This window comes from Staurois parvus, unplaced genomic scaffold (assembly GCF_062004578.1).
Source record: "Staurois parvus isolate SC_StPar_1 unplaced genomic scaffold, SC_StPar_1.0 ptg001037l, whole genome shotgun sequence".
NCBI classification, from domain to species: Eukaryota; Metazoa; Chordata; class Amphibia; order Anura; family Ranidae; genus Staurois; species Staurois parvus.
Genome location: NW_028318833.1, coordinates 281,626 through 569,983, shown reverse-complemented (window position 1 = coordinate 569,983; position 288,358 = coordinate 281,626). Strand labels below are relative to the sequence as shown.

General features: G+C 44.6%; 5 protein-coding genes across 8 annotated transcripts; 4 read left to right on the top strand and 1 right to left on the bottom strand.

The window, feature by feature from the left end:
• Positions 1-27,864: 27,864 nt before the first annotated feature.
• LOC149441003 (guanylate-binding protein 3-like) lies at positions 27,865-71,557 on the top strand. The gene is made up of 11 exons (XM_089657871.1): positions 27,865-27,947; positions 38,008-38,220; positions 38,297-38,424; positions 40,836-40,945; positions 42,081-42,268; positions 46,676-46,924; positions 56,507-56,784; positions 60,088-60,300; positions 63,131-63,233; positions 64,377-64,570; positions 68,548-71,557. The coding sequence occupies exons 2-11, from the start codon at positions 38,046-38,048 to the stop codon at positions 68,812-68,814; spliced, it is 1,905 nt and encodes a 634-aa protein (XP_089513997.1). The 5' UTR covers positions 27,865-27,947; positions 38,008-38,045; the 3' UTR covers positions 68,815-71,557.
• Positions 71,558-78,921: 7,364 nt separating this feature from the next.
• LOC149441002 (uncharacterized) lies at positions 78,922-128,380 on the top strand. Of its 3 annotated transcripts, XR_016307455.1 has the most exons (12): positions 78,922-79,262; positions 85,093-85,362; positions 89,963-90,207; positions 91,984-92,090; positions 93,930-93,990; positions 98,477-98,571; positions 99,988-100,048; positions 106,508-106,603; positions 110,774-110,799; positions 116,806-117,058; positions 124,838-124,951; positions 128,041-128,177. XR_016307455.1 is itself a non-coding variant. In XM_089657875.1 (11 exons), the coding sequence occupies exons 1-11, from the start codon at positions 79,021-79,023 to the stop codon at positions 124,849-124,851; spliced, it is 1,470 nt and encodes a 489-aa protein (XP_089514001.1). In that variant the 5' UTR covers positions 78,922-79,020; the 3' UTR covers positions 124,852-125,083. The 3 variants fall into 3 exon arrangements, 2 of the variants coding, with proteins under 2 accessions (XP_089514001.1, XP_089514000.1); XM_089657875.1 differs by lacking the exon at positions 128,041-128,177 and having other exon boundaries at positions 124,838-125,083; XM_089657874.1 differs by lacking the exon at positions 124,838-124,951 and having other exon boundaries at positions 78,923-79,262; positions 128,041-128,380.
• Positions 128,381-140,684: 12,304 nt separating this feature from the next.
• LOC149441001 (uncharacterized) lies at positions 140,685-161,463 on the top strand. 2 transcript variants are annotated; one of them, XM_089657882.1, is made up of 4 exons: positions 140,685-141,095; positions 153,579-153,705; positions 156,325-156,398; positions 160,976-161,463. In XM_089657882.1, exons 1-4 carry the CDS (start codon positions 140,765-140,767, stop codon positions 161,278-161,280), a joined length of 837 nt encoding a protein of 278 aa, XP_089514008.1. In that variant the 5' UTR covers positions 140,685-140,764; the 3' UTR covers positions 161,281-161,463. The 2 variants fall into 2 exon arrangements, with proteins under 2 accessions (XP_089514008.1, XP_089514007.1); XM_089657881.1 differs by lacking the exon at positions 140,685-141,095 and adding an exon at positions 144,892-145,302.
• Positions 161,464-169,510: 8,047 nt separating this feature from the next.
• On the top strand, positions 169,511-225,865 carry LOC149441000 (uncharacterized). The gene is made up of 13 exons (XM_089657873.1): positions 169,511-169,683; positions 179,419-179,696; positions 184,132-184,356; positions 184,704-184,729; positions 189,472-189,495; positions 194,819-195,065; positions 197,453-197,653; positions 200,910-200,950; positions 201,807-201,948; positions 206,990-207,118; positions 215,227-215,402; positions 218,788-218,926; positions 222,515-225,865. The coding sequence occupies exons 1-13, from the start codon at positions 169,673-169,675 to the stop codon at positions 222,718-222,720; spliced, it is 1,845 nt and encodes a 614-aa protein (XP_089513999.1). The 5' UTR covers positions 169,511-169,672; the 3' UTR covers positions 222,721-225,865.
• A 25,777-nt stretch (positions 225,866-251,642) lies between these two features.
• LOC149440999 (uncharacterized) lies at positions 251,643-261,251 on the bottom strand. Its single transcript, XM_089657890.1, has 3 exons — positions 261,147-261,251; positions 254,909-255,188; positions 251,643-252,269 (listed from the first exon to the last, which is right to left on the bottom strand). Exons 1-3 carry the CDS (start codon positions 261,249-261,251, stop codon positions 252,106-252,108), a joined length of 549 nt encoding a protein of 182 aa, XP_089514016.1. The 3' UTR covers positions 251,643-252,105.
• Positions 261,252-288,358: the final 27,107 nt, after the last annotated feature.

The window sequence follows — 288,358 nt, the reverse complement described above, 5'->3', positions numbered from 1 at the left end:
ACATGTAGAAGACATGGTGGGCCAGTCTTTGAGCATGTCGGTCTCTGCCAAAGTGCACGGCAGCGCCGACGTGTGGAGCTGTAACTACGGTCAGGGACAGTACATGTCATTTACGGCCCACTGGGTGAACGTGGTGCCGTCACAGCCGCACCAGCAACTTGGACAGGTCACGCCGCTTTTGCCTCCACGTTTGCACGTCCTTGGTCCGGCAAAGATGTCCGCCTCTACCACCTCTTCTTCCGCCGTGTCCTCAGCCGCCACCCCCGTGCCAAGTCCCATTACCCGACCGGCATATCACATGTGCAGGGCGCAACGGTGTCACGCTGTTCTGCACCTGGTATGCCTTGGCGAACGTAGTCACACAGGGGAGGAACTTCTGAGTGTAATGAACAGAGAAATCGACAGATGGCTGTCTCCGCGCAAACTGAAAATCGGAACCATGTTGACCGACAACGGAAAGAACATGGTGTCTGCTCTGCGTCAAGGAAGGTTGTGCCATGCGCCATGCATGGCTCACGTGTTCAATCTGGTTGTCAAGCGGTTCTTAAAATCCACCATCCCACTGCAAGACATCCTTAAAATGTCACGTAAACTTTGCATGCATTTCAGCCATTCCTACACCGCAAAGCACACCCTCCTTGAGCTGCAGCGGCAGAACGGAATTCCACAGCATCGCCTGATCTGCGACGTTGCAACAAGGTGGAATTCAACCCTACACATGTTAGACCGCCTTTACGAACAGCGAAAGGCCATCACCGATTTCCTGATGTTACAAGCGGATAAAGGTACTCCCTGTGTAACTTCGATGTCAGCCATTGGCAGCTCATGCGTGACACCTGCCGCTTGCTCAGGCCCTTTGAGGAGGCCACGCTATTCGTGAGTCGGCAGGACTATGGGATGAACGACGTCATTCCTCTGTTGCACGTCCTTGAACAAATGCTGTTAACAATGGCTGGTCAGGGTGCGGTAGACGTGGCGCACAGATCTCAACGCCACATGACCCCTGTGGGGGCAGGACAGGAAGAAGAGGAGGAGGTAGAGGAGGACATTTGTGCTCAGGAATTATTGAGTGAAATGGGTGGTTTTTCCACTCAGCGGACAGGAGTGGAGGAGCAGGAGCATCTGGTAGAGGAGGAGGAGGAGGAGACAGAGGACCCAGACGCACCGTGGCAGTATGCTGTGGAGATGGAGGCAGGGAGTCCCTCGCATTCCTTGGCACAAATGGCCCATAGCATGCTCGGTTGCTTGCGTAGCGACAGCCGAATAATAACCATCAGACAGAGGGATGACTTTTGGCTGTCCACCTTGTTGGACCCTCGCTACCGTTCCAAAATGGTGGCCTTTTTCACACCTGCTGAGAGGGAGGCCAAAATAACGTACTATAAAAACCACCTATGTAGTCAGTTGGTCTCTGCCTTTGTGCGCCAACGTCCATCCTCAGACACTGTGGGCCCTGTGCGCTCGCGTTCCGCTGCCATGGCAGCAGGGGAGGGGTGGGGTGGTAGGAGCAGTGGCAGCTCCACCAGCAGCAGCTGCCTCAGTCTGCAGTCGATGATGAGTAGCTTTCTTCACCAGCGCAGTGAGGAAACTACTAACCAGCCGCAGCAGCAGCAGCAGCATCAGGTGGACCTGGAGCAGGACCTCAAACAACAGGCTTGGGCCTACTTGGACAGCACCCTGCCAACCGAGGTAGACAATCCCCTTGACTACTGGGCAACGAAACTTGACCTTTGGCCCCAACTAGCTGAATTTGCCCTTGAAAGGCTGTCATGCCCAGCCAGTAGCGTGGCATCGGAGCGCGTGTTTAGTGCGGCAGGAGGTATTGTAACTCCGCGGAGGACACGACTGTCCACCCAAAGTGTGGAGAGACTCACGTTTGTGAAAATGAATCAGGCGTGGATTAGTCTGGATTTCAAACCACCAGTTCCTGACACAACTGACTAAATCCGCCATGAATCATGCCCCAAACATGTGCCACTTTGAGGTCTCCTCACACACTGCTGGTGTGTAGAATTTTTTGACATAGGGTGCTGGCAGATTATGGGCCTCCTATAGCTGCTGCCAGGCCCCTAATCTGCCATAGGCCCCTATATACCGCTTCCTCATGCTGCTGCCAGGTCCAGAGTCTCTCATGCCATGTGCCACTTTCAGGTCTCCTCACACTGCTGGTGTGTTGAATTTTTTGACATAGGGTGCTGGCAGATTATGGGCCTCCCATAGCTGCTGCCAGGCCCCTAATCTGCCATGGGCCCCTATATACCGCCTCCTCATGCTGCTGCCAGGTCCACAGTGTCTCATGCCATGTGCCACTTTCAGGTCTCCTCACACTGCTGGTGTGTTGAATTTTTTTACATAGGGTGCTGGCAGATTATGGGCCTCCTATAGCTGCTGCCAGGCCCCTAATCTGCCATAGGCCCCTATATACCACTTCCTCATGCTGCTGCCAGGTCCAGAGTCTGTCATGGGTCCCTGTACGGCCTCCCATTGCTGCTGTCTCCATCGCCACACTCTGCCATGTGCCACTTTCAGGTCTCCTCACACTGCTGGTGTGTTGAATTTTTTGACATAGTGTGCTGGCAGATTATGGGCCTCCTATAGCTGCTGCCAGGCCCCTAATCTGCCATAGGCCCCTATATACCGCTTCCTCATGCTGCTGCCAGGTCCAGAGTCTCTCATGCCATGTGCCACTTTCAGGTCTCCTCACACTGCTGGTGTGTAGAATTTTTTTGACATAGGGTGCTGGCAGATTAAGGGCCTCCCATAGCTGCTGCCAGGCCCCTAATCTGCCATGGGCCCCTATATACCGCCTCCTCATGCTGCTGCCAGGTCCAGAGTCTGTCATGGGTCCCTGTACGGCCTCCCATTGCTGCTGTCTCCATCGCCACACTCTGCCATGTGCCACTTTCAGGTCTCCTCACACACTGCTGGTGTGTAGAATTTTTTGACATAGGGTGCTGGCAGATTAAGGGCCTCCCATAGCTGCTGCCAGGCCCCTAATCTGCCATGGGCCCCTATATACCGCCTCCTCATGCTGCTGCCAGGTCCAGAGTCTGTCATGGGTCCCTGTACGGCCTCCCATTGCTGCTGTCTCCATCGCCACACTCTGCCATGTGCCACTTTCAGGTCTCCTCACACACTGCTGGTGTGTAGAATTTTTTGACATAGGGTGCTGGCAGATTATGGGCCTCCCATTGCTGCTGCCAGGCCCCTAATCTGCCATAGGCCCCTATATACCGCTTCCTCATGCTGCTGCCAGGTCCAGAGTCTCTCATGCCATGTGCCACTTTCAGGTCTCCTCACACTGCTGGTGTGTAGAATTTTTTGACATAGGGTGCTGGCAGATTAAGGGCCTCCCATAGCTGCTGCCAGGCCCCTAATCTGCCATAGGCCCCTATATACCGCCTCCTCATGCTGCTGCCAGGTCCAGAGTCTGTCATGGGTCCCTGTACGGCCTCCCATTGCTGCTGTCTCCATCGCCACACTCTGCCATGTGCCACTTTCAGGTCTCCTCACACACTGCTGGTGTGTTGAATTTTTTGACATAGGGTGCTGGCAGATTATGGGCCTCCTATAGCTGCTGCCAGGCCCCTAATCTGCCATAGGCCCCTATATACCGCTTCCTCATGCTGCTGCCAGGTCCAGAGTCTCTCATGCCATGTGCCACTTTCAGGTCTCCTCACACTGCTGGTGTGTAGAATTTTTTTGACATAGGGTGCTGGCAGATTAAGGGCCTCCCATAGCTGCTGCCAGGCCCCTAATCTGCCATGGGCCCCTATATACCGCCTCCTCATGCTGCTGCCAGGTCCAGAGTCTGTCATGGGTCCCTGTACGGCCTCCCATTGCTGCTGTCTCCATCGCCACACTCTGCCATGTGCCACTTTCAGGTCTCCTCACACACTGCTGGTGTGTAGAATTTTTTGACATAGGGTGCTGGCAGATTACGGGCCTCCCATAGCTGCTGCCAGGCCCCTAATCTGCCATAGGCCCCTATATACCGCCTCCTCATGCTGCTGCCAGGTCCAGAGTCTGTCATGGGTCCCTGTACGGCCTCCCATTGCTGCTGTCTCCATCGCCACACTCTGCCATGTGCCACTTTCAGGTCTCCTCACACTGCTGGTGTGTTGAATTTTTTGACATAGGGTGCTGGCAGATTATGGGCCTCCTATAGCTGCTGCCAGGCCCCTAATCTGCCATAGGCCCCTATATACCGCTTCCTCATGCTGCTGCCAGGTCCAGAGTCTCTCATGCCATGTGCCACTTTCAGGTCTCCTCACACTGCTGGTGTGTAGAATTTTTTGACATAGGGTGCTGGCAGATTAAGGGCCTCCCATAGCTGCTGCCAGGCCCCTAATCTGCCATAGGCCCCTATATACCGCCTCCTCATGCTGCTGCCAGGTCCAGAGTCTGTCATGGGTCCCTGTACGGCCTCCCATTGCTGCTGTCTCCATCGCCACACTCTGCCATGTGCCACTTTCAGGTCTCCTCACACACTGCTGGTGTGTAGAATTTTTTGACATAGGGTGCTGGCAGATTACGGGCCTCCCATAGCTGCTGCCAGGCCCCTAATCTGCCATAGGCCCCTATATACCGCCTCCTCATGCTGCTGCCAGGTCCAGAGTCTGTCATGGGTCCCTGTACGGCCTCCCATTGCTGCTGTCTCCATCGCCACACTCTGCCATGTGCCACTTTCAGGTCTCCTCACACACTGCTGGTGTGTAGAATTTTTTGACATAGGGTGCTGGCAGATTATGGGCCTCCCATTGCTGCTGCCAGGCCCCTAATCTGCCATAGGCCCCTATATACCGCTTCCTCATGCTGCTGCCAGGTCCAGAGTCTCTCATGCCATGTGCCACTTTCAGGTCTCCTCACACTGCTGGTGTGTAGAATTTTTTGACATAGGGTGCTGGCAGATTAAGGGCCTCCCATAGCTGCTGCCAGGCCCCTAATCTGCCATAGGCCCCTATATACCGCCTCCTCATGCTGCTGCCAGGTCCAGAGTCTGTCATGGGTCCCTGTACGGCCTCCCATTGCTGCTGTCTCCATCGCCACACTCTGCCATGTGCCACTTTCAGGTCTCCTCACACTGCTGGTGTGTTGAATTTTTTGACATAGGGTGCTGGCAGATTATGGGCCTCCTATAGCTGCTGCCAGGCCCCTAATCTGCCATAGGCCCCTATATACCGCTTCCTCATGCTGCTGCCAGGTCCAGAGTCTCTCATGCCATGTGCCACTTTCAGGTCTCCTCACACTGCTGGTGTGTTGAATTTTTTGACATAGGGTGCTGGCAGATTATGGGCCTCCCATAGCTGCTGCCAGGCCCCTAATCTGCCATAGGCCCCTATATACCGCCTCCTCATGCTGCTGCCAGGTCCAGAGTCTGTCATGGGTCCCTGTACGGCCTCCCATTGCTGCTGTCTCCATCGCCACACTCTGCCATGTGCCACTTTCAGGTCTCCTCACACACTGCTGGTGTGTAGAATTTTTTGACATAGGGTGCTGGCAGATTAAGGGCCTCCCATAGCTGCTGCCAGGCCCCTAATCTGCCATAGGCCCCTATATACCGCCTCCTCATGCTGCTGCCAGGTCCAGAGTCTGTCATGGGTCCCTGTACGGCCTCCCATTGCTGCTGTCTCCATCGCCACACTCTGCCATGTGCCACTTTCAGGTCTCCTCACACACTGCTGGTGTGTAGAATTTTTTGACATAGGGTGCTGGCAGATTACGGGCCTCCCATAGCTGCTGCCAGGCCCCTAATCTGCCATAGGCCCCTATATACCGCCTCCTCATGCTGCTGCCAGGTCCAGAGTCTGTCATGGGTCCCTGTACGGCCTCCCATTGCTGCTGTCTCCATCACCACACTCTGCCATGTGCCACTTTCAGGTCTCCTCACACACTGCTGGTGTGTAGAATTTTTTGACATAGGGTGCTGGCAGATTACGGGCCTCCCATAGCTGCTGCCAGGCCCCTAATCTGCCATAGGCCCCTATATACCGCCTCCTCATGCTGCTGCCAGGTCCAGAGTCTGTCATGGGTCCCTGTACGGCCTCCCATTGCTGCTGTCTCCATCACCACACTCTGCCATGTGCCACTTTCAGGTCTCCTCACACACTGCTGGTGTGTAGAATTTTTTGACATAGGGTGCTGGCAGATTACGGGCCTCCCATAGCTGCTGCCAGGCCCCTAATCTGCCATGGGCCCCTATACCGACTCCTCATGCTGTGACGTTGCAACAAGGTGGAATTCAACCCTACATATGTTAGACCGCCTTTACGAACAGCAAAAGGCCATCACAGATTTCCTGATGTTAAAAGCGGATAAAGGTATTCCCTGTGTAACTTAGATGTCAGCCATTGGCAGCTCATGCGTGACACCTGCGCTTGCTCAGGCCCTTTGAGGAGGCCACGCTATTCGTGAGTCGGCAGGACTATGGGATGAACGACGTCATTCCTCTGTTGCACGTCCTGGAACAAATGCTGTTAACAATGGCTGGTCAGGGTGCGGTAGACGTGGCGCACAGATCTCAACGCCACATGACCCCTGTGGGGGCAGGACAGGAAGAAGAGGAGGAGGTAGAGGAGGACATTGGTGCTCAGGAATTATTGAGTGAAATGGGTGGTTTTTCCACTCAGCGGACAGGAGTGGAGGAGCAGGAGCATCTGGTAGAGGAGGAGGAGGAGGAGGAGACAGAGGACCCAGACGCACCGTGGCAGTATGCTGTGGAGATGGAGGCAGGGAGTCCCTCGCATTCCTTGGCACAAATGGCCCATAGCATGCTCGGTTGCTTGCGTAGCGACAGCCGAATAATAACCATCAGACAGAGGGATGACTTTTGGCTGTCCACCTTGTTGGACCCTCGCTACCGTTCCAAAATGGTGGCCTTTTTCACACCTGCTGAGAGGGAGGCCAAAATTACGTACTATAAAAACCACCTATGTAGTCAGTTGGTCTCTGCCTTTGTGCGCCAACGTCCATCCTCAGACACTGTGGGCCCTGTGCGCTCGCGTTCCGCTGCCATGGCAGCAGGGGAGGGGTGGGGTGGTAGGAGCAGTGGCAGCTCCACCAGCAGCGGCTGCCTCAGTCTGCAGTCGATGATGAGTAGCTTTCTTCACCAGCGCAGTGAGGAAACTACTAACCAGCCGCAGCAGCAGCAGCAGCAGCAGCATCAGGTGGACCTGGAGCAGGACCTCAAACAACAGGCTTAGGCCTACTTGGACAGCACCCTGCCAACCGAGGTAGACAATCCCCTTGACTACTGGGCAACGAAACTTGACCTTTGGCCCCAACTAGCTGAATTTGCCCTTGAAAGGCTGTCATGCCCGGCCAGTAGCGTGGCATCGGAGCGCGTGTTTAGTGCGGCAGGAGGTATTGCAACTCCGCGGAGGACACGACTGTCCACCCAAAGTGTGGAGAGACTGACGTTTGTGAAAATGAATCAGGCGTGGATTAGTCTGGATTTCAAACCACCAGTTCCTGACACAACTGACTAAATCCGCCATGAATCATGCCCCAAACATGTGCCACTTTCAGGTCTCCTCACACTGCTGGTGTGTTCCATTTTTTGTCATAGGGTGCTGGCAGATTACGGGCCTCCCATAGCTGCTGCCAGGCCCCTAATCTGCCATGGGCCCCTATACCGCCTCCTCATGCTGCTGCCAAGTCCAGAGTCTCTCATGGGTCCCTGTACGGCCTCCCATTGCTGCTGTCTCCATCGCCACACTCTGCCATGTGCCACTTTCAGGTCTCACACACTGCTGGTGTGTAGAATTTTTTGACATAGGGTGCTGGCAGATTACGGGCCTCCCATAGCTGCTGCCAGGCCCCTAATCTGCCATAGGCCCCTATATACCACCTCCTCATGCTGCTGCCAGGTCCAGAGTGTGTCATGGGTCCCTGTACGGCCTCCCATTGCTGCTGTCTCCATCGCCACACTCTGCCATGTGCCACTTTCAGGTCTCCTCACACTGCTGGTGGGTTCCATTTTTTGTCATAGGGTGCTGGCAGATTACGGGCCTCCCATAGCTGCTGCCAGGCCCCTAATCTGCCATGGGCCCCTGTTGTCGCTTGTTGGCATATTCCGCTCGTTCAGATGCTCCTTCTCCTGCTACTCCTCTTCACGGATTCCGTCAGCAGTCTTTCTTGGAATCCGTTTCCAAGAGACAACAGTTTGCGAGCACGCACCAGACGGTGCAGAAACTGAACGTCCTCCTGTCCAAGTTGCTGCTGCCAGCTCGTAATCTGTCATGCGCCCCTGTACCGCCTCCTCATGCTGCTGCCAGGTCCAGAGTGTGTCATGGGCCCCCGTACCGACTCCAAATGCTGCTGCCAGGCCCGTAATCTGTCATGGGCCCCTGTACCGCCTCCCCATGCTGCTGCCACGTCCAGATTGTGTCATGGGTCCCTGTACGGCCTCCCATTGCTGCTGCCAGGCCTGTAATCTGCCATGGGCCCCCGTACCGACTCCTCATGCTGCTGCCAGGCCCGTAATCTGCCATGGGCCCCTGTACCGCCTCCTCATGCTGCTGCCAGGTCCAGAGTGTGTCATGGGTCCCTGTACGGCCTCCCATTGCTGCTGTCTCTATCGCCACACTCTGCCATGTGCCACTTTCAGGTCTCCTCACACTGCTGGTGGTTTCCATTTTTGTCATAGGGTGCTGTATGGCCTCCCATTGCTGCTGCCTCCACCGCCACACTGTGGCTCCACACTCTGGTTTTGGCCCCGTGACTGCCCAAATGAGTGAAGTGTGCGGTGATTCTAAGATCGACGGCACTCATCTGCATGTCATACTGACTGACAGTATTATTTCTCTTCCCCAGCAGACTCCAAGGGCATTTAAATTAAAGGTACAGTGTTCTGCACTAATATTAAGTCTCTCTGAAGCCTAGAAACACCCTTTTTTAAGTTAAATTCACAGCGAATATATTCGACTCGAATCGAAATTTTTCTACGAATTCGCCGAATCAGTCGAATCGAATTTTTGAATACTTCGCTCATCTCTACTGGGTATCCCCAGGTTCACACCTAAGCATTTTCCGTAGCATTTTGCAGAAACACAGTACAGTCCATTTGACATGATTTCCTATGGGACATGATGTGCGTTTTCACCTGATGCATTTTTTTAGAAAGGGTCGGGAACTTTTTTGAAAGCAAAAAGTTGCATTTTTTGGTTCTATATACTTCTATGGAAACGCTGCAGAAAAGCATGTATTGAGTTTTTGCCGCGTTTGTGCTGCGTTTTGCATTTTAAATCTTCCTAGCAACAAGAACAATTTTAAAAAATGAAACAAAAAACCACAAGTGCAACAACGCAATTAGCAACGCAAAACGCAATGCAGAAACGGCTCGAACGCAACCTGCATAGGTGTGAACCTAGCCTTGGCTTTAAAAGGTCTCATGTATGCTGAAGCAAAACTATTTTTTTTTCATATATTGTAGACTAAAAATTTTATCAAGGGAGTAATAAGTGTGGAAAATTTCTGTAAGAAAAAGACAATTTTGAGCTATTATACCTAAAGTTAAACATTTTGTGGTAATTTTCATGGAATTTGTTAATTCTAACAAGCAAGGCAGTTAAATAGATCCCTTTAAGCCAACAACCCCCCCCCCCCCACAGGGAACTAACCCCCAACAACAATAGATTCTCCCGATCAACAATAGACCCCTCCAGGAACAATAGACCTACAACAGCAATAGATTCCCCCAACAACAATTGATTTTCCCCAGCAACAATAGACTCCTCAGCAACAATAGACCCTCAGCAGCAGCAATAGATCACCTCCAAAAACAACTGATCTTCTCAGCAACAATATTTCCCCCTAAAAAAATAGACCCCCAAGCATCAAAGATCCTTGAACAATAGATCATCTCCAGCAACAAAAGACCCCCCTCTAACAGTAGACCACCCCAGCCAGAAAAAAATAGATCCTCCCCAGCAACAATATGTCAAAGTATATATTCCCAGTACACCATACTGTCCGTCAAAGGGGTCCTGCATGTTCCTAAGACATTGCACTTTACCATTGTGATGTGATCACCTGCATAATCATTCAGGCAGTATTTTAAAGATCCATGGTGTGTAGGCAATATATACTTTGACATATGCAGGCCATAGACGGGTCCAACATCGGGCGATTTTTCGGAAAAAAAAACAAAAACGAAAAATCGGTAGTTCGATCAGCCAACGTTATCACCAACGTTAAAAAAAATCGGGCGATTTTCGACCTGTCTATGACCGGCATTAACCCCATAACTTCAGTCCCTTGCAGGTCATGGCTCATGTGTGGGTTTTTTATCGGTAAAACGATCAGCCGATTTGCCCATCATTGCTGGGAAAATCTGCCGATCGTCCAAATCGGCCGCAAATTTTCCAACATGACCGATAAAAAAACTGTGCAAAGAACACGAAAAATGGCCGACCAATTAACCCACTAATGGTGCAAAATGGGCAGATTTTCGACCCATCTATGACCGGCATTATTATACCAATTTGCAGCTGGCCATTCTTACAGCATCTGTTTACATCTTACCATTTCCAGGTGTTTAATTAAGATATCGCACATGTCCCAGCATCTACAGACCCCACCAAGACAATAGATTGACCCCAGGAACAATAGACCTCTGCAGCAATAGATTCCCCAGTAGCCAGCATCAACATTCACTCCTGCAACTAACAATAAATTACCCCAAGCAACATAAGACCCCCCTTCCCCAGTAACCAGGGGTGGACTGACAACTCATGGGGCCCCCGGGCAATAGGGGATCATGGGGCCCCCGTGTCCTTGCCCAAACTCACAAAAGCCTATGAAAAAGGTACCAGGGGCATCTCATGGGGCCCCCTACTGACCCTGGGCCCTCGAGCAGTGCCCGAGTTTCCAAATGGTCAGTCCGCCCCTGCCAGTAACACTAGATCACTCACTAGCAACAATGGACATCCCCAACAGAATATACTCCTCCTGCAACATTACATAACTCCAACAACAATAGACCCCCCCCCCCAGCGATAACAGACTCCCCAGTTGCCAGCATCAATAGACCCTCCAAGCACATCCCAGCCCCCCTTTCCAGCATATACATTCATTGCTGGAGGTGCCGGAACTGTGCACAACTGTGTTCCTGCTATGGGGTTGATTTACTAAAGGAAAATTACCTGTTCACTTTGCATGTGAAGCAGGGGTGGATTGACAACTCATGGGGCCCCCGGACAATAGGGGATCATGGGGCCCCTGTGTCCTTGTCCATACTCAAAGCACACCCAAAAAGCCTATAAAAAGGTACCAGGGGCATTTCATGGGGCCCCCTACTGACCCCGGGCCCTCGGGCAGTGCCCGAGTGCTTGAATGGTCAGTCCGCCCCTGATGTGAAGTTGAACTTTTCATGGGAATTTTCTCTAATGTGGTGAAATTCCACTTAGCAAAGACCTCACAAACATGTGCAAGAAAAAAAAACAAAACCTTTTTGCTTGCACATGATTGGATGATGTAAGTCTTCAGAGCTTTACCTTCTGTGCTAAGTTCTGGGGAACATTCCGTGGCAAAGCACAACTTCCCTTGCAAGTGAACTGTCTGTTTGCCGGTAGTAAACCAACCCCTATATCTCTCCATCCTTTCTGCCTACTTATTTTATTACTATCTCTTTTGTTCGCCTGTTTATTAAATGTATTCTATAAGTGCATGTTGTAACTATGCACAGTGGCTAAGTGGTTAGCAGTTCCGCCTGGCATCTCTAAGGGCGTTGGTTTGAATCCCAACCATGGTACTGCCTGGAGTTTGCATGTTGTGCCTGTGTGGGTTTCCTCCCACGCTCCACAGACATGCTGGTAGGTTCACTGGCTCCTGTCTGAGTTGTCCCTAGTATGTGAGTTAGGGACCTTAGAATGTACGCTCCTTGAGGGCAGGGACTGATGTGAATGTGCAATATATATGTCAAGTATTGCATAAACTGACTGCACCATGGGCGGACTGACAACTCATGGGGCCCCCGGGAAATAAGGGATCAAGGGGCCCCTGTGTCCTTGCCCAAACTCAAAAAAGCCTATGAAAAAGGTACCAGGAGCATCTCATGGGGCCCCCTACTGACCCCAGGCCCTTGGCAGTGCCTGAGTTTTCAAATGGTCAGTCTGCCCCTGGACTGCACTATATAAGTATCTATAGTATGTATAGCAGAACAGAGGTTAAATGGTTAGCACTTCCGCCTGGCAGTACTGGGGTCGTTGGTTTCAATCCCAACCACAGCACCGCATGCCTGGAGTTTGCATGTTCTCCCTGTGCCTGTGTGGGTTTCCTCCGAGTACTCCAGAGACATGCTGGTAGGTGAATTGTATCCTGTCTATATTGTCCCTAGTATGTGTATGTATGAATGTGAGTTAGGGACCTTAGACTGTACACCCCTTGAGGGTTAGGGACTGATGTGAATGTACAATATATATGTAAAGTGCTGCGTAAGCTGCCAGCACTATATAAGTATCTATAGTAAATAATATGCAATAAGGAGAGTTTTCTTGTTCTATTAATTGCAATATCTCTTTATCAGGATTCTTTACAAAACAGAACCCAAAAAAGTTCAATTTATACAAATATTGTATAAGCTAAATTTCCATGATAAGCTCAATAGCAGCAAGGAGTTGTTATAACTTTAAAGGAAGCAGAAAGGTTGCATTTGAACTGAGAATCATTTACTGAAAAACTCAAATGACTGTCAATGCAATCACACTTACACACTCACTCACTATATATATATATATATATATATATATATATATAAAATAAACAAACGAAGCCAGCACTCAAATCTTCATGCAGACTAGAAGGAATTCAGAATGCCAAATGGAGAGGTGCTGCCTTCATAGATTGGGAAAGATTGGGCGCACTCTCATCGTTCATTACCATGGTACACCACGTATTTACTGAGAACACAAATAGATATATACTCACAAACTGATTGGCCAATCAGTGATCACATGCGGAGTAGTAAGCAAGATTTCACTTCTGATATCATTGCTTACTATGTGTGAAATCTGTGAATGATCACAGATGTCACATGGTACAAGGCTATTCACAACAGCCTTGTACCATGTGATAAGCTGTGACCAATCACAGCTCACTCAGTAGTTCTCAATGGCTGCAAGAATGCAGCCAGAGAGAAGGAGAAATGATTGCTTTTACATCCTTGTGATTTCCTCATACAACACCCCAGTAAATCCAGTGAAGAAAGCTGATAGTACTTTCCGCCTAGTGCAAGATCTGAGGGCCATAAACAGCCTCATTATTCCGGTAGCACCCATTGTGTCAGATGTACCCTCACTAATTACCTACATTTCAGACGATACACAATATTATACTGTGATTGATTTAAACAATGCATTGGCTGACCAGGTGGCCAAACAAGCCAACACACAGCTCTTGCCCTCACCTGTGGCATTCCAGATGACACATTTAGAGCCCCCCATGTTACCAGAGCAGTCCCTGCTCCTTGAACTACAGTATATTGCCACAGAGGAGGATGTGAACTACTGAAAAAGGAAAGGATTGACATTGGATATAAATGGTCTAATGTCAAAGGGAAGGACAATCATAGGTATCCCTCCGCATAGCGCTCCCCTCATCATTGCACAGTTTCATGGTATAGGGCATAGAGGGTGGCAGGTGGTGAAAGGAGAAATAAAGAAACGTTTCTGTATACAAAATCTTTCTAAATGCACACAGGGGCAAATAGGACGCTGCATCATATGTCTCTGGAACAACCCTGTGGGAAAATATGAGCTAGGGCTATTGATTCAGGTATACCATTTTGTATTAATTGTGATAAGAGTTAGAGTGATGTTTTAAGTAGATGAAATAATGATGTCTTAAGTAAATGATATAAGAAATGTCAGCATTATTTTCAAGCTTATATGGAAAATTTTAATATGTGTATGTAACAGGTACAACCGCAATTGTAACAGGAAGAAAGCTAGACTGCAGATATCTACAAAATATCGTAGAAAACATAGATTGATATTCAGATAAGAGATCTGGGGACACAGCCAAAAAAGGCAGAATGTACAGACTGAGGTTTAACAGTTTAGTGAAAGGTGAACCTTGTCTACTATCTGGCTAAAAGTGAAAGGTACGCTTTGCTATTGGATAAGTTAGGTTTACTTTACTATTGGATAATTTGGGTTTGTCTTACTATTGGATAATTTGGGTTTGTCTTACTATTGGATAATTTGGGTTTGTGGTTTTTATCTTTATAAGCTGTAATGTATGTAATAAACTTTGCAATCTTCCTGTATCCTACTTGAGTGTTGGTTACTTTGATTGCCCAATCGCGATCGAGCCCGTGCCACACCCAGATGCTGCGCAGCACAAAGAAAATATAAGAAATAAGAATATAAGGATTCCAGGAAAGGGGGAATACCTTACAAACCCAAACAATCTAGGTCAGGCAAAACATGACCAGTGGCCCTTTTCAAGAATTACAAATTGATTTCACACATATGCCCAACCATACGAGAGGTAAGTATCTCCTGGTAGTAGTGGATAGGTTTAGCCGATGGCTGGAAGCTTTTGTGACCAATAAAGAGGATGCGAACATGGTGGCCAAAATCCTCTGTAAGGAGATAGTTCTGCGGTGGGGATGCCCAGTAAGTATTGACGCAGACAAGGGACCAGCCTTTGTATCCAAGGTGACTCAACAGGTGGCAAAATAAATGGCTGTTAAATGGAAATTTTATATACCTTACATCCACAAAGCTCTGCCCAGGTTGAAAGAATGAATAAGACTTTAAAGGACAAGCTGAGAAAAGTGACTGGTGGGAAATTTAAGAATTGGGAAACTTATTTACCTGCAGTATTAGCAGAGATTAGAATGACACCGAACAAGACCCCCAAGTTATCACCCTTTGAAATATTAATGGGTAGGCCATTCCCTACCCCGTGGACTAGGGGACCATTGGTAGTTATGCCAAGGGATTTGGAACTTATCCAGGAAATATATGTGCAAGAATTGATTAGGGTGTTGAATAGCTGTTGAATGCTTGTCCTACCATGCCTAGTAGTCATTTTAATGGTGTACATCGTCATAAATCTATGCATGTGTTTTTTCAGCCAGGATTTGGCAGACTCTCATTCATATTGGAGACAAAAACTATAATCAATGAATATGTTGTCACTTTGTGACAAAAGGGAGGGATTGAATGAAAAATGTACATACACTGCATCCATTTTGTTATGCTGTCTCCATTTCATGTGTAAATTTACTAGTTAAGTTTCTTTAGTTTTGGATTTCTTATCTCCTGTGTAAGTTGTAGCAGCCAGTTTTCTTTTCTTAGAAATAACCTCTCATTTCTGGTAAATGGAAATGCTGCTTCTAACGTAATATTCCCTCAATTACTTATCAGTATTTTGTCTTGTGGTAGTTTGATGATCCACCCATTTCCATGTTTTTGTATTAAAGAGCAAACGCCCCATAGTAAAGGCTGAATAATTGCTTGAACAATACATGTGTGTCAGTGAAAGGAGGACACGACGTGCTACCAATGAACCTCTCAACATTCAGTGTCCAAACAAAGCAAAAGTCTCTCCCAGCATCCGTACAGTGAAATATCCCTACTATCATGTGAAAATTTCTCCTTCTTATTCAGTGTTCAACCATGTGCGATTCTTATTCCATTTTATACTTGATACCCTCAAAAACAAATGACAGAAAACACACATAGTGCATTATCCTCAGTATGAACACAGCTACAGTGGGGATCGAAAGTTTGGGCACCCCAGCTAAAAATTTGTATTAATGTGCATAAAGAAGCCAAGGAAAGATGGAAAAATCTCCAAAAGGCATCAAATTACAGATTAGACATTCTTATAATATGTCAACAAAAGTTATATTTTATTTCCATCATTTACACTTTCAAAATAACAGAAAACAAAAAAATGGCGTCTGCAAAAGTTTGGGCACCCTGCAGAATTTATAGCATGCACTGCCCCCTTTGCAAAGCTGAGACATGCCAGTGTCATGGATTGTTCTCAATCATCGTCTGGGCAGACCAGGTGATGTCAATCCCAAAGGTTTTAAATGCCCAGACTCATCTGACCTTGCCCCAACAATCAGCACCATGGGTTCTTCTAAGCAGTTGTCTAGAAAACTGAAACTGAAAATAGTTGACGCTCACAAAGCTGGAGAAGGCTATAAGAAGATAGCAAAGCGTTTTCAGATGTCAATATCCTCTATTCGGAATGTAATTAAGAAATGGCAGTCATCAGGAACAGTGGAAGTTAAAGCAAGATCTGGAAGACCAAGAAAAATATCAGAAAGAACAGCTCGCAGGATTGTGAGAAAAACTATTCAAACCCACGTTTGAATGCACGATCCCTCCAGAAAGATCTGGCAGACACTGGAGTTGTGGTACACTATTCCACTATAAAGAGATACTTGTACAAATATGGTCTTCATGGAAGAGTCATCAGAAGAAAACCTCTTCTACGTCCTCACCACAAAAAACATCGTTTGCACTTTGCAAATGAACATATAGACAAGCCTGATGCATTTTGGAAACAAGTTCTGTGGACCGATGAGGTTAAAATTGAACTTTTTGGCCGGAATGAGCAAAGGTACATTTGGAGAAGAAGGGGCACAGAATTTAATGAAAAGAACCTCTGTCCAACTGTTAAGCATGGGGTTGGATCAATCATGCTTTGGGGTTGTGTTGCAGCCAGTGGCACAGGGAACATCTCACGAGTAGAAGGAAAAATGGATTCAATAAAATTTCAGCAAATTTTGGATGGTAACTTGATGCCATCTGTGAAAAAGCTGAAGCTAAAGAGAGGATGACTTCTACAAATGGATAATGATCCTAAACACACCTCGAAATCCACGGGGGATTACATCAAGAGGCGTAAACTGAAGGTTTTGCCATGGCCTTCACAATCTCCTGACCTCAACATCATTGAAAATCTATGGATAGACCTTAAAAGAGCAGTGCGTGACAGACAGCCCAGAAATCTCAAAGAACTGGAAGACTTTTGTAAGGAAGAATGGGCAAAGATACCTCAAACAAGAATTGAAAGACTCTTGGCTGGCTACAAAAAGCGTTTACAAGCTGTGATACTTGCCAAAGGGGGCAGTACAAGATATTAACTCTGCAGGGGGCCCAAACTTTTGCAGACGCCATTTTTTTGTTTTCTGTTATTTTGAAAGTGTAAATGATGGAAATAAAATCTAACTTTTGTTGACATATTATAAGAATGTCTAATCTGTAATTTGATGCCTTTTGGAGATTTTTCCATCTTTCCTTGGCTTCTTTATGCACATTAATACAAATTTTTAGCTGGGGTGCCCAAACTTTCGATCCCCACTGTATGTTGAAAGAAACACACTCACAAAATGTGTAGCAAATCCGTGCTCAATCACTCTACCATGTGTTCACTTCTATACGCCTGGTATTCTTACCCTTACCCTCTATTTATTTAAAGATGCCTTATAGCAGGTTCCACCAATAGAACTCTTTCAATTCACAACTTCTTCTTTTCCGTCCTCCCCTTCCATAGGAGATATACCCTCCGGAAAAAATTAAATATAGTGTAATGCCATCAATAACTCAAAAAGTGTCCTCTCGTGCTCCACTCTTAAATCAATGGTGACCACCAGTGACAAGTGATATACCATTCCACACCTCCCAGACCATGCAGCTTACCGGGCTACGTCAGCCAAAAAGCCTAAAGTAGAAACCTCACATCCCGATCCACAGTATCCCCAGTCTTCCAATAATATATAGATCAAAATGGATAGGCATACATAGTGTATTGCTTTTTTAAAAAACAGCAATTTATTCCAATAAAAGAGCTTACAAACAATGCAGAGTACATCAGCATGTATTCATCATCAATGCAGAGCATTCGTTGGCTCAAAGCCTTATCCAAGATGGCCGCTACGCAACTTCCGGTGTACTTCTGATGTCACTTACTGACAAGGGCAAGAGCTGTGTGTCGTTTCGTCATTTCCAACTTTGTCAAAAAACATCTCGCTCAACTCTAGCCAAAAATTGTTTCTTCTCCCACTACTATATTGTATATGACAGCTTCCAACTTCCACTGTCAAGGATTTTTAATGAAGTGGCAAGTGCCTGAATCCAGCACGTCCCGCATCATCTGAGTATACAGAAATAATTTTGGGGGTGAGCCGTTTATGTATAAGGATGAGCACTCCTGCTTTATTTTTGAGTGGGGGGGAGCCTATGACTTGTCCCACCCATAGTTTTTTCATACGGTTGAAGTCAGATTGAGTCAGGTGGGTTTCTTGAAGTAGCGCTACGTCTGCATTCAGCCACCGAAGACGGCGTAGTATAGCCATGCGTTTGTGACGTGATCTTAGGCCCTTAACATTTCATGAGACAATACGTGTCATTGTTTCAGAAGTGTTGCGGTGTGTAAAAAGGTGAAAGACTTACAGTTTTGTGAGGTGGAACTGTCTAACTTCACGCTACCATCCAATCTCATGTGTAGTGATCCTGGCATCAGGGGAAGAAGTCTAAGGAGAGGGCAGAGAGAAAGAATAGAGACGAGAAGAGTGCAGAGGCCCAACAGGGGCCTGTCAGATGACCAAAATAAACAGTAAACCGTGTCAATACACTGGACTTCACATTAATCCAAATGCTGCTCCTATACTACGACCAGCGTGTCCGGGAATGACAGGAAATGGACCTGCTACAAGGGACATGTTAGAATTGTTGAGAAGGAATCCCCCTGACAGCAAAAGAGGCCAAGCGGGAAGGAACTCGGCAATCCCAACAACCACAGCGGCGCCATGGTCGGAGCAAGGCACGTATATCAACAACTGAAACAATTGTATAAAGATTCTAACAGGCGGAGCTAACTGGTGTAACAGATAACAGCGATTACTAAAGCATAGGAAAAAAAAAAGTGTTGCGTCAATAACATCTCACACAACTGACATTAGAGAGACCTTGAGGAAGAGGCTTGTGGCTTGAAGGTCTGATAAAATGGCAGTCAGCGCAGGTGAGTGAAGCAGTGGATTCGATTAGGTATTAGGCGTAGGCCGTGTTAGGGCGGTCGTGTTTTGGAGGAAGAGAAGTTGATGCGTTGCCACTTAGGAGGATCTTTGTGGAGGCTTTGTTGATCTCTGGGGCCGAATGCTCGGATAGGATGATGTGGAGATGGTATACCATAAGTGTCAGACAGGGTATCCTGTAAGTATTGAAGGGCTTCCTCTGGGTGGACAAATGATTTTGTGTCACCTGAGGGTGTGGTGAATCCTAGTGTAGTCGGGTACGCCAGGGTAAATTGAATCCCTTTTTGGTAAAGAGTGGCACATATTTGCTGGAATGCTTTTCACTTACGTGAAACTTCCTGCGAGTAATCGGCAAATAAGAGCAGTTTATGGCCCTCTATCTGCAGGGAGCGGGAATTGTGAAAAGAGTTGAGGATGGCCTCTCGGTCAGCATAGTTGAGGTATTTGACAATTACTGAACACGGCGTGCGTAATTCGTTAGAAGGTGCCCTAGGCGGTGAGCTCTCCACCTGGCATGGAGTGGTTAGGCCTAGAGCTGTGGGAATACGCACTGAACAGAGTTCCAGAAGGGCCCCTGAGTTATAGGATTCTGGGAGGCCTACGATGTGTAAATTATTTCTGCGTGCATGGTTTTCCAAGTTGTTGAGTTTGTCTAGAATGCTCTGATGCATACGCTTGGATTGGAGTGCACCCGCTGGGATCGATTGGACTTCATCTTCTAAATCTGAAAGGCGTTGTTCCGCCTCAGATAACCGTTTAGCCTGGTCGCCCAGATCTTTTCTAAGCTGTTCAATTCCCATAGAAACTGCTCTGTCCACAGCTTGTGTAATAGTAGGGAATAGTATGGAAGCGAATGCCTGTGCTATTTTCTCATAGTGCTCTGTGGGACTACAGGTGCCAAAAGAGAGTGTTACAGCGGTTAGCGGTGGTGATGAAAGCTCTGCCATACCTGGTCCAGCGCTCATCTCTGTGTCTGTGCCTTTGTCCATGCTGCTGCTGCTTCTGGTGTCGGCCATATTGGCTGCATGAGGGGGAGAGCCGCATCCCTCCGTCCACTATGGCGGTACCTGAGCCAGGTGGCGTCGGCAGAAGAAAGTGCTCCATGCCAGAGGAGCAGTGCAGGGGTCAGGGGGGACTCCTGAGCTGGTTTGCAGGAGTCCCTGAAGTAGGATGCCGAATTTGTATGTAGACATCCCGGGAGCCGCAGGTCCCACAACTACAGCATCCGGCGCCGAAACCGGAAGTCCCGCACATGAATTTTAATGGCATCCCAGTCTTATTCTGTAAGGTTCAATATTGAGTTGGCCCCGCCCTTTGCACCTATAACAGCTTCAACTCTTCTGGGAAGGCCGTCCACAAGGTTTAGGAGGGTGTCTATGGGAAGGTTGGACCATTCTTCCAGAAGCACATTTGTCAGGTCAGGCACTGATGTTGGGGGAGGAGGCCTGGCTCGCAGTCTCCGCTCTAATTCATCCCAAAGGTGTTCTATGGGGTTGAGGTCAGGACTCTGTGCAGGACAGTCAAGTTCCTCCACCCCAAACTGGCTCCTCCATGTCTTTATGGACCTTGCTTTGTCCACTGGTGCGCAGTCATGTTGGAACAGGAAGGGGCCATCCCCAAACTCCTCCCACAAAGTTGGACGAATTAAATTATCCAAAATGTCTTGGTATGCTGACGCCTTAAGAGTTCCCTTCACTGGAACTAAGGGGCCAAGCCCAGCCCACGATTGCCTCTCGGGGGATCAGGAATTATTTTTTTCCCCTGTAGGAGCAGGGTTTTTGCATTCCTCTGGATCAACTTGGGTGTAGGATTATAATTTTTTTTCAATTTTTTAATTGTTGAACTGGATGTGCTTTTTCTTTTTCAGCCAAACCAACTATGTAACTATGTAACCCCTGAAAAACAATACCACAACATAACTCCCCTCCTCCAAACTTCACACTGGGCACAATGCAGTCAGGCAAGTACCATTCTCCTGGCAACCTCCAAACCCAGACACGTCCATTGGATTGCCAGACAGAGAAACATGATTGGTCACTCCAGAGAACACATCTCCACGTCTCTAGAGTCCAGTGGTGGCGTGCTTTACACCACGGCATCCAAAGCTTTGCATTGCAATTGGTGATGTAAGGCTTAGATGAAGCTGCTCGGCTATGGAATTCCATTCATTGAAGCTCTCTACGCACTGTTGTTGTGATAATCTGAAGGCCACACCAAGTTTGGAGATCTTTTAGCTATTGACTCTGCAGACAGTTGGCGACTTCTGTGCACTGTGCGCTTCAGCATGCGCTGACCCCGCTCTGTCATGTGACGTGGCCTACCACTTGGTGGCTGAGTTGCTGTTCCCAGTTGCTTCCACTTTGTTATAATCCCACTAACAGTTGAGCGTGGAATATTTAGTAGCCAGGAAATGTCACGGATGGACTTATTGTCAGGTGGCCACCTATCACGGGACCACGCTTGGAGTCACTGAGCTCCTGAGAGCGACCCATTCTTTCACCAATGTTTGTAGAAGCAGTCTGCATGCCTAGGGGCTTGATTGTATACACCTGTGTCCATGGAGGGGATTGGAACACCTGAAACCAATGATCTGGAGGGCGGGGTCAATACTTTTGGCAACATAGTGTATGTTTAAGTAGTATAGGAAATGCAAATTTGGCCATTTTCCTCTCTATAAGAATCTCCTGAACATTTTTTTCAAGCGTAAAGAAAAAGGCTTCTGGTAAACATATAGGAATAGTACGAAGGAAGTAGATAGATAATTGTAGCTAAGAGCATAATTTTTAAAGTAGCTACCTCCCCCACCAAGACAGTTCATGAGAGGAAATATGATTTAAATCTGTTTTTATAGTAGACATCAGAGTTTGGGTAATTACTATCGTGTGTAGAGGAAGTAGGGTAAGATAATGTAATACCAGATGGTTAAGTTTTTTTGTGACCCATTGGAAAGGATATTGTTGTTTTAACACCTTCAAATCTGTAGAGGAAATAAACATAGGTAGAATAGAAGATTTAGAAATACTGGATTTATAATAGGAAATTTGGCCAAATGTGTTTACCGTAGGAAGCCGGATTCGTCAGAGTAAGTACCAAGTCATTGGCGAAAAGGTAACCTCAGGCTGCTCTGGAAAAAGACGTGTGGTTGTTTCATGGAGCACAATACAACTATACTTGAACAAAAATGAGCTGCATGGTCCAGTTGCCAGAAAGAAGCCTTTACTGCGCCAATACCACAAAAATGCCATCATGTCTACATGCCTAAATGCATTGAGTTGCTGCCATGTGATTGGATGATTAGCAATTTGTGTTACCAAGCAACTGAAAAGATGGACCTAATAAAGTGACTGGTGAGTGTTTATATATATATATATATATATATATATATATATATATATATATATATATCACCTTCCCTGGGGAAAAAAGCCAGTCCAAATGTCAGATCTTTTCTTAAAAGTCTGACTTGTAGCCAGTTTTATTTAAAAGGCTGCAGAGAAAACAAAGAAAACAGAAAACAAGTCCTTGCCATCCAGGCACTAACTAAACATTACAGGTTCCTACCTCACAGGTGAAGGGCTTCTCCCAGACACCAACAAAAAATCGATGTTATACAAAACTTTTTCCTTTCTCTTACAAAGCAAACTTTCACGTCCATAGCTCACTCAGGGTTTAGCTTCCTGAGTCTCAGGTTAGAGCAACCTCTTGCTCCAGTCCTGCTTTATTTAGGTCACCTGCTGGTAGTCACCAGTGAAACTCAAATACTGATTCGGAACCAACACTGCCAAGGTGGACCGGATTTATTTATTTATTTCAGGTACTTATATAGCGCCATCAATTTACGCAGCGCTTTACATATATATTGTACATTCACATCAGTCCCTAACCCTCAAGCGGTGTACAATCTAAGGTCCCTAACTCACATTCATACATACTAGGGACAATTTATACAGGAGCCAATACACCTCCCAGCATGCCTTTAGGGGGTGGGAGGAAACTGGAGGAAACCCACACAGGCACAGGGAGAATATGCAAACTCCAGGCAGGTGGTGCCGTGGTTGGGATTTGAATCAACAACGCTAGTATTGCCAGGTGGAAGTGCTAACTATATAGCCACTGTGCTTCCACCTTACACATGAACGCATGAGAGGTGACACATTGGGGTTGATTTACTAAAGGCAAATAGTCTGTTTACTTTGCAAAGTACAGCTGCTCCAGAGCTTAGCAAATGAGGTAGAGCTTCACTTTGCAAAGAATGTCCAATTACATGCAAGGAAAATAGAAAAAAAAAGAATGATGGACATGATTGGATGATGGAAGTCAGCAGAGCATGTTCTTATTTACTAAGCTCTGGAGCAACTGCTCTTGCAGAGTGCACAGTCTATTTGCCTTTAGTAAATCCACCCCTATGTGTCCATCACTCACCTTGCCTTTCCCATTGTCACTACATACAGTATAACTCTCTCTCTCTCTCTTTCTCTCTCGTACATTCTGTACTCTCTTCAGGGCACAGCCACCCTTTTGTATTCATTATCTAGTGAACTACAACTCAGGACCCCATTGCAAAGGCAAAGCCTGAGTCAGCAAACTGGAGTGAGCTCTCCCAAAAGGTGACAAGGATAATCTCTGGCATCTTTTAGGCTTCTACTCACTGTACCCTGTGTACTTGAATGCTTTACCACTAAGTCTCCGTATTGGATGCCTCCACGTCAGATCCTCTGTGGACTTCTCTCACTACTCTTCAGTAACTCAGGACGTGGGTCCTATAGCTCTAGCTGGAGCTGGGACCCAAATGAACCTCTAAGCTTCAGCTATTAGCACAGATGGCCTCAGCCCTTAGGAAGGGTCTTCTCCCATAGGAACAAGGACCCTGCTGCTCCAGGCCCCCATCATTTTATGCCCACCTCAGCCCCTTACTGGCCATTCTTCCTGCTAGGGATTGGCTGAGGCTGCATGAATATGCAAATGAGGATCTACCTCCTCCACCCACTAAATTCTCGAACCTACCAGAATTCATGGGAAAGCTGCAGAGCCTGCAACCAGCAGAACCCAGGACGGCCAAAATAAATTGAACACTGCTCCTCTTCTACAGGGGAGCCAAAATTAAATTTGACTCAACTGTTAGCAACCTAGCTAGGAGGGTGGTGCTATATTTATTTGTTTCAGGTACTTATATAGCGCCGTCAATTTACGCAGCGCTTTACATATATATATTGTACATTCACATCAGTCCCTAACCCTCAAGGGGTGTATCTAAGGTCCCTAACTCACATTCATACATACACATATTAGGGCCAATTTATACAGGAGCAAATTCACCTACCAGCAAGTATTTTGGAGTGTGGGAGGAAACCGGAGTACCTGGAGGAAACCTACGCAGGCACAGGGAGAACATGCAAACTCCAGGCAGGTGGTGCCGTGGCTGGGATTCAAACCAATGACCCGAGTGCTGCCAGGCGGAAGTGCTAACCATTTAGCCACTGTGCTGCCCATATAACTTTTTTCTTTCTTTTTTTTTTCAATTTTCTTGATTTTTCTTTTTTTTTTCCTAATGGGGTATCTGGATCTGGATCTGGTTAATGGTTCTAGATCCAGACCACCCTACCCCCCTTCCCTCATGCAGCTGTGCAGTGGATCACTTCTAATAGTGACTTATTGCAGGATGCAATCCGCCTGCAGTAGATCCCAATAGCAATTATCTATTGCTGTTTGGACCAGAGGGACAGGACTGTAACATATCTGCCCGATTCCCCATACTGACAGAAAGCGCCGTGATGTCACATCCCTTCCTATGGAAACTCCACCTGGCAGTGTTTAATTTACTTTTACTTTTAGAACAGTGTATGATGTTCCAAGTTTGGAGCTGGACCCCAGCTGTCCCGAAGTGAGTCCACAGAAGCCACTGACACCAGCATCTGTTTATAAATAAGGGGTAGACAAGCCGTGCCCAATATTCAACATCATTTAGCTACAGAATGCCTAATTGTGGTGCATGCCTTCTCCATCCCAAAGTAGTCCTCATTTTCAAGTTCCAAGTGGAGGTATGAGATATAAACAAAAGTAAAAAAATAAGATTATATTATTATAATTATATTTATGACGGGATCAACGGGAAGTGGGAATGTGCATGGGATGTCTGCTAACTATCACTGTGAGCTGCACTGCAGGACCTGAGGGACCTGCGGGACTTGAGGAAACGTTCAAAACATGCCCGTAGTCAAAGGAAAGGAAAAGAAAATAGCGCAGGGCAGACATGACGAGGCCAAGAGTGGTTAAAGAAAGACAGGAAAGGGTAAAAGAAAGTATGAGGTGGGTTTTAAGTGTAAGGGATATTACCTGATTGATAGCTTTGTGTGTGGAGGGTCATCAAGCAGTGTGGTTGGAGACAGGGGGGGACACTAGGTGGGGAGGTCCCGTGTTTTTCCTTGGGCTGGGTTGGAGTTTTGTCTGTCGCTCTGGTGTGTTGTTCTGGTTGTATTAATTGTCCTTTTTCTTCTCAGGTGGTGCGGTGTGCCTGATGTGGATCCTTGGTCACAAATATGTGTTTTGGGGGGACAGGCAGGCTGTCGAGAGGCCTAATGGCAGGCAGCTGGGGTAGTCTCGGCAGTCGGCCTGCGTTCGCTGGATTGGAGTGTGATTGGAGTGTGTTGTGGGGTCGTGTGCTCCCTGAGATGCAGCATTTTGATCGTCTGGACAGGCCGCCGGATGTGCTTTTGCGCCATGTGGGCAGCAGCGATTGGGGGTTAGGTCCATGCGGGAGCTGGTGCGGGATGTCAAGTTGGACTTGCTTAGGGAATTTCCGGATATGGTGGTTGTGTGGTCTGACATGGTCGCCCGCACCTCTTGGCATTTAGCTAGATCGGTGGAGCGGCTTAAAAAGGACCGTATAAAAGTCAATAAGGAGGTGGGGCGGTTCTTTATCCGTAAAGGGTGGCTGGTTGTCTGGCATTTGGAGCTGGAGGTGGACACTTGGTGGTACCTTTGTAGCGATGGGGTACACCTGAACGCAGGGTCTACAGGATGGGTGTGGCGGGGCACGCATGGGTAAGGGCTTACCCAGTGTGCTGTGGCAGTTGTTGGTCTTTGGAGGCGGTACTTATTTTGAAGTTAAAAATAATGGTTCTGGACCCATCGGTAGTATGGTGTGCCTGGGGGCATTCCAGTTAACCAAGGTTTAACTGGGAGGTGGTGGTTCTGCACTGCGGATGGTATGGTTGTCTCCGAGCCGGTGCGTTGCGGCTGGAGGCCTAGTGTAATATTGGTTCCGCAGGTGGATATCGGTTCTGGTTTGGTGCCTTCGAAGACCAACAACTCTGACTAGGTGTTTCTGTTTTAAGGAATGTTTTGTGTATTGAAGTTGAAGTGTTAATAAAAGGCCATGTTGGCCATTTTACTCCAATTGGTGTTATGTTTTCTTTAGCCCCCCTGGAGGTATTCCCGAGTGTAGCTCGGGGTAAAGTTTCAGTACCACAAGCGGTAACCCCCCCGAGCTACACTGGGGAATACACTGCAGCGCTGCTCCGGGATCCCTCGATCACTTACCTTGTCCTGCGCTCCCGCAATGTCCCCCCTGCAGTGTCCCCGGCAATGTCCTCCGGCGGATGCCGGGATCTGTCATCTGGGTTCCGTCCCCTGCGACGTCGGGACGTACGGGGGACAGAACTGGTGGGAAATTTGAAAATGTAAAAAGTGACATTCACTAAAATCACTAAAATCACATAGTATAACATTCCTGTATCAAACCATTTCACATACATTTTGTCCCGAGTGCTTTGTCCGGCGCCCTGCCTGCATTTTTACTGTTGTTTCTGCCTGGAAACTGAGGAACGTCCATGGCGTCCAAAAAGCGTCCCTTTAGGTCAGACGCGGTTTTAGAGCGGCTAGAGAACAGCGATAGTAAATCAGAAGCACTTGCAGAATTGAGTGATAATGATTCGTGGGGGAAATTCCTCATCAGACACTGAAAACGATTCTGCGACTGAGCTCAGCGATGTGCGAACTTGGCGCTATATTTCACATTTCAGTGTTTTTGGTTTGATTATATTATTGAATTAAATTTATTATTATTATATTATTATTTTTTATGATTATTTATTAAATTATAATTTATGATTTTGTGTTTCAAATTTTATCATACCCGGAATGTTTACTAGACTCTTGTTCAGACAGATTTCAGTGAGTTATTCCTAAGAATTACAGCCTACAATAAAAAAACTACATATTTCCATGCAAAATAAAGTACCGCTTTCAGCACAGAAATAAGGACATAATCAGACTGCTAGGGAGGTTAATGACAGTTTATGGGGGGGGGGGGGTATGTGAAGAGTGAGGTGGTGGTGAAGGGGCCTCGATTAGCCGATCTCTTGTGGTCATGGTTCATGTTCTGTTATAGGGGGGGGGGGGGTATGTGAAGAGTGAGGTGGGGGTGAAGAGGTCTCGATTAGCCGATCTCTTGTGCACTAGTCATGGTTCATGTTCTGTTATAGGGGGGGGGGGTATGTGAAGAGTGAGGTGGGGGTGAAGGGGTCTCGATTAGCCAATCTCTTGTTCACTAGTCATGGTTCATGTTCTGTTATGGGGGGGGGGGATGTGAAGAGTGAGGCGGTGGTGAAGGGGTCTCGATTAGCCGATCTCTTGTGGTCATGGTTCATGTTCTGTTATAGGGGGGGGTATGTGAAGAGCGAGGTGGGGGTGAAGGGGTCTCGATTAGCCGATCTCTTGTGCACTAGTCATGGTTCATGTTCTGTTATGGGGAGGGGATGTGAAGAGTGAGGTGGGGGTGAAGGGGTCTCGATTAGCCGATCTCTTGTGGTCATGGTTCATGTTCTGTTTATCACTTTTCATTTTCACTTTCACTTAGAATATCATATAATGTGAAGCTCTACAGACTTTGTATCAGAACTCCTCCAGCTGCATCTCAGGGAAGACACAGCAAGGAAGATACAATACTGTGAGTAACATTGTATATCATACTGTATGTGTTCCATTGTGTGTTATTGGCAGAAGCCTTACATCCAACATACCTCTTTCTGCAGCACATCGCACCCAGCACAACTCATGCTGCAGCATTACACACCCAACACACCACAGGATAGTAAACCCAATCGGGGCGGACTGACCATTTGGAAACTCGAGCACTGCCCGAGGGCCCGGGGTCAGTGGGGGACCTCATGAGATGCCCCTGGTACCTTTGTCATAGGCTTTTGTGAGTTTGGGTAAGGACACAGGGGCCCCATGATCCCCTATTGCCCGGGGGCCCCATGAGTTGTCAGTCCACCCCTGTACCTAATGCGCCATAAAATGGTACACCCAACAATTCTTCACATCCTAGTATATTCCATGCAACACAACTGACACTGCAGAATGTTATACCCTTGCATGCTTCACAATGCAGAACGTTACGCCCAACCATGCTTCATACTGCAGAACATTACGCCCAACCATGCTTCATACTGCAGAACATTACGCCCAACCATGCTTCATACTGCAGAACATTACGCCCAACCATGCTTCATGCTGCAGAACATTGCGCCCAACCACACTTCACACTGCAGAACATTACGCCCAACTATGCTTCATACTCCAGAATGTTACGCCCAACTATAGGTCAGTGTCTTTGTTTTAAATGTAATTACCAGTATTTTTTTTTTCTTCACTATAGCTCAGAGACTCAGCTGGTACTTCCCCCCCCCCCCCCCCCAGCTAAAAGAAAGAAAGATTCCTTTTAGTTTATTTCCCAGAGTTAAAAGAAACAATGTTTCTCTTTAGTTTGTTTCCCGAGATAAAATAAACTAAATATCCTTTAGCTCCGGGGAAAGTGACAGCTAATTCTGTGAACTATCGTGAAGAAAAAAAAAGTCTGGTAATTTCATTTAAAAAACGGCACCGACATACACTTCGTATTTCGAAAAAAATTTGTAAAAAAAAGAGGCATTATTTTCAATGGGTTTTCATTTGTAAACTGAAAATTATGTTAACCAAGGCAATTGTAGACTGAGCAATGCCTGTATAGAATTACATGTCAAACACCAGCTCTAGTTTAGTTAATGAAGTTCTGTTGTGGTTGCTTTTAAGTGGTCAAAACAAAACGTCAGTTCTTTGAGCTTATTGGGGATCATATCTTTCTCATTAAAAATCGCAAAATGGAGACCCCCATTAGCAGACACGTGGGTCTGTATCACAACTTTGATCTGGGAGTGATTAGGTTCATGGCTTTGGAATATATCCCATCACATGTGCGAGGAGGTAACATGGACCAAAAACTTTTACAACTTGGGACACGATGGATATATAAACTCAGTGCTACCCACTACCCAGGCTTGAATGAGTCTTTCAGTTTTAAACCATTTTTATAATCCACGATTCTGCCCCATAGCATTCCCTTATGTCTTTGCAGCCATACAATAGGATATTCATTTTTGTTTTTCAACTATATAATGTTTATGTGGATATGGATACATTATTTCATGATTGAGCTGTAATTCTGATCTTGAGATATTTGTAATAATTTTTCAGAATGATGGTTCCCCCAGTTTGTACGTCAGTTTACATATGCAAAGTTTTTAGATCAAAAATTGTTTTTGGGCCCTGAGTAGGTGTTACCAGGTATTTGTGCATTGGATTGGCCTTTTTGATCATTGGTGGCGCTGTTTTGGATTTTATTGTTGCTTCCTGTGAGGCTGCGCAGTGGCTTGGGGTGGCTTGGGTTCACACATGCATGTTGATGACTTCCACAGTCATATACCGGACGTTCGCACCCAACCAATGACCTCATAAGTTGGCCGGGTGGAGGGTATAAAACAGGAGATTCGTGAGGACATGGCCTTTTGGCTGCAGAGGTGGTGCTGGAACATTGGGCTGGGATTAGGATCCTACATCTGGTGAGGCATTTGAGTATATGACCAGTATATAGCCACTTAGGTGGCCTTTAAGATTTGTTTTCTGAACATTTTTCCGGCCTTCACTTTTTTTAGCATGGGTCTGTGAGGAGTGAAGGCTATTGCTGACATCTAGTGGCAAGGTTTTGATATTGATCATCTTTCCTACCCTCGCTATTGTAAGTAATCTGGATAACAATTAGATGGTGACTTTTTTTTTTTTCGTTGTTGTTGATGGATATAGATTTATATTTAGGTGGATATATGCTAATGTAGATGCAGAAACAACACCTCCTGCGCTCAGGGACCCAGATCAAGGATGGATGGGTGGAAAGACCACTTGTGGAAGTTTGTCCACCGATGGATCAAAGGTTGTGCAGCTCTTAAAAAGGCTGGGGAGCCCAACCAGTACTGCAAAGTAAAGCAAATAGAGAGCGCACCAACCTTGCACATTACCTCAATAAACTGATTTTTTTTAAATGAGATGTATAGAGCTCTGAGGAAGAAGGGACCCCCTTCGAAACACGTCAGTGGAACTTTGAGAGTCTCCCCTCTTGATGTGACTCGCACTGGTTTTTTACTTCATTGTTCCTTTGAGGATCTTATACGCTTGTTTTACTTCTTTGTTTGTGAGTATATATCTCGTTTTAATAAAATCACAGTTTATTGAGGTAATGCGCAAGGTTGGTGTGTTCTCTTTTTGTTTTACTTTACGTTGATTTAGTTGAGGACTGAATCGTCCAGTGCTTATCTGTTCCTGTCCTAATTTATGATGCTGGCCAGCTTCTGGAATGTGCGCACATAAAGAAACTCACACTGACACGTTTGGTCTGTGAAAACTTCTCTCTAATTTATTGAAATGAAACCGTGAGTTTATATATGAAAAATGATGCGAACATCACGTGATAACAACATAAGCATTATATTAGTCTTTGATTGGTCACTTTACACGAAAACAATCTCCGTCATGGTATAGGTGTGATCTTCTTCCGTCTTATCTTAAAGAGAGAAAAACATTCTTTTGTCTTCCAAATCACTCGGTGGGAGGGGGTCTGTGTGTGTGAGCAAACATTTCTTAAAGTACCACAAAGCCCAGCAGGCAGAAAATATTCACACAACATATATATCATGCTAAACATTTATAAATATGTGGAAAGAAATAGTATTAAAGTATAAAAGTAAATATGTAAAAAGATGTGTATAAAAAAGTGTATATATATATATATATTTAATATGAAATGAAATAGACATTTTACCAAATCCATCACAACGTTAATGTAGATGCACCAGTGTATTTTTGAATGGCTTCGGCAGCATGATTTTGATAGTAAGCTGGGGGTTCATACATATTCTTCTGGACAGTTAAAAAAGTCTTATATATAACAATGATTGATATTTGTTATAACTGTGCCTACAGTAATTCTATATTTTTGTTTTTCAATGTTTTTATTAATTTATAAACAATTTAAGACAGGAGCAACAAAACACGCCCACGCAGGGGCTATCAATTGCACATAATTTTTTTTTTAAAAAAACAGTGCTGTAACGGACCTGGACCCTGACTGCACTTGGGTATTTCCGTTAGACTCCCTTTCCGAACACAGATCCACGGACACCACCGGTGACCATATGAGACTAGACGAGACCAGTCTTGAAATAAATCGGGAAATAGACTACTTTATTTTAACACAGATACAAGATATATACACAGGGTGGGGCAATACACACCCAGTAACAAGAAACACACCAGCAGGCAGTCCCATGGGGGGAAAGCGCTGCCAGAAACACCCCCCCCACCAAGCCAATACACAAACATCCCATAATAGTTTGCTCCCAAGCAAGACACACAATAGAACAATGGGATACAACCACATGGAATTAAACAGTGAACAACCCCCACCTATACATGTCTACACACTATCAGGACATTTCACCCTGCACCCCTAACGGGCACAGGGTGACTTACACATAAGAGGGATATGGGGAGCTGAGACAGGGGTCTCCCCACCTCTGAAAAGTGAGCTGTGTTCCATGGGCCCCCCACCCAAAGTGACTCCCGTCACAAATGCTCTAACACCAACAGAGCAAAAGGTGCGCCTATGCAGGGGCTATTAAGGGCACATAAATGACAAAAACAGTAGTATAACACCAACAGTAACTCAAACTAAAGGCAGTTATCTATAAGATAACAAGACCAAGAGCAGGGGTCCGAGAACGCCAATACCGAGCAACATCACAACCCCAGACTAGCCGGGGGGAGCATGAGAAAAAACATATTGCAACCACAGCTCTCATATTTTCAAGAATTTCCGTTGGGAGTCGTTACAGATACTCGGGATCTGTTCATTGAGCATCATAGTAGTCATACGGTCCTGAACCCCCTAAAGAGGGACAAATGGGCTCTTCCAGGTCTGAGCAATTGTTCTAGTGCCAATAGGAAGCCAACTTCTGCCGATGAGCCAAGAGGCCCGGTATGGGACAATAAAGTAAGCATACCGAGCATCCCGGCGTATGGAGAGATGAAACAAAGTAAAGAGGAGGCCAAATACACGAGACCAAAATTGAAACAGTCTCAGGCATGACCACCAGATATGCAATACATCACAATGATGGCCACAACCCTGAAAACATCGATCACTGCAGGTAGGGTTCGCCTGGGCCAAATGAGCCGGAACCCAATACCAACGAAACAGTACTTTGTATGCCGCCTCCAGCGTGGTCGTATTAAATGAACATTTAGTTATAAGCGACCAGACCCTATTACAGTCCTCCAGATCCATGATTGCCCCCAGGTGGGGGTCCGCTCCCACTGAGTGACATATGAGAGAGAAGCATACGTCGAGCGTCTGTTCAAAGCTGCATAAAGAAGGGAATTCTAAATTTTTGCTATAATTGTAGACTGTATTGCAGATAAGTCATACCTTCCCCTGAGGAAGCCCAGATTGGGGGACATATTTCTTTTTTTTAACCTAAAAAGCTGCAGAAAACAGCCATGTTTGTCATGATTGTCAAGAACCACTGTACTTATATGTAATTTTAAATTTGGTTTGTAATAAAATGGAGAAAAATATCTTTTAATGACAATATTATTTGTTTATTCTTTTTGCACCTTTAAAATCCCAGAACTCCATATTTCCAGATTTTATCTCCGCAGGGATGTGGTGCATTGTGTTTGTTAGTCATTCACTCGTCATTTTTTCACATTAACATAAGAGTACCATTCACTGGAAGCACATGAACTCCAACATTTGGAGGGATGCCTACATACATTTGGCCATAGAAGAAGGTGTGATGGCCAGGTGTCCACAAACTTTTGGATACATAGTGTATTTCAAGACATTTGTGAATACTTTCAGTGGCAGTTCTCCATGGCATTTTGTATTGGCTGAAAATTGACATGAGTCATAGGTGCCATCAGGATGTACACAAAGCTTTCCTTTGTTTGACTTATTTTCCTGGTGGTGTAGTGATTTGGGATAGTTGTTTTATAAAAAATTAAAAAGAACAAATTATAGAGTTCTATATGCTGCAAATCTGCATAGTTTGCTTAACCACTTTCTCTTCAGAGGATTCCCCCCCCCCTTCCTGACCAGGCCATGTTTTGCAATATGGTGCTGTATTACTTTGATTGACAATTGCGCGGTCATGCCAATCAAATTTATGTAATTTTTTCCCACAAATAGAGCTTTCTTTCGGTGGTATTTGATCACCTCTGCATTTTTTATTTTTTGACTTATAAACAAAAAAAGAACACAATATTTTTGACTTTTTGCTGTAAAACATATCCGATAAAAATTTTTAAAAATCTAATTTCTTTTCTAAATTTAGGCCAAAATGTATTCTGCTCTGTGTCTTTGCTAAAAAAAAATCCCAATATGTGTAAATAAATTGGTTTATGTGAAAGTTATAGCGTTTACAAATGGCGGTATATATGCTGGAATTTGTATTTTTTTTACAAATTCTGGGGGGCCGTGACCAGGTTCTGTAGCTTACACATGTATTTGCAACTTTGTGCTAACTAAACCCCTGTTTTTAATGCATACTGTTAGACAGGTTAATTCAGTTTGTGTGCAAGTTGGCTGGCAAGTTGAGCTGCAAATTTTTCTGTTTTGTTGTTTGACATGCGTCACCCTTTCATGTGCTCCTTGCTGTGAAGGCCAGTTATAGACTGGGGAAGTGGCCATTTTGTGTATTGTTGAGGTCTGTGCTTCCCTCCATGGATATCCCTCCCCAGACCATCACTGACCCACCACCAAAACGGTCATGTTGAACCATGTTACAGGCAGCAGAACGTTCTCCACGGCTTCTCCAGACCCTTTCACGTCTGTCACATGTGCTCAGGGTGAACCTGCTCTCATCTGTGAAAAGCACAGGGTGCCAGTGGTGGACCTGCCAATTCTGGTGTTCAATGGCCAATGCCAATCCAGCTCTATGGTGCCGGGCAGTGAGCACAGGGCCCACTAGAGGACCTCGGGCCCTCAGGCCACACTCATGAAGTCTGTTTCTGATTGTTTTGTCAGAGATACTCACACCAGTGGCCTGCTGGAGGTCATTTTGTAGGGATCTGGCAGGGCTCGTCCTGTTCCTCCTTGCACAAAGGAGCAGATACTGGTCCTGCTGATGGGTTAAGGACCTTCTACGGTCCTGTCCAGCTCTCCTAGAGCAACTGCCTGTCTCCTGGAATCTCCTCCATGCTCTTGAGACTGTGCTGGGAGACACAGCAAACCTTCTGGCAATGACACGTATTGAAGGGCCATCCTGGAGGAGTTGGCCTGCTTATGCAAACTCTGTAGGGCCCAGGTATCTCCTCATGCTACCAATAGTGACACTGACCCTAGCCAGATGCAAAACTAGTGAAAAACAGTCAGAAAAGATGAGTAAGGGAAAAATGTCAGTGGCCTCCACCTGTAAAACCATTTTTGTTTTGGGGGTTGTCATTGTTGCCCATCTCATGCACCTGTTGTTATTTCATTAACACCAAAGCAATTGAAACTGATTAACAACCCCCTCTGCTACTTACCTGACCAGATCCATATCCCAGGAGTTATACTCTGATTAAAAAGCCTTCCTTTAATTTTTTGACCCATATATATATATATATATATTAAACGCCTGGCATCAATTGCTTAATCAAATAACTACTAATGGAACATTTTTCTTAAACAACAAAACATAGAATACAGCATATCAAAATCAGGAGAAAAATCAACCAGGAGCAATCATTTCCCTATATCAATTGAATGGAGTCACGATATGGCACCTATTATCAAAAAATATAAATAATCAATTAGAAATATTAAAATAGCTGGAATAATAAACACTTTCAAAGATATTATAAATATATTACAAAATTTACCCTAATCAAAGAAATAAATACAAACCAAAGTCAGATTTTAACCCCTCAGGATAAAATATATCCAGACAATGGACCCATTGGACAGGCAGTTTTTAAGCTGAAACATATGGTGGTGAAAGGGGTTGTTCATAACAGATTTATTTATTTCAGGTACTTATATAGAGCCATCAATTTATGCAGTGCTTTACATATATATTGTACATTCACATCAGTCCCTAACCCTCAAGGAGCGTACAATCTAAGGTCCCTAACTCACATTCATACATACACATACTAGGGGCAATTTAGACAGGAGCCAATTCACCTACCAGCATGTCTGTGGAGTGTGGGAGAAATCCCACACAGGAACATGGAGAACATGCAGGTGCTGTGGCTGGAATTTGAACCAACGACCTTAGCACTGCCAGGTGAAAGTACTAACCATTTAACCACTGTGCTGCCCAGATGTGGTGGTGGCAGGGAATTGACCCTGAGAAAAAAAAGAAGTCCAATGGATCCATACTCTGGATACTTTGTATTCTAATATATATATATATATATATATATACACACACACAGTATATATATATATATATATATATATATATATATAAATATATATATATATTGTTTTTTTTATTTAGGAAAAAAATCTTTTTACTCGAACACAACATCAATATATATATATATACTGTATATATATATATATATATATATACAGTTGTGTTCAAAATAATAGCCGTGTGTTGAAAAAAGTGAATAAAGCTGAAAATCCTTCTAATAGCTTTTATTTCCATCCACACAAATGCATTGGGAACACGACACATTCTATTCCAAATCACAACATGAAGAAAAATACATCAAATTTGTGTTGTTCCTCTAAAAAAAATGGAAGAAAAGTGAATATTAGACACTTCAAAAAAATCGCAGTGTTTGTATTCTTCTTTACAAACTCAAACATTCACTATATAAACTGAGAAATGTTTGAAGATTTTGCTTTCCTTTGAATGACTTCATGAATATTTGGTTGTAGTCGCACTGTTTCTGAGAACTGCTGTACATCTGTGTTGCATGGAGTCACCCAACTTCTGGCCCCTGTGATCAGGTATTCCAGCCCAGGATGATTGGACCACATTCCATAGTTCTTCTCTATTTCTTGGTTTGCCTCAGAAACGGCATTTTTGATGTCACCCCACAAGTTTTCTATTGGATGAAGATCCGGGGATTGGGCTGGCCACTCCATAACGTCCATCTTGTTGGTCTGGAACCAAGATGTTGCACGTTTACTGGTGTGTTTGGGGTTGTTGTCTTGTTGGAACACCCATTTCAAGGGCATTTCCTCTTCAGCATAAGGCAGCATGACCTCTTCAAGTATTCTGATGTATTCAAACTGATCCATGATCCCTGGTATGCGATAAATAGGCCCAACACCGTAGTATGAGAAACATCCCCATATCATGATGCTTGCACCACCATGCTTCACGGTCTTCACAGTGTACTGTGGCTTGAATTCAGTGTTTGGGGGTCGTCTGACAAACTGTGTCCGCCCACTAGACCCAAAAAGAACAATCTTACTTCCATCAGTCCACAAAATGTTGCGCCATTTCTCTTTAGGCCAGTCAATGTGCTCTTTGGCAGATTGTAACCTCTTCAGCACATGTCTTTTTTCCAACAGTGGGACTTTGCGGGGACTTCTTGCAGATAGCTTGGCTTCACATAGGCGTCTTCTAATTGTAACAGTCCTCACAGGGAACGTCACACCTTCTTTCATCTTCCTGGAGCTGATTGTTGGCTGAGTCCGCCCCATTTTGGCTATTCTTCTATCCATTCCAATGGTAGTTTTTCGCTTTCTTCCACGTCTTTCAGGTTTTGGTTGCCATTTTAAAGCATTTGCGATCATTTTATCTGAGCAGCCGATCATTTTCTGCACTTCTTTATATGTTTTCCCCTCTCCAATCAACTTTTTAATCACGGTACGCTGTTCTTCTGAACAATGTCTGGAACGACCCATTTTCCTCAGAATTTCAGAGAGAAATGCACTGTAACCAGCATGTCCAACATTTGCTGCCTTCCTTCCTTAAATAAGGGCAATAATTGCCACCTGTTTTTCAAAGAATGAATGACCTCACTAATAGAACTCCACACTGCTATTATATTGAACACGCCCCTTTCAATGAGTGATTCAATGAACAGAATCAGCAGCATGCATGTCATGACTGTTGGGTCTGTTGGATTTCTATTACTCTACTACACCTGCTAGGAAATTATTTGCCATGTAGAAATATAATTTCTACCAAAAACAGAGACTGTGTATATATATATAAAACTATATTTTACCAGAAAAAGATTACTGTATTGTGTATGTGTGCACTAAAATTCATTTAGGTGTATTTTTTCCTAAAATGTGTGTTTGATAAATGGCTGTGCAAATATCATGCAACATAAAAAAATTGCAACAGCCACCATTTTATTCTTCATGACCTCTGCATTCAGAAAGTATATAATGTTTGGGGGTTCTAAGTAATTTTCTAGCAAAAAAACATATGCTACATGTGAAAATAGACTTTATTATCTATTATCATGTGAAGTACCCATAATAATAGTGCTTTCTTACTTGAGGCATCTTGGGTTTTAGGCCACTTGAGCCAAAGTTTGGAAGCAGCAGAATTAGTATTGATGGGAAGTACAATGTATTTTTCTTTACACAAAATAATAATGGGATTGGCTGTTGCTCACACGTAGCCTATTGATTTGCATTAATTATGTTGGGATGGCCACTTTATTTTTCCTCCATTCAGACCTGACTATATCGTCCACTGTGAAGCCAGTGATCAGAATGGAAGGCCCCATCTGCCTAATTGAAAACAAAGAGAATGGAGATCTTGTGGTGAAGCCCGAGGCCATCAATATTTTGTCTGGGATCAGTCAGCCAGTGGTGGTGGTATCCATTGTAGGCATGTATCGGACAGGGAAATCCTACTTGATGAACAAGCTGGCCAGAGCTCAGAGAGGTGATATATCAATTAGTAGGAAGTTTTGTTACATGCTATTGATGTTACTGAGAGTTTCTCTTTTTAATTTCCATAGGCTTTAACTTAGGTGCCACCATTCAAGCTGAAACCAAAGGAATCTGGATGTGGTGTGTTCCTCACCCCTTAAAAAAGGATCGCACTCTAGTTCTCCTGGACACTGAAGGTCTGGGGGATGTAAAGAAGGTGGGAATATAAGACTAGAAATTATTTAATATGATTACCATAATTTACTGTTATCGTAGGTTCTGTATTTTGTTCATGGATGTTATGACCGGCTCAGTTTTGAAGGTATTGTTAGCAGATCAAGTGAATTATTTAAACGTCTATAGTTTAACATATTTGTTCTTTTTTGTGTTACTGTTCCACACACACCTATTATCTCTTACTACGAGGGGCGAGTCAAACTGGGACTTTTGAGTTGATGTAATAAAAGAATAAATTTCAAGGAGTGTAAACTGCATTTATTTTGTGGCATACTCCCCTGCTACATGTATACACTTATCCCAGCGTTTAGCTAATGCCTGGAAAGCGTCAGCATAGAAAGATTTGTCAGAACGCCTGAACCATCCTAGGACTGCCGGCTTCACAGAAAGATTCATCTCTTGTGCAATTTCAGGACAGGTTATTATCCAGGATCAGGTGTTCCAATGCTGACTGTTCACAGGAATGACTGCTGTGGGCTGGGAACCACCACAGCCAGGATCATCACTGATGGACGTTTGGCCATCTTTGAAACGTTTACATCATTCAAATGTCTTACTGCGGCTGAGCGTCTCATCACCGTACTGTGCTTGAAGTCTTCTGCAGATATTCACACACGCTGTTCCATGCAGGCACCAATACTGTTGTCTGCCATCTTGATTAACGGCCTTTGGACTGGCCCACAACATGTACACCATCTATCAGTAATAGGACACACTTGCAACTTACTACTGCGTGTAGTACCGCCATGCTAGCACCCCTATTTATACCTGGAAAAAAAAGTCCCGATTTGACTTGAATGCCCCTCGTATTTCTGTTCTTCCCTTTTCATTTTCCTTGCTGGTCTATTTTTCTAGGTCATAGTCCAAACACCTCCAGCCCACATTAAGAGAGCATTTCAAGAGCCCTGGAATCCTTTGAACGCACCAGTTTCTGCACCGAGAATGGTGACCAGAGCATGATAGACCCATGCAGACCGCCTCATCCCTTGCTATGTGTCTCATTATTGGCCATCAAATGTTATCCATAGTCTAACTAGCTAACAGGGTCAGAGTGCTGTTTTTCCATCTCTGTTTGCTATTAGCACAATAGAGAACCAGAATTCTAGAAGAATCAGGAAATAATCTTAGAATGAATGCAGACAACTGAAAGTGCCTACAGTAAGGTAAGCAGACCATAAAGGTGAGATCAAAGGACAGTGATGAAGTGGTGAAGTGGAGTAAACCTTTTCAAGAAATTTCCCCATATTTATTTGGGCAGAGAGACTTCCATCTGAGTCTGAAGATTAAAGGTGTCAGTTGACTACCTGGAGAACACTTTAAAGCTTAACCTCCCTGGCGGTATTCCCGAGTGTACTTCGGGGTAACGTTTCAGTACCACAAGCGGTAACCCTGAGCTACACTCGGGCTTACCATGCGGCGCTGCTCCGCGATCCCTCGATCACTTACCTTGTCCTGCGCTCCTGCGATGTCCCTCCTGCAGTGTCCCCGGCAATGTCCTCCAGCCGATGCCGGCATCTGTCTTCTGGGTTCCGTCCCCTGCGAGCGTCGTGACGTACGGGGGACGGAACTGGCAGGAAATTTGAAAATGAAAAAAAGTGACATTCACTAAAATCACTAAAATCACATAGTATAACATTCCTGTATCAAACCATTTCACATACATTGTGTCCCGAGTGCTTTGTCCAGCGCCCTGCCTACATTTTTACTGTTCTTTCTGCCTGGAAACTGAGAAACGTCCATGGCGTCCAAAAAGCGGCCCTTTAGGTCAAAAGTGGTTTTAGACCGGCTAGAGAACAGCGATAGTAAATCAGAACCACTTGCAGAATTGAGTGATAATGATTTGTGGGGGAAATTCCTCATCAGACACTGAAAACGATTCTGCGACTTTCCTCAGCGATGTGCAAACTTGGCGCTATATTTCACATTTCAGTGTTTTTGGTTTGATTATATTATTGAATTAAATTTATTATTATTATATTATTTTTTATGATTATTTATTAAATTATAATTTATGATTTCGTGTTTCAAGTTTTATCATCCCCGGGATGTTTACTAGACTCTTGTCCGGACAGATTTCAGTGAGTTATTCCTAAAAATTACAGGCCTACAATATAAAACGCCAAATTTCCATGCAAAAAAATGGTACCGCTTTCAGCACCAAAAATCTGAAATAATCATACCGTGATGTTTATTTTTTACAGGATTGGCAGCTTTGACTTCTTACCTCCACCGTGCCTTCGCTCTATCATTCTGAGCAAAAAAGAATGCCAGAAACTGTAATGCTGCATGGAGTGATCCAGTGCTGGTACTGATTACCAGGAAAGTTCAGGAAGCTTCCATTCCAGTAATCCTATCTTACCTTTCTTTGCATTTGTTTCTGGTCCTTTTTAGGGGGATAGCAAAAATGATACCTGGATTTTTACCCTCGCTCTCCTGCTAAGCAGTGCCATGGTGTATAACAGCAAAGGAACCATCGACCAGGATGCCCTAGATAAATTAGAGTATCCTTTTTCATTCTAGGGTCTTGGTGATTTCATGTATTTATGTTCTAACAGGCTGCTTGTAGATCTTAGAACAAATTAGAGGGAAAGGACAGAAAAATGGATAAAAAAAAATGCTTTTTCTACTTTCAACATATTGTAAACAGCCCCCCTGTACACAGAAATTGATGAATTAAAGAAGAACTACCTTTTTTTTTTCATTTTAAAAAGAGTATGAAGAGTAAGGGAACTTTACAACCTCTCATTTTTTTGTCATCTGTGCCTTAATGGGGAGATTTCCTTTCTCTCCCTGCCCCAACAAATTAAGTGAATTCCCATAAATGGAATCCATTGGAGCCCCCCCCCCCCCCCAGGTCACCAGAATTAGTGTCACCATTACTTTGCTAGGGACAACTCAAAATGTGGGATTTTCTTTCACGTTTGGTAAAAACAGAAATAGGTAGAGGGAATCTCCCTCATGGGGAGAGCACAGGCAGTCATAAAAAACTTGCAGGGGTCCTAGTCCTGCTCCACTTTCTCCAAAACTAAAATAAATGTTTGCCTTTAGTTATACTTTAACTGCCTACATTTTGACCAATTATTATTCTAAATGTCCCTCCATGAAAAAGTATTTTTGTATTCCCCTAATAATGTAAGAAGACACAAGGAAGGGTCTCTTTGTCTCTTTACATGGTTAACAGCAGGAATTAGGCCAGCCATAGACGGAGCAAATTTTTTTTGCTTCGCTTGATTCCCCCATCAACATAGTCAGTGTTAACAGGGGAATCCCTCCTGCCAAGACAGTGATTAGTTCTAGCGGCTATACCAGCAGCTTGCAATAATTGCATATAAAATCCGGCAGGCTGGTTGTGCCCAAGTTGAACGATCGATTAAATTGGGTAGATTCAGCCTACCCATACACAGTTAGAATTTAGGTCAGTTCAAACCATCTATGGCTGGCTTTATCCTGGACCCTGCCTCTAAAGAGGGACTGCAGAAGCCTTCAGTGTATTTGGGCCCATCCATTCCTATTGCTTCATGGACTTCCTATGCATTTTTTTATAGACTCAATATATTTCTACTAGGCTTCTTGGCACTGTTATTTTTGCACTCTTTGGTGCTTTTGTATTTTTTAGATCTCCTTAACCCTTGATAGATTTGTAGGGGAACTCTCCGAGATGATAAAGGTGAAATCAAAGGACAATGATGACGAGGAGCAGATCTTTTCAAGACATTTCCCCATTTTTATTTGGGCAGTGAGAGACTTCAATCTGAGTCTGGAGATCGAAGGGGGACAGGTTTCAGCAGACGGCTACCTGGAGAACGCTTTAAAGCTTAAATTGCGTATGCATTCCATATATTTCATGTGCTAAAGCAGCCCTGTTACCTTGGTGACAACATAGACCATGGACAGGCTGTAAAAGAAGATCAGGAAGTATCTGTCTGGTGGGCAGGTCAAATGTCAGCGACATCTAAAACCCTTTAAGAAACAGAAAATTTGACTCACCGGTATTAGTAGAAAGTATTGATCCTACAGCCTGCCCTTCAAATATTGTTTTCACCAAGGTAAGAGGGCCGCTTTCAAATATTTATACAAATTGCATTACTGAAGTTGTGGCTGAAATTTCTTGTTGAGGTATTCAGGCCCTGAAATGCTTACACAGTACGCATATTGTTATCCAAATGTTACAATGAAGTTTTGGTTGGGCTCAGCCAAACTAAAGCTGAATTCCACTTAAAGCTTTTTTGCATGGTTACATTTGCTCAGCTTGGACCAATGCAAGTATGTATGTGCCATACCTGTGGGGTCCCTGTAGAAGCTGGAAATCACTGTAGTAGACACCACTACTACACCACTACTACACCACTACTAGTGATCTCCACTAGCTTCCAGATATCATGCTGAGCGACTGCCCTGTTGCATTGTTAATACAAGGATTCAGTCACTGGGCACGGACGCCGTTCAGCGTACATATATTTATATTTACTCCATGAATATAATGCATTCTCTGATTGGACGAAGTGGAGATCATGATGTCACCACCCGTCTCCCTGCCTCATCCAATCAGAGAATGCTTTGCACCCATTGAGAAAAAATGTGAAGTGCTGATTAAATGGCATCTGTGCCACGTGAGTGGCCTCAGCTTCCATGGAGATACATTGGGACCAAGCTGGATCGATGTAACTATGCAAAAATAGCCATACCTAAACGTCAGCTAACCCCTTGCACTCCAGAAGATTCCCCCTCCCCCCCTTTCTGACCAGGCCATTTTTTGCATTGCGGCGCTGCATTACTTTAACTGACAATTGCGCAGTCATGAAACATTGTACCCAAATGAAATTTACGTCCCTTTTTTTGCACTATAAAAAAAAGACCGTCAATTTTGAAAAAAAAAACAATATTTTTGACATTTTGCTATTAAACATATCCAGTAAAAAAATTTAAAAAATCAAATTTTGCCATACATTTGGCCAAAATATATTCTGCTGCATGTTTTTGCTAAAAAAAATCCCAATGTGTGTAAATTAATTGGTTTACATGAAAGATATAGCATTTACAAATGGCGGTATATATGCTGGGAATTTTTTTTTTTAATTTTTACTAGTAATGGTGGCAATTAGCGACTCTAGCGGGACTGCGGAACTGTGGCAGCCATTCTGACACCGGGGGGGAACTGGAGTGGTGTCACTGATATCCCCAGTGACACCAATACAGTGATCAGTACTAAAAAAAAGTACTGACACTGTACTAATGGCACTGGGCAGGAAGGGGTTAACATGAGGGGCGATCAAAGGGTTAACTGTGTGCCGTTTTACTAAGTGTGCTGTGTTAGTGCTTCACTGCAAGTACACTGCTTTGTATGGCTCTGCTATGTACAGCCTTGCCAAGAAGTGTCCAGGAGCTCACAGAGAGGAGAACTGTTTTGTTTACAAACATTCCCCCCCCCCCGTCGGAGATGATCGGCAGTCACCGGACATTGGCGAACAATCACAACCGGGACCCGGTGATTGACAGCCAAGGCCGCAAATGGTGGCAGAATGCAAACCTACCTGGAAATGCAAAATCACATGTATACATGTGATTTTGCGCACAGCTACTGTCCTGTAGCAATATTTCTTTTCTGCTATAGGACGGTGGTAAAGAGGTTAAACAATCTGCACAAATAAAGGAAAAAGACTCAAGTGGGTTATTTACTAAAATCTGGTGCAGCTGTGCACAGAAACCAATCAGCTTCCAGGTTTGTTTGTCAAAGCGTAAAGTGGTTGTAACAGCTCAAGTTTTTTTACCTTCATGCATTCTGACTGGCACTGATAGGTGGCACTGATTGGCAGCACTGATAGGTGGCACTGAAAGGCATTTATAGTTGGCACTGAAAGGAAGCTCAGATGTGCACTGATATGTAGCATTGATGTACACTGGTAGGCACTTATATGTGGCATTGATGTACACTGGTAGGTACTGATATGTGGCATTGATGTACACTGGTAGGCACTGATATGTGGCATTGATGTGCACTGGTAGGCACTGATATGTGGCATTGATGTGCACTGGTAGGTACTGATATGTGGCATTGATGTACACTGGTAGGCACTGATATGTGGCACTGATGGGCACTGGTAGGCACTGATATGTGGCACTGATATGCACTGGTAGGCACTGATATGTGGCATTGATGTACACTGGTAGGTACTGATATGTGGCATTGATGTACACTGGTAGGCACTGATATGTGGCATTGATGTGCACTGGTAGGCACTGATATGTGGCATTGATGTGCACTGGTAGGCACTGATATGTGGCATTGATGTGCACTGGTAGGCACTGATATGTGGCATTGATGTGCACTGGTAGGCACTGATATGTGGCACTGATGTGCACTGGTAGGTATTGATATGTGGCTTTGATGTGCACTGGTAGGTACTGATATGTGGCATTGATGTACACTGGTAGGCACTGATATGTGGCATTGATGTACACTGGTAGGCACTGATATGTGTGTAACGGAACCGGAACCCAGACCGCACTGAGTTTTTCCGTTATAGCACAACTTCCCCTGTCCGAACACCATCCACGGACCACACCCTTGGAATCCCTCAGGAAAATAGACAGCACCCAGCTCTTACTAAAACAGGAAGCCAACAACTCTTTATTTTTCACAAACAACATGTTTTATACAGAGGGCGGGGAAACACAACCAGGAACAGGAAATACATCATCAGCTCACCCTCTCAGTGGGAAGGGCTACAGTATAGGCAGGAAACACCTCATCACCCCTCCCCATCCAACCAGACACAGAACAATGGGATGCAACCATGTGGCAAAGGACATTGACCAACCCCCACACCAATACACAAACAGTACATCCCATAATAGTTCGCTGGACAGGAAGACACAGCACCATGGGGGGGGAGCACATGGTAAACAGACAATGGACAGCCATGTGGCCTAGACAAAGGACAACACACTATACACAGGACTCAGACATTCACATACACACCCTGTACCCCTTAACAGGCACAGGGTGGGTTAAACATAATGATTTGGGGAGATGATACAGAGGTCCCCCGACACCCAAAAGTCGCTCCCGTCACAATGCGGCATTGATGTACACTGGTAGCTACTTATATGTGGCATTGATGTACACTGGTAGCTACTTATATGTGGCATTGATGTACACTGGTAGGCACTGATATGTGGCATTGATGTACACTGGTAGGCACTGATATGTGGCATTGATGTACACTGGTAGGCACTGATATGTGGCATTGATGGGCACTGGCAGGTGGCACTGATGGGGCTACACTGATGATCAGTGTACATGTCCCCTCTAAAGAATGCCAATTACCGTCTCTCCTCTGCTCCCGGAGCTGTCTGTGTGAGGAGAAGACTGCCGGTAATCAGCATTTCCCTATTTACATGCGATCAGCTGTTATTGGACACAGCTGATCACATGACAGAGCTGACATCATCGGCTCTTTCCACTGATCGGCGATCTGCTGTGTTCCCGGGACACAGCGCACCATCGATCACTGCGCCGCGCGCCCCCAGGGGTGTCGTATGATGTCCTATCAGAAGAGAACCACCGCCTTCCCGTCATTCCCTCATATGGCGGGTGGGAGGCGGTTAATCAAAATAAAGTTAGAAGCTGATTGGTTATCATCCACAGCTGACCAGATTTTGCACGCTCCAGTTTTAGTAAATCAACCCCAATGTGTCCTCTGCAGCGGCCGGAGACCACAGAATATAAAATTGATAGGTTGATTTAAAAATGCTGACAAGCCTTTGATCTACTGTACATAAAAGCAACAGAACAGAATACATTGTTCCAATATTGTTACCGTGTGCTTAGAATTAAAGCCCATAGCTGTTATTTGCAGTGTTCTTTATACACAAATTAGGATACAGATGGATAAAGATGATTACAGCAACAGATAAGGTGTGGAAGGGTAAACCAGAGCATACAAGGCATGCCCAAGTTCTATGGATTAGGCTTTTGTAGGGTGTACCTTGTATCCCCAGGGCTTGCCAACCCCAACACACCTGCCTCCTCCACTGACGGGCCAAGAGATTGAAAAAAACAGCATGCACGGCCCTTCAAAAATTGGAAAGGTGGCAAACCTTTGGTGGTGGTGGTGGTGGTGGTGGTGGGGGGGCGGCAGGAAAGGACAATGTCAGCAGATGTCAACATTTAACTGTCAATCAACTAACACCTAAACAGCTCTCTTTCATTTCTTATTCCATGTCCACAGCTGAAATGTCACCGAAGAATATGACATATAATAGTACGAGAATTTGTCTCCAAATGTATTTTGGAAACCGGAAATGCTTCGTGTTTGATTTCCCCACCACCAATAAAGATTTTCTTCAGAGACTGGAGGAAGTCCCAGACAGTGAACTCAACAGAAACTTTGTGGATCAGTGCGTGGAATTCTGTGATTACATCTGGAACAAGGCCGATACAAAGAGAGTGAATGAGACAGTCATGGTGACCGGACACAGTGAGTTCATCCAATGTCTCTTCCTAAACCATTGGACATAAAGGGGTAGAAGGCTAAAATCATTTACATCAGTCTTTGCACCAGAGGGGCTTACACTCTAATGCCCCCCCCCCCCCAGTCAATCACGATTATTATTTACATTGTTTTCATACTTTTTTATAGCTCTGACATATAGCACAGCGCTGTATAGAGAACACTGAGCCAGTCACATTAATATCTGTACTAGAGGAGCTTACACTCTAATGTCCCCTCCCCCACAGTCACACACTATTATAATTATACATTTATATAGCTCTGACATATACCGCAGCGCTGTACAGAGAACACAGAGCCATTCACATCAGTCTCTGTACCAGAGGAGCTTACACTCTAATGTCCCCTCCCCCGCAGTCACATCAGTCTCTGTACCAGAGGAGCTTACACTCTAATGTCCCCTCCCCCACAGTCACATCAGTCTCTGTACCAGAGGAGCTTACACTCTAATGTCCCCTCCCCCACAGTCACATCAGTCTCAGTACCAGAGGAGCTTACACTCTAATGTCCCCTCCCCCACAGTCACATCAGTCTCAGTACCAGAGGAGCTTACACTCTAATGTCCCCTCCCCCACAGACACATCAGTCTCTGTACCAGAGGAGCTTACACTCTAATGTCCCCTCCCCCACAGTCACACATTATACATTTATATAGCTCTGACATATACCGCAGCGCTGTACAGAGATCACTGAGCCAGTCACTTCAGTCTCTGTACCAGAGGAGCTTACACTCTGCACCAGAGAGGTTGTGCTGCAGGTGCTCTCCCTCTCCAGACACTAGGGGGCCAGGCCTGCTCGCCTGGCCCCAGAAACATGGCCTCTTCTGGGCTAGGCTCAGACCATGCTCCCCCTGAGGGACCCAGCTTGCCTTCCCATACTTTACCAGCACCTGAAGACCTTGGCTGTGGCCCTAAAAGTGGGGAATCCCTCCCTGTCTTTAGAGAGCGGGTTGCTGATTATCTGGTGAGAATCGCAAAGGAGGAGGAAAAGTTGGTGAGTCTGAAAACTGACTACAAGATGAAGGGTTTGGAGGTCGCCATTAAGAAGCAGCAGAATCTGCTAAAGACGCTGAAGGAGAAGAGCGGAGCTTTCAGAGAAAAGTTCCGTAATGAGGAAAGGTTCCGGAAGATGAAGGGAGACTCCGGTAAGGATCCAGCATCGGCGGTGGCAGTACGGGTGGAGAGTGAGGAGGGGGTCCTCGATGCTGCCCCTGCTATCCCATCCACCTCAGGATCTGCTTCCCTGGAGGAAATGTCAGCCTCTGCTTCCCTCCCTCCACAGCAAGCTGGAGGATCAGCACAGGAGGTAGAGGAGCATGGCGGAGGGCTGTTAAAGTACATTGAGGAATTGGAGTCTTCCCTAATTGGAAGAACTTTCCGCTTTTCTGAGGACTCTGAGGATGAAGATGACGGTGAGGACTCTGTACCTGGTCCTATAAAGGAGAAAAAAAACAGAAAAGCCGCGCTTTATTAAAAGTGACAGTTTGGACTTCAGTGTGGACAGCCATGTGCACTGCAGTGTTTTGGAGGGAAATCCTCCTGTGTGTGCACAGAGCTCTGCAGGGAAGATGGCTGCTGTGCCTGCAGGACTGCACTCTGCTGGGACTGAGGACTCTGATACCAGGAACCCTGTGACTGTGGACTCTGCTGGGGGGAAGGTAAAGGGGGGATCTGACACACTTGCTGGACAATCCCTGCTGATGGCTGCAAATGCAGCAGAAAATGGTGGGAGGGAAATTGTCAGCAGCACTCTGAAAGGGGTTGCTGAAACCCAGGGGAGAGTGACCAGGAGTGGAAGGCTTTTGCCTAAGAGGAGTATGTTGGGGGAGGGGGAGACAGGAGCATCTGGTGTGAGTGAGTCTGCTGGGAGCAGTAGTGCCACGAGTGAAAGGAAACATATGGATGATAAGAATGCTGGAAAGGGGAATGCCTGTGTGTTGGTGGATGGAGTGACTGCTGCTGCCTCTGATGGTGGTCTGCAGAGCGGGGGCTCTGAGGTTCCTGCAACCAATGGGCGGGGTGCAGCTTTAAGGTCCACTACATCTAATGCTGCAAATAAGACCTATGCTGGGGCTCTGGCTGGGAGGAGGGGGTCACATCATGTTGTCAGCTCTGGGGGGAGGTCTGCTGCAGGTCTGCCATCTGCACCCCTGTCCTTCAGGAGGAGGAATTTGGTGCAGCTCAGATGGGAGGGTGGGGGTGCTCCCCCGGTCAGGATGTCGGTGGTGGACAGGATTTTGGAGATGGGGTTTAGGGCGGATGACATCTTCGCCTTGATCAGCCCTGTAGGATCCTATGAATATGACTTGTCCTTTGTGCGCCCCGAGTCTCTGGATATATTCTGGGAGAAGTATGAACACATGTATAAGGGTCTGCCGGAGTGGAGGGGACTCGTCCCAAAGGTTGTCTCACGCCAACCTCTAGTGAAGACGGTCACCATTCTAGTACGGAATGAGTCCATTCCTTCGGCTGACTTGGCTGTCTGGCTGAGGAGATTTGGGGAGCTACTTGCACCCCTGAAGAAGATTGTGGATGAGAGAGGGATATGGACTGGTGGGTGGTCGGTGCAGATGAGGTTGTATGTGTGTGGGAATGTGGTCCAGCATCTGCCCTCCTCAGCCTTCATTGGGAAGGACAGGATTGTGGTGTTCTACCCTGGACAGCCCAAGCTCTGTAATAAGTGCGGTTCTCGGGGTCACTTCGCCTCCTCATGTCCAGAGATGAAGTGCTCCCTATGTCAGGATCTGGGGCACCTGGCTAAGGATTGTAATATCATAAGGTGCAATCTGTGTGATAAGGTTGGCCATTCGTACAATCGGTGCCCTGAGGCCATGCACAACCAGTCAGCTTTGGTGGAAGAGTTTTTTCGTCTGGACATGGAGGAGGCAGAGGAGAGGGAGGCTGTGCCAGGGGTCCCCAATGTCTCTGTCCCTGTGGTCCCAGTGTCTGATGGTCCCTCTAATGTGTCATCTCCTTGTGTTGTGCCCCCTGAGTCAGTGTCCGTGGATGTTGTGTCTGATCCTCCTGTGTCAGTTTCCCCAGAGGTAGTGGGGGCTGTGGAGGGAACTGGACCAATGTGTATGGTTGCACCGACCCCCCCTCCCCGGCGTCGGAGGGTCAGAGCGCGTGAGGCGCTGGGGGGTGGAGTGAATGATGGTGGGGGTATTGGGGTGAAGGTTGGGGGGACTGCTGTGGTGAGTGGAGAGAGTGGGGTGGATGATGTTGGTGATGGTGGAAGGGAAGGGGAGGGGGCTTTGCGGTCCGGTTTATCAAATGATGATATGGAGTGGTTGGAGGCAAAAAGGAAGTCTGGGAAGAAGAAGTGGAAGAAGGATGTGCCTGTACCTGACCCTGGGAGGGTGGAGGTGTCAAATACATTTGAAGTGTTATCTGAGGTGGAGGATGAGGGTTCTTCAGGGGATGAGTCTCTGGTTTCCATGGAGGAGGAATCACAGAGGACTATGAAGCGTGTAGGGTCTCCAAGTAGGGAGGGGGGTAAGCAGGCTAAGAAACGGGTACCTCGATCATCCTGATGGCGGTTCCCACTCCTTTGAAGGTGGCGACCATTAATGTCGCCAGCATAAAATCAGTAAGCGCTCGTAACATGGCCTTATTTTTGCTCAGCAGGTTTAATGCTGACATTTTCTTTTTGCAGGAGACCAGGTTGTCCAGTTTGGGGGATGTTCATATGGCGAAGAAGGAGTGGAGGCGCGGCCCCTCCTTCTGGTCTCTTGCAGCCGAGCCTTACACTGGAGTTGCGGTACTTTTTTCCGGCATGGTAACCTGTCGGCGGATTATTGAGGTAGAAATGGGGAGATGCATGGTCTTAGACGTCTCCATGGGGGGGCAGGACCTGCGCCTGATTAACATCTATGGGCCCCAGACAAAATGGGACAGGAAATGCCTCTTCATGAAGATCAAGCCTTTCCTTTTTACAGCCCAGCAAGTTGTCTTCGGTGGTGACTTTAACACCGTCACTAGGACTAAGGACAGGAGAGGGACCGGAGTCAGGCTGGACTGTGACGGGTTTTTTTTAAACAAAATAGCTAGAGAGGCAGGTCTGGTTGATGTGCACATTCATTGCTGCCCAGACAACACGGGATTCACTTTTCAGAGAGGTTCTAGTCAGAGTAGAATAGATAGGTTTTTTTTAAAGGGGAACTCCGCCTTCTCGGCACCAGTGTGTCAGGCGGTGGAGTTTTCCGATCACTGTATTCTGTCTGTGACTCTGAGTGGCCCCGATACACCACCTAAGGGGAGGGGTACCTGGAAGCTGAATTCGGCACTCCTGGACGATGAGAAGGTGAGTCAATCCTTTGAGGATTTTTTTCAGGCACAGGTATCAATCATGGACTTTTGCAGCAGTAAGTCCGAGTGGTGGGAGCTTACAAAACGAAGGATCGTTGGGTTTTTCAAGGCCATAGGAAGGAATAAACAGCTTGATAAGTATGTCACCTACCAGCGTCTGCGGAGGAAGCTCGATCGGCTTGTCTCGAATAATGGAGATCCAGAAGCGATCTCTGAGGTTAAACTCTTGCTCAGGCAGTGTCAATATGACAGGCATGCCTCTTTGGTTCTGGAAAGGGATTATGGGAAATATCACTCGCCCGACCCTTACCAGAACTGCAAACAAGGTAGAGCAGTTAAGTCAGTTGTAGGCCTGGTTGACAGTACGGGTTCCCTGACAAAGTCCAAGTCAGGGATCCTGGAAACCTCCAGGTCATATTATGCTGACCTCCTGGGTAGGAGGGACCTCGATCGGGCGAGCATGTTGGGTTTTATGGACTCTACTCCAGGACTGGGAAATGGCAGTTCTCTTGTGAGTTTGACAGAGGACATCACGGCAGATGAGGTGGTGAAAGCTATTGATCAGCTTGCCATGAAGAAGTCACCTGGGCCAGACGGATTGACAGCCGAGTTTTATAAGCACTTTAAGGTGACTCTGGCCCCATATTTGGTGGAGGTGTTTAATGGCTGTCTGAGAGAGGGTTCGCTCTCTCCCTCCATGCGACAATCTGCAGTGATTCTTCTGTCAAAGGGTAAGGATTCCTCGAGAATTGAGAATTGGCGGCCCATTAGCCTTCTCAATGTTGATAGGAAGATATTGGCAAAAATTATTTTCTGGCGTTTATCGTCTGTTGCGGGCAATTTACTTTCTCGCCATCAGCACTGTTCGGTTCAGGGAAGAAGCACTTTTTCAGCGGTGTTAGCTGTCCGGGAGGCCCTGGAGCGGTGCAGGGCTGCAGGCTGGGGGAAGTTCCTGCTGGCATTGGATCAGGCCAAAGCTTTTGATCGAGTCAATCATGAGTACCTATGGCTGCTTCTTGGCAAGTATGGCCTGGAGGGGGGCTTCATCGATTGGCTAAAGACCTTATACAGAGGGGCTGAAAGCTTCATGCTTGTGAATGGTTGGATTGGACGACCCTTTGAGGTTGGCTCAGGTGTGCGTCAGGGGTGTCCTTTGAGTCCTCTGCTATATGCGTTTGTAATCGATCCCTTCATTCGGAGGTTAGAGAGCGGACCGTTGTGTGGAGTTCCTTTGGGCATTCCTGGGGAGCCCCCTCTGAGGGTCGTGGCCTATGCTGATGACGTGTCTGTTTTCATCTCTGGGACGCAGGAGGCGGAGGAGGTGGTCTCGGTGATGGAACAGTATGCTGAGGCATCTGGCTCAAAGATCAATCAGGATAAGAGTGAGGTTTTCTGGATGGGAGAGGAAGGCGAAGGCTTTACCCTTCCGGACGCCTTCCCAGAGCCCCAGCAGGAAATTAAAATTTTAGGCATCAGATTTGGTCCCGGTGATTACGGCCTTGCAAATTGGGTAAGCAGGCTACAAGATGCCGATGCCAAGGTGGCCAGCTGGAAGGATTGGAAACTCTCTTACAGGGAAAGGATTGACCTGATTAAAACTTACCTGATCCCGGTATTTCTGTACGTCAGCTTTGTCTGTGTTTTGCCAGTGTCTCTCTATGCGAGGATCTACAGTTGTTTCTTCCAGCTGTTATGGGGGCACAAACTGAACCTCATTAAGAGGTCTGTAACCTACCTTCCCAGGCGGATGGGTGGCCTAGGTATGGTCAACCCGGTGGTTTTCTTTTCTCTGATGTTTTTGAAACATAATTTTGGTAGCATGCTGGCAGAGGAACCGCCTGGGTGGGTTGGTATTTTTCAGTCCTGGTTTAGGCCTTTTCTACGGAGCTGGGAGAATGGTGGGCCAGTGAAAAGCCTGAGGGTCCAACATGGTAAGCTCCCGGCTTATGTTGCCCCGTGTCTGAAAATGCTTCGGCAATGGCGAGTGACGGCGGAGGAAATTAAATCTCTTCCTAGGAAGGCCCTGGAGAGGAGGGTTGTTGAATCTGCCTTTAGCGAGCCATTGGCCTTGAGGGATTGCCCAGGCCCGGTTATGAGGGAGGGTCTGCGTTTGATGAATCTGGAGAGAATCCCTTTAAAGTTTCGGGATTTGGCCTGGCTCTCGTTCCATGGCAGACTCTATGTGAAGGGCAACCTGAAGCATCGCTCTGCGGAGAACCGTGGTTGTCCAAGAGTGGAGTGCGGCGGAGTGGAGGAGACGATGGAACATTTCTTGCTTCAGTGCCCCTTCAATATAGAAGTCTACAAGCGGGTGGGTGGGGCTCTGGGGATCCCTTTCCTTTCCCGCTTGAGTTACGCGGAGTGGTCTTACGGAGCCTTTCAGACTCACCGGGATTTTGATTTTGAGACACTTTTTCTAGTTAGCTTAGTAGTCCGTTACCACACGTGGAATGCACGGTGTCAGGTTTCCATTCGCAAAAAAATCCTTCCTGTCGAGGTGGTGGTGAACAACATTCTGGGTGAGGTTGGGAAGATTCGGGGTCTTGAGAAGGACAGGTGGCGGCCGGGAGCCTGGACAAAGGCGTGGAGGAATGTCAGGTCCCCGTAGCTGCTGTCTGTCAGTCTCTGGGGGCGTGGCTTCTCTTTCTGTCCTTTCACGTCCCCTAGATTTTGTAACATCAGATTTTTGAAGAAAGGCTGCATGCATGGGATCGATGTATGGGGTGAATGTATGGGATCAATGTGTGGGATCAATGTATGGGATCAATGTGTGGGATCGATGTATGGGATCAATGTGTGGGATCAATGTGTGGGGTGAATGTTTAATCGTTTCTTAGCCTGAGGGGGTGTTTAGGTGACGGTCAGGATTTGTTATTTTGCTGAAGTAAGCTGGTTTTGTTTAGTTATACATATTTTATTCTGTATATATGTAAATATGATTTTTATGATGTTTTTTGTTTGCAAGATTTTAATAAACAAAAAATTTACACTCTAATGTCCCCTCCCCCACAGTCACATGATTCTCTGTACCAGAGGAGCTTACACTCTAATGTCCCCTCCCCCACAGTCACATCATTCTCTGTACCAGAGGAGCTTACACTCTTATGTCCCCTCCCCCACAGTCACATCATTCTCTGTACCAGAGGAGCTTACACTCTAATGTCCCCTCCCCCACAGTCACACACTATTATTATTATACATTTATATATGACATACAGTCAGGTCCATAAATATTGGGACATCAACACAATTCTAAAATTTTTGGCTCTATACACCACCAGAATGGATTTAAAATGAAACGAAAAAGATGTGCTTTAACTGCAGACTGTCAGCTTTAATTTGAGGGTATTTACATCCAAATCAGGTGAACGGTGTAGGAATTACAACAGTTTGCATATGTGCCTCCCACTTGTTAGGGGACCAAATGTAATGGGACAGAATAATAATTATAAATCAAACTTTCACTTTTTAATACTTGGTTGCAAATCCTTTGCAGTCAATGACAGCCTGAAGTGTGGAACGTATAGACATCACCAGACGCTGTGTTTCATCCCTGGTGATGCTCTGCCAGGCCTCTACTGCAACTGTCTTCAGTTCCTGCTTGTTCTTGGGGCATTTTCCCTTCAGTTTTGTCTTCAGCAAGTGAAATGCTCAATCGGATTCAGGTCAGGTGATGGACTTGGCCATTGCAGAACATTCCACTTCTTTCCCTTAAAAAACTCTTTGGTGGCTTTTGCAGTCTGCTTTGGGTCATTGTCCATCTGCACTGTGAAGCGTCCAATGAGTTCTGAAGCATTTGGCTGAATATGAGCAGATAATATTCCCGAAACACTTCACAATTCATCCGGCTGCTTCTGTCAGCAGTCACATCATCAATAAATACAAGAGAAGCAGTTCCATTGGTAGCCATACATGCCCACGCCATGACACTACCACCACCATGCTTCACAGATGAGGTGGTATGCTTAGGATCATGAGCAGTTCCTTTCCTTCTCCATACTCTTCTCTTCCCATCACTCTGGTACAAGTTGATCTTGGTCTCATCTGTCCATAGGATGTTGTTCCAGAACTGTGAAGGCTTTTTTACATGTCATTTGGCAAACTCTAATCTGGCCTTCCTGTTTTTGAGGCTCACCAATGGTTTCCATCTTGTGGTGAACCCTCTGTATTCACTCTGGTGAAGTCTTCTCTTGATTGGTGACTTTGACACACATACACCTACCTCCTGGAGAGTGTTCTTGATCTGGCCAACTGTTGTGAAGGGTGTTTTCTTCACCAGGGAAAGAATTCTTCGCTCATCCACCACAGTTGTTTTCCGTGGTCTTCTGGGTCTTTTGGTGTTGCTGAGCTCACCGGTGCGTTCCTTCTTTTTAAGAATGTTCCTAACAGTTGTTTTGGCCACGCCTAATGTTTTTGCTATCTCTCTGATGGGTTTGTTTTGTTTTTTCAGCCTAATGATGGCTTCACTGATAGTGACAGCTCTTTGGATCTCATCTTGAGAGTTGACAGCAACAGATTCCAAATGCAAATAGCACACTTGAAATTAACTCTGGACCTTTTATCTGCTCATTGTAATTGGGATAATGAGGGAAGAACACACCCCTGGCCATGGAACAGCTGAGAAGCCAATTGTCCCATTACTTTTGGTCCCTTAACAAGTGGGAGGCACATATGCAAACTGCTGTAATTCCTACACCATTCACCTGATTTGGATGTAAATACCCTCAAATTAAAGCTGACAGTCTGCAGTTAAAGCACATCTTGTTTGTGTCATTTCAAATCCACTGTGGTGGTGTATAGAGCCAAAAATGTTAGAATTGTGTCGATGTCCCAATATTTATGGACCTGACTGTATACCGCTGACAAACTGTAAACTCTGCAAGTGAACAGAGGTCTTGGTGTTAATAAAACATTTCATACAATTATTTTTAATCATGTAAATAATTTTTATTAGAGATTGTCTAAAAATATGACAAGATTATCCTAGCTCTGCAGAATATGCTGATCCTTCTCCACTCAACAGGAAACAAACATTCAGTCATCCTATTGCAAGTGGGATCCCCGGTACACTATAAAAATGATGTCACGCCTTGGTCTGCTTTAACCACCTAAAGGTCATCCCAACATTACAGTATCCATGGTTATTTCTTGTTATTTCAATCAGTTTAGCTGAGTTATAAGAAATTTAGCAAACATAACATTTGGATTAAAAAAAAGTCATCCATTTGTCTCCTCATCTCAGGGTTGGGTGAGCTGGCTAAATTTTACACTGAAGCTGTAAGCTCCTCTAAGTTTGCCTGCATGGAGGACGCCATGGTTTCTCTGGCTGAGAAGGAGAACAAAGCGGCTGCCAAGGAAGCGACACGGCACTATGAGGACAAGATGAAGGAAGTTGGGTTGCCCACAGAAACTCTTGATGACTTCATGACTCTGAGCAGTCAGTATGAGGACGAAGCTCGGAAGACATTCCTGAAGAAGTCCTTCAATGACAAAGATCAGCAGTTTCTTGGGGAATTTATGGTGAGTTTTTTTGTATTGGGTATAAAAAATAATAGCTGTAATGTTTAGTCAACCAATTAGTTCATATAACCAACTGCTACGTTGATCGCACAAGGGAAAATAACTTAGAGAATGCCAGGACTCAAACCAATAGCATTTTGACTGCAAGAGCTATTTTAAATTTTTTTGCACACAAAAAAAATCAATGTAGGCTGAAGATTCGTTTAACTCCAAAATCACAAAAGATTTTATGAAAGCAAAGACTCTGGAGAATATAATAGTGGCAGTTCCATTTTTTTATTTCACATGATATTAGTGTAGCAGTTTATCAAGTGCAACATTTCAGTAAAAGTACACCAAAGATAATTTTAGGGCACACAAATGCAAAGAATTACACATTTTTTTCCATAAAATACTAAAGATAAGGTTGTGCCAAATAAATAGATGCCAAACGTATCAGGCCTGCAAACGTTGGTACCCTACATTTTCCATAGGTGACACTTTAAAAGCCCCCACAGATCAGCAGGTTAGAGTTAACCGTGAAAAATGGGCTTAGAATTATTGTTCCCACTCTGATGTGCGCTGAGATATGTGGTGCACCCAATGCATGTGTTTTGCATGCTTTTGTATGCGTGCTTATGTGGGGGTGAGGGCTACAACGTTTTTTGGAAGGAGTTTAAGTGCTTGGGTGTAATTGTATTTTTTTTCCTTTTTTTTAAACTAAACTTTGTTGCCTTCTGCAAGATGAATGTAACATTCCATATAATTTAATCCTAAGAGAAAATAGCCTTAAGAACGTTCAACCTGAAGAGTTGAAGAACATTTGACCAATAGAGTAAATATCCTAATATTACAAGCTTAAAAAATAACCAGTAGAGTAAATAATATAAGGGGGACCTCTGCACTGTACACCATGGGTCTCCAAACTTTCTAAACAAAGGGCTGGTTTCCTGTCCTTCAGACTTTAGGAGGGCCGGAGTGGCAAGTGTGAGTAGAAAATGTCCCAGCGTCAGTTAAAAAAATTACATAGTGCTTGTAGCCAGTGGAAGGAGAAATAGTGTCCAGTTATTGGTATTAGTTGGAGGAACAGTGCACCATCATTGGTGTCAGAGGGAGGAATAGTGCCCCATCATTGGTGTCAGAGGGAGGAATAGTGCCCCATCATTGGTGTCAGAGGGAGGAATAGTGCCCCATCATTGGTGTCAGTGGGAGGAATAGTGCCCCATCATTGGTGTCAGTGGGAGGAATAGTGCCCCATCATTGGTATCAGTGGGGGGAATAGTGCCCCATCATTGGTATCAGTGGGAGGAATAGTGCCCCATCATTGGTGTCAGAGGGAGGAATAGTGCCCCATCATTGGTATCAGTGGGAGGAATAGTGCCCCATCATTGGTGTCAGTGGGAGGAATAGTACCCCATCATTGGTGTCAGTGGGAGGAATAGTGCCCCATCATTGGTGTCAGTGGGAGGAATAGTGCCCCATCATTGGTGTCAGTGGGAGGAATAGTGCCCCATCATTGGTGTCAGTGGGAGGAATAGTGCCCCATCATTGGTATCAGTGGGGGGAATAGTGCCCCATCATTGGTATCAGTGGGGGGAATAGTGCCCCATCATTGGTGTCAGGGGGAGGAATAGTGCCCCATCACTGGAGTCAGGGGGAGGAATAGTGCCCCATCATTTGTGTCAGTGGGATGAATAGTGCCCCATCATTGGTGTCAAGGGGAGGAATCGTGCCCCATCATTGGTATCAGGGGGAGGAATAGTGCCCCATCACTGGTGTCAGTGGGAGGAATAGTGCCCTATCATTGGTGACAGTGAGAGGAATAGTGCCCCATCATTGGTGTCAGTGGAATGAATACTGCCCTATCATTGGTGACAGTGAGAGGAATAGTGCCCCATCACTGGTGTCAGTGGGAGGAATAGTGCCCCATCATTGGTGTCAGTGGGAGGAATAGTGCCCCATCATTGGTGTCGGGGAGGAAAAGTGCCCCATCATTGGTGTCAGTGGGAGGAATAGTGCCCCATCATTTGTGTCAGTGGGAGGAATAGCGCCCCATCATTGGTGTCGGGGAGGAATAGTGCCCCATCATTGGTGTCAGTGGGATGAAGAGTACCCCATCACTGGTATCAGAGGAAGGACTCGTGCCTCATCATTGGTATTAGTGGGAGGAATAGTGCTCCATCATTGATGTCAGTGGAAGTAAAAATGCCCCATAGTTGGTGCCAGTGAAAGAAATGGTGCCTCCTTGTTGGTATCAGTGGGAGGAATAGTACCCCAAGGGCCAGATAGAGACAAGCAAAGGGCTGTATTTGGCCCATGGGCCGTAGTTTGGAGACCACTGCTGTAAACTAAGGACTGTATTTATAAAAAATGGCAGATATTCATCCTGTGAAGCTGCATGTACATTCATTTTGTGCAAATGGGGGCAAAAATGAATGTTATTATGATATTTTTTTCTCCAGTTTTCCAGTCTGACCTTGACTGGGCAAGTAACTAAATTAGCCTTTTTTGTTTTTATGTAAAGTCTGACTTGTGATATACTATTTTCATCAGATAGACAATGGAGGGCAGGTAAGATATTTGATTTATTCATTTAGTCAGCCTTTAAAATGTATATCCAGACAAAACTTTTTTCTTAATTTTGGATAGAGAGGGAAATATTGGAACATCTGACAGCTTTGTTCTGCTATCCAGGGCCCCGTTGGGGAGATTTACCCTCACTTCCTGTATCACTGATACTTTTAAACTCTGCAATAGCAACAGCAAAATCAATATTTGAGAGGTAATTTTTAGCCCAAAAGGTTTCTAAAGTCCAAAGGCTTTTATTGCCTTATATAGGCTTCTGCTGTTGCCTGAGCACCTTAGTTTGACTAGCACTGCCACCAGGTCCCAGCCTTCTATCTTCATATCCCTGGTAGAATGTTTTTTTTTAAGTGGCTTAAGCTGTTTTCCTGGCCCTATCATTTCATCAGGCAGGGCCACAAGGAGCTTCCCAAATCTATTTATACAATTTTACATCATTTGCTGTTTTGTTCTTCAATTTTAATTAGCATTTGGTTTGGATTCCTTTTGATTCAATGAAGCTTCCAGTTCAAACTTCTGAGATTTGCAAACTTTTTAAAAGTTTGACTGAACTGACTGAACTGAACTGAAAATATTTTGTGTAGATGCTTCTAGAAAGCAGATATTACTTTAAGGAGCAAAGTTTGCATGCCTAAAAGTTCCACTGACTAAATCCCACCGTCGTTACCAAAAATAATGGTTAGGAAGAACTAAGTGAAAACCTATAATATGACCGATGTCTGTATATCTCCCCACCATCAGAAAAACATAAAAAGAAAGAAAGATGAATTCATTGCCATGAATGAGACAAAATCTCGGGAGGTGTGTCAGGCTCTCATTAAGAAGCATTCAGCAGACTTTGAGAAATCAATGAAGGAGGGAGTGTACCACATCCAGGGAGGACTCGCAAAGTTCAAGGAAGACTTGAAAGCCATAGAAAAAAAGTACAATATGGAAAGTGGAAAAGGTGTAAAGGTGGGTGGACTTCATTTAAAATTTGTTTAAATGCACTATAAAATTACAAACTTCAATTCTTGATTGTATTATGCCCCTTGGTCCCACCATCATTACCACATACATGTCATTAATATTGTAACCCAAAACATTCAGCCAGTCACATCAGACAAATATTCAGCTGAGGGGGGGGTGGAGCCTGAATATGGCGGCACGGGAGAGTGTGCAGTAAGCACTCTCCGTTAGCCTCCCCTCGTCTATCCTCCCCATGAGTCCCCGGTAGAGAGACCAGCTGCACCGAGGGTGTGCGGAGACTCACCCAGCTGGAGAGGGTTAGCAGAGTCCCGGAGACGGTCGGACTGCCTGGACCCAGGAGAGAACTAGGAGAGAGCCGGGAGAAGGACGCCTCGGGGTTTCCTCTGACGTCCTGCGGCGGCTTCGGAGGAGGAGTGGAGTTGCCAGGGAGACGGTCGGACTGCCGGTCAGACTGCCTGGAGCCAGGAAAGAGCCAGGAGAGAGCCGGCTTCGGAGGAGGAGTGGGGTTGCCAGGGAGACGCCAGTGAGACAGACGAGGCAGTGGAGAGGTGCCGACACGTGGGCAGCCGTGGAGGAGCTCTGGGAGATCCGGATGTGGGAGAGATTGTTTGGTGTCCAAGCAAGTAGGAGAAGTGGGGGAGGTGAACCAGCATACTGCCTCCACATCACACCATATCCATACCATCTTCCTAAACCCTCTAATCTCCCTACCTCCATACCATCCCTACACCATACCATCCCTACAGCCTTACACCACTGCTACAATGCGATTAACCCTCCAACCTCTATACCTCTCCCAATCTCTATTCTAACATTTACCAGCATACCACCTCCAATCTAAGGAGGTATCTGATGGGAAGACAAGTGATTTGAGTTATATGAGACCCACAGGAATCCCCTTAAGAGGATACAATGACAAAAGAGGACTGCTTCTGGAGTGATATTCCAACGTGAAGGGTGAGTGATGACCGTGGGTTTTCCTGCAGGTCTTCTTCTACACTCTTTATATATTGGACCTGTATATTGAAGCTTTATATACATTGATTCCTCGTATTAGACCTTCAGATGCCTGTAGTAAGACATTGTATTAAATATACAATCTGAAAATAAAACAAATAGGGGATTCCTAGGGCGGGTCGGAAGACCGAGAAGAGTAAGAGTCCAGGAAATCTGGAAATAAGAGTAAAAGGTTCAAAAACAACATGAAAGGTAAAAATACCAAAGGGAGTGGACCTAAGAACTCCCAAACTGGTACGATTAAGAAGTATGTGTCACAAGGAAATGTTACCCCAGAAAGAACTCAGGGAATAAGTGAAAAAAGTGAATTGGAAATAAGTTTGGATAATAGCCCGAGACTCTCCCTGGGCCCGGTATATAATAGTCAACAATTAATGGAAGGCACTGACCCGAGAGATCTTGAAAGAGATATGCAAATACCTAATAAAAAAGAAATGGCAGAGATGTTTAAAGGCCTGGAAAAATCAATGAAGCATGAGACGTGGATGATTCAGGAAAAACTGGGACAATTGTTAACTAGGGTGGAGGAAATGGAGGAAAAAGTTCAAACTTATACCCAAACCATCCCAAAATTAGAAAAATGGATACTAGAAGATAGAAAAGAACAAAAGAGATTGCTTTATATGATGGAAGAACAAGAAAATAGAGAAAGGAGAAATAATCTTAGAGTAAGAGGAGTCCCGGAACTGTTACAGGGGGCAGATTTAAAAGACTTAAAAGAGCTAACTGGCAAAATTTTGAACTCCATAGTGGATAATTCGGATGAGGAGATGCTTAAATTGGACGGAGTGTACAGGATTGGGAAGTATCAACAAGAAAAAGGGATAGAAAAACCAAGAGATATAATTGTTAAATTCCATAACTACGGAGATAGAGAAGAGATATGGAAAAAGATTAAAGGAAAAACAAATATTACATATGGAGGGAAAAATATTCAAATTTTTGCAGATTTAACAACAGAGACTCTGAGAAGGAAGAGATCACTGAAACCCCTACTAGAAGTGATGAAAAAACATAATGTGAAATACAGATGGGGCCGTGACACAAGCTTAATCGGGTGGAGGGATGGAATTACAGCTATCTTAAGATTTCTGGAAGATATGGAAGATTTCTGTGATAAACTTGGACTGCAGAGATAAGTGATACCGGGTTGGGAAGTGGAGGAGGGAGAGCTGGACACTTGTAGGTCAGGAAAATGGCAGCTGGTTAAAAGAGGAAATAGAGAGTCAATAGATAAGGGGACACCGAGGAGGAGGGGGGGAAGGTGAGCGGTCATAGGCGGAGTCAAACCCCTATAGAGGGATCAAAGGTGGAACATGATCCAAAGGCATAGGTGACCCATTTGGCTTGGTTCTGGGTTCTCCTGATTATTCATGAGGTACCCACATATTGAGGGTGACATTGCTAAGATATTGTGTCTCAGAATCACATGGTAAATACCACAAGGATATGTTTTGTTTGTCTAGGATCATATATGCATAAATTATTAATTATGTCAGGCCCATTAGATTACTTTTGCAGTTTTCTTTGGCGCACTGTTTAGCTATTTATTTTTTTTTTGGGTGGGGGGGGGGTCTTAAGTTGATTCTTAACATCAACTTAAGTTGATTGTAAGCCAATACTTTTTTTTTCTTTTCTTTGGATGGAGTGGTGAGGGGGTTAGAGCCTCTGTCATGTTTTTGTCAGGTTTTTATTGCTGTCTGTGTCCTTGCTGGAGAGATTCGCCATGCTTGTTGGTACTAGAGGGTGGTATATGCTCCAAACCAAATACTTTTCAACCAATGTTCCTCTTCTGTAGGCGGAAGAGGTGCTACAGGGATTCATAAAGTCCCAACAAAGCTCTGAAATTATAATTATACAGGAGGACAATGCTCTAAACCAGAAACAGAAGGAAGAGGAAGGTCAGTGGCTTATTTAATCTCATGTACTTATTTCCTTGAAAAATGTAAACAGTTCATATATATGTTAAATCACTGTAATTGATATCTGAAAGTGATCCGCCTGGAAAAAAGTATTTTTTTTTTCGAACCGAGCCAAACCACAGACTACTGGATATATAATAGCTGCCTAAAAGTACAGTTGTTTTTTTTTCTTTTTATGGTGTCCAACGTACCTTCTTGATATGGATGAGCATATGAACGCTCTCATTTCACAGTGCTCAGACCTGAGCAGCCAATTACCAGACAGGAAGAGAGGGGGGGCAATGGCATTATCCACCCTATAGGTTCTGGCACCCTCTGACACCCCGCTCAGGGTGGACTTCTGCAGTGAGGAGGCAATGTGCGTGGTGATGACTGGAGGTATTGTCACTCTGCCATGAATGGCTGGTGAGGATAGCCATTACACTCTTTAGCCAGGGGGGAAGACATGGGGGGGTTACATCTCCTCCATGAGAGATTTGGTTACTTTTTTCATTTTAGACAACACCTGGCTTTTACTTATGGACTTTAAATATTATTAAATTGGACTCGCAGATTAGGGCCATTTAGCCTTCACAGACAATGGGAAGAAAATAGAGGTTACGTGAGGAAAAACTACACTGGGGGTTCCAGAGATGTCAGCAGCTGAAGATATATGAAGATCACACTTTTTTTTTTTTTCAGTAAAAGTTAAGCTTGCCCCCGCCCCTCTTGTCTCCCCAGCTATACTATTGATTATTAAAGCCACCCACAGCATTAAAGTACCAATAATGTCTGTAATCTGCCTTCTACCTGCTAATTATGTTGACATGAGCTTTTCAGGTAATGATTATGCATTTTTTTCATATGACAGGTTCACTTTAATGGATTCTTTGGTACTTTTTCCTCCCGGTGCACGGCTGATTGCTGTTGTTCACTTTATTCATTACTCCACCAAACTCAGTTTAGTAGCTGTCAGGGTTTCCGCTACCATTATTGTTTTACAATGAGCCCCTGTCAGTCTGAGCATTTAGTCATTTCCTATTGCCGGGCCAAAGAGGAACACACCTTATTTTTTTCCCCTCTATAGTGAACCCTATAAAACATGTTATTTTTCAATGTATTTCTTGTTGGCATCTTTGTCAGCGGAGAATGCAAGAAAAAAAATTGTGGCAATGGAAGAAGAGTTGCAAAAGTTGCAGAAGACTCAGAAAGAGCAGAAGATGGAAGATGAGCTGGGCAATATGAAGAAGAATTTTGAACAGTTCATTGGAAAGATGAATGAAGAACAAAATCTATTGAATGAGAAACTGGAGCAAGTCATACGACAGAAGGAGAGGGTAATGCAAATCCACATTGTGCAATTGTCTCACTTAAAGTGATTGTAATCCCTCACTTTGTTAAACAGCCCATTAGGTTTAAAATAGAAATGAAAGGCAAAACATTTCTGTATAGATATAAAAAAAACATTAAAAAAGTTTCCCTTTTTTATAAGGGATCACATACCCTCTGTTCTCAGCTGCATAAGGTGCTCAGAGAGCTGGGGGGAGGAGAAACAGCAACACACTGGTCTTCCCAGTGAAAGGCTGTGCAGGTGGACAGGGGAAGGAGGGGAGAGAGGTTGTATCAGGACAAGACTGATCATTGGAGGAGCTCAGGCTGAGTTAGGCTAAGTTCACACTAGCTTTGTCAGAAGGCGTTAGACAGGTGTTTGTGAATTGTTTTTAACGCTCCTCAAATGCCTATGAAAGTTCTAAACATGGCAGCACACAGTGCTGTTCACACTGAATCGTTAGGGTCGCATTGCATCACAATTGACGCCTCATGTTGAGTCAGGAGGAGTTGAAGCTATTCAAGCCTATGGTGACGCTCCTCAAACTCCTGGCAGGTGTTTGCGGCACATTTGTGAGGAATTTGCAGAGCGTTAGAACTGCTTCCACTTTGTTACAATCCCACTAACAGTTGAGCGTGGAATATTTAGTAGCCAGAAAATGTCACAGATGGACTTATTGCACAGGTGGCCACCTATCACGGGACCACGCTTGGAGTCACTGAGCTCCTGAGAGCGACCCATTCTTTCACCAATGTTTGTAGAAGCAGTCTGCATGCCTAGGGGCTTGATTTTATACACCTGTGTCCATGGAGGGGATTGGAGCACCTGAATCACATGATTTGGAGATCTGGCTCAATACTTTTGGCAATATAGTGTATGTGACCACAACAAGTATATCTAGCCTGGTCAACATATGAATTTACAATGGAGCCACAATTGCTTTAAATCCAAACACAAGGAACATTGGAGCTAATCTGGCATATTTTCTACCCACAGTGTATCATCAGATCCTCATTATCAAAAACAAAAAAGAATGTATTCAATTTATATCTCCTGCCAATTGTTTAGAGGATGGATCTTGACAATCCAGCATGCTATTAGTTTATTTTGTGGCCACCTTATCTATATCCTTTATTATCTTTTATAGCTGTCCCTGTAGTCTTGAGAATCCTTTGAAAGCTCTCAATGTGTAATCTGCAATTAAATATTTTTAATTAAGCACATGAATGTATATATATGGATACAGATTAGAGATACTCCATTAGTCCTCAAACATGACTCTTGGTTTTTAATGGATATATTTATGTCTCTTGTGTGTTTATGGTTTTTAATCACTAAAAGAGATTTGTAATGTTAAGGATATCTCTCATGGTTTTTTCTGGACAAATAGTTTATTTATTGTTGTTTGGTATAAAATACACTTTGAACTGGGCTGAGGCATTGAGCTGAATCAAATTTTTTATACAAGTATTTTTATTCTATAGAAAGCATAACTGTGTCACCCAATGGACATCAAGAAAATGATTTTAATGAGTGAGTGAATTAGTGAGTACACAAATTCTATCTTATTTCTTGTCTGTTGAAGGACACTGGAAGTCACATAGGGGGTTGATTTACTAACGGCAAATAGACTGTGCACTTTAGAAAGTGCAGTTGCACTCAGCAAGGGCAGTTGCTCCAGAGCTTAGTAAATGAGGTATAGCTTCACTTTGCAAAGAATACCCAATCACCTGCAAGGAAAAAAAAAACATCTTGCTTGCACATGATTGGATGATGGATGTTAGCAGAGCTCATTTACTAAGCTCTGGAGCAACAGTTCTTGGAGAGTACAACTGCACTTTGCAAAGTGCACAGTCTATTTTCTGTTAGTAAATCAACCCCACACTGTCAGATCGTGCAAAAGCAGCCCAGCTAAGGGAGGAGCAATAGCAAAAAATGCTAACAAACCCAACAAAACAGATCTGGGGACTGCCTACAGTCATAGGAAGTCATGGGGACTGCCTACAGTCATGTGGAAGTGTGCTCAGAGTCACTGTGATCAACAACTACAAGGGATTGGGTGAAATTGGCCACAAAGTTTTGTGTGACTGCAGTAGAGGATCTTGATGGTTGCTTTCAGGCCTTATTCTGGGCTGGCTCCCTCCAGGCTGACAGGTTGTCTTCCCTAGGAGACTTGTGGCACAGTGGAGTTCCATCTGTCCAGCTACCAACCTGTAAGTAGGCTCCCCTCCCTGGTGCCCCCTTCCAGGTTCCCCACATCAGCACCTTCCTTCAGTGCATCTTCCACCCAACTCCCCTGCTTCCCAGGCTCTTCCACATTTAAGGGTTGCCCTTGGCTACCATGCCCAGCCTCCTGCCTGGGGTTTGGACAAGTTCCCTTGGCCAAGTCCTGACCTGTAGAACCTCCCAGCCTGTTCTGAGGCAACTCCCAGGCTGACACATCCGGGGCTTCTACCAAGCCTCTGACTCAAAAAAAACAAACAACATCTCCTATCTACCTAAACCTAGAAGGTGCTAAACAAGATTGGGACTTCAATAACAGAAATGCAGACACATTTGCTATAGCAGTGGTACCTTCCACTGTTGGGTCTCAACCACTTCCTTGCACATCCAAGTAATAGAGGGAATCTGTGACCTTCAAAACATTCTTGCCTAATAAAATGTTTATTATTTCCACCTATCCAACTCACAGATTCTTACCTTTAATGTTGCTCTTTTTCACCTTGCATTTTTACCTAAAATCTATTGGTGAGTAGAGAAGATCTTTGGTTTGGGAACAGTCTAATTACTATATCAATCTAACTAAACCTGCTGTTTAAAGTGGAACTACATCTGAGCACCACAAACCAAAAATGCAATTTAATTCATTTTTAATATTCAAAGCAATCTCCCCCATCCATCCATGTTTCCATGCTTAATTTTTTTAAAGAAATCACCTCCCCTAGCTTTTCTGGCCCTGGCCATCTTGAGTAAAGGCAGATGATTCATGTAGCATTTACTTCCTGGAATCCAACTGCCCTTAGCTATGGTATGCAAGCAGGAGAGCATGTGCTTAGCTGAGAAAGCCCCTCCTCCCCTTCTCCCTTACTGAAGATGGGATGTATGATATAATTTTCCTAGGCATGGAAACTAAGAAGTAACTGAAGAAATGTGAAAAAAAAGGTTAAAACAAGTAAATATGATATACTTTCTTATGTATTTAATACTGCTAGCAGCATAAGGATTACATATAGTCAATGTTGATTGACCCTCGGTTCACACCTATGCGGCTGTGCGGGCCACGTTTTGCTCGGGCACGAGAGCCCATCCATTTGAATGGACTCCCGTGCCCGTGACATGCAGGGAAAGAAGTCCCTGCACTACTTTGGAAAACACAGCCCACACGGGAACCTTGGTTCCCAGTACGGTTGCGTTTCCCAGTGCGGGTGGCATGCCATTATAACTAATGGCACCCGCCTGCGGGTCCTCAATTCTCTGTACGGGTGGTACAGCTGCATGGATTCTCGTGCAGATCCGCAGCGTCACCACCCGCATAGATGAGAACCGGGGGTGAGAGAGTGACGTTCCAATTTAACACAACACTAGGACCTACAGTAAAAGGTTCCCCAGATCAAGCATCACTCCTAATATTACCAGTTATCTTCTGGCCCGTGATATGAAACCCTGGGGAAGGAACCAGAGACCACAAATTCACAGTTACCAAATTATTGAAACTTAGCACCAAGAAAGGTACTCATCATGCACAAAACAGACAATTCTGCTTATTAAATGGGGTATCCACACAATTGTAAAAATATGGGGCCACATTCAGTGACAAGGCTTGAGTTTGTTCCTGTTTTTAAAGAAAATCTATTATTGTATTCACCTTACTAATTAGAAAATCCCAATGTTTGCTCCAAAGAATATCAAGACTGCTTATCAGAGAATAACTATGTTGTTATACCTCTACATACATACTATGTATAACTCTCATTGTGTTCTCAGGATCAGCAGATTTACATGGACCAGGGACTTCCAAGATATGCCAACATGTACCAGGAGCAGATCAAAGACATACAGCAAGAGAATAAAAACCAGAATGACCCAGCCTGGTATACACCCATCATGGACACTTTCAAACGGGTTGCTGTTGCTGTAATTCCAGTATTTCTGGAACAGGGAGGAGCACTACTCCAAGCTGTAATAAACAATTATTTTAATCCTAAAGGTAAGACACGTAACAAATCTGCCCCAAAACAGTCCAATGCCTAACAGGAGCAGACATACAGATTATGAGAGTTATGATAAGCTTCATTCATAACCCCCCCCCCAGCTGCTCTGTCTGTGGCTGAATAAAACCTGCCCCAACCACTTCTTAAACTGTGCAAAATCTTAAGAAGAATGGAAAATAAACTCAAAACATAAACACAAAACTGTTCTTTGGACTGTTTTCTCCATATAATCCAAAGACTTTCTCACCAATGCTTGGTTTATTCTCCTAAGTATATACTCTCAATCTCTCTCTAAATATATATATGTACACAGTAAGTATAGAAAAGAATCACCCCCTTTAAACGAATCACATATTGTTCCTGTGTAGCCTGAAATGAAGACAGACACAGTATTTGTTGTATCCATCTGTATCTGCTGTAGTGCAACTTCAAACATCCAAACATCCATACAACACCAACATGTCAGCAATTCAAAAACAGAATCACCGAGCTGGAAAAAGGATCACCCCTTTGTGTCACTATTTTGTTGAACCCCCTTTGCTGTAATTCCAGTCTGTTGGGATTTGTCTCTACTAACTTTGCACATCTAGACTTTGCAATATTTGCCCGCTCTTCTTTGCAGAACTGCTTACGTTCAGTTACATTTACCTGTTTGAGGACTGCAGTCTTCAAGTCATTCCACAGATTTTCAATGGGATAGAAGTCTGGGCTCTGACTTTACCAGGCAAGGACATTCCCCTTTTTCTCCTCCAACTACTGTGGACTAATTTTTGCTGTGTGCTTTGGGTCATTGTCATGTTGGAAGGTAAATCTTCTTCCCATTGACAACTTTCTGGCAGAGGCAGCAGATGTTCCTCTAGAATGTGATGGGATTTTGCCCCATCTTTTTGTCCTTCTACCCTGACAAGTGCTCCAGTCCCTGCTATAGATAACCCCCTATAACAGGATATACCTCCCCTCCATGCTGTACTGTAGGAATGGTGGGATTTGGATGGGGAGCTGGATTGGCTTTCTGCCAAACATATTGTTTAGTATTGAGGCGAAATCATTCCATTTTAGTCTCATCTAACCAGAACACATTTTTTCATGTGGCCTCAGAATCTTCAAGGTGCGTTTTCATAAAACTCAGTGGTGACTGCATGTAGTCTGTCTTGAGGAATGACTTTTTTCTTGCAACCCTCCCATACAAGCCACATTTGTGGAGGATTTGTGATATTGTTGTCACATGCACACCATGACCACTTTTTGTAATCAATTGCTGACACAGCTTGAGAGTTTCTGTAGGCCTCTTGGAAGCCTGTCTGACCAGTTTCCTCCTGGCTCTTTCATCCAGTTTAGAGTAACGTCCTGATCCAGTGTTGTACCAAATACCTTCCACTTCTTAATAATAGACTTCACTCTGCTTCTAGGCATTGGTAAAACCTTTGACATTTTTTGGTATCCATCCCCTGACTTGTGCCTGTCCACAGCTTTATCCTGGAGATCTTTTGGCAGTGCCTTGCCACCCACAGATGACTGTTTCCTTCAGTTGCACTTCCAGGGACTGAAATGCTCCAGGAAAACTCTTTTCATGCTAAGTTAATCAAAATGACCCCAGATGATCACAGTTGAAAGTCAAATGGCCTTGTGTACCATTGAGAAGGTGATGAGCTACACCTGGTTGATTTTACAAGTCATTTTTAGGGGGGGGGCTGATCTTTTTTTTTTAAGGGACTGTGTACATGATTAGATGAAATGTGTTATTTATAGATATGTATATGTTATTATTATTAATATTAGCCCCTTATTATTATTATTACCCCTCACCCCCTCACTCTCTGCCCACCTCCTAAACAACATATCAGACTGGATGTCACTCCATTTCCTCAAACTTAACCTATCCAAAACCGAGCTCCTGGTCTTCCCCCCACCCTGCGCCCCCCCACCCCATCCTCTCCATCACTACTAACAACGCCACCATCTTTCCCACCCCACATGCCAAAGTCCTGGGTGTCACCCTGGACTCCCACCTCTCCTTCCTACCCCACATCCAACTGCTATCTAGATCTTGCAGGCTCCACCTCCGCAACATCTCCAAGATACGCACATTCCTCACCCCAGACACCACCAAACAACTCATACACTCCCTCATCATCTCACGCCTGGACTATTGCAACTCCCTCCTCACTGGCCTACCCAAATGAACGCTATCGCCACTCCAGTCTATCCTGAACTCAGCGGCGAGACTCATCCACCTCACCAACCGCTCCACATCCGCCTCCCCCCTCTGCCAATCCCTTTATTGGCTCCCGATTGCCCAACGCATCAAATTCAAACTACTAACTCTGACCTACAAAGCCATTCATAATGCTGCCCCAAACTACATAACTGACCTGATACCCAAATACTACCCTACCCGTGCCCTCCGCTCCTCACAGGACCTCCTACTCTCTAGCTCCCTGGTCTCCTCCTCCCACGCCCGATTGCAGGACTTCTCCAGGACTTCCCCCATCCTCTGGAACTCCCTACCCCAATCCATCAGACTGTCACCTACCCTCCTCACCTTCAGGCGCACCCTGAAAACCCTCCTCTTCAGGGAAGCCTACCCCACCCTCACCTAACACCTGACCTTACCTAACAACTAACCTCCTCCACTCCTCCTACCACTCCATCCCCCACAGCCATCTCCTCCTGTGCCACCTTCCCCTCCCTCCTAGATTGTAAGCTCGAAAGAGCAGGGCCCTTGAACCCCTCGTGTATTGTATTGTTACTGTCTTGTCTCATGTTCTGTCCCCCTTGCTACTGTACAGCGCTGAGAATACCCTTTGGCGCTATATAAATACTGTATAATAATAATAATAATATTATTATTATTATACAGGATTTATACAGTGCCAACAGTTTGCTCAGCGCTTTACAATATAATGGGAGACAATACAGCAACAATACAGTTCAATACAAGAGGGATAGGAGGGTCCTGATCCTGGGAGCTTACAATCTAGGCGTTATTCAGTCGAAATGATACTATATTGTAAAGGATGACTAAAGGGTGACACCTAATGGTGGGTAAAAAAAGGTGGAAGTTATGTACCATTCATAAAATAGTACTAACATATAATTCTTCATTACGTCCCCCTGAGGAAAGGGTATCAAGAATGAAGGTCCAATATATTTCCCTTTCACAAAGCTTTTGGAAACGTTCTGCCTCAGGGAGAATTTTAATATGGCCTCAGCTAGCCATACCCGTAGGCCTGTAGTGGATATATTATGAAACTCAGAGAAATAGCGGAGTATACTGTGTTTATCTTTGCCCTCCTCTATTAAATGGTGATGTTCACCAAATCCGGTACATAAAGGTCTAATAGTGTGGTCAATATAGAGACAAGAAAATTGTCCAAAGTGTGTTTTGCCTTTAGCCATAAACTCTTTTTGCCCGTGTTGCACAAAACTACAAGTTTTTCATAATGATTTTCGGCATTGATACATGCCTATATTTGGTATAAAACAGCCAGCATTACTAACAGATGGAATGGGTTTTAATTTGCTTGGTGCTATCCTGTTTTTTAAGTTAGGGGCTCTCCTATATGTGATTTTAGGTTTTTTATGAACGATATCTTGTAATAGGGGTCTTGAAGAAGGATGGCCCTATCCTCATTAAAGATTTGTTCTATCCTGCGATGTTGATGGTTAATAACCCAACCTGGGTTGTGTATCTTCTTTTGTATTGGATTTTGCCGGATTACCTTTGAGATAGGTGGAGTAAGCAGCATTTATTAAATCCTCTGGATACCCTTTGTCAGATAATTTTTGTTTGAGATGGTTACTTTGGGTCACATAATCTATATCCCTGGTACAATTCCATCTTAAGCAACAGAACTGCCCTTTGGGGATAATATTTCTACACCTGGGACGGTGGCAACTGTTGTAATGTAAGAAGGAGTTCCCTGCAGTTGGCTTAGTAATATTTTTGGCTTGGATGCTATTACCGGTATGATATAATTCTACATCTAAGAATGCCAAGGACTCTTTGGCATGAACCGAAGTGAAAGACAGGTCATAATTTTTATTATTGTAGTGAGTGACAAATTCTTCTACCAGAGCTGATCTGCCTTCCCAAATGATTAAAATATCATCGATATGCCGGTCATAACCTATCATATTGGCCACAAAGGGATTGTTACGCCATATATACTGGTCTTCCCAGAAACTCATGGTAAGATTGGCATTTGAGGGTGCGGAATTCATACCCATTGCTGTGCCTTGAATTTGAAGATAATATTCATCATCAAAGGTAAAATAATTATGTTTAAGACAGAAGGCAGTAGCTCCTACAATGAAGGTGGCTTGTTTTGGATGAAGTGTGTTGTCCTGGGATAATAAATGCTGTGAGGAATCGATGTATAAAGGGAATTTACGTCTAATGAAATCCAAAGATAATTGGGTTCCCACATACATGGTATCAAAAGATCCAAATGATGGGTGCCATCTCAGATGTAAGTTTGTTGACTATGGGCTAAAGGCTGCAAGAAAATATGCATTGCCAAAAGCCGCAGGTGATGCTTTCCATGGCAGCTACTATTGGTCTACCTGGAAGATTAAACTGATTTTTAAATACTTTTGGCAAATATGCTGAGTGAATAAAGCTAATTCTGGATCATCAAAACCTGACAAAGTAGAATCATTAAAATTGCAATAGAGTTGTTCTAACATCTCTAAACCTAGATCTGTAAGAGATGCGGTGTGATAAGGTAAATTTGTATGGAGAGGATCAGTGTTGGTGACTAAATTATTATTTTTCTTAGATTGAATATCAAAATCTTTTAAGAGTATGATTTCTGACAAATTTGTTGAGATCTTTGAAAAGTAGAAATAAATTGGGTGAAGATGTTGGAACAAAATGTAGGCCTCGGCTTAACAGAGAACTTTCTGTGTCGGAAAGGGTGTGAGAGAATAGGTTGAAAATTCTCACAATCTGCGCTGTTTGTTCTTGAATTCTATTTTTTTATCTATTTTGTCCCCACTTACACCCTCATTGGTGTGTTTTTCTTTTTTGGGGGTTGTGCGGGAGAGGAGTTCTAAAATAGGCAAAAGGCTATTAGGTGTGATTAAAACATTGGGAAATGAGCTATGAGAAGAGTTAGAGAGGATATAAACCAAGATGGCGGAACAGCCTCAGGGCATGTCAAAGGAGTGAGGTCAGCTGCTCCAATAGTGAATAATAGAGCAGCATCCAGAGGTATGGTAGTCATGGTGTTGGTTGGTTTATCAAGGATGTTTTAGGGGATATCTCAGACCTCCCAGCTTTCTGAGATGGGAATGAGGGACACCTATTGGTGAAAGTATGTAGGCAAAGGACACACCCCCTGCCATACCCCTCTTAAAGGAGAATTGTACCTAAAAAATATTGGTTAAACTCACAAGTGTTTTTTTACCATTACTATTCCATTATATATTGGCTTTGGGAATTTACAAATGCAGCAATTTAAAAATTGGATGAAAGGTTTAGCGCTGTAAAACACATTTTGATAGATAAATAGTGCATTTTATATAAAACTATATAGATCAGACCAAAATGAGGGAAGAATGAGGAGGAAAGAGGGACTTTGTTCCGAATGAGGGAAATCCCTCAAAATCAGGGACATTTGGGAGCTATGGACATCTTAGTCAAGACAGGGGTAATATTTTTGTTATTGTTTTTATTTGGCTCATTATTTCTATGGGGGGTGGGGGTGATGCCTTGGTTTGCTGTTAGTGTGATGAGAGGTATGTTGATGTTTATTATTAGCAGCAGCAGGGCCGTCCCTCCATTGTTTCCCATGGGTATTGATGGATGGAAATCTCCAATGAGTTGGGGGCAATAAGGGGGTGGATGCATCATGAGCGGTGTAGGCTGTGAGCCCGTGTAGAAGAAATGAGGAATCAGAAGGTACATAAACAAGAATGGTATATAACTTCCACATGTTTTCACCCACCATTAGGTGACACCCTTTAGTCATTCTTTACCATACGGTATGATTTTGATTGAATAACATATACATGTCTATAAATAACACATTTCATCCAATCACGTATCCATAATCATTTACAGGCACACAGTCCTATTTCTCTTTGTTCTGTTTGACCATTGGGGTGATTTTACATTACCAATTGTCATGGGGGTGGTTTCCTTTGTATACTCACATATATACTTGTCTTCTGCATTCACATCATAAATGTTTTTATAAATGTTGGTCTTAAGGACTCCGGAGATATAATAAAAACAGCTACAGTGTATCAATTGCTCGACTCATCTATTTGTTTTATTTACCTGTAATCTGGATGCCAAATATTGTTCTTTATTGTTTTTTTTTTTAAATAATAAGGTCATATGGTTATATTCTAATTCATTTCACTATATAAGTACCTGTAATGAATAAATAAATACATAAAATTTACATCGTATTCTTATGTTTTATACGTTTTTATAAGAATCTATACATTTTAATTCTTCTGCTGGATCTAGTAGCCCTCCAATCTGGTGGTACCTCCCCCTCCATTCACTGTGTGGATATATTAGGATGGCTCCCATGTACCCTTTATGTTTGAGAATGGAGCGCACATTCCTGTGTGTAGCATCGCTCATGCTCTGAATTGCGTCACAGTGCATTGTAGATCTGAGTGACGTCATCACGCCTACGCCGCACTCTCTCTTCCTATTCAGAGGCACAATCAAGTTTTCTCCACATACAGATGAGACTGTTTTATTTCTTTAAAATGTGAGAGGCCCGGATTTGGGTTGTAATAAATTTATTTTGGATACTGCACTTAGAGGAGCTTTTTTCTTTTTTATTGCATTTAAACAGACCATCAAGGTAAGAGGAGCACTTACACAGACCACCAGCGATATGGGGCATTTACACAGACCAGCAATGTAACAGGGGCATTGACACAGGCCACCAATCTAGCAAGTGCATTTACATAGACCAACAATGTAACGGGCATTTACACAGACCATCAAGGTAAGAGGGGCACTTACACAGACCACCAGTGATATGGGGCATTTACACAGACCAACAATATAGCAGGTGCATTTACACAGACCAACAATGTAACAGGGGCATTGACACAGACCAACAATGTAACAGGGGCATTGACACAGACCGCCAATGTAACAGGGGCATTGACACAGACCGCCAATGTAACAGGGGCATTGACACAGACCGCCAATGTAACAGGGGCATTGACACAGACCATCAATGTAACAGGGGCATTGACACAGACCATCAAGGTAACAGGGGCATTGACACAGACCATCAAGGTAACAGGGGCATTGACACAGACCATCAAGGTAACAGGGGCATTGACACAGACCATCAAGGTAACAGGGGCATTGACACAGACCATCAAGGTAACAGGGGCATTGACACAGACCATCAAGGTAACAGGGGCATTGACACAGACCATCAAGGTAACAGGGGCATTGACACAGACCATCAAGGTAACAGGGGCATTGACACAGACCATCAAGGTAACAGGGGCATTGACACAGACCATCAAGGTAACAGGGGCATTGACACAGACCATCAAGGTAACAGGGGCATTGACACAGACCATCAAGGTAACAGGGGCATTGACAAAGACCATTAAGGTAACAGGGGCATTGACACAGACCACCAATGTAACAGGGGCATTGACACAGAACAACAATGTAACAGGGGCATTGACACAGACCAACAATGTAATGAGGCATTTACACTGACAATCAATCTATCAGGGGCATTTACACTAACCACCAATGTAACAGGGGCATTTGCACTGGCTACAAAATAATGGGGTGTTGACATTGACCCCCGCTGAACATTTCTGTTGATAAATAGTACATTTATTATGTGCTTCAGTCCATGTATCAATGGATACACATACTGTGCAGTATAAAGCAGGGGTGCTCCATCTTATGAAGAGCGAGGGCCACTTATGTGATCTGGTAACCAATTGCGAGCCACAATGAAATGGTTAAGAATTTTAAATGCTTTTATTCTGAATAGCGTAATCAAAATTTTTTTTCAAGTAGCCGCTACATGCCCATGACAGAGGAAGAGAAGCAAGATTTCAGCGGTTGCAGGAGAAAAATGGAGAGGATCAGCTCCTGTATATGTAGCCCCTCCTGTCCATCTATAACACAGAATGTGACAGGGAGTCCACACGGGTTGCCTGGAGCATGACGGGGGTCACCATCATGACCTTTAACGCTACACCAGTGGTTGGGGGCTTCTGGTAAAAAAACATCTCAACTATGGAGTTTTACCATTCCTCAAATCACATATGTAAATAAGGCCTTACCGTCCTGAGCCCCCCAATAGGGCTGATTCCACACTGATGCACTGAGGTTTACCCAAACCGTGAGTGCAGAGCAGTGCACCTGCGGGTTAGCTGTGCTTTGCCATAGATTTCTATTATATCCTGCAGATGTGGTGCACTTTATGAAACTCCTGCATTCAGTTTGAGGTGGAGGGCCACGCCAGAGGGTTCAGAGGGCCACACATGGCCACAAGTTGGGCACTCCTGGTACAAAGAGTCTCTTGTAGAGGAGACATATTTTTCCTTTAGAGAGCAGCCTTAATAACGTTGCCTGTGTTTTCTAGTTATACTCCTGGTATAGGGGGCAGTTATACCCGTTATTAAGGACAATTGATGGTCTAAGCAGAACCCAACACTTGGCCCTTCCAATGCCTAATAGATTTGAATGTAGCAGTGAAAAGGTTAAAGAATAGGTGTACTTGCCGGCAAAGTGCACTTATTCTTTTGGTCCGCAGCTAACCAACCCTTCCATAGACGTCTGTTGGGCTGTAATTCACCTACTTGGCCAGGAGAGAGAAGACTTGCATTGCAGTATATACAGTAAACAAGCAATGGGGGACGCAGACGTTGGATATCAGAAAGTATATATCAAGAGAAAATTGGGATACAATCGTTCAGGACAAAGAGGGAAAAAGGATCCGTGCACTTTGTTATAAATGTTATAAATGCCTTGCGGACCTGTGACGTACCTGGCACGTTGCTGGACTTTCGGTGGTTATACCGGAGTGATGTTGGCTCTAGTTTTTAGAGTCCCCCCACGCCGCCTTCATGTCCCACCGGGAGATCTGAGTGACCTGCTGACACGTCCACTGTTGGCCGAACAAAGCTGGAATCGGCTTTTTTGATCGGCTCTCCCTTATAGTAAACTGGAAGCGATGACCTGACATCCGGAACTTATGGGACCATTTTTAAAAAACTGAAAGCATTCAAAAACACTGATCTTGGTTTTGAATGCTTTCCAAGGCAGAGGAGGAATCTGGGGTCTTATAGACCCCAGATCCCTCCACAAAGCACCAATCTGGGCGTTTTGAATGCTTTCAAGGGCAGAGGAGAGATGTGGTATCTTATAGACCCCAGATCCCTCCACAAAGCACCAATCTTGGTGTTTTGAATGCATTCAAGAGCAGAGGAGGGATTTGGGGTCTCTTAGACCCCAGATCCCTCCACAAAACACCAATATTGGTGGTATGAATGCTTTCAAGGGCAGAGGAGGAATCTGGGTCTCTTAGACCCCAGATCTCTCCACAAAGCACTGATCTTGGTGTTTTGAATGCTTGGAAGAGCAGAGGAGGGAGTTGGGGTCTCTTAGACCCCAGATATCTCCACAAAGTACCAATCTTGTTGTTTTGAATGCGTTTAAGAGCAGAGGAGGGAGTTGGGGTCTCTTAGACCCCAGATACCTCCACAAAGTACCAATCTTGTTGTTTTGAATGCGTTTAAGAGCAGAGGAGGGATTTGGGGTCTTAGACCCCAGATTTCTCCATAAAGAGTACCTGTTACGTGTCTATTGCTGTCACAGGGGATATTTAAATTTTTTTGACGGCAATAAAAAGAAAAAAAATTAAAGCAACTGTGTATAAAGTATTTAAAAAAAAATGAATAATAAAAAAAAACAGAACATGAGACAATACAGCAACAAAACACGAGGGAGTCAAGGGCCCTGCTCTTTCCAGCTTACAATCTAGGAGGAGGAGGAGAAATGATTCCTTTACAGAATGCAGTCAGTTGAGTCACAGCTTCACTTCTGTAAAGTTTAACTATCGTGGAATGTGAATGGGACTGTAAAGGTTGAAAACGTAGATACAGAGTTTGCAAGGAAGTAAAGGAAACAAATATCAGGAACAATAACACAAGGAAGGAGATCCACCAACGGGATCACCTATTATTTCATTTCAGAAGAGCTGACTTGAAACTGAAGACTCTTCAAAGAATGGATTATATATATCGAAGTAAGAAGAATGCACAAGAGGCAAAAGCCAAACCCAAACCCAGATGTAATGAACCAAAGAATGCTGTTCAATCTGAACAAACAGCAACTGAAAAAGACAAACCAAGCAACGTGAGTAACGAGCGCAACAAAACAGACACCACTGACACAGCTCTTGTACCATCAACTAGAGATCTAACCCCAAAGACCAACAAGGAGAAGAAAAGCCCTACTTCAGATGACAGGTGAGACCCAAGCCTGACCGAAAAAAGTCCCAAATTGTGAATATCCACCTCTGGAAAAATATTGTTCCTTGAAGGTTTATGTCCCTAGAAAGGTCTTTGATTTTCAGCATGAACCAGCTGCGCAACAGAATCTCAATTTGGATCCATTTTGCATAGGTTCCAACTGTACCTGATTTTGAGAGATTGTCCCTGATTTTGAGGGAGTGTCCCTGCTTTCGAGGGACTGTCCCTGCTTTCGAGGGACTGTCCCTGATTTGGAACAAAGTCCCTCTGTCCCTCTTTACTCCTCATCTGTCCCTCATTTTGGTCTGATCTATATTGTTGAATACAAAATGCACTATTTATCTTTCAAAAAGAGTTTAAACCTCGCTAAACCTTTCATCCAGTTTCTAATTTGTTGCATTTGTAAACTTTAAAAGCCAATATAAAGGAAAAGTAGTGGGTTCAACTAATCTTTTTTTTGTATAATTCTCCTTTAAGGGGGTGTGTCTTATGCCTGCATACTTTTGCTAATAGGTGTCCCTCATTTCCATCTCAAAAAGTTGGGAGGTGTGCATTTTGCATTTATTTCTGATACTATGTATTTTCTTTTAGTCATTTAACCCTTTTGCTGCTAGAGCCATTTTTGCATTTTTTTTATTACTTTGCATACATGTTTAATTTGTGCCAGACCATTTCTTGCACTTGTTTGTTTACATTTTAAAATTTCCTTAAACTTTGGCAGTAAAACCTGGAAGCTGATTGGTTTCTATGCAGAGCTGCACCGGATTTTGCACTCTCCAGTTTTAGTAAATTACCCCCAGGGAATGTAAACATTAGAGAAGTGACAGGTACTCTTTATGGAGGGATCTGAGATCTATAAGACCCCAAATCCCTCCTCTGCACTTGAAAGCATTCAAAACATCAAGATCTGTGTTTTTGAATGCTTTCGGATTTTTAAAAATGGGGCTGATAGTTTCTGAGTTAACTGAAGTGGTGTCAGGTCATCACTCCCGGTTTACTATAAGGGGGAGCCAATCAAAGCCAATTCCTTCTGCCATCTGGTTGCTTGGGGCTCTCGGTAGGACTGGAGATCCCAAGAGAGCCGTGGAAGGTGGGGGGTTGTCCATAGACCCCAAATAATAATTTCTGAGTTAACTGAGTGGTGTCAGGTCATCACTCCCGGTTTACTATAAGGGGGAGCCAATCAAAGCCAATTCCGTCTGCCATCTGGTTGCTCCAGGCTCTCGGTAGTACTGGAGATCCCAAGAGAGCCATGGAAGGTGGGGGGTTGTCCATAGACCCCAAATAATAATTTCTGAGTTAACTGAAGTGGTGTCAGGTCATCACTCCCGGTTTACTATAAGGGAAAGCCGATCAAAGCCAGTTCCGTCTGCCATCTGGTTGCTCCAGGCTCTCGGTGAGACTAGAGATCCTGAGAGAGCCGCGGAAGGTATGGGGGAGTCCCCTCCCGTGGCTTGTACAAGCAATCAAGCCGCTAGTTAGCCACTCAGATTGCTTGAGGAAGAGAGCCAACCGCCAGCTCTAAAAAACGGTATCGGAGTGATGCCTGCAGCTGCATCGCAAGTCCAGTGACCTACCCGGAAGTGATTAAGGCTTGAAGATTTCATAGAATAAATAGAATAAAATATAGAATGGCATAAAATGTTCGTATCTACAAATATATGTTGCGCTCCTAAATACTTCTCAATAAATAATAATTAAATTATTACCATTAAATTAATTCAAATGTTGATACAAATAACTAATAAAAGTGTATACATACCAAAGAAAATAGATAATTGCAACTAATCAATCTCCTCCAAAAAAATATCAAAATAATTCCACATGAAATACTCCTCTAAAAAAAAAATTATTTTGCCAAGTGCTCATAAATCATCTATTAGTGACATGATGTGCTTACTAATACCCTCAATTTCATTTATATTCAGAATACCCTCATTTAATATAATAAAGATAATATAAACCAACTAATAACCCTCAACTAAAACGCATTTAAATGATCCCCCATGAATAAAAATAACCAAATGCTCATAAATAATTAATAGTGATTAGTATGAATCCAAATATCACCAAAATAATAGTCCCATTGAATAAACAATTGTTTATATATAGTGACTTGGTGCTTGTTGTTCTTCAATTTGTGACACAAGCACCAAGTCACTATTTATAAACAATTGTTTATTCAATGGGACTATTATTTTGATGATATTTGGATTCATACTAATCACTATTAATTATTTATGAGCATTTGGTTATTTTTATTCATGGGGGATCATTTAAATGCGTTTTAGTTGAGGGTTATTAGTTGGTTTATATTATCTTTATTATATTAAATGAGGGTATTCTGAATATAAATGAAATTGAGGGTATTAGTAAGCACATCATGTCACTAATAGATGATTTATGAGCACTTGGCAAAATAATTTTTTTTTTAGAGGAGTATTTCATGTGGAATTATTTTGATATTTTTTTGGAGGAGATTGATTAGTTGCAATTATCTATTTTCTTTGGTATGTATACACTTTTATTAGTTATTTGTATCAACATTTGAATTAATTTAATGGTAATAATTTAATTATTATTTATTGAGAAGTATTTAGGAGCGCAACATATATTTGTAGATATTTCCAACACAGTTGTAGTTATGTGTTTCATGTTTGCGATCCTCTAGTAATTATCACACCTGTGGCTCGCAAGTCACTCTGATTCACTTATACCTGTATAAAATGTTCGTAGCTCCAGTTGCTTTATGTCCCATGATATTACCACAAAGGTCTAGGAAATGCTAAATTTCAGCAAAAAATACACTAAAATGAATTTTAGGGCACGCAAACGCAATAAATTACCCATTGCAAACCAAAAATATAAAAGACGAGGTTGGAGCAAGTAAGTAGATACCCAACAGGTCAAACCTTACATTTTGTTTTATTTACAAACAGTTCTACCCCCCCCCCCCCATCAGAGATCCTCGGCAGTCACTGGGTGCCAGCGAGTGATCACAGGCCGGGACCCGGTGATTGACAGCCACGGCCGTGGGTAGGGCGGGCGTGCCCCCTACCCAGAAATGCAAAATCACGTATACTGTATATACGTGATTTTCATGCTGCCTTGTAGCAGTATTTCAGCTATAGGGCGGTCATGAAGCGGCTAAAACTCCTGGTGGAGAAAACAGCGATAAACATGAAATATGCTGCAAACATAACTGGCAGAAAATATTTAGAAAGTGTGATTTGACATTTCTCTTGAGTTCTGTCACAACTGTTGTGGCTGCTGTTGGGTTGAAGGTTTTTGTGGATGGCAAAACTTCTGCATGGTAAAGCTAGTGAGGACTCTGTCACCCAGCTTAATATAATTTACAACATGAACTATACAGTGCAGGGGTCAGGAGTAAAATGTAGAGTATACTGTAGATTCAGTGGTCATCAGTATAATGTACAATACAGTATACACAGTGCAGGGGTCAGGAGTACAATGTAGAGTATACTGTAGATTCAGTGGTCAGCAGTATAATGTACAATACAGTATACACAGTGCAGGGGTCAGAAGTACAATGTAGAGTATACTGTAGATTCAGTGGTCATCAGTATAATGTACAACACAGTATACACAGCGCAGGGGTCAGGAGTACAATGTAGAGTATACTGTAGATTCAGTGGTCAGCAGTATAATGTACAACACAGTGTACACAGTGCAGGGGTCAGGAGTACAATGTAGAGTATACTGTAGATTCAGTGGTCAGCAGTATAATGTACAACACAGTGTACACAGTGCAGGGGTCAGGAGTACAATGTAGAGTATACTGTAGATTCAGTGGTCAGCAGTATAATGTACAACACGGTGTACACGGTGCAGGGGTCAGGAGTAGTAGTATTAATATTATTATACAGGATTTATATAGCACCAACAGTTTGCGCAGAGCTTTACAATATAAAGGGAGATGGTACAATCACAATACAATTCAATACAGAAGGAATAGGATGGCCCTGCTCATGGAGCTTACAATCTAAAGGGAGGGGGAGATGGCACAAAGGGTAATAGCTGCAGGGGATGATCTGATGAAGGTGACTTAAGTACGGCTTTTTAAGTGGAGGTGATGTAGGATTCCCTGTATAAATTAGTTTTCAAAGATTGCCTAAAAACAGACAGGGTAGGAGCTGACCAGTCATACTGGGGTAGGGAGTTCTAGAGGATGGGAGAAACTCTGGAAAAGTGCTGGAGGAGAGTATGGGAGGAGGTAACAAGGGAGATAGAGAGAAAGATGTTCTGGGAGGAGCGAAGAGGATGATTTGGGTGATATCTGCGGATGAGGATGGTGATGTAGCTAGGGGCAGTGTTGTGGATGGCTTTGTAACATTTGGTTAGTATTTTAAATTTTATACGTTGGGTTAGTGGAACCCAGTGAAAGGATTGGCAGAGAAGGGCAGCAGTCATGGTCTGCTTAGCAAGGTGTATAGGTCTGGCAGCAGCATTCATATTAGGCTGAAGGGGGATAGCCTGTGTAAAGGTAGGCCAGTGAGGAGGGAGATGCAGTAGTCAAGGTGTGGATGAGTTGTTTTGTGGTGTCGTTAGTCAGGAAGCAGCAAAGTCTGGAAATGTGGTGGAAGCAGAAAGATTTGGCCAATGATTGGATGTGGGGGCTGAAGGAGGGGTCAGAGTCTAGTATTATGCCTAGCACCCTGGCATATGCAGAGGGACCAATGGTTGTGCCGTTAATTTCAAAGGCAAAGTCATGGGGAGGGGATCGGGGAAATATTATAATCTCGGTTCTGGGTAGATTCAATTGGAGAAAGTGTTGTGGCATCCATACTGATATGTCACTCAGTAAATTTGTGATGTGTGAGGAGATCGAGGGGGTGAGTTGCTGTTCGATGCTGTTTGTTCACTAATGTTCTCTAACAAACCTCTGAGGGCTTCACAGAACAGCTGGATTTATACTGAGATCACATGACACAGGGGGACTCTATTCACTGATTAGGTGACTTCTGAAAGCAATTGGTTCCACTAGATTTTAGTTAGGGGTATCAGAGTAAAGGGGGCTGAATACAAATGCCGCCACACTTTTCACAGATTTATTTGTAAAGCATTTTGAAAACCATTTGTCATTTTCCTTCCACTTCACAATTATGTGTCACATTTACGTTTTTGGTTGTAACATGACAAAATGTGGAACATTTCAAGGGGTATAGCAAATAGAAAGAAGTGAGCGCCAAGGACAACTAGCAGCTGATACACCAAACCATAAAATACCTCATAAAATACAATTCAACATAGGGGTGCAGCGCTATATAAATACGATAAAAAACTGAAAATATAGTGCCCACATAAAGTGACAAGAATGCAATACACATATATATGTGATAAGGTGCCGTGTATGTGATAATGAGGAAATATATCACGAACAGGCACATTCTGGAAGGTTCTATGGTCCTCCAGAGTCAGGAGGAGGCGATAGAGCCACAACCTGTTGAGTCGTCCAGCTGGCCTGCAATAACCCGACTTCAATGTCAGACTCACACAATTACCATGAGTCATACACAATGATTTTACCTACAGAAAACTACACTATTCTAGTAGCACACTAGAGGGAGCTACACATAAAATGTCATTTAACTAGAGAGGAAATGGGGACACCTGTGCTGGTAATTTTGTCACACGGTATATTCATCTCTACTTTAGGAAGAGTTCCTCTCACTTCCTGTTGAATCTCTGAGATAGGAAGTGAGGAACGTAGATACAGAGTTTGCAAGGAAGTAAAGGAATCAAATATCAGGAACAAGAACACAAGGAAGGTAATCCACCGACGGGATCACCTGTTATTTCATTTCAGAAGGACTGACTTGACACTGAAGACTCTTCAAAAAATGGAGTGTAAAAATCAAGGAGAGAATAATGCAGAAGAGGCAGAAGCCAAACCTGGATGTAATGATCCAGAGAATGCTGATCGATCTGAACAAACAGCAACTGAAAAAGAGAAGCCAAGCAACGTGAGTAACGAGAGCAACAAAACAGACACCACTGACACAGCTCTTGTACCATCAACTAGAGATATAACCCCAAAGACCAACGAGGAGAAGAAAAGCCCTACTTCAGATGACAGGTGAGACCCAAGCCTGACCGAAAAAAGTCCCAAATTGTGAATATCCACCTCTGGAAAAATATTGTTCTTTGAAGGTTTATGTCCCTAGAAATGTCTTTGATTTTCAGCATGAACAAGCTGCGCAACAGAATCTCAATTTGGCTCCATTTTTTATAGGTCCCAACTGTCCCTGATTTCGAGAGACTGTCCCTGCTTTCAAGGGACTGTCTCTGATTTGGAACAAAGTCTCTTTGTCCCTCTTTACTCCTCATTTGTCCATCATTTTGGTCTGATCTATATAGTTGAATACAAAATGCACTATTGAGCTTTCAAAAAGAGTTTAAACCTCGCTAAAAGTAGTGGGTTCAACTAATCCTTTTTTTGTATAATTCTCCTTTAAGGGGGTGTGTCTTATGCCTGCATACTTTTGCTAATAGGTGTCCCTTGTTTTCATCTCAAAAAGTTGGGAGGTATGACTTTTGCATTTATTTCTGATACTATGTATTTTCTTTTAGTCATTTAACCCTTTTGCTGCTAGAGCCATTTTTGCATTTTTTTTATTACTTTGCATACATGTTTAATTTGGTGCCAGGCCATTTCTTGCACTTTTTTGTTTACATTTTAAAATTTCCTTAAACTTTGGCAGTAAAACCTGGAAGCTGATTGGTTTCTATGCAGAGCTGCACCGGATTTTGCACTCTCCAGTTTTAGTAAATTACCCCCAGGGAATGTAAACATTAGAGAAGTGACAGGTACTCTTTATGGAGGGATATGAGATCTATAAGACCCCAAATTCCTCCTCTGCACTTGAAAGCATTCAAAACATCAAGATCTGTGTTTTTAAATGCCTTCAGATTTTTAAAAATGGGGCTGATAGTTTCTGAGTTAACTGAAGTGGTGTCAGGTCATCACTCCCGGTTTACTATAAGGGGGAGCCAATCAAAGCCAATTCCTTCTGCCATCTGGTTGCTTGGGGCTCTCGGTAGGACTGGAGATCCCAAGAGAGCCGTGGAAGGTGGGGGGTTGTCCATAGACCCCAAATAATAATTTCTGAGTTAACTGAGTGGTGTCAGGTCATCACTCCCGGTTTACTATAAGGGGGAGCTGATCAAAGCCAATTCCGTCTGCCATCTGGTTGCTCCAGGCTCTCGGTGAGACTAGAGATCCCGAGAGAGCCGCGGAAGGTGTGCGGGCGTCCCCTCCCGTGGCTTGTACAAGCAATCAAGCCGCTAGTTAGCCACTCAGATTGCTTGTGGAAGAGAGTCAACACCCGACTCTAAAAACGGTACCAGAGTGATGCCTGCAGCTGCATCGCAAGTCCAGTGACCTACCCGGAAGTGATTAAGGCTTGAAGATTGCATAAGAATGTGAGAATAGAATAAAATATAGAATAGAATGGCATAAAATGTTCGTAGCTCCAGTTGCTTTATGTCACATGATATTACCACAAAGGTCTAGGAAATGCTAAATTTCAGCAAAAAATACACTAAAATTAATTTTAGGGCACGCAAACGCAATAAATTACCCATTGCAAACCAAAAATATAAAAGACGAGGTTGGAGCAAGTAAATAGATACCCAACAGGTCAAACCCTACATTTTGTTTTATTTACAAACAGTTCTACCCCCCCCCCATCAGAGATCCTCGGCAGTCACTGGGTGCCAGCGAGTGATCACAGGCCGGGACCCGGGGATTGACAGCCACGGCCGTGGGTAAGGCGGGCGTGCCCCCTACCCAGAAGTGTACACAGTGCAGGGGTCAGGATTACAATGTAGAGTATACTGTAGATTCAGTGGTCATCAGTATAATGTACAACACAGTGTACACAGTGTAGGGGTCAGGAGTACAACGTAGAGTATACTGTAGATTCAGTGGTCATCAGTATAATGTACAACACAGTGTACACAGTGTAGGGGTCAGGAGTACAACGTAGAGTATACTGTAGATTCAGTGGTCATCAGTATAATGTACAACACAGTGTACACAGTGTAGGGGTCAGGAGTACAATGTAGAGTATACTGTAGATTTAGTGGTCAGCAGTATAATGTACAATACAGTGCACACAGTGCAGGGATCAGGAGTACAATGTAGAGTATACTGTAGATTCAGTGGTCGTCAGTATAATGTACAACACAGTGTACACAGTGCAGGGGTCAGAAGTACAATGTAGAGTATACTGTAGACTCCGTGGTCGTCAGTATAATGTACAACACAGTGTACACAGTGCAGGGGTCAGAAGCACAATGTAGAGTATACTGTAGATTCAGTGGTCATCAGTATAATGTACAACACAGTGTACTCAGTGCAGGGGTCAGAAGTACAATGTAGAGTATACTGTAGATTCAGTGGTCAGCAGTATAATGTACAATACAGTGTACACAGTGCAGGGGTCAGGAGTAGTAGTATTAATATTATTATACAGGATTTATATAGCACCAACAGTTTGCGCAGAGCTTTACAATATAAAGGGAGATGGTACAATCACAATACAATTCAATACAGAAGGAATAGGATGGCCCTGCTCATGGAGCTTACAATCTAAAGGGAGGGGGAGATGGCACAAAGGGTAATAGCTGCAGGGGATGATCTGATGGAGGTGACTTAAGTACGGCTTTTTAAGTGGAGGTGATGTAGGATTCCCTGTATAAATTAGTTTTCAAAGATTGCCTAAAAACAGACAGGGTAGGAGCTGACCAGTCATACTGGGGTAGGGAGTTCCAGAGGATGGGAGAAACTCTGGAAAAGTGCTGGAGGCGAGTATGGGAGGAGGTAACAAGGGAGATAGAGAGAAAGATGTTCTGGGAGGAGCGAAGAGGATGATATCTGCGGATGAGGATGGTGATGTAGCTAGGGGCAGTGTTGTGGATGGCTTTGTAACATTTGGTTAGTATTTTAAATTTTATACGTTGGGCTAGTGGAAGCCAATGAAGGGATTGGCAGAGGGGGGCAGCAGTCATGGTCTGCTTAGCAAGGTGTATAGGTCTGGCAGCAGCATTCATATTAGGCTGAAGGGGGATAGCCTGTGTAAAGGTAGGCCAGTGAGGAGGGAGTTGCAGTAGTCAAGGTGTGGATGAGTTGTTTTGTGGTGTCGTTAGTCAGGAAGCAGCAAAGTCTGGAAATGTGGTGGAAGCGGCAAGATTTGCCAGTGATTGGATGTGGGGCTGAAGGAGAGGTCAGAGTCTAGGATTATGCCTAGCACCCTCCCATGTGCAGAGGGACCAATGGTTGTGCCGTTAAATTCAAAGGCAAAGTCATGGGGAGGGGATCGGGGAAATATTATAATCTCGGTTCTGGGTAGATTCAATTGGAAAAAGTGTTGTGGCATCCATACTGATATGTCACTCAGTAAATTTGTGATGTGTGAGGAGATCGAGGGGGTGAGTTGCTGTTCGATGCTGTTTGTTCACTAATGTTCTCTAACAAACCTCTGAGGGCTTCACAGAACAGCTGGATTTATACTGAGATCACATGACACACAGGGGGACTCTATTCACTGATTAGGTGACTTCTGAAGGCAATCGGTTCCACTAGATTTTAATTAGGGGTATCAGAGTAAAAGAGGCTGAATACAAATGCCGCCACACTTTTCACATATTTATTTGTAAAGCATTTTGAAAACCATTTGTCATTTTCCTTCCACTTCACAATTATGTGCCACATTTACGTTTTTGGTTGTAACATGACAAAATGTGGAAATGTGGAGGCTGGCCTTCCCTAGACCTATGAGACCCCTCCCAGGCACATACAGTCTCCTCAGCACTCCATCTTCTACCTAACTCCTCTGTCAGCCTGACTCTCCCATATTTATGGTCCAGTCCACCACTCTACCAGGGCCTCCAAACCTGGGATTGGCCGGTCTCCCATGAACATGCACATTAGGTCTCCACCCCGTCCTGCTTACCGACTTCTGGAAGGTTCTATGGTCCTCCAGAGTCAGGAGGAGGTGATAAGAGCCACAACCTGTTGAGTCATCCAGCTGGCCTGCAAAAACCCGACTTCAATATCAGACTCACACACCTGCAATAACCCGACTTCGATGTCAGACTCATACACCCGCAATAACCCGACTTCAATGTCAGACTCACACACCTGCAATAACCCGACTTCAATGTCAGACTCATACACCTGCAATAACCCGACTTCAATGTCAGACTCACACACCCTCAATAACCCGACTTCAATATCAGACTCACACACCTGCAATAACCCGACTGCAATGTCAGACTCATACAATTACTGAGTCATACACAATGATTTTAACTACAGAAAACTACACTATTCTAGTAGCACACTAGAGGGAGCTACACATAAAATGTCATTTAACTAGAGAGGAAATGGGGACACCTGTGCCGGTGATTTTGTCACACAGTATATTCATCTCTACTTTAGGAAGAGTTCCTCTCACTTCCAGTAAATCTTTGAGGGGAATATTTTTCCAATGGGAACACAATATTGGAATTCTGACTGAGGGTCTGGCCCTTCCCCACTCAGTTCAATGCTAAAAAAAAAACAGTTCAGCCCGGAGTTCCAGAGTTCCAGAGCTCATGTTCATAGACCTGTTATCAAATTGGCCTGATTGCTCATTGCCTCTCACATAATTCCAATTTGTCTGATTTTCTAGAGATGAGGGTTCAGAAAAGTCCATGAAAATCCTTTGTTGGGATGATGTGCAGAGAGGAAATATTCCAAACGGGATAAAAGAAGTGTGTTCGGTTGAACTCCTTGACTACTTATCATTGTATTCAGGGAATGAAATTTGGGAGAAATTTGCAACGGAGACTTCATCTCCCATTTTATTATACCTTCCAACTGATATAATACCGGACCTAATGAGATTCTACATGGATCTGCACTCCACGAAACACGGTAGGAAAAACACGTGTGAATATTTTGTTTTCTACAGGATGTCAGGAAGATTAAGACTACTCCAAATCCGGTGTATTTAACCTGTAAAAGAATGCAAATACAGCGGCGCGAAAAGCCGCCATTACTAGTAGAAGAAAAAAAAGACAAAACGTGATTTTCAAATTTGTTTTTACTGGATATGTTTAATAGAAAAGAGTCAAAAATATAGTTTTTTTCTCAAAATTGTCTGTATTTTTTTTTTATAGAGCAAAAAATAAAAAACGCAGAGGTGATCATATACCACCAAAAGTAAGCTCTATTTGTGGGAAAAGAAGGACGTACATTTAATTTTGGGTGCAGCGTTGCATGACCGCGCAATTGTCAGTTAAAGTAATGCAACGCCTTATCGCAAAAAAAAATGGCCTGGTCAGGGAGGGAGGGGTAAATCTTCAGGAGGGCAAGGGGTTAAATATATTTTTCATTAGTTTACATCCCTTTTTCATTCATTTACATCCATTTTTTATCAGTTTACATACATTTTTTTTACATCTATTACCAATGCAAAAACGGACTGTATGTCCATTTACATCCATTTTCATCCGTTTTTCGTCGTTTACGGGTTTTTTTACGGAAAGATAGGGTTTTCTTCCATTCAAAAAACTGGATGTTAATGGATGCGGACATTTACGGATGTAAACTGATGAAAAAACGATGTAAACTGTTGTAAGCTGATGAAAACCTGATGTGAACTGATCCATTTTGTCTCGGAAAAAATGTGACTGAACTGATGATAAAAAGGAACGCCCGTGTGAAAGGGGCCATAGGGTTTTCTTCCAATCAAAAACACAGATGTTAACGGATGCAGGAGCACTGCCAATGGGGGTGGTTGTTTCTAAAGGTCCCCCCGCATCCATTGCCTGTGTGTGCTCCCTGCTGTCCGGAGAACACAGTGGAACACTGATCGTTGTATGGGACCTCTGTGCGAGGTCCCGGTCATGTGATCACTGATTGGCCAATCAGTGATCACATGAATAGTAGTAAGCAAGATGTCATGTCCTGACATCATTGCTTACTACTTGTGAAATCTGTGAATGATCACAGAGATCACATGGTACAGGGCTATTCACAACAGCCTTGTACCATGTGACAAGGTGTGACCAATCACAGCTCACACAGTATTTCTCAATGGCTGCAGGAATGCAGCCAGAGAGACGGAGAAATGATTGATTTTACAGCCTTTATGGGTGTAAAAGCAATCAGTGTAAAAAAAGAAAAAAAATCTTCAGCACCCCCCACAAATAGTACAGTGTCACTATGGTGACACTGTACCGCTAGGGTGACAGTATGTAAAAAAAAACATAAATAATAATATAAAAAAAAATAATAATGTAAAAAATTTTTTAGAAAAATTATAATTTTTGGTTATAAACTAATTTGGGTTATTTTTTTTTCTACTAAAAAGATAGATCAATACATTTTGGCCAAGATTTATGAAGAAAGATTATTTACTTGCAAAATTTTATAAAAAAATATACTTTTGTAAAGAAATTTTTGGACTTTTATATTTTTATAGCAAAAAAAAAAAAATCCCAGTGGTGAATAAATATCATCAAAATAAAGTTTTATCTGTCTCAAAAAAATGCTAAAAAATTCATATGGGTACAGTGTTGCATGACCGCGCAATTGTCATTCAAGGTGTGAAAGCTGAACATTGGCCTGGACTTGAAGGGGGTGAAAGTGTCCGGACCGGAAGTGGTTAATGGAACAGTTTTTTGTATTTTAATTTTAAATTATTAGGAATGAGGAAGGAACCCGCAGGAGGCTCACGTTGTGACTTCAGTAAGCCCTATGAAAGAACAGAAGATTCATCATCCCACACTCAACCAATCCCAATGGATTACACGGTACATAACAAGCAGAATCCTTGTAGATCTATGGTAATCTGCATGCTGTGTTTGCTGTGGGGGGGGGGGGGGAATTGCAGTTTAATCATTTTAGTATTTTAGAGACATGAATTACATAAACTGAAAAGAACAAAAACCTCAGGAGGTCAGAGCTGCTGTGTGAGAACAAAAGTAACCACAAATTAGATGAGACACATGCAGGGGCGGACTGACCATTTGGAAACTTGGGCACTGCCCGAGGGCCCGGGGTCAGTAGGGGGCCCCATGAGACCTTTTTCATACGCTTTTTTGAGTTTGGGCAAGGACACAGGGGACCCATGATCCCCTATTACCTGGGGGCCCCATGAGTTGTCAGTCTGCCCCTGGTCACCTGGCATTTATTACACAGGAATATCCAAACTTTTCTGCATGATTTATTTATTTCAGGTACTTATATAGCGCCATCAATTTATGCAGCACTTTACATATATATTGTACATTCACATCAGTCCCCGCCCCCGAGGAGTGTACAATCTAAGGTCCCTAACTCACATTCATACATACACATACTAGGGACAATTTAGACAGGAGCCAATTAAAGTGGAGTTCCACCCAAAAGGGTAAGTTCCGCTTTAAGGACTGCTTCCCCGCTCCTCATTAAGGATTGGCACCTTTGGAGGTCGGGGGGGGGGGGAGAGGGTAACCGAATTTGACAGGTACCCGCTCCCACTTCCAGTCAGATTGACTAGGCGATCGGAAGTGGAAGGTGTCCCCCTCCCTGTAGTCTTTTGGGACATGTGACAGGTCCCAGAAGACTACAGGACCATACATGAAGCGCAGCGCTACTCGCACATGCTCAGTGGGTACCCGGCTGTGAACAAAATTATAACAAAAAAGGTGCTGCACTCCCACACTTATAGACTTAAATAAATAATGATCCCATTCTATCCAGGTGTATAGCCGGGTGTCAGTGGCAACCCATTCCTAGAATAATAGTTTATTCCGGGTAGCGCAGGTGGTCCTCCATTGTTTTTTACCCGGATGTGAAGCCGCAAGCTGTCCTAGCCGGTTGCCCACACTGAAGGTGCCAGTGCCTGGAACACAGGACGGCCAGTGAAACAGGCTGCGGGGGACACACTGTGGGACCGCGGGACAGGTAAGTGTTTTCTGAAAGTCAGCAGCTACATTTTTTGTAGCTGCTGACTTTTATTTTTTGATAGGTTGAGTGGAACTCCGCTTTAAATGTACTGTACTGCATTTTTAATTTTTTGATAGCATGAGTGGAATTCCGCTTTAACCTCTTGGTGCTGGCGCCTTCCGGCCCTTTTTAGAGTTTCAGAAGCCGGGAGGCGGGGCGAGGTTTCAGGGTCATGTCACCGCCGTGATTCGCCATCACAGCGTTCACATGATCGGGAAAGGTCACGATCGGAAGGGGACATCGGGACCTTTCCGGGAGTCGCGGACATATGTGCTGGGAGTGCGCAGGGCGCACGCTCTTAGCACATATGTATTTTCTAATTGCACGCAAATATGCAGCCGCTCGGCATCAAGGCCCAGACACTGAGAGGCCACATATTTGCGTGAGATTGGCGTCAAGGGGTTAACCTACCAGCATGTCTTTGGAGTGTGGGAGGAAACCGGAGTACCCGGAGGAAACCCCCACTGGCAACATGCAAACTCCAATAAATAAATATTACAGATTGTAATTACAAAGTCTTAGTAAATTGCGCGTCTACAAAACAATGATGTGTTGCAGTATAAAGAAATCCACCCGTACTATGATAGAGATTTGAGTTCATGTTTTCATATCTCATACATTTCATTGATAACGTCGTGTTTCATTTAATAATACATTTTCAGACGACCTATAATGAGACCTATTCCGGGTTCCAGTCATCCAAAGGAACAAGTGATCCTACTGGTAAGAGACAATGAAGAATGTTCTGACAATTTCAGATTGCAGATTCTACCTTGTTTCCTTCTACCATCAGGTGTGCTTTATTATCCAACATTAATCAGTACAAGGAGAGAACTCATTTCACCACCCAAATGTTTCTGCCTGAGTTACATACACATATGACCAAAAGCTTGTGGATACCTGATAACCTCACATACTACAGTATATGGCAAAAATAACGTGACACCCCCTCCTAATTACTGAGTCTAGGTGGTTCCAATGGAGGCTCTTGTTAATAATACAGCATACAAAAGAAATGTATTTATTTATTTCAGGTACTTATATAGCTCTGTCAATATACGCAGCACTTTACATATATATTGTACATTCACATCAGTCCCTAACCCTCAAGGGGCGTACAATCTAAGGTCCCTAACTCACATTCATACATACACATACTAGGGACAATTTAGACAGGAGCCAATTCACCTACCAGCATGTTTTTGGGAGGAAACCTGATCACCCAGAGGAAACCCACACAGGCACAAGGAGAACATGCAAACTCCAGGCAGGTGGTGCCATGTTTGGGATTTGAACCAGCAACCGTAGTACTGCCAGGTGGAAGTGCTCACCTTTTAGCCACTGTGCTGCCCCAATATTAACCCCTTCACACCTAAGGGTAAAAGGGTTGACCTGTGTTAGTAAAACCGTACATATCATCACAACTACTTTGTGTATCCAGGTGAATTACCGGTATACTTTGTTTTATTCAGGACAAATTGGGTGTTCATTTGGTGGTAAATAGTAATGGATATCTCCTGATTTTTTAATTATCAAAGGAAAACTGGCCCAAAATAGTAATTTTTTTTTTAAATGTAGCTGTGTGTTTCTTGTTACTTCCATAACCTACCACCAAAGAACAACCCAAAATAAATTTTACAGCTCTTGACAATTGCAGTGATGCCATATATGTGTATGCCATTTGTTGTTTGAACCCGAAGTACAGCCCAGAAACAATAGTGCGCATTTTGTTTTTTGCTTTTTTTTTACCTAAAACACACTGACATTAACACTAACACCGATACCAATTAAAAAAAAAATCCTGATCTTTTGACCTTTGACCCTGACCTTGACCCACTTACCCTGGCACGGAACTAGATCAAACCTTGATCTAGGTATTTTTTATTTTTTTAATATTTATTTATTTATTGATTTATCTTTTTTTTTTTTTAACACACCTTTTTTTCCCCTCTATGCCAGGAGTTAGAGAGATACAATGTATCTCTCTCCTCCATTCATAGAGAGAAAAAAAAACAAGGGGGGCGGGCTATACATTGACTAATCACTGTGATAGCCAATCAGAGGCTATCACAGCGATCATGTGACCCGGAATTGGGAGTCCCGGGTCCCGATCGTTAGAACGAAACCCGGTCTTTCAGTGACACTCCGGTCTTTGTGCTGGGAGTGCGCTGTGTGGAGCGCTCCCAACAGAAAGATAGGTACGCAAATATGCAGCCCCACGGAAAAAAGCCCCATTCCGTGAGGCCGCATATTTGTGTGACGTTGGCATAAAGGGGTTAAACAACTGTGTGCTTCCAACCTTGTGTTAGGACGCGATAGGTCCAAATAATATGGTTTGATGAGCTTGATGTGGAGAAACCTGAGTTGCCTTCACAGAGCCGTGACCTCAACCCTATTGAAAATCTTTGGGATACACACAAATGCCTATTGAGTGCCAGACTTTCCCGTTCAATATCAGTACTAGACCCCGCAAATGCTCTTTTTGGTAAATGGGCAAAATTCACAAAGACACACTTTCCAGTGGAACCTGTTATAGCCCTAAAGTGTTGTTCAGCTGTGTATCAATGCTCATGGTTTTGGAATGACACATAGGTGTGATGGTCAAATGTCCACAAACTTTTGGTCATATAGTGTACTTCCAAATCTGTAATGGCCATTATCCAGGTTTAATAGGAAAGACTAATTTGCAAATAACTGTAAAAATAAGGACATACAGGGCTGAGGCAAGGGGTGGGCAGGAGGGGCGGCTGCCCCTGACGCAGCAATCTCACGTGAGGGAAAATGGCGCCACATGGTGAATTCCCACCCTGGTAACATTTTAGGTTGTACATTTCAGGGAGGGATGGGGGGGGGGGTTGTACTGGGCACACATTATGTGTAGGGCAAATGGATTTGTGGTAGGAGGGGAGATTTGCCAGAGATGTTTGGCAGTTGATGACAAGGCAATTTGGCAGGTGATAGAATTTGTGCTAGGAGGGGGATGTGTGCTTGAAGGGGAAATTTGGAGGGTAAGATTAGTGCTAGGAAAAGTTTTTTTGGGGGGAGAGGGGCTAAGGATTTGTGCTAGGGGGGAGGAATTTGAGTTGGGAGGAGGGGTAATCTTTGGAATTTTATTTGGGGAAAATATAAGAGGGAATTTATGCTTGGTGGTGGTGGTGGGGGCGTGCAGAGGGGTGGGGAGGATTTTTGCATAGACATAATGCATGCTTTGTCATCTATGCCCTGAGCACTAGATGACCTTGTCCCAGCCCTGAGGACATATGGAGCTGGGCAGTGCCTTTGGGAAAATGTACTAAAGTAAAACAAAAATTAAAAAAAACTGTTTTGCTGAGAGTAGCCCTTTTATTTGTGCTTAATGAACAACTGCAAACTGCACAATTTTTTTAAAAAAACTTAAGAAGATGCCCTGAACCTGTTTGTGAAGTGGTGTACAATGTATACAGGGTATTTAGGGCGAGAATCCATTAGGGTTTCCACCTGATCCCTTTAAAACCAAACAAATAATAATTACACAGGTTATGGTGCTAATATAATATAGTTAAGGCCCTAAGTGAGTTTAATTACCAACACAATCAGTCACAGAACCTGTGTCATTAATATGGGTTCAGTAGAGTCCATGCTGGCAAAGTTCATGCAGGCAGAGTCCATTCCTGGCAATACTGAAAATTGATTTCCCCAGGAATAGACTTCTAGGGGGTTCGTACTAAAGCTGGCAGTTCCCAGAATTTACAGTCAGGCTCAGGATAATTTGCTCAGCTGTACTTCCTTTACAAAGATCAACATTTCTTGGAAAATTGAGAAAACACATACAGATAGGGTGCATAAAAGGTCCCACTAAAGACAACAGTTGGGGGAAGTAAGAGACAGTGATGTGTTTGCAGATACTCTGGTGTGAGACCACAAAGGATGGTCCACAGGAGAAGACCCTTCATCTGCATTATGCCATATTCATCATAGAACAAGATAAAGAACACTGAAAACTACAGAGAGGGCAAAAAGAGGTATCACCTACGGCAGACAATTTTCAAGACATGTAAAGCTACATTTGCAGTGACACTATATTGAAAGAGAAATATTTATACACCAAATAAGGATGTCTTAAAAAATGTGTGAGCCTTAATTGGGCCTGGAACACCAGTCACTAGTATTGGACCGATAGTTTAGATCAGTGGTCTCCAAACTGCAGCCCAGGGGCCAGATACATCCCTTTGCTTGCTTTTACCCGGCCCGTGGGGCACTATTCCCCCCATCAGCAACAATGGGGCATAGTTCCCGCCACTGACACCAATAATGGGGTACTATTCCTTCCACTAACCCCAATAATGGGGCATCATTCCTCCTAGTGACACCAATGATAGGGCACTATTCCTCCTACGGATTCTAATGATAGAGCACTATTCCTCCCACTGACACCAATGATGGGACACTATTCCTCCCACTGACACCAATGATGGGGCACTATTCCTCCCACTGACACCAATGAAGGGGCACTATTCCTCCCACTGACACCACTGACTCCCACTGATGCAAAGACATTTCTTCTCCCACTGGCCACAGTTCACCCCCTGTAAAGTCTGAAGGACAGTAAACTGGCCCTTTGTTTATAAAGTTTGGAGACCCCTGGTTTAGATGATTCCTATGTGGTTCTATTGCTGTATTAGCCACTGGTGATTGTGGTCATTCAATTTCATTTCTGCCCATGTTACCCATAGAACGATGTTTCTTGCTTTGTCCAAATCTATATAGTGGGAGGTACAGTGTTATCTGCACAAATGTGTTGAGTTCTACCTGATTGAATGATCCGACTTCAGCCAAGAGGGTTGTATGCAAGTATCCATACGTTCTGTAACATGTTCTATGTGACCGGCTATTACATTGTCTTGCCATGCATACACTGGTATTGTTCTCTGAGAGGAGCTCACAGGGCACACCAATTGTCTAGCTGTGTTAATGTTATTGACAGTTTGTTGGGTTGGGGGTCTCTTTTGTTTAGAGGCCATGGGGCTGGGTGGAGGCTGGATGGGTGGTTTGGAGACAGTTTTGCTACTTGCATGTAGCAGTATTGTTTGTCTGCTTTCTTTTTCTTTTGTAATAGTAATGCAAATGTTTTGCAACTTTTTTCTCAATAAAAATTATTTGATTTAAGAAAAGATGGATTTTTTGAAAAAATAAAATAAAAAATAATTTTATTTTAATTTTAATGTTTTAGGAGTGGACAAGAAACATGCAGGAGGTTCAAATTTGGGTTCCAGTGAGTCCTATGTAAGATTAGAAAAGCCATCACTCCACTCAACTGATCACACGGTAAATAAAAAGTGTAAACCTTGTATATCTGCTGCCTGTGATTGTGGTGGGGAGGGATTGGAGATTAAACATTTTAGTATTTTAGAGACATGAAACGCATAAACCAAAATCATCAAAGATCTCAGAGGTCAGCACTGCTGTGTGCAAACAAACGTTACATGAACCATGTGACGGGGGTTACAGTTTAAGTGGACCTTCTTGGTTTAATACCCGTAGTTTTTGGAATTTCCTTCTTTCTTTTCCCGTTTTCTTCCTTATACGGTGGTGGCCAGTAAAAATTCTTCCTTCATTCCTTCCTGCTGTCCACCTTTCTCCTTACATCACAAGGTTCTTGAGTTCCACTAGGGATGAGCTCCCAGTCTGGTATGACCACAACCTCAGAGCAAACTTTGCTTGTTCAGGCATTTGTCCGAACTCCAGACTTTCTGCCAAGTCGGCAGGAGACAACATCATATAAAAATATGGGTTTTTCTCTGCAGCAAGGTTGTTATGAAAGTGGCGGGTGCCTCTAGTGACATCACCAAGTCCCATTCATTTACTGGCTGGAAATCCTCAGCCATGCAAACAAAGGAGTTGGGGATACTTTAAAAAAAAAATGAGCATGCCCCTCAAATTTGGTACAATTTTAGGCCCCATACATAAAATAAACATATGGTCCTTTCCAAAATTCCAAGCATAGAGTTTGAGTAGAAACTCCATCCAAAGCCAGGAAAGGGAAGAAGAACATATGCCCCCCTCCTGAACCATACCAGACTCTATGCCTTCAACATGGGGGTACCTTGCCAGGAGGGAATCCCAGATATAGTGAATGCAGGGTCCGGGGAGAGCAGATATAGTGAATGCGAGGTCCGGGGAGAGCGGATATTGTGAATGCGGGGTCCAGGGAGAGCGGATATAGTGAATGCGTGGTCCAGGGAGAGCGGATATAGTGAATGCAGGGTCCGGGGAGAGCGGATATAGTGAATGCAGGGTCTGTAGAGAGCAGATATAGTGAATGCGGGGTCCGGGGAGAGCGGATATAGTGAATGCGGGGTCCGGGGAGAGCGGATATAGTGAATGCAGGGTCCAGGGAGAGCGGATATAGTGAATGCGGGGTCCGGGGAGAGCAGATATAGTGAATGCGGGGTCCGGGGAGACCGGATATAGTGAATGCGTGGTCCAGGGAGAGCGGATATAGTGAATGCGGGGTCCGGGGAGAGCGAATATAGTGAATGCAGGGTCCGGGGAGAGCGGATATAGTGAATGCAGGGTCTGGAGAGAGCAGATATAGTGAATGCGGGGTCCGGGGAGAGCGGATATAGTGAATGCGGGGTCCGGGGAGAGCGGATATAGTGAATGCAGGGTCCGGGGAGAGCGGATATAGTGAATGCAGAGTCTTGGGTTTAGTAACACTTTTAATTTTACTTTTTCAAATAGGCCGCCTATAGAGAGACTGACTACCGGCGCCAACCACTTAAAGGAAGGGGTGAACCTGCTGGTGAGAGACAATGAAAAATGTTATGACAATTTCAAATTGCAAATTCTGTTGTTGTTTCCTTATATATAACAGGTCTGTTTTATTGTCCTCCATTCCCTTTAGAATCTATGCTGTGCAAGGGGGGTCCCTACTGGCCTGGCAGCCCCCATGTTGAGGCATGTGGTCTGGTATGGACATACCTATGTATCCAATCACTCTGTATCCAGTCAGGCAGGCCCTTGCACTACATAGTTGATGGTAGATCAGAAAGAGATTGTACAATCAGATTGTGCTGTATGGTGTATTGTGAGCTTTAAAGACTTCCAGGAACACACTTCTCCTGTTTTCAACACTAGAGCTCTGCTTCACGTAGGCTGTCATGTGGTCACTCATCTCCTGCACACTCCAAATGAACAATCTATGTAAGAAGAAGGTACAGAACAATCGGTGGCTGTGTATTCAGGGAGAACAGTGCTCACTGATAATATTGCATTGGAGAGGCATAAAACTGCAAAGGTGGGTGGGAGCAATCTCCTGGAGGGGGAGGGCAGGAGCAGGGGGTGTGTTAATGAGGTCAGCTGGTAAGCTACTTCCTTTAAACAATGTTTCCATCCCAAAAACGAAATACCAGGATGGGTAATGGAGGAGTTTTCTCTTCAGGAGGCTGCGTCCTAGAAGACAAAGAAAGCTGTTTTTGTGCATTAATGGTATATTGGTACATATGGAAGCTGGAATTTATAAAACTTTGCCTTTAAATAGAACAGGACTTAGTACAGAGCCTTGTGGTACACCACTAATGGTTGGTCTCTGTTCCGAATGGACCCCATTAGTGGTATAGTCAAAAAGTGAAATCAAATTAGTTTGACATGATCGTCCCTCAGTAAAGCCATGCTGCTTTGAGTCCAGCAGATTATGTGTGAGCAGGGGCAGACTGACCATTCGAGCACTTGGGCACTGCCCGAGGGCCCGGGGTCAGTAGGGGGCCCCATGAAATGCCCCTGGTACCTTTTTTATAGGCTCTTTTTGAGTGTGGGCAAGGACACAGGGGCCCCATGATCCCCTATTGCCCGGGGGCCCCATGAGTTGTCAGTCCGCCCCTGTGTGTGAGTGTGTTTTTTGTTTTTAATAATATAAATATCGCATGAAGAGACAAATTACATCTGGACGCTGGAGTTAGATGCCTGATGCAACATTACATCAAGAGCATGTGTGGAATATAGAAGGCTATCAATCAGTACTCCAGTAGGTACACAACAAAGTTTATAATGAGGCACAAATCTAAATGGTAAATAATGGTAGCTAATACCAGTAACCTTCCTGAGAGACCAATTTAGATTGGTATTTACCACCTGAAAGGCCATTGTGCATACCACCCAAAAAGTCATTGTGCAGTGGAGGTCACCTAGGTAGATAAAGGAAATTTAGATATGTAGAAAGGGGCTTTGTTGGTTAATCCATATGTCCCATGTAGCATGGAAATGACTAAGTGAACCCAATTGTAGGGCCAGATATTTTTCATAGCTCACAGTTAGATTAATTTGCAGGTTTACATATATTTGGGGCTAGATTGCATCTCCACTTACATCCTACCGTCTGGCAGCAAATAGTACATCCATAACCAGTAGCTTAAGATAATGGGGGTGGGGAGGGGGGTGTCTATGCCTATGCTGAGGACAGCTAAAGCGGGAGTAGGAATTGCTAGGCAACCTGTGATGTTAGAAATAAGAGTAAAGATTTTGTTCCTGAAGCTTTTTATATGTAGACTGTCCCATAAAATATGTGATATGGTACCTGTCTGGGAGCATCCTCACCAATAGGGGTTGTCATCTAAGGTGGTGAATTTAGCCAATTGGATAGGGGTGAGATATCATGTGGGATAGCATTTTTGGGAAAGTTCCCAGTAAGTTATACATTTAGTAAGGTTATAATTGTGACGTATAGCATGAAGCCATTGTGTGTCCGAGAAGGACATGCCCCGGTCATGTTCCCATTTCTATGAAGAGGAGCCATTCACAAATATGTATTTAGACTGTAAGAGATTATAAGGGAGTGCAATACCTCTCACTTTCAGTGAGTTGGAGGCCCAGAAAGACCATGCATTCTTTGGTATATTTAAAACTGGGGTAGGATTATGCAGTAGATAGCATCTAATCTGCATGTGGGCAAATAATCCCTGAGGGGGAATATTGTAGGCCCTTTGAAGGATGTGAAATGGAGGAAGCTTGCTGTTTGATGCCAACGCAGAGAGGCAGGCAGTTCTAACTAAATTCCAGTGCTTAAGGGATACGTTACGTATTAGGGAATTAAAAACCTCCAAAAGGATTGGAGCAAGTGCATCAGGTGAGGTGTCCTAAATAGAGCCTAACAAGCATTGCCATATTGATAGGGCCACTAAGATGGTAGGGTGTGTTTGAGTGGTATTGTGTTCTAGGAAAGGCTAGGGAAAAGAGAAGAGTACTCAGGTCCTCTTGAGGGATGAAGTTTTGTTTTATATCTCTCCATTGTTTAGCAAATGAGGAGGTGAACCAGTGTCTGTGCTGGTCCAATATTACTGTATAACAGTAATTTTTGATATCAGGGAAACCCATGCCATGATGTATGAGAGTGGCATAGGGGCAACGTGGTTTCTTGCCCAGCCAAACATAAGTGCCTAATGGAAGTGAAAAAGGAGGGTGGAACCTGAATTAGTAGAGCTCTAAAGATGTATAGGAGTTTGGGTAGAACCAACATTTTAAAGGCAGCAAATCTGCCTGACCAAGAAAGAAAATGGTTGCCAAGTCTATTTAGTTTCTGGGAAAGGAACACAAATAAGAGATAATAGGTTTGTTGTAGAAGAAGTCAAAGTGATTCCAAGGTATGGCATAGATGAGGAAACCTGGTGAATCTACACTATCTTGCCAAATGTATTGGGACACCAGCCTTTACACGCATATGAACTTTAATGGCCTCCCAGTCTTAGTCCGTAGTCAATATTGTGTTGGCCCCGCCCTTTTCAGCTATAACAGCGTCAACTCTTCTGAGAAGGCTTGATTTTATACATATGTGGCTTTAGAGGTGATTGGAACACCTGAATCCAATGATTTGGTGGGGTGTCCCAGTACTTTTGGCAATATAGTGTATATTGTAGGCAGACCTTAGTGACTGTATCTAGAATCATACTCAAAATATGACGTATTTGTTGACTTTGTAATATAAAATAGTAATGAAATGTGTCAACACATCATAAACCTCAGACAGGGAGGAAGCTGGATGCGTTAAAGTAAGAAAAATGTTGTCTGCAAATAAGATTATTTTATGTTCTTTATCTAGTACCTTTATCCCAGAAATGGAGCTGTGACTACACATTTACCGGGCTAGGGGCTCCATCAGGAGGGTAATTAACGAGGACAGTGGACATCATTGCCTTTTGCCATTTGTGATACAACATTTGTTGGACAACATACCATCTGCAGAAACCAGGCGTGATGGGGTTGTATAAAGACACATTATAGATGAGAGAATATTTCCACTAAAGCCAAACTTTGATAGTGTAACCCCAATCGATCTTATCAAAGGCTTTTTTGGTGTCGAGTTCTAGAAAGAGAACAAGGGTTTTTGTGGATTGTGTATAATACATTAGATTTACAATCTTAAGTTTAGCATCAGGTACCTGTGCTTCAGGTACTTATGATACAGACTTGGTCTGTGTTAATCAATTGATGGGATGAGGGGAGCCAATCTCTGCACTAAAATCTTTGAGTATAATTTTAGATCATTATTCAGTAATTAAATTGGACAGAAGTTTTGGGCAGATACCGGCTTCTTTGCTGGTTTTGAAGCAATAATTATGTAAGCTGATAACATTTCATTTGGACACTGCAGCATTGTAGGTCTTTCGTAGGTGTGGTTTTAGAATTGGGGAAAACAATTTATAGTATTCAGCTGAAAAGCCATCAGGGCCAGGTGCTTTATTGTTCGGGAGGGAGAAAACTGAATGCTATTTGTCTTTGTCAGTTATAGGGGCATTAAGATCTCCTAGTTGGAGAGTTGATAGCTTAGGTAAATTTAAGGATTGCAAAACCTTGGATATTAGGATCTTTGAAGGTTGTGGTGTGAAAGGGTCTTCTTCAGATTGTACAGAGAGCTATAGTATGTACTGAAAGCATTTGCTATGTCTTGGGGATTATGTAATTTCCCTCCATGCCAGGGATGTAGGAGGTAAGGTATTTTTTCTTTAACCATACATTGTCTAACTTGTTTCCCTGCTTTGTTGCCGGTGGCATAAAAATTAGAGTGTAGCTTACATAAAGATTTGTCATGTTGTGCAGAGAAAACAATACGTAGGTCATTTCAGGATTGCAACAGTTGATTGCCGATATTAAGTGTTGGGTTTCATTTTTTTTCTGTTTCATGTTGAGTTATGGTAGCTAATAATTTGTCTAGGTGCTGTGATCTCTGGTGTTCAGCCTGCACACTTAGTTTTAGTAAAATGTCACAGGTGAAAGCTTTACGCGAGGTCAATATGAGGAAGGGTCGGTGACGGAGAGAGCACTGACATAAAAAAAATGTCGCTTAAGTGGTCTTAGATGAGTTTGGTGTCCAAGGGTGTGGCCATCAGGAGAGGGTCATTGCACCACATATTTATGCGCGATTGGTCACCTCTCCCACCACATGAACCAAAATAGGTGGTGGACTGATCATGTAATGGTATGGATCTCGGATGCAGTAATATCTTGAAGACGTTGTTTGTCTGTTACAAATAAACATGTTAACACCTCCAGACATTGTAAAGGGCAAGAGATTTAAGGAAGTTGGACAAAGTGGATGTGCGTGCCCTTATTGGTGTGGGACCCTTAACATCCATAGAAACTGTATTAAAGTCACAGCAGATTAGGATGTTTCTTTTTCTCCAATTTTTTCCATATTTCTTGGATAAAGGAAAGTTGGCTTGTATTAGGAGCATAGATACTGGCAATCATGTGAACAGTATTGTTGATTTTACAAACTAGAATGATATACCGTCCTTGGTCAGGAAAGCCCCTATATAGAGTCCAGGAGTGGGCCTATGCAATGGGGTGCTGCAATAAAGGCTAAGTGAACCTGAAGCGAGCGAAGAGAGCTGGGGAGCTGGATGGAGAGCCAGTGGTCTTGGAGACCAGAGACAATAGCAGCAGTGCAGATGAAGTGTAACCAGATGGCTTGGCATATTCAAATTTCTGTTTTGCTTTGTGTAGCTGAAACCCATGGATAAGCAACTGTTTTTTGTTAACTTTTCCAATCCTCCCAATAAAAGTGTGTTGCCATGCCCTAAATACAGTTTGGACTGACATGGCTTGCAAAAAAATTAATCTACCACGTAATGAACCCATATCGCAATAGGTACAATACTAGCTGTCCACCAATCATGGGATACTTCTCCTGTTAGAAGAGATTGATTAAAAAGATCAGTTAATGCTCCAACTATACCTCAAACCCTGTGCCTGGGAAGAAAAGGAGGATGATGAAAGTTTGGTTAACTGCTGTATAGCATGCCCGCTGCCATAAATGCAGAAGGTGCTTGCATACCACCCCTTTGGCCTGTGGACATAGGACCTGGTTGCCCTTGAATATATATGCCCTAATATTACCTCTCCTTTAGGCCTCCCAGACATGATGCTAATGGGTGATTCCCTAGTTTTACACACCGCTATGGCAAGAGCTGAATGAATGATATGGTGCTGTGATACAACTGCCACTGTGGTGCTTTTGTGGACTAAAATGGACTACAATAGTATACAGTGCTGTGCTGCTAACAAAGGGAGGCTTTTGCTTTGTCAACCACAAGTTGCCATGGGCAGGGAATCCAGTTCCCGCCACTGCAATGTGAATAGTCCCGGGTAAAAAGCTAATCCAGTTTCCCACTAGAGTACCTTTTTCCCCTTTCTGGCTCAGGGGGTGCAGGTCTACTCACTCAGTCCCTTCTCCTATGCTGCTGGTGGGTTGGTGGCTGCTACCAGGCCTTCTAGCTGGGATGTTCCTTCCCTACTGCACAGGTGATCCTCGCTTTTGGGGGTTTTGGGAAGTCCTGAGCTTTCCTCCTTCCAAGGTCCTCTGCCTGTAGCTGAGCCCCTCTCCCATCTGGGTCCCCTTCCAGGTTCCTGCTCTCCAGCTTCACTTCCTCATCTTCCACTCAAACTCTCCTGTGGCTGAGCAGCATCTGCCACTTTTAAGGGCTGTCCTGGCCTATTGTCAAGCCATCTGTTGGGGATTGACCAGGATCCCTAAAAAGTGTAGATCAGCCACTCCTCAACTCCACCCACTGCTTCTAGAACTTTCTCCAAAGTCAAAGTGCAGGAGGAAGTCTCAGAGAGCTGATCTGCAGAGCCTCTCAGCTCTGATCTGAATTTAACCCTCTCACTATTACATAGTCTCTGACTGACAATTAGTACTTTAGCTCACCCTAGCTGCCTAGGAGGGTGCTACATTTTATTCAACATTTATGTCCAACTTTACCTTCTTCAGAGAAATTCACCAGGACACTTCTCAGCTCCAGTCAAGCCCCAGTGCCACCATTGGAACAAAGAGAAAAGCACAGAGGACAAGTACGAGGAAACAAAGGTACAAAGGAACAGACCTAACTAAGGAAACTTAATCATGCCACTGAATACTGTTTACAGTGTCATTGTTAGTTCACTGGCTACATACTAGCATTTAATGTAGAACTTTCCAGGAAGAGAAACCCAACTCCAGTCTACTTTTAGTTTTAGCTTGGGCTCCAACCTGCACTCCTCCAAAACACCCAGGAGAAACACCATGAACAAGGTGGTCACATTTTACATGCCATCAATAACTTATCTGAAATAATTTTCTTGTGAAACTTCTGTTTAAAGAACACTTTTTCCTGAGAAAGATACAGAATTTGAAATTCATCGTATCATTTTGAAAATATTAGTTGTTGTCAAATGTGTCTCTAACATGGTACACATATGCAGATTTGAAACGTCTGCAACATACTATTGTAGTGCTACCTCCAAAGGAGATACTGAGTAGTTTGTTTTTTTCTGTTTTTTGCCTCGACTCTGTAGACAAGCTTGGGTCCTTTGACACACCAAGTTAGGCAAAGAGAGACTGCTTTGCTGCTGAGAGCACGAAAATAAATACTCTAGATACACTATAATTCAGTATCAGGAAATGGACACCAGGCAATGTGTTCATCTAGAAACAAGTAGAACATATACAGTACCTAACATAATTTTCTAGATCGGGGCCAGACACAACCCTTTGTTTGCTGTTATCTGGCCCTTTGGGCATTATTACACCCACTGTCAGTAACAGCAATGCTTGGTTTTTGACGTTGACAATGGAGCACTATTCCTCCCACTGACACCAATGATGTGGCACTATTCTTCCCACTAACATCAAAGATGGGGCACTATTCCTCCCACTGATACCAATGATGGGGCACTATTCCCCCACTGATACCAATGATGGAGCACGTTACAACCAAAAACGTCAATGTATTTTATTGGGATTGGATGTGATAGACCAACACAAAGTGGTACATAATTGTGAAGTGGAAGGAAAATGAGAAATGGTTTTCACATTGTTTTACAAATAAATCTGTGAAACGTGTGGCGTGCATTTGTATTAACCCCCCAGGGTCAATACTTTGTAGGACCCCCTTTTGTTGCAAATCCAGCTGCAAGTCTTTTTGGGGATGTCTCTCCCAGCTTTGCACATCTAGAGAGGAACATTTCTACCCATTCTTCTTTGCAGAATCTCTCAAGCTCTGTCTGATTGGATGGAGAGCGTCTTGGAACAGCAATTTTCAAGTCTTACCATTGGATTTAGGTCGGGACTGTGACTGGGCCATTCTAACTCATAAATATGCTCTGATCTAAACCATTCCATTGCAGCTCTGGCTGCATAGTTCGGGTCGTTGTTCTACTGGAAGGTGAACCTCCGCCCCAGTCTTTTGCAGACTCTAACAGGTTTTCTTCCAAGATTGCCCTGTATTTGGCTCCATCCATCTTCTCATCAACTCTGACCAGCTTTCCTGTCTCTGCTGAAGAAAAGCATCCCCACAACATGATGCTGCTACCACCATGTTTCACGGTGGGGATGGTGTGTTCAGGGTGATGTGCAGTGTTAGTTTTCCCCCACACATAGAGTTTTGCTTTTAGAACAAAAAGTCCGACTTTGGTCTCATCTGACCAGAGCTCCTTCTTCCACATGTTTGCTGTGTCCCCCACATGGCTTCTTGCAAACGGAACTTCTTATGGCTTTCTTCTTGCCACTCTTTCATAAAGGTCAGATTTGTGGAGTGCATGACTAATATTTTCCCACCTGAGCTGTGGATCTCTGCAGCTCCTCCAGAGTTATCATGGGCCCTTTTGGCTGCCTCTTGGCAGCTTCTCTGATGAATGCTCTCCTTGCCCGGCTTGTCAGTTTAGATGGACGGCCATGTCTTGGTAGGTTTGCAGTTGTGCCATACTCTTTCCATTTTCAGATGATGGATTGAACAGTGCTCCTTGAGATGTTCAAAGCCAAAGATATTTTTTTATAACCTAATCCTGTTTTAAACTTCTCCACAAATTTATCCATGACCTGTCTGGTATGTTCCTTGGCCTTCATGATGTTGTTTTTTCCCTAACGTTCTCTAACAAACCTCTAAGGGCTTCACAGAACAGCTGGATTTATACTGAGAATATATTACACACAGGTGGACTCTGTTTACTAATTAAGGGACTTCTAAAGGCAATTGGTTCCATTAGATTTTAGTTAGGGGTATCAGAGTAATGGGGGCTAAATACAAATGTACGCCACAATTTTTAGGTATTTATTTGTAAAAATTTTGAAAACCATTTTCCTTCCACTTCACAATTATGTACCACTTTGTGTTGGTCTATCACATAAAATCCTAATAAACTACATTTACCCAATAAACTACATTTATGTTTTTGGTTATAAAGTGACAAAATGTGGAAAATTTCAAGGAGTATGAATACCTTTTACAAAGGCACCGTAGGTGGTAGTAATAATCTGAATAATGATGTATATTATTAGATTATTATTATTATTAGATTATTCTATACCTAACAATCAGCATTAATCAATAGCATGAGCAACATTAAAGCTAATGGTAAACAGTGTTGTGACAGCTTTCCTGCAACAATTTTACTAGAGTACAGGTTAGGGATTTCTATGCTAGGCCAAAAAAAAAAACAGTGCAGAAAGAGCATACCCAGGAAGCTGAAGGTCCTAATATAAATAATAAACACAGTAATAATAGTGTCCACAGTAAGTAACTAAATTGTTAACTCACTGTAGACACTACTATTAATGACTTTATTATTTTTATTAGGACTTTGATGGGCTTCTGGGGTATGTTCTTTCTGCACTGTTTTTTTTTTATAATTGCTTGCCAGTCTCATTAGATAGTTTCTGATGTAGACAACACTGTTTTGAGCCCATAGCTGGTTGGGCCTGGTTTAGTGGTGCTGATTGCCTCTTTTCTTTTGTGTATGCTAAGGCCCAGATCTATAGCAGTGCTGCCTCCTTACCATGGGTAGTAAATGGATTTCTTACAGGGAATCTTATTTAAAGAGACAGCCCTATGCCCTGGATCTTCAGCCAGCTAACATTGGGGCCCAGTCTTTATGGTGGAGCACATAAATACAGTCCTGGTAAAGTCTGTATGCAGTGATATGGGTTGCCAATCAAGTATCAAATTCCTAAATGCTCAGTCTCTGATAGCAGCAAAACAGGTTATGGCTGCAAGGCCCTCTCATCAACCCAGTGATACAACTGCAAAGGTTCCACTGTTTAGGCTCCCTCTGGATTGACCTAGCATGTCTCCAGACCTCAGTCCAGCAGTCTATAACACTTCCAGTATCTGTGCAGCAAGAGACTGCATCCTGCAAGTGACTCAGTCCTTAAAGCGGAGTTCCACCCAAAAAGGGAAGATCTGCTTTAAGAACTGCTCCGCCACTCCCCATTAAGGATTGGCACCTTTGGGGAGTGGGGGGGGGGAGCGGGCACCCGAATTTGACAGGTACCCGCTCCTACTTCTGGTCCGATTGCCTAGGTGATCGGAAACGGAAAGTGTACTCCCTTCCTCCCTCTCTGTAGTCTTTTGGGACACGTGACAGGTCCCAGAAGACTACAGGACCATTCACGAAGCACAGCGCTACTCGCACATGCGCAGTGGGTACCCAGCTGTGTGCCCAAACTGAAGATGCCGGCCTCCTGGATTACAGGATGGCCTATGAAACAAGCTGCCGGGGACACACCACTGGACCGAGGGACAGGTAAGGGGCTATTTTTTTAAAAGCCAGCAGCTACCGTTTTTGTAGCTGCTGACTTTTATTTTTTGATAGGTCGAGTGGAACTCCACTTTAACCCTTTTGTGCACTCCGATCCTTTTTCTCCAGCCCCCAGTATATAGGGCCCCGCTGCTCCTGCACCTCCAGACCGGGAGAAGTGCTCTCTCTCCCTCATAGCAAAGAGACACCTAGATCCTCTGCAGCACAGGAAAACATTGCTGTCCTCCTCTGTGAGTTGCAGCCTAGTGGTCCATAGAAATCCACAACATGGCTTCTTTCCCAAACTTCAATTCCCACATTCCAATGTAGCTAGCATAGAAGTCTATGGAGCTCCTTTGGACTGTCAAAACCGCACTGCACAGGAATGCTGTGAACCAGCCCTTAGTCACTCTGTTGTCATTTGATATGACATGGCCATAAGTGTAACTTGTTCTAACCGTTTTCTTTTTATTTCATTTCACAGGAACATTTGATGTTTCGTTGTCACAAGTAAGAATGTTTTCTAAGATCTAATGTATGTCTGTCATTCACATTCGTGTGCAGGCGCAGTCACTTACTACCTCTGGCTGAACGTGTTCAGCACACTCCAGGAAGTTATAAACCTCCTCTGGGAATGTCAGGGAAATTCTGGGGAATTAAAGAGGCCATTATAAGGCCAAAATACTGTACATGTGTAACAGATCAAATGAGTGCCAAATAAAAAAATCCTTAGAAGTCCAAAGTCCTTAACGTTCAACAGATTGTAAGCTCTAACAAGTCTGGCCCTCTGTGTCCTCTTGTACCAAATTGTATTGTAATTGTAATGTCCGCCTTCATTTTGTAAAGTGCTGTGCAAACTGTTGGTGCCATATAAATCCTGTATAATAATAATAATAATAACTGGTTACAACAAGCAGGGCAAAAGACAGCCCCAAAAATGATCACCCCCTCACTAAAATGACTTTTAAACTCAATCAGGTGTAGCTAATCACCTTCTCAATGTCACACAAAGCCATTTGACTTTCAACTGTGACCGGCTGGGGTCATTTTGATTGGCTCATTATGAAAAGAGCTTTTCTGGAACATTTCAGTCCTTGTTAGTGCAACTGAAGCAAACAATCAATGGGTGGCAAGGCACTGTCAGAAGATCTCCGGGACAGACACAAGTCAGGAGATGGATACAAAAAAAAATATCAAAGGCTTCATCAATGTCTAGAAGCAGAATGAAGTTGTCACAGCTGCCCCCCCTCAGCACCTTGCTCTGTCCCTGCTCCCTCTGCTATCTCTCATCCATGCTTCTCCCCCCTTCTGCTGAGATGAAAGGCATTCATAAGGCAAGCTAGAGCCAAGCTACCTCCAGCCCCCCCCCCCCCGGGTTGCCTAGGTGACTAGGGGGGTCCGACCAGTTTTAAGAAGCTGATGCCAGGCTCCCGAGGTATTCACCGCTGTGTAGCTGACGGAAGGAGCCTGAGCTGCGGCCAGGACCTTTTCCGTGGCCAGGCTCGGCAGAGACCCAAGGCTGCCTAGGACCCCCCTTCTCCCAGAGCTGGGGAAGACTGTCTGCTCGACTCCAGGGATCCGTGAGTACATGTTGTCTGCTTGCTTCACTTGAACTGTTCTTGTGCTGACCTCACACCAACCCCCTGTTGGATTACTTGCTACAGAGACTCTCCCTTGGCTCTCAGTGTTGGACTTTAAGTGTGTTGGTCCTTCCTTGTCACTCTGGACTGGCGTATTCACCCTCCCTGCAAACTCCCCTATTCAGTGACTGTCATCTGTTTGCCTCAATAAAGCTTTGTGCGTTTGCCATCTACTCTGTGTGTTCTGTCCTGCCTATGCTCTGTCACACTGGTTGGCAGCAGTGGGATCAGGACACTGAGGAGATGGCAGACAGCGAAAGCCAGCAGATGCAGGAACAGGCCCCGCCCAGCGAATACAAGAAGTGGACTGTGGCATATCTGCCAAAACGGGCCCCCCACCTACCACTGCCAACTCTGCAGGACCGCCACCCAGAGCCCGGTTTTAGGGATACGGGGCCTTCCTGACCATCACCGACCCCCGAGTGATCCAACCAGAAGCCATCCAACCCGGCCCTGGATTCGCCATCGAGCTGATGGGAGGAGCCAGACATCATATCCCCAGAACATCCGTACACCTCGACTATGGGTTCGGGGAGCAACAGTGCACAGACTAAGCCACCACGGGACCTTTCCCCAGCATGGACTCGGTGAGTGAACCCCCACCTGACCCCGACCTTCCCCTGACCTGGAGACCTTCAAGCGGGAGGTAGCCACAGACCCAGGCCGCCGCAGGGCGGCAGGAGGGGGTTGGAGACCAGCTTTGGTGAAAGCAGGGGCTGTTGTACCACGAGGCATGACCAAGCCGCCCGGGTCAACCCTCTGCTAGCTCCAAACAACTGATAGTGCCTAGACGGTTCAGGTTTCCTTCTACTCAGATAGCCCATGACATTCCAGTAGCCGGCCACCTGGGTAAGAGGAGAACGGGGCTGCGCCTGACCTAAGCCTTCTACTGGCCGGGTATCACCCAGGACGTAGCCCACTTCTGTTAGACCTGTGACATCTGTCAGAGGAAGGGACGCCCAGGGGTTCATCCCAAGGCCCCGCTCCGCCCCTTATCCCTACGTTCTCTAGCTGCAGGAGAGGCTGATCCGCCAGGCCACCATGGCCCACGACCACCTCCGGGCAGCCCAGACACGCCAGAAGGTATGGTACGACCGCAAGACACGTGGTCGCGAGTTCTCTGAAGGGCAGCAGGTGCTCAAGATCGTCCCCAACCCCCAGAACAAGCTCCAGCATACCTGGGAAGGGCCCTACAAGGTCCTTCGCAAGTTAGACGAGACTAGCTATGTCATTAGCCTCGACGCCTGTCACCGCAAGCAGCGCACAGTCCAAATCAACATGTTGAAAGAGTACCATGACCGGACTCTACCCATGCTAGCTGTCTGCCCCGCCTCCACAGGCGGAGAAGATGAGGGAGCCCTGCCCGATCTCCTGCAAACCACCAAGGTCACCACTCCCCTAGATCAGATTCCCACGGGGGCTCAGCTGAACCCCAGCCAGACGGCCCAGATGAGGACCGTGCTAGTGGACCGCGCCTTCACCTTCTTGGCCAACCAGGGCCACACAGGGTTAGCCCTCCACCATGTGGAGACCCACAGTCAGGAACCCATCCAGCATGCCCCATACCGGGTCCCCGAATCCGTGAAGTCGGCCATCCGGGCCGAACTCTCTGAGATGCTCCAGCTGGGTATCATCCAACTCTCCCGCAGTCCTTGGGCCTCCCCGGTGGTGCTGGTTCCAAAGAAGGATGGGGCCACCCGCTTTTGCGTGGACTACCGGAGGTTGAATGACTACACTGTCAGTGACGCCTAACCCATGCCCCGCATAGACGACCTGCTGGACAGTCTAGCCGGGGCCGCTACGTTACCACCCTAGACCTCAGCAAGGGTTACTGGCAAATCGCCCTCACAAAAGAGGGCGTTGAGCGCTCCGCCTTTATTACCCCGTTCGGCCTGTATGAATTCCTCGTCATGCCCTTCGGCATGAAAAACGCCCCCGCCACATTTCAACGGGTCATGGACCAGCTACTAGAGGGATGTCAAGAGTTCACATGCGCCTACCTAGATGACATAGCCATCTTTAGCGACACGTGGGAGGAGCACCTGGCCCACGTGGGGGCCATCCTAGACCGCATCTGCAGGGCAGGGCTGACAGTGAGACCAGAAATATGCCAGTTGGGAATGGCTGAGGTACAGTACCTTGGGCACAGAGTAGGGGGGGGACACTGAAACCTGAACCAGCCGAGGTTCAGGCCATTTATGACTGGCTCACCCCCCAGACCAAGAAGCAAGTGATGGCCTTCCTCGGCACTGCCGGTTTTTACCGTAAATTTGTGCCTAACTTCAGCTCTACGGCCCAGCCCCTGTCCGACCTGACCCTAAAGAACAGTCCCCGGATGGTGACCTGGACCTCGGCCTGTGAATCCGCCTTCCAGGACCTCAAAGCTGCCCTGGCGAGCAACCCCATCCTGGCTGCCCCTGAGCACAACAGATGCTTCCTTGTGCAGACAGACGCCTCCACCTATGGCCTAGGGGCTGTCCTCAGCCAAGTCAATGAGGCTGGGGAGGAACATCCCGTCACTTTCCTCAGCCGCAAACTACTGGACCAGGAAGTGGAGAAGGAATGTCTGGGCCATAGTCTGGGCCCTAAAGAAACTACAGCCCTACCTGTACGGCCGGGAGTTTACCATCGTCACCGATCACAACCTTCTCACATGGCTGAAACGGGTGTCCGCGGACAACAGGCGCCTCCTTAGGTGGAGCCTCGCCCTCCAGCCCTACAATTTCACCATTCGATATAGACGGGGAAGCCAACACCAAAATGCAGACAGCCTTTCCCGCCAACAAGATCCACAGTAGCTAAGTCAGGGCCCACAAGTACCTTCATGGGAACCCGGTTGGGTCCCCCTTGCCGGCACTTGTGAAATGGAAGGGGGAGGAGTGTCACAGCTGCCCTCCCTCTCAGCCCCTTGCTCTGTCCCTGCTCCCTCTGCTGTCTCTCATCCGTGCCCCTCCCCCTTCTGCTGAGATGAAAGGCATTCCTAAGGCAAGCTAGAGCCAAGCTACCTCCGGGCCCCCCCCCGGTTGCCTAGGTGACTAGGGGGGTCCGACCAGTTTTAAGAAGCTGATGCCAGGCTCCCGAGGTATTCACTGCTGTGTAGCTGCTGGAAGGAGCCTGAGCTACGGCCAGGACCTTTTCCGTGGCCAGGCTCAGCAGAGACCCAAGGCTGCCTAGGAACCCCCTTCTCCCAGAGCTGGGGAAGACTGTCTGCTAGACTCCAGGGATCCGTGAGTACATGCTGTCTGCCTGCTTCACTTGAACTGTTCTTGTGCTGACCTCACACCAACCCCCTGTTGGATTACTTGCTACAGAGACTCACACCAAACTCCCTGTTGGATTACCTGCTACAGAGACTCTCCCTTGGCTCTTGGTGTTGGACTTTAAGTGTGTTGGTCCTTCCGTGTCGCCCTGGACTGGCGTTTTCACCCTCCCTGCAAACTCCCCTATTCAGTGACTGTCATCTGTTTGCCTCAATAAAGCTTTGTGCGCTTGCCTTCTACTCTGTGTGTTCTGTCCTGCCTACGCTCCGTCACAGAAGTCTATTATTAAGAAGTTGAAGGTATTTGGTGCAGCACAGACCCTCCCTGAATCAGGACGTCACTTCAAACTGGATGAAAGAGAAAGGTGTAAACTGGTCAGAGAGGCTACCAAGAGGCCTACAGCAACTCTGAAGCAGTGGCAGGAATTGATGACAAAGAGTGGTCATTGTGTACATGTGACAATAATATCACAAATGCTCCACAAATGGGGCTTGTATGGGAGGGCTGCAAGAAAAAAGCTGCTCCTCAAGAAAGGCCACATGCAGTCACCACTGAGCTTTGCCAAAACACACCTTGAAAATTCTGAGGCCACATGGAACAAGGTGTTCTGGTCAGATGAGACTAAAATGGAATAAGTTGGCGTCAACACTAAACAATATGACTGGCGGAAATCTAATCCAGATCACCATCCAAATCCCACCATTCCTACAGTAAAGCATGGAGGAGGAATATCCTGGTATAGGGAGTTTCTCTGCAGCAGGGTCTGGAACACTTGTCAGGAAAGATGGAAAAATGAATGGGGTAAAATCCCTCATCCTCTGCCAGAAAGTTGTCAATGGGAAGACCAAGATTACAATGAGTCAAAGCACACAGCAAAAATGAGCACACAGTGGTTGGAGGAGAGAAAGAGGAATGTCTTTGCATGGCCTAGTCAAAGCTCAGACTTTAACCCCATTGAAAATGTATGGAATGACTTGAAGACTACAATCCAAATACAGTCACTGTCAAATGTAACTGGACATGAGCAGTTCTGCAAAGATAAGTGGGCAAATATTGCGAAGTCTAGATGTGCAAATTTAGCAGAGACATCCCAAAAGACTAAAGGCTGGAATTAAAGCAAAAGGGGGTTCAACAAAATACTGACACAATGGGGGGTGATCATTTTCCCAACTTGCTGATTCTGTTTTTTGAATTTTGAATTTTTTTCTGCTATGTTGGACAAGAAGTGAGGGAAGATCTTTCTAACCGACCCCCCCGGATAGCAGTTCTAGTCTTTACCCACTATAACCAAATTACAAAAAATGTTTTTGGCTTGACATACACTCACAGTTGCCTGAAAAATATAATAACTTGGAATTTAGAAATAAAAAAAACTCTTTCCTAAATGGAGAATATTAAGACTTTTACCTGATTGGTCTCTTTATGATTGGACCTACAATCATAACTGTCAGGAAGGAAAGTTTTCTTGTTTTGTATTGGCGCCATCTTACATACTTTTCCCAAAAGACTTAATGAGTAGCCAGAAGCCCCTTTAAGCACGTTGAAAAAGAGAAAATAAATATTTCATCTTTCATTGATGTTTAAAAATATTTTAACACTATCATCATTATCCTTAGACAAAGAAAAGACATGCGGTTGGGATCTTCTCCAGAGCAGCAGAGAAAGATTACTCCTGGCTGAAAGCCCTTGTGAAGGAAAGCATCTCGAAAGTGGAATCGTATTATATCGCCATCAATACACTGGAGAGGTTTAGAGAGGACATCAAGAAATGTGATTTTGGGATTTTGTATCACAGTGGTAACAGCGGAAGGTTGAATGTCACTGACTCGATGTACGACATGCATCTGAAATATATGTCAGATCATCTAGGTAGGTACATTCTCTGGGATTTCTCAGTATCATTCTGTTCTGTTGTTACTGAGTCTGCTGTATTTTGCTGTAGATTTGGGACCCCCTATACTGTCCAAGATATGCATTTTCACAACCTCACTCTCACGCCATACCATAGAAGCCATTGACAATAATCCCACCTGCCCTGCCACCTGTCCATACCTGATCATTGTCTTTTCAAACTGAAACTTTAGTGCTTTTGGTCAATGTTATTTTATACCGAATTTTCCAAACATACACTTTTTACATTTTTTATTTGCATAAAATGTTTATGTAGTGCTCCCAAAGGAGCCCCTAGATGTAGTGGGTCCCTGCTGTCCTGCATCATTGACACTCCCCCCCCTACCCCGGAACAAGAGAACACTGACACACCTAAAGCCCCAAGATCATCTAGCACCCAAGCCGAAGATGCCAGATGGCAAACACCCCCCCCCCCCAATATATAAGAATTGTGTGTCAGCAAAAATTCCCTACCAACCCCCCCCCCCAAAAAAAAATAATCAAGCACTAATCTTCACACTTACCCTCTAACCTAAAATTCCCCATGCAAGCCAAATTTCTCCCCAAACAAAAATTCCCGCTCTTCCAGTACAAATTCCCCCTCCCAGCTCAATTCCTCTCCTAATCCCCCCTCCTAGCACAAATCCTCTACCAGTCAACTTTTCCCTCTGATCATAAATCCTCTCCCCCCTTCCAAAACTCCATCATCTAGCACAGTTATCCCTAAATGACCTCTCCTAGTACTTATCCTCCTGCCAATTCCCCTCCTAGCACAAATCCCCCAATCATCCATACTAGTGTAGCCCTGTTTTGGGGGGGTTATGTGAAATGGCCCACAACAAACAAGCTATGGCGCTAACCTGTATATGAGTAGGCAATCCTGAGCCTTCGCTATATGGAAGAGGGGGTTGTGATAATACAAATGGCAGTGCCTCCCCCTAGAATAGGGATCCTGCAATTGAGGAGACTCACCCCTTTCTAGGAATGTAACAGGTAGACAACTTAAAGTAACTATACATAGCAGTATTAATGCACCCAGCTTATATTTCTAACATGAAAACATGTCACCACACCTGTATGAGATTAATGCAAAGTTTATATAAAGCAGCCACATAAAACAGGATACATAAGAATAACATTCAGGAATAACAATTTAGCATAAATTGGGAGGTTGCAATTATACCCGGGTATATGTGCATGTAGTATACAGAATACCTCCTTCTAGGAGTTATAGCGCAGTCCGGTTGCAGGGGCCCCTGGAGAGGTGAGAGTCAATAAGATGCACGCTTCCACTTCAGATGCTGCGATGGCGTCCAAGTAACACATTCTATGCGGATGATTGCACTGCTTGTCTGAAGATCAGCGATGCATCACCTAAAAGGATATCTATCCTTACTCTTAGTCCCTATCCCTAAACTGGGCTGTCACTGCAACCGGGCCTCTATCTGTCTAAGTGGCCATCGGAAGCCTAACCTACCTCTAGCCTAATCTATCCAACGCTCCCTATGCTAATCCTAGCTAAAGGGAGATCCAGACCAATAAGGCTCTTTAAGCAAAGAGGCTGCAAAGATACACTGCAATTAACAGAAAGTTCACCTGACAGTCTTATGCAGATGAAAACACGGATCTATATATATATATATATAGACAACTATAAGGATTCTGCAGTGTAAATAGAATAATGATAATGAACCACAAATCTCTCTCTTACAGAGATATTAGGGTTCCAATACAGAAGTTGAAATATAACAGAGGCAGACCTAATCTGCTTCAGTAACAACTGGATAGATAGCAGCCTTGTTAATCTGGATCAGTACTCACAGAATCCCCATACAGTTCTCCCCAGATACACAGCACATGGCAAGCTGTCACCCTCTGCCTCATACTTCCTGGAAAACAAAATATATAACATCCTGGGGTTTCTTGACCTCCTTGTAGGGGCAGGAAGCACACCTAGGGACTTGTCTGTAATGGGACCTCTATGGTTGTGGCTGGATATAGATGTAAACAAACCACAATTAGTGTATAAAATAACAGTTCCCTACACTCTCCCCCTGGTGAAACCTTTACGTCCCGTCAAAGGAAGCTCAAATTATATACAATAATGAAATTCAATTTCAAATACACAACGTTGTCCTCTCTCCATTACAATGGTTTGCTAAAGAAAACAACAGATTAGTATAAATACAAGCCAGGTGATGCAAATACAGGTAGCATATTGACCAGATTAGATACTGCCCCTACCCAGGCATGGTATAGATGGGGCTGAGGAATGATGCTGGGATCCCCCAAAGTATTATAAGTCAAAACAGGTGGTGGATGTCTAACCCTTTCTCCTCTACGCACTTCCCTATGAGGTAATCCCTGATTTTCAGGTACTGAATGAGGGCTTTGTGTCATGGGAAGAGATGGCACTGATTGTGGAGTAGAACTAGATCCTTGGTTAGGCGTACTCGCTGACTCAGGCACAAACTCTGGAGATCTAGGGTTCAGTGACTCTCTTGGAAGAGGAGAAGCTGTTGGGCTCTGAATCTCAGGAACTACAGTCCAGTCACTCTCATTAGAGTCAGGAGGGTCAGTTGTAAGGTTAGCCTGAGGTTGTGGGGAGTCCCTTCCCACAGTATCTTCTGAGTCATCATCATCAGTGACTTGAGGAATAGGGAGCAAATGGTTTCGATGCCAAGCTTTTACTCTACCTTCTGGTCCCTTTATTTTGTACACAGGAATTCCAGGTAATTTGCTCACCACTGTAAAAATCTCATTCCTCCATCGGTCAGCTAATTTATGCTTCCCAGAAGGGCCCAAGTTTCTAAGCAGTACCTGGTCACCAGGTTTCAATTCTCTGTATCTCACACGACGATCAAACCTCCTTTTGTTCCCTTCATTTATCTTGGCAGCATTTTCTTCAGCCAAACGATAAGCTGACTTAAGGGTATCTTTCAGACGAGCTACATACTGATAGTGACTTTCATGATCGACACCATCAGTGGAGACCCCTAGCAAGAGGTCTATTGGCAGTCTAGGCTCCCTTCCAAACATTAAGAAATAAGGGGAGAATCCCGTAGTCTCATGTCTTGTGCTATTGTAAGCATGAACCATGGCTTCAACTTTACGACTCCAAGTGCGTTTATCATCAACCTGTTGAGTACCTAACATATCAAGCAAAGTTCTGTTAAATCTCTCAGGGAGAGCATCACCTTCAGGGTGATAAGGGGTAGTCCGGATTTTATGGATGTTGAGTAGTTGAAGTAATTCCTTAACTAGTCTGTTCTCAAAGTCTCTTCCCTGATCCGAATGCAATCTGTGGGGTAAGCCATAGTGGATGAAATACTTCTCCCAAAGCACTCTGGCGACTGTCACTGCCTTTTGATCCTTGGTAGGAAAAGCTTGTGCATACCGGGTGTAGTGATCAGTCACTACCAACACGTTCCCAATTCCTCTTGAATCATTGTCAATGCATAGAAAATCGATACAGACCAAATCCATGGGGCCTGAACTCTGTAAATGTCCCATTGGGGCAGCTCGAACTGGGAGGGTTTTTCGTCTCAGACAACGGAGGCACCTTCTACAAAGGCTAGTCACAGTTTCTCTCATTCTGAGCCAATAAAAGCGGTCCTGAATCAAGCCATAGGTCTTCTCAGGCCCCAAATGACCATGATGATCATGTAGACTTCTGAAAACCATCTTTCGAAAACAATAAGGGAGAACCAGTTGACGTCTCCCTGGGTGGTCATGATACAGAGTCACACGGTAGAGTAGGCCCTTTTCAATCCTGAATTTATCCCAGTCTCTAAGAAATGAGCTACATTCAGCAGGCAAGGTTTTCTTCAATATCTCTGGATCATTAACACTAACTGCTCTATATAAAGGTCCAATCAAAGGGTCAGCCTTTTGACTCTTAATCATCTGCTGAGGAGATATAGAACAGTTCTCAAATGAGCCTAGGGCTGCTGGGTAGGCAAACATGTCTGGTACAGCATCAGGTCCACTTCCTATGGAGTCTATGAGCCGCATCTCTGAGAAAGCCACGTTATCGTCCACTACTGCAGCCATAAAACATAATGCTCCAACACCAGGACCAGGGACTTCCTCCCATTCATTGTCTTCAGAGACAGGCGTTAACCCAGGGCGTCTGGATAACGCATCTGCACCAATGTTCTTTGGACCAGGTTTGTATTTCAAGGTGAATTGATAATTTGATAGAGCAGCCAACCAGCGATGTCCAGTGGCATCTAGTTTTGCTGTGGTTAAGACATATGTCAAAGGATTGTTATCCGTTCTTACTTCGAAAGCTGCTCCATAAAGATAATCATGTAACTTATCGACAATAGCCCATTTGAGAGCTAAGAATTCCAACTTGTGAACTGGGTAATTGCGCTCGCTAACTGTGAGGCTTCGCCTGATGAAGGCGACGGGTCGCAACCCAGCTGGATACTCCTGGTGCAACACTCCACCCAGTCCTTCAAAGCTAGCATCTACATGGAGAACATACGGCTTTCGAGCATTAGCATAGGCCAGAACGGGTGCCTCTGTTAACTTCTTCTTTAACTGAATGAAGGCATCCTCACAGGCTGAAGTCCACTTATCGCCAAAAGGATTTTTGGTGGATTTCTTCTGTTTTTCTTGACCGCTCGAATCAGTCTTCAACAAGTCATGTAGGGACTTGGCCACTTTGGAATATCCTTCTACAAATCTGCGGTAATAACCACAGAATCCAAGGAATGAACGCAACTCTGTGATATTCTGAGGTTGTGGCCAATTCACAACTGCTTCAACTTTGGCAGGATCTGTGGCCACTCCTTCAGCAGAAACAATGTGGCCTACATAGGTAACATATGAACGGCAGAACTTACACTTGTCTGCAGACAACTTCAGCCCTTCCTCCTTTAGACGATGCAACACTCGCATGAGACGTTCTTCATGTTCCTCCAATGAAGCTCCAAATACAATAATGTCATCGAGGTACACGAGACACTCTCGTGGCACTAAATCACCCAAAACGCATTCCATTAATCTTTGAAATGTTGCTCGTGCACCCCTTATGCCTTGTGGCATGCGGGTAAACTGATAGAAGCCCAAAGGACATATGAAGGCTGTTTTCTCTTGGTCTTCAGGAGCCATTGGAACCTGATAGTACCCTGACCGCAAATCAAGAACTGTGAACCACTGATTTCCATTCAGAGCTTCAAAAGCCTCTTCTATCCTGGGTAGTGTATACTGATCAGGTATTGTCCTTCGATTCAGGGTTCGATAGTCCACACATAGGCGAATAGATCCACACTTCTTTCTTACCACAACAATAGGTGAAGCATAGGGACTTTTACTATCCGCAATGATCCCCTGATCTTTCATCTGATATAAGGTCTGTCTGAGCTCATCAACATCCTTTGGAGCTATCCTTCTGGGCCTTTCCCGGAAGGGAGTGGCATCTGTTAGCCTGAAAGTGTGTTGAGCACTTTTGGCACAGCCTACATCCATTTCATCCATAGAAAATACTTCTGGTAATTCTGATAACTGCTGTGTCAATCTGTGAACCCAAAGCTCTGATAAGTTTGGGTCAGTCAGATCAAATTCAACAGTAGGAGCGGTACCTTCAACTTGCACTTTGCACACTTCAGCATAGGGGTTAACACCAAACACAGGATAGCAATGGGCTACCTTTTGGTAAGGATCAATTACAACGGGGTAAGGTGAACAGTTTCTCACAGTCACAACTGTAGATAGGTCCACTCTGGCTCTCCAGTCTTTCCTTTCAGGAATCACCTTCCACCCCTCTTTTTTGATCATCTCTTCAGGTGTTTCCATAAGGACATAACTGCCATCTCCAAGTAGCTCAGGAGCAATGCTGGAAGCAACCCTTAGTATTCTCTCTCCCCCTGGAGGAATTTCCACTGCATGCCTACCGATGTGATACACCACTCCGTGTTGATAGCCAACAGAGAGGACATTACAAAGCTCTTTAAGATCAGAAGACAGTTCAATTTGATCAAAAAGAAGCAGTGCGACCTCCTTCAAGAAACTTCTGAAAAGCACACTGTACTGCTTTACAATTAGTACCTAATATCACAGGAGCGGCATTGGAGTCCCCAGTGTCGGGACACACAAGTGCAGTGATCTCCATGGGAGGAACACCTTTGTCCTCTAAACCAGGTACAGTAACAATTATGCGCAGGCTTCCATCAACAGGGTATGACTTCGAGTTCAACCCCCACAACTTCATCTGTCCAGTAGATTGAAGTGGTGTGTTGCTCAAATGCTTCTGATAGAAGGAACGATAGATAAGGGTAACTTGAGACCCAGTGTCAAACAAAGCTGAAGTTTTAAGTCCGTTGACAGTAACGTTAACAATGGACTTGGAGCCTATGATAGGCTGTTTTGATCCTGACTTTGAATATTTCAGTCGTCCTTTGTGCTTTTGTACAGGGAATGACACACTTTGCACCATTCCCTCATAATCGTCATTACATTGTCTAGCTGAATGGCCCGTCTGACCACACCTGAAGCACTTTCTAGAGTCTCTCCCTCTGTGTAATGCAACGGGCTTGTTAATGGAAGACTTGGACCAAGTGAATTCAGGTTGATCATTTTGAACAGGACGAGAAGGGAGGTCCTCTTTAAAAGGTTAACTTTAAATACCAATATTGTACCGCGCTCCAATATATTCAACCTTATGTGATATTATAAATTACTAAGTGTACCACCAATAATCTAATAATTATATAAATCAATTATACTTAAATATATAATTAATGTAAATATATAAATTAATTATTTAATAGATGTGAAAGAATGAATTAATTTTATAAAGTATATAGGTGAAAAATATATATGAGAAAAAAAATATATATGAGAAAAAAAATTTATATGAGAAAAAAATTGAATTGAATTGGGAATAACAGTTCAGTTCTTTGGGAATAAGATGGTGTTGTAGTTCAATCTAATCTGTGTGATGAGTCTGTGTTCACAGCGTGCACCTCTCTCTCCTTTCTCCTCTCCTCTCTCCTCAGCACAGCCTTCTCAATAAGACTTTCTCCGCTGGCTGCTTGACTTATTCCTCCATATACGGAACATACAGAGAAGGGAAACAAACCATAGTGCCTTATCCGGGATAACGATTATTTATTAAGCTTTGATCTCCCACTCACATGGTGTGAATATAAGTAGCGCTTTGTATAAAATGTATCCAGATCGTACTACAAACAGCCTTGCAGGTGTGTTTGCCTTCAATGAATATGCTCGCCGTTCCTCTGTGGATGCGTGATGACGTCACCGCCCCTCCCCTACGCGTTACGCTACAGGGACTCGTAGCTTCCTCTGGGGGATGTAGTTTTGCATGTCATCATGCACAGAGACTATTTATATCCTACCGGCGCCATTTTTGCTATGATATATTAGTTCTTCGTTTCTCCTCCATAATTTTGGAGTTCAGACTGTGTCTCAATGTCATCCATTATGTATATACAAAGTGCGCCTCAGCATCCTACGGCTGTATACTCAATGCTTTCATACACACCCTTCACAATTTGGATTGCAATCTTATACTTTTTCATCACCATTAAGATTATCATGTTATAATCAACATATCTATATTATCCACAATTTTCATACTTTATCTCTATGTTGAACATTTTAATTCATTTTTAAAAAAAAACCAAAATCTTATTTTATTAATTTACATACATTATTTAATAAAACGTTCTTCTTAATAATATCTATATACATATTTAAACCTCTTAAAAGGTTGTTTCACTTTCTTAGGGGTGCTAAACTGAATGTCAGCTTCCAATTTCTTCACTAACTTCATTAGTCCATGAAGAGGAAGATCATCATCAGATAACTTCACTTTGAGGAGCTGTGCGAGAGGATGATGAGGTAACAACCCCCGTACTAATTGACTAGTTCTCATTGAATTCACTGCATCAGGATGTATAGCAGTGTGATACACCAGACGTGACAACAGTAACTGCAATCGATTAATAAAAGTGGAAACACTCTCTCCTTCTTTCTGACAGGTCATACGATAGTCAGCAACCATCTGTTCAAGGTCATAGTATGGTTCAAAATGGTCAGACAGTACTTGTATATAGTCTGTTGCACTTACCCCCTCATGGGTATCTCGATACAAGCGGATTAGTTCTGCTGCTGGAGATCGCAGACTTTCCATAACACGCTGACGCTTGCCTTCCTCTGAGCAGGACCATTCTTTCAAGCATTGAAGGGTGTGCTCTTTCCAAACTTCGAAAGCTTCTTCTCCTTGTGGTACAGGAACATTACCAGAGAACACTTTTAGCTTTCTATAATGTGCCGCCTGTAACCCTTGTGCTAGCATCTCAGTCAGTTGATTTAAAGTGCCAACAGCATTCTCACTAGATTGTGAAATATTGACATCTTCCTGATAAGAATAGTTAACTGGCATTTGTTCTTCTTTTACACTGACGTTTTGTGGGACAGAGGGAAGGTACCTCCTTCTATGAGTAGGTTGAGGGCGCCACTTTTCTTTGTGTTGCTCCTCCATGACTGACTATTAAACCCACTTCGATCTCAGCAGTGCCTCCAAATGTAGCCCTGTTTTGGGGGGGGTTATGTGAAATGGCCCACACCAAACAAGCTATGGCGCTAACCTGTATATGAGTAGGCAATCCTGAGCCTTCGCTATATGGAAGAGGGGGTTGTGACAATACAAATGGCAGTGCCTCCACCTAGAATAGGGTTCCTGCAATTGAGGAGACTCACCCCTTTCTAGGAATGTAACAGGTAGACAACTTAAAGTAACTATACATAGCAGTATTAATGCACCCAGCTTATATTTCTAACATGAAAACATGTCACCCACCTGTATGAGATTAATGCAAAGTTTATATAAAGCAGCCACATAAAACAGGATGCATAAGAATAACATTCAGGAATTACAATTTACCATAAATTGGGAGGTTGCAATTATACCCGGGTATATGTGCATGTAGTATACAGAATACCTCCAACCATGGGTTATAGCGCAGTCCGGCTGCAGGGGCCCCTGGAGAGGTGAGAGTCAATAAGATGCACGCTTCCACTTTAGATGCTGTGATGGCGTCCAAGTAACACGTTCTATGCGGATGATTGCACGGCTTGTCTGAAGATCAGCGATGCATCACCTAAAAGGATAAAATGTCCTATCTCTCCTTACTCTTAGTCCCTATCCCTAAACTGGGCTGTCACTGCAACCGGGCCTCTATCTGTCTAAGTGGCCGTCGGATGCCTAACCTACCTCTAGCCTAATCTATCCAACGCTCCCTATGCTAATCCCAGCTAAAGGGAGATCCAGACCAATAAGGGTGCTATGGCTTTAAGCAAAGAGGCTGCAAAGATACACTGCAATTAACAGAAAGTTCACCTGACAGTCTTATGCAGGTGAAAACACAGATCTATATATATATATATATATAAGGATTCTGCAGTGTAAATAGAATAATGATAATGAACCACAAATCCCTCTCTTACAGAGATATTAGGGTTCCAATAAAGAAGTTTAAATATAACAGAGGCAGACCTAATCTGCTTCAGTAACAACTAGATAGATAGCAGCCTTGTTAATCTGGATCATTACTCACAGAATCCCCATACAGTTCTCCCCAGATACACAGCACATGGCAGGCTGGCACCCTCTGCCTGATACTTCCTGGAAAAACAAACTATATAACATCCTGGGGTTTCTTGACCTCCTTGTAGGGGCAGGAAGCACACCTAGGGACTTGTCTGTAATGGGACCTCTATGGTAGTGGCTGTATATGAATATAAACAAACTACAACTAGTGTATAAAATAACAGTTCCCTACACTAGCATAAATTCCCCCCCCCCCCAAAAAAAAAAAAAAGTTTTCCTAACACAAATCCACCCTCTTAGTACAAATCCCCCTCCAAAACCCTTCTGGCACAACCCTCAAATCCCCAACCGCACCCAGGGCAGCCAACCCTTCTGCCCACCCCTTGTCCCAGCCCTGCCTAGGAGTTAGATAACAGTTTAAAATATTACTGCAATGTAAGTAACTTGCTATACACAGTACAGGGTGGCACAGAACATACTTCATGATCTCCTCCCCCTCTGCGAGATGACCAGTGAACAAACAAGCACTAGGCAAGCACGAAAGAGCAGGCATGTGCAATTTTAAAGCGTGACCTGTTTGGTATCTATTTACTCACCATAACATCATCTTTTAAATTTTACAAAACAATTGGGTATTGTAGTGTGATTTTGTGCATTACAATTACAAAAAGTGTATTTTACCCCCAAAAATTGAAAAACCGCCGTGCAAATACCATGTGACATAAAACATTGCAACACCCACCATTTTATTCTCTATAACACAGGTGTCAAACACAAGGCCCGTGGTCCAAATCCGGTCCTCCAGGGCATTTCATGTGGACCTTGCACCTCTCCTGCAGGCTTGTCTCTGACCCCACCTTGTCTCAGTAGTCAGCAGCAGAGAGGAGAATGGAACTCCTGCCAAATCCTGCACTTCTCAGTGCAGCTGCAGCACCCCCTCATCTCTAGTCTCAGCATTCAGCAGACTCTGGTAACTGATTCCACTCCTCCTCTGGTCCTCCTCCAAACCCTGCACTTTCTGCTTTCTAGCTCTGCCCCCACGGGGTGTTAGGAAGGGTGTGGGATTCTTGACATCTGATGTAATGGGGGGGAGACGGGACGTCTAGTCTTACAGATAAAACCGGCCCTTTGAGGGCAACCATAATGCTGATACGGCCCACCATGAAATGGAGTTTGACACCCCTGCTCTAGAGCCTATGCTTAAAAAAAAAAAAAAAAATATATATATATACATACTGTGTGTGTGATATATATATGTATATATATATATATAAGTGTCAGAAAAGGCCCGCTCTTAAAAGTGGTCACAATATGCAGTATAGTGCTGTTTTGTACAATGGTTTCAAGGTTAGATTGAGTTTTGATGTTTATTTCACAGGAAAGGAAAGTGTCATGGTGGTACTCGACGATCTGGAGGACAGCACCGACATGGTAAAAAGAAGGATCTTAAGATATCAGCCAACTATTGAAGAATGTGCCGGTCACCTGATCCTCGTCAACTTAAAAGAAAAAGATACAAGTCTTCCCTCGTATCACAGTGCAAAGGCAAAGGAAATTCTGGATTGTTTTTTAGTAAAAAATAGTAAAAGTAGATGTGCCCCATGGTGATAATAATTGTTTTTGGATATTTCTATTTGAATAGGTGATACGTATATGTTAAAGAAATCATTTATATCTGTTTTATCTAACATTAAAGAAGGACACGTCTAATGTGCTTACTCTTTGTTTGACAAAGTGTCCTCCTCCTCCCAGGTATACCTGGCAAGTCAAATACAAACCTGTCCCCGTTCCATCAAGATCCTTGCTGTTGGGTGCCCCACAGCCTCTTCTTAAAAATCCTGATCACCTTCTAATCAACCCCCAACTGTGATTGGGCAGAAAGGGGGCAGCAACCACTCACCCCTCTGTCTGCTCTCACAGCTTCTCCTCAGTCGGGACATCTGATTAGTTCCCAGTCCTTCTCCATATTCCCCCTTCCAGAGTGATGCTGTTATGCAGAGATTACAAGAGGCGTATACAGGCCATAAACAGGTCAAATTCTGAAATAATGTTTTTCAAAAAACTGAAACCATTGAGTACTGTCCGTGATACTTTTTTTATTTTGCTCTAACATACAATTTTGAGGACAACTTTTGGGGAATGTCCCCTTCTTCAAGGACCAAGCAGTACCAATCACAAAGTTTTAGCAGAATGTTAGAAGAGATGTGGGGGATGAAGAAAAAAAAAAGAGACCAGAGATAAGACACAGCAAAAGCAAAGACTGGGGGGGGGGGAGACAACACTCACAGAGGCAGTGATGCTTGAGGCAGGGGCGGACTGACAGCTCATGGGGCAATAGTGGATCATGGGGCCCCTGTGTCCTTGCCCAAACTCAAAAAAGCCTAAGAAAAAAAGGTACCAGGGGCATCTCAGGGGACCCACTACTGACCCCGGGGCCCTCGGGCAGTGCCCAGGTTTCCAAATAGTCAGTCCGCCCCTGGCTTGAGGTGACAGTCATAAAACTGTTGGATAATGATTGAGGAATCCCAGGTCCAAATTCAGGCCGTTATCTCTTGTGTCAGATAGAATTATCATTCTTAGTTCAAAAGTTTTTGAAAAGTTTTTGAAAAGATTGCGAGTTACATCCCTGATATCCACCCAGCAAAAGAAAATTCTATACAATCCACAATTCTTTTCTTTCCAGGTCACAGCTCACGCTCATTTCTTTTTCAATTACATTTCTCGTAGGATTCTCCCATCGTTGATCAGAAATTTGTTAGTTTTTACAAAAATTTCCAACATGCCCAATCACTCAAATTCGATAGTTGCTGGAAAATTGACTGTTGCTGTGGCCCACTAATGATGCAAAATTCTTAGAAAAGAATTCACCCCGTGTATGGCCGGCTCTTGTCCTCACGGGACGTTTTTACAGCGGCTGTTTCTGGTTTTCGGCATTCTTTCTACAGCCAGTAAACTCCCCAGCATGTTATCCTTTGTGTCCATTCACACATACAGTGGGCTTTAATCAGTGTTTTTTTTTGGCAGAGGCATTTTTTTGCTGGAAAAAAACTCCTAGAACTAGTGGGTTTCTAGAGGAGATTTTTAGCTGAAAAACGCGGCAAACTGGTGTTTTTGGACTTTTTATTAGACAAAAAATGTTTTTGTACATGTCTAAAAAAACTACAAATCGCTAGCGCTGCCAGCCTTATACAAAAGTCGGATTCAGGTGTTATACTTACGCTATTCTTATATATTTAATTTTATTAGTTTAGTTATTATAGTGCTAAAGATAAAATGATGAAATATCACCAAAAGAAAGTGCTATTTGTGTGGGGAAAAATTACGTAAATTTCTTGAGTACAGTGTTGCATGACAGGGCAATTGTCAGTTAAAGTAGCTCAGTGCCGTATAGCAAACAATGGCCTGGTCATGAAGGGGGGTAAAAACTTCCGGAGGGCAAGTAGTTAAAGTGTTCCTAAACCCACAACAGTACAATCAGTCTGTAGATGCAGTAAAGCATGCTTGTTATATAATCACTGTGGAACCTAAGGGGTTAATCCTCTGCATTGTGTAAAAAGGCTATTTGATCCTGTCTTCTCTGATCCTCCCCTTCTTCCAGTGTCCACCTCTTATCTCCTGGTAAGATATATTGTGTGGAGACACTCTGCACATGCTCAGTTTGGTGTGGATTGCTAGAGAGGTTTTTTTTTTCGAGAGAGAGTGCATGTGATCAGCACAGGACCAATCAGCACTATTCAGACAGGAGGTCAGAGCAAAATGAAAACTCCTCCTACAAACTTTAACCAGTGCTCTGCTGGACACAGATAGAAGTCACAAGACTGCTATATACTGCTGATAAGAAAAGGTATTTAGCTGTTTTATATTTACTAAAATAATTTCATTTCCATGTTCTGTACTGTGGGAGAGCACATCTAGTGAATGCGGGGTCCGGGGAGACCAGATATAGTGAATGCGGGCTCCGGGGAGAGCAGATATAGTGAATGCAAGGTCCGGGGAGAGCGGATATAGTGAATGCAGGGTCCGGGGAGAGCGGATATAGTGAATGCAGGGTCCGGGGAGAGCGGATATAGTGAATGCAGGGTCCGGGGAGACCGGATATAGTGAATGCAGGGTACGGGGAGAGCGGATATAGTGAATGCAGGGTCTGGGGAGAGCGGATACAGTGAATGCGGGGTCCGGGGAGAGCGGATATAGTGAATGCGGGGTCCGGGGAGAGTGGATATAGTGAATGCAGGGTACGGGGAGAGCGGATATAGTGAATGCAGGGTCCAGGGAGAGCGGATATAGTGAATGCGGGGTCCGGGGAGAGCGGATATAGTGAATGCGGGGTCTGGGGAGAGCAGATCTAGTGAATGCGGGGTCCGAGGAGAGCGGATATAGTGAATGCAGGGTCCGGGGAGACCAGATATAGTGAATGTAGAATCCGGGGAGACCAGATATAGTGAATGCTGGGTATGGGGAGATCAGATATAGTGAATGCAGGGTCTGGGGAGAACGGATATAGTGAATGCAGGGTCCGGGGAGAGCGGATATAGTGAATGCAGGGTCTGGGGAGAGCAGATCTAGTGAATGCGGGGTCCGGGGAGAGCGGATATAGTGAATGCAGGGTTCAGGGAGAGCGGATATAGTGAATGCAGGGTCCAGGGAGAGCGGAAATAGTGAATGCAGAATCCGGGGAGAGCGGATATAGTGAATGCAGGGTCCGGGGAGAGCGGATGAAGTGAATGTGGGGTCCGGGGAGAGTGGATATAGTGAATGCAGGGTCCGGGGAGAGCGGATATAGTGAATGCGGGGTCCGGGGAGAGCGGATGAAGTGAATGTGGGGTCCGGGGAGACCAGATATAGTGAATGCAGGGTCCAGGGAGAGCGGATAGTGAATGCATATTCGGGGAGAGCGGATATAGTGAATGCAGGGTCCAGGGAGAGCGGATATAGTGAATGCGGGGTCCGGGGAGAGCAGATATAGTGAATGCGGGGTCCGGGGAGAGCGGATATAGTGAATGCAGGGTCCAGGGAGACCAGATATAGTGAATGCGGGGTCCGGGCAGAGCGGATATAGTGAATGCGGGGTCCGGGGAGAGCGGATATAGTGAATGCGGGGTCCAGGGAGAGCGGATATAGTGAATGCAGGGTCCGGGGAGAGCGGATATAGTGAATGCGGGGTCCGGGGAGAGTGGATGAAGTGAATGTGGGGTCCAGGGAGACCACATATAGTGAATGCAGGGTCCGGGGAGAGTGGATATAGTGAATGTGGGGTCCGGGGAGAACGGATATAGTGAATGCAGGGTCCCGGGAGAGCGGATAGTGAATGCATATTCGGGGAGAGCGGATATAGTGAATGCGGGGTCCATGGAGAGCGGATATAGTGAATGCAGGGTCCGGGGGGAGCGGATATAGTGAATGCAGGGTCCAGGGAGAGCGGATATAGTGAATGCAGGGTCTGGGGAGATCAAATATAGTGAATGCAGGGTCCAGGGAGAGCGGATATAGTGAATGCAGGGTCCAGGGAGAGCGGATATAGTGAATGTAGGGTCCGGGGAGAGCGGATATAGTGAATGTAGGGTCCATGGAGAGCAAATATAGTGAATGGGGGGTCCAGGGAGAGCGGATATAGTGAATGCAGGGTTTGGGGAGACCAGATATAGTGAATGCGGGGTCCGGGGAGAGCGGATATAGTGAATGCAGGGTTCGGGGAGACCAGATATAGTGAATGCAGGGTCCAGGGAGAGCGGATATAGTGAATGCGGGGTCCGGGGAGAGAGGATATAGTGAATGCGGGGTCCGGGGAGAGCGGATATAGTGAATGCGGGGTCTGGGGAGAACAGATATAGTGAATGCAGGGTCCGGGGAGAGCAGATATAGTGAATGCGGGGTCCGGGGAGAGCGGATATAGTGAATGCAGGGTCTGGGGAGAACAGATATAGTGAATGCAGGGTCCGGGGAGAGCAGATATAGTGAATGCGGGGTCCGGGGAGAGTGGATATAGTGAATGCGGGGTCCGGGGAGAACGGATATAGTGAATGCGAGGTCCGAGGAGAGCGGATATAGTGAATGCAGGGTCTTGGGAGACAAGATATAGTGAATGAGGGGTCCGGGGAGAGCGGATATAGAGTAATGCCCGTAGCGAAAAAAGGAAAGGAAAATTAGCGCAGGGCAGGCATGACTAGGCCTAGAGTGGGAAGGAGAGTAAGAAAGGGTTAATGATGTGCCAGGGGGGTGTGGAAAAGGATAGATGGGTGTGCTGGTTGGTGGAGAGAGAGCGTGGGTGGGCTCTGCCGCACCTTAGGGTGGGGTGTCCCAGGGGGGGGAGGCATCATTTCGGACCTGGACGTTGGTGAGTGAGATTCCCTCCCGCCCTCCCCTGTTATAGGGAGTTTTTGTGTTCCTCTCGGGGGTCAGGGGGTTGTTTCGGTCTTGGGCGGTTGTTGGTCTTGGAGGCGGTTCTTATCTTGGAGGTACAGATAATGGTGTGGGACCCATCGGTGGTATGGTGTGCCCGGGGACATTCCAGTTAACCAAGGTTTAACTGGAAGGTGGTGGTGCTGCACTGCGGACGGTATGGTTGTCTCCGAGCTGGTTGGTTGCGGCTGGAGGCCTTTGTGTAATATGGTTGTCCGCAGGTGCATTTCATATCATTTTGGTGGGGTGCCTTCGAAGACCAACAACAACAACTCTGTATGTTTCTGTTATAAGGAATGGTTGGTGTTAAAAAATGTTTGTTAATAAAAGGCCATGTTGGCCATTTACTCCAAAAATTGGTGTCATGGTTTTTATTTAAGTATAGTAAGGGGGGAATTTGGATGACCTATCTCTGGTGCTCTAGTCATGAATGCGCGGTCTGGGGAGAGCAGATCTAGTGAATGCGGGGTCCGAGGAGAGCGGATATAGTGAATGCAGGGTCCGGGGAGACCAGATATAGTGAATGTAGAATCCGGGGAGACCAGATATAGTGAATGCAGGGTCTGGGGAGAACAGATATAGTGAATGCAGGGTCTGGGGAGACAAGATATAGTGAATGCAGGGTCTGGGGAGAACAGATATAGTGAATGCGGGGTCCAGGGAGAGCGGATATAGTGAATGCGGGGTCCAGGGAGAGCGGATATAGTGAATGCAGGGTCCGGGGAGAGCGGATATACTGAATGCGGGGTCCGGGGAGAGTGGATGAAGTGAATGTGGGGTCCAGGGAGACCACATATAGTGAATGCAGGGTCCGGGGAGAGTGGATATAGTGAATGTGGGGTCCGGGGAGATCAAATATAGTGAATGCAGGGTCCGGGGAGAGTGGATATAGTGAATGTGGGGTCCGGGGAGAACGGATATAGTGAATGCAGGGTCCCGGGAGAGCGGATAGTGAATGCATATTCGGGGAGAGCGGATATAGTGAATGCAGGGTCCGGGGGGAGCGGATATAGTGAATGCAGGGTCCAGGGAGAGCGGATATAGTGAATGCAGGGTCTGGGGAGATCAAATATAGTGAATGCAGGGTCCAGGGAGAGCGGATATAGTGAATGCAGGGTCCAGGGAGAGCGGATATAGTGAATGTAGGGTCCGGGGAGAGCGGATATAGTGAATGTAGGGTCCATGGAGAGCAAATATAGTGAATGCGGGGTCCAGGGAGAGCGGATATAGTGAATGCGGGGTCCAGGGAGAGCGGATATAGTGAATGCGGGGTCCGGGGAGAGAGGATATAGTGAATGCGGGGTCCGGGGAGAGCGGATATAGTGAATGCGGGGTCTGGGGAGAACAGATATAGTGAATGCAGGGTCCGGGGAGAGCAGATATAGTGAATGCGGGGTCCGGGGAGAGCGGATATAGTGAATGCGGGGTCCGGGGAGAGCGGATATAGTGAATGCAGGGTCTGGGGAGAACAGATATAGTGAATGCAGGGTCTGGGGAGAACAGATATAGTGAATGCAGGGTCTGGGGAGAACAGATATAGTGAATGCGGGGTCCGGGGAGAGTGGATATAGTGAATGCGGGGTCCGGGGAGAACGGATATAGTGAATGCGAGGTCCGAGGAGAGCGGATATAGTGAATGCAGGGTCTTGGGAGACAAGATATAGTGAATGCGGGGTCCGGGGAGAGCGGATATAGTGAATGCGCGGTCTGGGGAGAGCAGATCTAGTGAATGCGGGGTCCGAGGAGAGCGGATATAGTGAATGCAGGGTCCGGGGAGACCAGATATAGTGAATGTAGAATCCGGGGAGACCAGATATAGTGAATGCAGGGTCTGGGGAGAACAGATATAGTGAATGCAGGGTCTGGGGAGAACAGATATAGTGAATGCAGGGTCTGGGGAGACAAGATATAGTGAATGCAGGGTCTGGGGAGAACAGATATAGTGAATGCGGGGTCCGGGGAGAGCGGATATAGTGAATGCGGGGTCCAGGGAGAGCGGATATAGTGAATGCAGGGTCCGGGGAGAGCGGATATAGTGAATGCGGGGTCCGGGGAGAGTGGATGAAGTGAATGTGGGGTCCAGGGAGACCACATATAGTGAATGCAGGGTCCGGGGAGAGTGGATATAGTGAATGTGGGGTCCGGGGAGATCAAATATAGTGAATGCAGGGTCCGGGGAGAGTGGATATAGTGAATGTGGGGTCCGGGGAGAACGGATATAGTGAATGCAGGGTCCCGGGAGAGCGGATAGTGAATGCATATTCGGGGAGAGCGGATATAGTGAATGCGGGGTCCATGGAGAGCGGATATAGTGAATGCAGGGTCCGGGGGGAGCGGATATAGTGAATGCAGGGTCCAGGGAGAGCGGATATAGTGAATGCAGGGTCTGGGGAGATCAAATATAGTGAATGCAGGGTCCAGGGAGAGCGGATATAGTGAATGCAGGGTCCAGGGAGAGCGGATATAGTGAATGTAGGGTCTGGGGAGAGCGGATATAGTGAATGTAGGGTCCATGGAGAGCAAATATAGTGAATGCGGGGTCCAGGGAGAGCGGATATAGTGAATGCAGGGTTTGGGGAGACCGGATATAGTGAATGCAGGGTCCAGGGAGAGCGGATATAGTGAATGCGGGGTCCGGGGAGAGAGGATATAGTGAATGCGGGGTCCGGGGAGAGCGGATATAGTGAATGCGGGGTCTGGGGAGAACAGATATAGTGAATGCAGGGTCCGGGGAGAGCAGATATAGTGAATGCGGGGTCCGGGGAGAGCGGATATAGTGAATGCAGGGTCTGGGGAGAACAGATATAGTGAATGCAGGGTCCGGGGAGAGCAGATATAGTGAATGCGGGGTCCGGGGAGAGCGGATATAGTGAATGCGGGGTCCGGGGAGAGCGGATATAGTGAATGCAGGGTCTGGGGAGAACAGATATAGTGAATGCAGGGTCTGGGGAGAACAGATATAGTGAATGCAGGGTCTGGGGAGAACAGATATAGTGAATGCGGGGTCCGGGGAGAGAGGATATAGTGAATGCAGGGTCTGGGGAGAACAGATATAGTGAATGCAGGGTCTGGGGAGAACAGATATAGTGAATGCAGGGTCTGGGGAGACAAGATATAGTGAATGCAGGGTCTGGGGAGAACAGATATAGTGAATGCAGGGTCTGGGGAGAACAGATATAGTGAATGCCGGGTCCGGGGAGAGTGGATATAGTGAATGCGGGTCCGGGGAGAACGGATATAGTGAATGCGAGGTCCGAGGAGAGCGGATATAGTGAATGCAGGGTCTTGGGAGACAAGATATAGTGAATGCGGGGTCCGGGGAGAGCGGATATAGTGAATGCGCGGTCTGGGGAGAGCGGATATAGTGAATGCAGGGTCTTGGGAGACAAGATATAGTGAATGCAGGGTCCAGGGAGAGCGGATATAGTGAATGCAGGGTCCAGGGAGAGCGGATATAGTGAATGCGCGGTCTGGGGAGAGCGGATATAGTGAATGCGCGGTCTGGGGAGAGCGCATATAGTGAATGCAGGGTCTGGTTAGAGCGGATATAGTGAATGCAAGCATCCAAAACGCACAGAAAGTAGGTTATATGGTTGTCAATGTTCATGTCAGTGCTCACAGTTCCAGTGCATTCTGGATGCAGAAAAAAAAAGTAGGACTGCCTGCATTTTTTCTGCACAGAACTGTACTGGAACGAAAATGAACCAGAAACGCACTGGAACACACATGTCCCTATTGAAATTGAAGAAAAAGAAAGAGGAAAAAAATTAACTGGAAAGTATAAAAACACATAAAAAATGCACCGGAACACATCTGGACTGTCTTTCTATAGTGTGAACCGGCCCTTACAGGGATGATTGTGATTGGGTGTGTTGTGTGGTCAGAGATGGTATTCTGGGTACCTTGGATGTAACGAGGGGTTATTGGAGTTATTGTTGCCTTTCTATCACCCGGAACCAGTCTGCCCATTCTCTGACCTCCGACATCAACAAGGCATTTTCCTCCACACAACTGCTGCTCACTGGATATTTCCTCTTTTTCGGACCATTCTCTTTAAATCCTAGAGATGGTTGTGCATGAAAATTCCAGTAGATCAGTAGATTGTGAAATACTCAGACCAGCACGACTGACACCAACAACCATGTCACGTTCAAAGTCACTTAAATCCCCTTTCTTCCCCATGCTGATGCTTGGTTTGAACTTCAGCAAGTTGTCTTTGCCACGTCTAGATGCCTAAATGCATTGAGTTGCTGCCATGTGATTGGCTGATTAGCAATTTGTGTTACCAAGCATGTGAACAGGTGGACCTAATAAAGAGGCTGCTGTGTGTATGTGGGTGCAGGTCCCCAAACACAGATAGTGTGGATTCGGGGCCCATACCCATACAAATGTAAGATGGGGAGCGCAGCTGTGTCTGTGCAGTGGCTGCATCCTAACTGACATTAAGGGGCTGAACACCCATACATCTCCTGCCCCTGGAGCAAGCATGGCCCTCACACTGGTGTATGCTTACGAATGCTCATGTGAACAAAGTCTAACAGTAACATACAGACATACATAAATACAGTGGCAGTGAGTGGAGGATGATGGATCCACACTCTGACAGATCCCAGGCTGGAAATCTCCAGGCAATGGGGGGAGGTAAAACACTGTGACAGCAGGCAGACCAGCCCCCACACACACAGAGAACACTTGAGCTGAGCGATCCCACACAGTGACAGATCTGACACAACACACCACCACCAACACTGACACAGATCAGCAGGCCCAGCAGGCACTAGAAGAGCAGGCTGTGGGATGGTGATGATGTCATCACTCACTGACACATTGCACATGTGATGGATGGCCGGCCAGCTGGGTCACACTCACAGACACGAGAAATCAGAGTCAGACATTACTTTCCACCTCCACTAATAAATGGGAAGAGAAGGGCTGGAACTCCACAGTGAACAGCAGCCACCAGCCAGCTTGCAGTAAGGGACTGAGTCTGAGAGGAACACTTGAAGGAGCAGCAGCTCAGCTGCTACACTGGTCCCAGATACCCAGCATCTTCCTCTGTCCTTCCTTCCTTCCTCTCTGCTGCCCCCTCCCTTCAGCTGGATGTCATTAATGATGTGGTGGCATCCCACACAGAGAGAGTGCAGGCCTGTGCTGTGCCAAGGAGCCCCTAGGTAGCAGTACGCCCTAGGTGGATGCCTAGTTTGCCTAGTGTTAGCACTGGCCCTGGGGGCAGAGTGTACAGGGAGGGGGATAGTGTAAAACAGGAATAGGAGGTGTGTGTACAGGGGAAAAGGGGGGCAGTGTACACAGGAGGGCAGTGTGTAGAAAGGGTGGGACAATGTGCACGGGGGGTGAATTTAATTTGGGATGATTTCCTGGTTGTGTTTGTTGTTTATAAGCAGACTAAAAAGCCACGCCCAATATCTAGCATGATCTAGCCACACGCACTTTTGCTGTGGCATGGTATGCATGACGCAGGCTTCTATCTCCATGGTAGGGGTCCCAGTGCATTACTTTGTCCAGGGTCCCATGATACTATTAAGACAGCCCTACCCCTCCATGCACTAGATGCCCCTCAAAGATAAACCTGTCAGGGTCTCGGCGTCTGATTCGCTGACAGGTAGCGATGAGAATGGAAAAAAGGAAGCCTCATGTCACTTCAAATCTACCAGAACTCTGATGCATTTCATTTGTACTAGCAACCTTTATCAAGGACAGACACAAGAGCGGGACAACTTCTTTATAAAGCCAACCACTATAAAGTTTAACCTCAAAGTTGGCTGTTTGATCCTGTCTTTTCTGATCCTCCCCTTCTTTCAGTGTCCCCCTCTTATCTCTTGATAAGACAAATCACGTGGAGACACTCTGTACATGATCAGTTTAGTGTGTATTGCTAGACAGTTTATTTTTTTTATCTTGGGAGAGTTCATGTGATCAGCACAGGGCCAATCAGCACTGTCCAGACAGAGGGCCAGGGGTCCTGCATCCTCCTAGAGCAGAAATAAAATGCCTCCTACAAGCTTTAACCAGTGCTCGGCTGGACACTGATAGAGGTCACAAGACTGCTATATACTGCTGATGAGAAAAGGGCCAGAAAAAAAGAGCCAGGAGGAAGCAGTTGGTGGGAAAGAGTTCAGCTGTCCAATGGTGGTGTGAGTCTATATCTCCCTCACTAGGAAGAGCCTGGTGGATGTTGGCAGGAGGCAACTTATAATCCTGTGAATTCAAGACCCCATTGCTGAGAAGTTAGTGATCCTGTATAGCTTTTAAACTCTGGAAGGAGTACAGGTCACCTCTGGAAGGAGTACAGGTCCCCATCAGCATAGAGATCCTGTGTGACTTTCATCTTTGTACTGCACAGCCAGAGAGTCCTCAAGCTATTCAGTTTCACAGTTTTCTGGGCTATCCCATGCTCCCTACCCCCCATCCAATCTCATTGTTCCCAAAAAAAAAACCCAAAAGGAATCCCATAGACTGTTCTTAGGAGCCATTGGAGGCATGCAGGAAATGCTGTGTGCCTGGCTGTGTGTGTTCTAAGAGGGAAATAGGACCACAATTCACCAGCGGCTCTTTGGGGTAGGTGCTCTACATAGAGATAAGCCCAGGAGATGTCATGCAGCTCCTTGGACTTAAAGTTGTATTAAACACATTTTTTAAAAATAAAAGAACAAGCATCCTCCTCTTCTCCGATCCTCCTCTTCTTGGGTCCACCAACACTGCTCCTTCCTGCCGAGTGCCCCCACAGCATGCAGCTTACAATGGGGGCACCCAAGCAGGCATGCTTCTGAGCTACTGCTATGCGTGTCTCTTCTCTCTCCTCATTGGCTAACTGGCTGTGATTGACAGTCTCAGCCAATGAGGAGGGAGAGTCCCCTCCAAGGAAAGACACTTGTGCACATCGCTGGATCGTGATGGGGCTCAGGCATTAGGCTGCTGCACACAGAAGGTTTTTTAGAATGCATGAAGGTAAAAACCTTGAGTCTTTAGAACCACTTTAACTCATAGGGGTTAATGTACCAAAGGAAAATAGACTATGCACCTTGCAAAGTGCAGTTGCTCCGGAGCTTTGTAAATGAGGTAAAGATTCACTTTGCAAGGAACACCCAATCATGTGCAAGGAAAACAGCACTTTTGCTTCCACATGATTGGATGATGGAAGTCAGCAGAGCTTCTGATCATTAAGTAAGCTCTGGAGAAACTGCACTTTACAAAGTGCTCAGTCTATTTGTCTTTAGTAAATCTACTGCATAGTGGGGTTGATTTGCTAAAGCCAAATAGACTGAGCACTTTGCGAATGCAGTTGCTCCACAGATTAGTAAACAAGGTAGTTTAACTTTACAAAGAATACCCAATCACATGCCAAAGAAGGAAAATAAAAAACAAAAACATCATTTTTGCTTGCACATGATTGGATGATGGAAGTCAGCAGAGCTTCTACTCAGTTACTAAGATCTGGAGCTGCTCTTGCGGAGTGCAACTGAACTTTTCAAAGTACACAGTCTATTTGCCTTTAGTAAATGAAACCTAGTGTGCCTTCACTTTTTACGGAGTGTTTGACTTCCTTGAGTTGTCACTTCCTTGAACATGTACTATGACTTGCGATCAAGCAGCTAAATGTGTTTTCACTTTCACTTTGATTCCTAAATGCCTGCAGAGTGTTGGAACACATAGATCTGTTATACGTGCCGTACCTAGAGGTGACGATGGAAGAGTTTCAGAGACCCATAGATCAAGTCAAAGACTACATCCAGAGCTTCTCCCTGGACAATGCTCCCAATGGGAACCAGGGGTACAACAGAGTTCTCCTTCAACTCTTCGGCTATATGGGTCATGGGAAATCTTCTCTGATCAATTCCTGTATATACTGCATACGGGGAGGATCATACAAACAACCTGCAAAGGCAGAGTGTTCTTTTGGTGGTGTTACGGTGAGCAGGACATCCTACAGACTCACCCCATCCATCACTCTTGTGGACAACAGAGGATGCTCCACCATTGGCAGCTTCCAAACAGGAGAAATATATGCCCAGCTGGGTAAGTGGCATTCCTTTACTGAATACTTGGCTTGAGTTCAAGAATGTTACATGAGTGTTTTAACTGTACATTGTGATGTTTGAGGCCGTTTATGGCATACATTCTTTTTAACGTTTTCCATTTAAAGAATATTAGTTGGAATGTGTTACAATCAGGGGCAGACTGACCATTTGGAAACTCGGGGCACTGCCCAAGGGCCCGGGGTCAATAGGGGGCCCCATGAGATGCCCCTGGTACCATTTTCATAGGCTTTTTTGAGTATGGGCAAGGACACAGGGGCCCCATGATCCCCTATTGCCTGGGGGCCCCATGAGTTGTCAGTCCTCCCCTGGTTACAACTCATGTATATTTAGCATTATTTATTGAATTGAATGAAACAAAACTTACCTGATTCCCCCATCTACACATTTGATGTTGATGGGGAAATCCTCTGTGCTGTGTCATTGTTTTGTGTGAGTAAAGAGACTCCCCCTTCATCAGAATACACAGATCAGAAGAGACTATGAGACTCCCAAACAGAACAAGAATACTATGTTCTCTACTTGTCTAGCAACTTTCCTGCTGAATATACTGTATACAGATATACTGGTGATTTCTATCTTTTTTCTTTATTATTCTATACAGACTCTAGTCTATATCTATAGTGCCCCATCTTTGGTGTCAGTGGAAGGAACAGTGCCCCATCATTAGTATCAGTGGGAGGAATAGTGCCCCATCTTTGGTGTCAGTGGAAGGAATAGTGCCCCATCATTGGTGTCAGTGGGGGGGAATAGTGCCCCATCATTGGTGTCAGTGGGAGGAATAGTGTCCCATCATTGGTATCAGTGGGAGGAATAGTGTCCCATCATTGGTATCAGTGGAAGGAATAGTGCCCCATCATTGGTGTCAGTGGGAGGAATAGTTTCCCATCATTGGTATCAGTGGAAGGAAAAGTGCCCCATCATTGGTGTCAGTGGGAGGAATAGTGCCCCATCATTGGTATCAGTGGAAGGAATAGTGCCCCATCATTGGTGTCAGTGGGAGGAATAGTGCCCCATCATTGGTGTCAGTGGGAGGAATAGTGCCCCATCATTGGTATCAGTGGAAGGAATAGTGCCCCATCATTGGTGTCAGTGGGAGGAATAGTGTCCCATCATTGGTATCAGTGGAAGGAATAGTGCCCCATCATTGGTGTCAGTGGAAGGAATAGTGCCCCATCATTGGTGTCAGTGGAAGGAATAGTGCCTCATCATTGGTATCAGTGGAAGGAATAGTGTCCCATCATTGGTGTCAGTGGGAGGAATAGTGCCCCATCATTGGTGTCAGTGGGAGGAATAGTGCCCCATCATTGGTGTCAGTGGGAGGAATAGTGCCCCATCATTGGTGTCAGTGGGAGGAATAGTGCCCCATCATTGGTGTCAGTGGAAGGAATAGTGCCCCATCATTGGTGTCAGTGGAAGGAATAGTGCCCCATCATTGGTGTCAGTGGAAGGAATAGTGCCCCATCATTGGTGTCAGTGGGAGGAATAGTGCCCCATCATTGGTGTCAGTGGAAGGAATAGTGCCCCATCATTGGTGTCAGTGGGAGGAATAGCACCACATTGTTAGTGTCAGTGGGAAGTTGCTTTGGAAATAGCAGGATTTTGAAGTCCCACAAGTGTGAATGGATCCTTAGTTACACTTTAATGCCTTTAATGCTATGTGTGATGTTCCACTCATATGCAAGTTGCTCCATCATACATTCCATGAACGTCCAATAGGTTACTCTTCAGAAACGAGGAGATAGAATCATAAACCTGTCAGGGTCTCGGCAGCTGATTTGCTGACAGGTAGCGATGAGAATGGAAAAAAAGGAAGCCTCATGTCACTTCAAATCTACCAGAACTCTGATGCATTTCATTTGTACCAGCAACCTTTATCAAGGACAAACACAAGAGCGGGACAACTTCTTTATAAAGCCAACCACTATAAAGTTTAACCTCAAAGTTGGCTGTTTGATCCTGTCTTTTCTGATCCTCCCCTTCTTCCAGTGTCCCCCTCTTATCTCTTGATAAGAAAAATCACGTGGAGACACTCTGTACATGATCAGTTTAGTGTGTATTGCTAAACAGTTTATTTTTTTTTTATCTTGGGAGAGTTCATGTGATCAGCACAGGGCCAATCAGCACTGTCCAGACAGAGGTTCAGGGGTCCTGCATCCTCCTAGAGCAGAAATAAAATGCCTCCTACAAGCTTTAACCGGTGCTCTGCTGGACACTGATAGAGGTCACAAGACTGCTATATACTGCTGATGAGAAAAGGGCCAGAAAAAAAGAGCCAAGAGGAAGCAGTTGGTGGGAAAGAGTCCAGCTGTCCAATGGTGGTGTGAGTCTATATCTCCCTCACTAGGAAGAGCCTGGTGGATGTTGGCAGGAGGCAGCTGATAATCCTGTGAATACAAGACCCCATTGCTGAGAAGTTAATGATCCTATATAGCTTTTAAACTCTGGAAGGAGTACAGGTCACCTCTGGAAGGAGTACAGGTCACCATCAGCATAGAGATCCCGTGTGACTTTCATTTCTATACTGCGGAGCCAGAAAGTCAAGGAGTCCTCGAGCTATCCAGTTCTACAGTTTTCTGGGCTATCCCATGCTCCCTATCCCCATCCTTTCTCATTGTTTCCAATAAAAACCCAAAAGGAATCCCATAGACTGTTCTTAGGAGCCATTGGAGGCATGCAGGAAATGCTGTGTGCCTGGCTGTGTGTGTTCTAAGAGGGAAATAGGACTAAAATTCACCAGCGGCTCTTTGGGGTAGGTACTTTACATAGAGATAAGCCCAGGAGATGTCATGCAGCTCCTTGGACTTAAAGTTGTATTAGACACATTTTAAAAAAATAAAAGAACAAGCATCCTCCTCCTCTCCAATCCTCCTCTTCTTGGGTCCACCAAAGGTGTTCCTTCCTGCTAAGTGCCCCCACAGCATGCAGCTTACAATGGGGGCACCCAAGCAGGCATGCTTCTGAGCTACTGCTATGCGTGTCTCTTCTCTCTCCTCATTGGCTAACTGGCTGTGATTGACAGTTTCAGCCAATGAGGAGGGAGAGTCCCCTCCAAGGAAAGACACTTGTGCACATTGCTGGACTGTGATGGGGCTCAGGCATTAGGGGGCGCTGCTGCACACAGAAGGTTGAGTCTTTAGAACCACTTTAACTCATAGGGGTTAATGTACCAAAGGAAAATAGACTATGCACCTTGCAAAGTGCAGTTGCTCTGGATCTTTGTAAATGAGGTAAAGATTCACTTTGCAAGGAACACCCAATCATGTGCAAGGAAAACAGCACTTTTGCTTACACATGATTGGATGATGGAAGTCAGGAGAGCTTCTGATCATTAAGTAAGCTCTGGAGAAACTGCACTTTGCAAAGTGCTCAGTCTATTTGCTTTTAGTAAATCTATCGCATAGTGGGGTTGATTTGCTAAAGCCAAATAGACTGTGCACTCTGCAAATGCAGTTGCTCCACAGATTAGTAAATGAGGTAGTTTAACTTTACAAAGAATACCCAATCACATGCCAAAGAAGGAACATAAAAAACAAAAACAGCATTTTTGCTTGCACATGATTGGATGATGGAAGTCAGCAGAGCTTCTACTCAGTTACTAAGATCTGGAGCTGCTCTTGCGGAGTGCAACTGAACTTTTCAATGTACGCAGTCTATTTGCCTTTAGTAAATGAAACCTAGTGTGCCTTCACTTTTTACGGAGTGGCTGACTTCCTTGAGTTGTCACTTCCTTGAACATGTACTATGACTTTCGATCAAGCAGCTAAATGTGTTTTCACTTTCACTTTGATTCCTAAATGCCTGCAGAGTGTTGGAACACATAGATCTGTTATACGTGCCGTACCTAGAGGTGACGATGGAAGAGTTTCAGAGACCCATAGATCAAGTCAAAGACTACATCCAGAGCTTCTCCCTGGACAATGCTCCCAATGGGAACCAGGGGTACAACAGAGTTCTCCTTCAACTCTTCGGCTATATGGGTCATGGGAAATCTTCTCTGATCAATTCCTGTATATACTGCATACGGGGAGGATCATACAAACAACCTGCAAAGGCAGAGTGTTCTTTTGGTGGTGTTACGGTGAGCAGGACATCCTACAGACTCACCCCATCCATCACTCTTGTGGACAACAGAGGATGCTCCACCATTGGCAGCTTCCAAACAGGAGAAATTTATGCCCAGCTGGGTAAGTGGCATTCCTTTACTGAATACTTGGCTTGAGTTCAAGAATGTTACATGAATGTTTTAACTGTACATTGTGATGCTTGAGGCCGTTTTTGGCATACATTCTTTTTAACGTTTTCCATTTAAAGAATATTAGTTGGAATGTGTTACAATCAGGGGCAGACTGACCATTTGGAAACTCGGGCACTGCCCGAGGGCCCGGGGTCAGTAGGGGGCCCCATGAGATGCCCCTGGTACCATTTTCATAGGCTTTTTTGAGTGTGGGCAAGGACACAGGGGCCCCATGATCCCCTATTGCCCGGGTGCCCCATGAGTTGTCAGTCCTCCCCTGGTTACAACTCATGTATATTTAGCATTATTTATTGAATTGAATGAAACAAAACTTACCTGATTCCCCCATCTACACATTTGATGTTGATGGGGAAATCCTCTGTGCTGTGTCATTGTTTTGTGTGAGTAAAGAGACTCCCCCTTCATCAGAATACACAGATCAGAAGAGACTATGAGACGCCCAAACAGAACAAGAATACTATGTTCTCTACTTGTCTAGCAACTTTCCTGCTGAATATTCTGTATACAGATATACTGGTGATTTCTATCTTTTTTCTTTATTATTCTATACAGACTCTAAGCACTGATCATAGTTGCTTTTATAGGCAGTAGAGTTAAGCCTCGGCTGTTTAAAGTCCTTTCTATATGAGTGGTATGTGTCAATGATTTGTCAATTTGTCAATGAATTACATACAATAGGTTATATATAAAGCTGTAATATTCTAAGTCAGATCGGTTGTGGTACTTCCACTAGACATGTGCAATTCATTTTGGTCTGAATATAAATTCAAAAAATTTTTGGTTATGCAGAGATTTGGATGTATCCGAATCTCCAAATGAAATAGTGACAACTTTAGTTGAAATTAATTTAGTTTCGTATATTCGTTTTCTAAACTTTCAAAACAATTTTAATCAGAGGAAATTGATTGACAGTCCAAATTCTATTTGAAGAATTGCTGGTTTCTAAGGAGTGGGCCAGTAAGCAGGTTGCCGCGCCCTTAACAACCGATGACTCATCAGCTGTCAGTGGGGTCCCCCCCCAAAGCACCTTATCCCCATGTTGGGCCAGGGTTGTGGGGGTGTGAGGGATGACTTATCGGTATCTGGAAGCCCCCTTTAACAAGGGCTTCTTCCCCATGTGAATGAGTAAGGGTACCCCTACTCATTTAACAAAAAAGTGTGATGTTAGTAAATACACAACCGTTTCTGACAAAAAAACAAAAAATAAATGTCCCCCGAAGTAGATCAAATATCAATCACGATAAATGCCGGCTGCCGACCCAAGAAAAAAAAAGAGCTCTGCACCTGATGAAGGCTCCTACCGGCTGACAGTTCTTAAATAACTATGGGGCGGGGCCACCCAATGACATCACCGGGTGAACCCCGCCCCTTGTGACATCACCAACCCAGCATGCCCCCGGTAAATGATGTCACAAGGGGACGAGAGTCACTCGATCAGTTATTTAAAGGGGAGCTCCACCCAAAAGGGAAACTTCCACTTTAAGCCCTTGTCCCCCACTCCCTGCTAAGAATTGGCACCTTTGGGGAGCAAGTACCCGAATTTGACAAGTACCCGATCCCACTTCTGCTGCGCTCGCCTAAGGCAATCGGAAGCAGAAGTTGTCCTTCCCTCTTCCCTCCCCATAGTCTTCTGGAACACGTGACAGGTCCCAGAAGACTACGGGACCATTCACAAAGTGCAGCACTACTTGTGCATGCGCAGTGAGCACCCGGCTGCGAAGCCGCACGTTGTCACAGCCGGGTGCCCACACTGAAGAAGCCAGCACCAGGGAGAGAAGACGACCGGTGAAACCAACCGTGGTGAGGACTCTGCTGGACCAAGGGACAGGTAAGTGTCTGTATTTTAAAAGTCAGCAGGTACAGTTTTTGTAGCTGCTGACTTTTATTTTTTGTTAAATCAATGGGAACTTCGCTTTAAGAACTGTCAGACAACGAAGCTGTCAGATGTTGAGAGCCTTCGTTGGGTACAGAGCTTGTTTTTTCCCAGGTCGGCAGCTGGTGTTCATTGTGCTTGATGTTGGATCTACTTTGTACAAAAACTGACATCTTATGATATCTGCATGTGGTAATGTGCAGTGTGGTGCAGTGCAGTGAACACAGAGTCCGGTTGCAATAAACTTATATTGAGCACAATGTCAACGTTAGAAACACCCTAGCGTGAGAGCGCCACTTAGGGAAACAACTCACAGTTCACTGCAGGCAAGGATATGACTGAGGATAGGTGCCGACAGTGTCTGTTTCAGAGGGTGAAGTGCTGCCTGGCCAGTCCGGTTCCAAGAGGGGAGGCTTCTTTCCAGTTTAATGAGTCCCTAGCCTGTCCCTCTTAATCTGGAACCTTTCTCTACAGCTAGTTACTTTCCCTAGCAAGCAAGGTCTCCCTACATTAGCCACTTGCAAATGCGTGCCAAGACTCGGGGTCAGTGACTTATATAGACCCTGTTGACCCAAGATGACCGCCAAGGGTCAAATGGTTGCAGCATAACCAACCGGGATGCTGCTTCATCCAGGAAACCATAGAGAAACTACATTTCCCTTGACTTCCTCTCCAGGCTGTGGTACCACTGAGGTTGAGTACCACCTACAGTGGAGACTGCATCTGCCTACATGCGGAGATGCTGTTTTCTCCCTGTAACTCAGATAACTTTGAGTTCTTTATTTTGAGAAAAGATCTCGGTTAGCTATACTTGTTTATTCCTAAAACACCCAGGGCCGGCGCTACCATTAGAAAAACTAGGCAGCCACTTAGGGTACATGTCGGGAAATGCGGGCTGTGCTCTCCTCTTCTCCATAAAGTAGATGACACAGGATTGCTCTTACATTGCAATGTTCAGTGTTTGATTAATTCCTTGGCTCCCTGCTGCCAAGAGATGAGCAGCCATTGGAGATAGGGAGCAGAGTAATCAAACTGTACAAAGTCAGATCCAAGAGGGATCCTGTGTCATCTGCTGTATGGAGGATTGCTACACTGACAGGAGTGAGAGCACAACCTGCACCTCTACCTGGTTTCCCACCTGTAAGTTCGAGGGGAGGGATTTGGGGGAATTTGTCCTAGGTGGGGGGATTGAATGAAGAGGATTGGTGCGTGGAAGGGGAATTGGGGTCAGGGATTTGTGCTAGGAGAGGGGATTGGGGGTATTTGTGTCAGAAGAGGGGATTGGGGAGGATTTGTGTTAAGAGGGGGAAATATTTTTTGTTAGGAGGGGGAATTGGGGGGGGGGGGTATTTGTGCTAGGAGAGGGGAATGAGGGGATTTGTGTGAGGAGGAAGGATTTGTGCCAGGAAGGGTAATTTGGAGGAGGTTGTGCTAAGAGGGGAGATTTAGAGGGATTTGTGCTAGGAAGCAGGATTGGGGAGATTTTTGCTAGGAGGGGGGATTTGGGGGAAAGGATTTGTGCTAGAATGGAAAATTTGAGGGGAAAGAGAATGTGTGCTAGGAGGGGTGAAGTAGAACTACAGGTGAAGTTTTTTTTGGGGGGGGAAAGGGGGGCAAGTAGCTGATTGTGCCTAGGGTGCAAATAGTCTAGCATGGCCATGATAACACCTATTACTTGCCTTATTCCTTTAATGATGAAATTCACAGTGATAGACCAACACAAAGTGGCACATAATTGTGAAGTGGAAGGAAAATGATAGTTTTCAACATTTTTTACAAATAAATCTGTGAAAAGTGTAGCGTGCATTTATATTCAGCCCCCCGGAGTCAATACTTTGTAGGACCCCCTTTCACTGCAACTCTAGCTGCAAGTCTTTTTGGGGATGTCTCTACCAGCTTTGCACATCTAGAGAGGCCTATTCTTCTTTGCAGAATCGCTCAAGCTCTGTCAGATTGGATGAAGAGTGTCTGGGAACAGCAATTTTCAAGTCTTGCCACAGATTCTCCATTGGATTTGGGTCTGGACTGTGACTGGGCCATTCTAACACATGAAGATGCTTTGATCTGAACCCTTTCATTGTAGCTCTGGCTGGATGTTTCGGGTTGTCCTGCTGGAAGGGGAACCTCTGCCCCGGTCTCAAGTCTTTTGCAAACTCTAACAGGTTTTCTTCTAAGATTACCTTGTATTTGGCTCCATCCATCTTCCTATCAGCTCTAACCAGCTTCCCTGCCCCTGCTAAAGAAAAGCATTCCCACATGATGCTGCCACCACCATGTTTCACGGTGGGGATGGTGTGGTCAGGGTGATGTGCAATGTTAGTTTCCCTTCACACATAGTGTTTTGCTTTTAGGCCAAAAATGTAAATTTTGGTCTAATCTTCTTCCACATGTTTGCTGTGTCCCTCACATGGCTTCTTGCAAACTGCTTTTTTTCAACAATGGCTTTCTTCTTGTCACTCTTCCATAAAGGCCAGAATTGTGGAGTGACGACTAATAGTTGTCTTCTGGACAGATTCTCCCACCTGAGTTGTAGATCTCTGCAGCTCCTCTAGAGTTCCCATGGGCCTCTTGGCTGCTTCTCTGATGAATGCTCTCCTTGCCCAGCCTGTCAGTTTAGGTGGACGGCCATGTCTTGGTAGGTTTGTAGTTGTGCCGTACTCTTTCCGTTTTTGCATGATGGATTGAACAGAGCTCTGTGAGATGTTCAAAGCTTGGTATTTTTTTATAACCTAACCCTGTTTTAAACTTCTCCACAACTTTATCCCTGACTTGTCTGGTGTTGCTTAGCCTTCATGATCCTGCTTGTTCACTAATGTTCTCTAACAATCCTCCACAGAACAGCTGAATTTAAACTGAGATTCAATTACACACCAGTGGACTCTATTTACTAATTAGCTGACATCTGAAGTCACCTCTCCAGGCTCTCTCTTCCTCTAAAGATTTGGCTTCTCATTTGCTGCACTAAGCTGACAGGAGTGGTGATGCTGCTGTCACTACTCCTGTAAGTTTGTAGCATCAGGAACTCTCCTCATGGTGCCCCCCCACGTTATACCAGCGTCCGGCACAGATGCCCACCCTGCTCACCACACTGTTTGAAGAGACTTGGGGGGGTGACCCCACCCTATACTCTGCCTCTAGCACCTCCCTTCTATCTCTCCTTCCTTTTCTCACACACCGATGCCAAAGATGGACCCACAATTACAGTCTTTTCTCTTAATGCAATGTGATTAAATGCCCCCAGAAAAGATCTGCCATTTTGGGAGAAATTAGGAATAATAATGTGAGAACAGAATTAATACAGGAAACTCATTTCAAATACAACAAAATTCCCAAGTTTCAGAATTCATTCTGTCCTTAGACTTTCCATGCCTCCTCACCTTCTAACAAAAATAAAGGTGTCTTCATTTTGCAACACAAACCCCTAACTTTACTTTATCTGCAGAGAAGACCCTGATAGTCGGTACATATTCATGAAAAGGAACTATAGCAACAACCCCCATCACCATAGCAAATGTATATTTTCCCAATAATTGTCAAGCTCAGCTTATGCATCACATAGCAGAGAAGATTAGAGACTTCCAACAGGGCATGCTCATTGAAAGGGTGGATGTCAAGTTGTAGGCAGGTGCAGTCTCTGTCCTCCACTGTAGGTGGCACTTAGTGGAAGAGGACGTCAAGGGACACTTGGTCTCTGTGATTTCCTTGGTCTCCTGAGGCAGGGTTCTGGTTGGTCATGCTGCATACAGGTGACCCTGGTGGCCATCTTGATTCAAGATAGCATTTTTAGGTGTATGCCCCGAGGGTTTGGCGCACATTTTGCAAGTGGACAGTGTAAGGACAGAGCACCTATTACTGAATGTGAAAAGTGGTAGGGAAAGGTTCTGGACCAGCAGGGACAAGCTAAGGACAGTCCTGCCATTTAAGAACCTTTACTTCTCCCAGCTGTCTTACTGTCATCCTCACAGAGCGGACAGTGGGTGGCCGGATAGTTCTGGATGGAGGGTGGGAGCTGCTCGAGGTTAACAGGCAGGTGATTGGTTGCTAGGATGAAGGGCAGTCCTAGCAATCAATCACTGTCTGTGTAAGGTAGGCTGAGAACTGTAATTTGGGGGCTGAAAACAGTAACATGGAGGGGGGCTGAGGACAGTAACATGGGGGCTTAGAATAGTAATGTAGGGTCTGGGGACAGTAACATGGGGGGCTGAGGACAGCAATGGGGGGGGGCTGAGGAGAGTAACATGGAGGGGGGCTGAGGACAGTAACATGGAGGGGGCTGAGGACAGTAACATGGAGGGGGCTGAGGACAGTAACATGGGGGGGCTGAGGATTTTAATGTGGGGAGATGATGTAGAAAGGGACAGAGCACACTTCAGTGAAGGGGGAAGAGGACAGTACTGTTATTGGGGGGGGGGGGATGTCAAGGAAGCATGAGAACACTACTGTGAAAGGGGTGGAGGGGGTGATGTAAAGGGGGAACTGAGGACACTCATCAAGAAGGATCATGCTGTGAATGAAGAGGGGACTGTGATGTGCAGTGGGGATTGAGGACAGTGATGTGAGAACAGGTTCAGATCCGTACATCTGCATTTGGCGCACACGTTGTGGGTGGGTCAGCAATACCTGCTAGAGACCTGAAGAAGTTCCCGACCCTTTTTTTCAAAATCACACCACAGCAACACGTGGTTTGGCACAAATGAAAATGCACCACAGGAGCCTACATGAGATTCAGACCTCTGATGCATGCAAATTCGACTGCCCGGACCTTGGTGAATTTTAATTCGATACCCTTGATCTAGGATATAATTAGGAACCTCATCTCGTCTAAAGGTAATTATTCAAGGAGCAGGAGGTACTATCCTCCCTATACAAGGATATTGTCATTACAAGACTGTGTGACCTCAGAAGGACCTCTTGCACAGACTAAACTCAAAGAGCCAGTCAGTAAGGGGTCTTTGTGTTCCCATTTTGTGCCTTAATTGTGGTGAGATTTGGTGCAGTGAGATTGTTCTCTCTAAAAAAAAATAATTTACAATGTTCAGTTCATTGCTAACTAAATCTACAGTATATAATCATTTCTAAAGGTATGTATGGGGTACAGACATGGAGCAGAATACATTTTGGCCTAAATTTGTAAAGACATTTTATTTTTTTTATTTTTTTATTGGATATGTTTAATAGCAAAAAGTCAAAAACATTATTTTGTTTTCAAAATTGTCAGTCTTTTTTTTGTTTATAGTGCAAAAAATAAAAAAATTGCACAGGTGATCAAATACCACCATCTAAAAATGATATAACATTTAATTTATGTACAATGTTGCATGACCGTGCAATTGTCAAAGTAACGCAGCACGGTATAGCAAAAAATGGCGTGGTCGGGAGGGGGGGGGGGGGGGGGTAAATACTCTGGTGGGCAAGGGGCTAATAACAATCCAAAGCACTGTATTTTCTGTATTTTTACCTCTGTATTATCTCTAAGCATGTCACAGCTCATTGAAAATCCATGATCTGTGGGTGGCAGAGTCCTACATCACTGACCACACCTTCCAGCGGAGAGTGACGTGCACGCACACTTCTAGCACCGCGTATGCTGCTAAGCCACTCTAGTGTTTAAGTGTACAGCTGGAAGGCGGGGCCAGTTTTGTCATGACTCCGCCTCAGAGCTCCAGTCCATAGACATGCCCACAGAGCTGAGATTTTCAGAGAGCTGTGACAGGTCTTGAGATGAAAATAAGGTGGTAAAAATACAGTGCTTTGGATTGGTATTGAACAAAATATGGAATGGTGCATGTGCTTGAGAAATAATTCATATGAGGTTTACAACCACTTTAAGGGGGACCACAGTTTGGGCTGCCTAGACTGTCTTCCCCGTTTCTCCACTAGGGGCAGTGGTGGTCATTTCTGCTTGATCCCTTTAAAGGCGGAGGATGCTACTTTTGGCCGCAGTGTTTTGTGATCTATGCAGTATTTCTTATGCCTGATGGTGGTTGCGCTGTCTCCCTTTCCTCATGAGCATTGCTTTGGGACATCCCAGGTAGCCATGATTCATGGCCTGCTCTATGTCCAGTGATGTACGAAAAACAAAACTGGATTTTTGTACTTATTTGTAAAATCCACTTCTTGGCTTGTGTACATCATGGGACACAGAGGTCCTGTCCCTCATTTGGGGGGTTTATTGCCATTCACCTATAGATGGCGCATAATCCATGTAGTCATGATTTATTGCCTGCTCTGCGTCCCGTGATGTACTCCAAGAAATGAATTTTACAGGTCAGTACAAAAATCCAATTTGATTTGTCTATACATTTCCTTTATCTTTCTCAATATATTTTCAGGTAACTTTATTCCTTTGAATCAAAAAGTGAAGTGGCCGAAAAGCTATGAGGAGATGGTGAACAAAGTGGAGGAATCAGAAATTGATCCAAACTTTACGGATTTTATTGTTCCTGTATTTGTATACAGGTGAGATACATTCTTGGCTTCACCTTACGATTTAAAGATTCCAAGCTACACAGTATACCAGGAAACTATATATATATATATATAAAATGCTACAAAAAGATGTGTTTTTTGGTCATTTGGTTTGTCTGTCCTGCGTCTCGACACTCTTAGCCCTTCTTACACACCTACTGTAGTTGAATGAAAGTTATTGCAGGCCCTTAAAAGAACAGGAGCATAGATACATTTAACTCGGCTGTGATTTAGCACCAGGAAATAGACACATGACCATTTAGTGGGAAATTAACTCAATGGGGTTGATTTATTAAAGGCAAATAGAGTGTGCACTTTGCATTTTACTTCATAAATGTGATGTGGCAAAGCTCCTCTTTGTAAAGAATACCCAATCAGGTGAAAGGAAAATGTGCACTCTAGGAGAATAGCTAGGATATGGTGCAATGTCTCCTGAGAGGTACCTCTTAGCATAGGCAATAGGTGAAGGTCTCTGTGTAGCAGCTGTACAGGGACAGTCTTTATTCCTAAATTTTCAGCCGGTTACCGTTAGGGCCAAGTTATACGGTTGGTGCACATAAGAATAGTCCCAGCCAAGTCTAAAGGCATCAGTAAGGCTACTAGCTGGCTGTATGTTCAGTTCCTAAAGGACTCAGTCCAGCAGCAGAGAGTAAATCCCCACAGCAGCAGCTCACCAGTCCCAGCATTGTTGGAGCTCACTATACATTCACAGATAGCAATTAGTCCACTCTCTGCTCTGCATCCAGATGTTTGTCTATCAACATCTCCAAACTCAGCTCTCCAGATCCCACTCAGGCTGCTGATCTGTAGCAGTGATGGTGCACACTGCACAGCGATGTGCACTCTCCAGTCTTTCTCATGGCAAGGGGAAGATGTGTCCTGTACAGCCTGAGAAAATGTAACTCTCTCCCCTCCCACTGAGGGGACTCTTCTCTGGACTACATTTCCCACAGTGCAGTGTTGCTGGACTCAGTCTATTGAACTCTTTTTGCTCAGCAGCTCCCACCTCTGCAGGGCAACAGCTATAGAGAGCAGCTGCAGACAGAGTTTCCCTCCCTCTCCATTCTTAGCTAAGCACCTGGCTACACATATAAATATACTCATCAGCCTCTATTAGGTGCACCTGTACAATTGCTTGGTAACACAAAATGCTGATCAGCCAATCACATGGCAGCAACTCAATGCATTTAGGTATGTAGTGGTGAAAATGACTTGCTGAAGTTCAAATCGAGTATCAGAATGGGGAAGAAAGGGGATTTAAGTGACTCTGAACATGGATTGGTTGTTGGTGCCAGATGGGCTGGTCTGAGTATTTCAAAAACTGCTGATCTACTGGGATTTTCACACACAACCACCTCTAGGGTTTACAGAGAATGGTTCGAAAAAGAGAAAATATCCAGTGAGCGGCAGTTGTGTGGAGGAAAATGCCTTGTTGAGGATAGAGGTCAGAGGAGAATGGGCAGACTGGTTTGAGATGATAGAAAGGCAACAGTAACTCCAATAACCACTCGTTACAACCAAGGTATGCAGAATACAACCACACAACACGTCCAACCTTGAAGCGGATGGGCTACAGCAGCAGAAAACCACACTGGGTGTCACGCCTGTCAGCTAAGAACAGAAAACAGACACTACAATTCACACAGGCTCACCAAAATTGGACAATAGAAGATGCCTGGTTTGAGGAGTCTGGATTTCAGCTGCGACATTCAGATGGCAGAGTCAGAATTTGGCATAAACATGTAAGCATGGATCCCTCCTGCCTTGTATCCATGGTTCAGGATGGTGGTGTCATGGTATGGGGGAGATTTTCTTGGTACACTTTGGGCCGCTTAGTACCAATTGAGTATCATTTAAATACCACGTCCTACCTGAGTATTGTTGCTGACCATGTCCATCCCCTTATGACTCCAGTGTCCCCATCTTCTGTTGGCTCCTTCCAGCAGGATAATGCACCATGTCACAAAGCTCAAATCATCTCACACTGGTTTCTTGAACATGACAATGAGATCACTGGACTCCAATGGCCTCCACAGTCATCAGATCTCCATCCAATAGAGCACCTTTGGGATGTGGTGGAGCGGAAGATTTACATCATGGATGTGCAGCCGACAAATCTGCAGCAACTGTGTGATGCTATCATGTCAATATGGACCAAAATCTCTGAGGAATGTTTCCAACACCTTGTTGAATCTTTGCCACGAAGAATGAAGGCAGTTCTGAAGTCCAACCTGGTACAAGCAAGGTTTACTTAATACAGTGACCAGTGAGTGTGTATATATATATGGACCGCAGTATCTGTGTTGTCACCAGGGGGCTGAAACATGTTTCAGAGCACTGATTTACCCCAGCAAATATCAAGGCATTATGACAGGGACCTCTATCTGAAAAGATAAAACAACAAACCTAACTAACCTGGAGAGTGTTACAGTAGAGTCAACATCACGGGCATTGGGTGCAGAAGCTGGTTAGTGTGTGTTGAGATTCAAGTGTGTATTTTCCAATTTACCTCTTCTGAAGCTAGTTGTGCCAATGTTTGGTATTCCTCATTAATTGCTTGATTTATAAGCTTCCTCAATTCAAAAATAAACTTTCTTTTTAAATTGACAGCGTTAAAAAATCCCTTGCTGAAGAGGAGAAGAAAGAAATACAAGTTTTTCTTAAAAACTGTAGAGACATGACAGGTGAGTTCATGGTAAATATGTCATGTTATTCCCCATCCCTTACTGTGTTTGACAAACTACATTGAAAAAGGTCAATCTGAAATTGTACTATTAACCACTTCCTGTCCAGGCCAATTTTCAGCTTTCAGCGCTATCACACTTTGAATGACAATTGCGTGGTCATGCAACACTGTACCCAAATGAATTTTTTACCATTTTTTTGAGACAGATAAAGCATTATTTTGGTGGTATTTATTCACCGCTGGGATTTTTATTTTTTTTGCTATTTAAATGAAATGTTTAAAAATTTTGAAAAAAGTGTCTTTTAATAAAATTTTGCAAATAAATAATATTTCATCATAAATCTTTGCCAAAATTTATTCCGTTATCTTTTTAGTAAAAAAAAAATCCAAATTAGTTTATAACCAAAAATTATAATTTTTAAACATTTTTTTTTTACATTTTTATTTTTTTTTTACATTTAAATTTTTTTTTTTACATTTTTTTTTTTTTTTTTATATTATTATTTTTTTATTTTTTTTTACATACTGTCACCCTAGCAGTACAGTGTCACCATGGTGACACTGTACTACCTGTGGGGGGTGATGAAGATTTTTTTTTTTGTACACTGATTGCTTTTACACCCATATAGGATGTAAAAGCAATCATTTCTCTTTCTCTCTGTGTGCATTCTTGCAGTCATTGTCATCTTATCTGTAGCCCTTTTTTTTTCTCTCTCAATCCCTTCTAACATTCTGCTTAAACTTTGTGATTTGTATGATACTGCTTGGACTTTGAAGAAGGGGACATACCCCGAAAGCTTGTCCTCAAAATTGTATGTTAGTGCAAATAAAAAAAGTATCACGGACAGTACTCAATTGTTTCTGCAGTCATTGAGAAATACTGAGTGAGCTGTGATTGGTCACAGCTTGTCACATGGTACAAGGCTGTTGTGAATAGCCCTGTACCATGTGACCTCTGTGATCATTCACAGATTTCACACGTAGTAAGCAATGATGTCACAAGTGACATCTTGCTTACTACTTTGCATGTGATCACTGATTGGCCAATCAGTGATCACATGATCGGGACCTCGTACAGAGGTCCCGTCCGACGATCGGTGTTTCACTGTGTCCGGAGGACACAGCGGGCACCGGATTGCGGTGCTGTGCGCTCCCAGGGAGCGCGCACAAGCAGGGTGCGGGGAGGCCGTTTATAAATGGCCACCTGACCCTGCACTGCCACCGTCCGGCCATTTATATGCAACGGCCGGTCGGGAAGTGGTTATTACTATTGAACTAAGCCCTAATTGTAAATCATCTTCATTGGCAAATACCAAATCTATACTGGACGAGGGTGCGTTTTCCTGGCCAATTGATGAATGTAAAATATATAACCTTTATTCAAATATATAGAAAATGTGTGCTTGGCTGTAATGAATGCCTATTGGAGTGGAATGTACTGCGCACAACAATATGACTGGATACCATTGCAAATATTTACCTTTTTTATCCAAATGGTTAATAACACCAAACCAAATCAAATAGCATACCGTTCTAGATGACGTGACGGCATACAAAGCGGCCCTGTAGTTTGAAATAATTATAAGTCAGCACACACAAACCCATAACATCCCTTAAAGTCGTATCATTATCCTTCCCCTGAAGTACCAGTATACAATATATCAACCGACTTAAATGAACAAACTTAAAGTCCCAAAAATAAAATGTCCAAAGTTTCACATAAAAAACTCAAAAAAAGGTCCCACGTGATATCCAAATCTTGATGAATAAGTGCTCACTATTCCAAAATGGAGATGAAGATAAAACTCAGACGTTCTTCATATACCTAAAAAAAACAAAATCTAGACATAGTGTATTATCTTAGGTATCACAAGTATAGTGCCACACATGCCGCATGCAAAACACTATAGTGTCACAGCATTTGTCAAGATACTCAATAGATATCACTGCAAACCATATAAAAAATGCATAATTACCCTAACTCAAAAAAATTTCCTGCATGTGATCAACCAATGTGCATGGGAAATCCCCAAGCTGGCATCCTCTTGTTCCTTTGGACCTCACAAACAGACCAGGAATCAGTATATGAAAAATTGATATATAAATTTTATTGTAGCCACTTACATTAAAATCTGGTAAAACCGGCTTCCTGCTCCTAGCGACAACTGAGTACCACCATTGTGATATCAAAATGATCTCCAGGGAGTCACCCCGTCACATGTGTGCTTGGCTGTAATGAATGCCTATTGGAGTGGAATGTACTGCGCACAACAGTATGACTGGATACCATTGCAAATATTTACCTTCCATCCAAATGGTTAATAACACCAAACCAAATCAAATAGCATACCGTTCTAGATGACGTGACGGCATACAAAGTGGCCCTGTAGTTTGATCACAAGCCTATCAGCTTGAATATATAATCTCTGTGAAGGAAATGGAGTTACCCCCCCCCCCATGGACAAAACTAATTAGATAGTATAATCTATCGTGCTACAGATATGTAATACAGGTACACTCATCCCCGGGCTTAAATATCGGCCTCTCATGGATAAGCCCCATACATCACCATATCCAGACAAAAATACCTCGCTGTCTTGAGGAATGCAGATGCTGCACTGTATAATGCAGTACAGACCTCTCCAAAAAAAAAGGGGGGAGGGAGGAGTGAATACTATGTGCACTAAAAAAGTGCTCCCAAGGAAGGACCCAAAGAAAAAAGGAAACTCTACATGTTTAGCTCCAAAAAACAGAGCTTTGTCAGGAGAAAAAAAAACAAAATAGGTCACATAGTGGCTGGAAGTTGTGCTCAGCTGCACATGGTGGCAAAATGGCATCTATTGTTTGTTCCACCTCTATATATAGAGATAGCCATCAAAATGGCCCCCGCTCATGCTCAGTTCCTCAACAGACACCATCTTGTGGACAAAGAACTGCACATGCTCAGTATATCAACAGATGCCATCTTGTGGACAAAAAAACAACAACACAGCAGCACATCACAACAAAATACGCACTGCTAGCGCTCTCAAACACTATTAATGACCCACTAATTAAGGACCTTTGTAAATTAATTGGTTTACATGAAAGTTATAGCATCTACAAATGGCGGTATGTATACTGGAATTTGTTTTTATTTTTTTTTTTACTAGTAATGGCGGCGATCAGCGACTTATAGCTGGACTGCGGCGGGCATTCTGACACTGGGGGGGGGGGTGAACTGACTTGGTGTCACTGACATCCCCAGTGACACCAATACAGTGATCAGTGCTAAAGAAAAGCACTGACACTGTACTAATGGCACTGGGCAGGAAGGGGTTAACATGAGGTGCGATCAAAGGGTTAACTGTGTGCTGGAAGTGTTTTACTAGGGGGCGGTGTAAGTGTGCTTCACTGTAAGCACACTGCTTTGGATGGCTGTGCTATGCACAGCCATCTAAAGCAGTGCACGAGCTGGCAGGGAGGAGAACTGTTTTGTTTACAAACAGTTCTCCTCCCCATTGGAGATGCTCAGCAATCACCGGGTGCTGGCGAGTAATCACCATCTTGGGCCCAGTGATTGACAGCAGTGACCGCGAATGGTGGCACGGGTAGGTTGCGTATGTGACTCGCACTCACCCCCTACCCAGAAATGCAAAATTACTTATATATACGTGATTTTTCGCACCCGTGCCGCCCCTGTAGCAATGTTTCTGCAATAGGACAGTCAGGAAGCGGTTAAAGTAAGAATCCAGAAAAGGCTTCAAAATCGCTGCTGTATCAAAATCAATGGTTGAAGGATGACCAGGGCAGAGAGGTAAGGGTTAAAAAAAATATTCATCAATCAAAATCACATAGGAATGCTTCTATGCTGATGCAACGTCTGTGAGATAACATTTAGGGGACTAAAATTGCACTGAAGTCCACTAGGAACCTTTTCCAGCATTGCACTGTGCTGAGTCACATTGATTATAATGTTTCCCTTGTCATGTGATTCTATGGACCTGGGTGTCATGGGATTCTATGGACCTGGGTGTCATGGGATTCTATGGACCTGGGTGTCATGTGATTCTATGGACCTGGGTGTCATGTGATTCTATGGACCTGGGTGTCATGGGATTCTACGGACCTGGGTGTCATGGGATTCTACGGACCTGGGTGTCATGTGATTCTATGGACCTGGGTGTCATGGGATTCTATGGACCTGGGTGTCATGTGATTCTATGGACCTGGGTGTCATGTGATTCTATGGACCTGGGTGTCATGGGATTCTACGGACCTGGGTGTCATGGGATTCTACGGACCTGGGTGTCATGTGATTCTATGGACCTGGGTGTCATGTGATTCTATGGACCTGGGCTTGAGCACTTCCCACGGGTGTGTTGCATTTTTTGGATGGGGTTTCCATTCATTTCAGTGAAGAGAGGCTTTTGTGGTGCGTTTTTTTTTTTTTTACTCGGCCAAACAATAATATGTACATTTATATACAGTACTTTGATAGAAAAATAAAATAGATCACATTTTTTTTCTTTGTTACATTATATACATATATTTATACTTTGTTCAGGACAAATTGTTTCTGTTTGCCATTAATAGGAGTTGTTCCCACCATCGTTCTCACGCACAAAACATCCGGTGACTTTTTTGAAATGGAAAAGTCCTTCAAACTGATGGGGGCAGAGCAAGTGATGAAGCTGGAGAACTACACAACAGAGGATCACCTGAGAACTCGCGGAAGGGACACCGAGATCCTGAGGTTTTTGTACAATGCTTTAGAAGATGTCAGTTACCGGATCAGAGAGCCCAGAAATCCCAGGAAGGAGAGGGTGGAGCGCAAAAAATTTCTACTGAAATATATCCATGAGCAAGATGTGGCTCAGATGGTGGCAGAAAGAAACTGAAAACGAAAAAGTGAAGGAATGGTAATTATCCTACCTACACGGAATACATGGTTACCGTTCAGAAACCCTTCCCTGCAAAAAGCGTAATTCTCAAGATTTGCAAGATTTAGGCAGCTTTCACACTGAGGAGTTTTTGAAGAGTTTTTGCATTAAAAAAAAAGCACCTGAAAAGCTCACGAAAAATGCTTCCCTGTGTATGTGAATTTATATCTACGTATGTTTTCACTCTGGCGCGTTGCGCTTACATTGTGTTGCAGCATCTTTGGGGCATGTTTGGCGAGTGGAAAAAAGCCCCCAAAACGCCTCTTCCCATTGAAATGAATGGAAAATGCCTGAAAAGCTCCTCAAAAACGCCTCTAAGAAGCGTTTTTGGTGAAGTTTTTAAGTCAAGTGTCCTTTAGAAAATGTTCAGAAAGCGCGGCAAAAGTGCAGTAAAAACGCCTATGCATTTTTGCTGTGTTTTTGCAGTGGATTGATGTGAAAGTAAAAAGCGCCTGAAAAGTGCAAGAACAATCCTTCCCTATGTATATCTACACATGTGCTCAAAAGTTTGCATCCCCTGGCAGAAATTGTGAAATGTTGGCATTGATATTGAAAATATGACTGATCTGCCAAAAATGCTCTTTTATTGAAGGATGATGATCATATGAAGCCATTTATTATCAAATAGTTGTTTGGCTCCTTTTTAAATCATAATGATAACGGAAATCACCCAAATGGCCCGAATCAGAAGTCTCCGCCCCCGGATCAGAAGTCTCCGCCCCCAGATCAGAAGTCTCCACCCCCGGATCAGAAGTCTCCGCCCCCTGGAATGTTGGGCCTTGGTACAGACACACAAGGTGACACACACGGGTTAAAATGCCAATTAGAGGTCAATGTCCCACATCTGTGGCTTTTTAAATTGCAATCAGTGTCAGTGTATAAATAGTCAATGAGTTTGTTAGCTCTTACGTGGAAGCACTGACTAGGCTAGATACTGAGCCATGGGGATCAGAAAAGAACTGTCAAAACTCCTGCGTAACAAGGTAATGGAGCTTTATAAAGATGGAAAAGGACATAAAAAGATGTCCAATCCCTTGACTATGCCAATCAGTACTGCTAAATCGCCTATTAAGAAGTGGAAAGTTCGGGAATCTCTTGATACCAAGTCAAGGTGAGGTAGACCAAGAAAGATTGCAGCCATAACTGACAGAAGAATTGTCCGGGATTCAGAGAAAAACCCACAGGCAACCTCAAAAGAAATACAGGATGCTCTGGAAAAAGATGTCTGTACTAAGGCCAAACATTCCAGGGGAGGGAAACTTCTGATCCGGGGGCGGATACTTCTGTTCCAGGGGGCGGAGACTTCTGATCTGGCCATTTGGGTGATTTCTGTTATCATTATGATTTAAAAAGGAGCCAAACAACTACAGTTGTGGCCAAAATTATTCAACCCCCACTGAAATTGAGTGTTTTGGCCAGTTTGACATTGCTTTTGATCATTCAGTCATCTTGCTTACATTTACATTAAAGAGGCACTTGTAGGTCAGACAAATATAACATAACAGTTATAATGAAATAACCACAAATGTCTTTTCTGTGCTCACAGCATTATCAGTTTTATTCAACCCCCAAGTGACATTCAATCTTAGTACTTAGTACAGCATCCTTTTACAGTTATAACAGCTTTTAAACGTGAAGCATAGCTTGACACAAGTGTCTTGCAGCGATCTACGGGTATCTTCGCCCATTCTTCATGGGCAAAGGCCTCCAGTTCAGTCACATTCTTAGGCTTGCGCACTGCAACTGCTTTCTTTAAGTCCCACCAGAGGTTCTCAATCGGATTTAAGTCTGGTGACTGCGATGGCCACTCCAAAATGTTCCAGCCTTTCCTCTGCAACCATGCTCTAGTGGACTTGGAGGTATGCTTGGGATCATTGTCCTGTTGAAAGGTCCAACGTCTCCCAAGCCTCAGGTGTGTGACGGACTGCATCACGTTTCCATCCAATATCTCCTGGTACTGAAGAGAATTCATGGTACCTTGCACACGCTGAAGCTTCCCTGTACCTGCAGAAGCAAAACAGCCCCAAAGCATGATTGACCCTCCACCATGCTTCACAGTAGGCAAGGTGTTCTTTTCATCATAGGCCTTGTTCTTCCTCCTCCAAACATAGCGTTGATCCATGGGCCCAAACAGTTCTAATTTTGTTTCATCAGTCCACAGAACACTATCCCACAACTTTTGTGGTTTGTCCACATGGCTTTTGGCATACTGCAGTCGACTCTTCTTATTCTTTGGAGACAGCAAGGGGGTACGCCTGGGAGTTCTGGCACGGAGGCCTTCATTACGCAGTGTGCGTCTTATTGTCTGGGCTGAAACTTCTGTACCCACATCTGACAAATCTTTTCTCAGTTCCTCAGCAGTCACACGGGGACTTCTCTCCACTCTACGCTTCAGGTAGCGCACAGCAGTCGAAGTCAGCATCTTCTTTCTGCCACGACCAGGTAGCGTTTCAACAGTGCCCTTTGCCTTGAATTTGCGAATGATGCTTCCTAAGGTGTCTCTTGGTATGTTTAACATCTTTGCAATCTTCTTATAGCCATTGCCCTTCCTGTGAAGAGAAATCACCTCTTCTCTTGTCTTCCTGGACCATTCTCTTGCCTTCACCATGTTTGTAACCACACCAGTAAATGTCTAGAAGGAGCTGAGTATCACAGTCATTTTAAAGCTGCCTAATTGGTGCTTATTATGCTTGATTGCTGCTCGGTGACATCCACAGGTGTTTTCAATACCTGATGGAAAGCACCTGTATGAACCTCTGTTCTTCAGAGTGGTAGTCTTTAAGGGGTTGAATAATTGTGGCAATGAAGAAACCACATAAGAACCATTTACTACTGTATTACATAAACAATTGATGTCATTTTAGTTGCATTTGGGTAGTTACAACGTCCTTGTAGGATTTGATTCTGAATACAATTCCAAATGTACACTATAGTCCCTAAACCCCTTTACAGCATTGGGGGTTGAATAATTTTGGCCACAACTGTATGTGATAATCATGGGGGTCTTCCCCCCATCCTCTGGAACTCTCTACCCCAATCCATCAGACTGTCATCTACCCTCTTCACCTTTAGGCGCACCCTGAAAACCCATCTCTTCAGGGAAGCCTACCCCACCCTCACCTAACAGCCGATCTTCTCCATCCCTCCTACTGCTTCATCCCCCACAGCCATTTCCTCCTGTACCGCTATCCCCTCCCTCCTAGATTGTAAGCTCCAAGGATCAGGGCCCTCGAACCCCTCGTGTAGTGTATTGTTACTGTCTTGTCTCATGTTCTGTCCCCCACTATAATGTACAGCGCTGAGCAAACCTTTTGGCGCTATATAAATACTGTATAATAATAATATTTAAAAGGATGCAGACCCTATCACTTTCCTCATTAGAACCCTGCAGGTGCATCAGCTGATTGATAATTATAAAGTCACTTCCAATCACATTCGCTTTGCACATGGATGCAGAGAAGCTAGCAACTATATCTTCAGAAAAAACAAAAGATAGGAATCTGCAACAAAGTTTGTTAAAATCCCTGCAATGTACAGAGATCACTTACAGGGGGCATATTTTTTTCTGAACAAAAGTTGAGTTACTCTTTAAATATGAATTCAATTGAAGCCTATGGGGGAAGATGTGTGTGTGTATTGGTAGGGGGGGGGGGGGTATATTGTCTGAAAATATTTCTGCCCATATTGAAGGCAAATAGGCAAGGGGTTGATTGGGAGCAAGACATGTACCGATGCAAAAGATAAAGATACAAAGTAACATTCATGTGTGAGAGGATACTCCTCTTTATGTGCTTTCAAGGGCCAAATTGGAAAACCAGCACAATTCTCACAGACAGCAGCAGCATCACACGCTGATATCACAAAACTTACACATGCAATACATTTTTTGACTTTTACATTATTGCTTGGCTTTAATTAAGCAGCAACATTCCAATGTGATTAATTGTTATAATTAGGAGAACTCAGCTTTTTTAGGTAGTTGTGGATGTGACACCAGTGGTAGCAGGCATGAACTGACTGGTAGAAGCAGCAGGGGCCACAACAGATCTATAAACATATAGGCAGGTTACTATTAAATAAAACCTAAGCTCTCAGCTTTGAGCAACTTGGCACGTGTCACAATAACCTGATAGCATAGTTTGTATACTTCATTTTTGCTGTACTCCACTGCAATTTCCTAAAAATATAAAAAGTCAACAAAACACTTAAAAATATTAAACAAATCACTTTAAAGCAAACCACAACCACACATTCCTCAAGAACCCACACCCACCCGCACATACCCTGAACCAGGGGCAGACTGACCAGTTGGAAACTCGGGCACTGCCTGAGGGCCCGGGGTCGGTAGGGGGCCCCATGAGATGCCCCCTGGTACCTTTTTCATAGGCTTTTTTGAGTTTGGGCAAGGACACAGGGGCCCCATGATCCCCTATTTCCCGGGGGCCCCATGATTTGTCAGTCCGCCCCTGCCCTGAACTAACCAGATTTAATAAAATGTCACAACAGAGTGAATCATATCAAAACTACAACCCTGCCTTCCCTGAACCATCCAAGTATCCCCAATTATTAAAGAAATTCAAAATATAGACTTCAGGTATGTGTTGTGCAGCAATTGTTTATCATCAGGACAGTACCCAAATGCTTGAATAGGCAGAAAATGGAAAGGGCTCTGGAATGTGGGCCTCTGCTTCCAACAGGAAAGTTGTGATCTTCAGTCATGTTAAGAATACCAGTACTCAAGGTTAATAGGCCTAAGCGCACCCTTCTCCCCTCGTTATCTGTGAACTAGTTTACCAGCATAGATTTCAAGTCTTGCCCTTTTTGAACCCCTTCCTGCTGAAGAACCCAAGGTGGCCACTTCCTCTGTCTACCCCTCAGCCAAGCCCGATCACACTTCTCCTCATTCTTCATTTTACACCAGGGGCGGACTGACAACTCATGGGGCTCCCGGGCAATAGGGGATCATGGGGCCCCTGTGTCCTTGCCCAAACTCAAAAAAGCCTATGAAAAAGGTACCAGGGGCATATCATGGGGCCCCCTACTGACCCCAGGCCCTCAGGCAGTGCCCGAGTTTCAAAATGGTCAGTCCGCCCCTGCTTTACACCCTCTCTCCCTTCACAAGATTCACCACCTGCATTTTCTTCAAAATCTGCATCCTAAATGGAGAGAAAGGAATGCCCAACGAGGGATTTGAAAGGTTTACCTTACCTGCACAAGCATGGGGACATGCTAAGTAGAGCCAAGTGTAGGCTTGAACCTCACCGTTGGTCTTCTAAACCCTTCCGCCATCTCCCACAGCATACTAGACCAAGCCTGTGTCTCTTTCACAGCTGCTGAACCATAACAAAAAAATTACCCTAAACCCCCATGTCCAGCATCTCTAAGCCAGCTCTCAGAACTGTTGACAAAGCAGATCCTCCAATTGCAGCAGTCAGACCACATCCTCAAGATCATGGTCTGTGCTGCACGATAGTGGCAAGTATCCAGCCACCACTTTTTCCCAAATGGTCATGCCTCTACCAGCATGTGCAATTCAATTGTCTATTTATTGTCTCCACATAACCACAGAAGCAATATATCCTACAATTTAGTAACAGTGATAGTGCAGCTATTTTTCCCTCTTCTCCTCAATGATCTCAGGAGGTGAGTCCTCAGAACCACCGACCTCCAAAGCTTTCCAGAATCTATGAAACACAACTCAGTCAAAACATTTCCATGCTTTTTGCAGCTAATATGCTTCCAGAACAGGGGTCACAGTGAGTAAGAGACTCTGTAGGATCTTTAGGGACTGGCATGCCAAAAGGTGACTGACCCAATGCCGAATTGTACTAGGCTAGGCCATTTGTGACAAAGACACCTTCCGCCTGCCCTTCAGCTGGGAAAGATCACACAAATGTTGAAAAGACCGTAAACATGGTGTTGCAGTGGTTCCTGACTAGATGCCACTTTGCCATATCTCCTGATGGTGACTGGACCCACGGGCATGTAGGTGAAGGGGTAACACTTAATGGGAAATAGTTGGCCGCTCTGCCACAAGATAGCTTTTGTTTCACACTTATTGCTGAAACAGGCAAAGCTTTCCTTTGTATGCAGTACAACACTGTGCATTTCTGTACTGTTCTAAGTCTCTCCATTGTTTAATACTGCTATGGCGACACCAGTCAACCACTCTTGTGAGGTGACCTGCCTTGTAATATACTTCAAAATCAGATGTGACAATCCCTCTGAGCACTTCTCTCTGAACTTGCCCCAGCGTTCAGTCCAGTGCAGTGTGCGGAGCTCGGACGGTGAGGAGAGAGAAGAGGCTGCCCGGGACCTGAACCTAGTTTAGATTTGCAGTCTTGTTTGTCATCAAATGAAGTCTGTCCCATGCAAGCTGAAGTATAGAATGATGGATTTTTAAAAGGAAAATGTGTATAGCCTGAAAAACTAAAACGGACGCAGCCACCACAATCAAGTACTGTTTTATGTCTTTCTATGAGTCTTATTAAAAGAGAGGAGGAGGAATAAGGAGTCTGCCAGAGGAGATACACCATTGAGGTGGAAACTGCTTTGGGGCCCTGTGTGGGTCAAGGAGGGGAGGTGAGCAGGCATTGCTGCCATTTGGAGGAGATTATTTGCACCTAGAAGTGGAGATCACGTGTGTTTTTCAAAAAGCACAGAGTCACATGCATGGACATTTTTCTTTTTTTCACTTATGATGTATATGAAATGTGTATGAATTAGGCACTAATTTATGTGGATAATTAATTTTATATTCACTAATTTATTCACATTTGGTTATGTATTGAAATTTTTAATTATATGCACGGTATAATAGGTCTCTTTATAGTGTGTGTTGAATCACTAAAGCTTAATTACATTTGGTTGCACTATTTTTTTCTCCCACCAGAGGGAGATATTAGTGTTTATTATATAGATTTGTCACAAAAGAATATCAGATTTATAATAATCCTTTTTTGAATGCACTTTTATTTTTTTTATTCATGAGATATAAGCGCTTCACTATTTTTTTCTTTTTGTTTGGACTTGTTGGTATTAGTTAAGTGACAGCAGCTGTATAATATTAATCATTCCATTGAGCGCAGGAAGATTTTTTACACTTTAGTGAAAGTTACATTGTTTACAAATGGCGGTATAGATACTGGGATTTTGTTATTTTTTTATAGCGGGCATTCTGACACTGGGGGGGGGGAGACTGAGCGTGGAATATTTAGTAGCCAGGAAATATCACGGATGGACTTATTGCACAGGTGGCCACCTATCACGGGACAACGCTTGTGCAGGCCATAGACGGATCGAAAATCAGACGATTTTTCGGCTGAAAAAAAAATTGGACGATTTTCACACCGTTAATGGGTTAATTGGTTGGCCATTTTTTGGGGTTTTATCACATTTTTTTTTATCGGTGAAGTTGGAAATAAATTGTCCGATTTTGCTGATTGGCCGATTTTCCCGACAACGATGGGCAAATCGGCCGATCTTTTCACCGATAAAAAATCTGTGCATGAGTCGTGACCTGCAAGAAGAAGAAAAAGAAAAAGAAGAAAAAGAAGAATTCCAGTCCGCAGTTATATTTGACATGAAAAAGTCTTGCGGTTGCAACAATGTATCTATTTTTATCCAAATAAAAACATCTGTATCCGAAATGGATATAAATAGATACAATGTTGCAACCGCAAGACTTTTTCATGTCAAATATAATAGTGGAGCTCTCTGCAGTGACAGAAGTAATTAAATGCCGGCTGTAGACGGGATGAAAATCGGCTGATTTTTTTAACGTTGGTGGTAACGTCGGCCTATTGAACGACCAATTCGGTTTTTTTTTTTAATCGGCCGGTGTTCTCCCCGTCTATGGCCTGCATTAGAGTCACTGAGCTCCTGAGAGCGACCCATTCTTTCAGCAATGTTTGTAGAAGCAGTCTGCATGCCTAGGGGATGGATTGTATACACCTGTGTCCATGGAGGGGATTGGAACACCTGAATCCAGTAGATTTGGAGGGTGGGGAGTGGAGTCCCAATACTTTTGGCAATATACTGTATATGTGTGCGTGTAAAATAAACAAAAAGTGAAAATAAAAAAACCATATATATATGATTTTATTTCACATCTTTCTAAATGGGTTAACAACTCCCCATGTGATGGCAATGTGATCCATCCAATCCTCCCAGCATCAGCTCTGCATATGTGATGATTTCATTTCTAGAGTCTGAAGGCCTGCAGAGGGGACTCCAATGACTCAGCTCCTGCAGTGTCTGGATGAGGAGTAGCAGGATAGAACGCTGTGTCTCAGGATAGGAAGCAAATCTACAGAGAGGAGATCTGAGGATCTGGAGACGAGCCAGCAACATGCAGCAAAGGTACGGTCTAAGCTGTTATTTATTATTTGAGTCATTTTTTGGGGAAAATAAAGTTGGCATTCATCTATTTCATCAGGATCCTGAAGGATGGGGGAGATGGAGGGACCAAGGAAGAGATTTCAATGGAGAATGCTGCAGAAGGAGTGAGACTTCCTTGCTCAGCTATACAATGCCTGGGTCCAAGAGCTGAGAGCAGTGAGGGGGATCTTATAGGTGATATGTATAAAGAGATCCTGTCACCCCCCCTCCCCCCACAACTGGCCTTTTGGGGTGCCTAGGCACAGATATCTGTGTACACTTTAAAAGTCCAAACAGAGATCCGTCCAATTATAATAGATCTGAATGTAATGTAGTGTTCATTCTTCCCACAAAAGCCACAGCAACTTTAAGGCTACATTCAAGGGGCGGACTGACAACTCATGGGGCCCCCAGGACATAGGGGATCATGGGGCCCCTGTGTCCTTGCCCAAACTCAAAAAAGCCTATGAAAAAGGTACCAGGGGCATCTCATGGGGCCCCCTACTGACCCCGGGCCCTCAGGCAGTGCCCGAGTTTCCAAATGGTCAGTCCGCCCCTGCTACGTTCACACCTAAGCGTTTTGCGGAAACGCACAGCGGTCCATTTAACATGATTTCCTATGGGGACACGTCCGCCTCTTCGCGTTTTCACCCGCTGCGTTTTTTAGAAAGGGTCTGGGACTTTTTTAAAATGCAAAACATTGCGTTTTGGTTCAATAGACTTCAATGGAGACGCTGCAGAAATGCATGTAGTGTGTTTTTTTGATGCGTTTTGTGTTTTTAATCTGCCTGGCAACAAGTTAGCCAAGAAAAGGAAAAAAAGGAAAATACATTAAAAAATTTTTTAAAAAAAAATGCATCTGCAAAAGACGCAAAACGCACTGCAGAAACGGATCAAATGCAAGCTACATAGGTGTGAACCTAGCCGAAAACTTGTTATGTCTCATAGAGGGGGTTCCAGGACTATGACACAATATCACCGGCTGCTGTCCTTCCCATGTGTACAACTCGTCTTGTTCAGGAATCCATGGCCATCCGGGAGAGAGATGTGAACAGAAGGCTGGCCATACACTATACAATTTTCTGCCCAATTTTCTTTAGATTTACCTTCAACTGTGCAGTGAAAGGGCCCGCCTAATTGGTTACAATTGAAAGTTTTGTTTAGGTTTGACCTCATATTATATGGTTTTTGGTAAATATAAAGTAATTTTCTAAAGAAAACTGTATAGTGTATGGCCAGCCGAAGGCTCCATTCAGCAATATGAGCAGTGTGTGTATTTATCTCCTCCCCTGGAATCCGTTGCTCCAGGGGAGGAAAATGCAACTTTAATGTGCCCAAAGCCATGTTTTACACGTGTGTTTAACCCCTCGCCCTCATGAGAATTCCCCCCCCCCCCTTCCTGACCAGGCCATTTTTTGTGTTGCGGCGCTGCGTTACTTTACCTGACAATTGCGCGGTCATGCAACGCTGCACCCAAATGAAATTTACGTCCTTTTTTTTCTCACAAATAGAGCTTTCTTTCTGTGGTATTTGATCGCCTGAACATTTTTTATTTTTTGCGCTATAAAAAAAAAGTCTGACAATTTTGAGAAAAAAAAATATTGTTTTACTTTTTGCTATTAAACATGTCCAGTAAAAAAAAATAAAAAAATCTAATTTTGTCATAAATTGTATTCTGCTCCATGTCTTTGCTAAAAATAAATCCCAATATATGTGTATTGATTGCTTTGTGTGAAATTTATAGCGTCTGCAAATGGCGGTATATAGACTGTGATTTTTTTTTTTTTTTTTACTAGTAATGGCGGCGATCAGCAACTTATAGCGGGACTGCGGCGGGCATTCTGACACTGGGGGGGGGGGGAACTGACTTGGTGTCACTGACATCCCAGTGACACCAATACAGTGATCAGTGCTAATGAAGCGCACTGACATTGTTTACATACAGGTCTCTCCCTGTCAGAGATACTCGGTGATCACCGGGAGCCAGTGAGTAATGACCGGCTGGGATTCAGTGATTGACAGCCGAGGCTGCGAATGGCTCACCCCCTACCCGTAACTGCAAAATCACATGTGTATATATACATGATTTTGCGTACCCCTGCCACCCTTTAGCAGTATTTCTGCTATAGGGCGGACAGGAAGCGGTTAATGGAGTTTGGTGTTCATGCATTCTGGCATCCATCTCCATAAGATGGATGCCAGCACATGGAGATGCACAAGCTCTGAGGAAAGATCATCCTCTCCAAACGTACAGTCCGTCCTGTTTCTAGCTGTCATCACAGGAAAGGTCACATTCTTCCACAATACAGCTCACCAAATCCTACCTATTGCCAGCTAAGAGTCTGAGAAGGTCTAACCATCTGGTGGTCCGATTCGTTCATCCCATCCCATGAGGGGGATATATTTTACACAGGCGTATTGAAAATACGCATCTGGTGAGTGCGCATTTTCGCTATTTGTCACCGGATCACTGAATCAGAAAAGTCACTACCATCTTCTGAGCTAGCCACGAACTGTCACCACCCATTCACTGTAATTTTGGGAGCTTGTATATATATTTGTTATACACTCATCAATTTTAGCGCTGCACCTTTATTATTATATACTGATAGAAGTCACAAGACTGCTGTATACAGTACACCCCTCAAATTATTTTCCAGCACTGCCTTAACCTTCTTGGGCATGGAGTTCACCAAAGCTTCACAGGTTACCACTGGAGTCCTCTTCCACTCCTCCATGACGACATCACAGAGCTGTTGGATGTTGGAGACCTTGTGCTCCTCCAGCTTCCGTTTGAGGATGCCCCACAGATGCTCAATAGGGTTTAGGTCTGGAGACATGCTTGGCCAGTCCATAACCTTTACCCTCAGCTTCTTTAGCAAGGCAGTGGTCATCTTAGAGGTGTGTTTGGGGTCGTTATCATGTTGGAATATTGCCCTGCAGCCCAGTCTCCGAAGGGAGGGGATCATGCTGTGCTTCAGTATGTCACAGTACATGTTGGCATTCATGGTTCCTTTAACGGAATCGGACCCCGACTGCACTAGGGTATTTCCATTAGACTCCCGCTTCCCTGTCCGAACACAGATCCACGGACACCACCGCTGACCATACAAGAGGAGACAGCACCAGACTTGAAGTAAACCAGGAGATAGACTGCTTTATTTTAACACAGATACAAGATATATACACAGGGCGGGGCAATACATTTAGTAACAAGAGACACACAGCAGACACCCCCCACCAAGCCAATACACAAACATATACATCCCATAATAGTTTGCTCCCAAGCAAGACACACAATAGAACAATGGGATACAACCACCTGGCATTAAACAATGAGAAACCCCCACCTATACATGTCTACACAATAGCAGGACATTCCACCCTGTACCCCTAACAGGCACAGGGTGACTTACACATAAGAGGGATATGGGGTGCTAAGACAGGGGTCTACCCACCTCTCTCAAGGGGGCTGTATTGAGCCCCCCCACCCAAAGTGACTCCCGTCACAGTTCCCTCAGTGAACTGTAGCTCCCCAGTGCCGGCAGCACTCATGCAGCCCCAGACCATGACACTCCCACCACCATGATTGACTGTAGGCAAGACACACTTGTCTTTGTACTCCTCACCTGCTTGCCGCCACACACGCCTGACACCATCTGAACCAAATCAGTTTATCTTGGTGTCATCAGACCACAGGACATGGTTCCAGTAATCCATGTCCTTAGTCTGCTTGTCTTCAGCAAACTGTTTGCGGGCTTTTTTGTGCATCATCTTTAGAAGAGGCTTCCTTCTGGGATGACAACCATGCAGACCAATGTGATGCAGTGTGCGGCATATGGTCTGAGCTCTGACAGGCTGACCCCCCACCCCTTCAACCTCTGCAGCAATGCTGGCAGCACACATACATCTATTTCCCAAAGACAACCTCTGGATATGACGCTGAGCACGTGCACTCAACTTCTTTGGTGGACCATGGCGAGGCCTGTTCTGAGTGGAACCTGTCCTGTTAAAGCGCTGTCTGGTCTTGGCCACCGTGCTGCAGCTCAATTTCAGGGTCTTGGCAATCTTCTTATAGCCTAGGCCATCTTTAAGTAGAGCAACAATTCTTTTTTTCAGATCCTTAGAGAGTTCTTTGCCATGAGGTGCCATGTTGAACTTCCAGTGACCAGTATGAAACACTGAGAGCGATAACACCAATTTAACACACCTGCTTCTCATTCACACCTGAGACCTTGTAACACTAATGAGTCACATGACACCGGGGAGGGAAAATGGCTAATTGGGCCCAATTTGGACATTTTCACTTAGGGGTGGACTCACTTTTGTGCCAGCGGTTTAGACATGAATGGTGGTGTGTTGAGTTGTTTTGAGGGGACAGCAAATTTACATGTTATACAAGCTGTACACTGACTACGTCACATTGTAGCAAAGTGTCATTTCTTCAGTGTTGTCACATGGAAAGAGAGAATTAAATATTTACAAAAATGTGAGGGGTGGACTCACTAATGGGAGTTAATCTACTGCTGATGAGAAAAGGTATTTAGCAGTTTATATTTACTAAAATAATTGCATTTCCATGTTCTGTGTACTTTGGGAGAGCGGATATAGTGAATGTGGGGTCTAGGGAGAGCGGATATAGTGAATGCGGGGTCCGGGGAGAGCGGATATAGTGAATGCAGGGTCTGGGGAGAGCGGATATAGTGAATGCGGGGTCCGGAGAGAGCGGATATAGTGAATGCGGGGTCCGTGGAGAGCGGATATAGTGAATGCAGGGTCCCGGGAGAGCGGATATAGTGAATGCAGGGTCCGGAGAGAGTGGATATAGTGAATGCAGGGTCCGGGGAGAGCGGATATAGTGAATGCATGGTCCGGGGAGAGCGGATATAGTGAATGCAGGATCCGGGGAGAGCGGATAAAGTGAATGCAGGGTCCGGGGAGAGCGGATATAGTGAATGCGGGGTCTGGGGAGAGCGGATATAGTGAATGCAGGGTCCGGGGAGAGCGGATATAGTGAATGCGGGGTCTGGGGAGAGCGGATATAGTGAATGCGGGGTCCGGGGAGAGCGGATATAGTGAATGCAGGGTCCGGGGAGAGCGGATATAGTGAATGCGGGGTCCGGGGAGAGCAGATATAGTGAATGCGGGGTCCGGGGAGAGCGGATATAGTGAATGCAGGGTCCGGGGAGAGCGGATATAGTGAATGCAGGGTCTGGGAAGAGCGGATATAGTGAATGCGGGGTCCGGGGAGAGTGGATATAATGAATGCGGGGTCCGGGGAGAGCGGATATAGTGAATGCGGGGTCTGGGGAGAGCGGATATACTGAATGCAGGGTCCGGGGAGAGCGGATATAGTGAATGCAGGGTCCGGGGAGAGTGGATATAGTGAATGCAGGGTCCGGGGAGAGTGGATATAGTGAATGCAGGGTCCGGGGAGAGTGGATATAGTGAATGAGGGGTCCAGGGTTTAGTAACACTTTAAGTACTTAATTTTTTGTGCCTTTTTTAAATGTTTTTTCTTTTGTCAAACAAATTGTTCTTGTTGCATGAGGTATGTCCCACTTATTAACTTGTAGCAATTTTGTATTCTTAATATTTCAGGCTTTCTTTAAAATGATATTGAACTATTTCCATTAGTACAGGTCCAAGTTTAGGGTCCTGTTGCAAAATGAAGCAATTCCTCTTTTTGATAGCTCTGTGATTACGGTTGAACTGCGTAATGAACCGAACTTGCTTGGATTCTCTCTCTCCATATTTCTCTAACTCTTCTATCCAGTGGGATGCCCTTAAAATACTTTCAAAAGCTTCAATAATCAGCTTACTAAGTATTGTATCTCTCTAAATCAATTTATTAAGATGTTGCTTTGGCTGACTCCATGTTGTGGAGATGTGAACTACCACCAGTGGGCTTGAAATGGGTTGTAGTAATAATTCTGTTCATCAGGGGTAAGTTTCAGATTCAAAAATATTAACGTTTGCTCATCCACTACATACGTAAAGGCCAGACCCAAGGTATCATTATTGCAGTATTCCAAAAAATGTATTCTAGCTTTCCTAGGGCCACTCCAGACCATTTAACCATTAGCCGCCCAGCCAATGGCCGTTTGGCGGCTTCAGATGTGCCTCTTCATTCCGGGTGCACGCCATTTGGCGTGCTCCCGCACATGCGCCGTTTGCGCTAATGCAGAGCGGCGCAGCAGTGCGATCTGTCGGCGGCCGTGCACCTCGGACACGGCCGATGACAGATCCGAGTACCGGCTCCCGTTGCTGGTACCATGTGACCTGCTGTGACCAATCACAGCAGGTCACATGACAGTTGTATACATGGATGGCTTCATTCATGATGCCATCCATTGTATACTAGTGCCTAGCTATGAATGGTCACAGCTAATCACATGCACATGTCATGTGATTAGCTGTGACCAAATCACAGCTAAGCACAAAAAAAAAAAAAAAAAAAAAAAAAAGCTGAATGAATCGATTTCATTCAGGTAAATGCTTGCTTATAGCAAAGTAATTCTTTGCTATAAGCAAATTGTGTAAAAAAAAAAAAAAAAAAATACTGATCACTTCCCCAAAGTAGTACAATGTTACTATGGTAACATTGTACTATTTTGGTCATAGTAAAGTATGAAAAAAAATCTTAAAAAAAAAAAAAAAAAATGTAATAAAAAATTAAATATAATAAAAAAATAAAAAAAAATAAAAAAATATATATATTTTTTTTTTTCATACTGTCACCAGTCAGTGTCCCTGTTCACCGCCATGCCAGTTATATGATGACGCTGTACTGCACTGGTGACAGTATGTAAAAAAAAAAATAGTGAAAATAATTTTTTTCATTTTTTCATTTTCGGAAAAATTATGACAGAAAAATACAACTTCAAAAAACTCGCCATTCCTCTTATGAAGTACGTCGGACTGTCTACTCTGCAAAAAGGGGTCATTTGTGGGATATCTGTACTGTCCTGACATTTGGGGGATATCTGTACTGTTCTGACATTTGGGGGATATCTGTACTGTCCTGACATTTGGGGGATATCTGTACTGTTCTGACATTTGGGGGATATCTGTACTGTTCTGACATTTGGGGGATATCTGTACTGTCCTGACATTTGGGGGATATCTGTACTGTTCTGACATTTGGGGGATATCTGTACTGTCCTGACATTTGGGGGATATCTGTACTGTTCTGACATTCTTGGACCTCAAGAAATTAGATTGGCCGTCAGTACTTCAGGATTGATCAATATTCAGATCTATACCATAGTTTGTGAACTCTATAACTTTCCTACAAACTAAATAATACATCCTAATTTGGGTTATTTTCACCAAAGACATGTAGCAGAATACATCTCAGCCTAAATTTATGAAGAACAATTATTTATTTGTAAACTTTTATAACAGAAACAAAGAAAAATGTGTTTTTTTTTCAAAATTTTTGGTCTTTTTTTGTTAATTTAGCAAAAAATAAAAACCCCAGCGGTGATTAAATACCACCAAAAGAAAGCTCTAGTTGTGTGAAGAAAATGATAAAATTTTAGTTTGGGTACAGTGTTGTATGACCGCGCAATTGTCATTCAAAGTGTGAGAGCGCTGAAACCTGAAAAATGGCCTGGGCAGGAAGGTGTAAAATCACACGGTATTGAAACGGTTAAAATACTGTCTGTTGTTCTTTCTCCACAAAAGTCACCATCACCCATTATGGAAAATAAACTTTCTAAATGTATAGTATTGCCCCAGGTGCTTATTGTATTGTGCTCAGTTGGCTTTGTTTTATGTCTGTTTCTAACAAGTTACATTGTATTTGATTATTGACAATTATTTGCTTTTGGTTATAGTTTTCATAGCAATATGTATGGCGGGTTCATCCATCCAGATCCTCCCCCACTTTCTGTGGCCAGGACAAGGGATGGGAAGGAGGGGCGACTACCCTGGGCACAATGTAGGGATGAGGGCGCCTTCCTTCTGTTACCAGGCTGACAGGAGCAATGATTTTGACAAGTGAGTGACTGGTGGGCATAGGATCCCCAAAGCTTGCATATTATGAATCGGAGGGTGGGGGAGGGAGTGCTGTTTGACATCTTTGCCCTTGGCGCTGGGTGACCTTGTCCTGGCACTGGCTACATAACACTCCTTTTATAAGCCCAGTAGTGATGATATATGTCAAGTGTCAGTAATCAGGGTATGACCAGAGGTGTGTGGACTGACACAGGGAAACGCAGGCTTCAGATATGTTATAAACAATATAATTTATTAAGACTAACAATACAAAACGCAGTGCAATACTAAACCTAAACACAGTGCAAACAAACCAAACCAAACCACCCACAGATAACAATACATACAATGCAAGGGTCGTCAGGCAGGCCGGGTCAGTAGCAAACGGGTAAACGGAGTACCAGGAACAGGCGGGAGAGTGGTCGGGGTCACAAGCTGGGTTCAGTAACTCACGGGCGGCGCGGTGCAGAGGGTCAGGCAGAGAATGGTCAGGGTCACAAGCCAGGGATCAAACAGGAGAAGTCAGCAGAGGTCAGGATCAGGCAGGGTCGGCAACAAGTCAGACAGAAACAGGAACAGGAATACAGGATACAAGATACAGGGGCCCATGGAAAAACACACACCAAGGCCCTGACTGTGAGTCTGGCCATCCCTTAAATACAACCCCCGTAATCAGCTTCAGGTGTTTGGCTGACTGCAGGGTTGAGTCTCTGATTGCTGAGAGCACCCGCTGGCCAGCCCTGGTACTGCAGCCCACAAGGCAGGTGAGTCCCACCATTATTGGCAAGTCCATTCCTGACATCAAGCTTCAGAAGGAGGGTGGTACCCTGGAAACACATTGTCGTTTCTGTGGGTAGGAGAGAACCTTGGAAGCAGCCGCTGGAGCTGTTTGACAGCCCGAGCCTCTGCCGCAGGTCGGTAAGAATGCCGATAGCAGCTTCCTCTGCATTATCACTGTCACATAGATAGTCTGGCTGAAAAAAAGAAAAAACTCCATCCAGTTCAACCATTAAAAAAAAAAAAATTATAATCCTACACCCACAGTTGATCCAGAGGAAGGCAAAAACCCAGCAAAGCACGATCCAATTTGCTCCTGCAGGGAAAAAAATATTCCTTCCTGATCCCCCGAGAGGCAATCGGATATTCCCTGGATCAACTTTCCCTATAAATGTTATATCCAGTTATATTCTGTGTATCCAAGAAACAATCCAGGACTTTCCTACAGCAATCCACTGAGCTGCCCACAACCAACTCTGGGTGACAGCTGGGATCACCATGGATAGGGGGTGTAGTTTCTGCTTCCTGTTATCTGTCTCCTTTGCTTAATTGTAAGTTGATATATTGTTTTTCACGCTTCTTGAACTGTAATGAGTCTTTTGACTCCTCTGAACATCTCCATGAGAGATTATCTTACTGAATTTACCCAAATTCTCCAGAGGAGAACAAAAAAGGGAAACAAATTAATAAGAATTATAAAATATGACAAATGGCCAATTCTAAGATCTGGTGGCTCCCTAGGCATTGGCCCATGAGTGCCCCCATGGTATTCAGTATCGGTGCTCCTCACTTTTATTATTAGACAGGAATGGTACAAACGGCTGTCAGTCCTGAATGTCTTTCAGAATCCATATACATCATTTCTTTATATCACTTTTATATTTATATCCATGAATAAAAAATGAACTTCTTACTACTTTTCCTCCTCTTGTGTTTCAGTGATACAGCGAGTGGGAAGGAGTGTAGAGAGTGCCTGACTGTCTTCACTCAGAACCACAACACCGACGTAACATGGCTAGTAAAGACCTTATCAGAGACGTCATCCTTTCAGTATGTTACTGTGTGCTGCTACATTTCTCACCTTGCAGAAGATGTCTGGAAATCTTTGGTTTATGAATCCTCCATCGTTACTTTGCATCTCTTATGTTCTTCGTGGGACCCTCTGCTAGACCTGACTGATCTGAAGGATTTCCTGGATTACAGCCGAGCAAAACTGGGTAAGAGTCACACTGAGTCACCGATGAGAAAGAGATCTGCTAGATTCTGGATCCACTCTGAATGGCTCTGTTTTGTAGACTACAGATCAGATCACATTGTATATAGAGATTTCTTATCACTCTGTTTCTCAGCTAAATATACATTTCTTTTATCGTACATCACAGGTGTAGCACCCTCTAGTGTGCTACTAGTGTTAGCATAGGTACATTTATTATGGTGTGACTCTGTATTTTATTATTATTATTATACAGGATTTATATGGCGCCAACAGTTTGCTCAGCGCTTTACAATATAACAGGAGACAATACAGCAACAATACAGTTCAATATAAGAGGGTTAGGAGGGCCCTGCTCTTTGGAGCTTACTATCTAAGAGATCTGTGTGAGTCTGTTATTGAGTCTTGTTACTGCAGGTCAGGTTGGGTGATTCAGCAGGATGGGCCTCTATAGCCTCCAACTGGTTCTGGAGGACCATGGCAGCTTCCAGAAGTCAGTGGGCAGAAGGGGCGGAAACCTAAATCTGCATGTTTATGGGAGTCTGACCAATCCCAGGCTTGAAGGCCCTGATAGTGTGGTAATGCTAATTCTTAAATATGGGACAGTCAGCTAGCAGTGGAGCCGGGTGGAAGATGGAGTGCTGAGGAGGCTGTTAGTGACCTGGGCGGAGGTCCCTAGGTCTAGGAGGGGCTTGGCCTCCACCCTGGGCTTGGGTTGGCTCAGGAGGATCCATTCAGCATCACGGTATGAACAGGATCATTGCCTGGGAGCAAGGAGGACAGAGTGAGTACATCAGCACACTCAGGGATTCACAAGGGGAGCGACTACCACATGCAGCAAGCTGTCAAAGTACAGCGCTGTTCTTAATCCTTTATCCTTGTCCTGAGAGACCTTCAGAGCAGTCAAGAGGGCTGGTAGTGTCTGTAGGCTGTGGAGCTGGGAGCAGCTCTACAGGGAAGAGGAGATACTTCCCAATGTAGTTTGCAGCACCCTGTGCTAACTTTCAGTGGGGCTGAATGGCCCTAGCCTGTAAGGGGCTTTTGCTACTGATCCGTAAAGACTGACCTAATTCAAATCAAACAGACCAGGATCTTTTTTCTGTATATAGGAAGGAAGTTGTCCGTATGCATTGATTGTCAAGTTGGGCATCCCATAATCCCTGTTACCAGGGATTTTTTTCAGCGGTTACATGGGGGAACGCAGTCTCTGCACCTCCAGCATTGAATGTATACAAAATACTTAGCACCACAGCATGATACTTGGATATGTATTTTCTAAAAGGGGTGGTACTTGGAGGTGGGTGTGGGGGGGTTGTAGACAAGAAGTGACTAAGAAGGGGGAGTTCCTGCACCTTGGTGCCGCGCCCCTTAAATGAATGTGTATCTATATATAAAAGATGTGAATGATGAACTGCTTATAGCAATTCATTAAATTGCTTGGTAGTGAAAAGAATATTGAAAAAAATGCAAACAATATAAACCAACATTAATATCAAGATAATGATTAGAAAATAATACATATAAATGTCCAATTCATGAGTGAATTCAATCAAATGTGAATCCCATCATACTTGCGGCTTGCTCAATATGCTGTAACAGACTGCTCATACAATCCAGATAGTCTGTGCTAAGGGACTACTGGGCCAAAAAGCGTGGGTTTACTCTGATGTGTTCCTTTGTAGAAAGCAGACTGGGTGGTTCACCTCCTTACTCCTGGTAATGCTGTTATGGGTAAATCCAGGATATGGGTCCTCCCTTCAATAGGCTCTATATGTTTTCTCCCTATTGCTCCAGGTATATATCGGGAAGAGAAGAGAAAGAGATAGTGCCTTCTCCTTCCATGCTTTCAAAATATTTTTGAATCCACAAGAAAGTGGCTCTTTTCAGCTTGCTCTTTTTGAGCAGTATGTAGTGACAGGGCAGCAATATGTAGTGACAGGACAGCAATATGTAGTGGCAGGGCAGTGTGTAGTACAAGGCAGAGCAGTGGGCAGTGTGTAGTAGCAGATTAGGGTGCTATGCAGTGGCATGGCATTATGCAGTGGCAGGTCAGGACAGTGAACATGTCAGCCTCTTGCATCATGGCTGGAGATGGAAGCCCAGCTGCTATCTTTTCTCCTTCTTAAGTGTCGCCCCAGTTTCAGCAGCTGCATTAGCCACAGTGCAGTGGTCATTTGTGTGAGGAAGAGAGGAGCCCCCCTCAACTGGTGAGATGTGCCTGCTGAGGCATGATGGAGATTTGGGGGCACGAGGAAAAGGCCAAAGGCAGACACTGCTTGGCTTGGGCTTCCCCTCCACTAATCTGCTGGGGCTTGGGCCCCATATGAGAAGACTGTTCTCTTCTCCCACCCCCCCCTTCCTCCCCAAATTCTACCCTGCTAGAAGTTGTTGCTTAGATGTCCAGACCTAATGTAATTGCATAATTTTGTTTTAACTTAACCATACCTATACCTATGACTAATGTGTGAAAGAGAGACAGATTGGGAGATATTCTATAAAATGCATCCAAGAAGAGAGACGTACTCCAGACTTAAAAAGAAGCCACAGCATGCAAAATTAACTACTTTACTAACTACTTTACTAACTGCTCACTCAGTTGAACACTCAGTAAAGAAGGTCATTTTGCATACTGTGACCCCTTTAAGTCCTCTATGAGCCTTTTATCTCAGATGCATATAACATACTATTTGTGTTGTAAATAAAATGGCAGTGTTCATCTGCTGGCTATCCGCTTTCATTTTATCAGTGGAGCTCCTAGGCTGCATGTGATAACCAAGTCATAGCTGACATAATGGTCACATGATCAGGAGCCACTTTAATTGGCTACCGGTCATCAGTGGACCCTGACTGCTGGAGCTGAGAGCCAGCAGCTGTGCAAAGTATCAGTTGTCGGCTCTCAAAGAAGAAGACATTTAATAATATATCCATGGTATGGGGCATTGTGCTGGGGAATATGAATACATAAGATTGCAGACTGAAAGGAATAAAAGTGCTGCAAAATATTTGTGAATGGCATGTACAGCCAGACATACACATTACAGTCTGAGTGTACAATCTACTATATTCAGGATATATGGCACCAAAATATATTTAACATTGAAAGCTTGTATTCTGCTTTACCGTCTGTTGACAACAATGAATTGCATTACCATATGTTTATTTTATTTATTTAGACATATTGTCTAATCTAGAGGTAGGGAATTTTGTCAAGGGGCCACATCAGAAACTTGGACTGTTGTGAATGGTGGAACCAATAGGCTGAGCTTAATTCTGCTCAATAGAATTTTATCACTTTATAAAAAGCAGTAAATTATATGGTTGTGTGGGTTTTTTTTATAATCTGTTTTATTGATACAAAACAAAATTCACCTTAAAGATTCGACCCTTGCGAGTCAAAAAGTTTAAAAGGATCCCTCTCACAGATCCTCCAGGTAAGTATCACTCCAAATGACTGCTCCCACTTAATATAAATCTCCCTCCAGGGATCAGCACTTCAATAATGGCTCCTTCTCCAAGCAAGATCAAATGTTGCGCTAACAACTCATATGGAACATAAAACACAAGCTTCTATTGTGTAGTATGTTTATTGGCAAGTATAATAACAAATAAAATGCGCACTTACATCAAAACAGTAAAATTCAGGGCTCCAACCACACGCCTTTGGATGTAATATGCATGGCTGTACAAGGGTGTACAAAGGTGTACCAAGATGGCCACCACGCCGGAAGTGCGTCACTACGTTGGGCCGACGCGTTGCATCACAATACCATGTGACTTCCAACGCGTTTTGACTCGCAAGGGTCGAATCTTTAAGGTGAGAGGCTGATTCAGCCGGTGTTCGGATGATCTTCTGCTCAACTATCAACCCACTTTTGCACACAAATACCAGCACGGGTGTTTTTGTTCACCTGAGTGTGATCATTCTTATTTGGACTTTATACGCACGGAAATATATGTTGTTTGTGTGCAGTTGCACTTATTGAGTTCACATATATGCACAATTTTTGACTTATTCACTATATGGGGTATGTTTAGGTACAAATATATGTTAATGCACACTCTTGATGTATATGTATATGTATATATTCACTTGTAAAAGCACGTATTGTTTTTCAGTTGGAAGGATTGATTTTTCACTATAGGAATTTAGACTCATTCACACGTGTGTATTATTAAGTGATGTGCATGATTTCACTTTAGTGGACACCAATTTTGTTCATTTATTTGATATTTATCTACTAGGTGTTTTATTTGTCCACATGTTTATTTGAATACAAGCGAGTAGCGCTACATTGTTTCCATAATTTAATTCTGAAGATCATTGGTATATGACTTAATGTAAGCAGCTTCTCGGGATTATCTATATTTGTGTTGGGAGTTATCCTGAGCGCAGGAGGTTCACACCATTGGTCTAATCTATAGTCTTTTCTCCTCTGTAGGTTCAGAAAACCTAAAAGTAGTGATAACTGGTGTGGAGAATATACATTTGGAGAGACAGATTACAGCCTGGTGGATGACGGGGAGATACCAGGACTGTGAACACTTGACACTCAGCAAAGCAGAAATTAAATCTCTGACTGAACATAAAATAAACCCTCTATCAGTGGAGAGAAGAATGGCCAATAAACTCCGACACATCCACCACATCCTAAAGGAGGCTTCAGGTAACAGAGACATTCCACTATTTTTATTTTTTACTCTAATATAGAAATACATTGCTTTGTTATAAGTATTACAATGAGCGCAGATGAGTCCAAAAAACTGTTATAATATAAATTAGGTCTTATTATTATTATACAGGATTTATATAGTGGCAACAGTTTGCTCAGGGAGTAGGGAGTATGTACCAATGGAGGGGGATTATTCTCATAATTCAAATAAAGCCCCCTATCAGAGCAGCATAGAGACTACCGTAGCTCCGAAGCGGGCCTCTGCTTCTGAAAATGTCTTCCCCCTCATTACCTTTCCACAATGACTCATATTATTATTTTGTTTCTTTTGTTCTTGACAGAGAAATACAATAAACGGATATTAGAGGTAAGTGATGGACATGCAATGAAAATGTGTGACAAAGGGTGTGATTCCCCCATAACAAAGTTTAAAAGGATAAGTTCACCTTTTTGACATAAGGAAAAGGGGGTATTTATTTCAGATGATTGCAAAATGAGCAAACAGTGTGGCTAGGCAGTGGGGAAAGCGAATAGAATCCTAGGATGCATCACTAGAGGCATCACCAGCAGGAGGAAGGAGGTCCTGATTACTCTGTATAGATCTTTATATCACTGGAGGGGTCACCAGCAGGAGGAAGGAGGTCCTGATTCCTCTATATAGATCTTTATATCACTAGAGGCATCACCAGCAGGAGGAAGGAGGTCCCGATTCCTCTATATAGATCTTTATATCACTAGAGGGGTCACCAGCAGGAGAAGTAGGTCCTAATCCCTCTATATAGATCTTTATATCACTAGAGGCATCACCAGCAGGAGGAAGGAGGTCCCTATCCCTCTATATAGATCTTTATATCACTAGAGGGGTCACCAGCAGGAGAAGTAGGTCCTAATCCCTCTATATAGATCTTTATATCACTAGAGGGGTCACCAGCACGAGGAAGGAGGTCCTGATTCCTCTATATAGATATTTATATTAATAGAGGGGTCACCAGCAGGAGAAAGGAGGTCCCTATCCCTCTATATAGATCTTTATATCACTAGAGGGGTCACCAGCAGGAGGAAGGAGGTCCTGATTCCTCTGTATAGATCTTTATATCACTAGAGGGGTCACCAGCAGGAGGAAGGAGATCCTGATTCCCCTATATAGATCCTTATAACATTGGAGGGGTCACCGGCAGGAGGAAGGAGGTCCTGATTCCTCTATATAGATCCTATCACTAGAGGGGTCACCGGCAGGAGGAAGTAGGTCCCGATTCCTCTATATAGATCTTTATATCACTAGAGGGATCCCCAGCAGGAGGAAGAAGGTCCTGATCCCTCTATATAGATCTTTATATCACTAGAGGGGTCACCAGCAGGAGGAAGGAGGTCCTGATTCCTTTATATAGATCTTTAGTTGGACCTTATTTAGAATACTGTGTCCAGTTCTGTAGATCTTGATATTGATAAGATAGAACAAGTCCAGAGACAGGTAACAAAAATGGTGGAAGGTCTGGGGCAAAAAACATAGCGAGAGCGACTTCAGGAACTTCACATGTCCAGTCTGCAGGAAAGAAGGGAAAGGGGAGAGATGACTGAAACCTTTAAATACATCAAGGGAGTGAATAAAGTTCAGGAGGGCGGGATTTTCAACATGAAACCAAAATCAAGAACACGGGGACATGACCTTAAACTAACTGGAGGAAAGTTCAAAGCTAATCTCAGTAAGTACTATTTTACTGAAAGAGTAGTTGATGCTCGAAGTAAACTTCCAACAGAGATAGTGAGCCAGTCAACAGTAAATAATTTCAAAGATGCGTGGGACAAGCACAGATATATACTCTGATGAAAAAAGTTAACAAAAAAAAAACAAAAAAAGGGCAGACTCTATGGACCACTCAGTCTTTTTTCTGTCGTCACTTTTCTATGTTTCTACAAATAATAAATGCACATTGTTTTTGCAGGTAAAAAATGTGCATTTAATATTTGTCTGCAGAAGCCTGGAAAGCATTGCACCAGCGATCAATGGATCACTGGTGCCATGCAGGTCTCCTGCAGATATTCTGACTGGAAGCTTCAATGAACTATAATTTAAATAAAGGAATGCGCTAAAACCACAAACTATTCCTAATTTAGTGTAGAAACATTAGTGCAAAAGATATATATATCTATTCTCAATTAATATCAAAAAATATCAAAATTATGTGCAAAACTATTTTTTAGTGCATAAGTAATTTAAATAATTAAATTTGTGAATATAAAAAAATGTCCAATTCTGAATTTCTTCAAATGTCCAAACAAATCCTTTTCAAATTCAGGTGCTCTCAAAGAAATTGTGCCAAAATCCACCACCAAAATAAAGTTGGGTAACTCACCAGAGCTCCATGCTGATCAATCTCTAGATCAGCAAGAAATACTTTTTGCTCTGGGAGCAGATGCAATGAATCAACTTCTCAGGTGTGATGATCAATAGCTACACAATCATCCATAAGGTAGGTATCCACCACTCAATATAACGGTTCCAGGAGCATTATATCACTCTCTCTTTTTATATCTCTACACCGAGGTCATGTTTGGGAATGAAAGAGAAAATCATGGTGCAGCCAGTTTATAAAAGTATCCAACAATTTAATAAAGATTTACACTCACAAAAAGGGTGTCTTCACCGACACCAGTATAACAGCATAAAACAGCAAATGGTATAACAGTCTCCTGTTCCCCGCACACTCACTACAGCGCTCGTGACTCAATTTTCTCCACAGACGTCAGCATCCAGCAAGCCCTACTAGTTTCATCATGAATGACATCTTCAAGGGGCGGTCAATGAACTATCACAGAGCTCCACAGCACCATGGTAGTTCATTGAAAACTACAAGCTGACAGCCGCTAAGGCTGCTGGGAATTGTAGGCATTCATTCAAAGAACACTATTAAAATGAAAGATTACAATTAGCCTGGAATGGCAGGTAGCTAAGGGAAACACAGGAACAGTTTTTCAAATGGCATCTTCACACACATTCCTGTAGAGTTCTCTAGGTGCCCATGAGGCAGTCATAGCTGATTTAGCAGCAAAGTTCACAAAGCAATCCTTTAGATGCAAGAGCCCATTTAGGCAATAAATCCAGAGGTAGCAAGTAATCCCTTAGAGTCCATGATTTTGGCAGTAATCCATAAAAGACAGTAAGTCCATTATTGGTAGGTAAAAGTTCATGGAAGTTTTCAGGTTCCCAACCCCGACGGGGCCCCCAGATGAAGGTACAGACCGACAGAGTGACAGCTACATCTTGGCAGTCTTTCCCCAAATGGCCTCCTGGGACACCGAAGATCCCATATTTATATGACATGACCAACAGGGGGTGGTAACCTCCTGAGAGAGAGTGGGGAAAATCTAGCCAGCAGTTAACCCTTCCTTCTCGGAACCCTCAACCTGACAGGCCAACCTAAGGACACGGCAGACATATCTATATTTTACAGTTTAGTTGTAGAAATAACACAGTTGTCTTGCACAGCATAAAAAAGCCTTTGGAAGCTCTGAGGGTATCCCTGTCAAGGGATTCCAAGATCTATCAATTAAGTAGTCTCAGATGAGAACTAGTTGGGTCTTGCACCTGACCGCCCTCTCCCTTTATCTGGCCAAGGGGGTGTCGTGGTACTCACTAGTTTCATGGCTTGTAGCTGCTTTCAGGCCTTATGCTGGGCTGGCTTCTTCCCGTCTGACAGGATTATCCCCCCCTAGGAGACTGTAGACAGTAAAGATCCTTCTGTCCAGCAACCAGCCTGTAGAGAGGCTCTCCTCCCTGGGGCCCCATCCCCAGGTTCCACACTCCAGCCTCCTCTTATTATTATACAGTATTTATAAAGCGCCAATAGTTCACTCAGCGCTGTACATTACAAAGGGGGACAGAACATGTGACAGAATAACAATACAATGCAAAACATGAGGGGATCGAGGGCCCTGCTCTTTCGAGCTTACAATCTAGGAGGGAGGAGATGGTGGTACAGGAGGAGATAGCTGTGGGGGATGGAGTGGTAGGAAGAGTGGAGGAGGTCAGTCAAGTTAGCAGGGGGCGGGGTAGGCTTCCCTGAAGAGGTGGGTTTTCAGGGTGCGCCTAAAGGAGAGGAGAGTAGGTGATAATCTGATGGGTTGGGGCAGGGAGTTCCAGAGGATGGGTGACACCCTGGAGAAGTCCTGGAGGCGGGCATGGGAGGAGGAGACCAGGGAACTAGAGAGAAGGAGGTCTTGTGAGGAGCGGAGTGTGCGTGTTGGGTGGTACTTGGATATTAGGTCAGTGATGTAGTTCGGGGCAGTATGGTGGACAGCTTTGTACGTCAGTGTTAGGATTTTAAATTTGATCCGTTGCGCAATCGGAAGTCAGTGGAGGGATTGGCAGAGGGGGGTGGCGGAGATGGAGCGGTTGGAAAGGTGAATGAGTCTGGCAGCCGTATTCAGGATCGACTGAACCATGGACTTAGACCATCTTCCACCCGACTCCCCTGTTGCACAGGCTCTGTCATATTTAAAGGTTGCCCTTGGCCACCATGCCTGGCCTCCTGCCTGGGAATTGGCCAAGTTCCCCATATCCAAACGACTTGAGGCTGTAATTGGTGCTAAAGGGGCTTCAACAAAGTATTGAGCAAAGGCTGTGAAAACTTATGTACATGTGTTTTTTTTTCATTTTTTATTTTTAATAAATTGAAAAGTTTTCAAAATGAACTTCTTTCACATTGTCATTATGGGACATTGTTTGTAGAATGTTGAGGAAACAAATTAATTCAATCCATTTGGAATAAAGCTGTAACATAACAAAATGTGACAAAAGTTAAGCGCTGTTAGTAATTTCTGGATGCACTGTATCTATCCAAGACTACCCTTTCCAGAGGGTGTCAACACTGTTGTGACTTCATTGCTGCATGACTAGAGTTGTCACCCTGTTATAGGAAGTCTTACAGGGGGACTAAAAAAAACAAAAAGCAAACCTTCTTTGTTATTGCTACTAACAGACTGTATTTACATATATGTATGTGTGTTTGGTTTTTTTCCCCAAAAATTACACTTGTAGAAAACGTGTACTAATTTCTTTTATATCAGTACTGTGCCTTCTCACCAATTACATTTTTGTTTTTTGATCAGCTTTATCATGGATTTTCACGTGAGGTAAGTCTCTTTATTGTCTATGATACTACCACCTCTGTGCCTAATCCATTCTGATATTAATATAAATACAGTGATATGGAGCTGTATAGACATTTATAGATATCGGTCTGTGGTGGGAACAATATTAGTCCCAGGAAGAGTTCTACTCCAGACTAAGACCAAACTGATAAGTCCTGGTGATAGGACAATGTCCATTCTAGGTGGATGGAGGTCTTCATCCCAATGGGCTGTGGAGAGGGCAGAAGTAGCTGGCTCAGGCTCTCAGCGGCTCTGTGAGCCAGATGCTGGTCCAGAGATCTGGGTGGATCCCCACTTTAAAGTCAGGTTCCTTCCCCAGCCTGGACTGGCTGAGAGACATCAGCCTACAGTAAGCCTCAGCCCACTGTTGGCTAAAAATGGGACACAGGAGTGCAGAATGAACTGCTTCATCAAGGCAAACCATTTTATATCCCATTTCCAGGTTATTGAATCCTCACCCTGTCTTTTTCGGTTACTATGTCACTTCTTCAAATTACTTCTGTATTACTTTATCTGGTATGTTACATTATACCACTCTCTCTCATCTCTCTCTCTCTCTCTCTCTCTCTGCATATTATCCAAATGCTATGATATAGATAGATAGATACAGTTGTGTCCAAAATTATTCAACCCCCACTGAAATTGAGTGTTTTGGCCAGTTTGACATTGCTTTTGATCATTCAGTCATCTTGCTTACATTTACATTAAAGAGGCACTTGTAGGTCAGACAAATATAACATAACAGTTATAATGAAATAACCACAAATGTCTTTTCTGTGCTCACAGCATTATCAGTTTTATTCAACCCCCAAGTGACATTCAATCTTAGTACTTAGTACAGCATCCTTTTACAGTTATAACAGCTTTTAAACGTGAAGCATAGCTTGACACAAGTGTCTTGCAGCGATCTACGGGTATCTTCGCCCATTCTTCATGGGCAAAGGCCTCCAGTTCAGTCACATTCTTAGGCTTGCGCACTGCAACTGCTTTCTTTAAGTCCCACCAGAGGTTCTCAATCGGATTTAAGTCTGGTGACTGCGATGGCCACTCCAAAATGTTCCAGCCTTTCCTCTGCAACCATGCTCTAGTGGACTTGGAGGTATGCTTGGGATCATTGTCCTGTTGAAAGGTCCAACGTCTCCCAAGCCTCAGGTGTGTGACGGACTGCATCACGTTTCCATCCAATATCTCCTGGTACTGAAGAGAATTCATGGTACCTTGCACACGCTGAAGCTTCCCTGTACCTGCAGAAGCAAAACAGCCCCAAAGCATGATTGACCCTCCACCATGCTTCACAGTAGGCAAGGTGTTCTTTTCATCATAGGCCTTGTTCTTCCTCCTCCAAACATAGCGTTGATCCATGGGCCCAAACAGTTCTAATTTTGTTTCATCAGTCCACAGAACACTATCCCACAACTTTTGTGGTTTGTCCACATGGCTTTTGGCATACTGCAGTCGACTCTTCTTATTCTTTGGAGACAGCAAGGGGGTACGCCTGGGAGTTCTGGCACGGAGGCCTTCATTACGCAGTGTGCGTCTTATTGTCTGGGCTGAAACTTCTGTACCCACATCTGACAAATCTTTTCTCAGTTCCTCAGCAGTCACACGGGGACTTCTCTCCACTCTACGCTTCAGGTAGCGCACAGCAGTCAAAGTCAGCATCTTCTTTCTGCCACGACCAGGTAGCGTTTCAACAGTGCCCTTTGCCTTGAATTTGCGAATGATGCTTCCTAAGGTGTCTCTTGGTATGTTTAACATCTTTGCAATCTTCTTATAGCCATTGCCCTTCCTGTGAAGAGAAATCACCTCTTCTCTTGTCTTCCTGGACCATTCTCTTGCCTTCACCATGTTTGTAACCACACCAGTAAATGTCTAGAAGGAGCTGAGTATCACAGTCATTTTAAAGCTGCCTAATTGGTGCTTATTATGCTTGATTGCTGCTCGGTGACATCCACAGGTGTTTTCAATACCTGATGGAAAGCACCTGTATGAACCTCTGTTCTTCAGAGTGGTAGTCTTTAAGGGGTTGAATAATTGTGGCAATGAAGAAACCACATAAGAACCATTTACTACTGTATTACATAAACAATTGATGTCATTTTAGTTGCATTTGGGTAGTTACAACGTCCTTGTAGGATTTGATTCTGAATACAATTCCAAATGTACACTATAGTCCCTAAACCCCTTTACAGCATTGGGGGTTGAATAATTTTGGACACAACTGTAGATAGATAGATAGATAGATAGATAGATAATAGATAGATAGATAGATAGATAATAGATAGATAGATAGATAGATAGATGATAGATAGATAGATAGATAGATAGATAGATAATAGATAGATAGATAGATAGATAGATAGATAGATAGATAGATAATAGATAGATAGATAGATAGATAGATAGATAGATAGATAGATAGATGATAGATAGATAGATAGATAGATAGATAGATAGATAATAGATAGATAGATAGATAGATAGATAGATAGATAGATAGATAGATAATAGATAGATAGATAGATAGATAGATAGATAGATAGATAGATTTTTTTTTTAATTATTATTTATTTTTTGGGGTCCAGTGTCTGAAAGTGATGGTCCATTCTGTGCAACTCCCTGCACAATTTACCAGATTTGTAATGGTTCTAAGAGGGATCAGGAGACCGATAAGACTTCTGAGATATCCTGCTCAGAAGACTGGCACCCAGACCCCACACCAGACAAAGAATGGATGTGATGTGGGGATAGCCTGTAATGTTGTCGATCTACACTGTACCCTGCGTTTATGGAACCTTGCACATTGTTACATTGTCCTTCCAGTAGGGTGCTGTACAGGTCCAGGGCAGTGGACCCCAGCAAAGGGGATCCTCTAGGCTCCTAGGTAGTCTGTAGTGGTTGTTTTTTGGTGTGAGTGTGGTGTGTTTTTTTTTTTTTTACCCTGTGTCCAGGTGCCCCCCTCCCCGGGCAGTTGGTAGTAGTTCTAGTGTGTGTTTTAGTGCTCACTGAGGGAGCTGTGTGGGAAGGTGTCTGTGTCCCTGGGTATTAGTCCCTGGTTTATTGTGGCTGTCACATTGTCCCCTGTGGGTGAACTGTGATCAGATCCCTCTATACAGTTTCTAGGCTGCCCAAGATCCACACTGTGAAGTGGCTAAAGGGGAAGCCCAGGAGAATTGGTGCCGGGCTGCAGAGGCACAGCCCCCCAAGGATTGCATATTGCAGTGTAGCAAGGCAGAATCGCATCACAAAGGGGGGTGGAACCTGCTGGCTGCAGCTATTTTATTCCTACCCTTATGGCAGTCAGAAGCGGCTCGGCAAGCCTGGCAACAACAAATGGGTACCTTACAAGCTAACATAAAGAGAATCAGCAGCAGGAGCACAGGTGACTCCCTACAGAGAGCGCTCCATTACAATGGGAATCAATCCTTATCAGAGCCACTTGAACGTTCCCTGGGGTGGTGGGGGGAACTGACAGATAGTGGTCTTCTTCAAGGGCAACCAAGACACTAGTGCGGTAGAATCATGTCTTTTTGGCTGACCAGAGGATTGCTACCTAGCTCGGGTCCTTGTTTGTTGCATCGGCGGGCCAGATGTCTCTTAGAAGGCAGAGGGGCAGAGAAGCAGGAGAGCATCCAAAATACCGCTGTCAAGTACACAAGGTGCATGGGGGGGGCTCTTGTCCATATTGGGTGTGGTACTGACACAGCTCCAGTTGATCCACATTGACTCACAATTGATATGAGCCAAAAATATTTGGAATAAATATCCCCTGGTCCGGATGGGATACACCCACGGGGCCTTAAAGAATTGAGCTCTGTCATTTCAAAGGCATTGTTTCTAATTTTTAGGGACTCTTTAATGACTGGCATAGTACCACTGGATTGGTGTAAGGCCAATGTGGTGCCAATATTTAAAAAGGGGTCAAAATCTTTACCAAGTAATTATAGACCTGTTAGTGTAACTTCTATAGTTGGGAAGATCCTCGATGAGTTTTTGCTGGAAAAAATATTTTAAGCAACAGACAGCATGGATTCATGAAAGACAGAAGTTGTCAAACAAATCTGATTTCTTTTTATGAGGAAGTGAGCAAAACCTTGGACAGAGGGGTGGTGGTGGACGTGGTATACTTGGACAGAGGGGTGGAGGTGGAGGTGGACGTGGTATACGTGGATTTTGCAAAAGAGTTTCCCACACACGGCTAATGTGTAAGGTAAAGTCTATGGGCTTGGAAAAATCCGTAAGTAAATAGATAGAAAACTGATTAAAAGATTGTATTCAGAGAATAGTGGTTCATGATTCATACTCTGAATGGTCTAGGGTTGTTAGCGGTGTACCCCACGATTCAGTGTTATTAGTGGGGGACCCCAAGGTTCAGTGTTATTAGTGGGGTACCCCAAGGTTCAGTGGTGGGACCCTTACTTTTTAATATATTTATAAACAACATAGGGTCTGGGATTATAAATCCCATTTCAGTCTTTGCAGATGACACCAAGCTGTGCCGGGAATAATGTCCTTACAGGATGTCTCCAACTTACAAGCCGTTCTCAATGCTCTGTGTAATTGGGCAACTATGTGGCAAATGAGGTTTAATGTTGATAAATGTAAGGTTATGCACTTGGGGGCTAAGAATATGCATCATACATACTAGGGGAGTACAACTGGGGGGTCAATGGTGGAGAAGGATCTGGGGGGGGTCAATTGTAGTAAAGGATCTGGGGGTTCTGGTAGATCACAAGCTTAATGGCATGCAGTGCCAAGGTGCGGTTTCAGCGAGCAAAATCCTCTCTTGTATTAGGAGAGGTATAGACTCCAGAGAGAGAGATATCATATTACCCCCCCCCCCCCCCCCAGTACAAATCATTAGTAACACCTCATCTGGAATATGCAGTTCAGTTTTGGGCACCAATTCACAAAAAAAACATTGGGGGAATGGAGAAAGTACAGAAAAGGGCAACCAAATTGAAAAGAGGCATGGAGGAGCTCAGCATCACCATGAGACCAGTTCAGCTACTTCTGTGGATACATTTCAGAATTTAGGTGGAATTATTTCTGATGATTGATTGGGCCAACTTGGCCCCAGAGAACGTGATAATCTGAGCAAGTGTGAATATGTAATTGTCTCCTGCCAGCCTGTTGCAGAGTAGGATCCTTGGTCTCTGACTGAAAGCAGTGGTCTCTCTGCAGAGGCCCAACATGCCCCCTGTCGATCCTTAGCCAGTGCTGTCGAATCAGCAATTCTGCTTTACCTATTCTTTCTACAGCGATATTAATTCATTTTTTGTTTTGCTTTGTTTTTTTATTTCAGTTAAATGACTCACTTGGGATTGTCTCCAGATCAACAAATAGTGATTTTTCCTGGATAACGGAACTCCTTCATTCAGATAATTTCAAGGATCTTGGTTTAGATGTCAAACCATTTACTATCGACAATGGTCTATTCTACAGTGGGCTTTACTTCTTTGCTTTCTTGTACTTCATCAAGAAGAGAGGACAAATCGATGAGGCCGATGCAGAGGATATGCAGATGATACAAAAGTACAAAAGTCATTTTGGTAAGAGATATTATAATGTCCGTCTTTAATAAATGGATGTAAAATCTCTAATATTATTATTATTATTATACAGCGTTTATATAGTGCCAACAGTTTGCGCATTGCTTTATGACTTTAACATGTTGTCATTTTCAATATTTTTCATGTACATGTAAGATGGGTCCCTGAATGTTTTATCAATGTGACCAACACGTGTAGCTGGGTCCTAACTATAGGTCGTATACTTTCTCCACAGCAAGTGGCGCTCAGCTGCAGCTGCATTGCAGAGGGAGAGGAAGTTAAGAGGAACATACTCCTCTATGGTTTCCTGGGTCACTGGGAAAGCAGTCTTGGCTGCTGCCCCACTTGACTCTAGCGGCCATCTTGGGTTTGGCAGAGTCTATGTAAGATCCCGGCTCCCTGGCTTGGTGCACATTTTGTGAATGGATAGTGTAGGGACAGAGGGAAAATGATTAGTAGCTGAAAAAGGATCTGAACTGGAAGGGACAGGCAAGGGACACTCCATCCTACATTGGAATTCTCCCCATTGGGCTCAGACTGGCCAGGCCACATTCTGCCCTCGGAGACGGACACCGTAGGTGCATCTGAACCTGCTCCATCCAACAAGGTGCAAAGAACTATGTTTCCCAGTGTGGTACTTTCCCACTGGGCTGCTTGTATATTTGGGCCATTAATTTCATGCAAGCCATGTTAACTGCGACCGAACTGTGTATTTAAATCAACAGGCTGCCCTATGTATGCCTCTGGAAAAAGCCAAAAAAACATGCGCTCCCTCTACTCTGTATGATTGGGACCTGAAAGTGAAATTGGTGTGTTTTACACAGAGCAAAGAGGCTCCATTCACATCTGTGTGTCTGTTTCTGAACGCATGGCAATCTGCATGCTTTTCCATGTGTTTCAGAAATGCGCTGCAAATGTGCATCATGTTTGTGTTGTCATTACATGGCAGTGAACTTTGAAACTGGTTCTGAATAGAATGCCAACGTTGCAAAAAACCTAGCCTGAGAGCGCTACTTAGGGAATCGCTCACAGTCCAGTGCCGTGCAGAGATGTAACAGAGAGATGCCGACAGCGTCTGATTTAGAGGGTGGAATGTGGCCTGGCAGTCCGGTCCCAGAGAAGGGAGGCTTCCTTCCAGGATTGCAAGCCCTAGCCTGTGCCTGCTCACCTGGAACCTTTGCCTGCTGCTAGTCACGTTCCTTAACAGGTGTCTCTCCCTACACTAGCCACTTGCAATAAATGCATGCCAAAGCCCTGGGGCAGGGACTTATAAAGACCCTGATGACCCAATATGGCCACCAGGGGTCACATGGTTGCAGTGTACCTAACCAGAGCGCTGCTCCATTGATCCGTGAAACCATAAAGAAACTGTTTCCCTTGACTTCCTCTTCAGGCTGGCATACCACTCAGGTTGAGCACCACCTACAATAGAAACATCAGACTGCACCTGCCTATATTTGATTGTATTAAATGATGATGATCTCTACATGCAGGAGTGTAGCACACCTCCTAGGGAGCCGCTGGGGAAGGTGGCCTTATTCCTCCATTGGAGCACACACAGCCAGGCTCACTGCATTTCCTTCACTCTTCCACTGGCTCAAAGGAACAGTCTGGGGGTGCCTTTTCTAGGGTAGTATTAGAACATAGAACTTGGATGTGGTTAGGGAGCAAGGGATACCCCAGAACTGAACCCTCTGAGGACTCCTATCTTGCTGAACCGTACAAAAAAATGTCTCACACAATCTCGAATACTGATGCTGACTATGGATTCTCCCAGAGACCAAAAGCTACACACCATCACTCTTCATGGTGAGGGAAATGCAATCTCACACCACCATAGGACAGTTGCACACACACTTTCCCCCATCCTGGTTCTCTCCAGTGAGCTCTCTCCTGACCCAAATTGATTCCAGGACTAAGCATGCAAATAGGCCCCCCAGCTAAGCCTAGTTGGGACCTCAATGTCTTCACAAAGGCTTCCCTAGCGCTTCTACTCCAGGGCCAGAGCTCCTGCACAGAGTTCTCCTCCAGCAGAACTGAACCCATAAACCTTTTCCTCTGCCTCAGGCCTCAGATTATTTATGGGCTCTCCCACCATCAACTGGGCACACCTCTCCAGGGATTGGCTAGAGTTTCATTAAAAAAATCAGGTTACCCACTCTGTTCTTCCTCTCACTATAATTCTAGAATATAGTGGGGGGGAATCAGTTCAGCAGCCTGTTAGACACTGAGCAGGCCTAAACAATCAATCCCTGCTCCACTGATTAGAGGAGCTAGCTGAAATACCTAACAGCTTGCAGTACTCTAAGAGGGTGATACAGGAGGAAGAATGTAACTTTTTTTTTTTTAATTATTATTATTATTATTATTACTTTGTGTGTCTACAGGGAAGGATAATATGATCATAGTAATAGATAACATGGAGGACAGCAGTGATCAGCAGAAGAAACAAATATTGAAAAGTTATCCTGACATAGAAGATTTGTACCACAATATCTTTTTATTTAGTCATCAGGAAAAGTCATCAGAATATGAAACCTTTTTGTCCGCTCTGCTGAACATCAATATAACTCGTCCACAACAAGCTGGTAAGCCTAAAACTGTAAACGGTAACATTTTATCTCTTGCATTTTACATGGTTTCAGTTTATTGGGTGACATTTTTTTCACTTTCTTGATTGTGGTGTATTGTTGTTGTTTTTTTTTTTCATGGTTGGACTTTTGTCTTTTTTCAGCCAGACTAACTATGTACCCGATCTTCCTTCCGAGTTCACGGACTGCGGCTGCTTGCATGACCAAGCCGTGATGTCACTCCCGTGAGTCAGTGCCACAGTACAGTGCTCTGAAGGAACAGCATGGGCATGCCGTTCATGCAGAGCACATGAGCGAGTGAAGCATCTAGATCCCAAACAAGACTCGATCTCCTAAACCGTGGATGTTTTAGGTGATATTTATTTAATCTACAGTTAAGCTTTATTAGAAACTTACCTGTAGGTAAAAATCAAAACCGAGATCTTACTAGCACTTTAATATAAATATGATGAAAAACAAACTTGTGTTGTAATGGAGTAGGAGAGTGCAGACACTTACTTCTCAAGGGTAGCTCCTCAATTTAAGAATTTCTGTCTAAATTCAGGGATATTTGTTTTATGTCTATGGGTACTGTAACATACATGTAAGATTTGAGTAGATAAGATATGACAATGTAATCGTAGATGTAGTTTCGGTCCTTGTCATTAAGAAATATTCAGTCCTTGTCATTGGGGAAATGAGGTACTCAGAAATAGATGGCCATCAATTAGAGTCTGAAAAGCCTGGCTTCCTCTGGAAGTGACACCTTGGGGCTAATGGGGTTTTGTCACCTTCTGGGGAGACTGGTTTGAAGGAGGTGGCTGCAGACAGGTTGTCTGCCTGACATTGGAAGCTTTAAAGGGAATATACATACATCAAAGAAGTATGTTTCATCCCTCATAAAAGCTAAAATATTAGTTACAGAGAGATGAAAATACTTCCTTCCGATGGGGCACTCTGTAGGCTACATCGGCATGTAAAAACCATATTTGTGGCTTAGTTAGAAGGCCAGGAAAATGCAGGAAATGGTTAGGTGATGCTGGAGTGCGACAGTCGAACAGTGTTTGGTACTGTCGCGATCGGACTGATGCGCTGGTGTCGGAAATCCTATCCCCGACTTGGTGTTTCAAGCCGGTCTTGGTCCGATTGAAACTTGGGCAGGTCAGCACCCAGAACATCCTGTGGGCAGGTACAGGGGCAGCCCCCAGGGTCAATTGGCTGAAGACTAATGTCCCACCTACGTCCATTTCCCCATAAATTGAGTACCCAGGCATTGGGACATGGTAATTCGTATGGAGTTGGTTGATCGACCAACGGATTGCTGACTTTTCTGACTTGCTCCAGTCGCAGGGTAAATCCTGGTAAAGTTTTACGTCTTTTATTCCCTATTTATTTTATAGTGGATAGTCATTTGTGTGTCTTCTTGTATTTTTGTATTTCTGTAACTTTTTATATTTTGTACATATTTTATGCACTGCCCACTTTCGGGAAATTAAATCTTAAAATGAATTAGTGACTTCTGTGTATTTAAGCACGGGCTCATATCTCCGGAGAGATTAGATTGGAGAGATTAGATTGGAGAGATTAGATTGTATTGTATGTTAGTGCCTTTAAACGCTCGGTCAAGCTGATTGCCAATCTGTATGCAATTGCACTGTGTGTGGGCAGATTGCGTGCAGATTGTAAAGGTAACAGATCTGCCAGACAGAGATCTGTGTGTGTGGGGTGTCTCAGTAGACCGTTCTGCGAATAAACTGTTGGGTGGTGGCAGGCTACCTTTTGTGGTGTGTCTGGTGTGGGGGTGTGTGGACAGTGGAAGAGTGATTAACACCGGGGTTCTGGCTGGTAGGATAGCTGGAGGAATCCTAGAAGGGTGTGTCAATTGCTAGGCTGCTCCTCAACCCTAATTAGTGCACCAGATTGTATGTAAGATCGTATCTGCCAGTGTGTGGTCAGCCAGCTGGATTGGAGTGGAGTCTCCCTCTGGTGGTGGCCAAAAGGTAGTGCGGGCTGTGGAAGTACATCACGGCTGGTTTTCTATACGGTTTTATATATTCAAAGTTAAGTCCTCCTTATTCCCTCTTACCCCCAGTTACGGCCACACGTGCGCACCTCGGTTAGCTAGTCGCTGTGGGTGTGGTGTGTGGGGAATCCGTGACAGGTACCTTTTTTTGAGGTCATGTAACCCCCAAATCTGTCTTTCAGTATGTTTGGCCTAATGCCTCACCGTATAAAGTTTTTTTTTATTTTTTTCCTTAAGAAAATCATTTGTTTTGTGAATTTTTGTTCCTGTCTGAAATGAAGTCTTTATCACAAGCTACCAATCATCAGGCGGGAAATATGATTGTAGCACGCCCCCTAGAGAACCCCTTTTGAACTTAGTGCTATTCCCCCAGTAAAATCGCACACAGCATGTTCACTCATTCATTGGCTCAAAAGAACGTTTTAGGGGTGTCTTTTGAGGGTTTTATTGAAATGTTGAACTTGGATGAGGATCAGGAAGAGCATAGGATACTCAAAAAAAATTGGATAAATTTGAGGACTCCATAGCTAACAAAAAAATGTTCCACAGAATGTCTAATGCTGATGGCGACTGACTTTCCCAGACAGTAACTGACTCTCCAGCCCCTGGATCATATAATCTCAGAGCCAAAGGATCATCGGTTGCCTCCTTTTGATATCCACATGGCTCTTCTCATTGAGAGAGATACACCACCATAGGAAGGATGGGCACTCCTCCCCCAACTTCCCCCTGGCACTCTCTAGTGAGCTCTCTCCAGACCCAAGCTGATCTCAGGGCTAAGCTTGAAAATAGGTCCCCAAGCTAGGGCTTAGCTGGGCCTTTGGTGTCTACTAAATTGCACTTATCGCTCTCCTGCCCCAGTGGTAGAGCCCTCTGCACAGGGGTCTCCTCCAGCAGGACTGGACCCAGGCATACTCCCCTGCTACCTCAAGCCTCAGACTATTTATCGGCTTTCAAACCACCTACTGCGCATGCATTCCCAGGGATTGCCGGGAGTCCCATAAATATTCAGGCTTCAGGGGAAGTAATCAACACTGCAGCCTTGGAGACACTGAGCAGCCTTGGCCAATCAACCCCTGCTCCTCTTATTACAGAGGAGCTAGCTAAATTTTCCTCATCTACACTACACTAGGAAGGTCCTACATGACGTACAAGGGTCTCCTCATCATGATTGTACAGTATCTGTGTAGAATTGTCTTGGCAGTTTTATCTTGGATTGTGTATTCTGACATCATTATTTTGGTTCCACAGGAACACTGATGCCTATCCAGAGGAATTATATACCTCCCACGGTGCGTAAACTTCCGTCATGTATTAACTGTGTAAAACTCAGTTGTTAATTTACACCCAGTAGTAGTAGTCTCCATGTATCGCCTTGTACCCTCAGATATCTGTGATTTGATGATGGTTACCTGATGATTGCAGCATTTGCACAAATTTATCTCTTTAAATACAGTGCAAGTACAGAAAAAGACCAGTTGATTCAATGAGGACTACAGAACTCCACCTCTCTGTCTCTCTCTACATGCACACATTGAGTTCTTCCTAGTAAATAATCCTCCTGTCTTGACTCCCAAAAGCAGGCCCTCACACCGTGTTCAGATCAATTGTTGGACAATGGGGATGGTGCCTTTTCTGTTCTTTCCCCCCATTAGCATCTTGGGTCCACGTGGCTCCTTGTGGGTTCTTGGTTGGATATTATGAACCCTTCATTTCTTTGTAAGTGGGCAAACGTACAAATCTGCAGGGTAATTATTCCCACTGTACATCAATGTAACAAAAAAATAAAATTAATTTGAATCAATCCATTTTTTGCTGTCGTTCTTGCTGTAGCACGTCCTACAGCACGAATGGAAAAAAATAATATAGAGCCCCCCGAAAAAAAAATAGTGTGAGGTCCTGCAGGAAATCCATACCATACCCTTAATCCAGGCATGCAATCTGGCTGGTCATTAATGGGAGAGGAGGTTTCACCATTGGTTAAGTACCTTGTCTCTCATGTTGATCATTTATTGACGTGTGTATGGCCACCATAAAAAGAGTTCTGTTCTTTATGAAGACTTTACAGCAGTACAAAACCAGGACATAGAGAATAACATTTTTTCCAAATATCTGAACTGTTTTTTTTTTTTTTTTTTACATTTCCAGCAAGAAAATGAAAAAGTTAAACCAGCAATACCATCCAGACAGAAATTTGCTGCTGTTACCCCGGAACTTCGGTATTCTATGAATTACCGGAAGCTTGGCACGTGTATTGTTATAAACAACAAGACGTTTGATAAAAGCACAGGTAATGATGTCATTCCTTTCATTTGTCACCTAGAACTCTGAGATCTGCTCATAATTGTCTTTTATACAACAGAAACCTTTCACACACACTCTCCTTTAACTATATTTAGTCATTTATATACAAATAAGTGATAAAACCAATTGTATTTGTACAGAGAGAAATGATAATATACATGTAATTGTGCTTAAAGTGATTATAAAGGCAGGTTTCTTAAATTTTTTTTTTAAACGAACATGTTATACTTACCTGCTCTGTAATGGTTTTGCAGCCTCAATCCTACTTTTTTCAAGTCCCCCGCTGAGGCTCCTGGTTCCTCCATCCTGCCAAGTGTTCATAGCTAGCAGATTGCTATGGGAGCACCCAAGCAGGCTCATTCCTCCCCGCTCCCCTGACACCAATGATGGGGCATTATTCCTTCCACTGACACCAATGATGAGGCACTATTCATCCTCCTAAACAAATATCTATATATCTTGCGAGCCAAACTATATCTACCAAATAACCACCTTAAAGCACAAATCTGAACAAAATTGTCCTTACTTCTAATGGATCGCAAACATCCAACACATAACTACCACTGTGTGTACATATTATTTCACCAAAGTGTGTTGCGCTCCTTAATATTTTATAATATCTCTTTAGTACTTATAACCCCCTATTTATACCCTTAAAATTAATAATCATATATAAAGAAGTGATCTAATTACAAAAAAAGAAATTGAACGTATGTTATCATGCCGTTAACCAAAATTGAGTATTCATATATAATAACTTAATATCCAAGAAATTAATTCTGATGATAAAACCTCAATAATTCATAATAATAATACATACCAGTGATTATTAAAACTAATTATTATTAAACCAATTGCACATCATTATTAATAAAAAATATAAATCTCAAAAATAATTGTGAATAATCACTCATTTATAATTAGTGTTATATAAAAAAAAAAATGTCCCATTAATCATAAAAATAGTGACTCTGTGCTTTATTTAATCTTCAATCCGTGACTTTTTGTGAATCCTCCAATTAGTGCAGATGTAAGCTCACCTCCTTAGTTATTATTATATATGAATACTCAATTTTGGTTAACGGCATGATAACATACGTTCAGTTTCTTTTTTTGTAACTATTCATCCTCCTACTGGCATTTTCTGTTCCAACTGGTCTCCAGTCCAGCCCTCCTAAAGTCTGAAAGACTAAACCAGCCCTTTGTTTAGAAAGTCTGGAGACCCGTGATCTACAGTACATACACTCGCGTACAGGGGCGGACTGACCATTCGAGCACTCGGGCACTGCCCGGGGTCAGTAGGGGGCCCCATGAGATGCCCTGGTACCTTTCATAGGCTTTTTTGGGTGTAGTTTGAGTGTGGGCAAGGACACAGTGGCCCCATGATCCCCTATTGCCCGGGGGCCCCATGAGTTGTCAGTCCGCCCCTGCTCGCGTATAAGTGTGCTGTTATCCAGCACCCAGAGTATCCAGCGATATTGCAGAGACCGGCTGCCACTGCTTCAGAAGCCGAACCAGCATGTGTTCCACTGATGTTGCATACGCTCACCGGCCACTTTATTAGGGCCACCTTTTCAAATGCTTTGTAACACAAATTGCTAATCAGCCAATCACATGACAGCAGCTCAATGCATTTAGGCATCTAGACATGGTGAAAATGACTTGCTGAAGTTCAAACCGAGCATCAGAATGGCGAAAAAATGGGATTTAAGTGACTTTGAACGTGGCATGGTTGTTGGTGCCATACAGGCAGGTCTGAGTATTTAAAAAACTGCTGATCTACTGGGATTTTCAGGCATAACCATCTCTAGGGTTTACAGAGAATGGTCTGAAAAAGAGAAAATATCCAGAGAGCGGCAGTTGTGTGAAGGAAAATGCCTTGTTGATGTCAGAGGAGAATGGGCAGGCTGGTTGCTGTGACATTCAGATGGTAGGGTCAGAATTTGGTGTAAATATGAAAGCATGGATCCATCCTGCCTTGTATCAGTGGTTGAGGCTGGTGGTGTAATGGTGTGGGGGAGCTTTTCTCCACACTAGCAAGGTCAACCTAATGTGGCCAGTGAGGGTATATATTCATAAAATATATTGCCAAAAGTATGTGAATGCCCAACCATTACACCTATTTTATGGTCACAACTATGTGAACCCCCCTCCAAGTAATGGAGTTCAGGTGTTCCCAATGAAGAACACTGTTTAAGGAGAAGTATGGCGTATACGTGCTTGTTGTATGTTAGGAGGAGCCCATCTGGATCTCAAACTGTTCTACAGATTTTGGTAGAAATGGAATTTAATAAACTCACAAGATACTTCAGAATCTATATCTGGTTACTAATCTATCCTGAGTGCACTGTGGTTACTTTTATTGAGCTGAGTGCAGCCTACATTGCTGTGACACACACATACATAGACAGATATAGACATAGATAATATTGTGGCAGAGGGTCTTCCAGGGAGCCTGGAAAAGTCATGTTTGGGATTTACACATCCCCAAGGCATCTTTCACATATCTTCTTTTGAAACCTCTAATCCACTCTGGGTTTTGCACTACACCCTGTCAGGCAATTTAGGCTCATCTGAACACAGTTAGTGCTCTGCAGGCTGGGGGAGCAGACAGGTCACATCTGTTGGAACTGCTTGTATAGTGTGTAGCCAGCATTACAGTTTGGCCATTTCCTTTAGAAACCAAAATCATACAGTATGAGGTCAAACCTAAAAGCTTCCAAATGATATGCAATTAGACAATCCCTTGTACTACATAGAAAATTGTATTTGTAGACAACCTGTTAGGATTGTTGTTTGTGTAATAAAAGCTGAGACATATCTAGGTTTTCTTTTTTTGAGCCTTTTTGTTTTCCCTCTGAAGCATTGTACACCGCCTGTATATAGCACAGATAAAATCACCACGGTAGTCACCACATCCCCAGACTGGTATCTCAGCCTAAGAAGGGTGCCTGCCCCTAGGGAGCATTCTACTTTACCTGCAACCATCTCGCATATGGTGGAGGATGCGGGCAGTTTTAGCAAAAAGCATTTTAAGTGGCCTGTACCTGGAGTGTCTGGAAATGGAGAAGATTATAAAACAGTAGATGAAGTCTAACACAACAGCTAGTAAACTCTGCACAACAGGACGTTTTCCAGGCTCCCTGCAAGATCCTATGTGCAGCATTATTATTGTATTTATTTTTTTAGTATATAGTTCTCTTATGAAAATATAGTTATTTTATGATGTATATCTTCATACTGCTCAACTTTTTTGAGATGGGAACGAGGGACACCTATTAGCAAATGTATGTAGTTATAGGACACACCCCCTGCCACGCCTCCTTAAAGGAGAATTGTACATAAAATGGATTAAACACCACAAGTACTTTTTCTTTACAACTTCTCCTTTAGGCTTTTGAAGTTTACAAATGCAACCACTGAGAAACCGGATTAAAGGTTTAGCACTGTTAGACACTTTTTGAAAGATATATAGTGCATTTTATATACGAGGGACAAATGGGAAAGAAAGCGAGAGAGGGGCTTTGTTCCAAATCAGGGACAGCCCATCAAAATCAGGGACAGTTGGGAGGCATGTATCTCCCACATGTTACATCAATGTCTTCTGCTTTATTGTTCTCATTGAATCTCCCACATATAACATCTATGTCTTCAACTTTATTGTTCTCATTACATCTCCCACATGTTACATTATTATTTATTATTATTATTATTATTATACAGGATTTATATAGCGCCAACAGTTTGCTCAGCACTTTACAATATAATGGGAGACAATACAGCAACAATACAGTTCAATACAATAGGGATTTGAGGGTGCTGCTCCTTGGAGCTTACAATCTAGGAGGGAGGGGCTGGTGGTACAAAAGGTAGTAACTATAGGGGATGGACTGGTTGGAAGAGTAGAAGATTCCAGTATTAGCTGAGGGCAGGATAGGCTTCCCTGAAGAGAGAGGTTTTCAGAGATCGCCTAAAAGTGAGCAGAGTAGGCGATAGTCTAATAAATTGGGGTAGAGAGTTCCAGAGGATGGGGGAAGCTCTGGAGAAGTCCGGGAGACGAGCATGGGAGGAAGAGACAAGGGAGCTAGAGAGTAGGAGGTCTTGCGAGGAGCGGAGAGTACGGTTTGGGTGATATTTAGAGATAAGATCGGTTATGTAATTTGGGGCAGAGTTATAAATGACTTTATATGTTATTGTTAGTGCTTTGAATTTTATCTGTTGGGCAACGGGAAGCCAGTGGAGGGATTGGCAGAGAAGGATGGAGGACACTGAGTGGAGACCAGTGGAGGGATTGGCAGAGAAGGATGGAGGACACTGATTGGAGGCCAGTGGAGGGATTGGCAGAGAAGGATGGCAGATACAGAACGGTTAGTGAGGTGGATGAGTTTGGCCGCAGCATTCATGATAGACTGAAGAGGGGATAGCCTGCGATGAGCTCGGACAATGAGGAGGGAGTTACAATAGTCAAGGCGAGATATAACAAGGGAGTGAATAAGTTGCTTAGTGGTTTCCGAGGTTAGGAACGGGTGTATCTTGGAGAAGTTGCGGAGATGAAGTCTACATGATTTGGACAGTGATTGGATTTGGGGCTAAAAGGACAGATGGGAGTCTAGGATTACACCGAGTACCCTGGCATGAGGGGAGAAACTGATGATTGTGTTATTGATCTTGATGGAGAAGTCAGGGGAGGGGGCACGGGCTGGGGGGAATACTAGGAGCTCAGTTTTGGAAAGATTGAGTTTGAGGAAGTGGAGTGACATCCATGCCGATATGTCATTTGTAGGTTTGTGATGCGAGAGGAGACTGAAGGGGTGAGGTGAGGGGTAAAAAGATAGATTTGTGTGTCATCCGCATAGAGATGGTACTTAAAGCCATGGGAGTTTATCAAGTGACCAAGGGAGGAGGTGTAGATGGAGAAGAGAAGGGGTCCAAGGACAGAACCAAGGACATCTGTGTCTTCTACTTTATTGTTCTCATTGCATCTCCCTCATGTTACATCTGTGTCTTCTGATTTATGGCTCTATCAGATTTGCCTGTTCGGGAAGGGACAGACAAGGACGCTGAGGATCTGTGCAAATGTTTTGGAGATCTGGGATTTGAAGTGAATCGTTATAATGATCGGAGCTGTAATCAAATGCGAGGGTTACTGCAGGACGGTGAGTATATACAGCATAATACAGGGCTGGCTCTGTGTTTAGTACAGTTAACTATAGTAGGGCAGATTTTTATGTAGAAAAAAAAATTCATCCACCAAGAAGTTATTTTCTGAACTAGGAATCGGGGGCTGTTACTGTTGTGATGAAGGGCCTGGTGCTTTGAGGGTTATGTTTCAGCATTAGGTTTGATGTTTGTCAGAGGGAGTTGATTGATACATTTTAGGGGTTACAGAGGGAAATCTCTTGATAGACTGATTCTTTTGCAAGGAGGGATAAACAGGCTGATAGAGGGGGACAGGGAACTGTCCATTAAGCTGATATTGGCAGCCATACTGATATGTCAGAATACGCTTTAAAGAACAGATTGGTGGCTCAGAGTGGATTTATCTTTCCTTAAAGTAGAACTATAGGCAAAACTTTTTTTTTCATTTTAGAGTAATTTATTTTTTGCCATCTGTTTCCCGTTGGGGAGATTCCCCTTCACTTCCTGTCGCAAAACAAGAAGTGATAGGAAATCCCTGCAAATTAAGTGAATTCCTTGGGCCCCCCCAGGCTACCAGAACTAGTGTCACCATTTCCCCTCCTATTACTTTTCTGGGGACAGCCCAAAATTTGGGGTGTTCTTTGCTTTCACTTTCAATGATAGTGGTAAACAGGAAAAATAGAGGGTGAATCTCCCTAACGGGCACGACCGCAATAAAAACCTAGCCGGTGTTCTAAACCATCTCCAATCTTTCCAAAACTAAAAAAAAAAAAAATTTGCCTTTTCTTTATACTTTAAGCAAGATATGCAAGCCGCTAAAGAAAAGTCTACCACTGCTGGCTAGGCAATAGATGGCTCCCTGTTGCTGAAAATGCATCAGCTGATGATTAAAGAGATTGTAAAGGCTTTTTAACCATTTGCTGCCCGGCCTATGGCCGAATGGCGGCTGCAAAAATGCATTACCTTTCCGGGGTGTACGCCATTTGGCGTCCTCCCGCACATGCACAGTTTTCGCGCTTGCAGAGCCGTGCAGCGGCACGATCTGTCACTGGCCGATGACAGATCTGAGTACTGGCCCCCGTTGCCGGTACCATGTGACCTGCCGTGACCAATCACAGCAGGTCACATGATAGTTGTATACAACGGATGGCTTAATTCATGCCATCCATTGTATATTAGTGTCTAGCTGTGAATGGTCACAGCAGGTCACATGCACATGTCATGTGATTAGCTGTGGCCAAATCACAGCTAAGCACAAAAAAACAAAAACAAACCCTGAATGAATCGATGTCATTCAGGTAAATGCTTGCTTATAGCAAAGTAATTCTTTGCTATAAGCAAATTGTGTAAAAAAAAAAAAAATACTGATCACTTCCCCAAAGTACCATAGTAACATTGTACTACTTTGGTCATAGTGAAATATGAAAAAAAAATCTTAAAAAAAAAATTAAAAAAATAATAAAAAATTAAAAATAATAAAAAAAATATATATATATTTTTTTCATACTGTCACCAGTCAGTGTCCCTGATCACCGCCATGCCATATGATGATGCTGTACTGCACTGGTGACAGTATGTAAAAAAAATAGTGAAAATAATTTTTTCATTTTCCAAAAAATTATGACAAAAAAAATACAGCTTCAATAAACTCACCATTCCTCTTATGAAGTACGTCGGACTGTCTACTGTGCAAAAAGGGGTCATTTGGGGGATATCTGTACTGTTCTGACATTTGGGGGATATCTGTACTGTCCTGACTTTGGGGGGATATCTGTACTGTCCTGACATTTGGGGGATATCTGTACTATTCTGACATTTGGGGGATATCTGTACTGTCCTGACATTTGGGGGATATCTGTACTGTTCTGACATTCTTGGACCTCAAGAAATTAGATTGGCTGTCAGTACTTCAGGATTGATCAATATTCAGATCTATCCCATAGTTTGTGAACTCTGTAACTTTCCTACAAACTAAATAATACATCCTAATTTGGGTTATTTTCACCAAAGACATGTAGCAGAATACATCTCGGCCTAAATCTATGAAGAACAATTATTTATTTGCAAACTTTTATAACAGAAATAAAGAAAAACGTGTTTTTTTTTCAAAATTTTTGGTCTTTTTTTGTTAATTTAGCAAAAAATAAAAACCCCAGCGGTTATTAAATACCACCAAAAGAAAGCTCTAGTTGTGTGAAGAAAATGATAAAATTTTAGTTTGGGTACAATGTTGTATGACCGCGCAATTGTCATTCAAAGTGTGAGAGCGCTGAAACCTGAAAAATGGCCTGGGCAGGAAGGTGTAAAATTGCCCGGTATTGAATTGGTTAAGGCTTTGGCCTTTCCACTAGACGAGATGGTGACCGCAGCCCTCCTCACATGAGATGTGACAGAGCTTCGACTGCAGAGACACAGAAAACCTTCGGCTCACAGGGTGACAAGCAAGCCAAACTCGCCGTGGAGTGGAGTCAGACAGGACCGTAGGCCAGCGCAGAGGGCAGGCACCAAGAGCAGCCGGTGGTGAGCAAGCAGGGCAACATGACGAAGGAGCAGAGCCAGAGTGGCAGAGTACCAGTCCTTCCACATGGAGTCCTGCAATGCAAATGGCAGCTGGTGGAAAATGGCATGCGGTTTTGTGCACACCGTGTGTCATGGCATCACAAAACTGCCCACTGCGCATGCAGAGGTACAATATGCATAGACTATTGTCAACAACCTGTAGGACCAGAATCACATGTAGCACTACCCCCTTGGGGGTTGCTGTTGAATTTGGGTCTCCTTATAGTCCTGCACAGCTAGTCAGTTAGTATTTTCCACACAGAGTTCATCCATAGACAGAAATCAGGCCTTGAGCGTTAGTTTTTTTATTTTATTGAGGGGATTAAACTTGGATGGGGTAAAGGGGTATATAGGATGCCCAAGGGAACTGAACTCTGAGGACAACTTTCTGAACAGCTTCTCTTTTCTAACACGCAGTCTCTGTTGGAGTGCTAGAAAGCAACTCCAGTTGTACTACCCCAGACCTTAGATGAACTCCTCTTCACCCAGCAATCTGGAGACTTTCTTCCTGAGCAGGGGATCTGGCTCCTGTTCCTTTCAGTAAGGTATACAGTCACTAGCAGGGGGTAATCTGGTTTTCCACCATAGTGCTCCTTTCCCTATCTGCCCAGAGGGTGAAGGTGTACTAACTCAGATCCCCTCCTGTACAGCTTGTGCAATGGCTGCTGCTACCAGACCTATCAGCTGGGCTGCTCCTTCCTTGCCACACAGGTAGTCCTCTCTCAGGGGACCAGTGAGTCCTGAGGTTTCCTCTTTTCGAGCTCCAGGCTCGCAGGCTGGACCATTGCATTAGGCCTCCTGGCAACCTTCCTCCTCCAGCCTCACATCTTCTTGACTCACACTTCTCTCCCACCACCACACTTCTGCTACTGAGCAAGCTCCAACACATTTTAAGGGAGTTCAGCCCCTTGCCAAGCCTTCTGTTGGGGATTGGCTGATTTCCCTCAAACATGCAGCCAACCATTACTCAGATCCACCCAATGCCTCCAAGGCCCTCCTCCTGATAGTCTCAAAGCAGAGGAAAATGACAATGAAGCTGGCCTGCAGAGCCTCTCAGGCCTGACCAAAATTCAACCCCACTGGCTATTACACCTGAGCTGCTAACCCTCCCGTCTAACCATCAGGGATCTAGCTCCACCTAGTGTAACTAAGAGGGTGCTACACACAATATTATCATATTTCCTTAGGGGTGAGGGCTTCCCCCAACAGAACAGAAAAATGTAATGAAAATAGTTGTAAAATAAAATACCTGTGTTTTTCCTTTCTGCCTAAAGTGATACTAAACCCTGGACCCTGCATTCACTATATCCGCTCTCCCCGGACCCTGCATTCACTATATCCGCTCTCCCCGAACCCTGCATTCACTATATCCGCTCTCCCCGGACCCTGCATTCACTTTATCCGCTCTCCCCGGACCCTGCATTCACTATATCCGCTCTCCCTGGACCCTGCATTCACTATATCCACTCTCCCCGGACCCTGCATTCACTATATCCGCTCTCCCTGGACCCTGCATTCACTATATCCGCTCTCCCCGGACCCCGCATTCACTATATCTGGTCTCCCCTGACCCTGCACTCACTATATCCGCTCTCCCTGGACCCTGCATTCACTATATCCACTCTCCCCGGACCCTGCATTCACTGTATCCGCTCTCCCTGGACCCTGCATTCACTATATCCGGTCTCCCCGGACCCTGCATTCACTATATCCGCTCTCCCTGGACCCTGCATTCACTATATCCGCTCTCCCTGGACCCCGCATTCACTATATCCGCTCTCCCCGGACCCTGCATTCACTATATCCGCTCTCCCTGGACCCCGCATTCACTATATCCGCTCTCCCCGGACCCCGCATTCACTATATCCGCTCTCCCCGGACCCCGCATTCACTATATCCGCTCTCCCTGGACCCTGCATTCACTATATCCGCTCTCCCTGGACCCCGCATTCACTATATCCGCTCTCCCCGGACCCCGCATTCACTATGTCCACTCTCCCTGGACCCCGCATTCACTATATCCGCTCTCCCCGGACCCTGCATTCACTATATCCGCTCTCCCCGGACCCTGCATTCACTTTATCCGCTCTCCCCGGACCCTGCATTCACTTTATCCGCTCTCCCCGGACCCTGCATTCACTATATCCGCTCTCCCTGGACCCTGCATTCACTATATCCACTCTCCCCGGACCCTGCATTCACTATATCCGCTCTCCCTGGACCCTGCATTCACTATATCCGCTCTCCCCGGACCCCGCATTCACTATATCTGGTCTCCCCTGACCCTGCATTCACTATATCCGCTCTCCCTGGACCCCGCATTCACTATATCCGCTCTCCCCGGACCCCGCATTCACTATATCCGCTCTCCCCGGACCCCGCATTCACTATATCCGCTCTCCCCGGACCCCGCATTCACTATATCCGCTCTCCCTGGACCCCGCATTCACTATATCCGCTCTCCCCGGACCCTGCATTCACTATGTCCACTCTCCCTGGACCCCGCATTCACTATATCCGCTCTCCCCGGACCCTGCATTCACTATATCCGCTCTCCCTGGACCCTGCATTCACTATATCCGCTCTCCCCGGACCCCGCATTCACTATATCCGCTCTCCCCGGACCCTCCATTCACTATATCTGGTCTCCCACAGTACACAGAACATGGAAATGCAATTATTTTAGCAACTATAAACTGCTAAATACCTTTTCTCATCAGCAGTGTATAGCAGTCTTGTGACTCCTATCAGTGTCCAGCAGAGCACTGGTTAAAGCTTGCAGGAGGAGTTTTCATTCTCCTCTAATTGTCCTGTGAGGCTGCAGGACCCCTGACCCTCCGTCTAGACAGTGCTGCTTGGCCCTGCTGATCACATGCACTTTCCCAAAACAAAAAAAAAACTCTCTAGCAAAACACATCAAACTGAGCATTTGCATCCTGCCCCCAAGGCAGATGGATTGGGGATAGTAGAAGAAGGGGAGGATCAAAAGTCAGGATCAAACATCCTTTTTACACAATGCAGAGGATTAACCCCTTAGGCCCCACAGTGAGTATAACAAGCACGCTTTACTGCATCTACAGACTGATTGGACTGTTGGGGGTTTAGTAACACTTTAATCATTTTTTGTAGCTTTCAGGTGAGGATCTTTATTTTAGTTTCTATTGATTTACATCCTGAATATCATCAACAGCCTTGTTCTTTACATCGTTCAATGTGCTATTGTGGAATATCTCTGCTACCTACCCTGAGTGGTCCCTGAAGCTGATTTTTTTTCTTTTTTATATAGTCTATTACAGCCTTTCTCAACCTTTTCAACACAGAGGAACCCTTAAAATATCTTTCTGGTCTCAGGGAACCCTTGCTAAAAAATATTCTATCTACAACTCCTGATACATTAGTGTGGTGGTCCGTGGAAACAATGCTGTTTACATTTGTGGTCATTGGGAAGAATGAAACCCCTTACAGATTGCTAAAAAGATCAATGGTGTCAGTGGGAACCTATCTGGGAGGCAGAGATTGCTCATTCCTCAAGGAACCCTGGCAACCTCTGGAGGTACCCTAAGGTTCCATGGAACCCTGACTGAGAAACCTGGTCTATTAGGTATTTATATTTTACAATTTTTTTTATTACATTTTTTTCCCTTTTCTAAGTGCTTCATTTATGTATTTTTTCTGTCTAGTTAGAAATTCTGTGGAATCCTTTGTAGTCAGATAGCCGGAACCCTGTTGTGTTGGGGGAAACCCTCACCCCTCAAAAATATGATCATTTTGTGACTCTGGTCCTGTAAGTTGTTGACAATTGTACAGTATATTGACCCTCTGGGATATTTTCATGTATTGTGTATTTCACATATTATTACATTGTGTTCATATTCTTCATGGTGGTTTCTATGTATTATTATGGACCAAATTTTCATGATGGTTGTTTTAGAATCCATTGCAAAAACTTTTTGACTTTTTTTGTTTTTCTTTACATATTTTGGGTGATATTAAAAATTCCTCCCTTTTTCTGCTAGTTCTTCAATTGTCTATATTTGGGATGTGGCGAGTGGTGTGTTTAGGATTTGTGCTGTACTAGGTAACACAAAAATCGACTAGTATAAAACAAACTACATAGAGTGTATTACTTTATTTTATCATGCTGTAAAAGGTCAAAGAAGCTTCATATAGATAGTGTCTCCCTATAAAATACAAGTGTCAAACACAAGGCCCGAGGGCCAAATCTAGCCCGCCAGGCCATTTCATACGGCTCACACCTCTCCTGCAGTTGCAGCACTCTTCCTGGGCTCCACCCCCAACTTTTTTCAGCAATCGGCGGCAGCAGAGAGGAGGGCAGACCTCCTACACCAGGACCTGTGCTCCTCTGTGCAGACGTGGAATGGCTCTTCTCTGTCCCCCCCCCCCACCTTGTCCCAGCAGTCGGCAGCAGAGAGGAGGGCAGACCTCCTACACCAGGACCTGTGCTCCTCTGTGCAGATGTGGAATGGCTCATCTCTGCCCCCCCCCCCACCTTGTCCCAGCAGTCAGCAGCAGGAGCTGTGTAATGTAAAGGGGTCCAGAGGTGCAGGGGGCTGTGTAATGTAAAGGGGTCCAGAGGAGCAGGGGCTGTGTAATGTAAAGGGGTCCAGAGGTGCAGGGACTGTGTAATGTAAAGGGGTCCAGAGATGCAGGGGCTGTGTAATGTAAAGGGGTCCAAAGGTGCAGGAGCTGTATAATGTAAAGGGGTCCAAAGGTGCAGGAGCTGTGTAATGTAAAGGGGTCCAGAGGTGCAGGGGCTGTGTAATGTAAAGGGGTCCAAAGGTGCAGGGGCTGTGTAATGTAAAGGGGTCCAAAGGTGCAGGAGCTGTATAATGTAAAGGGGTCCAAAGGTGCAGGAGCTGTGTAATGTAAAGGGGTCCAGAGGTGCAGGGGCTGTGTAATGTAAAGGGGTCCAGAGGAGCAGGGGCTGTGTAATGTAAAGGGGTCTAGAGGAGCAGGGGCTGTGTAATGTAAAGGGGTCCAGAGGAGCAGGGGCTGTAGAATGTAAAGGGGTCCAGAGGAGCAGGGGCTGTGTATTGTAATGGGTTTTCTTGCATTTTATCCACAGGTATAGCTGCTTTTGATTTTTATTAGGCTGTGCATTTTTTTTCCTGATTATTGTGAAAGCGCACCGAAAGTCCCGTGTTCTGCATCTTTGTCGCACTTTCAGAAAGTGGGAATAAATATTTTGGTGTTGGGGGTGACACCAACCCTAGTGACACCACTGTGTCCAGGCAGTGTCAATGCGGAGGAGGTGTGGGACTCACATACTGTATATTTAATGTTAATTCAGACCAACCTGGAAAATAAATAAATGATCTTATCTGTGTGCCAATATTTTAAATTCAGGAAATCTCTACTCTAACCCAAAAATCAAATCTGGAACAGAAAACCTGTAACATTGCCAGGAAAAATGACTTTTAGGTAAATATGACAACAACTCAGAGTGAGCTTGTAGTAACGTGTTGCAGTTCCTCTTCAGTATACTTTGTGGCGGAGGACCAGAAACGATGGAAGAATTAACAGATGTTGTCCTTTCTCTTGTTAGAGGCGGACGCCAACCACCGGGACAGCGCTTGCTTTGCCTGCATTCTCCTGAGCCACGGTGAGGAGGGTCAGATCTACGGCAAAGATGGGCTGATACCTATAAAAACTCTAACAACACTTTTCCGAGGAGATAAATGTGAAAGTCTGGTCGGGAAACCAAAACTCTTCTTTATCCAGGTAAGATGTGCACTGAGCTGATATATACAGTTGCAAGAAAAAGTATGTGAACCCCTTGGGATTACGTGGAGTTTTGCATGAATTGGGCATAAAATGTGCTCTGAACGTCATCTAAGTCACAACAATGGAAGAACACAGTCTGCTGAACATAATACTACACAAATATTAGATGTTGCCATGGTTTCATTGCACATAACATGTAAACATTCACAGTGCAGGGAGGAAAAAGTATGTGAACCTTTGGACGGGTTGACCCTCCTTTGGCAGCAATAACCTCAACCAAATGTTTCCTGTAGTTGCAGATCAGACCTGCATAACTATCTGGAGTCATTTTGGACCACTCCTCTTCACAAAACTGTTTCAGTGTAGCAATATTCTTGGGATGTCTGGTGTGAATCGCTCTCTTAAGATCATGCCACAGCATTTCAATCGGGTTGAGGTCAGGACTATGACTGGGCCCCTCCAGAAGGCGTATTCTGTGCTGTTGCAGCCATTGTTTTGTTGAATTACTTGTATGCTTTGGGTCATTGTCCTGTTGCATCACCCATCCTCTGCGGAGCTTCTGTTGGCGGACAGATGGTCGTACGTTTTCCTGCAAAATGTCTTGATAAACTCTGGAATTCATTTTCCCATCAATGACAACAATCCGTCCAGGCCCTGAGGCAGCAAAGCAGCCCCAAACCATGATGCTCCCTCCGCCATGTTTCACAGTGGGGATGAGGTTTTGATGTTGGTGTGCTGTGCCTTTTTTTCTCCACACATTGTGTTGTGTGTTCTTCCCAAACAACTCAATCTTGGTTTCATCTGTCCACAGTATATTTTGCCAGTAGTGCTGTGGAACATCCAGGTGCTCTTTTGCAAACTTCAAACGTGCTGCAATATTCTTTTTGGCCAGCAATGGCTTCCTCCGTGGTGTCCTCCCATGTACTCCATTCTTGTTTAATGTTTTCCTTATTGTAGATGTGTCAACAAAAATGTTAGCATGTGCCAGAGATTTCTGTAGGTCTTTAGCTGACACTCTGGGATTCTTCTTTACCTCATGCAGCATTCTGCGCTGTGCTCTTGCAGTCATTTTTACAGGACGACCACGTCTAGGGAGAGTAGCAACAGTGCTAAACTTTCTCCATTTGTAGACAGTCTGTCTTACCGTGGACACATGAACATCAAGGCTTTTGGAGATACTTTTGTAACCCTTTCCAGCTTCATGCAAGTCAACAATTCTTGATGGTAGGTCTTCTGAGAGCTCTTTTCTGCGAGGCATGGTTCACATCAGACAGTGCTTCTTGAAACCAGTAAACCCAAAACAGGTGTGTGTTTTTTAAGGGCAGGACAGCTGTCAGCAACACATACAATATCATCGCACTGATTGGAGTCAAGGTTGGCTCACTCCTGGCTCCATTTAGCTCTGGGAGAAGTCATTAAGCTAGGGCCTCACATACTTTTTCCTCCCTGCACTGTGAATGTTTACATGTTATGTGCAATTAAACCATGGCAACATCTAATGTTTGTGTAGTATTATGTTCAGCAGACTGTGTTCTTCTATTGTTGTGACTTAGATGACGTTCAGAGCACATTTTATGCCCAATTCATGCAAAACTCCACGTAATCCCAAGGGGTTCACATACTTTTTCTTGCAACTGTATATCTTAGTGATTTCTTGCTAGAATGTTACCTTCTTTCCACCACTGTAGATGAATGGCTAGGTGGGACAAGCATCATTCTGGGAGGATGTGAGGGTGCATCCTCCTGCTTGCTTGTCTTGTGCGCAGCCCTGTACCATATGATTACTGTGACCAATCACATTAACAGTAGTAAGTGAAGCCAGTCATTCATATAGATGTTGTGTACAGTGTCACAATTGCAGTGTCACAATTTTTTTTTTCATATTGTCATTAGAGCAAGTGCAGTGTCATGGATAGAGTAGGACAGAGTTAAGATCCTTGTTTTATTCACTTCCTGTCCCAGAGACACAACAGGAAGTGGGAGTAAATCTTTTCAAAGTGGAGAGAACCGTTGGCACCAGAACAGGAGTCCTTCTTGGAAGATTTCCCCTCTATTCCTCCCTCCATCTAAAAACAATTTGGGCTTTCGATATATGTAGCCCTATCCCCATAGGAGTCGCTGAGATTTGAGTCCCCTTAAGCTATGCACGGTCAGGCAACACACATTTTCTTCACATTTCCACTTGCACAGTCAATAGAAAAACTAAGAAACAGCTCAAGGAATATTTTACTAAGGGGTTAACAACTTGGATGGGTTCTAAGGGTATATGGGGTGCCCAAGGAACTGTAGGGGGTGTAGAAGTACTCACTGTCCAGTCCTCTTTGCCTGCTGGGTTAAAACTGCTTTCAGGCCTTTTTGCTGGGCTGGCTTCTTCCCGACATAGAGGTCATCCGCCCCAGGAGACAGTGGGACAGTGGAGACCCTTCTGCCCCAGCAACCAGGCTGTAGCTTGGATCCCCTCCCTGGGGCTCCCTCCCAGGTTCCACACTCCAGCCTTTCTCTCAGTCTGTCTTTCACCCAACACTGCCTTGCTGCACAGGCTCTGCCACATTTATATGTCGCCCTTGGTCACCATGCCCGACCTGTTCCCAGGGGTTTGACCAAAGTCCCCTAAACATGCAGATCTGGGCCTCCACCCCTGTTTCAGACAGGTTTTCTAAGCTTTTGGAAAGGTGAGAGGGCACCAGAAGCCCTGACCTGTTAGAGCCTCCCAGCCTGTCCTGAGGTGACCTCACTACCTCACTCTCAGTTCGACTCATCCTAGGCTGCTACCCAGCCTCTAACTAAAAAAACAACAAAGCCTAGCTACCTAGAGGGCACTACATATTCCCTAAGACATTGCATGCTGTGCCAGTGTCGGTGGAGGAAGGGAAAAGGAAGTAATTTTGGATTTGGCGTTACTTTGATTTGCATTGCCAGCCCATGAATTCCCAATCTCCTGCCAGAATTCACTGCCTTCCGTATCCAATACAATTAAAAGAGAAGTGTGGCTTTTGGCTTTTTATTTTACTCACCTAGGTGGATGCAGCATCTGTCCCCTGCCATCTCCAAGACTGAGAACTGAGCGATCAAAGATCGTTGATCGCTCAGTTCTCAGTGTTCTGTGAACAGTCTGTCAGTGACTGTTGTTTTGTTTTGCCCTAACCAGTGCTGACTGGAGTTGCAGGCTGTGGAGAGGCAGGAGCATCTGGCTCAGCATCTTGCTGAGAGGTTGAGTGAGCCATCTACTGGTCCAGGCAACTGGGTGGATCACGACTTGAAAGTCAGGATCTTTCCCCAGCTTGGACTAGTCAATCGACACTAGCCAACAGTACGAGAAAGCAGTCCTGTAATCCACAGGAGAAGCTGCAAATTAATGTCATGAATTGAATGTCTATTTCAGGCTTGCCAAGGTCCAAAGCATGACAAGGGGGTGCAGACAGACGATGGACCAGCCAACAGCTCCCTGGAAGTGGATGCCCATTCTGGAGACAGGATCCCAGTGGAGGCGGACTTCCTTTGTTTCTACTCCACCGTACCAGGTAGAGTCCTCTAATACGACAAAGATACTTATAGTAGAATTCCAGGTTTACTCTGAATTTAAATAGTCATACTGGCCCAAGTGAACAATTTCCATTACAGAATGATGAGGCCGCTGTGTGTGCTGTACTAGAGAGTAGTGGCAACAGCTACAAACCTTAAGCAGCAGTGCAGGTAACTGGCCATCTGCTACCAGAACTAAATTGAGTCAACCTCAGTGTTTCTCCACCATTCAGGAGATGTCTTCTACTTTTATCATTCAATAAAAGACTGTCATGAATCTCTAGCAACCCACAGAACGGGATTCCCCAGGGCGCGGGGTCTAAGCCCCAGTCTGCTTATTCATCAGAGCCCCTGATGGTGGGGATGGACTTGGAGCAGACTGAGACCAGGTCGCGACCCCTGAGTGCACCCGACTGTGGTAGAGGAAACCGCCGGAGGTATGTATCGGAAGAAAGCCTGATGTGAAGAGGCTGGCAGACCTGGGCAGTGGTGACCGGATCCGTGAAGGATGGATGGATGACAGAGTATGTGTAGCGTAGTCAGGCAGGCCGGGTCGGTAACAGCAGAGGCAGAATGGTACAGAGCAGCAGACAGAGAGTAGTCGGGTCACAAGCCAGGTTTCAGCCATAGGAGGTCAGGTAATCAGGAGTAAGCAAAAGAATAGTCAGACGAGCCAGGGATCAGAGCAGGAGATGGTCAGCAGAGGTCAGGATCAAGCAGGGTCGGCAACAAGGTATCTCACGCAGGAACAGACGAGCAGGGAACAGGGAATGAAGACCATACGGCAATGTGAGCATTGCACGAGCTGGTTTAAATAGCCCCCCCCGGCGCCAACAGGTGCGCCTGGGTCCTAGTGCCTGCCCGGCCGTCATTGGTGACAGGCGTGCCTGGGTCCTAGTGCCCGCCTGCCTGCATGTCTTGTCGGGATCCTATGCCTGTGCAGATTTGTGCGCTGTGGTGATCTCTGGGATTCCTGACAAAGACTTTCTGTAACCCATCCACCTGCCTCTCCACCTCAGCCAATCAGTTTTGTATGGTGGAGAGTCCTGAATGGTTGAGGAACCTTCAGACCGTCTCTCTAATTCCAGCAACAGACAGGAAGTCACCCAAGTTACTGCTGGAGCACAGCGCCACTCGCTGTATGTAGCTGATCCTACAACAGTATAGTACAGGGCGGCTGCATCTGTTAGTGATGGAAATTGTTTTGGCCAACTTGACCCAATCTAACTAAAGTCAAAGTAAACCTGGAATTCTGCTTTAAAATGGGTCTTTCTTAGATCTTTTTTGAAAAGCGGGGCTTACGTAACCCTTTCACTGCTGAACTTAATATTTTTCATCTTGCGCACACATACTAAAATGTACATTAACAAGTTCCAGACTTTTGGTGCCCAAAATAAAACTCCTCATTGTACACCGGACGTGTGTAGCATGTCCAGTCTCTCTGCCCTGCTTCTCAGACCCCATTCCCAGCATTCGGTAATTGTCAGCTTTGATTATGCAAAGCTGGGACGGTTGTATAAGAAGGTGTCGGCAGCTTCAGCTGTCAGCCTCATTTCTACTTCTGAGAACCCCTTTTTTCTTGCAATTGCCAGTGCAACTTTCTTGCCAGTTTCATACAATATTAGTCCAAGGGACTCTTAAGTTGCATTCAAGTGGCATCAAGTTGGTGCAGGAATCTTTAAAAAAAAAGTTGATTGGAACAGCTGCCATTGAAATGAATGTGTTTTCACTTGTCGTGCGACTCTGCATGTCATTAGTAACATGCCAAGTAGCACCAGTGTGAAGCGGGGTTTAAAAAAGAATCTGTGAATCTGTGTTTATAAATAACGCTTACACAGATGTGGAATCTAAAAAGATGCAATGTAACATTGTTACTTTTTGGATCTTTCTGTTCATACATCAGCAGGTCAAAGGGATGAACTTCGATCTGCAGATGATGTCATTTAAAGCAAAGTAAAAAAAAAAGTTAAAATGCTCCTCTGCTTCACCCTTTATTAACCCTTAGCTTACTTTAATCAGCCTAATTAACTCTTTATTCTTCTCTCTTCAACTATTATTTTCCTGCTGATTTTTTTTTCTATTCTAACTATTAATATTTAAACTTTTTTTTGTTATTTTTACACATTTCCCTTTTTTTTTTTTAAATAAAAAAATAAAAAAAAATAAAACATTTTAGGTGTACATACCTTTTGCATTGCTTTATACAATAATCATAATTTAAACAGGACAAATTCCGGAATAAAATGTGCAGCAACACTATTTATATTAAAATGAACACTTCTCTAAAAGATGTAAAAATTTCTCTGGTCGTCCATTGGAGGTGAACAGGTGTGGGGGGTGAAGTGGTTTAACCCCAAAATATTAAATCTTTTCTGAAAACAGAGACTCTGGAGCATAAAATGGTTGTAGCTGCAGGTTTTATGCCACATGCCATTTGCCTTACTGCTAGTCAAATCTAGATTCTAAGCAAAAAATTTTTGCTCCAATTCCTTTTAAACAATATCATCCGAGCCGGCTTCGTTAGTAGAATACATCACTCGCCGTGATTGGCCCAGTGCAGGGGCGGACTGGCAACTCATGAGGCCCCCGGGCAATAGGGGATCATGGGGCCCCTGTGTCCTTGCCCAAACTCAAAAAAGCCTATGAAAAAGGTACCAGGGGCATCTCATGGGGCCCCCTACTGACCCTGGGCCCTCGGGCAGTGCCCGAATTTCCAAATGGTCAGTCCGCCCCTGGCCCAGTGTATTCTGTATGTAGCCGCAGCTACCATACATACATGCATCCAGCGGGCTGATTACAGTAGGGACGTACCGGTATGTTTTGAAACCGCTTGGCTCAGTATACTGTATATACCGCACATCCAGCGGGCTGACAGATTCATCTCTCACAGGGACATTTGTTTTGAGCCAGCTTGGCTCAGCGCGGTATACTGTATGTACATTACTGCACATCCAGCCAGCTTGACCCAAACAAACTCAAGGGTCACATTTTATACCCGGCGTATAAGACCACCCCCAATGTTTGGGGTATATTTTTAAGTATAAAAAGTAGTCTTATATGCCAGAAAATACTGTGTGCGTGTATGTATGTATATATGTATGTATGTATGTATGTATGTATGTATGTGTATATATATAATATCCCTATATATATTCCACAATTTTACAGTTGTCACAAGAATGGGAATGGATGGGAAATTGTTCCATGGAACAAAAGGACTGTTCCAGTGTCACCTGTCCAAAAGGAGAACCCCCCCCCCCCCCCACATACACTTTGAAAGGTGTTGAGTAGCAACCTCTACAGTCACTGTAAGAGAATGTGAAGGGAAATTTCTCCAATTGGATACACTGACCGGGTTTTAATCACTCCATCTAAAGCCAAAACTTTTTTTTTGTTTTGGGTACACTATAGGTCTGCTTAGATGTACATTTTGGTGAAAGAGGGAGTGCATGTGAAAGAAGTGGTGGTGTGAATTATGAACCGCTGCTAGGTACCACTCTTTAGAGGAATAGGAGGGTTCACTTTAAAGGCTTGTCCGCCTTTGAAATGGCAAGCATTGTAATACGCTCCTGTGTCTTTCTGCATAGGCTACGTTTGCTGGAGGAATACAGACGAGGGCAGCTGGTTCATACAGGCCCTCTGTGATGTTCTTAACCAATATGGGAAGCAGCTGGAGATGAATCATATCCTGCTTCGGGTCAACAACCTGGTGGCCACCAAATACGAGGGGAAGTTCGGCCAGAAGCAGATTCCCTGTATGGTCTCTATGTTAACCAAGGAACTTTATTTCTAGACCTCTTACATTGTGGCTCCTCCGTGCTCCTCCGTGGTCTTACACTTTTCAGGAAAGCAAGGCAAGCTGATCTTGATAAAGTGCACATCAGGATTTATTAAACAAGGTGGTGCAAAGAAAAATGATTTGAGGCAGGGGCGGACTGACCATTTGGAAACTCAGCAGTGCCCGAGGGCCCGGGCTCAGTAGGGGGCCCCATGAGATGCCCCTGGTATCTTTTTCATAGGCTTTTATGAGTTTGGGCAAGGACACAGGGGCCCCATGATCCCCTATTGCCCGGGGGCCCCATGAGTTGTCAGTCCGCCACTGATTTGAGGGTATAGTCATCCTAAAGATGTGTAGTTACCTGTACAGAGGTATAGAAGCCCATACAAAGGTAGAGTTCCCCTAGAAAGCTGTAGTCACACTTAGAGGTGCAGGAGTCCATACAGTGGTGTTGGAGCCCTCCCAAAGGTGCAGTCATACAAGAGGCACAATCCCTGATACAAAAATTTGGTAGCCCATAACTGAGACGTAATAGTCCATAGAGAGGCATAGTTGCCCAAACAACTACATAGTAGCCTATTCATAGGTGTAAGCACCAATATAAATTAAATAACTCAAATGCTTACTATGGTGAATAAAAAACAAAAATATAAATATCAGTAACATATGAATACTGTAGCCGCGCACACAACCCATGTCTCAGTGGGGCAAATAATAAGAAGAATAAAAGGTGAAGAAAAAATGCTGTGCCACATCAACATTGCACAATGCCTATAAATCAAGAAATGTGAACATTTTGAATATAATACGAAAATTCCAGGGAGAATACATCCTCCATCAAGTATCTGCACCTCACACAGTGTGACCTCACATTGTACAATGTTACAGTCTAACTGCACTTTTGGTCCCAATTGAACTCAGAAGATCAGCTTGTTGAATGAGGACTCCAAAGTGAGCTCCCTCCTGATAAACGTCTTGGTGTCATCCGTATTCCTCATTAAAAAGATCTCAACACAGCGCTTTATCCTTTTAAACCGTTACCATACGGACCCTGCATTTACTATATCCACTCTCCCCGGACTCTGCATTCACTATATCCACTCTCCCCGGACCCTTCATTCACTATATCCTGTCTCCCCAGACCCTGCATTCACTGTATGCACTGTCCCTGAACCCTGCATTCACAATATCCGCTCTCCCCAGACCCTGCATTCACTATATCCGCTCTCCCCGGAACCTGTATTCACTATGTCTGGTCTCCCAGGACCCTGCATTTATTATATCCGCTCTCCTCTAACTCTGCATTCATTATATCCGCTCTCCCTGGACCCTTCACTCACTATATCCGCTCTCCCCGGACCCCGCATTCACTAAATCTGGTCTCCCTGGACCCTGCATTCACTATATCCGCTCTCCCCGGACCCCGCATTCACTATATCCGCTCTCCCCGGACCCCGCATTCACTATATCCGCTCTCCCCGGACCCTGCATTCACTATATCCGCTCTCCCCGGACCCCGCATTCACTATATCCACTCTCCCCAGACCCTGCATTCACTATATCCGCTCTCCCCGGACCCCGCATTCACTATATCTGCTCTCCCCACACCCTGCATTCACTAAATCTGGTCTCCCTGGACCATGAATTCACTATATCCACTCTCCCCGGACCCTGCATTCACTATATCCGCTCTCCCTGGACCCCGCATTCACTAGATCTGGTCTCCCCGGACCCCGCATTCACTATATCCGCTCTCCCCAGACCCCGCATTCACTATATCCGCTCTCCCCAGACCCCGCATTCACTATATCTGCTCTCCCCACACCCTGCATTCACTAAATCTGGTCTCCCTGGACCCTGAATTCACTATATCCACTCTCCCCGGACCCTGCATTCACTATATCCGCTCTCCCCGGACCCTGCATTCACTATATCCGCTCTCCCCGGACCCCGCATTCACTAGATCTGGTCTCCCCGGACCCCGCATTCACTATATCCGCTCTCCCCGGACCCCGCATTCACTATATCCGCTCTCCCCAGACCCCGCATTCACTATATCCGCTCTCCCCGGACCCCGCATTCACTATATCCGCTCTCCCCAGACCCCGCATTCACTATATCCGCTCTCCCCGGACCCTGCATTCACTATATCCCCTCTCCCCGGACCCTGCATTCACTATATCCGCTCTCCCCGGACCCCGCATTCACTATATCCGCTCTCCCCGGACCCCGCATTCACTATATCCGCTCTCCCCGGACCCGGCCTTTGCTATATCTGGTCTCCCACAGTACACACAACATGGAAATGCAATTATGTGCAGCTTGCCTCCAAGGCTCTATTCTATCGGGAGATGAAATGAACTGTGGAAAAGGGAAGGATCAGAAGACAGGATCAAACAGCCTTTTTACACAATGCGGATGATTAACCCCTTAGGTCCCACAGTGAGTATAACAAGCACGCTTTACTGCATCTACAGACTGATTGGACTGTTGGGGGTTTAGTAACACTGTAAAGGTCTTACCATGGATGACTCCTAAAAAATATATTACCTGTAAGGTTGATTTGATGCATCAAAGTGTGTACCATCCTCACAGCTCACGTTTCCATGGTGCTCTCCTATTCACAATTCTGTCCTCCCTTCTCTTGTCTTTGGTCAAATTGTAAAATACTATAATAATTTGCACATTGTATTCCAATGATTTCTATTCTGCTCCTATTATTCTGAACCATCTTGATGTTGCGTTTATTTGGTGAAGATCCCACACATTTACTTGAATTCTGTGACACGTAGTCTCTATGCACTGTGAGTAGGCTGTGTCACACAATTCACAGAGCCTGCCTTCTGAACTACAGAGGTAATGAGGAGTTCAGGAGGCGGAGTCAGTACAGGAATCACTTCTTACAGGCAGCAATGTACCATGGGATATGTAGTCCTTAGAAATGGAAGAGAAGCGCAAAGCATGCTGGGAATCCAAAAAGTTTTGGGAAAAGAGGACCAGCGCACAGGCCGCGCTCACAACGTGAAAGGAGGTTTTTATTGGCTCGTCAGATATAACTATTATTTGTATTACTATCACAATGCCGATGGTATAAAATGGAAGTTGTCACCAGGGAGCGCCTTCCAGTGCTGCTTTCCTATAATAAAACCTCGATGATAAATATTGCGCATTGTCCTCAATCACTTGTCTTCTCTATCTTTTTGTTACCTTTTCTATCGCACCCATGGAAATGTATGTACAGGTGTTCCTCGGTTTACGAACGCCTCGGTTAACGTACTTTTCGGTTTATGAATGAAAATCCATTGAAAATAACGCCTCGGTTTGTGAATTTGTTTTCGCAGTATGAAGTGTATGTCGGTGTTGATTTTTAAATGCAATTGCCGGCTTTTTTTTTCTTCACTATGGCTCACAGAATTATCTGTCACTTTCCCCGGAGCTAAAGGAAACATTGTTTCTTTTAACTCGGGGGGAATAAACTAAAAACACTTTCTTTTAGCTGGGGGGAAAGTGACAGCTTAATCTCTGAGCTATAGTGAAGAAAAAAAAAAGTGGTAATTACATTTAAAAACCGGCACCATAATAAATAAAACAACAACGTGGGGTCCCCCCTCCATTCATACCAAGCCCTTAGGGTCTAATCTGGGTTTTGAGAAGAACCCCCACGCCAAAGTTTAAAAAAAAATGGTGTGGGGGCCCCCTCCCAAGATGCATATCAGACCCTTATCTGAGCATGCAGCCTGGCAGGTCAGGAAAGGAGAGGGGACAAGCAAGCGCCCCCCCCTCTCGAACCATACCAGGTCACATGCCCTCAACATGGGGGGGTGCTTTGGGGCAGGGGGGGCTCCCCCCCAAAGCAACTTGTCCCCATGTTGTTGGGGACAAGGGCCTCTTTCCCACAACCCTGGCCTGTGGTTGTGGGGGTCTGAAGGCAGGGGGCTTATCGTAATCTGGAAGCCCTCTTTAGCAAGGGGGCCCCCAGATCCTGCCACCCCCCATGTGAATGAGTATGGGGTGCATGGTACCGTTACCCATTCACAAAAAAAAAAGTGTACTGTGAATAAAAATAGGAGACAGTCTGACAAGTCCTTTATTAAACGAAGAAAAATAAAATAATGTCCCCCGAAGTAGATCCAACGTCAATCACGAAGCCTGCCGCTACCCGAAAAGGAAAAAAAAAAAAGGCTCTGCTCCCGACGCTGGCTCCCAGCCGTCTGCCTGCTCCACTGGCTTGACAGTTCTTAAATATGTAAGGGGCAGGGCCACCCAGTGACATCACATGTGTGGCCCCACCTCCTTGTGGCGTCATCAATCGGGGCATGCTGGGTCAATGACATCACAAGGAGGTGGGGCCACACGTGTGATGTCACTGGGTGGCCCCACCCCTTATGTATTTAAGAACTGTTAAGCCAGTTCAGAGGCAGACAGCCGGGAGCCATTGTCGGGAGCAGAGCCTTTTTTTTAAATTATTTTTCCCGGTCAACGGCAGATATCGTAATTGACGTTGGATCTACTGCGGGGGACATTCTTTTAGTTTTTCTCTTTTAATAAAGGACTTGCCAAAGACCGTGTCCTGTCTTTTTTCACACTATAGTTTTTGCTTTTTGTGAATGGGTAGCGGGACCATGTACCTCATACTCATTCACATGGGGGGCTGGATCTTGTTAAAGGGGGCTTCCAGATTCTGATAAGCACCCTGCCCGCTGACCCCCCACAACCACCAGCCAGAATTGTGGGGAAAAGGCACTATCTTGTCCCCTCCCCCCCTCCTGACCTGCCGGGCTGCATGCTCGGATAAGGGTCTGGTATGGATTTTGGGGGGGACCCCCACCCCTTTCTTTTTTTTTTTTTTTTACATTTTGGCATGGGAGTTCCCCTCAAAATCCGTAACAGACCCAAAGTGCATGGTATAGATGGGAGGGGGGACCCCACACCTTTTTTTTTTATTTTTTTTTAATTGTTGGCGATTCTTTCTTTTACATTCAGCTGTAAGTGGGGAACCCCGCTGACAGCTGAAACATTAACACACGGTTGTCACTACTAAAATACCACATGACTTGATAACATAACTCATGCAGTATTTTAGTAGCGTTTACTTTTTTCTGACCTCCGGAACGGATTAATTTGGTTTTCAATGCATTCCTATGGGAAACTGCGTTTTGGTTTACAAATTATTTGCTATGCAAAAAGTCCTGCAGAACGAATTAAATTCATAAACCGAGGTATGCCTGTATTTATTTTTTACAAACCTTTTTTTTAGTTTTTTTTTCCCCCAAAGAAGCTAAAAAAAAAAAATCAAGATATAAAAAAGTACAAACAAGAATAAAAAATCCCCGTGCCCATCTGAGGACATACGGATACATCTTAGGCTAGGTTTACACCTATGCAGTTTGCATTTGATCTGTTTCTACAGTGCTTTTTGTGGTGCATTTTGCGTTTTTGCCACATGCGTTTTTTACGTGTTTTGCAGGGGGGTTTTTTTCAACTTGTTGCTGGGCAGATTCAACTGAAAAACGCATAAAAATGCCACAAAAACACACTACATGGATTTCTGCAGTGTCTCCATTGAAATCTATTGAACCAAAAATGCAATGTTTTGCATTTAAAAAAACCCCCTGACTTTCGAAAAAATGCACCGGGTGAAAACGCAGACATGTGAACCTGTCCCATCTTGCAGAAATGCACAGCAGTCCATTTAATGCAACGCAAAATGCTACTGAAAACGCGTAGGTGTGAACCTAGACCTAAGGTGATTCTAAAAGCTCAAGGTTTTTTACCTTCATGCATTCTCTTCTATATAAAAAAACTTTCTGTGTGCAGCATCTCCCCCAGCCCCCATAATACTCACCTAAGCCCCCTCTCGATCCAGTGATGTGCATTGGAGTCTCTCTCCTCATTGGCTGAGATAGAAGCAGGAGCCATTGGCTCCCACTGCTGTCAATCACAGCCAGTGAGCCAATGAGAAGAGAGAGGGGGTGGGGCCGAGCCGTGGCTCCATGTGTGAATAGACACACGGAGCAGTTGGTGCCCCCATAGTAAGCTGCTTGCTGTGGGGTCACCTGACATGAGGGAGGAGCCAGGAGCACAGGGGACCAGTGAAGAGGAGTATCCAGGCTGTTCTGTGCAAAACCACCGGACACAGCAGGTAAGTATAGACATGTTTGTTATGAAAAAAAATAAAATAAACCTTTAGAATCACTTTAAGAATGGGAAGCGGTTAATGTAAATACCAGACCCTCATCCAGGATTAGGGCATGATTCTAAATATAAAGGGTAGTCTCACATAAAAAAAAAATAAGTGCAGGGTTCTCTAACATTCATACTGGGTCCAAATCCAATGTCCATGGCATCCAAAAAACGTCGCTTTAGGTCAGACGCGGTTTTAGAGAGAACAGCGATAGTAAATCAGAACCACTTGCAGAATTGAGTGATAATGATTGGTGGGGGAAATTCCTCATCAGACACTGAAAACGATTCTGCGACTGAGCTCAGCGATGTGCAAACTTGGCGCTCTATTTCATATTTCAGTGTTTTTGGTTTGATTATTTTATTGAATTACATTTATTATTATATTATTATTATTTTTTATGATTATTTATATAATATAATTTATGATTTCGTGTTTCAAACTTTATCCTCCCCGGGATGTTTAATAGACTCTTGTTCGGACAGATTTCAGTGAGTTATTCCTAAGAATTACAGGCCTACAATATGAGAAAAACAATTTCCATGTCAAAAAATGTACGGCTTTGACATTCAAAAATATTGATCAGTTAGACCGCCAGGGAGGTTAATGAAAAAAAAAATCAACTTTCATTAAAGCCAGGAGACGGATGGTGGGAAGCAGAAGCTGCATGTCTCCACAGTGTGATCCTAGCGGTCATCTCCCAGGCAGCAGCAGCGGGGTGCAGGCGGCACAGAGGAAACCGCCATGGGCATCCTCACTGAAGCGGCAAAGGATCGGCCTGTCAAACAGCTCCAACTGCCATTTCCAGATACTACCTTCTACACTGACAACAGGCGATGCATTTCCAGGGTCCCATCCTCAAGCCTGACATGCACCTTCACTGTACTGGGCTCACAAGGAGCTCTCTAGATCCACAGAAAGGGGAGAATCTGGATGGATGCATCTGCCACGCATGTGGATATCAAAAACATAACCAAGGAGCAAATACATGGCAACAATCAAATAGCTCATTAACAAACGTAAAAGTAAAACAAAACCAACTGGGTACAATAAATAAATAACATCACCCGGGTAATATTGTAAAATCTTTCTTTTCCTGATATTATCTTGCAACAATAAATCTTTTCACAGTCTTTGGACCAAAAAAAAAAACAAAAAACTTTTTTTTTGGAGCAGTGTTAATTTAAAACTAAATATTGTTACTGCAGATAAAACAAAAACAAACAAACAAAAAAAGAACAAACAATTTTGAAAAAAAAAGGTTTTTGTTTCTTTGTGTACTTCCTCCAGATCTGTGCCGTCATCCAGGGGGAGACTTCCTGGAATAAAGACCGCTCACTGCTGCTCCCTCTCCTTGTGCAGGGGACTGGTCTTGTCTCTGCCCCCTCCTGTACTTCTCTTCAGGCAGCCTGCTTGGCCCCTCCCACAACTCTGCTTGCTGCACAAGCTACCGTATTTTTCGCTCCATAAGACGCACCTGACCATAAGACGCACCTAGGTTTTAGAGGCAGAAAACAGGAAAAAAAAATTCTGAACTAATGGACTGCAGACATAGTAGAGGAGATGACCAGAGACTGCGGACATAGTACAGGGATGACCAGAGACTGCGGACAGTACAGGGATGACCAGAGACTGCGGACAGTACAGGAGATGACCAGAGACTGCGGACAGTACAGGAGATGACCAGAGACTGCGGACAGTACAGGGGATGACCAGAGACTGCGGACAGTACAGGAGATGACCAGAGACTGCGGACAGTACAGGGGATGACCAGAGACTGCGGACACAGTACAGGAGATGACCAGAGACTGCAGACACAGTACAGGGATGACCAGTGATTGCGGACAGTACAGGGATGACCAGAGACTGCGGACAGTACAGGGATGACCAGAGACTGCGGACAGTACAGGAGATGACCAGAGACTGCGGACAGTACAGGGATGACCAGAGACTGCGGACAGTACAGGGATGACCAGAGACTGCGGACAGCACAGGGATGACCAGAGACTGCGGACAGCACAGGGATGACCAGTGACTGCGGACAGCACAGGGATGACCAGTGACTGCGGACAGTACAGGGATGACCAGTGACTGCGAACAGCACAGGGATGACCAGAGACTGCAGACACAGTACAGGGATGACCAGTGACTGCGGACAGCACAGGGATGACCAGTGACTGCGGACAGCACAGGGATGACCAGTGACTGCGGACAGCACAGGGATGACCAGAGACTGCGGACAGCACAGGGATGACCAGAGACTGCGGACAGTACAGGGATGACCAGTGACTGCGGACAGCAAAGGGATGACCAGAGACTGCGGACAGCACAGGGATGACCAGTGACTGCGGACAGTACAGGGATGACCAGAGACTGCGGACAGTACAGGAGATGACCAGTGACTGCGGACAGTACAGGAGATGACCAGAGACTGCGGACATAGTACAGGAGATGACCAGTGACTGCGGACAGTACAGGAGATGACTGCTGACCTTTGGGGAGGGAGGGGGAGCGGGTACCTGAAATTGAGAGTTGTTCTTTGATCTTACCTGTTCCTCTATTCAGCCGCGCGCTGTCTTCCCGGCTTCTGTAGTGTGGGCGCTCGGCGGACAGCCCAATGCCCAGTGCGCATGCGCGAGAAGTGCTGCGCTTTGTGATTGGTCCGGCAACTTCTGGGATCTGTCATGTGTCCCAGGTACCGCCTTACCATTCACAAAGAGCACCGCTTCTTGTGCATGCGCACTTGGGACCCGGCTGTCACGCACACTACAGAAGCCGGGAAGACAGCGCGCCGCTGGATAGAGGAACAGGTAAGGTCCCACTGCAGAGCTGAGCGGCCGGCCCGGTATTCTGACACGGCGGTGGTGAAAATACCGGACCGGCCACTCTATATTCGCTCCATAAGACGCACTGACATTTTCCCCCCTTTTTTGGGGGGAAAAAAGTGCGTCTTATGGAGCGAAAAATACGGTATATACATAAAGTGGATATATCAAGATATATGTTTTGTTGCTACTGAGGAATATATATAAATTAAACCTTGTTGTCCCTGGAGCTCAGCTGTAAGACATTAGTACAGTATTGAGGTAATATTCCATCTTTCCTAATGAATGGACAAATACATTTCCAACAACAGTGTATGTGTGCTGTGTGTTATGTCCTCTGTGTCACTTTACAATGTAGTGACTTTTGAAATTATGTATCAAAAACATGACGTTATTTCAACAACAACCTAGTCTAGCTGCCCGTTAAGGGTTAACTTGTCTTGGTTGAAAATTCAAAGGACCCTCCAGTTAAGAAATGTACATAATGAGTGAAGTGAGCTTTTTCCAAGACAATAGACTGTTTGGACTGTCAACAGGGAGTTTAAGACCAGACAATTGTAAGGTTTAGATTGGAGACTGTGAAAATAGCTAAAGTGTGGGATGTCAACAAATACTGTTTATATATTGGGGTTGAGTGGAAGAAGTCTACAAAAGTTAAATAGACAGTCAAATAAGATGTTAAACCTTCAAACATTGAATCACCACACCAACAAGTGAACAATATATGAGACTATATTAACCACTTGAGCCCCAGAGGATTTACCCCCCTTAATGACCAGGCCTTTTTTTGCTGTTTGGCGCTGCACTAATTCAAATGATAATTGCGCGGTCATGCAATGCTATACCCAAACAAAATTTACGTCCTTTTTTCACACAAATAGAGCTTTCTTTTGGTGGTATTTGATCACCTGTGCGCTTTTTATTTTTTGCGCTATAAACAAAAAAACCACGAATATTTTGAAAAAAAACAATATTTTCTACTTTCAGCTATAAAAAATATATCGTAAACTCAAAGTTAGTCATAAATTTAAGCCAAAATGTATTCTGCTACATGTTTTTGGTAAAAAAATCCCAATAAGTGTATATTGATTGCTTTGTGTGAAAGTTATAGCGTCTACAAACTATGGGATAGATACTGTAATTTATGCCTTTTTTTGCTATACAGCGCTGCACTAACTCAAATGATAATTGCGCGGTCATGCAATGCTGCATCCAAACAAAATTTACGTCCTTTTTTTCACACAAATAGAGCTTTCTTTTGGTGGTATTTGATCACCTGTGCGCTTTTTATTTTTTGCTCTATAAACAAAAAAAACACAAAAATTTTGAAGAAAAACAATATTTTCTACTTTCAGCTATAAAAAATATATCGTAAACTCAAAGTTAGTCATAAATTTAAGCCAAAATGTATTCTGCTACATGTTTTTGGTAAAAAAAATCCCGTGCATTAGCGGGCAAACTGGCGCTATCTAGGAGGGGCGCTAACACTATCGGAAGTCGCCAGCGACACTGATACAGTGATCAGTAAAAATTGGTTCACTGATCAGTGACACTGGGTGACAGGGCAGTGAAGGGTTTAACTGGGGGGGGCAATCAAAGGGTTAAACGGGATTACTGGTGTACTGGCGGGCAATCTGGCGCTATCTGGGAGGGGCGCTAACTCTATCGGAAGTCGCCAGCGACACTGATACAGTGATCAGTAAAAATTGGTTCACTGATCAGTGACACTGGTGACAGGGCAGTGAAGGGTTTAACTGGAGGGGGGGGGCAATCAAGGGGTTAAACGGGATTACTGGTGTACTGGCGGGCAATCTGGCGCTATCTGGGAGGGGCGCTAACTCTATCGGAAGTCGCCAGCGACACTGATACAGTGATCTGTAAAAATTGGTTCACTGATCAGTGACACTGGGTGACAGGGCAGTGAAGGGGTTAACTGGAGGGGGGGGGGGCGATCAAGGGGTTAAACGGGATTACTGGTGTACTGGCGGGCAAACTGGCGCTATCTGGGAGGGGCGCTAACTCTATCGGAAGTCGCCAGCGACACTGATACAGTGATCAGTAAAAATTGGTTCACTGATCAGTGACACTGGGTGACAGGGCAGTGAAGGGGTTAACTGGAGGGGGGGGGCGATCAGGGGGTTAAACGGGATTACTGGTGTACTGGCGGGCAATCTGGCGCTATCTGGGAGGGGCGCTAACTCTATCGGAAGTCGCCAGCGACACTGATCAGTAAAAATCGCTTCACTGATCAGTAACACTGGTGACAGGGCAGTGAAGGGTTAACTGGAGGGGGGGGCGATCAGGGGGTTAAATGTGTCCTAGAGTGTTCTAACTGTAGTGTAGTGCTTGTGTACTCACTTTTTGGATGTCTTCTTCTCTGTCTGGAACGGAATGTGTCCAGGCAGAGAAGAATGACATCATATCCTGCCCTGTGTATGTCAACACAGGACAGGATAGGACAGGGACCGATCATGTGATTTCAGCCAGAAATCACTGGCTGAAATCTAATGATTGATCCCTCCTGGATCAAATAGTGTCACCCGCGGGTCGGCGGGAGCGCGCGCGCGCGCCCCCTGCCGGCGAAAGTGTCGGGAGCGCGGAACCCGTTTTTAAACGTGGTTTTGCGCTCCACTGCCGCCCTGCACACGTATATACACAGTGGCAGGGTGGCAAGCGGTTAAAGTTTGAGAAGAGTAAACAAACCTTGAGGAGAATGGTGAGATAACAGTCTTTTCAAATAGTCTTTTCAAACTACAAGGACACCTGGTTGTTGCCTATCATCTTTACAATAGACAAACATCAGTTTAATGTGTCACTCTTAAGACTAAAGGTTAAAGCCTAAAACTTATATTCTTACCCCAGAAACATTAACAGGAAGATACATTATTCCTACTCTTTCTGAAACAAAAATACATTCAGCAATGGGAATTGTATATCACTAACTTGAGTATTGAGATGATGAAAAGTAAGATATATTGTGAGCTAGCATCAGTTGTATGTCTTATCAGGAAACAAATGCTTTCACACAAGCTTGTATCTCAGGGAGATGAATAACCGAATATACACATATATTCCATGGTTCTTATTTAGAACATTATAGCTATGATCAACTATATATCTGGATAAGATGTATATTTAATACCTGAAATCACCTTGAGTTCCACCCCAGGTGTGAGTCATCACAAATACTCAAATTGTTCTATGAGCTCTGACCGCCACTTAGTGGACAGGTGAGAGATAGCTTAAATACATACATTTCTCAACCAGCCAATCAAAAAGCCTGGTGGGAGGGTCTCTTAGAACAATAGTTTAGTTGGTATAAAAACCCATGCACCTCATTTAAAGAAAAAAAAAACCTCACTAAGAAAAAACTCACTAAAGAAACCTCATTGAAAAAGGAACAACTGACTAAAGATATCTGAAGAAGCTGAAATCCATCTCTGCTGTCTATCAACTCTTCCATCCTTTCAAACTTCTAAAACTTTACTTCTAAATCTCTGTGCTTCTATCTTCCTACATTCTCCTACACTATTGAACTATATCTCACTTTCCCCTGTGGTCATCATTCTGAAGGCGTTCCATTGCCATCTGGATCCACTGGGAGGTGTCATATTCTGAATTCCGGGTGTGGTGAGACTGTCCATTTAATTTTGTATGGTATATTTTCTCTGTGTGTAGAGTAACAAGAATTACCTTAGTGTATCACAACTGTATTGGGTGTTTATATATATAGAGAGATCCCGTATTACTGTTAGATATTGTTGGTGTCATATTACAAATTTTTCATATTTTATAAATTATTAAATATTAATAATTAGAGTATAATTTATCAGAGAATATCTTCTTCCATTGCTATGGCCACGTAATGAGAGAAAATAACCTTTGAGATACTCGAAATTATTAGTTATTAATAAATTTAATTTTTATTATTATCATTTAGAAATTTGTTATATTGATTTCATTATTTAGAAACATTATTATTGTGTATAATATTAATAGGATATATCTTTGACCGTGTGTATCAATATTCATTCATCACCAGTCTTTTGCGTTTTGTGTTAATATATATATAATTTTTGTACATAAATAAATTTTATATTTATCTATTATAAGGCAAATTTTGTGTGTATGGTACGAAATCATACTGGCTAAAAGAATTCAAGGTCTAATAATAAGTGGTGATCAAATTATCAAGGTGTCCAAATTATTGGTTTACTGAATATTTGCCGTATTTTAACGGCTGGAGGCACTGTAATATTTCATCTAAGGGAAAGGGACACGCCCTTTATAAGTAGAATAAATCCTTACATAAACCACCACAGGATAAATTTGGAGGCACTGCTGAGAGCCATAGAAATCGTACCATAATACAAAACGCACTGGTGATTGTATATTTGTACACTTTGTCAAACATATATTTTATATCAAAATGGCATCCAGTAATCACGGATCCACCTCTTCCAAGTATAGCGAGGAAAATTTGGTGGCCCAAGATATTGAGGGGGGAACCCCTAGGCCAGCCCGAAAAGCCTACGATACTTGGCAGAAGTATGTTGAATGTGGAGTAATAGATTATCTCCGCAAGAGATTAGGTTTAGGGGATAACAATGATGAATTGGTGGATGCAGAGAAAAAGCAGGCTATGAGCACATTTGAGGACCTGTTCAACCAAAAGGGTCGGGTGGTCGAGTTTTTATTTGCCTTTGCTAAAACAGAAAGTAATAAAAGCCGTGACAGACTTCTCCTAGAAGCTTGGCCCATGTTATGGTTCATGAGCGCTGGAGCTGCCCAGCGAACCATAACTTTAAGGGAAGAGTTGTCAGAGGCCCGCCTCTTGTTGGAAAGCAGAAATCAGGACATTGAGTCTTTGAAAGGGAAGCTTGGTCATGCCGGTATTCATTTAGACGAATCCAAGGAATATCAAGATAGATTGGTCAGAGACTTTCAAAGCGCTCAAGACCTGTATGAAAGAAATTTTCAGGAATTGAAACTATTTAAAAAGAAATATCAGGATTTAAAAGATGAAGTGGAGTACTTCAGATCAGAAAAGTTATCTCCTGTTGAAGTTAAAGTTCACCCAGGGGATAAGCATGACCAGTCAGAACTTGCGTTGATAAGATCTGAGCAGAAAACTCTGGAGGAGCAGATTATGAGGTTGACGGCCCAAATGAATTCTGGGGTCCAAAACCGGACCAACCCAGTCAAGCAGGAGGCTGATGAGCGGAGATACCCGCATCACAGTGAAGTACCTGATAGTGAGGCAGAGACAGAATATAGGTCGCCTCCTAGGCTTCCAAGATACACTCCAGAGCGCTCAGAAGAAAAGTATGAGGTTTCATATAGGCAAGAAAGGAAATCCCGGGGGTCATTCAGGAGATATGACACCCCAAAGGTCATTAAGTTCCTGAAGGACACTGTTCCTATGTTTACTAAGAAAGGGTCCCTTGAGATCACCGAACACATGAAAACATATGAACAGACGTTAGAAATTCTGGGCATTAGAGATGACCACACCAAAATAGAATTGCTGCCATGGGTATTTGAGGAGAAATACCGGCAATTCTTTGATACCTTGAGGACCTATTCCAATCAGTCCTGGAGAGAGGTTAAACTTAAGTGCCACATGGAATTTGGGCCTTATAAAACTGTAACCTCTGCCAAGGCTGCGGCCTACAATTTAAAGTGTGGTCCTCACCAAAGCCCTGCAGAATTTCTGGCTGTCCTCAGAAATGCCTATTTCCTGGCTGAAAAGGATTCCAATCTTGACCAGCCAGAATTCAAGACCTTATTTTATGAAGCATTACCTGCTTACATAAAATTGGGACTTGCTCAGGATTACAGAAAGGGATGCTCTCTTGATTGGTTGGTGAGAGAGAGGGACTATTTGTTCTCAATCCAACAGTCCAGTGAGGGCAGGATAAAAAGAGAACCCAAGAATAGTCCCAAGATAGTAGCAGCCACTACCGTTTCCCCTCCGAATCCAAATTTGCAGGCAGAGAAGAAATCATATGCGGAAGTAGTCCGTGGGGGTAAAACCAATGGTTCCCCTAGATTTGTACCTCAAACCCAGCAAGTGAAGGAGGTCCATAACTTTGCACCCCAAAACCAGTGGGTGAGGAAGGATAGACAAAAGCCAGATAACTACGTAGTGGAAGTGAGAAGAATAAAAAGTATGGTAAGGGCCAGTACAGTGATGAGAATCAAAGAGGGCAATGGTATCCTCGGAGGTTCTATTATCCTCGCCAAGACCAACATGGGAATTTTTATGGGAACCCTAATTTCAATAGGAACCATAATTTCAATAAGAATCCCAATTTTAATAAGAACTCTGACTTCCAAAGATTTCCTCCACGCCAAGAACACCCTCAAGCTCAAAGGGGGGATACAGTACCCCAGGCTCCCCTTAATGACAGGGAGACCCCGAAACCTCAGAGGGAAAAATGGCGTCAGGACCAGAGCAGTAGTTCTGACTCTGAATCTCATTACCAGTCCCGTCTAAAATACAAGCGTAAGTATAGGAAAAGGGAGAATCAACAGAATGACTCCTCTGAGCGTATTGGGCAAATAGAGGCACAGGTCAGCAAAATGGCTGAACAAATGGACAGGCTTGTCACTAAATTTTCTTCCAATCCTTTTTTAGGAACAGCCCCTGTGACCGACCAAGGGTCACAAAATTAACAGGCAACCAAGCCTTAAACTATCAGGGGAGAACACTGAGTCAAATGACAGGAGATGTGTGTCCCGTCCCTGACACGCCTACTAATGGAGAATCTAGTTCTCAGGCAAAGGGGGATCAGTTGTTGTTTATTAACCATTCTCCTGTTTTTCAGTGTCCATCTATTTCCCCTAATATAGTCGCGGCATCGGAAGTCGTCGGGATTGACAAGCCAGACGGAGCACCAACTTCTAGTTGTGCTTCTGTCTTGAGACAGTCCAAGAATCCCACCAGGGAGGATAAGGGTGATGTGTCCACCACATGCGGTGAGATAAGAGCTAGTCATATGTCATTGAAGGGCCCACAGATCTTCAACCACGCTAATTTCATGTGTGAGCTGACTAAATCTGATGGGAGATATTATGCCACAGTGCAGGTGCAGGATGCCAGTGATCTTTCTATTGTCGGCTTAATAGACACTGGATCCCAAGCAACCATCATGTCACAGGAACATTTTAATAAAGTGGTGAATGTCATGCCCACTAAGCCAAGACTTAAAAGCTTTGACAGCTCATTGATTGGTGTAGGTGGAGACCCTTTACAAGTCATGGGTACCGCCTGGCTTAAACTGAAACTGGGTAATAAGGAACTGAGACACCCCATCATCATTGCCAGCATCTCCCAGCACCACATGATAATTGGGATGGACTTCCTAAAAAGGCTGAACACAATAGTTGACTGTGTGAACCAAGTACTGTGGTCACAGGTAAATACCCCGATTAAATATGGGAAACTTAAAACTCCCCATTCCCGACAACACTGCCACCTGGTGGAAGAAAGGCCTGGATCATTAGAAATCCATTTCAGGAATAGTCAACTTCCTGATGTAACGGTTATCAAACCTGATGACCATAACCCTATCAGAAGAGATGAGGAACACATTTTTAGAATTCCCCAAGATAAAATAAAAGATATTTCCCTCCAAGATGACATCCTTACGATATCTTTTCATCAGGAGGATAAACCAAGAAAAGGGGGAGATCACACCCAATTCTTGACAGGTATTGAAAGGGTTAACAGCGACTTGTTTATCCCCATCCGGATAAATGGTCTTAATAGGTCAAAATATGCCAAACTAGATTTGAGACAGGAACACAGCTTTGTAAGCCATGGGCTGATAAAACACCTGAACCGAAATGGAAATGATCCGTTTCTCCACACCTCAGCGTCATTGGATTTCAGACTCCATTGATGACTCTGATGATTACAATTCAATAGCTAGGTGTATCTTAAACGTCACTGTAGGAAACAAAACAGCCACCCATGTGTTCCTAGTCTTGGATAATCCCCAAACTAAAATTTATTTTGGCAACGATGTGTTACATCGATTTGCAATGCAAGTCGACCTAATTAATGACTGTTTATGGAGTCGACTAAAGGGGGACCTCGAAAAATACCAAAATCTGGACTTAGCTCTAAAATCCCAGCAACAGATGCCTTATGCTGTTGAAGTCCAGGTAGCCCAGAAGATTACCATTCTTAAGGGCATAAATAATTTCATACTCCCCATCCAAGTTAAAAAGGGACATAGACTGAAGGGGTCAGATGCATTAGTATGCCTCTCCCATAAAATGCAGGGGGAGGGACTGAACATTACACACACGCCCCTAGTCAACACACATCAATCCCCGATGTACATTTACATACATAATCTGTCCAATCAGGACATCGTCTTACCCAAAGAGACCCTTATTGGTCTAGCGGTAGAGACTGAATATTACACCTTTGGGGTCACTAACCAGGTGATTGGACTCATCCCCGATGAATATTTGTCGGAGGAACAATTAATTGAACAAACATTCCATTCATTACCCGAGGGTATTTTCACCATAGAGTCCATTTATCCATTCGATTCTAAAGATGGCACCTGTCAAATCGAAGAGACATCAATTGTCTTTGATCACCCAATCAAAGAACAAGAGTACCCCAAAGAACCTGGATGGCAGGAGAACACACACACACATCACATACCCAATGACCTCACCACAAAACTTGAAGAGGCATATGAGATAGGTCAGCCGGAAAGCTTTCCTGTGTTCAAGGAGTTAGTGGAAGAGATGGTGGCCCTCGCCGATGCGTGTTCCAATGATCTCGACCGACAATTGCTCCGAGAGCTTCTCCTTGAATTCCAAGAGATCTTTGCCAAGGATTCTTACGATTGTGGGACTACTGACCTACACATCGCTAGGATCCAAACAGATCCAGATGCCCCACCAGTATTCGTAAGACAGTATAGGTTACCATTAGCTTCCTATGAATCTCTAGCTGAAATTATCAGGAAGTTATATGAAAGGGGTATAATTAGGCCCATCCACAGCTCCTATAACCACCCGATCCTGGGTATTTTAAAACCCAATGGACAATGGCGTTTGTGCGCTGATCTCCGTCAGCTGAACAAACGTGTGTACATGTCAGGATGGCCTGTCCCATACATAGACCAATGTCTAGCCCAGCTCCAAGGATTCCAAGTTTTTACAGCCTTGGATTGTGCACAGGGGTATTGGACCATAAAGGTGAGTGAGGAAGACCAATACAAACTGGCTTTCAGTTTTGGGAATCGACAATATTGTTGGGTGAGAATGCCTTTCGGATTCATAAATTCCGGACATGAATTTGCTGTGTTCATGCACAAGGCCATGCCAGACGCCTTCGAAAGGGGGACGTTGGCATATGTGGACGATATCCTGATCAAAAGTACTGATATGGCCAAACACATTACAGAACTTCGGCATGTTTTGGGCCAATTGAAAGCAGCAGGAGTTAAACTGTCCTTACAAAAAGCCCAGTGGTGTCGCACGAAGGTGAACTTCCTAGGCCATGAAGTTACTGCTGAAGGTTTGAACCCACAAAAGAAGAAGGTAGAGGCCGTTCTAAACTGTAAAGTCCCTACTAACCTTAAAGAATTGAGATCATTCCTAGGTATGGTAAACTACTCGCGTAAGTTTATTGATAATTACGCCGAGATAAGCAAGCCACTGCTTCATCTACTGAAGAAGGATGTCGAATGGTCGTGGGGTAAGAAACAGGAAGACGCCATGAAGGAGTTAAAGGAACGTCTTACACAAGCCCCGTGTCTCGGATATCCCGAAGGGGGTAAAAATTTCTATCTAGAGACAGGGTTTACGCAGGTAAGTATGAGTTCTGTTCTTTACCAGAAACGTGATGATGTCAGTAAGGTGATTGCCTATGCCAGTAAAACTTTGTCCCCGGTTGAAGTAAAATTCAGTGACTGTGAAAAAGCTCTATTGTCCACCGTGTGGGCATTACAGAATTTCCGCAGTTACATTCAGGGAGAGAGAATCATTGTTGAAACTGCACACCAGCCTTTACAGTATTTAAAGAGTGAACGTATCAAGGGAGGAAATGTGTCTAATAGCCGCATCACTGCTTGGACTTTGTCTTTGCAAGGGTGGCCTCTTGAAATTCGGTACAAACAGAACAAGGAAAGTCCAGTAGCCCAGGGCCTAGCCGAGCTCCATGATTGTTCCGCAACTACGCCTGCTATGGAGGCCCCGGACACTGACTTTCTGGAAGAACAACTGTTCTCTCCCTACAAGGTTTATGATGAAGAATACTGTAAACAGCTGCCGTGTGTATATGTGGATGGTTGTGCTTTCCATCACAAGGATGGGGAACAGCTCCAACTAGTGGCAGGTATTGGAATCGTTTGGACCCAAGGTGTCACCCCAATTTCTGTGGGATACAAACTTGGACCAAAAAGCAGTCAGGTTGCTGAACTTACTGCAATCCTTAGAGCAGTTGAGATGGCTATAGAGTTCAACATTAAAGAGTGTGCCATCATAACCGATTCCAATTATGTCAGGAATAGTTTTGTGGAGTATTTCCCTAGGTGGAAGCGAAACAACATGAACAAGAGTAATCACAAACCCGTGAAACATGGTAAGCTCTTTTGTCACATCGATGAACTGGTAAGGTCCAATGATCTCACCCTGCACTTCAAGAAGACCAAAGGCCACTCCAAGGTTCTAGGTGCCGAGAAAGAAGGGAACGATCTGGCCGATTCTCTAGCCAAGGAAGGGGCAATCACCGGTGAATTGTTAGACATTGATCAATTTTTAGGTACCGTACAGGTTGAAGCTGTCACTAGGCAACAGGCCCGAACAGCTGGTGATCCGAATGCATTACAGTGGAGTCACGAGTCTCCTAGTGAGGATTTAATTACTGCCCAAAATGAAGACCCAATAATTGGCTTGTTTTATAGTCATATAGAAGATCCCAACCAAAATCCCATAAATAAGGAAGTATGTAGTGGGAAGGAGGATTTACGTATCTTAATGAAATCCAAATCCCAATTCTCTTTATACCAGGGATTGTTGATACGAACCTCAAAGGGTGGCGTACAACAATGGGTCGTCCCACTTAAATTTAGAGGTTTGATGCTACAGCATGCCCATGATGCTCCTACTTCCGGTCATCGTGGAGAGAAGATCACGTATGAGATCCTGCGGGATTATGCCTACTGGCCTCATATGTTACGTGATGTGAAGGAGTACTGCCAAGGTTGCCTAATATGTCCCCAATTTCAACCTACCAAGCCAACTCACAGAGCACCTCTCCAGAAAAGGGGGATATGTATGCCTTGGTCAGACCTTCAAATGGATTTTATTGGGCCCGTAACAAAATCTTCACGAGGAAATCGGTATATGTTAACAGTTACATGTTTATTCACCAAGTATGTCGAGTGTATACCAGCACCAAATAATAGCTCCGAGACATGTGCTGCATTGCTAATAAATCATGTATTTTCACGTTTTGGTCTCCCACAGAGGATAGAGTCTGATAAAGGATCGCACTTCACTAGCGAAGTGATGGCCAAATTGTGGAAAATTTTGGGGGTTAAAAGGAAATTGCATATCGCCTATCGGCCAGCCTCTAGTGGTGGAGTAGAACGATACAATCAGACCATCGTTAATGTCCTTAAAAAATTTGTTAAGGAAACAGGCAAAGATTGGGATGTCAAACTTCCACTGGTCCTGATGGCGTTGAGGGCTACTCCGAATACAGTTACAAAAATGTCATCTTTTGAACTGATGACAGGTAGACGGATGGTACTGCCCCAGCACTTATTGTATCGCACTACAGATCAAAATTTGATCAATGCCACCACCACACACCAATACATAGAGGATTTACGTAAACATCTGCAATATGCTTTTGCCTTTGCCCAGCGAAATTTGGAAAGAGCTGCAACTAGTGCTAAGACATACTATGATCTCAAAACCTCCAAGAAGGAATATGAGATTGGTGACAAGGTCTATCTATACAACTTCGCAAGAGACCAGATCAAAGAACGGAAATTCCTTCCATCTTGGAAAGGTCCGTTCTCTATCATTGATAAAATCTCTCCGGTCGCATATAAATTGCAGGTTACCCGGTATGGTGAAATCAGTGATAGATGGGTGCACATCAATCAATTACGTGCTTGCCATCCGAAGTCTCAATTGTAGTTGTTGGAAGACTAACCCACCAGTTCCTATCTGGAGATATTGAGATCATTATTAAATTTCCTTTGAACATATAATTCATCTTTTGCCTTACAGGATCCAGTAATATAAGTTTGTATATACCCAATACTTAAACTATTCATTTTAATAATTTAGAAAGGAAGGCCCAGACAATGACCAGACCGGCGATCGGAGGTGTCAATGACCAGACCCTAGAAGGAAGCTATAATGTCCTGTGGGAAAGACCAGATGCCAGAGATCGATCCGGAGACGATAACCTGATGTCCCAGGCCACCAAGGGCCAGTCCAGAGGAAAAGACCCGCCTAGGAGACCGTCTAAGAGACCTGTCATGCGGAGGACCCATGGACCCCAAGGTGGATGTGCCAGGCCAGGCCGGCCTCATCACAAGACCAGGATCGTCATCAGAAGTGTCCATCTAAAGAAGCCGAGTCAAGTTGAGGACCAAACCAGCATCACCGCTGCCAATTTTTGTTTCCTATTAAAAAAATTCTTTATTTCATTCACCCATCGGAGAAGACGAACGATCACCCTAGCCAAAAGTCCCACTCATGTTTTGCGATACAGACACCCATCTATACGTGCCTGTACCCCAAAAAAAGGGGGATTTGTTGTGGACCTTTTGAAATTATGTCTCAAAAACATGATTTTATCAAGACATAACCCTATATGACAGCAACTCAGCATAGCCGGATGTTAAGGGTTAATTTGTCTTGGTTGAAAAGTCGAATGACCATCCAGCTAGAGAAATGTAAAGATGGGTGAAGGGATTTTTTTTTGCCTCCTAGAGACAATATACTATTTGAAGTTCTACAGGTGGTCAAACACCATTATTTAGACTTCGATGGCAGGTAAACATATACAAGGTCTGACATGACAATAGAGGAACCAAACTGATTGTCTGAGAGCTCACACGGAACTTTGCAAAGTGTAATGAACTAACAAACCTCTCGAGCTATCACAATATGCTATTATCCACTAAGGTTGAAAGTATAAATGTCTGTTTACTCTGACTCCAACACAATAGCCAGGTAAACAGAGGGCCTTTCCCACCTATGGGAATGTTTGATTCTGAAACAGAAGTTAAATTCAGGACATTTAAGACTAAAAATTGAATGTATCTAACCACAAAGATATTACTACAAAAGCATAGTATCTAGAGATGTTATAAAGAATAGGTTTCACACAACACAAAATATTCAGCAATGGGAATTGTATATCACTAACTTGAGTATTGAGATGATGAAAAGTAAGATATATTGTGAGTTAGCATCAGTTGTATGTCTTATCAGGAAATAGATGCTTTCACACAAGCTTGTATTTCAGGGAGGAATAACTGAATATACACATATATTCCATGGTTCTTATTTAGAACACTATAGCTATGATCAACTATATATCTGGATAAGACATATATTTAACACCTAAAATTACATTGAGTTCCACCCGAGGTATGAGTCATCATCAATACTCAAATTGTTCTATGGTACAAGACCGCCACCTGGCGGATAGGTGAGAAATAGCTTATGTACATACATTTCTCAACTAGCCAATCAAGAAGCCTGGTGGGAGGGTATCTTAGAACAATGGATTAGTTGGTATAAAAGCCCATGCACCTTTAGAAAAAAAAAAAAACTCATCAAAAGAAAAGACCTGACTGAAGAAAGACCTCATTGGAAGAAAATCGGAAGACATCTGAAGAGACCTCTCTATAACCCCTCTTCCATCCTTTCAAACTTCCAAAACTTTACTAAATTGCTAAATCTCTGTACTCCTAACTTCCTACATTCTCCCATACTAAATATCTATCACTTGTCCTGTGACATCATTCTAAAGGCGTTCCATTGCCAGCTGAATCCACGGGAGAGTTTCATAGTCTGAATTCCGGGTGTGGTGAGACTGTCCATTTAATTTTGCATTGTCTATTTTCTCTGTTGTGTAGAGTCATAGAATTACCTTAGTGTATCACAACTATATTGGGTAGTTATATATATGTAGAGAGATCCTGTTTTACTGTTAAAATTGTTTGGTGTCATATTATAAATTTTTCATATTTCATAATTTATTAAATATTAATAATCAGAGTATAATTTATCAGAGAATATATTCTTCCATTGCTATGGCCACATAATGAGAGAAAATAACCTTTGAGATACTCGAAATTATTAGTTATTAATAAATTTAAATTTTAATCAGTATCATTTAGAAATTGTTATATTGATTTAATTATTTAGAAACATTATTATTGTGTATTACATTGGTAGGGTATATCTTTGATTGTGTGTATCAATATTCATTTATCACCAGTCTTTTGCGTTTTGTGTTAATATATATATAATTTTTGTACATAAATAAATTTTTATATTTATCTATTATAAGGCAAATTTTGTGTGTATGGTATGAAATCATACTGGCTAAAAGAATTCAAGGTATAATAATAAGTGGTGATCAAATTATCAAGGTGTCCAAATTATTGGTTTACTAAATATTTGCCGTATTTTAACGGCTGGAGGCACTGTAATATTTCATCTAAGGGAAAGGGATACGCCCTTTATAAGTAGAATAAATCCTAACATAAACCACCACAACCCTTATCTGAGCATGCAGCCTGGCAGGTCAGGAAAGGGGAGGGGAAGAGCGAGCGCCCCCTTTCCTCCTGAACCATACCAGATCACATGCCCTCAACATGGGGGGGTGCTTTGGGGCAGGGGGCCCCATGGGGAAAGGGCATCTTCACCACAACCCTGGCCTGTGGTTGTACGGATCTGCAGGCAGGGGGCTTATCGTAATCTGGAAGCCCTCTTTAGCAAGGGGGCCCCCAGATCCCGGCCCCCCGTGTGAATGAGTATGGGGTACATGGTACCGTTACCCATTCACAAAAAAATGTGTAGTGTGAAAAAAGACAGGAGACAGTCTAATAAGTCCTTTATTAAATGAAGAAAAATAAAAGAATGTCCCCCGAAGTAGATCCAATCACTATGCCAGCCGCTGCTGCCAATACCCAGAAGAAATAAAAAGGCTCCGGTCCCGCCGCTGGCTCCCAGCCGTCTGCCTGCTCCGCTGGCTTGACAGTTCTTAAATATGTAAGGGGCGGGGCCACCCAGTGACATCACATGTGTGGCCCCACCTCCTTGTGGCATCAACCGGGGCATGCTGGGTCAATGATATCACAAGGAGGTGTGGCCACACGCGTGATGTCACTGGGTGGCCCCACCCCTTACATATTTAAGAACTGTTAAGCCAGTTCAGAGGCAGACAGCTGGGAGCCATCGTTGAGAACGGAACCTTTCTGTAAAATTATGATTTCCGGTCAGCGGCAGACATCATGACTGACGTTGGATCTACTGCAGGGACATTCTTTTAGTTTTTTCTTTCAATAAAGGACTTGTCAAAGACCCTGTCCTGTCTTTTTTCACACTATACGTTTTGTGTTTTGTGAATAAGTAGCGGGACCATACTCATTCACATGGGGGGGCATGATCTTGGGGCCCCCTTGTTAAAGGGGGCTTCCAGATTCTGATAAGCCCCCCGCCCGCAGACCCCCACAATCACAGGCCAGGGTTGTGGGGAAGAGGCCATTGTGCCCATCAACATGGGGACAGGGTGCTTTGGTGGGGGGAGTCCCCCTGCCCCATAGCACCCCCCATGTTGAGGGTGAGGGCATGTGGCCTGGTATGGTTTAGGGGGGGGCGCTCGCTTGTCCTGCCGGACTGCATAAGTGTCCTGGATGAATTTTGGGGGGGACCCCCACGCCATTTTTTTTTTTACATTTTGATGTGGGAGTTCCCCTGAAAATCCATACCAGACTCAAAGTGCTTGGTATGGATGGGAGCAGCCAGAGAATTAGAACCACTTACAGAATTGAGTGATAATGATTCGTGGGGGAAATTCATCATCAGACATTGAAAACAATTCTGCGACTTTGCTCAGCGATGTGCGAACTTGGCGCTATATATCTCATTTCTGTGTTTTTGGTTTGATTAGATCATTGAATTACATTTATTATTATTATATTGGGCAGCACAATGGCTTAGTGGTTAGCACATCTGCCGTGCAGTAAATAGGTCATGGGTTTGATTCCCGACCATGGCGCCTCCTGCATGGAGTTTGCATGTTCTCCCTGTGCCTGCGTGGGTTTCCTCTGGGTACCCCGATTTCTTCCCACACTCCAAAGACATGCTGGTAGGTTAATTGGCTCCTGTCTAAATTGTCCTAGTTTCATCCCTGGCCATGTGGGATCTCCTGCATGGTGGGGGTTGGGGAAAGACAACCTACCCTGTAAAATAATTGCTAAGAGAATTCATGGAAAAAGTTGCTTACGAGTGACAGTCCATGCAATTGCCAAGGGTTGGATACCACTGAATGGATGGATAGATTATATTATTATTTATTATATTATAAGTTATGATTTCGTGTTTTAAACGTTATCCTCCCCGGGATGTTTACTAGACTCTTGTTCCGACAGATTTCAGTGAGTTATTCCTAAGAATTACAGGCCTACAATATGAAAAAAAAAAAATTTCCATGTAAAAAAATGTACCACTTTGACATTCAAAAATATTGATCAGTTAGACCGCCAGGGAGGTTAATGAAAAAAAAATCAACTTACATTAAAGACGGATGGTGGGAAGCAGAAGCTGCATGTCTCCACAGTGTGATCCTAGCTGTCATCTCCTGGTCAGCAGCAGCGGGGTGCAGGGGGCACAGAGGTAATGCAGGGGAAACCATCATGGGCATCCTCACTGAAGCAGCCTGTCAAACAGCTCCAACTGCCATTTCCAGATACTACCTTCTACACTGACAACAGGCGATGCATTTCTAGGGTCCCATCCTCTTTCTCAAGCCTGACATGTACCTTCACTGTACTGGGCTCACAAGGAGCTGTCTAGATCAGGGGTGGGCAAACTTTTTGACTTGAGGGCCGCAATGGGTTCATATATTGGACCCGGGGGCCGGACCAAGAGTAGATATAGTAATTCATCCCCCATAGTAATTCATCCCCCATAGTAATTCATCCCCCATATAGTAATTCATCCCCCATAGTAATTCATCCCCCATATAGTAATTCATCCCCCATAGTAATTCATCCCCCATAGTAATTAATCCCCCATATAGTAATTCATCCCCCATAGTAATTCATCCCCCATATAGTAATTCATCCCCCCATATAGTAATTCATCCCCCATATAGTAATTCATCACCCATAGTAATTCATCCCCCATATAGTAATTCATCCCCCATATAGTAATTCATCCCCATATAGTAATTAATCCCCTATATAGTAATTCATCCCCCATATAGTAATTCATCCCCCATAGTAATTCATCCCCCATATAGTAATTCATCCCCCATATAGTAATTCATCCCCCATATAGTAATTCATCCCCCATAGTATTTCACCCCCCATATAGTAATTCATCCCCCCTATAGTAATTCATCCCCCATATAGTAATTCATCCCCCATATAGTAATTCATCCCCATATAGTAATTCATCCCCCCTATAGTAATTCATCTCCCCTATAGTAATTCATCCCCCATAGTAATTCATCCCCCATATAGTAATTCATCCCCCATAGTAATTCATCCCCCATATAGTAATTCATCCCCCATAGTAATTCATCCCCCATATAGTAATTCACCCCCCATATAGTAATTCATCCCCCATATAGTAATTCATCCCCCATATAGTAATTAATCCCCCCTATAGTAATTCATCCCCCATATAGTAATTCATCCCCCCTATAGTAATTCATCCCCCATATAGTAATTCATCCCCCATATAGTAATTCATCCCCCATAGTAATTCATCCCCCATATAGTAATTCATCCCCCCTATAGTAATTCATCCCCCATATAGTAATTCATCCCCCATATAGTAATTCATCCCCCATAGTAATTCATCCCCCATAGTAATTCATCCCCCATATAGTAATTCATCCCCCATAGTAATTCATCCCCCATATAGTAATTCATCCCCCATAGTAATTCATCCCCCATAGTAATTCATCCCCCATATAGTAATTCATCCCCCATAGTAATTCATCCCCCATAGTAATTCATCCCCCATATAGTAATTCATCCCCCCTATAGTAATTCATCTCCCCTATAGTAATTCATCCCCCATAGTAATTCATCCCCCATATAGTAATTCATCCCCCATATAGTAATTCATCCCCCATAGTAATTCATCCCCCATATAGTAATTCATCCCCCATAGTAATTCATCCCCCATATAGTAATTCACCCCCCATATAGTAATTCATCCCCCATATAGTAATTCATCCCCCCTATAGTAATTCATCCCCCATATAGTAATTCATCCCCCCTATAGTAATTCATCCCCCATATAGTAATTCATCCCCCATATAGTAATTAATCCCCCCTATAGTAATTCATCCCCCATATAGTAATTCATCCCCCCTATAGTAATTCATCCCCCATATAGTAATTCATCCCCCATATAGTAATTCATCCCCCATAGTAATTCATCCCCCATAGTAATTCATCCCCCATATAGTAATTCATCCCCCATAGTAATTCATCCCCCATAGTAATTCATCCCCCATATAGTAATTCATCCCCCCTATAGTAATTCATTCCCCATATGAATTCATCCCCCATAGTAATTCATCCCCCATATGAATTCATCCCCCATAGTAATTCATTCCCCATATGAATTCATCCCCCATATTAATTCATCCCCCATATTAATTCATCCCTCGTATAGTATTTCATCCCCCATATAGTAATTCATCCCCCATAGTAATTCATCCCCCATAGTAATTCATCCCCCATATAGTAATTCATCCCCCATAGTAATTCATCCCCCATAGTAATTCATCCCCCATATAGTAATTAATTCCCCATATTAATTCATCCCCCATATAGTAATTCATCCCCCATAGTAATTAATCCCCCATATAGTAATTCATCCCCCATATAGTAATTCATCCCCCATATAGTATTTCATCCCCCATAGTAATATTCCCCCCCAAGTAGTAAGCCAAGTCCCTCCTGTGTCAATTCACTTACCTTTGCTCCGCACGTTCCTCTCGCCGTGTTCCCGCGCCGTTCCGGTCTTCAGGGCGGACTGTGAGAGGAGCCGAGCTCCCCTCACGTTCGTCACGCTGCCCCACCTACACACATCCTGACAGCCATCCTGACAGTATCACGCTCCGCGGGCCGGATTAAAAGGTCCGCCGGGCCGTATACGGCCCGCGGACCGTAGTTTGCCCATTGCTGGTCTAGATCCACAGAAAGGGGAGAATCTGGATGGATGCATCTGCCACGCATATTGATATCAAAAACATAACCAAGGAGCAAATACATGGCAACAATCAAATAGCTCATTAACAAACGTAAAAGTAAAACAAAACCAACTGGATACAATAAATAAATAAAATCCCCCGGGGTAATATTGTAAAATCTCTGTTTTCCTGATATTATCTTGCAACAATAAATCTTTTCACAGTCCTTGGACCAAAAAAAAACCCCAAAAACCTTTATTTTTTGGAGCAGTGTTAATTTAAAACTAAATATTGTTACTTCAGATAAAAAATATATTTTATTCTGTAATTTGTCCTGTTTAACCCCTCACCTACCGGGCACTTTCACCCCCTTCCTGCCCAGGCCAGCTTTCAGCGCTCTCACACTTTGAATGACAATTGTGCGGTCATGCAGCATTGTACCCAAATTACATTTTTAGCATTTTTTTTACACAAATAGAGCTTTCTTTTGGTGGTATTTAATCGCCAATGGAATTTGCACTGCAAACAAAAAATAAATAACAAAAAATGTTGAAAAACAAAGGTTTTCTTTGTGTACTTCCTCCAGATCCGTGTCTTCATCCAGGGGGAGACTTCCTGGACTAAAGACCGCTCACTGCTGCTCCCTCTCCTTGTGCAGGGGGACTGGTTTTGTCTCCGCCCCCTCCTGTACTTCTCTTCAGGCAGCCTGCTTGGCCCCTCCCACAACTCTACTTGCTGCAGAAGCTATATACATAAAGTGGACATATATAAGATATATTTTTTGTTGCTACTGAGGAATATATATATATATTGAACCTTGTTGTTCCTGGAGCTCAGCTGTAAGACATTAGTACAGTATTGAGGTAATATTCCATCTTTCCTAATGAATGGACAAATACATTTCCAACAACAGTGTATGTGTGCTGTGTGTTATATCCTCTGTGTTACTTTACAATAGGATTTGTTCTGTTTTGTTTTTCAACTTCTTTAAATAGAAAGAGATCCTTGGCCAACATTCCAATACTGGGCTGTGCCTCCAGGATCCGGTCCTTCTCCTTACTACTAGTGTCCTCCAGATCATCAACAACCACAATCACCTTCTCCTTCCCTGTGTATAAAGACATCACGTTACATCCAATACATACATCCATGGAAGAATATTTACATGGGATGAGTGCGGCAGCAGTGATAGTAGGAGGTGTAGTAGGAATAGTAGTATTTGGAGTAGTAAGAGGTGTAGTAGGAATAGTAGTAGTTGGGGTAGTAGGAGGTGTAGTAGAAATAGTAGTAGTTGGGGTAGTAGGAGGTGTAGTAGGAATAGTAGTAGTTGGGGTAGTAGGAGGTGTAGTAGGAATAGTAGTAGTTGGGGTAGTAGGAGGTGTAATAGGAATAGTAGGAGTTGGGGTAGTAGGAGGTGTAATAGGAATAGTAGTAGTTGGGATAGTAGGAGGTGTAGTAGGAATAGCAGTAGTTGGGGTAGTAGGAGGTGTAGTAGGAATAGTAGCAATTGGGGTAGTAGGAGGTGTAGTAGGAATAGTAGCAATTGGGGTAGTAGGAGCTGTAGTAGAAATAGTAGTAGTTGGCATAGTAGGAGGTGTAGTAGGAATAGCAGTAGTTGGGGTAGTAGGAATAGTAGCAATTGGGGTAGTAGGAGCTGTAGTAGAAATAGTAGTACTTGGGGTAGTAGCAGGTGTAGTAGGAATAGCAGTAGTTGGGGTAGTAGGAGGTGTAGTAGGAATAGTAGCAATTGGGGTAGTAGGAGGTGTAGTAGGAATAGTAGCAATTGGGGTAGTAGGAGGTGTAGTAGGAATAGTAGCAATTGGGGTAGTAGGAGCTGTAGTAGAAATAGTAGTAGTTGGGATAGTAGGAGGTGTAGTACTTGGGGTAGTAGGAGGTGTAGTAGGAATAGTAGTAGTTGGGGTAGTAGGAGGTGTAGTAGGAATAGTAGCAATTGGGGTAGTAGGAGGTGTAGTAGGAATAGTAGCAATTGGGGTAGTAGGAGGTGTAGTAGAAATAGTAGTAGTTGGGGTAGTAGGAGGTGTAATAGGAATAGTAGTACTTGGGGTAGTAGGAGGTGTAGTAGAAATAGCAGTAGTTGGGGTAGTAGGAGGTGTAGTAGGAATAGCAGTAGTTGGGGTAGTAGAAGGTGTAGTAGGAATAGTAATAGTTGGGATAGTAGGAAGTGTAGTAGGAATAGTAGTAGTTGGGGTAGTAGGAATAGTAGTAGTTGGGTAGTAGGAATAGTAATAGTTGGGGTTGTAGGAGGTGTAGTAGGAAAAGTAGTAGTTGGGGTAGTAGTTGGGGTAGTAGGAGGTGTAGTAGGATATGTAGTAGTTGGGGTAGTAGGGGGTGTAGTATGAGGTGTAGTAGTTGGAGTAGTAGGAGGTGTAGTATTTGGGGTAGCAGGAGGTGTAGTAAGAGGTGTAGTAGTTGGGGTAGTAGTTGGTGTAGTAGTTCCGGTAGTAGAAGGTGTAGTAGTTGGAGTAGTAGGAGGTGTAGTGTTTGGGGTAGTAGGAGGTGTAGTGAGAGGTGTAGTAGTTGGGGTAGTAGGAGGTGTAGTAGTTGGGGTAGTAGTTGGTGTAGTAGTTTGGATAGTAGGAGGTATAGTAGGAGGTGTAGTAGTTGGGGTTGTAGGAGGTGTAGTAGTTGGGGTAGTAGGAGGTGTAGTAGGAGGTGTAGTAGTTGGGGTAGTATGAGGTGTAGTAGGAGGTGTAGTAGGAGGTGTAGTAGTTGGGGTAGTAGGAGGTGTAGTAGGAATAGTAGTAGTTGGAGTAGTAGGAGGTGTAGTAGTTGGGGTGGTAGGAGGTGTAGTGGAAGGTGTAGTAGTTGGGGTGGTAGGAGGTGTAGTAGGAGGTGTAGTAGTTGGGGTTGTAGGAGGTGTGGTAGTTGGGGTGGTAGGAGGTGTAGTAGAGGGTGTAGTAGTTGGGGTTGTAGGAGGTGTAGTAGAAGGTGTAGTAGGAGGTGTAGTAGTTGGGGTTGTAGTAGGTGTAGTAGGAGGTGTGGTAGTTGGGGTGGTAGGAGGTGTAGTAGGAGGCGTAGTAGTTGGGGTTGTAGGAGGTGTAGTAGAAGGTGTAGTAGGAGGTGTAGTAGTTGGGGTTGTAGGAGGTGTAGTAGAAGGTGTAGTAGGAGGTGTAGTAGTTGGGGTAGTAGGAGGTGTAGTAGTTGGGGTAGTAGTTGGGGCAGTAGGAGGTGTAGTAGTTGGGGTAGTAGGAGGTGTAGTAGTTGGGGTAGTAGTTGGGGCAGTAGGAGGTGTAGTAGTTGGGGTAGTAGGAGGTGTAGTAGTTGGGGTTGTAGGAGGTGTAGTATTTGGGGTAGTAGGAGGTGTAGTAGGAGGGGTAGTAGGAGGTATAGTAGGAGGTGTAGTAGGAGGTGGAGTAGTTGGGGTAGTAGGAGGTGTAGTAGGAGGTGTAGTAGTTGGGGTAGTAGGTGTAGTAGGATGTTTGGGGTCCATTTTTGTAGTTCTGTGTGGAAGGTGTCAGATTTGGCTTGTTGTTTCTCCACTTTTTGGTGTCATACAATACAAACACAAGAAATGACACCAGAATGCCGGAACATTTGTCATTGCAGCAATTTTCTGGGTGAAGTGGGGCGTTATCTGACAAATGCCGGGGGGACAAGATGTTTGGCCATGATTGTGTGTGGGGGATGGGCAGTGATGAACCCTACTACCCGAATCATACATGATGGAACATCAGCCCATGTAGCCGTCTGTGTTATGAATCAGCCACATACATGATGACCTCTTACCTAGGCGTTCAGACAGATATTTCAGCTCCTCATCATATACAGAGTCGGTGACGTCCACAATGTTGATTGGTCCGCTTTTCTTGGTGTGATACAAAATACCGAACGTGCACCGAGAGACGGCCTCCCTGAACTGCTGCCATCCATTGTTGGAGATGTAGTGAGGAAGGACAGTTATTTTGTTATGGAAGGACTCCGATTTTAGTCGGTTGATAAGCCATTCATAGTCACTCTCTGATGACCTTGAAAAGATCCCAACTGTGTGATATCCTGGAAGAAGCCACTATATAATGAAAGATACAAAACAATAATCATTAGATAACAGCAACAAGAGAAATGATTGTACATTACACTAAATCCATGACTACAAATCTCACAATGCGGCGGGTTCCAGCAATCCTGGGGTCACTATTAGGGGTCGGTCTATGTTGACAACAAAAAAACTGCTTTGCAGATGTTTCATCATTCACACAAAAGTAACGAATAACACCCGGAATGTTTATACCGCTTGAGGACCAAACATTTTCTGGGACGTTTTATTTAAATTGATATTTCTTGCTAGAAAATTACTTCTAATCCCCAAACATTAGATATTTTTTAGCAAAGACCCCAGAGAACCAAATGGTGATTGTTGCAATTTTTTATGTCACATGGTATTTGCGCAGCGCTTTTTAACCTCTTCCCAACCGCACTATAGCTGCAAGATGGCTACAGCGCGGTTGTCTGGTTCTGGGAGGGTGTCTGTGGACTTCCTCCCAGAACACGCCCCCTGCGCGCCCCCAGCGGCTTGCACCCGATGCCGCAGGTGATCGCTGTGTCCTATGGAAACAACTGATCACGTGATAAAGTAAAAGGACAATCACAGAGGCCTTTTACCACATGATCAACTGTATCCAATCACACAGCAGATCGCGATGTAAATACAGTTGCCGGTTATCGGCTGCACATTCCTCACACTGTCACAGCATGGGGAAAGTACTGCCAATAACCAGCAGATGTGACGGGAGATCTGCACTAATAATCAGGGCACTCATCAGTGCCCAGCAGTTCCACCCATCAGTGCCTAGCAGTCCAAACCATCAGTGCCCAGCAGTCCCACCCATCAGTGCCCAGCAATCCCACCCATCAGTGCCCAGCAGTCCCACCCATCAGTGCCCAGCAGTACTACCCATCAGTGCTCAGCAGTGTCACCCATCAGTGCCCAGCAGTCCTACCCATCAGTGCCCAGCAGTTTCACCCATTAGTGCCCAGCAGTCCCGCCCATCCATGCTCAGCAGTCCCACCCATCAGTGCCCAGCAGTACTAGCCATCAGTGCCCAGCAGTACTAGCCATCAGTGCCCAGCAGTACTACCCATCAGTGCCCAGCAGGTCCTCTTTAAGAAGAGATCGGAGGTCAAAAAGACACCGAACCACTTCTTTACCTCTAAAAGCAAAAGTTTTAAAAAAAAAATTCTGAACTGTTGCTTTAAAAAAGAAAAATATTTGTTTACTTCCACCGCCGACTGGGTGCAACGTCATGACGTCATTCTGGTCCACCATCATGATAGAGGCAATCAAAGACCATATAATCTTTCATCGCTGCCATCCTGAGGAGGTTGCACCATCAGATCATTTCTCTGGCCGGCCGGCATTAACAGTAAGCCCAAGAAACGCCAGCAAGCCGAAGGAGGTGGGAGAGACACCCCCTTCCACTACTATTGAAAGCGATCCAGTGGTTCAAGGGCCACTAGGACCACTTTCATATGAATACCAGCCATTCACTGAAAAAAAAGGTACCAGGGTTATGGTCATTTCTTCAGCCGTAACTCTGGTAAACCACTTGACAACCACAACGTTATCTATGTATACGCAGGGCCGATGCTTCCACTAGACAAACTACATAGCCACCTAGGGCGCACTGCCATCTAGGGGCACCTGGGCGCAGCACAGGCACGCACCATATCTGTGTGCGATGCCGCCTTGTCATGAATGATCCTTCACCTGAGGGGAGGGGCGGCAGAGGAGATGAAGAAAGGACAGAGGAAAAAGCCGGGTGTCTGGGGCCAGTGTAGTAGCTGAGCTGCCGCTTCTTCCAGTGCTCCTCTCAGACTCAGTCCCTTACTGCAAGCCAGCTGGCGGTCACTGATTGCTGTGGAGTTCCAGCCCTTCTCTTCCCATTCATCAGTGGAGGAAACTAATGTATGACTCTGATGTCTCGTGTCTGAGTCATCACATGTGCAATGTGTCGGTGAGTGATGACATCATCCTGATCCCACAGCCTGCTCTTCTAGTGCCTGCTGGGCCTGCTGATCTGTGTCAGTGTTGGTGGTGTGTTGTGTTAGATCTGTCACCATGTGGGATCGCTCAGTTCAGGTGCCTGTTGTCACAGCGTTTTACCTCCCCCCATTGCCTGGGGAATTCCAGCCTGGGATCTGTCAGAGTGTGGATCCATCATCCTCCACTCACTGCAACTGCCACCCTGCCACTGCCAGCCACAGAGGCAATCTGTCCCTGACACTGATCTTGTCTTTAATAGTGGTGTTGGGTTTTTTTTTTTTGGGGGGGAAGGGGGGGGGGGCACAAGTAGCTGGTCTTGCCTAGGGTGCAAAATAGTCTAGCACCGTCAAGTGGGTAATATGTGTACAATGTCAGTTTCTATTTGTTTCCCTACCTCATGCAATTTCAGCATTCATCCGTAAACCAATAGAGAAAATGACCTAACACTGTAAGCTAAGAGGATTTTACCAAAAGGGTGAATAATATGAGGGAGAACTCGGCATTTTGTACACAATCTATGGAGATTCCATCGGGAGCATCTGAATGGGTGTTCAGCTGAGAAAACCTCCAGTGTGAAGGGAAACATTTAGCAACATTTTTACTACCACTAATAAATGTGATAACTTTCTGCTCAGAGCTCCTAGTTGTTAGGATGCTGGCGGGTAGTAGCTCCCTAACAACCAGTGACTCATCCCTGCCCAGTGTAACGCTCTCCAGGTTACCTAGATAGGCTTTGTTGTTCTTTTTTTTTACTTAGAAGCTGCGTAGCGGCCTGGGATGAGTCAGCCTGGAAGTGAAGCAGTGAGTTCACCTGAGGACAGGCTGAGAGGTTCCACAGGTCAGGGCTTCTGGAGCCCTCCCACCCTCCCTGAAACTAGAGAACTTTCTGGAACAGGGGAGGAGGATGGAAGAAGGCCCAGATCTGGATATTTGAGGGTCCTTGGCCAATCCCCTGGCAGGAGGCCAGGCAAGGTGACCAGGGCAACATTCAAATATCACAGATCCTGATGAGAATTGTGCAGTGTCAGGTGGAAGATGGACTGAGAGGAAGGCTGGAGTGAGGAGCCTGGGAGGGGGCCCCAGGGAGAGGAGCCTATCTACAAGCAGGGTGCTGGACGGGAAGATCTCTTCTGCCTTAACATCTCCCAGGGAGGACAATTTGTTAATAAAGTCAAGGCATGTCATAAAAGAACAGCTTCGTCAACACCACGCTAAGTAACAGTCAGTAATAGAGAGTGTAGACATCCAATAGGCTGACAAGTTTCGAGGACTTGCCTCTTCCTCAGAGCCACCTCAAAGTCCTCGAAATGAGTCAGCCTACTGGATGTCTACACTCCCTATTGCGGACTGTTACTCAGCGCGGTGTTGACTAAGCTGTTCTTTTATGATGTGCCTTGACTTTATTGTCATTTGTGAGTACAACACCTACTATATTTCTTATTAAGCATTTTTTATGGTAATGCCTGTGCGCCCTCTCTCTATTCTTTCCTCATTCAGTATATTTGGATTTCCCCGGTCTATTGAGGGCAGCAAAGTGTGCATGTTCCAGGACATTCTTAATGTGGTTGTAGCATCGAGTCCATCCCCAAGCGCAGGAGCATTTGTGTTTGCTAGGACAATTTGTTAGCCGGGAAGAAGTCAGCACAGAGTAAGGTCTGAAGACAGTCACCAACCTACCATGCTGACAGGCAAGGACAGTGTGAGTACTCCTACACCCCCTGGGGATAAGAGGAGAGGGTGGCCAGGTGCAATACCCAACTAGCCTTCATCCAGGACTGCTTAACGCCAAGCTCTTGGGACCTCCTTGTTCAGGGATGTTGGGAATACAACAGCATGTACCATAATGTACTATATAGTATTTGTGTGTTTATATCACTTGACCAGTAGATGGCACTGTACACTAAGGTTATCAGTTGTGCATATGTGTAAAACTTGTTGGTTCTCTCTCTTCTCTCTCATCTCTTCAGGAAGTAATATGTGTGCTATCACAACCTGTTGAAATGTGCTCTGTATGTTTGCAACTTAAGCCACACAAGTAAAGTCAGAGTTCTGCTTCATCACAAGCTACCAGTGTCTTCTCTAACACATAACCAAGAGGTTATGGGCCCAGCTCCAGACACTGGAAAAAGGAGAACTACAAGCAAGTAAGTGCTGTATTTACAATCCTGCCAGGTCCTGTGTGAGGAAACAAGAGCTGTATCCAATTCACTGAAAGATGGCAAGTGCTTCAGATATGAAGTTTACAATAGCAAAGCTCAACAATACCAGCTACCAGCTATGGAAGTTTAAGCTTGAAATGCTGTTATCCAAAGATGACTTGTGGCCGGTACTAGATACACACAGACCCAATGACAACCCGGAAGAATGGGACAGAAAAAACAGGCAAACAAAAGCAGTCATAAGCCTGTTAGTGGAGGACGATCAACTCATTCATATAAGGAAAGAACACACAGCTAAAGGTATGTGGACTGCATTGCAAACACTGCATGAATGTGCAAACCTAAACAGTAAACTATATCTGCTGCGCAAACTGTATAAGATGAGGCTGGAAAAAGGGCAGGAAATGGGTGAACATGTAAATGCTATGCTAGAAATTGTGGACCAGCTGGGTGCAATAGGTGAAGAAATGAAAGACAATCATGTTGTGGCACTACTGCTATGCAGCCTTCCAGAATCATACAGTGCCCTTATAAATGCTCTAGAAACTAGACCGGAAACTGAACTGACGCTAGAATATGTTAAGGGAAAATTAATTGATGAACACAGCAGAAGAAAGGAAAATTTGCATAGTGAAGAGAACGAGAGACCAGAGGCAGCTCTGAAGGTGCTTGAAGGCATAAGACAAAGCAAAGAAACCAGGGTATGTTTTTGCTGCAAAAAGGCCAGTCACCTGAAAAAAAACTGTTCAATCTGGAAAGCTGAGCAGCGAAAGCGGGAGCTACCCACAAGAGAAAGAGCTAAAGCGGTCATGAAAGAAAATGAAAGTGCATCATGGAGTGGTACTTTTAAAGTGACTCAGAATAGTACCTCACATGGATGGTACATTGATTCAGGGGCAACAAGTCACATGACAAGCGACGAGACATTCTTCACAGAAATTGATTTTAGTGTAAAAGATAAAGTCTTCCTAGCAAATGGGAAAAGTATTACAGCGGAAGGTAATGGTCAGGGATTTCTGAACTGCAAAACACCATCAGGGGGCAAGCAGAGCATCCTTGTAAAGAATGTTCTATATGTTCCAAGCCTAGAAGGAAGCCTCCTATCAGTTAAAACCCTTGCAAGCAATGGACTCACTGTCCAGTTCAGAGGTGATGAATGCACAATTCAAAATGGAAAGCAAATTCTAGCAAGAGGAAGATTAAATGAACATCTGTACAAAGTCGTCACTGAAAGTGAGAAGGCTAATGCGGCAACTCATAACCCACATGACAAGTGCATCCACCTGTGGCATAGAAGATTGGGGCATCGAAACCCAGAAGCTATACATCCTTTTTTGGGAAGACCCCTCCCCTCCGGCATCCGGGGGGTGGAGCCTAACCCTGGCGGCTGACGAGAGCCCGATGTAGGAGCTCTCGGGCAAGCTCCTTCACCCACCTCCCCAAACCCCTACCTGTGATGTGGAGCTGCGGTGCGGTGGTCCCCCTTGGATGGATGGAGGAACCCTGCGGGAGAGCTGAGTTGTGAGAAGGGATCCGGCTCCGGTGCTCGGGGTGAAGGTGTGTCGGGCAGCGGGGAGACAAGGTGGAGCGGTGCAGACACGTGACCGGCCGCTAAGCACCACTGGGAAACCAGGAAGCCGGCCGGTGTTTGGTGCAGAGAGAGAGGAGCTGATCGGCTTGTGGATCTACCCCTTGGTGCACGGCTGCAGACCCAATACCTGGTCCCCTGTTATAGCGCCGATAGTCTGGTGCCCTGCTAATAGGCTCACTGCTCGGAGCTCTGCATCCTAGCCCAGTGCTCAGAATCCTGTCAGCCGGTTTCTACCTGGAGCTCTGTCTGCCGGCTTGTTGGCTGGGATCTTGACCGTTGCTGGACTGCTGGGGGCTGTGCTGGTCGGTCCGTTGTTTGGGGCCCTGCTGGTTGGCCCATTGCTCTGAGTCCTGCTTCTGAAGGAGGAGAGACACGGGGGATTGGAGAGAGAAAGGAGGAGGATTCTTTTTGGAGGAACCCCTAAAATGATCACACTGCCCAGCTGAAGGACAGAGAGAAATGCTGGTTGGGCCCCGAGAAGAAGAGAGACACGAGCAGGGTGAGTGACTCTGACCGAGTCTCAACAAAATTATGTGCTTCCTGTGGGCTGTTGGGAGAGGCAGTGTGTGAGAGAAGAGAGGGGAGCCCCTTGAGTGGGAAATATAAAGTAGTGAAAAGGAGAAGAGGAAAAACGAATAAAAAGCTGGAAAATCAAATGAGTGGATAAGTAGTGACGTATATATTAATAGTTATCTCTCCTTAACCCCCGAGCCAATAAAGAAGAATAAGAGCAATAGAAGAATGAAAAATAAAAGTACAAAAGGAAGTGGGCTAAAAGGGACTCAGACTGGCACTATTAAAAAATACACTTCCCAGGGAAATATAACCCCAGAAAGGACTCAGGGCAAAAGTGGAAAAGGTGAAGTAGATCTAAGCCTGGAAAGTAGCCCTAGACTATCACTAGGCCTTGACATTAGCAGCCAACAAATATCTGCTAATACAGAGATGGAGACAGAGCTACAAATACCAAACAAAAAAGAAATGGCAGAAATGTTCAAAGATCTGGAGAAAACAATAAAACAAGAAATTGTAAATATTCGAAATGATTTGGGTCACCTTTTGGTGAGAGTGGAAGAAACGGAGGAAAAAGTCAAAAACCAGTCCCAAACTATTGCCGAATTGGAAAAAGAAATAATTAACATGAGGAAAGCACAAGAAAAATTGTTTTATAAGGCTGAGATACAAGAAAATAGGAATAGGAGGAGAAATATTAGGATACGTGGAGTCCCAGAGAATTCTAAAGGAGAAAATTTGCAAGAGATGGTCTGTAAAATATTAAATTCCATAATGGACAGTACTAATATGGAAAAAACTAAAATAGAAGGAATCTCTAGACAAGGAAAAATCCAAGGAAATTCGGGAAAAGATAGGCCACGAGATATACTTGTCAAATTTTGTGAATTCCTAGATAAAGATAAAATTTGGAAGAGGATAAAGGGAAAAGCAGTAATTATGTATGAAGGAAAGGACTTACAGATATATGCGGACTTGTCACCAGAGACTTTATGGAGAAGGAGAACCCTTAGACCTCTATTGGAAAGATTGAAAGAACAAAAGGTGCAATATAGATGGGGGACCCCTGAGTGCCTAATAGGATGGAGAAATGGAAATACAGCATATCTTAGGTTCCCAGAAGATTTGAAAAATTTTTGCGACAGACTCAATCTACAAAGAATGGAGATTCCTGGCTGGGAAGAAGAACACTGGGAAATTAGAACGAAAAGAAAAGAGGACTGGCAACTGGTTGGTGGGGGGGGGCGGAGGGGGGGAGGGGGAGAGGGAGAGAGATAGTGTTTTTTTTTTTTTTCTCTCTCTCTCTCTCTCCGCCTTGTCCCTTCCGCCCTCAAACCACTGTTATTGAGATATTTTGGTAGGATTTAGGGGTTAAGGGGGAGGGGGGGAAGGGGCGGAATGCTGTCCAGGGCTGGAGTTTTTCCCCTATAGATTAAATCAAAAGTGGATAGTATTACCACAAATGATTGGTAGGCAATCAACAGGCCTAAAAAGAGGGGAGGGGGAGGAAGGGGGGTGGGATGGGAAAATGGGTGGGAGGGGGGAGGGGAGGGGAGTTGGGTGGGACGGGAGCTGGGTGGGAGGGAGGGGAGGAGGTATTGGGTTAATACTCTGCATGACAGAAGGGACAAAGAGGAAGAGGCAATCTAGAAGAGAGATGGAGTTAATAGGGAAAGATGGAAGAAATACAGTTTATAACTTATAATGTGAATGGGCTGAGTTGTCCAGGGAAGAGATTTAGGTTGTTTAATGAGTTACATCATAGGGCGACGTCAGTGGTATTTTTACAGGAGACGCATTTTGAGATAGAGGCAAACGTGAAATTAAAATCCAAATACTACCCAATATGGTACTATGCAGATTCTCCAATAAAAAGAGCAAAAGGGGTTGCAATAGGTTTGGCAAAGAATATGAGATTTGAGCTGCAGGATAGAAGAACCGACCCGGAGGGGAGGTTTTTATTCCTAAAAGGTAGACTTCAGGGGATAGAATGTACTTTAGCCAATATATACTGCCCTAATAGAAACCCGGAGATATATATGAAGGGTCTGTTGAAAAAATTAATGGAATTCAAAAAAGGGCGTTTGATAGTAGCTGGAGACCTAAATTTCTGTATGGACCCACAAAGGGATAATACCTCTTCTGTGCAGAGAGAGGGGAGTAGGTCTCTGAGAGTTTTGAAGAAAGTGATGCATGAATGTCAACTAGTGGATACCTGGAGAATAACGCATATGAAAGACAGAGACTATACCTTCTTCTCTAATGCACATGAGATATACTCGAGATTAGATTACATCTTAATAGACCATCAACTTATAGATCACCTGGTTAAAATTGACATAGAGACAAGGACGTTCTCGGATCATGCTCCGGTCGTAATGAAAATGGAATGGGGAAGAAGGTGGACTGGAGGATTAGGGTGGAGGTTAAATGAGGTTCTTCTTCTGGATGAGGAGGTAGTTCAGAAAATCGAGAAAGAGATTAAGGTATACTTTAAGGAGAACGAATCAGAGGAAGTATCGATAGCCACAGTCTGGGAAAGCCATAAGGTATTCATAAGAGGAATCTTGATAGCGGCAGGAGCAAGGAAGAAAAAGGAAAGAAGAGAGAGGGTCAGTGGGATATTAAAAGAAATATTGGATTTAGAGCAGATACATAAGAAGAAAATAACAAAAGATACGAGACAGAAGTTATTGGATAAAAAAGATGAACTAGAGAGATTGATGGATGAGGAGAAGAGAAGAGTATACAACAGGGTTTTGAATGAGAGATATAGATGGGGAGACAGACCAGGAAGATATTTAATGAGAGCTTTGAATAAAAAGAAAAATAGGAACTATATAGAAAAGATAAAAAGCTCAAAGGGGGAGTTGGTCCACTCAAATAAAGAGATTATTAAAGTGTTTACGGAGTATTACAAAAAGTTATATAATATTAGTCCCCAAGGCCCTCTAAAACAAACTCAAGAGGTAATTAACAAAAAAAAGATGACATACTTAAAAAATGCGGGATTACCAAAACTAAGTGAAGCACAGTTGAACTCCCTAGACGCAGAAATTTCCCAGGAAGAAATCAAAACAGCATTAAAAAGCACAGGGGGGGGAAAAAGCCCAGGCCCGGATGGTTATACAGTTAAGTACTATAAGAAATTTAGTGAAGTACTGTTACCCAAACTGGAGAAATATATGAATGCTCTGGGAGGTGGGATGGAAGTGAGGAGAGAATCCCTACAGGCCCATGTAGTGCTTATTCATAAGGAGGGAAAAGATCCATCTCAGTGCTCCAGCTACAGACCTATCTCATTATTGAACACTGACACTAAACTGTATGCAAAGGTGTTAGCAAACAGGTTGAGGGACTTGATGCCTGAATGGATACATGGAGATCAGGTGGGCTTTGTACCGGGGAGAGAAGGTAGAGATAACGGCTTGAGAACCCTCATGCTTATTCAGAAAAGTAGAAAAGGGAAAGCCCCGATAGTGCTCTTGTCAATTGATGCAGAGAAAGCATTTGATAGAGTGGACTGGGGCTTTATGATGGACAACTTAAAAGTGCTGGGGATAGGCGATAGAATGCGAGAGTGGATAAGTAAATTATATAGGGAGCCTACTGCAATCATCACGGTAAATGGGGAGAGATCAGAACCCATTGGAATGTCCAATGGTACAAGACAAGGCTGCCCACTATCCCCCCTGCTATATGTATTGTCACTCGAACCTTTGTTGTCAACAATAAGAAATAGCGGATCGGTAAAGGGAATTCAGATAGAATCTATAGAACACAGAGTAGCGGCCTTTGCGGACGACTTATTGTTCTATGTGGGGAACCCCCGAATAACTCTCCCAAATATAATGAAGATTCTGAAGGAGTACGGTGAACTATCAAATTTAAAAATTAATCCAACGAAAACAGAGATCCTGAATATTAATATATCAAAGAACGAAAAAGAAAAACTACAAAAAGAATTCCCCTTTATATGGAGAGAAAAAGAGATAAAATACTTAGGAATAAAACTCACTGCCTCATCTAAGCACCTGTATAGATTAAACTATATCTCTTTGATAAATGAGATCAGGGAAGATCTAAAAAGACTGGAAGGAGGAAATCCATCCTGGATAGGACGTATAAACTTAGTCAAAATGGTAATTATGCCTAAAATACTGTATAGATTTCAAATGGTACCAATTAAAATCCCAGAAGCCTTCTTTAAGATAATGAAAAAAATGTTAACAAGATACATATGGAAGAATAAAAAACCTAGAATAGCATATGAAACATTGAGCAGGACTAAAGAGAAAGGGGGATTGGGTCTACCAGATGTCAAGAGATACTATAAAGCAGTGGTCTTAGCAAGAATATATGACTGGACATTTAACCATAAGGGGAAAAGTTGGGTAACAATTGAAAACGATCTTAGTGGCACTAGATTGAACCAGACGATATGGGTTCCACCACAGTTTAGGGGAATTAAAGAAAGCACAAGTATCTACACTCTAAATGTTCTTAGGATATGGGATAATTTACACAAAAACATGAAATGGGAATTTAATTCTATATTAATGCCTCTCACAAATACTGATTACTTTCCTCCGGGAAAAAATAAGATATCGGGGAGATGGTTTAGAAAGGAGGATACCCAACTGAGAGATGTTTTGGTGGGGGGGGAATTGAGACCACTTAAAGATTTAATGGAGAATAAGGGAGATATTTTTATTAGAATAGATGAGTGGAAATATCATCAATTGAAATGTTTTATTGGAAATCTTCCGAAACCCTTGAGAGTAAAACAGGAGTGGAATATGTTTGAAAGGTTGTTAGAGACACGAAGAGATGGGAAGCACGGTGTTTCAAAAGTGTATAGAATACTCACAGAATTAGACACAAACACAAAGTTAATCTTTATCACAAAATGGGAAAGAGATATGGGAGTTGGGTTTGACGAAGATAGACAGAAAAAGATGTTTAGATTGATACACGATAATGTGAGTATGAGAGAGGTTGAGGTTAATTATAAGTGTGTGACACGATGGCACATTACACCGAGTGTAGAGCACAAGATGAATGGGGAGGACTCAGATAAGTGTTGGAGAGGGTGTGGAGAGATGGGCACGGTGTTTCACATATGGTGGGAATGTCCGAAAATCCAGGCTTTTTGGAAGATAATAGTCAAATTGATTAAAGAAATAACTGAAATTGACATAGGGTTAGACCCAACGACGTGCCTCCTACACAATGTTGAGACATCAGTAAATAAATATAAAGACTCAGGTATTTGGTATTTCTTGAATGCGGCGAAAGGGTTGATACCCAAGTTTTGGCGGAGGGCTGAGGTACCAAAGGAGGAAGACTGGATTAATAGAGTAAACCAGATAGGTAGAATGGAAAGATCATATCATATGCAGGAAGATAAGATGAGAGTTTATTTCAGGAGATGGGAAAAATGGGAAAGAGCAGGATTGAAAGAGAAATATAGGAAAATATGAACCAGGATGTTAGCAAAAAAAAAAAAAAAAAAAATTTAATAAGCCTCAAGAGAGTAGAATGGGATAGAGTCTGCAGAGGGGGAGGAGGGGGGAGAAGCGGTGGGAAGGGGGGATAGTGGGATGGGAAAGAAAAGAGTTTTTAGTAAGGGATAGATAGAAATGTTAGAAATGTTTATTTGTATGAAAATTTTTTTCCCTTTTTGGGTTTTTGTAATAATATGAAAAATTTAATAAATAACTAAATTAAAAAAAAAAAAAGAAACCCAGAAGCTATAAAGGACTTTGCAAAGAGAGGTCTATCAGAAGACAGGAAAATATTGCCTTGCCACACACTCAGCAAGTGCACGTGTTGCATCAAAGCAAATAAATTAATATAAAGTGCAGCGCTATCCCTAAAATTACTAAATAGATAAATATAAATGCTATCTAACTGTGCAAAAATTATCAGTGCTCTAAATAATTCCACACGGTACTAAACCTATGTGCAAAATGTGCAATTACATTAAAGTGCAACACGTGTAATCCCAAATGAGAATATAAAGTGAAAAATGGTGACAATCACTAGAGCAAAATCACTGCAAACATCTGCTATTCAAAATTAAGTCCATATGGAAAATATAGTGTCCAAATACAACACAAAAGACTCTCAATCTTCATGCATGTGATCACAAGTGTCCACACTGTGTGAATCCAAACAATAGCTGCAGTGGCCCCTCACTTCCTTAAAAAGACCCCACAGGGTCAGCCAGCATGCCTTAAAAACAGGACACCACTCTGATGACTCTCCGGGTCCTCCCCCGCCTCTTACACTCTCTCAGCAGCCTCCTCCTCGGTTCATATATAAACAAAAGCTCACATAGTGTAATATTGTTTTTATTCTTCAAATAAAATGTATAGTAAAATTGCCCACTCACATTTACATTCCTCTGATAACAAGCCTTCAATACCCCATGCTATGAATCTCCTGCATCGGTATTTAATACAGGGATTCCAAGTATGGCCGCCACGCCGGAAATGACGTCACCGCGCTCCCAGAATCCTCCTCGCGTACCGCCTAATTTGCCTAATTAAAGAGCTGCCTCTGGTTCCCAGTCACCCATTGCTAGTCTGACATCCATTTTACCATTGTACTGTATACATGACCATATCATGTCTTCACCTGATCCCTGGTCTTCAGTTACCTGCCCTGAACAGAGGTGGTGGGGGGCTTTAGATACTCATTATTGGAGAACAGACCAAACACACAACCCATGAAAGGAACAGAGGCTGTAAAAGTGAGATCTAATCAGCCTCATCATATATTTCTATAAATCTATCAGGTCTTTGATCATCTCAATAACTGCTAAATGTGTTCTGTTAACATTAACCGGTTGTGCTGTTCCCCTCATATTTGTTATTTAACTGTGCATTGTATCACCAATTCTTATTTCACCATGTTTGTTTCTATGTCTTGATCTGTTGCTGCCATCTGCTGGCCAGAATTTGCATGCTGCATGCCTTTGTTATAGCTAGTAAGTTTTTCCTCTGCTGGGTGTGGTTTTAGGCAAGCCTTGGTTCTGGTCACTTCCTGCAGCCATTTTATCTGCTATATAGCTGTGTGACAGGACATTCAATACCCTGGGCTTGTGAGGGCATCAGTTTTTGACCAGCAGTTAGCCTCAGGAAAGATATCACAGGACAGCATCAATACCTCTACTGCCTTAATTATTGTATCACTGTTTGTTGCTGTATTTTGGACCAAATAAACCCATGCTGTTTTCATTCCTGTGTATACGTTTTGGATCCATCTAACCTGAACATCTGCCGATCCGGTCTGCTCCACTGCTTGGATACGAAGGTAGGAAGTTACACAGCCATTATCAGTTATACCTTCATTCGCCTTCATGTGGGGACAGAACAGTCAAAAACTGCCTTAAAGTCCATACCTCACTACAGATTCCCTCAGAGTCCAGTACCACACTCAAGAATCTCCCTAGCAACAGGCCCACTTGCTGCAAATCTGCCCGGCTACAGTGCATGCTCCACAAGCCTATGCAGAAGCACTGCACATACGCAGTATCTATACTCTCGCCTGGAAGTCCTTCACAACTCGCCAGGCCATTCCTAAAGTCCTATATTAACCTTTCCTCGCATAATAGAAGTACTGTTTATGCACGCTCCTTACACTGCCGTGGCCGCCGCAAAACCCCGCAATTCACTCTAAGCATATTAGAACTTTTATCAAAGTGACCTATCCGAGCTGTGCTGCGATTTTCAGCCCCCAATTCAAAAGTTCATTTTCTTAAAGAGACAGCGCACCTTAAGTCAAAATGGCCGAAAAGGACTTTGCACAGTTCCCCAGTGATGAAATAAAGCAAATGCAACCTGATACTGATCATTATGAAGGGCAGGGAACAGAATCCACACTTCCAGCAGAACAAGTCGTGCGACCAAGACGCTCCCTCAAACCGACAGTAAAGGTCATTGAAAATTATCACACCACAAAAGATGAGCTATGTGATAACCTGGAGGAACAATGGGAACAAGTTTCCTCCCTCATGTCCGGACTTAAATCCTCCTCAGGTGATGCCACAAGCTTACAAGTTGCCATCGGGCGGCTGGACACAGCTCAAGAAAGATACAAGAGACTGTCCACAAGGTATATAACCTTTCTAAAAGACTCTAATATCGATGAAGCCCTATCAGAACTGAGCAAGGCAGAATCAATAGCCAGACAAAGAGACGTCATGGTGCTGGATGTTAAAGGTAAAGCGGAACTCCATATCTCTCATTTGCAAGAAACTAAATCACACAGATCAAATTCATCTAAACATTCCTCTCGGTCATACAAATCATCGTGCTCAAGAAGCTCAGCCTTGAGCGACAGATTACTAGAGGCCCGCATAAACGCAGAGCAATCCAAAGCGAGACGCTCCTTCAGAGAAAAAGAAGCTCTTGCAGAGGCAGAGGTCAAGAGGGCAGAAGCAGAGGCAGGGGTCAAGAGGGCAGAAGCAGAGGCAGAAACAGAGGCCAAGAGGGCAGAAGCAGAGGCTCGAATAAAGATTTTCGAATCAGAGATGCAGGAGGAAATTGCATTAGCTAAAGTAAGACTACTTGAGCAAGCATTGAGCCAAGGTCTTGATCCAGTCTGCTCGCTACCACAGGAGATAGATGATCCAGTTGACCGCACCAGTGACTATGTACTGAATCAGGTATCTGCGCCACCCCCAGTTTGCAGTACCATACAAGCCGACAACACTGAAACCTCCAAGTCAGCTCTACCTGCGGTACCGCTGCCACCCACAGCACCCGAGCAACCTAATAACCGTTACTCGGATGTGCCCTCTCAAGGATGGTTGTTACAGAAAGATCGCTATCAGGCATTTTCTGGCCTACCTCCACAGCTCAAGCAGCAGTCATCACAATATACAGAGGCTAAACGAAAGCTTAACCCTGCAGCTACATCATTCTACCCGAAAGCATCTCACCCCTTCACGCCAGGCAGCTCATACGCCCCAGGGGCATCACAAGTCGTCATGGCAACAAGCAGTGAGAAATCAGATATGTCTGAGTTTGCCAGGTTTATGGTGAGCAGAGAGCTAATCAACACCAGTCTCTCAAAATTTGATGACCGTGCAGAGAGCTACAGAGCTTGGAAGGCAACCTTCAAGGCCGCCATCGCTAACCTCAACCTAACCGCAGAGCAGGAGTTTGACCTCTTGATTAAATGGCTGGGCCCAGGCTCCACAAATCGCGTCAAGAGCCTCAGAACTGTCTACATGGGACAAGCAGAAGCAGGTCTCGCTGCCGCCTGGCAGAGACTCGAACGTACCTTCGGCAGTGCAGAAGCAATAGAGAAGGCCCTATTCAAGAGACTGCAGAACGTTCCAGGGATCAATCTCAAGGATGTCCAGAAGCTTCAGGATTTAAGTGATCTGCTCATGGAACTGGAGCTTGCCAAGGGTGACCCTTGTCTGTCTGGGCTGTGCTACCTGGATACAGCTCATGGAGTGAACCCAATTGTCGTGAAGCTACCATACAGTCTGCAAGAAAAGTGGGCGACATCAGTCTCAAGGTACAAAAGAGAGCATGACGTCACCTTTCCCCCATTTATTCACTTCTGTAGGTTTATCGATGAACAGTCCCAGATGAGGAATGACCCCAGCCTCGACTTCCTGGAGTTCAACACTACAGCTTCAGCAACATCATCATCAAGGTATGAAAGCATCACGCATAAACACAGAGACTTCAAGAGCAGCGTGAGTGTTAGAAAGACTAACCTACCATCTCCTGCAGTACCCACGGGTAAACAGTACACTACCTCATCAGTAGATAAGACTTTCAATCGTGAATGTCCCATTCATAAAAAACCACACTCTCTGAACAAATGTAGAGGGTTTAGATCCAAAACCATACAGGAGCGCAAGAAAATCCTCACCGAGCTCAGGGTATGTTTCAGATGCTGCGCTTCATTGGAGCACATGGCTAAGGACTGTAAATCTGTCATCGAATGTGAGGAGTGTCATAGTGAAAGACATGCCTCAGCTATGCACCCAATCCCACTCTCCAGAGATTCACCCACTGCCGTCACCACCAGTCCTGCTCCAAGTCATGGCGGGGAGCCCCAAAATTACGCTAATGCAGCGACTGCTGTTTCCTGATCATGCTTGGATGTATGTGGGGAGGGCCAGTGCGAGAAATGTTGTGCCCGAATATGCCTGATCAAGGTCTACCCAGAGGGACTACCAGAAAAGGCAGTAAAAATGTATGCCATCATTGACGACCAAAGCAACCGGTCCCTAGCAGGTCCTAAATTCTTTGAAGCCTTTGGAATAAAGGGACCATCCGAACCCTATACCTTAAATACCTGCTCGGGCCGCATAGAGACTAGCGGCAGAAGGGCACAAGGATTCATCGCTTCTCCTGTCAGTGGGGATACGGAAATACCCTTACCGATGCTGATCGAATGCGATCAAATACCCAACCATAGGGATGAGATTCCTACTCCAGAAGCTGCATTTCACCAACCTCACCTAAGGCACCTAGCCAACGTTATCCCACCTATGGATATCAATGCCGAGATTCTACTCCTGCTCGGCAGAGACAATCTTAGGGTACACAAGGTGCGTCAACAGTGTAATGGTCCTGACTATGCGCCATATGCCCAGAGACTGGACTTGGGATGGGTAATCATAGGAAATGTATGCTTAGATCAACCAGGAATTGACTCCTTCAAAACGTACGTGCATGCAGATGGACGCACAACTTGCATTAAGCCGTGTCCTCATCACTATGAGGTGAAAGAGAAGTCTCCAGGCCTCGTACAACTACCTGACGTCATTACTCCTCTCTTTGCCAACAACTTGGGGAGATCAGTCTTTCATACAACCAAGGATGACGATAAAGTAGCCTTGTCAGTAGAGGACAGAGAATTTGTCAAGATAATGGACAGTGAGTTCTTTAAAGACAAAACCAATCACTGGGTTTCTTCATTACCCTTCCGAGCTAACAGGGTAAGACTCCCGAACAACCGGGAGCAAGCTCTGTCTAGATTTAACTCTCTTCAGCGTACCATGAACAGCAAGCCTGAAATGAGAGAACACATCGTTGCCTTTATGGATAAAATATTCCGTAACAACCATGCAGAACCAGCTCCATCCTTAAGGAAGAATGACGAGTGCTGGTACTTGCCTTCATTCGGAGTATATCATCCACGAAAACCTAATCAAATTAGGGTTGTCTTTGATTCAAGCGCCAAACATCAAGGTGTATCTCTTAACGATATTCTTCTCACAGGTCCTAATCTGACTAATAACTTAGTCGGAGTGCTGATGAGATTCAGGAAAGAGCTTGTCGCCATCACTGCTGACATTGAACATATGTTCCATTGTTTTGTAGTCCGAGAGGACCACCGGAATTTCCTCAGGTTCCTGTGGTACAAGGACAATGACACCAACGCAGAGATGATGGAGTATCGTATGAGGGTACATGTGTTTGGAAACAGCCCTTCACCAGCCGTAGCGACTTACGGGCTTCGGAGAACTGCATTAGAGGGGGAATCTGAGTACGGTACAGATGCCAAAGACTTTGTGGAAAAAGACTTCTACGTGGACGACGGGCTCAAATCGCTACCAACTGAAGAAGCGGCTATCGATCTGCTCAAAAGGACTCAAAGTATGTTATACCAAGCTAAACTTAGACTACACAAAATTGCTTCAAACAGCCTAACCGTAATGAGAGCCTTCGAGCAAGGTGATCATGCACCTGGATTCAAAGACATTAACCTGGGACTGGACAGTCCACCTGTGCAGAGGAGCTTGGGCCTCAGATGGGATCTCTCGGCTGACTCCTTCGGTTTTCAAATAAGTTGTGCAGACAAGCCATTCACAAAACGTGGTGTCCTATCAGTGGTAAACAGCCTGTTTGATCCGCTGGGATTTGTAGCACCCATCGCCATACAAGGAAAATCCCTACTGAGACAGCTTTCTGAAACCATCAAAGATTGGGATACCCCACTTCCCTCTGATAAAGAGCAAAAATGGGAAGCCTGGAAGCAATCTTTGTGTGCTTTGGATGAGATCCACATCCCAAGATGCTATATTAAAACCTCACTTACTTCTAGCGTAAAGAAGGAACTCCACGTGTTCTCGGACGCCTCCACAGAGGCCATAGCAGCGGTCGCCTATCTGAAGGTCACAGAACCCAACAAGCAAAATCACGTTGGATTTGTCTTTGGTAAGGCTAAGTTAGCCCCCAAGCCTGATCATACTATTTCCAGACTTGAACTCTGTGGGACTGTGTTAGCAGTGGAGATTGCAGACTTCATACAAGAAGAACTAGGTGTCAACATAGATGAAGTTCAGTATTACACGGACAGTAAGGTCATTTTAGGTTACATCTACAATCAGACAAGACGATTTTATGTTTATGTCAGTAACCGCATAGAGAGAATCAGGAGGTCCTCCAAACCTGAACAATGGTACTATGTACCATCCGAACTTAATCCAGCAGATCATGCCACTAGACCTATGTCTGTAGGTTCCTTTACTAACTCTACTTGGCTTACAGGTCCGGAGTTTCTGCTAAGACAGGCGGACGAATGTGTACAGGAAGTTTTCAGCATCCAGGATCCGGATAATGATCCAGAAATCCGCGCTGAAGTTAGTGTATTGGTCACTGGAACAAAGCAAACCTCCAGCCTCGGTTGCCAGCGCTTTGAACGTTTCTCCAGTTGGATGAGACTCGTCAGGACTATCGCAAGGTTAGTGCACATTGCGAAATGTTATCACAATATTCACAAAGATAAGGATTGTCACGGTTGGCACGTCTGCCATAAACCCTTCTCTGCGGAGAACATCTCTCATAGTGAGTCCCTCATAATACATCACGTCCAACAAGAGGAATTCAATGTAGAATGGAAGTGCTTATACAACAAACAGAAGATTCCAATAAAAGGCCCTCTCGCCAACTTAAATCCAGTTATTGACAGTTTTGGCTTGCTCAGAGTTGGTGGTCGTTTGAATCAAGCCCACCTAAGAGTTGCAGAACAAAATCCTCTCATCATTCCCAGCAAACACCATATCACCGTATTGCTGATCCGACACTACCACAAAAAGACTGAACACCAGGGCAGGCAAATCACTGAGGGCAAGTTACGGTCTGCTGGCCTTTGGATTATAGGTATGAAAAGACGTGTGGCCCAAGTATTGCATGACTGTGTTCACTGTCGCAAAGCTAGAGGAAAACAACTACACCAACAAATGGCTGATTTGCCTGCGGACAGACTATGTACAGAGCCGCCTTTCACCTACGTTGGCCTAGACGTCTTTGGGCCATGGATGGTGTCCGCACGCAGGACCCGTGGCGGTCACGCAAACAGTAAGCGTTGGGCTGTACTATTTACTTGCATGAGTGTGCGAGCCGTTCACTTAGAGGTCATAGAATCCATGGACACATCCAGCCTTATTAATGCCTTAAGACGGTTCTTCGCAATCAGAGGACCAGTGAAACAGTTGAGGTCTGACTGTGGAAGCAACTTCATTGGAGCCTGTAGAGAACTGAACATAGACACCAAATCCATTCAAGATCACTTGGCGGAAAAGGGTTGCACCTGGATTTTCAATCCTCCTCATAGTTCCCACATGGGGGGCTCCTGGGAGAGAATGATCGGGATCTCGCGCAACATCTTGAATTCTATGTTGATGGATGTAAACTCTTCAAGACTCACACATGAGACTCTAGTCACCCTTCTCGCTGAAGTTTCAGCTATCATCAATTCTAGACCCCTCGTGCCAGTATCTATGGATCCTGAAACACCAGCCGTACTGACTCCAGCTATCCTACTTACCCAAAAAACTGAAATTACGCTAATGCCTAGTGGAGAATTTACTCATGCGAATATCTACCAAAAACACTGGAAACGTGTACAATACCTAGCTGATTACTTCTGAAACAGGTGGCGAAAGGAGTATCTCAATATTCTTCAAGGAAGAAGAAAGTGGCAACACCACAAACCAAACCTAAAAGAAGGTGACCTCGTGTTAATGAAGGAGCAACATACCGTACGGATTGACTGGCCTATGGGACTAATTACAAAGGTTCTTCCTAGCAAGGATGGCAAGGTCCGTAAAGTGGAGTTGAAGATCTTCAGAAAGGGTGAGCTTAAAATGTTCGCAAGGCCAATTAACAAACTCATTTTGATACTACCCATCGAGAACATTCCTGCTGGGTGAACTCTACTGAACTTGAACTTTGTGGTTCTTCTCTATTCCAACTCGGAATCTACTATATTGTAATGTTTATTGCATTCTAACATGTTCTTTGTTACAGGTTGTTTTATATTTTATGGACATTCGTCATAGTAAAATCCCTTATGGAATTTCAGACGGGGAGTGTGCTGTTCCCCTCATATTTGTTATTTAACTGTGCATTGTATCACCAATTCTTATTTCACCATGTTTGTTTCTGTCTTGATCTGTTGCTGCCATCTGCTGGCCAGAATTTGCATGCTGCATGCCTTTGTTATAGCTAGTAAGTGTTTTCTTCTGCTGGGTGTGGTTTTAGGCAAGCCTTGGTTCTGGTCACTTCCTGCAGCCATTTTATCTGCTATATAGCTGTGTGACAGGACATTCAATACCCTGGGCTTGTGAGGGCATCAGTTTTTGACCAGCAGTTAGCCTCAGGAAAGATATCACAGGACAGCATCAATACCTCTACTACCTTACAGTATTGTATCACTGTTTGTTGCTGTATTTGGACCAAATAAACCCACGCTGATTTCATTCTCGTGTATACGTTTTGGATCCATCTAACCTGAACATCTGCCGGTCCGGTCTGCTCCACTGCTTGGATACGAAGGTAGGAAGTTACACAGCCATTATCAGTTATACCTTCATTCGCCTTCATGTGGGGACAGAACACCGGTTCCCCACAGCCCTATAGCAGAACTACAGCTACAGGGCTGTGCAAAATCATGTACTGTATATATATATATATATACGTGATTTTGTACATCCAGGTAGGGGGCACACGTGTGTGCACACCACCCTATCCGCACTGGCCTTGGCGGCTACAGTTGTCAGTCACCAGGACCCAGCTGGAGATTCCCCGCTGGCACCCGATGATTGCCGAGGAACACTGACAGGGGAGAAGTCTGTATGTAAACAACACAGGTCTCTCCCTTGTCAGCACCAACATGCTGCTTTGTATTGCTCTGCATATCAATACAAAGCAGCATGTTTCCCTACTAAAACACAAACAGCACACAGTTAACCCTTTGGTCGTCCCAGATGTTAACCCCTTCCTGCCCAGTGCCATTAGTACAGTGTCAATGCTTTTTATTAGCACTGATCACTGTATTGGTGTCACTGGGAATGTCAGTGACAGTTAGTCAGTTCCCACCCAGTTTCAGAATGCGCGCCGCAGTCCTGCTATAAGTCGCTGATTGCCGCCATTACAGTATAACTTTTTTTTTTTTAAATCCAGTATACAGTTGTGCTCAAAAGTTTGCCTCCCCTGGCAGAAATTGTGAACTTTTGGCATTGATATTGAAAATATGACTGATCATGCCACAAAATGCTCTTTTATTGAAGGATGATGATCACATGAAGCCATTTCTTATCAAAAAGTTGTTTGGCTCCTTTTTAAATCATAATGATAACAGAAATCCCCCAAATGGCCTGGATCAGAAGTTTTCCTCCCCTGGAATGTTTGGCCTTGGTACAGACACACAAGGTGACACACATAAATAGTCAATTAGTTTGTTAGCTCTTACGTGGATGCACTGACTAGGCTAGATACTGAGCCATGGGGATCAGAAAAGAACTGTCAAAAGTCCTGCGTAACATGGTAATGGAACTTTATAAAGATGGAAAAGGACATTTCACCTTGTTACACAGGACTTTTGACAGTTCTTTTCTGATCCCTATGGCTCAGTATCTAGCCTAGTCAATGCTTCCATGTGGGAACTAACAAACAAACTCATTGACTATTTATACACTGACACTAACTGCAATTTAAAAAGCCACAGATGTGGGACATTAACCTCTAATTGGCATTTTAACCCGTGTGTGTCACCTTGTGTGTCTGTACCAAGGCTGAACATTCCAGGGGAGGTAAACTTCTGATCCGGGCCATTTGGGGGATTTCTGTTATCATTATGATTTAAAAAGGAGCCAAACAACTTTTTGATAAGAAATGGCTTCATATGATCATCATCCTTCAATAAAAGAGAATGTTTTGGCACAATCATCATATTTTCAATATCAATGGCAAAATTTCACAATTTCTGCAAACTTTTGAGCACAACTGTATATACCGCCATTTGTAGATGCAGTAACTTTTATGTAAACCAATTAATTTAGGAAGTTTTTTAGCAAAGACATGGAACAGAATACATTTTGGCCTACATTTATAATGAAATATGATTTTTACATTTTTTTTACTGGATATGTTTAATAGCAAAAACTCAAAAATATATTTTTTATTTTCAAAATTGTCAGTCTTTTTTTGTTTATAACTAGAGATGAGCGAAGTATTGAAAAATTCGATTCGACTGATTCGGCGAATTCGTGGACAATATTCGATTCGAGTCGAATATATTCGCTGTGAATTTAACTTAAAAAAGGGTGTTTCTAGGCTTCAGAGAGACTTTATATTAGTGCAGAACACTGTACCTTTAATTTAAATGCCCTTGGAGTCTGCTGGGGAAGAGAAATAATACTGTCAGTCAGTATGACATGCAGATGAGTGCCGTCGATCTTAGAATCACCGCACATTTCACTCATTTGGCCAGTCACGGGGCCAAAACCAGTGTTTGGAGCCACAGTGTGGCGGTGGAGGCAGCAGCAATGGGAGGCCATACAGCAACCTATGACAAAATGGAAACCAGCAGGAGTGTGAGGAGACCTGAAAGTGGCACATGGCAGAGTGGGAGCAATGGGAGGCGGTACAGGGACCCAGGTCACACTGTGGGCTCAGCAGCAGCGTGACCAGGCGGTACGGGGGCCCATGGCCGATTTGGGGCCTGGCGGCACCTATGGGAGGCCTGTAATCTGCCAGCAACCTATGTCAAAATGGAAAACCACAGGAGTGTGAGGAGACCTCAAAGTGACACATGGCAGAGTGGAAGCAATGGGAGGCCGTACAGGGACCCAGGTCACACTGTGGGACCAGCAGCAGCGTGACCAGGCGGTACGGGGGCCCATGGCCGATTTGGGGCCTGGCGGCACCTATGGGAGGCCTGTAATCTGCCAGCAGCCTATGTCAAAATGGAAAAGCACAGGAGTGTGAGGAGACCTCAAAGTGGCACATGGCAGAGTGGAAGCAATGGGAGGCCGTACAGGGACCCAGGTCACACTGTGGGCCCAGCAGCAGCGTGACCAGGCGGTACGGGGGCCCATGGCCGATTTGGGGCCTGGCGGCACCTATGGGAGGCCTGTAATCTGCCAGCAACCTATGTCAAAATGGAAAAGCACAGGAGTGTGAGGAGACCTCAAAGTGACACATGGCAGAGTGGAAGCAATGGGAGGCCGTACAGGGACCCAGGTCACACTGTGGGACCAGCAGCAGCGTGACCAGGCGGTACGGGGGCCCATGGCCGATTTGGGGCCTGGCGGCACCTATGGGAGGCCTGTAATCTGCCAGCAACCTATGTCAAAATGGAAAAGCACAGGAGTGTGAGGAGACCTCAAAGTGACACATGGCAGAGTGGAAGCAATGGGAGGCCGTACAGGGACCCAGGTCACACTGTGGGACCAGCAGCAGCGTGACCAGGCGGTACGGGGGCCCATGGCCGATTTGGGGCCTGGCGGCACCTATGGGAGGCCTGTAATCTGCCAGCAACCTATGTCAAAATGGAAAAGCACAGGAGTGTGAGGAGACCTCAAAGTGACACATGGCAGAGTGGAAGCAATGGGAGGCCGTACAGGGACCCAGGTCACACTGTGGGACCAGCAGCAGCGTGACCAGGCGGTACGGGGGCCCATGGCCGATTTGGGGCCTGGCGGCACCTATGGGAGGCCTGTAATCTGCCAGCAGCCTATGTCAAAATGGAAAAGCACAGGAGTGTGAGGAGACCTCAAAGTGGCACATGGCAGAGTGGAAGCAATGGGAGGCCGTACAGGGACCCAGGTCACACTGTGGGCCCAGCAGCAGCGTGACCAGGCGGTACGGGGGCCCATGGCCGATTTGGGGCCTGGCGGCACCTATGAGAGGCCTGTAATCTGCCAGCAACCTATGTCAAAATGGAAAAGCACAGGAGTGTGAGGAGACCTCAAAGTGACACATGGCAGAGTGGAAGCAATGGGAGGCCGTACAGGGACCCAGGTCACACTGTGGGACCAGCAGCAGCGTGACCAGGCGGTACGGGGGCCCATGGCCGATTTGGGGCCTGGCGGCACCTATGGGAGGCCTGTAATCTGCCAGCAACCTATGTCAAAATGGAAAAGCACAGGAGTGTGAGGAGACCTCAAAGTGACACATGGCAGAGTGGAAGCAATGGGAGGCCGTACAGGGACCCAGGTCACACTGTGGGACCAGCAACAGCGTGACCAGGCGGTACGGGGGCCCATGGCCGATTTGGGGCCTGGCGGCACCTATGGGAGGCCTGTAATCTGCCAGCAACCTATGTCAAAATGGAAAACCGCAGGAGTGTGAGGAGACCTCAAAGTGGCACATGGCAGAGTGGAAGCAATGGGAGGCCGTACAGGGACCCAGGTCACACTGTGGGACCAGCAGCAGCGTGACCAGGCGGTACGGGGGCCCATGGCAGATTTGACCTCGTTCATCCCATAGTCCTGCCGACTCACGAATAGCGTGGCCTCCTCAAAGGGCCTGAGCAAGCGCAGGTGTCACGCATGAGCTGCCAATGGCTGACATCTAAGTTACACAGGGAGTACCTTTATCCGCTTTTAACATCAGGATATCTGTGATGGCCTTTCGCTGTTCGTAAAGGCGGTCTAACATATGTAGGGTTGAATTACACCTTGTTGCAACGTCACAGCATGAGGAGTCGGTATATAGGGGCCCATGGCAGATTACGTGCCTGGCAGCAGCAATGGGAGGCCCGTAATCTGCCAGCACCCTATGTCAAAAAATTGAACACAACAGCAGTGTGTGAGGAGACCTGAAAGTGGCACATGGCAGAGTGTGGCGATGGAGACAGCAGCAATGGGAGGCCGTACAGGGACCCATGAGAGACTCTGGACTTGGCAGCAGCATGAGGAGGCGGTATATAGGGGCCCATGGCAGATTAGGGGCCTGGCAGCAGCTATGGGAGGCCCGTAATCTGCCAGCACCCTATGTCAAAAAATTCAACACACCAGCAGTGTGAAGAGACCTGAATGTGGCACATGGCAGAGTGTGGCGATGGAGACAGCAGCAATGGGAGGCCGTACAGGGACCCATGAGAGACTCTGGACTTGGCAGCAGCATGAGGAGGCGGTATATAGGGGCCCATGGCAGATTAGGGGCCTGGCAGCAGCTATGGGAGGCCCGTAATCTGCCAGCACCCTATGTCAAAAAATTCAACACACCAGCAGTGTGAAGAGACCTGAATGTGGCACATGGCAGAGTGTGGCGATGGAGACAGCAGCAATGGGAGGCCGTACAGGGACCAATGAGAGACTCTGGACTTGGCAGCAGCATGAGGAGGCGGTATAGGGGCCCATGGCAGATTAGGGGCCTGGCAGCAGCTATGGGAGGCCCCTAATCTGCCAGCACCCTATGTCAAAAAATTGAACACAACAGCAGTGTGTGAGGAGACCGGAAAGTGGCACATGGCATGAGAGACTGTGGACCTGGCAGCAGCATGAGGAGGCGGTACAGGGGCCCATGGCAGATTAGGGGCCTGGTAGCAGCTATGGGAGGCCCGTAATCTGCCAGCACCCTATGTCAAAAAATTCAACACAACAGCAGTGTGTGAGGAGACCTGAAAGTGGCACATGGCAGAGTGTGGCGATGGAGACAGCAGCAATGGGAGGCCGTACAGGGACCCATGAGAGACTCTGGACTTGGCAGCAGCATGAGGCGGTATATAGGGGCCCATGGCAGATTAGGGGCCTGGCAGCAGCTATGGGAGGCCCGTAATCTGCCAGCACCCTATGTCAAAAAATTCAACACACCAGCAGTGTGAAGAGACCTGAATGTGGCACATGGCAGAGTGTGGCGATGGAGACAGCAGCAATGGGAGGCCGTACAGGGACCCATGAGAGACTCTGGACTTGGCAGCAGCATGAGGAGGCGGTATATAGGGGCCCATGGCAGATTAGGGGCCTGGCAGCAGCTATGGGAGGCCCGTAATCTGCCAGCACCCTATGTCAAAAAATTCAACACACCAGCAGTGTGAAGAGACCTGAATGTGGCACATGGCAGAGTGTGGCGATGGAGACAGCAGCAATGGGAGGCCATACAGGGACCCATGAGAGACTCTGGACTTGGCAGCAGCATGAGGAGGCGGTATATAGGGGCCCATGGCAGATTAGGGGCCTGGCAGCAGCTATGGGAGGCCCGTAATCTGCCAGCACCCTATGTCAAAAAATTCAACACACCAGCAGTGTGAAGAGACCTGAATGTGGCACATGGCAGAGTGTGGCGATGGAGACAGCAGCAATGGGAGGCCGTACAGGAACCCATGAGAGACTCTGGACTTGGCAGCAGCATGAGGAGGCGGTATATAGGGGCCCATGGCAGATTAGGGGCCTGGCAGCAGCTATGGGAGGCCCGTAATCTGCCAGCACCCTATGTCAAAAAATTCAACACACCAGCAGTGTGAAGAGACCTGAATGTGGCACATGGCAGAGTGTGGCGATGGAGACAGCAGCAATGGGAGGCCCGTAATCTGCCAGCACCCTATGACAAAAAATGGAACACACCAGCAGTGTGTGAGGAGACCTGAAAGTGGCACATGTTTGTGGCATGATTCATGGCGGATTTAGTCAGTTGTGTCAGGAACTGGTGGTTTGAAATCCAGACTAATCCACGCCTGATTCATTTTCACAAACGTGAGTCTCTCCACACTTTGGGTGGACAGTCGTGTCCTCCACGGAGTTACAATACCTCCTGCCGCACTAAACACGCGCTCCGATGCCACGCTACTGGCCGGGCATGACAGCCTTTCAAGGGCAAATTCAGCTAGTTGGGGCCAAAGGTCAAGTTTCGTTGCCCAGTAGTCAAGGGGATTGTCTACCTCGGTTGGCAGGGTGCTGTCCAAGTAGGCCCAAGCCTGTTGTTTGAGCTCCTGCTCCAGGTCCACCTGATGCTGCTGCTGCTGCTGCGGCTGGTTAGTAGTTTCCTCACTGCGCTGGTGAAGAAAGCTACTCATCATCGACTGCAGACTGAGGCAGCCGCTGCTGGTGGAGCTGCCACTGCTCCTACCACCCCACCCCTCCCCTGCTGCCATGGCAGCGGAACGCGAGCGCACAGGGCCCACAGTGTCTGAGGATGGACGTTGGCGCACAAAGGCAGAGACCAACTGACTACATAGGTGGTTTTTATAGTACGTAATTTTGGCCTCCCTCTCAGCAGGTGTGAAAAAGGCCACCATTTTGGAACGATAGCGAGGGTCCAACAAGGTGGACAGCCAAAAGTCATCCCTCTGTCTGATGGTTATTATTCGGCTGTCGCTACGCAAGCAACCGAGCATGCTATAGGCCATTTGTGCCAAGGAATGCGAGGGACTCCCTGCCTCCATCTCCACAGCATACTGCCAAGGTGCGTCTGGGTCCTCTGTCTCCTCCTCCTCCTCCTCTACCAGATGCTCCTGCTCCTCCACTCCTGTCCGCTGAGTGGAAAAACCACCCATTTCACTCAATAATTCCTGAGCACAAATGTCCTCCTCTACCTCCTCCTCTTCTTCCTGTCCTGCCCCCACAGGCGTCATGTGGCGTTGAGATCTGTGCGCCACGTCTACCGCACCCTGACCAGCCATTGTTAACAGCATTTGTTCCAGGACGTGCAACAGAGGAATGACGTCGTTCATCCCATAGTCCTGCCGACTCACGAATAGCGTGGCCTCCTCAAAGGGCCTGAGCAAGCGGCAGGTGTCACGCATGAGCTGCCAATGGCTGACATCGAAGTTACACAGGGAGTACCTTTATCCGCTTGTAACATCAGGAAATCGGTGATGGCCTTTCGCTGCTCGTAAAGGCGGTCTAACATGTGTAGGGTTGAATTCCACCTTGTTGCAACGTCGCAGATCAGGCGATGCTGTGGAATTCCGTTCTGCCGCTGCAGCTCAATGAGGGTGTTCTTTGCGGTGTAGGAATGGCTGAAATGCATGCACAGTTTACGTGACATTTTAAGGATGTCTTGCAGTGGGATGGTGGATTTTAGGAACCGCTTGACAACCAGATTGAACACGTGAGCCATGCATGGCGCATGGCACAACCTTCCTTGACGCAGAGCAGACACCATGTTCTTTCCGTTGTCGGTCAACATGGTTCCGATTTTCAGTTTGCGCGGAGACAGCCATCTGTCGATTTCTCTGTTCATTACACTCAGAAGTTCCTCCCCTGTGTGACTACGTTCGCCAAGGCATACCAGGTGCAGCACAGCGTGACACCGTTGCGCCCTGCACATGTGATATGCCGGTCGGGTAATGGGACTTGGCACGGGGGTGGCGGCTGAGGACACGGCGGAAAAATAGGTGGTAGAGGCGGACATGTTTGCTGGACCAAGGACGTGCAAACGTGGAGGCAAAAGCGTCGTGACCTGTCCAAGTTGCTGGTGCGGCTGTGCCGGCACCACGTTCACCCAGTGGGCCGTAAATGACATGTACTGTCCCTGACCATAGTTACAGCTCCACACGTCGGCGCTGCCGTGCACTTTGGCAGAGACCGACATGCTCAAAGACTGGCCCACCATCTCTTCTACATGTGAATGCAGGGCTGGCACTGCCTTTTTGGCGAAGAAATGCCGGCTTGGCACTCTCCACCGCGGCGCGGCACAAGCCATCATTTCTCGGAAAGGTGCTGAGTCCACCAGTTGGAAAGGGAGGGACTGCAGCACCAGCAACTTGGACAGGAGGACGTTCAGCTTTTGCACCGTCGGGTGCGTGCTCGCAAACTGTTGTCTCTTGGAAACGGATTCCAAGAAAGACTGTTGACGGAATCCGAGAAGAGGAGTAGCAGGAGAAGGAGCATCTGAACGAGCGGAAGATGCCAACGAGCGACAACTCCCCTCAGCAGAGGTGTTGGAGCCTCGACTAGCTGATAGAGGGCGATTGACGACGTCGGGTGACGGAGCAAGTAACGGAGCGGGTGATGGAGCGGGGGCTGGGGCAGGCAGAACCGCCGTATCTTTATCACGGTTTTCCCAGGCCACCGAATGGTGACGCTGCATATGCTGACGCAACGCTGTAGTCCCAACATGGGCCCCCTGGCCACGCTTGCATTTCTGGCCACATAGTCGACATACGGCTACGTTTACTTCCTCGGGCGGCTTGACGAAAAATTGCCACACCACCGAGTAGGAAACTTTGCCCCCGCTACTCCTCACTGGCTGACTGCTACTTCCTCTGTGCGCACCGGCACCACTACTGGCCGTGGTGGTAGGCTGCAGTGGAGCTGGTGCTCTACTCCGTGGACGTTTGGCTCCACTGACACTGATGCGACCCTGCTGCCTCCTGGGCAACCCACCGACTGTTTCGCTCGCTGCCAAGCTGGCACCCTCTTCTCCTGATGATGCGGAAGAAATTGCCTGATGACGACGAGGCAGCCAAGTGCGATCAACCTCCTCATCATCAAGTAGGGTCTCCGCCTCACTACTAGCCCCCTCGGCTGCGTCTGGGTCAGGAGACAGACCTGTCTCTAGACCGGCTACCGAGCCACTCTCCTCGCAGGTACTTGTTCGCCTGGCTGCTGAAAAGGCGGATGTCTCCCCCCGTTCCTGACCGCCCTCTGTTAGCTCTTCCTCACTGTACAGTGGGGCTGAGCCCACAGCATGCGATACTTCGCTTGGTGAGGGAACACCAAAGGACAGGGGCAGGTAGAGGACACGTGATTTCAGTGGGCTTGCTCCCGGGCCATGCCAACTAACGGTTGTGTCTGACGTACCCACCGACCGTTGGCTGTAGGTGTCAGAGGTGACCTGGGAAGAGGAAGACGACCGAGCCAACCAATCGATGACGGCAGGGTTGTCGGTGGAGACACGACCGCTGGATGACACCGGGAGCACTGGCCTCTGGCTGCGAATAGTGCTGCCTCGGCCCCTTCCTCTGCTGCCACGTCTGCTCGCTCCTAAAACATTGCCTCCTCTGCCACTCCTCTGCATGTTGTCTGACATACTCTTTAATTCAACGATTATGTGTCCCTGAGTAACAATTCTGTGTCCCTGAGTAACAATTCTGTGTCTGTCCGAGTAACAATTCTGTGGCCCTAAGTAACAGTTCTGTGGCCCTCAGTAACAATTCTGTGTCCCTGAGTAACAATTCTGTGGCCCTAAGTAACGGTTCTGTGGCCCTCAGTAACAATTCTGTGTCCCTGATTAACGTTTATGTGGCCCTAAGTAACGGTTCTGTGGCCCTCAGTAACAATTCTGTGTCCCTGAGTAACAATTCTGTGTCTGTGCGAGTAACAATTCTGTGGCCCTAAGTAACAGTTCTGTGGCCCTCAGTAACAATTCTGTGTCCCTGAGTAACAATTCTGTGGCCCTAAGTAACGGTTCTGTGGCCCTCAGTAACAATTATGTGTCCCTGATTAACGTTTCTGTGGCCCTAAGTAACGGTTCCGTGGCCCTCAAGAAACAATTCTGTGTCTGTCCCTGAGTAACAATTCTGTGGCCCTAAGTAACGGTTCTGTGGCCCTCAGTAACAATTCTGTGTCCCTGATTAACGTTTCTGTGGCCCTAAGTAACGGTTCTGTGGCCCTCAGTAACAATTCTGTGTCCCTCAAGAAACAATTCTGTGTCTGTCCCTGAGTAACAATTCTGTGGCCCTAAGTAACGGTTCTGTGGCCCTCAGTAACAATTCTGTGTCCCTGATTAACGTTTATGTGGCCCTAAGTAACGGTTCTGTGGCCCTCAGTAACAATTCTGTGTCCCTGATTAACGTTTCTGTGGCCCTAAGTAACGGTTCTGTGGCCCTCAGTAACAATTCTGTGTCCCTCAAGAAACAATTCTGTGTCTGTCCCTGAGTAACAATTCTGTGGCCCTAAGTAAAGGTTCTGTGGCCCTCAGTAACAATTCTGTGTCCCTGATTAACATTTATGTGGCCCTAAGTAACGGTTCTGTGGCCCTCAGTAACAATTCTGTGTCCCTGAGTAACAATTCTGTGTCTGTCCCTGAGTAACAATTCTGTGGCCCTAAGTAACAGTTCTGTGGCCCTCAGTAACAATTCTGTGTCCCTGATTAACGTTTATGTGGCCCTAAGTAACGGTTCTGTGGCCCTCAGTAACAATTCTGTGTCCCTGAGTAACAATTCTGTGTCTGTCCAAGTAACAATTCTGTGGCCCTAAGTAACAGTTCTGTGGCCCTCAGTAACAATTCTGTGTCCCTGAGTAACAATTCTGTGGCCCTAAGTAACGGTTCTGTGGCCCTCAGTAACAATTCTGTGTCTGTCCCTGAGTAACAATTCTGTGGCCCTAAGTAACGGTTATGTGGCCCTCAGTAACAATTCTGTGTCCCTGAGTAACGTTTCTGTGGCCCTAAGTAACGGTTATGTGGCCCTCAGTAACAATTCTGTGTCCCTGAGTCACGTTTCTGTGGCCCTAAGTAACGGTTCTGTGGCCCTCAGTAACAATTCTGTGTCTGTCCCTGAGTAACAATTCTGTGGCCCTAAGTTACGGTTATGTGGCCCTCAGTAACAATTCTGTGTCCCTGAGTAACGTTTCTGTGGCCCTAAGTAACGGTTCTGTGGCCCTCAGTAACAATTCTGTGTCCCTGAGTAACGTTTCTGTGGCCCTAAGTAACGGTTCTGTGGCCCTCAGTAACAATTCTGTGTCCCTGAGTAACAATTCTGTGTCTGTCCCTGAGTAACAATTCTGTGGCCCTAAGTAACGGTTCTGTGGCCCTCAGTAACAATTCTGTGTCCCTGAGTAACGTTTCTGTGGCCCTAAGTAACAATTCTGTGGCCCTCAGTAACAATTCTGTGTCTGTCCCTGAGTAACAATTCTGTGGCCCTAACTAACGTTTCTGTGGCCCTAAGTAACAGTTCTGTGGCCCTCAGTAACAATTCTGTGTCTGTCCCTGAGTAACAATTCTGTGGCCCTAACTAAAGTTTCTGTGGCCCTAAGTAACAATTCTCTGGCACTCAGTAACAATTCTGTCTGTCCCTGAGTAACAATTCTGTGGCCCTAATAACGTTTCTGTGGCCCTAAGTAACAGTTCTGTGGCCCTCAGTAACAATTCTGTCTGTCCCTGAGTAACAATTCTGTGGCCCTAACTAACGATTCTGTGTCCCTGAGTAATGGTTCTCTGTCCCTAAGTAACGTTTCTCTGTCCCCAAGTAACGTTTCTGTGGCCCTAACTCTGTCCCTAATACAGAGCGGTCTGCCTCTCTTGACTGACTGGAGGCAAATGAAGAATTCTAAAATGGCCGCTATTTATAGCTCGACCATTACACAGTGCTGGCTGGCTGGCTGCTGATTGGCTAATGCGATCACATGTCATTAAGGAATGCATTATGGGTCAGCGCGCCTTGTCTGCGCGCCTTCCCAGACATCCCCGCTCCGTCGCCGCACATGTCCGCCGCCATTTTAGGAAAAATTTCGATTCGCGCGTCCGAAGTAGGCTATTTTTCGGATTCGGCGCGAATCGAAAATTTTCCAATATTCGACTCGAATTCCACTTCGCCTACTTCGATTCGCTCATCTCTATTTATAACGATCGAATACCACCAAAAGAAAGTTCTATTTGTGGGAAAAAATCAATTACATTTGGGTGCAGCATTGCATCGCAATTGTCTTTTAAAATAACGCAGCCATTTGGCCTGGTCAGGAAGGGGGGGAGGGGGGGATCCTCTGGAGGGAGAGGGGTTAA

Bases quoted from the DNA above. Each gene is read 5' to 3' on its own strand.
- LOC149441003 (XM_089657871.1), top strand. From the start codon at position 38,046: ATGGAAGGCCCCATCTGCCTAATTGAAAACAAAGAGAATGGAGATCTT. The intron at 38,221-38,296 runs GTGATATATCAA...TAATTTCCATAG, and splicing joins GCTGGCCAGAGCTCAGAGAG to GCTTTAACTTAGGTGCCACC. The intron at 56,785-60,087 runs GTGAGTTTTTTT...CCCCACCATCAG, and splicing joins AGTTTCTTGGGGAATTTATG to AAAAACATAAAAAGAAAGAA.
- LOC149441002 (XM_089657874.1), top strand. From the start codon at position 79,021: ATGGATTATATATATCGAAGTAAGAAGAATGCACAAGAGGCAAAAGCC. The intron at 100,049-106,507 runs GTGAGAGACAAT...TACCTTCTTCAG, and splicing joins AGGAAGGGGTGAACCTGCTG to AGAAATTCACCAGGACACTT. The intron at 106,604-110,773 runs GTACAAAGGAAC...TTCATTTCACAG, and splicing joins ACAAGTACGAGGAAACAAAG to GAACATTTGATGTTTCGTTG.
- LOC149441001 (XM_089657882.1), top strand. From the start codon at position 140,765: ATGGAAGAGTTTCAGAGACCCATAGATCAAGTCAAAGACTACATCCAG. The intron at 153,706-156,324 runs GTGAGATACATT...TTAAATTGACAG, and splicing joins GTTCCTGTATTTGTATACAG to CGTTAAAAAATCCCTTGCTG. The intron at 156,399-160,975 runs GTGAGTTCATGG...TGCCATTAATAG, and splicing joins AAACTGTAGAGACATGACAG to GAGTTGTTCCCACCATCGTT.
- LOC149441000 (XM_089657873.1), top strand. The intron at 197,654-200,909 runs GTAAGCCTAAAA...TTGGTTCCACAG, and splicing joins AACTCGTCCACAACAAGCTG to GAACACTGATGCCTATCCAG. The intron at 215,403-218,787 runs GTAAGATGTGCA...TGTCTATTTCAG, and splicing joins CAAAACTCTTCTTTATCCAG to GCTTGCCAAGGTCCAAAGCA.
- LOC149440999 (XM_089657890.1), bottom strand. From the start codon at position 261,251: ATGGGCCAACCAGCAGGGCCCCAAACAACGGACCGACCAGCACAGCCC. The intron at 255,189-261,146 runs GTAGAAACCGGC...TTCATTATATAG, and splicing joins GCCGGCAGACAGAGCTCCAG to TGGCTTCTTCCAGGATATCA. The intron at 252,270-254,908 runs GTAAGAGGTCAT...CTTTATACACAG, and splicing joins ATATCTGTCTGAACGCCTAG to GGAAGGAGAAGGTGATTGTG.